At 49.6% G+C, this 223418-nt stretch overlaps 2 protein-coding genes and 1 long non-coding RNA gene across 12 annotated transcripts; 1 reads left to right on the top strand and 2 right to left on the bottom strand.

Annotated features, from left to right (window-relative positions):
• Window positions 1–9540: 9540 nt before the first annotated feature.
• Window positions 9541–18338, bottom strand: SNAPC2 (small nuclear RNA activating complex polypeptide 2). 4 transcript variants are annotated; one of them, XM_044984604.1, is made up of 6 exons: window positions 18101–18338; window positions 17039–17255; window positions 15556–15675; window positions 15196–15264; window positions 13911–14166; window positions 9541–10705 (listed from the first exon to the last, which is right to left on the bottom strand). In XM_044984604.1, exons 2-6 carry the CDS (start codon window positions 17243–17245, stop codon window positions 10197–10199), a joined length of 1161 nt encoding a protein of 386 aa, XP_044840539.1. In that variant the 5' UTR covers window positions 17246–17255; window positions 18101–18338; the 3' UTR covers window positions 9541–10196. The 4 variants fall into 4 exon arrangements, with proteins under 4 accessions (XP_044840539.1, XP_044840538.1, XP_044840536.1 ...); XM_044984603.1 differs by having other exon boundaries at window positions 13911–14220; window positions 18074–18334; XM_044984601.1 differs by having other exon boundaries at window positions 13911–14220; window positions 18085–18334.
• A 5863-nt stretch (window positions 18339–24201) lies between these two features.
• LOC123348804 lies at window positions 24202–42947 on the bottom strand. Its single transcript, XR_006573261.1, has 3 exons — window positions 42512–42947; window positions 40204–40312; window positions 24202–24469 (listed from the first exon to the last, which is right to left on the bottom strand). It is a non-coding gene; the product is annotated as an uncharacterized LOC123348804 (long non-coding RNA).
• Window positions 42948–53272: 10325 nt separating this feature from the next.
• Window positions 53273–206493, top strand: CEP250 (centrosomal protein 250). Of its 7 annotated transcripts, none has more exons than XM_044985125.1 (33): window positions 53273–53644; window positions 55843–56028; window positions 65975–66034; window positions 66782–66864; window positions 68089–68254; window positions 70187–70293; window positions 110086–110331; window positions 111619–111715; window positions 112236–112334; window positions 117101–117262; window positions 117665–117843; window positions 118299–118481; window positions 125358–125502; window positions 125926–126072; window positions 126259–126489; window positions 131374–131567; window positions 138128–138255; window positions 138452–138621; window positions 148470–148646; window positions 174711–174842; window positions 175237–175380; window positions 176064–177793; window positions 180170–180329; window positions 181076–181400; window positions 182850–182977; window positions 183265–183385; window positions 184713–184867; window positions 187375–189795; window positions 202348–202455; window positions 202758–202913; window positions 203972–204085; window positions 204204–204251; window positions 204993–206493. In XM_044985125.1, the coding sequence occupies exons 1-33, from the start codon at window positions 53495–53497 to the stop codon at window positions 205284–205286; spliced, it is 8946 nt and encodes a 2981-aa protein (XP_044841060.1). In that variant the 5' UTR covers window positions 53273–53494; the 3' UTR covers window positions 205287–206493. The 7 variants fall into 7 exon arrangements, with proteins under 7 accessions (XP_044841060.1, XP_044841059.1, XP_044841061.1 ...); XM_044985124.1 differs by having other exon boundaries at window positions 148467–148646; XM_044985127.1 differs by lacking the exon at window positions 53273–53644 and adding an exon at window positions 54091–54336 and having other exon boundaries at window positions 148467–148646.
• The last annotated feature ends 16925 nt before the right edge of the window (window positions 206494–223418 follow it).

The following is a 223418-nucleotide window of genomic DNA, read 5'->3' as shown; positions in this document are numbered from 1 at the left end:
GGTGCTGTTCAAGCAGGGCCGGCTCCAGGCACCAGCGGAGGAAGCACATGCCCAAGGCAGCACATGCTAAGGGGGCGGCCTTCTGTCCATTCTTGGGGCAGCACAGTCAAAGCGGTTGGGTTTTTTTTGCGCTTCGGCAGTCCAAGCGGCGTTTTTGTTGTTGTTGTTTTTGCCTGGGGCAGCAAAAATGGTAGAGCCGGCCCTGTGTTCAAGCTACCATTATGGTCTGCTACTAGGAGAGTAATAATAGGGACCAGTCCCAGCCTCAAATGCTGCCTGGAGCATCAAAGAATGGTTCCCTGAAGGAGACTCCTGACTCACTTTCCTGCCAAGGTACAAAAATTCTGAAGTCAAGCAGTCCAGTTTTCAGTAAAGCAACAGGTAAATTGACTATAATAGAGCTTTCTACATTCACTAACCCTGACCTCACTCAGCTATTGTGCAAAAGTACGATGCACTCCAGAGGCAAAAAATAATAAGTATGGCGTCAGTTGAAGAGATAGAAGACAAAGCCTCAAATGTTCCAGACACCCAGGATACATCGTATCAAACCATCTCAGAAGACAGGTACATTGCAACATGATCAACCTTTAACTCAGAACTACACAGGTGCAAGAGCAAATGCCCTGTGTATGCCAATTATACCTGCTAATCCCATTGATTGCTCAGTAATTTAACACACTTTATTCAGCGGGAACTGAATCTCTCCTTGTATGGAAGCCGTTCCATACCCCTAATCATTTTTGTTGCCCTTCTCTGTACCTTTTCCAATTCTAATATATCTTTTTTGAGACTAGAACTGCACACACTACAGTATTCAAAATGTGGGCATACCATGGATTAATACTGTGGCACTGTGAAATTTCCTGTCTTATCTATCCATTTCCTACTTCTGTTAGCTTCTTTTGACTGCTGTCGCACATTGAGCAGATGATTTCAGAGAACTATCAATGATGACTCCAAGATCTCTTTCTAGAGTGGTAACAGCTAATTTAAATCCCATCAGTTTGTATTTATCATTGGGATCATGTCTTCCACTATGCATTCCCTTGCACTATCAACATTGAATTTCATCTGCCATTTTGTTGCCTAGTCACTCAGGGTATGTCTACACTACGGGATTATTCCGATTTTACAGAAACCGTTTTTTTAAAACAGATTGTATAAAGTCGAGAGCACGCGGCCACACTAAGCACATTAATTCGGCAGTGTCCGTCCATGTACCGAGGCTAGCATCAATTTCCGGAGCGTTGCACTGTGGGTAGCTATCTCATAGCTTTCCCATAGTTCCTGCAGTCTCCCCCGCCAATTGGAATTCTGGGTTGCGATACCAGTGCCTGATGGGGAAAAAACATTGTCGCTGGTGGTTCTGGGTACAGCCTCACCCCTCCCTCCGTGAAAGCAGCAGACGACAACCATTTCGCGCCTTTTTTCCTGGGTGAACTGTGCAGACGCCATTCCACGGCAAGCATGGAGCCTGCTCAGCTCACGACAGCAATCATGGACATTGTAAACACCTCACGCATTCTCGTGCAGTCTATGCTGAACCAGGACCTGCAAAACCAGGCGAGAAGGAGGCAGCTACGGCAGAGCGGCGACGAGAGTGATGAGGACATGGACACAGAATTCTCTCAAATCGCGGGCCCCTGCGCTTTGGAGATCATGCTGGTAATGGGGCAGGTTCTAGCCATTGAACGCTGATTTGGGGCCCGGGAAACAAGCACTGACTGGTGGGACCGCATAGTGTTGCAGGTGTGGGATGATTCCCAGTGGCTGCGAAACTTTCGCATGCGTAAGGGCACTTTCATGGAACTTTGTGACTTGCTTTCCCCTGCCCTGAAGCTCCAGAATACCAAGATGAGAGCAGCCCTCACAGTTGAGAAGCGAGTGGTGATAGCCCTCTGGAAGCTTGCAACGCCAGACAGCTACCGGTCAGTCGGGAATCAATTTGGAGTGGGCAAATCTGTGGGGGCTGCTGTGATGCAAGTAGCCAAAGCAATCACTAAGCTGCTGCTACGAAAGTTAGTGACTCTGGGAAATGTGCAGGTCATAGTGGATGGCTTTGCTGCAATGGGATTCCCTAACTGTGGTGGGGCGATAGATTGAACCCATATCCCGATCTTGGCACCAGAGCACCAGGGCACCCAATACATAAACCACAAGGGGTACTTTTCAATGGTGCTGCAAGCACTGGTGGATCACAAGGGACGTTTCACCAACATCAGCGTGGGATGGCCAGGAAGGGTTCATGACGCTCGCGTCTTCAGGAACACTAATCTGCTTAAACGGCTGCAGCAAGGGAATTACTTCCCAGACCAGAAAATAACAGTTGGGGATGTTGAAATGCCTGTAGTTATCCTGGGGGACCCAGCCTACCCCTTAATGTCATGGCTCATGAAGCCATACACACGCAGCCTGGACAGTAGTCAGGAGCTGTTCAACTACAGGCTGAGCAAGTGCAGAATGGTGGTAGAATGTGCATTTGGCCGTTTAAAGGTGCGCTGGCGGACATTACTGACTCGCTCAGACCTCAGCCAAACCAATGTCCCCATTGTTATTGCTGCTTGCTGTGTGCTCCACAATCTCTGTGAGAGTAAGGCGGAGACCTTTATGGCAGGGTGGGAGGCTGAGGCAAATCACCTGGCCGCTGATTATGCACAGCCAGACACCAGGGTGATTCGAAGAGCACACCAGGAAGTGCTGCGCATCAGAGAAAATTTGAAAACCAGTTTAATCACTCGCCAGGGTACGATGTGACTGTTGTGTTTGTTTCTCCTTGATGAAAACCCACCCCCTTGATTGACTCACTCCCTGTAAGCAACCCACCCTCTCCCTTCGATCACAGCTTGCTTTCTAAGGAAATAAAGTTACTATTGTTTAAAAATCATGTATTCTTTATTAACTGATTATAAAAAGAGGGAGAGAACTGACAAGGTAGCCTGGGTGGGGTTTGGGAGGAGGATAGGAGGGAAGGAAAAGGCCACTAAAAAAATTTCAAAAATAATGACAGCCTTTTGGGCTGGGCTGTCCACTGGGGTGGAGAGGGCGGGTGCACGGAGCCTCCCCCCAAACGTTCTTACATGTCTGGTGGGTGAGGAGGCTAAGGAACATAGTGAGGAGGGAGGGTGGTTATACAGGGGCTGCAGCAGCACTCTGTGATCCTGCTGCCGTTCCTGAAGCTCCACCAGACGCCGGAGCATGTCAGTTTGATCACGCAGCAGCAGCCCCAGCATTGCATCATGCCTCCTCTGATCTTCCTGCCGCCACCTCTCATCTCGAGCATCTCTCCTCTCCTCTCCTCACGTTCATCCCTCCTGCCCTCACGGTCACTGGCATCTTTCCTGTACTTTGATACCACGTCCTTCCACTCATTCAGATGAGCTCTTTCATTGCGGGTCACTTCCATGATTTCCGAGAACCTTTCGTCTCGCGTCTTTTTTTTCTGCTGCCTTATCTGAGATAGCCTTCGGGACGGAGTAGGGAGGCTTGAAAAATTTGCAGCTGCAGGAGGGAAAGAAAAAAGGGAGAGAAGTATTTAAAAAGATACATTTTACAGAACAATGGTTACACTCTTTGACGGTGAACAACACTATTCACATTACATTGCACACGTGATTTCAGTACAAGGTCGCATTTTGCATCTTAATATTGAGTGCCTGCGGCTTTGGTGTTAGAGATCACAAATGCAGGTCCAGGCAACAGAATTCGGCTTGCATGCGGCCATGGTAAGCCACTGTCTTTCAGTTTCTGCAGCCTTCATCTATCCAGCGCCCTCATTTCCCAAATAGCAAGCAAAGCCCGTTGAGCGCTGCGTCTTTCCTGTTAACGTGCAGAAGCAGAAACCAAACTCCCCGCCTCATCCAATTCTCTGGGATGATCGCTTTACCCCTCCCCCCACTGCGTGGCTGGTATCATGGAAGATCCCTGCTAGCCATCACCCCACCAACCACGTGGCTGGTATCAGGGAAGATCCCTGCTAGCCAAATGCAAAAACGCTCAGCGCCAATCACCCCTTCCCCCCCGCCTCCGCCCCGCTTGGTTAACTGCAGGGAAGGATTTTTTTTCAGCCACAGGCAAACAGCCCAGTAGGAATGGCCACCTCTGTCCCCTTAATGTAATTCCCGTATTTCAACCAGGGTACCATGAACGATATCACTCTCCTGAGGATAACACAGCGAGATAAGGAATGGATGTTGCTTGAATGCCAGCAAACACCGGGACCATACGCTGCCAGGCTTTGTCATGCAATGATACCAGATTACTTGCTACATGCATGGCGTGGTCAAGTGTCCTACCATGGAGGACGAAATAAGGCTGCGCTGCCCAGAAACCTTCTACAAAGGCTTTTGGAGTACCTCCAGGAGAGCTTCATGCAGATGTCCCTGGAGGATTTCCACTCCATCCCCAGACATGTTAACATACTTTTCCAGTAACTGTACTGGCCGTGTGTCATAAACAGATAGTTAAGGGTTAAAGTCTGTTTTACCTGTAAAGGGTTAACATGTAGTACCTGGTGACCACCTGACCAGAGGACCAATCAGAGATAAGATTTTTTCAAATCTCTGTGGAGGGAAGCCTTTGTCTGTGTGAGAACTGTTCTTGAATCTAACAGAGGACAGTCATGTCTCCAAGTTCTCCTGGAGTAGTTTCTACTAATTAATAGTGAGTATTAATTAGAAAGGCAAATTAGTCTTATGATTTGATTTCTATATTTGCAATTGTGTGTTTGCTAAAGGAAATGCTTTATTCCTGTTTGCTGATATTGCTTTTACTGAGAAAAGGGGGAGAGGGGATTCTCTCCAGAGATTGATAAGGTTATACCCTATGAGTGTCCAGCTTGGGCTCATAGAGATTCTGTATTTTTCTTTTTATTCTTTAATAAATTCTTTTCTTTTCTTTGGACTTGGTTAATTCCTTCCCTTGGGGAAATTCAGGGGAAGGGGAGGGGGAAGTGGGCTGCTTCCCTGTGTGTAGAGATTCAAGGCATTTGAATCCAGGCACCTCTGTCTCCGGAGCAGGGGAGAGAGGGAAGAGGGGGGAGGTTCCTCCTCTGTGAATTGATCTGTGTTCCCAAGGGGGGAAACAGGGGTGTCCCGGCCCACGGAATTGACCGGGTGGTGGCAGCCGAAGGGGAGACCTACCCTAAGATTTTAGGGTGGGGGAAATACATGCGGGTCCTCACTTTGAAACCGCCCAGTTCCAAGTGAGGGTAGACTCTGACACCGTGAATGCATGCCAAGTCCTCAGGGCAAATTAATCATTAAAAAATGCTTGCTTTTAAACCATGTCTTATATTTACAAGGTACACTCACCAGAGGTCCCTTCCATGGCTTCATTGTCTGGGATAGTGGCTTGGGAGGGTAATTCCGTCAGGGTGAGAAAAAGCTCCTGGCTGTTGGGGAGAACGGTGTGCTGTGTGCTCTCTGCAAGCTCATCCTCCTCCTCATCTTCCCCGTCTGCAGAATCCTCAGGCATGGCTGAGATTACACCCCCCTTGGAATCCACAGTCAGGGGTGGGGTAGTGGTGGTGGACCGCCCTAGAATTGCATGCAGCTCAGCGTAGAAGCGGTATGTTTGTGGCCCTGCCCCGGACCTTCCGTTTGCTTCTTTGGTTTTCTGGTGGGCTTGTCTGAGCTCCTTAACTTTCACATGGCACTGTACTGAGTCCCTGGTGTGGCCTCTCTGCATCATGGCCTTGGAGACTAATTTTGTATCATCTGCAAACTTTGCCACTATTTACCCCCTTTTCCAGATCATTTATGAATATGATGAACAGCACAGGTTCCATTACAGAACCTCGGGGGACCCTGCTATTGGCATCTCTCCACTGTGAAAACTGACCATTTATTCCTACCCTTTTTTCCTATCTTTTATCCAGTTACTGATCCACTGGAGGATCTTCCCATGACAGCTTACTTTGCTTAAGAGTCTTTGGCCTTTATTACAGTATGCAATTACTGTAAAAATTGTGTGGAAATGTGAGATTTAGGGAGGATCAGAGTTTCTTTAGTGACATCAATCACTGGGAAAAATTATTTAAATTAACTTTTGAGAAAAAAATAAAAAGTTGCTCATTTTTGCCCATTGCCATCTAGTGGGAAAAGTATTGAACTGCAGACTTCTTTAAAAAATTCAAAACTCATGAAGTTTGGATTGTTTTTCCCTGGAAAAACCATCAAAGCTAGAAAGGTGCCAAGGGATGCAACGGATTCAGTTACAACAAATCTAGTATTTGTATTCTAATGTTTATACAGGAAGCCGAACTGTCAGACGTGGATGAAGGATCATAAAAAAAATATAAGAACTGCCATACTGGATCAGACCAAAGATCCATCAAGCCCAGTATCCTGTCCTCTGACAGTGGCCAATGGCAGATGTCCCAAAGGGAACTAACAGACAGGTTATCATCAAGTGATCCATGCCCTGTCACCCAATCCCAGCTTCTGGCAAACAGAGACTAGGGACACCATCCTTGCCAATACACCTCTACCTCAATATAACGCTGTCCTCGGGAGCCAAAAAATCTTACTGCGTTATAGGTGAAACCGTGTTATATTGAACTTGCTTTGTTCCAATAGAGTGCACAGCCCCCCCCCAGAGCACTGCTTTACCGCGTTATATCTGAATTCGTGTTATATCGGGTTGCGTTATATCGAGGTAGAAGTGTAGCCACTGATGGACCTATCTTCCATGAATCTATCTAGCTCCCTTTTGAACCCCGTTATAGTACTGGCCTTCACAACACCCTCTGGCAAGGAGTTCCAGAGGTTGACAGTGCGTTGCATGAAAAAAATACTTCCTTGTGTCTGTTTTAAACCTGCTACCTATTAATTTCATTTGGTTGCCCCTAGTTCTTGTGTTATGAGGAATAAATAACACTTAATTATTTACTTTCTCTATACCACTCATGATTTTATAGACTTCCATCATATCCCCCCTTAGTCATTTATTTTCCAAGCTGAAAAGTCCCAGTCTTATTAATCTCTTCTCATATGGAAGCCATTCTATACACCTAATCATTTTTGTTGCCCTTTTCTGAACCTTTTCCAATTCCAATATATCTTTTTTGAGATATGGCGACCACATCTGCACACACTATTCAAGGTATGGGCATACCATGGATTTATATAGCGGCAATATGATATTTTCTGTCTTATTATCTATCCCTTTCTTGATGATTCCCAACATTGTTTGCTTTTTTGACTGCCACTGCACATTGAGTGGATGGCTTCAGAGAACTATCCACAATGACCCCAAGATCTCTTTCTTGAGTGGTAACAGCTAATTTAGACCCATCATTGTATATGTATAGTTAGGATTATGTTTTCTAATGTACACCGCTTCCTGGTGTGCTCTTCTAATCACCCTGGTGTCTGGCTGTGCATAAACAGTGGCCAGGTGATTTGCCTCAGCCTCCCATCCCGCCATAAAGGTCTCCCCCTTACTCTCACAGACATTGTGGAGCACACAGCAAGCAGCAATAACAATGGGGACATTGGTTTGGCTGAGGTCTGAGCGAGTCAGTAATTTGCGCCAGCGTCCCTTTAAATGTCCAAATGCACATTCTACCACCATTCTGCACTTGCTCAGCCTGTAGTTGAACAGCTCCTGACTACTGTCAAGGCTGCCTGTGTATGGCTTCATGAGCCATGGCATCAAGGGGTAGGCTGGGTCCCCCAGGATAACTACAGGCATTTCAACATCCCCAACTGTTATTTTCTGGTCTGGGAAGTAATTCCCTTGCTGCAGCCATTTAAACAGAGTAGTGTTCCTGAAGACACAAGCGTCATGAACCCTTCCCGGCCATCCCACGTGGATGTTGGTGAAACATCCCTTGTGATCCACCAGTGCTTGCAGCACCATGGAAAAGTACCCCTTGCGGTTTATGTAGTGGGTGCCCTGGTGCTCCAGTGCCAAGATAGGGATATGGGTTCCATCACCCCACCACAGTTAGGGAATCCCATTGCAGCAAAGCCATCCACTATGACCTGCACATTTCCCAGAGTCACAACTTTTCATAGCAGCAGCTTAGTGATTGCTTTGGCTACTTGCATCACAGCAGCCCCCACAGTAGATTTGCCCACTCCAAATTGATTCCCGACTGACCGGTAGCTGTCTGGCGTTGCAAGCTTCCAGAGGTCTATTGCCACTCGCTTCTCAACTGTGAGGGCTGCTCTCATCTTGGTATTCTGGAGCTTCAGGGCAGGGGAAAGCAAGTCACAAAGTTCCATGAAAGTGCCCTTACGCATGCGAAAGTTTCGCAGCCACTGGGAATCGTCCCACACCTGCAACACTATGCGGTCCCACCAGTCAGTGCTTGTTTCCCGGGCCCAGAATCGGCGTTCAATGGCTAGAACCTGCCCCATTACCATCAGGCTCTCCAAAGCGCAGGGGCCCGCGGTTTGAGAGAATTCTGTGTCCATGTCCTCATCACTCTCGTCGCCGCTCTGCCGTAGCCGCTGCCTCCTCGCCTGGCTTTGCAGGTCCTGGTTCAGCATAGACTGCACGAGAATGCGGGAGGTGTTTACAATTGCTGTCGTGAGCTGAGCAGGCTCCATGCTTGCCGTGGAATGGCGTCTGCACAGTTCACCCAGGAAAAAAGGCACGAAATGGTTGTCATCTGCTGCTTTCACGGAGGGAGGGGTGAGGCTGTACCCAGAACCACCAGCGACAATGTTTTTTGCCCCATCAGGCACTGGGATCTCAACCCAGCATTCCAATGGGCGGGGGAGACTGCAGGAACTATGGGATAGCTATGGGATAGCTACCCCCAGTGCTACGCTCAGGAAATCGACGCTAGCCTCGATACATGGACGCACACCGCTGAATTAATGTGCTTAGTGTGGCCGTGTGCACTCGACTTTATACAATCTGTAAAATCGGAATAATCCCGTAGTGCAGACATACCCATAGATACATATCTGTTTGGTAAGGGTGATGGTCATAGCTCTGATGATTATGGACAGGTGCTGTGCTTGAGCTGGGGCTTGGTTTCTATTAAAAAGGTTCCTGACTCGTTCTGTATTTGGGAAAAACGATATGGTTTAATCATATGGTGATAATCTGCTTCCCATTTCACTGGTATCACTGGAGGATGTTAGACAGAAGCTACTGAAGAGACAAGGTGGAAGAGGTAATAATATGGGACGGAGGGAGGGACAGATAGCTCAGTGGTTTGAGCATTGGCCTGCTAAACCCAGGGTTGTGAGTTCAATCCTTGAGGGGGCCATTTGGGGATTGGCCCTGCTTTGAGCAGGGGGGTGGACTAGATGATCTCTTGAGGTCCCTTCCAACCCTAATGATCTTTGATTGGACCAACTTCTGGTGGTGAGAATTTGTCTATGCTGCACCATGTAGCACTTCACTGTACACACCACCTATGCTGACAAGAAAGGTTCTTTTCCTAGAAAGGGGCACCCTACGCACAGTGCTGGCCTGCTCAAGTTGTGCCTGTTAAAGGAATAGGGCTTTGCCAGAAGCAGGTCACAGCCAGTTCCTTCCCTCCAGCTCCAGAAGGGAGGATTAGGGAGACTTTTACCTCAAGAAGGATGTTTTTAAGCTGTTTATTCCACACTTTAAATACATTTATACTTAAGGAAAAGACCAGAACAGGCTCCTCAGGCAGAGCCCAGAGAACTGAAAACGACAGTATTTACAGCCCATGCACCAAGAGCGAATACACTGTTTTATTCCACAAAGCCATAGGGCTGTGGATAGGAACCCAAAAGAGTCTGTTTCAGTCCCCGGTGAGCTGCACAGCTCAGCCTTTGCACCTTTTGGAGAAAGACTAAACTTCATTTTCACGTCAGTAGCAAATTAGGACTTTAGTCAACACGATCTGAAGGTTGTGAACCCAGCTCTGTCATGTTCTTCTCAGAAACAGGCATCAATCACCCACTCCACTGCCAAGCCCCTGCCAGCAACCAGAGCTGGGACATGGAACTCTGGGCACAGGGCCAAGCAAATCCAGGTTGTTTCCTGCTAATGAAACTTCACTTCTTACCTTCAATAAAACTCCACTGTTCAGGAGAAAGACACTCCCGAGACTGTATCCCTGCCAGGGACTGCAGTCCAGGGCCAGGAGAGCCCTTAAACGGTCCCCACCGCAGCACAAGAGCAGGCCTGGTGTAGAGAACTAGCATGAAACAGCTGCCTGAATCACCGCTCTGAGAAACCAAGACTCACCACCAGCCTTTTCACTCCAAACTGTCCCCCTTTCGAGCCAGAAGCTCCAAGGGAACAAGGAACAAGTTCAAAGGGCAAATTCCCAGATCCTTCCAAACTGACTTTTGAGCATCTGCAGCGGGACTGTGGATGGGTGGAGGCAATTGGCCATGGGAAGCTGAACGCTGGGCTGAAGATGGGCTCACACTGGGCTGGGGAGGTTCCTGTGTTCCCTGCTCACATTCCCCTGACCTGCTGGGCCTTTCCTGGTTGTCACTTGGCTGCGCCAGTTCTGCTGGGGCTGTGCAGCTCACAGACAGGTTAGCAGAGGGAGGCCTCTCACAGGCGACACTGGCAGAAGGCGTATCAGCAGCCAGCTCTCCTGCACAGGCACCAGGATCTGACCCTTTCCTGCTCCCATCTGGCTGCCGAGCTGTCAGTGCCCTGTAGGATCTGTGCATGTGGCTCTTCAATCCGTCATAGTCCAGCTTGCTCAGCTCTTCAGGGAGGGACATCAGCAGGTCTAGGACGACGGCAGACTCTGGAAGGAAGAACGGACCTTGTCAGGCTGGTCTAATACTCGATCATAAGCCAGTTTGTTTATAAGCCACCTCCCGTCCACCAAGATGGATAAGTAAAAATGGAAAATGTGAATGACCCGTTCATAAGCCGACCCTATAATTCAGGGGTCAGCAAACTCTGGCTCCCAGGCCATCAGGATAAGCTGCTGGTGGGCCGAGATGGTTTGTTTACCTTGAGCGTCCGCAGACACAGAGGTAAACCTAAGTAAACAAAAAGTGTCCTGGCGCGCCAGCTGCTTACCCTGACGGGCCAGGACAGCAACTGGTGGGGAAATGTTGAGGTGCAGGGGAGAAGCTGGGAGTTGGGGAGTAACCCCTGTGACCATCCCCTAGATGATCCCACCCCTAGCCCAGGACCCCCACACTCTCCCCATTCCATCCCTTCCCAGCTTATCTGGGGAGAGCCAGGGGAGAATGTCTCTGGCCTGGCTGGCGCTGCTCTGGCAGGCTGGGCAGCATGGCCGCAGCCTGCTCCAGTGGGACAGACCAGGCGGCGCAGTCGCAGCACGTTCCAGCGAGCTGGGCGGGGTGGCACGGCCACAGCCTGCTCTGGGAGGCAGGGCTGAGCATCATGGAGCTGCAGCTGCTTCGGAGGCTGGGGGGAGAGCAGCGTGCGGAGCTGCAGCTGCTTCGGAGGCTGGGAGGAGAGCAGCGTGGCCAGAAGCGGAGAGACATTGGCCCCGGCTCTTCCCTTTTGGCTGTGCTGTCTCTCCTTGCTCCCTCTGTTGGGGGGAGGGGCTGTGTCCCACCTCTCCCTCTCTCTACCTGTTCATAAGCCGCCCACCTCCTCTGGAGCTTCTCTTTTTTACTAAAAAAGATTTGGTTTATGAACGACTATATTCGGTAATCTATTTTTAATCTTGGTTTGCATTGTACTTTTCAGTTATTTTCCTAAAGAGCGGTTGATTCTCATTGATTGGAAACCATTAAAACATGCAGCTTTGCAACTAATTATACCCTTTTCACTCAACTTGGTGCTTCTTTTTGCTAACCACAAAATTATGTTAGGAAATGGTGAATGATGCACTTGCTATTTACTAGACAATTTTTTACCCATGATTTCTGATAAACTCCATTTGGATGGAAACTGGAATTCAGCTAAATGCATAAAAACAGCATGTTGCAATTGTTTTTTAAAAAACCTCCTTAAATGTGCTGGATACACAAGAAAAAAGTAAGTTTATCACAACATTTTGTATTTAAAACTGTGGTCTTAGAACTAATACATCTCACTCTTATTTTCATTCATAGACTGCAAGAGGAAAACAAGCTTTCCAACTCTCTATCGGTGTCTCAATTTTGAATGGGCTAGTCATTGAACTGAACTAGCTGAATCAACTGAAAGAAAATATTCTCTTTGCACCTGCAAGACAGAGTACTGCTTTCAAAAGCTTGTTTAAGAACATAAGAATGGCTATACTGGGTGAAACCAATGGTTCATCTAGCCCAGTATCCTGTCTTCTGACAGTGGCCGGTGCCAGATGCTTCAGAGGGAATGAACAGAACAGGGCAGTTGTTGAGTTTTTTTAAAGAACTATAATTTTGGCCTTTACAACTTCCCCAGCAACAAGTTCCACAGGTTAACTGTGCGTTGTGTGACAAAATACTTTCTTACGTTTCTTTTACTCCTGCTGTTCTTGTCTTACGTGAAGATGTCAGTAACACTTATCCATTTGCTTTCTCCGCATGGGTCATAATTTTATAGACCTCTATCATAACCTCCCTTCGTCTTCTCTTTTCTAGACTGAACACTCCCAGTGTTATTAATCTCTCCTCATACGGAAGAGAAGAGATTAAATTTCAACCAACTCTAATTCCAGGTGCTTGGCCAGTGACTTTTACCAAGCCAGTGGTTTGACTTTATTTGAAATTTGGCAGCAAACATGCACTGTTTGAATATTTTTTGTTATTTAAATAATTGTAATAGATTATAGTAAGGTCTGATCTCAGCATAGGTTGTCAATTTAAAAGAGGTTTATTTTATAAAAAGAAAAGTGTGCTGAACTTAAATATAAAACCCCCCTATTTTAAAATTGTTTTAAAAAAAAAATTGTTGATTTTTGGCCATCCTGAACCTTGTCACTCATGCCTGCAGAACAGAGGCTACATTCTGGCCCTGGATCCACGAGCATGAACAGATGCATGCCCCAGGCTCCACACTCACTCACGCATGCACTCTGCACTAATTCCCCATCTCAATCACACTCAGGTCCCTCAGTCCCCGTGTTGAGTCAGTAGAGGAAGTGGCAGTAAATGGCTGACAACCCTCCCTGGCCCCATTAAAATCCCCCCACGGCCAGGATCATAGGACATCTTGATTAAGCAGCACATGGCTACAATGCTCCAATCAATCTCGCCACAGAAATGCTCACTAAGGAAAAGAATGTGTTTTCAGCTGGCGAATCTGAAGGAGCCAATGCTTTCATAGAATCATAGATTATTAGGGTTGGAAGGGACCTCAGGAGATCATCTAGTCCAACCTCCTGCTCAAAGCAGGACCAATCCCCAAATCCCTAAATGGCCCCCTCAAGGATTGAACTCACAACCCTGGGTTTAGCAGGCCAATGCTCAAACCACTGAGCTATCCCTCCCCACCTTTGCGCATGGGAGGCCAGGAATCATGTACTGCTGCCTTGCTCACCTCAGTCTGAGGACAATGTCTCTGTTTATAAGGTGACTAGCACTTATCAAGTAATATACAAGTATGAGAATGGAGAAGACAGAGGTGGGCCAGGACTCTCCCACCCACCATCTCAGCACAAGAGGGAGCCCTAAGCACATGCACCCACTCAGCCCTCCAGCACTGTCTGCAAGAAGGATGGCCAGGAATGCCATGAAGAGGAAAGTGGAGGCAGGTGCTAGGACATAGCAAACGCTCCCCTTGTCTTGAAACAGGCAAGGGAGCAGATCAATTTCCAGACTCTGGAGGAAGCTACTGACTGGCAATGAGCAAGTGATGGTTACAAGATCCCAGGGAACACATACGGTGCCTGTGAGCCTCTAGCTAGCCTTGGATTAATTTCCACAGTTCGAGTAACAGTACACGTCACCAAGGCTTGCTGGTGTCACACACTGAGCTACGCTATGGGTGAGTGACAGCTATCACAGCCAGCTGGTTCCCTCCCTGAAGATCACAAACATGTAGCTTTTTGGATCCCAACTCACCACATGGCGAGAGCTCAGGCACTTTGATGTCCCTGGAGAGCATCGATAAATATTTGTAGATCTTCTCAAAGTCCACGCTGAATTTCTCTGGTTCCCCATGAACACCTGGGTCTGTGCTAGTGTTGGAGGACTGAGCTGCTGCGGGGGGGCCTGGGGCAGCATCTCCATTCCTTGCTGCATCATCAGGGGCTGGCGATGCATCACGCTGGCTCGAGGAGTCTGGAAGGACCTTCTTCTCTGCAGCTCTGGTCAGCTTCTGGGGAATTGAGTGGAGCAAACCGAGCGGCTCGGTGACTGCGATGGTCAGAACCTGAAATTCAGAGATTCTAAGGGACAGAATCATCTAGTTTGACCTCCTACATGACACAGGCCACAGAACTCGCCTGAATTAATTAATGTTTGAACTAGAGCAGATCTTTTCAATAAACTTCCACTCTTGATTTTAAAATTAGCTGTTCCAATGGTTCATTCTCATCATTGTTACAATGTTGTGCCTTATTTCTACTCTGAATTTGTCTAGCTACAAGTAGGAGCTCAGGAAGAAGAAGGAATGGGGACCCCCTTTCCAGAAATGCCAGACACTCCCAGGGCAGCCTCCCGCCATGTCAGGCACTCCCTGACCCCACAGCAGACCTTCCTCAGGGTGAGACTGGGCCAGGAGAACCAGCCACCACGTAGCACAGTGAAGCAGAATGAAATGCATTGCAATAAGCTACAGGGGCTTTGGACAGCCTGATGCTCTCTGGGGGAAATCTCTGATGTCCAGGAGTGAGAGGAGATGTTGTTTATGAGGTGCATGGCAAGGGAACGGATTTGCTCACTGCTGGGACAGGTGGCAGAGCTACCATTGCCCATGCCCTACTTCTATCTCTTCACCTTTACGTAGCTAAGCTGCACAGAAAGCAGCAGTTGGGAGAGCAACACTCAATGTCAGAACAGCTAGGTTCTACTCTGAGCTCTGCCACGGACCTGCTGCATGATGTCAGGCAAGTGGTTTCACAGTATGTACCTCAGTTTCCCAGACACCATCAGGAAGGGTGAACTGCTGCTTGGCCACTGCAGCAATGAGGCCATGTGAGCACAGAGGAATGTGGTAGAATTCCTGATGGAATAGCCTGCCTGTAGCAGGGATGTTTCCTACTAGCGACCAGAAGGGACTGGCAGGCTTGAGCCCTGTCACTGGCCAGATTTTCCATTCTCCATTCTCTGTAGAAGTGTCTGACCCTGCTGAGTTCTTGGCCCCAGGGGGATCTTGCGGCTGTCACTGAGTGCTGATGCCTGTTACCTGAGAGAAAGCTGCTGTCATGGTTTCTTCCAGCTTATCCGTCAGCTTCTCAGCAAGATCTGTCCAGACCTGAAAGGCAGATTTCAGTGAGTGCACTGGAATCAGGCACCCATCCACTTCCGCACAGCCACAGTGCGAGAAGCATGAGCCCAGCCAGCAGAGGGCAAGGAGAGCACAGAGTGAGGCAGGGACAGCTCCAGAAAGGGCAGACTCACGGCAAATGCCATGTGCCTCAAGCCCATCCTGGTACAGTACAATCAAACTCACCCTTGCCCTGGTGCAGTACAGACAAACCAGCCCTGCCCACCCCCACACAACACCAGCCCTGATTCCCAGGTTCTCTCTCTCTCTAAGCCATACCTCGATAGGAGCTAGGATCTCAGCTTCCTTGCGTGTCTGCTCCTCCCGGCAGCGGCGATACTCCATCTGTATGGCCTCCCTTGCTACGCGGCCCTTCAGCTGGTGGATGAAGGCCAGAATCTGCAAAACGGGGAAGTTCAGCCATAGCAGCATACAGAGATGCCCCTCCTCCAATAAACAGCTCATGGGTGGGCTGGGAAGGGTGTGGCTGAATGCCTTCTATCCCAACTGGACTACATAGCTGCAGCTGAACTGGGTGTCCATTCCACCTTTCCCAAAACCCTCTCTGGTTCCAGACAGCAATGAGTTAGTGGGATGAACTTGCAAAAGGACTGTACAACTAATAAGAAGGACCAAAAAAGATTTAGGCCTGAAAAGCCAGAGGAGGCGACGTCTGCATGTAGGTCAGGGGTAGGCAAACTATGGCCGGCAAGCTCCGGCCGGGAAGCGGGTCAGGGGCTGCACTATGCAGCTCCCGGAAGCCACGGCATGGCCCCATTCCAGCTCTTACGCACTCCAATGGCCCCCTTCAGCACTCCAATGGGAGCTCCAGGGACAGTGCCTGCAGATGGGGCAGCGTGCAGAGCTGCCTGACCACGCCTCTGCATAGGAGCCGGAAAAGGGACATGCCACTGCTTTCAGGAACCGCTTGAGGTAAGCGCCACTCAGAGCCTGCACCCCTGAGCCTCTCCCCAGGCCCCAACTCCCTGCCTCAGCCCTGATCCCCCTTGCACTCTCCAAACCCCTTGATCCCAGCCCGGAACACCCTCCTGCACCCCCAAACCTCTCATCCCCAGTCCCACCCCACCACTCGCATCTCCCGTCAGAACCTGCACCCTTTCCTGCACCAGCCCTGATCCCCCTCCCACCCTCCAAACCCCTCGGTCCCAGCCCAGCTCACCCTCCTACACGCCAAACTCCTTATCCCCAGCCCCACATCAAAGCTCGCACCCCAATTTTCTGAGCATTCATGGCCCGCCATACAATTCCTATTCGCCGATGAGGCCCTCGGGCCAAAATGTTTGCTCACCCCTGGCTTAGGTACTACAGTGATGGGAACCGTTAAGATATCTGGATAGAAAATGCTGTGGAGAAAGCTGGCAGGGAGCAGCTGAGGGGGGAGCTGTGACTGCCAGTGGTAGATAAGGGGCAAGACATCACCCACAGGAGCCCACAGCCTGCAAAACCCCTGAGCTACAGGAGATGCATAAGCCAACAACCCTCTAGTGCTGCCAAAATCAGGGGCCTCATAAACAGAAATAAGAGGAGCTGCTGCCAGGCAGCACTAGGTTTCCCCACCCCAACCTGAACAGTGGAGAGGAACCTGCAGGGTAGTACGATGGTGGCCCTCCCTTCCCAAGCCAACCAGGAAATTGGGCACCTTCTCTCTTTTGTTAGCAGAGAGAGTGCTGTTCCCTAATTACCCTTATTCTGAACCTGGCCTGGTCAGTTACCAGCTTGACTAGGACCAGACCCCGCTCACCTCAGCCTCACTCTTACGGGGCAAATGCTCCTGCAGCAGCGTTGCCTGTAGCTCCCCTTGAGGGGCCTGGGCCTTCAGGGCCTTCAGGGCCTTGATCAGTTGCTGCTTCTCCCGTGTCGTCCAGGGGGCCCGAGTGGGTGCATGGCATGCAGGGGGGCCCGTTTCGTAACGTGTGGGGGCTGAGCGGGTCCGAACTGGGGGCTTCATGCCTCAGGCTCTGCAGGGGGAGAAAAGGAGGAGTCAGAGGTCAAAGCCCCCGGGTCCTCCCATCTACCTATGGCCCCCGCCCACTCTCTGGGGCATCTCGCCCCCCAGCCATCCCCTCTACCCACAGGGACCCTGCCCCCCCATCTACCCACAGCCCCCCCCCCACACACTCACACTCCAGGGCCCCTGCCCCCCATCTACCCACAGCCCCCACCACACACACACTGTCCAGGGCCCCTGCCCCCCATCTACCCACCGCCCCACACACACACACTCACTCTCCAGGGCCCCTGCCCCCCTTCTACCCACAGCCCCCCCCACACACACTGTCCAGGGCCCCTGCCCCCCATCTACCCACCGCCCCCCCCCCACACTCACTCTCCAGGGCCCCTGCCCCACATCTACCCACCGCCCCCCCCACACACACACTGTCCAGGGCCCCTGCCCCCCATCTACCCCCCCCCCCCCCCACACTCACTCTCCAGGGCCCCTGCCCCCATCTACCCACCGCCCCCCCACACACACTGTCCAGGGTCCCTGCCCCCCATCTACCCACCGCCCCCCCCACACTCACTCTCCTGGGTCCCTGCCCCCGCATCTACCCACAGCCCCCCCACACACACTGTCTAGGGCCCCTGCCCCCCATCTACCCACCGCCCCCCCCACACTCACTCTCCAGGGCCCCTGCCCCACATCTACCCACCGCCCCCCCACACACACTGTCCAGGGTCCCTGCCCCCCATCTACCCACCGCCCCCCCCCACACTCACTCTCCAGGGCCCCTGCCCCCCATCTACCCACCGCCCCCCCACACACTCTACGTGGCACCTCACTCTCACCCCCCGCCACACGGACCCTGGGGGGGAATCCAGGCTCTGGCCGGCGTAGGGATAAGAGCGAGGACTCCGTTCCGTCTCTGTCGCACAGATATGACGTCACAGCAAGCGCTCCAAGGATTGGACGGGCCGGGGAGAAGTGAAGTGATGCATTGTGGGAAGCGTAGTGCTCCCCCGGCCTGCATATACCACTGGCCATTGCGGGCCCCGCGGCACTATGGGAAATCTAGTGTCACCCAGCCTCCATCTCCCATCGGCCATTGCGGGGCTCGGGACTTTCCGTTTCCAGGACTAGGGCCCTGTAAGGCCGGAAGCGGAAGTTGCCGTAGGAGGTGCTGCCCTGAGTCCGAGGGAGAGGTGTGAGCGCAAGCGCAACAGAATGACGCGCGGCCCCTTGCCGGGCCCGATGCATCACGGGAGTCGCAGGCCAAGCTCCTCCCCGCCCCAGTGCATCACGGGAGTCGCAGTCCCCGCTCGCCCTCCCTCCCTCGCCCCGGTGCATCACGGGAGTCGCAGGGGGCGGTTCCGGTTAATGGGGCTTTTTGCAAACTGCGCCCGGAGCCCCCAGGCCTCTCCCCGGGGTAGCCCCCTAACAGCCCCCCAGGGACCGGCCCCTCGGGCTGGGTGTGCAGCGCTGCTGCATGCGCTGGGCCGGGATTGCTGGAGGAGCAGGGCTAGGCTGACCAGCCAGCAAATGTGAAAAATCGGGATTGGGGTGGGGGATAATAGGAGCCAATATAAGAAAAAGACCTAAAAATCAGGCCTGTCCCTATAAAATCAGGACATTTGGTCACCCTAAGCAGGGCCAGTCCCTGCCTGGGGTCAGCTGAGCGAAGGGCCAGAGCCTTGTGGCGTCTCCCAAGCAGACAGTCTGCAGCACATGCAAGTTTTCCTGGGCAGGTTAATTAGGATTTGATGATTCAACCTGCGTCCAGACAAATAGCCCAGGAAGGGGTGTCTGGGTATCGGGGTCACGTGTTAGCACAATCGGAACACTTGGCCCCACTGTTCATTCACACATTCGAGCATGGGAGCCTGTCCTCATAGATTCATAGAGTCTAGGACTGGAAGGGACCTCGAGAGGTCATCAAGTCCAGTCCCCTGCTCTCATGGCAGGACCAAATACTGTCTAGACCATCCCTGATAGACATTTATCTAACCTACTCTTAAATCTCTCCAGAGATGGAGATTCCACAACCTCTCTAGGCAGTTTATTCCAATGTTTAACCACCCTGTCAGGAACTTTTTCTTAATGTCCAACCTAAACCTCCCTTGCTGCAGTTTAAGCCCTTTGCTTCTTGTTCTATCCTTAGAGGCTAAGACGAACAAGTTTTCTCTCACCACCTTATGACACCCTTTAAGATACCTGAAAACTGCTATCATGTCCCCTCTCAGTCTTCTCTTTTCCAAACTAAACAAACCCAATTCTTTCAGCCTTCCTTCATAGGTCATGTTCTCTAGACTTTTAATCATTCTTGTTGCTCTTCTCTGGATCCTCTCCAATTTCTCCACATCTTTCTTGAAATGCGGTGCCCAGAAGTGGACACAATACTCCAGCTGGGGCCTAAGCAGTGCAGAGAAGAGTGGAAGAATGACCTCTTGTGTCTTGCTCACAACACACCTGTTAATGCAGCCCAGAATCATGTTTGCTTCTTTTGCAACAGCATCACACTGTTGACTCATATTTAGCTTGTGGTCCATTATAACCCCTAGATCCCTTTCCACCGTACTCCTTCCTAGACAGTCTCTTCCCATTCTGTATGTGTGAAACTGATTGTTCCTTCCTAAGTGGAGCACTTTGCACTTGTCTTTATTAAACTTCATCCTGTTGACCTCAGACCATTTCTCCAATTTGTCCAGATCATTTTGAATGATGACCCTGTCCTCCAAAGCAGTTGCAATCCCTCCCAGTTTGGTATCATCTGCAAACTTAATAAGCGTACTTTCTATGCCAATATCTAAGTCATTGATGAAGATATTGAACAGAGCCGGTCCCAAAACAGACCCCTGCGGAACCCCACTCATTATACCTTTCCAGCAGGATTGGGAACCATTAATAACTACTTTCTGAGTACAGTTATCCAGCCAGTTATGTACCCACTTTATAGTAGCCCCATCTAAGTTGTATTTGCCTAGTTTATCGATCAGAATATCATGTGAGACCGTATCAAATGCCTTACTAAAGTCTAGGTATACCACATCCACCACTTCTCCCTTTTCCACAAGACTCGTTATCCTATCAAAGAAAGCTATCAGATTAGTTTGACATGATTTGTTCTTTACAAATCCATGCTGGCTATTCCCTATCACCTTACCATCTCCAAGTGTTTGCAGATGATTTCCTTAATTACTTGCTCCATTATCTTCCCTGGCATGGAAGTTAAACTAACTGGTCTGTAGTTTCCTGGGTTGTTTTTATTTCCTTTTTTGTAGATGGGCACTATGTTTGCCCTTTTCCAGTCTTCTGGAATCTCTCCTGTCTCCCATGATTTTCCAAAGATAATAGCTAGAGACTCAGGTACCTCCTCTATTAGCTCCTTGAGTATTCTAGGATGCATTTTGTCAGGCCCTGGTGACTTGCAGGCATCTAACTTTTCTAAGAGATTTTTAACTTGTTCTTTTTTTATTTTCTCTTCTAAACCTGCCCCCTTCCCATAAGCATTCACTCTGTTAGGCATTCCTTCAGACTTCTCGGTGAAGACCAAAACAAAGAAGTCATTAAGCATCTCTGCCGTTTCCAAGTTTCCTGTTACTGTTTCTCCCTCCTCACTGAGCAGTGGGCCTACCCTGTCCTTGGTCTTCCTCTTGCTGCTAATGTATTGATAAAAAGTCTTCTTGTTTCCCTTTATTCCCATAGCTAGTTTGAGCTCATTTTGTGCCTTTGCCTTTCTAATCTTGCCCCTGCATTCCTGTGCTGTTTGCCTATATTCATCCTTTGTAATTTGTCATAGTTTCCATTTTTTATATGACTCCTTTTTATTTTTTAGATCATGCAAGATCTCATGATTAAGCCAAGGTGGCATACCTATGTCACAGGTGGGGAAACAAGCAGAGGATTTTTTCCAATACCTGTTTGCTAGTAAAAACAACGAGGAGTCTTGTGGCACCTTAAAGACTAACAAATTTATTACAGCATAAGCTTTTGTGGGCTATGACCCACTTCTTCAGATGCATGGAGTGAAAATTACAGTAGGCAGACATAAATATACAGCACAGGAAAAGATGGAAGTTGCCTTACTAAGTGTGTGGGGGGGGGGGGGGGCGGGTCAATGATGGGTGGATGTGTCCCATTCCCAACAGTTGACAAGAAGGTGTGAATGTCAACAGAGTAACAATGTAAGGATGCCAATTCCATCAGGGTGGATGTCCCATACTCAACAGTTGATGGGAGATTACTTCTCGTAGTGACCCAGCCATTCCTAGTCTTTATTCAGGCCTAATTTGATGGTGTCAAGTTTGCAAATGAATTCCAGTTCTGCATTTTCTCGTTGAAAAGTCTGTTTTTGAAGTTTTTTTGTTGAAGAATAGCCACTTTTAAGTCTGAAACTGAGAGTCCAGGGAGGTTAAAATGCTCTCCCACTGTTTGTCTATAAGGTGCCACAGGACTCTTTGCCACTTTTTTTTTGAATGTTATAATTCTTCATATTTACTTTGTGTACATTTATTCTTTTGCATAGAGACTGTCCATTTTGGCCAATGTATGCGGCAGAGGGGCACTGCTGGCAAATGATGGCATATATCACATTAGTGGATGTGTAAGTGAACAAGCCCCTTATGGTGTGGCTGATGTGGTTAGGTCCTGTGATGGTGTCACTTGAGTAGATATGTGGACAGAGTTGGCAATGGTGTTTGTTGCAGGGGATGGTTCCTGGGCTGGTGTTTCTGGTGTGTGGTTGCTGGTGAGTATTTGTCTGAGGTTGAGGGGCTGTCTGTAAGCAAGAACTGGTCTGCCTCCCAAGGTTTGTGAGAGCAAACCTTCCAGGATAGGTTGTAGATCCTTGATGATGTGTTGGCAGGGGCGGCTCTAGGTTTGCCATCCTAAGTATGACAGGCAGGCTGCCTTCGGCGGCTTGCCTGCGGGAGGTCCCCGGTCCCACGGATTCGGCGGCACGCCTGTGGGAGGTCCGCCAAAGCCGTGGGACCAGCGGACTCTCCACAGGCATGCTGCCAAAGGCAACCTGCCTGCTGCCCTCGTGGCGACCGGGAGAGCGCCTCCCGTGGCTTGCCGCCGCAGACACACCCTTGGCATGCTGGTGTCTGGAGCCGCCCCTGTGAGTTGGAGAGGCTTCTATTTGCTAGTAGGTGTGTGTGTGTGATAGAGGCTTTAGGGAATGTACCGCAATTTCACTGCCTCACCCTATTTGCGTTGCTATTTCAGTAGCCTGATCCCTATGTCCAAGCATACAAATGCATAAGTACATAAGTACATAAAATCACATGTTCTGTGCTAAATATATAAACAGTCACCCCCAATCCTCCTGACTTAAGATGATAATGTGTGAAGTAACACTTGACATTAAAATGAAGACATTGGTTTTTACTGGTGACTATTCCTTGCCTGGGGTAATAAAAACTTTCAGGGAAGCTCCAAATTATTAATAAATTGCTTATAAACTACCTTTCAAACTGAACTTGTTCTCAACTGTAAGCAGAGTCAGGATGAGCTCTACCCTGACATCTGATGGTGAATTATGGCGAGTGTGGAAAAGAATTTCAGGAGCTGATCTCGTTTGCATAGGCACACCCACCCCGCCTAGCATAGCCCACGGCAGCCTAAAACGGTCACTTTGATAGCTGTGGGATCCTCAATTTCTCTGTTATTGAGGCAGGAGGAATAAAGTGTTGTTACCCTGATTATGTAAATGAGGGACTATGGACCTGTTTTATGACAGGATCTCACCATTAACTAAGTAGCACTCGCTAGACAAGGGACATGGGTGCCAAAACCCAGTGAATTGAGAGAGGCTGGGGATTGGTGTGTGTTTGATGGTATGGGTCCTTTTTGAGGGCCTAGAACACCAATTGCACCTTCTTCTTCTTTCTGCTTTCTCCTCCACTGTTGAAGAGCAGAGCTAATTTTGATTCCTTTAGGAGTCCATCTAGAGGCTGCTGAGTTGAACTCAGTTTGGGCCAATGGTGTACCAGCACTGGGGCTCCCTTACTATGAGATGAAATTGCTAAAAGAGTTAAACTAGTGCTGTGTTAACTAGTTGGGGAGCCTGATGATCTATTGCTAAGTGGCTGGTAGAGCGGAGTAGTTTGCAGCACTGTTGGAGTTGCCCACAGAACAGCGAGCAGAGTGGAATGGTTTGCAGGGACGGCTGGAGCGGCTCACGGGTTGGCTGGAGGAGTGGCACAGCTGGTGGAGTGGGGCTGGTTGTGATGAAGGCTGCAGCAGAACTCCACGGAGAGGTGGGGCAGTCGGCCCTGGCCCACGTAAGGTGGCCCTTAACACCCTGTGTGCCCCCCCCCATTTCCACCCAGGCTGGGGGGGTAAAACTCTGCAGATAAACTTTTGAACTCTGGGGCGGCACTGACCAGGGACAGAGACTTTTGGGTTGTTGGACTTTGGGGTGATTGGACTTAAGACCCTAAGGGGAAAAGGACACTCTCAAAACTTGCTTGGTGGGTCTTTTGCTCATGGTTTATGTTATGAATCCTGTTTGTGGTGTTTCCCCAATATGATGCCACATTGTTTCCCTCCTTTATTAAAAGGATTTTGCTACACTCAGACTCTGTGCTTGCGAGAGGGGAAGTATTGCCTCCTAGAGGCGTCCGGGGGGGTGTGGTATGTAATTGTCCCAGGTCACTGGGTGGGGGATCAAGCCGGTTTTGCATTGTGTTATTGAAACAGAACCCCTGGATACTGAACCCGGCCCTTGTTGCTGCCAGCTCAGAGGGGCAGAAGGGTTACACAAGCAATAACCAAAGCTCTTTAATATTTATACATTTCAAACAATTATCCTATATTTAAATGGCAGCCAATGTGGGGCTTAAGATATTAATTGAAAAGCTTGGCTAAAAATGGTGTAACTATAAAGTATTTTTCTCTAAGACAAGGTTAAACCTTTTTAATCTGGGAAGATAACTGAAGCTGGTCATGTCAGTGCTATGGTACAGTTCATTTACCCTGAAGAACAGGATTGTTTTCATATTATTATGACTATCAAACTTTCCAGGTCTAACAGTTAAACAGGGTATGCATCTTCCCTGGAGGAAGATTGGTTCCCAGGAGAGTGACCTGCCTGTAATCAGAGATTCTCAGTCCTCTTTTGGCTCCTCTTACATGTTGGTGGGTTGGAGTCACTGGTCACCATTTTCTCCTTCTCTGTACTTGATCTTGGCTTCCTTCTGACAACATGAGCCTCTTAGCCAGGGACAACCTGCTCTGGGGATAAAAAGAAGGGAGAGGGGTAATAGTTTCCTTTGAGCAGTGACTGTTTCAGGTGCTGTTTTTCACAGTATGGGTACATCCAACTGACTGGATGGGGGAGTGCCGTGGATGCGGGTATCAGAGAGATCCCTTCAGAGAAACATGCATGAGCTCCTGCCATTGCAGTCTCTGGCCATAACTTCTCCTTTTGTGGTTTGTGTTCTGCCACAGGAAGATCTGAGACGAGATTTGAAAAATAGAGACTAGGTAAGTCCACCCTGTTTGGGATAGATGGCTCCAGGAAACAGTGGTCCAGATGGGAGCAGAGCAGTTGCTGGCATCTCTGAGATAAGTGTCCACCTAGAGCTTTAAGTCTAGTCCTCCTGACTGGAGACAGGTCCCTCGTGTGTTAAGTGGGACAGGGTTACCAAGAAAAGATTTTTGACTACCTATGTGTGCTGGGGACAGCGGAACATAACTGCTTGCAGGATGGGGAAGTTAGTACCCCATTACATTAGGGTGTAATGTGTTCTCCCCAGAAGAAGGTAGGATCTCTGTGGGTGATTAGAGGGAGTTAGCTCCTATCTTCTTGTCTCCTGTGTGTTCTAAAGTGTCACTAACTTTGTCGTCTTGAGTTGTGTTTCTGCAACGCAAAACTGATGGAGGATGAGCACAGCTCCACCCTGAGGTGGAGAGTGAGACCAGCTTGGCCTTTAGATGGTCTCCCATAGTATTCTTGCCAGCAAGTTAAAGTAGTATGGATTGGATGAATGGACTATAAGGTGGATAGAAAGCCGGCTAGATTGTCGGGCTCAACAGGTAGTGATCAACGACTCGATGTCTAGTTGGCAGCTGGTATTAAGGGGTTGGTCCTGGGGACAGTTTTGTTCAACATCTTCATTAATGATCTGTATGATGGGATGGATTGCACCCTCAGCAAGTTCGTGGATGACATTAAGCTGGGGGGAGAGGTAGATATGCTGGAGAGTAGGGATAGGGTCCAAAGTGACCTAGACAAATTGGAGGATTGAGCCCAAAGAAATCTGATGAGGTTCAACAAGGACAAGTGCAGAGTCCTGCACTTAAGACAGAAGAATCCCATGCACTGCTACAGGCTGGGGACCGACTGGCTAAGCGGCAGTTCTGCCAAAAAGGACCTGGGGATTACAGTGGACGAGAATTGTGTGCCCTTGTTGCCAAGAAGGTGTTGCCAGATTTGCCCATTACTTTGGGATATGCTTATTTATTCAGGTTACTCTTCTGGGAGGGGGGCCGGGGTGTTCTGTAATTCTGTCGATGTGCTGCTTGTGTCACTTGTGTTTTTATATGGAGCTCTTCTTCTCCCTTCTGCAAGGCCCCTCCCAATGGAGCTATTCTGCAGGACCTGGGTTCCCTAGGGCTGGGTTCCTCCTGCCCCAGAACCGGATGAACACACACACGTACATTAAGAGAGCAAGTCTGAACAGATCGGGTCAATCAGCACTGTCAAACTGACCCCTTATATGTCTTTGGACTCACTGGGCTGGAGGAAGCAGTACTTTCAAGCTGCCTCTCCATATATGCCCCTGGGCTCCTTCCAAGAGCTCAGTTCGACTCCAGCCTTTGTCACTCAGGTATCTTTATTTGGATATAGCAATGATATGCTGGGTTGATCAGACTCAAATGCAGGGCATGGACGCAGGATACATCACAGATCCATATTTACACAGAAACTCTCTCCCTTTTATATACATTTACACATCTCATTGCATTTACTAGACATTACATCACACATTTTTTGATTGGCTCGGTTTCTCTGTAGGAACCATGTACAGCATGCACTGCTCTTTACTTAATCTTTATATTCCTGACTTATCTTGTCCATTTTTATCTTGTTCTTAGTAAATGGTTCCCTGGGCATTCCCTCTCTTCTCTTAGCTAGCTCAGACAGACAGTCTGTCTCTTAGCTAACTGACCCATTTTCTTATCTTAACACAAATGATCCATTTACCTCCCTAATCCTGTCTCCCAAGAAATGAGGCCTTCCCCATGTTCAATTATTCATGTCAGGCCAGGCCTATCTACACTCCACTGCTTCTACTTTTCTTGTTTATATTAGCATTCATTTCATTTGCATCATATAGCACTGGAATGGGTTACCTAGGGAGGTGGTGGAATCTCCTTCCTTAGAGGTTTTTAAGGTCAGGCTTGACAAAGCCCTGGCTGGGATGATTTAGTTGGGAATTGGTCCTGCTTTGAGCAGGGAGTTGGACTAGATGACCTCCTGAGGTCCCTTCCAACCCTGATATTCTATGATTCTATGACTGGGTCAAGCAGCACTTTCAAGCTGTTACCCTTATGTGTCCCAGATTCAGCATGTCCCTATCCCCACTCTCACATCACAATTGTACTAGCAATAACCTACTTGATGAGCAAACCCCACAGTATTTTGGGCACTGCAGGGATCTTTAGTTTAGGTAAAAGAAGTGTGGCTGTAGAGTGAATGGGGGAAGCTAAAAACACAAAAGAGTAAAGTTCAGCAACCAACTTAACCATAAAAGTTATTTATTGAATAATAGTGATAACTACACAAGGAGGCTAAACCAACATAACATACATTATGTTAGGTTAATACCTAAGGTAGAAAGGAAAACAGAGAGAGAGAGGGAGAAAGAGAAGAGGATCTTACCACTCCCTGAAGCTTGAACTGGTCGGGGTTCCTAGGTGATGGTGGTAGCTCAGGATCCTGAGGGTATGAGACACGCAGAGTCCCCAGCACAATCAGTTAGGAGAATATGGAGTCCTAGTGGAACTGATGCATAGTTTGGATCTAAGCATCAGAACCCTGACTAGACGGTGAGTAGGGATTTTTGTAGAGAAAATACAATGGTTCAAGGGAGAACACTAGATTTGTTTATGGGTAAACTGATGACAAGGGTTTTCTTTAGGCTAGACAATAGGAGCTGATCACTCTTGGCTATGGGTGGTGTTTTCTTCCAGGGAGCTCACAATGCAACTAGGCTGCTTTAGTATTTTGGATATCAATCAAGGATTCATTACTAGAATTGATCTGATAAGTGCTGAGCTGGGCGTGTGCAGGCATAGGTTCATTAGCATCTGGAGCAGAGATTCCCATGATGCAGTGCTTCCCTGCTTTTTCTGGTCCCAGAGTTCAGTGCAGTTCTCTGTTCTCCATTCTGTATGCAAATTGAGATGTCTCCCTGTCCCATCTTTCATGCAGATGAGGCTAGGGGAGTTGTCTCTGTTCTTTTTTCTGTATGCTAATGGAGATGTCTTAATCTTGTCACCCTTGTCAGGAGGGGTCTAGGTGTGTCTTCCAACGCTCTTCACTGCTCTCTGCAAGTTTTTTCCTCTGATGGGTTTTGGTTTAAGCAGAGGCTGGGTGGGGGATGTCTTTCATGAATCAGGCTGGATACTGCACCCTGATTCCCTAAGAACACAGAGCTGACTGGTATCAAAGGCTAATGGCATATTGGGCTGCATTAGTGGGAGCATTGCCAGCAGATCGAGGGAAGTGATTATTCCCCTCTATTCGGCATTGGTGAGGCCACATCTGGAGTATTGCGTCCAGTTTTGGGTCCCCCCACTACAGAAAGGATGTGGACGAACTGGAGAGAGTCCAGCGGAGGGCAATGAAAATGATCAGGGGGCTGGGGCACATGACTTATGAGGAGAGGCTGAGGGAACTGGGCTTATTTAGTCTACAGAAAAGAAAGCAGCCTTCAACTACCTGAAGGGGGGTTCCAAAGAGGATGGAGCTAGGCAGTTCTCATTGGTGGCAGATGACAGAACAAGGAGCAATGGTCTCAAATTGCAGTGTGGGAGGTCCAGGTTGGATATTAGGAAAAACTATTTCACTCAGAGGGTGGTGAAGCACTGGAATGGGTTACTTAGGGAGGTGGTGGAATCTCCATCCTTAGAGGTTTTTAAGGCTCGGCCTGACAAACCCTGGCTGGGATGCTTTAGCTGGAGTTGGTCCTGCTTTGAGCAGAGGGTTGGATTAGATGACTTCCTGAGGTCTCTTCCAACCCTAATCTTCTATGATTTTTATGATCACACTGGGACCACATGTTCAGCTGATTGTCCACCATGACCCAGAAATCTTTTTCAGAGTCACTGCTTCCCAGGATAGTGTCACCTATCCTGTAAGTATGGCCTACATTTTTTGTTTCTAGATGTATATATTTGCATTTAGCTGTACTAAGAGGCATATTGTTTGCTTGCACCCAGTTAACCAAGCAATCCAGATCACTCTGAATCAGTTACCTGTCATTTTGATTATTATTTATCACTTCCCTAGTTTTTGTGTCACCTGCAAACTTTATCAGTAATAATTTTATATGTTCTTCCAGGTCATTGATAAAAATGTTAAATATTTTAGGGCCAAGAACAGACCCAGGCAGTAGCCCACTGGAAACATGCCTGCCCAATGATGATTCCCCATTTACAGTTACATTTTCAGACCGATCAGTTAGCCAGCTTTTTTTATCCATTTAATGTGTGCCATTTTAATTTTCTATCATTCTATTTTCAATCAAATGTTGTGCAGTACCGAGGCAAACACCTTACAGAAGTCTATTACATCAACCCTGTAACCTTTATCAACCAAACTTGTAATCTCATCAATAAAAGATAAAGTTAGTTTGACAGGATCTATTTTCCATAAAAGCCCATGTTGATTTACATTAATTACAATACCCTCCTTTAATTCTTTATTAACTAAGTCCTGTATCAGACGCTTCATTATTTTGCCTGGGATTGATATCAAACTGACAGGCCTATAATTATGCAGGTCATCCATTTTATCCTTTTAAAAATTGGCACAAATTAGCTTTCTTCCAGTCTTCTGGAACTTTCCCAGTGCTCCAAGACTTATTGAAAATCAACGTTAATGGTCCAGCAAGCTCCTCTGCCAGTTCTCTTAAAACTCTTGGATGCAAGTTATCTGGACCTGTTTTTGTTTTTTTAAGTCTAACTTTAGTAGCTTCTGTTTAACATCTTCCAGAGATACTACTGGAATGGAAAGAGTGTTATTATCACCACATGATGAGACTATATCATCTGTTTTTTCCACAAATAGAGAACAGAAATATGTATTGAACTCTTCTGCCTTTTCTACACTAGTAATTCTACCATTTCCATCTAGTAATAGACCAACATCATTGTCAGGACTATTTTGTTCCTAATACGTTTAAAAATTCCTTCTTCTTGTCCTTAACTCTGCTGACTATAGATTTCTTCTTGTGTTTGTGACATATAGAGGCCCATTGGTGGTTCAGTACTCTGTCGTTGGGCCTGACAAACTCACTGTACCTAACACACTATTGTCATAAACTATATCTAAAAGGTGTCATGTAGGTATCATATACAAACTTGTAACACGCTAGTCCTGAAAATCAATGTGTGATGTACAATAGAACCTCAGAGTTACTAACATCTCAGAAATGGAGGTTGTTCGTAACACTGAACAAAACATTATGGTGGTTCTTTCAAAAGTTTGCAACTGAACATTGACCTAATACAGCTCTGAAATTTTACTATGCAGAAGAAAAATGCTGCTTTTAACTATCTTAATTTAAATGAAACAAGCACATAAACAGTTTCCTTACTGTGTCAAATCTTTTATTTAAACTTTCTCTTTATTTTTTTAATAGTTTACATCTAACACAGTACTGTACTGTATTTGATTTTTTTTTTGTCTCTGCTGCTGCCTGATTGCATACTTCTGGTTCCAATGAGGTGCCTGGTTGACCAATCAGTTCGTAACTCTGATGTTCATAACTCTGAGGTTCTACTGTATGTATGGTAAGCCCACAGAGGACTATGTAGATATGTGCTGCAAATGTGTTCTTAAAATGTGTGTGGCAAGCAGTGCCTAAGCCATGTTTGTTCCAGACAAAGGATTGTGGTTCCACCTGCTTGGATGTGTCTCCAATGTAAATTAGGAAGGGTGTGGCCCAAACCAAAGAAAAGTACATTTACATGCAATGTAAACGAAGCCATCAGGAGAGCAAGCAGGGAAAGAGGAATACTTACCAATCTCAATGAGGGAATGGACCCCCAGCAAGTCTTCTTGCCTCTTGAAGCAGGATCAATGAACTCTGGGATGACATTATCACATCTACATCCCACCAGTCAAGAGAAGCTTGGTCTGGGCTTGTTTTCAATGAATACATTTCAAAGGGTTACTGGGCTATCAACAGGGTGTTTGAACCTCAAAGGAACCTCAACTGATGGTATACAACATCACTGTATTATAAAATCGTATTGAGTAAGGACTTTTATGAAAGCCTGTGACACGCTGGTGAGTGAGATCATTGTGAAATGTCTGCATTAACATTACATGAGGAATTATGGAGACTCACTGATATTATCCTTTAAAGTCTGTGACCAAACAGAGGGAGAAACAGGTTTTCTCCTAGACTGGAGGGATGGCAGCTATCTGTAGCTGAGGCCTGATCTGACATGAGTAATTAACACATGGAGAGAGGCATCACTTCTTGGAAGATAGAATTAGGGAGGTAAACAGATCATTAGGCTGAAAACAGAACATGTGTCCAACATAGATCAGTAAATAGGTCAGTAGGCTAAAAAGACAGAATGCCTGATCCAGCTAAGAAAAGAGGCAGAACACCCACAGAATCATTTACTATGAACTAGATACCAATGGACAAGTGTAGCAGGGTGGTTACCCGCTCCTGCCCTTTTGGGGCTTTAAAACAGCCCTGGGAAGGGGCTTTAGGCTGGGCTGATTGGGGAAGTGGCTGCAGCTGGGGCCATACCCCAAACTGAGCCACAGGACCTTATAAGAAGGCCAGGGAAGCCAGAAGCCAAGACAGTCTCTCTCTCCATTCAGAGGGAGGTGGGCCTGGCTGCAGGGTGCTAGACCAGGTACCTGAGTGGAGCAGGTCTGGGGAAAGGCAAAGGAGCTGGGGAGCCCCAGCCTGGAAAGCCCCAGGCTGCGGCCTAGCATTGGGCTAACAGGTACTGGGGGTTGCAGAGGCAGCCCAGGGGTAGGCCAAAGCAGCAGGTCCAAACCCTCCTTGCCAGTGATGAGTAGGCTGGCACTGCAGTCTGCCCCAGGATGTGGGGCTAGATGATGACTGGCAGTAGCCATACACTGAGGCAAGGTGGGGATAGAGGGTGGGGGTTCCCTGGGGAGGGGAGACCCTGAGAGAAGGGGTTACCGCCGGGGGGCAGCATCCCATGTAAAAGGGCACCAGGGTCCAGGGAGGGACTCGGGGCCAGGGAACAGGTGGATCACTGGCCTGCAGAGGGCGCTCTGTGTGGGCAACCAAGCTAATTCCCCAGGATCACCAGTAGGAGGCGCCGCAGGGGTGAGTCCGACCGTTTACAACAAGATAAATTATGAATGTAGAGATGAGGTAAAGAATAGCTCAAGCATGGACAGTATAGTTCCAATGTATATTAAGCATTATGAATCAAAACAATGGAAGCCCCATTTACATATGAATCAGCAGGGGAATAGGAAGTCAACAGGAAGTGAAGAACAGCAGGAAGCCTTCCTATCTCTTGTAACAGGGTCAATGAACTTTGGGAGATCTAAACAGAAAGCTACTTTAGTATTCATCACTTAGGGATTAAAGGTTCCAGAGCTCTTGAAATCACAGAACATCGAATCCTTCAACCAAGAGGGTTGAAGTCCCTTGGAACTGAGTTTAGGTGAGAAATCTGCTTAGGCAAAGGTTGTAACTTACTGCAATTGTTCAGTCTTAGACGTGTATTTTTACTTTTGTTTACTTGTAACAATTACTATTGTTGTTCCTTATACTTGGTATCAGTTAATCCTGTGTCTTTTTGTTAAATAAACTTGTTTTACGTTTACCATTAACCAGTACAGTGCTGTGATTGACATAATAGTATTTGTCAAATAGCAGTTAAATTAATGAGCTGCAATGTATTGTCTCTTTAAAGAAGCAACAAACTTTGGTAAGTGAGAGGGCTGGACGCTGCAGGGACCTGGTGTGATGCACTGTCCTCAAAGTAGAACCCTGTAACCACCATATTCATTACTGGTATGTGGTTATGACATTTCATACAAAGCATGCCGTGCAAGGTATCAAACTTATTGTTCTGTCATAATATATATTATCACTGTATATGGAATGATGATATTCTGCTATATGGTTGTAATTGAAATTGTTGTTTGTCCAGGAGACACCCATAGCTAGCTTTCCAGTGGCAACGAAGGAAGTGACCCACACTCAAACAGGCATTAAGCAACCATCATGAGCCATTGACCATCAGGGGAATTGTAAACAAGAGATTTACAATTCTGAGAGACAGTAGTGCAAGCACTACACAACGAGGATTGCTCAACTCTATGACTCAGTTGCACAAGCACCATACAATGGAGACTGCTCAACTCTGTGACTCAACAAGGCCTACCAGGACACGTCTGGGCCAGTATCTTCCCTGGGACATGAATTGAGAGTATAAAATAAGGGACAGTGTCATCATGAGATCACCTCTTTCCTCTCCACCTACTCTGAAGGCAACAAGAGCGCTGGGAAGATAAAGACTTTGAACTGAGGACACTGGTCCCAGGCTGAGAAGGAAATTCAGCATGTGTATTGTGATAGACCCAGGCCAGTTAGGACCAGCAGAGGAGTAGAAGGGAGATCTACTGGCCACTGGAAAAGCAGTTTTCTGTTCCCTGAGTGAGCAGGGGCTGCTCCAGGCTAATAAGAACACCTGACTCCAATTAACCTGCTAAGAGTCAGGTGAGGCTGTTAAGCACCTGACTCTAATTAAGGTCCCTCTGATACTATAAAAGGGCTCACTCCAGTCAGGCCAAAGGGAGCCAGAGGAGAGGAAGCACATGTGAGGAACTGGGAGCAACAGGCACAAGGAGCTGAGAGGGAGAGGGTGTGCTGCTGGAGGACTGAGGAGTACAAGTGTTATCAGACACCAGGAGGAAGGTCCTGTGGTGAGGATAAAAAAGGTGTTTGGAGGAGGCCATGGGGAAGTAGCCCAGGGAGTTGTAGTTGTCATCCAGCTTTTACACGAGGCTCTATAGACAGCTGCAATCCACAGGGCCCCGGGGCTGGAACCCGGAGTAGAGGGTGGGCCTGGATTCCCCCCAAATCTCCCATCTCCTGATCAGACACAGGAGGAGTTGACCCAGACTGTGGGGAAGATCACTGAGGTGAGCAAATCTGCTAATAAGCACAGGACCCACCAAGGTAGAGGAGAAACTTTGGGCTTGGCTACACTTACAAGTTGCAGCGCTGGTGGAGGGTTTCCAGCGCTGCAATTACACCCCGTCCACACTTGCAGGGCACAACCAGCGCTGCAACTCCCTGGTTGCAGCGCTGGCTGAAAACCCATCCCGGCAGGGGTATAAGGAGTGCAGCGCTGGTGATCCAGCGCTGCTCAGCAGGTGTGGACACTCACCAGCGCTTTAAGTGTCCTCCAGGGAATAAGGAGTTATCCCAGAATTCCTGTTCAGCCACTCTGCTCATCAGTTTGCACTCTACTGCTCTTGCCTCAGGTGACCAGCCCTTTAAATCTTCTTCCTGTTTGCTGCAGCCAGGTGTGGAGTGCAATCAGTTAATCTTTCCAGGTGACCATGCCTCCACGTGGCAAACGAGCCCCAGCATGGAGCAATGGCGAGCTGATGGACCTCATCAGTGTTTGGGGGGAGGAATCAGTGCAGGCACAGCTGCGCTCCGGCCGTAGGAATTACGATATCTTTGAGCAGATATCAAGGTCCATGCTGGATAGGGGCCATGATCGGGACGCACTACAATGCAGGGTGAAAGTTAAGGAGCTGCGGAGTGCCTATTACAAAGCCCGCGAGGGTAATCGCCGATCCGGAGCTGCCCCCACGACCTGCCGTTTTTACAGGGAGATGGACGAGATACTTGGGGGTGACCCCACTGCCAATCCCAGGACAACGATGGACACTTCTGAGCAGGCTGGGGGACAGGAGGAGGAGGCGGAGGCGGCGGCGGGGGGGTGTGTGAGTAAACCACGAGTGAAGCTACTGGGATGGGGGAAGACACCCCAGAGTGGGCATGCAGCCAGGAGCTCTTCTCAAGCCAGGAGGAAAGTACCCAATCGCAGCAGCCAGCAGTTGCAGAAGGACAAGCAGAGGAGCGGGTTAACGGTAAGCGGCTTTTATTTTCTGGGTGGAAATGTTTCTGGAGAGGAAGGGGGGTTATGGCTGCATGCATGCCAGCCTCTAGATGTGGAATAGCCCGTTGATGTGGTCTATCACGTCGCGGTAATCTGCTTCAGTTATCTCAGCAAAAGTTTCAGCCAGAGCGTGGGCAATATGCCTGCGCAGGTTTATAGGGAGAGCCACTGTGTTTCTTGTCCCAGTCACGCTGACGCGTCCGCGCCACTGTTCCGCGAGTGGGGGGGGGTCATTTCTGAACACAGGCAAGCCGCGTAGGGTCCCGGGCGGAATCCACATTGCTGTAAAAGAGCCTCCCGCTGTCCCCTAGTGACTCGCAGCAGGGAGATATCCTGCAGGATTAACTCCTGTGAAAAATGTTGGGAGACTCTTTTTAGTGAAGAGATAGGTAGATAGTGAAGATCACCCCTGCAGCTGCATCTTCACTCAACCCCTCTATCACTCCAGATTACCCGAAGCAACCAGCTCCCCTCTATCAATCAAGCCCCACTTCTCCCTGTATAAGCACCCCTCACTCACCATTTCGTGGCTTCTGTCGTGTTATGCGTGTGGGAAAAGAATGTTAAAGTGCGAACTCCCTCAGTGTAACAATTCATGTCTGGAGATAGTGGATACAATGCTGCCCCTGTTAAATGTTTCATTTCTGGGTTTCTACAGTGACCTTGACTCCTGGAGTGGGCAGATGTTCCACAGCACAGAGGCTACAAAATTTGAGAAAAAATCCCCGAAAGAGCAAAGAGGACATGCTGAAGACTGTTCTTCATCACTCTGCTGCAGAGAGAAAGGAACTGAAGGAGTGGCGAGAGAAGGAAAGCATGATCCGCCAGAGACATTGGCGTAGAAACGCTGTGGCAAAGAGGAAAAGCACAAACCAGCTGCTAGAGATCCTGTTGAGCCAAGCGGACTCTCTCAAGGCTATCGTAGCCATGCAGGCAGAGCAGTCCTGTGCTGCCCCACAGCCCCCCCCCCGTCCCAAAGCTTTTTTCCTTGTGCCCCAATGTCAGCTCAAACCGCCTTTCCCCAGCATTCAGTTTCTTACCACCACCAGCTGCCTCCAACACCTGTACGTTCACCAACCAGCCCTGATACCTACCACCCTTACCCTCTGCACTCAACCCCCATCACCATGCAGTATATGCACCCTGAAGTGCAGGATTCGTTAAACAGCACTCCAGACAGGACATATGCAAACTTGTGACTGTACAGTTCACCAACCCACACCCCTTCCCTCTTGTGTTCATGAAATGTTGTGTCTGTCTGTCTGTCAAGGAATTTTTTTTCTTTACAATAAAACAATTCTTGGCTTTGAAAACAGTCTTTATTATAGCAGATAGTGAAAGATACCTTAGCCCAGTAAAGAAAGAGGCACTGCAAATCATTTTAGGGATAATAGAATAACAGTGTAAACAGTGCAATTCACTCCCATGCAAGGCAGCAAACATTACTGTTGGCTTTCAGCCTCAAATTCTTCCCTCAAGGCATCCCTAATCCTTGTAGCCCTGTGCTGGGCCTCTCTATTAGCCCTGCTCTCTGGCTGTGCATATTCAGCCTCCAGGACTTGAACCTCGGTGGTCCATGCCTCACTGAATGTTTCACCCTTCCCTTCACAAATATTATGGAGGGTACAGCAAGCGGATATAAACGCGGGGATGCTGCTTTCCCCCAAGTCTAGCTTCCCATACAAGCAACGCCAGCGTGCCTTTAAACGGCGAAAAGCACACTCCACAGTCATTCGGCACCGGCTCAGCCTGTAGTTGAACCGGTCCTTGCTCCTGTCAAGCTTCCCTGTATAGGGTTTCATGAGCCAAGGCAGTAACGGGTAAGCGGGGTCTCCAAGGATCACAATGGGCATTTCGACGTCCCCTACTGTGATCTTCCTGTCTGGGAAAAAAGTCCCTGCCTGCATCTTCCTGAACAGGCCACTGTTCCGAAAGATGCGTGCATCATGCACCTTTCCAGGCCAGCCTGTGTAAATGTCAATGAAACGCCCGCGGTGATCCACAAGCGCCTGGAGAACCATAGAGAAATACCCCTTACGATTAACGTACTCTGATGCCAGGTGGGGGGGGGCCAGAATAGGAATATGCGTCCCGTCTATCGCCCCTCCACAGTTAGGGAAACCCATTTGTGCAAAGCCATCCACAATGTCCTGCACGCTCCCCAGAGTCACGGTCTTTCTTAGCAGGATGCGATTAATTGCCTTGCAAACTTGCATCAAAACGATTCCAACGGTCGACTTTCCCACTCCAAACTGGTTCCCGACCGACCGGTAGCTGTCTGGATTTGCCAGCTTCCAGATTGCAATAGCCACCCGCTTTTCTACCGTTAGGGCAGCTCTCAATCTTGTGTCCTTGCGCCGCAGAGTGGGGGCGAGCTCAGCACACAGTCCCATGAAAGTGGCTTTTCTCATACGAAAGTTCTGCAGCCACTGCTCGTCATCCCAGACTTCCATGACGATGTGATCCCACCACTCAGTGCTTGTTTCCCGAGCCCAAAAGCGGTGTTCAACGGTGCTGAGCATTTCCGTGAATGCCACAAGCACTTTAGTGTCACACGCGGCAGGAGAATCGATATCGATATCATCGTCAGACTCCTCGCTGTCACTTTGGAGCTGAAGGAATAGCTCGACTGCCAAACGTGTTGTGCTGGCGACACTCATCAGCACAGTCCTCAGCAGCTCGGGCTCCATTTCCCACAGAAATCGCGATTCACACACAGAGCAGACACTCACAATGGCGCCAAACGTTGCCAGAAAGACAGAATGCTGGGATGTGAAGCGATGCACCACGGGGCGTTGGAACAGGAAGCGGAATGACCCACACACTTCCTTCCCCTTCCCACAATACTCAGCGCCAAAACGGCGCCAAAACGGGACGAGGTGCTCTGTGGGATAGCTGCCCACAATGCACCTCTCAATACAGCGCTGGAAAGTGCTGCAAGTGTGGCCACACTGCAGCGCTGGTAGCTGTCAGTGTGGCCACACTGCAGCGCTGGCCCTACACAGCTGCATGACCAGCGCTGTAACTCCCAGCGCTGCAACTTGTAAGTGTAGCCAAGCCCCATGTCACAGTATTAAGAACTGTAACCTACCTGCAACATCCAGTGGGGTGAGAAAAGCTGTTTGATTCAAATCTTGCTTAGTCTGAAAATTTAGGATTTAGAACCCATGTTTACTTTTCTTAAATAAATATCTCTGACCTTTTATATTTACCACTTAAAATCTATCTTTCTATAGTTAATAAACTTATTCTAATGTTTTATTTTAAACCAGTGAGTTTGTCTAAAGTGCATGGGGAATCTGCTCGATAGCATATCCGCTATCCTGTGATGAAGTGGTGAACTAACTAATGAACTTGCACTGTTCAAGGGAAGGTCTTGAACAGTGTAAGATTTCTGGGGTGCAAGGCTGGGAGCTGGAGGGGATTTGCTGAAGTCTCCCTCTGCGTAGTTCATGAGTGGCTTGGAGAGCATTTATGCAACTTAGCTGGGTGTGTCTCTGCATGCTGGTGGCTGAGTGATAACAGTGCCTGTAGGAGTTTGCTGCTTGTCAGTAGCAAAGCATTCTGAGAGACAATCCAGGCTGGAGAGTTATGGGGGCACAGTGATCCCACAGTTCCAAGTTGTACCCCAGGGATCCCATCACAGATGGTTTTTTAGGGAAATTCAGGATGGAAAGTCAGTCTGAAAAAGTGTAGAGGTGTGATCTGAATGCTTGTAGGCTTGCTGTTGACATCAGGGCTGACAGACACAGCAGCATAGCATTTAAGGCACCCAGAGTTGCAGAGTAAGCACTGATTCAAACCCTTACTGGTCTGGGTTGAAACCAAAGGTGTCATTATATCCCTTTGCTTCCCTTATCAATTTTCCACAATTCCTAACTTCTGGTTTATATTCATTAGTATCAACTTCCTCTTTCTTCCATTGGTTACATACTATTCATTTATTTTTATAGCTGCCAAAAATACTTTCTTTGTCTGTTGGTCTGTGATGGGGTGTTTACCCCATACTTGCCCTGAAAGGGTTAAGGAAGACTAATTAACCCAACAGGCCGCAGCTCAGGAAAATTAGGTGGCTAAACAATCCCTGACTGAGGGCGGGGGCTCAGCCGAGGGGGAATGAGCTGGGCTAGGACTATAAAGACAGGAAATTGGAAGCAGAAGGGGGGCTGCTGGGAAAGTCTGTAGTCATTCCCTGGGAGAAGGGAGGTGTGTTTGGGCTGGCAAACCCAGGACTCCGGAAGAGGCAGTAAGGTCTAGAAGGGAGCAGACCTTGACTTCTAGCTAGAGGGTCTCTGAGCTGGAACCTGGAGTAGATGGTGGGCCCAGGTTCCCTTGCCAGCCACTGAGGGAGTCGCACTACAAGGCAGTGACTGGGAAGACTGCCTAGGACTGCTGCAGGAAGACTTTGGACCTTGGAATGGGAAAAGGCATAGAGCGACCTGGCTGGAGGGGTAAGTCACAAACAGGGCCGGCCCCAGCATGCCAAGCGCATGCTTGGGGCGGCATGCCGCGGGGGGCGCTCTGCCGGTCGCCGGGAGGGCGGCAGGCGGCTTCGGTGGACTTCCCGCAGGTGTGCCTGCGGAGGGTCCGCTGGTCCCGCGGCTCCGGTGGACCTCCCGCAGGCGTGACTGTGGATGCTCTGCCGGAGCCGCAGGACCAGCGGACCCTCCGCAGGCACGTCTGCAGGAGGTCCACCGGAGCCGCGGGATCGGCGACCGCCAGAGCCCCCCTGCGGTGTGCCGCCGTGCTTGGGGCAGCAAAATTGCTAGAGCCGCCCTTGGTCACAAAGGGGCTGCAGCAGCTCATGGAGTGAGAGAAGTGTTGCATACCCAGAGAGAGAGAGGTGGAGAGACAGTGTACAACTATGGGAAGGAGTGTTGACTTGTGAGCTATTCCCCAGAACAACCAAGAGGTACCATTCTAGTGGTGAAGTAGAACATCCTGTCAAATGGTCCTTGGAGAATCCAGTTTGAACCATGGTCTGTGAGCCTCCTTCTGGGTAAGGCTTACTGGTTGGAAGTGTTACAACCTGAGTGAATCTGCCTTACTATTCTTAGTTCCTGGAGGACTGTGGTCTCTGTCCCTCGTGGAAATATATGCAATCCCTCAACAGTACATAAACATTTGCATGCAATGAACTCCTAAAATACTTAAACTTAATTCAGTAAGGTTTGATTAGGGTATTGTCATACATTCACAGCACAGTGTGACAGATATAAAATACTCCAAAAAATCACTTTCTTCTTTTCATGAATTATGCAGTCAAGGTCAGTGGAAACTTGAATTTAATCTTGCTCTGATTTTTTTTTCTCCCCATCTGTAAAATGGAGATCATAACACCTCTGGGAGCTAAGGGGGTATTAAGATAAATTAATTGTGAAGCACTGAGATGTTAGTGATGAGCACCCTAGAAAAGCCCAACAGGGAATTCATAATTCTGTCTTCGGAGAAGAACCCTCCAATTTCTGGTGGGGAGGTTCCACAGAGCGCTGTCCTTGGTCCTCTTCTCTTCTTCCTCTAGATCTTATCCCTGGGTAATCTCATCTGCAAATACAAATTTAACTACCATCTCTATGCTGATCACTCACAAATCTCTCTCTCTCTGCTCCAGACCTGGCTCATGCAGAAGGTGAGCAGCTGCGTTCTACCCCGTGCTTCATTGTCGGCTTCCAATACAGTGAACGACAGTGATCTAGCCTGCAGGTGACAAATGTATGGATCGCTATGGCCAGGTCCTCACCCAAGAGCAAGGGATGAAGTTTCCTAGTGATCAGCAGCTTCTCCAATGTCAAACAGAAACCTGAGGTTTTGCTCCACTTATGTGAATGGGGAAGGTGATGGGGTGTACAAACCCCACCCTGGCGAAAAAAGGGTTACTGAGAGTTTGTGGGCTCCATCAGCCCTGCCCTGCTCCACCTGCAGTAGGTGTTAGGCCTCCCCTCTGGGACTGTGCCAGTGCAACCCTCTTACTCATAAGTGTACATGGGTATGTGTGCTTCCCCCTATTACTCCTCTATACCCCCTTGCCTTCCCATTTGCATTAGTGTGAAGGGGCTCTGTGACTCTTCTTGGAGCACCCAGGGCTGAGAGTCACCTTGTTGCCACCTGCTTTCAGTGGGAGGAAGTCTCACCTGTGCCAGCTAGGTGTCAGCTCCCTAACACCAACAGCCTGTCAGCCACTCAAGCACTCTCCTCTGAGCTATGCCAGCCCTGAATTTGCCCAGGCTGGCAACAGAGACACCCCAGCCCCTGAGTCCTTTCAAAACATCCTCTTGTGATATCTGCTCCTGACCACTTGATACCCACAGAAATCTCAGATCATCTCTTTCCAAAGGTGTCAAGTATTAGGGGGTAGCCGTGTTAGTCTGTATCCACAAAAACAACAAGGAGTCCAGTGGCACTTAAAGACTAACAAATTTATTTGGGCATAAGCTTTTGTGGGTAAAAAACCCACTTCTTCAGATGCATGGAGTGAAATTCTGCAGTTCTTTCTCTCCCAGGGGTTATGAAGGCAGCTTGCACAGAACATTTACAGACAAAACATACCATAAAATAACAAACAGCCCCCACACACTAGCTTACCAAGTGTAACCCATTTTCCACAGGGAGACCCGGGCAGATTCCAGTCCTTCCCACCCTCCCAGCAAGCTTTGCCATTGTGGTTAAAATCACAGACCAGTTCATGGATCACGTGAGGGTAATCTCTGAGTCAGTTCAAGCTATTTATTCTTTCTTTGTCTGCGGGGCCTCTTCAGCCTGTTCTGAACCAGCATATGCAATGCCTCTCAGGTGATACTTCCCCAGAGTTGTTTGTCTCTCCAGGGATTTTAGTTTCTGCAGGAAGCTCAGTCACCCTCCCTTCTGAGCTAGAAAACAGTCCCTAACTCACAAAGACCCATCACATTATAGATATAATAGTCTGTGATGCTCTCATGTGCTCATAGTGTCTGTCACATCTCTGTATAATATCTTTGCAGTTTCCCCACTTCCAGGGTATTGCATTTGATCACATCTCCCCAACTCAAAGGCCTGGTCCACACTGGGGGGCAGTGTCGAGGTAAGATACGCAACTTCAGCTACGGGAATACCGTAGCTGAAGTCGAAGTATCTTATCCCGACTTACCTCCCGTCCTCACCGCTCGGGATCGACGTCCGCGGCTCCCCCGTCGACTCCGCTACCGCCACTCGCTCCGGTGGAGTTCAGAGTCGACGGGGAGCGCGTTCGGGGATCAATATATCGCGTCTAGATGAGACGCGATATATCGATCCCTGCAAAATCGATCGCTACCCACCGATTCGGCGGGTAGTCTGGACGTACCCAAAGAAAAAGAAATTAACATCTTCACTGTTGGTGGGTAACAATACAAGTTTGGGAGAGGGAGGGAAACTGAGTCACATAGTTTTTTTCATAAAAATAAATCAGAGGTTTTCCAAGTTCTCCACACCCCCTCACTCACCCAGTGCAGTTAGGAGCTATGTGTACTCCCTCCCCACATGTGGTATTTCTCTCTCTCATTATACAATTACATCATTTTCTGTTTGTTCCCACCTTCCCACCCTACAGTCTAGTGGGGAGGAGTGGTTAACCTACTTTTTCTTCCTCTTACTCCCCGTTCCATTTTCTTCCCCTTTTGAGGGATGTTCCCATTACCTACCCTCTAATGGCAGACCCTGACCCGACCACAGAGGAGGCTTCTGTTCCAGCAGCTTCGTCCATGGGGGATAGGGAGGAGCGAAGGAGTGAGGTGTGCCCCTGGTTACTGTTGCTGCATCCCCTCAGCTCTGTCCCCCAGCCATCATTCCTGCAGCAGCCACCACCACTACTGTCACCTTTGCCTAAACACCGATAACAGGCAGAGGTGGGGACTCCGCTGCTGCTAACGCTACCAAACCCACCTCCAACAACAGCCTGCTGGTTGTTGGCTTCATAGCGTCCTTCTGGGGGAGTTCTGGTTAGGTTGGCACAGGCAAAGGCACGTCTTTCCCTTAGTGCAGAGGTGGTGGGTAAGTGCTTGGCTCTTCTGCCATGACTACACCCATGGGGCCAATTGGTGGAGAGATGCAGTGATAGAAGTTGGAGTGTGAGATGGGTTTGAGCAAGAGAGATGCCTGGCTGCTCGCCTGGGAATCTCTCCCTCTGCTTGGAGTGTCCGGAGAAGTGGGACAAGCTTTGGGTCCTTGATGACTGCAAGGCTCAGGGACCCTTCATCTTACTCTTTCTGGATACACCTCACAGTTCCCACTTCATCTATTTCCTGGAGAAGGAGATGTCAAAAACATCACCTGCCTCCTGGCAGAGGATGACACCTCTCACAGATCCAGGAAAGAACAAGGGCTTTCTACCTTTTCTCCCTAGACTCACCTGGTGCCAATTGTTGTGTATTTGGTTGTCATGGGTTTTGTTACTATGGCAACTGAGTTAGACTATTAAGGGATAGCTCAGCCGGTTTCAACCGGCTGGGTGAGCTCTCTGTTTCTGTAAATAAAATGGAGGTTTTGGTTAGCTGTCTGCTCTCTGGCCTCAAGTGATTGTTTCCTACACTGGCTGCCCCAAGGACTTAACACCAATGCTTTCGGGCTCCTGAGGGCTGAACTCCCTATGGTCAGAGCAGGCAACCAGGACTGGCTTGAGCTTCCTCTCACTCTGGCCAAGTTCCAGGAAGCCCTCCATCAAATGCCCACCAACAAATCCCCAGACATTGATGGGCTGACTGTGGATTGCTACCAAACGTTCTGGGAAGACTTCAACCCGGACCTTGTCATTATCTGGGCTGAGTTCCTGGGGCGCAAGATGCTCCCTCCTAATGTGCGGGCAGGCCAACATGAAGAACTGGCACCCAGTATTGCAGCTCAGCACAGGCTATAAAATTGTATCAAAGGCTGTCTTGCAACAGTTGATGTCCAGGCTGGCAGACACAATCCACCCTGACCAGACCTACACTCTTTTTGGGCCAGACCATGTTCAATAACCTCTATCTGGCCTGGGACCTTCTCCACCTGATGTTCAGAGATGGTCAGTCATTCGCCCTCCTGTCTCTCGACCAGGAGAAGGGGTTTGAGAGGGTGGATCCATGAGAAAGATTTGTTACCTGGGAAAAGGGCAGAATTAGAATTGGTGGGAGGTTACAAAGTCCTTGCATCCTTAGCTAAGGTAAACATGGAAACTGGTGATTTGCAGACTGAATTGACTGTTACAGCAGTGGCACACAATTTTGCACCATTTATACTGGGGAATGATTTTTTTGATGTCGCAGAATCTGTCCCAGGGTTTGTTAGCAGCAAGAAGGAATCTTGTGCTGAAAGCCCCAGAGGGGAGGGTAAAGTCACAAGTGCTGCTGGAGAAATAGGAGAGTATCTCTTTAATTCCTTGGTAGCAGCAGGGATGGTCATAACCACTTCCTGTAGCCCCGGGGCTCAAAGCAAATTCCTGCCGGAGGGGCTGGATAGAGCCAGCTCCTGTCCCCCTGATCATCTCCCTATGGGAGGGGAATGTTCCACCTTTGTAACAGGGAGGCCTTCCCAGCTGCTGACTGACAGGAAGTTGCAGGTCCGCAGGGGACAGGTCTTACCCTGGGGTGCACAGAGACACATATCCTGGAGATGGAAGTTGGGGTCCTGGTGACTGCTGCAGTGGGAACAGATCCCAAGGATTCTATAGCTGGAAGCAAGCCCAACCTGAGACAATGGGAGGGGGGAGGGTTTGCTGGACATTGAAGGGTCTGTCATAGCTGGTAGCTGTGAGCCCATAGCTGGATCAGGGTCACCTTTTGGGGGACAAAGGAGTGTCTGCCTCAGAGGGAAGCCCAGAGAGGGAAGTCCTGATGGAAGGTGAGGGGGACAAGAGGGTCTGCCCACTTTTTGTAGGGAGGCTTTTCCCCAGGAGGTGGGTAAAACATCTGCATCTGACATGCCAGACCCCTCACCTGAGGAGCAGGTTTTAAGGGAAGATGGGGGGTCAGATCTCCTGGAGGGGAGAGTCTACCCAGCTGACCTGTTGGGAACAGAGAGTGGGGTGACCGAGGGGATCTTACCAATCCAAACCACTCCATTAAAGAATGTTATTCCTGCTACCCTTGTAAAAGATAACAGTCTCTTCAAGGCTGGGGGAAGAAAAACTTTGCCTTTGGGAAGCTTCACAAGGGGGTGGGATCCAACCCAAAGAAATTCCAGAGGGAGGGGCCGAGGGCAGGCATGGCTGCAGTGCATCCTTTCCTTGCCAAAGCCTCAAACACATGCCTGAATTGAAAGCTTTCTCCAAAGAGCAGAAAAATCTGTTTCAAAGCACCTAACATGGTACACAAAAGGATTGGAAAATGGAATAGACACTGAACAAGCCAAACTGTGTGAACAAAGTCTGTTTGTCATAAATTGGCTGTTAATCTTGTGTCTTTTGCTACTTCATCTATGGGTCAAGACAAAGAAGTTAATACTAATGGTAAACGCTTTAAAGACGTGACTTACCTGATTTGTGGGAAAAAAAATTCTACATGCTAGGGATGGTAACAAGACAGTCCCACAAGCATGTTGCTTTTCAGCTTATACCTGTAAACAGGCTGGAAGTTTGGCACAGCAGCAAAAGCATAACAGGCCTACGCTGCTGTGTGGAAGGGGAAACTGAGACACCGCCCCCCATGGCATTGGTGGCTAAATACCAAGACACCGTCACTTTAACAGATATTGCTATCTGCATACTGTTAGCAATACTGCACCCCAACATGTTTTCAGGCACTCAGAGACCAGGAACCCAGAACTTTTCTAAGACACCTATGAATGACATCATAGGGTTTAACGGTACCGGAAGGGTGTGTGACCAGAGACAAACAGGGATTTTACATGTACTACCTCCGCCATGGACAGTGTCCAAGTCTCTGGCAGTAAGTTCAGACGGAGGGTGTGACGTTACTGACATGAACTGTGACCATGTAGATCATTGTTGCAACCAGGATCCTATAGATGCACTAAATCTTGTACAAAGGAGGTCAACCAAGATGTCTATAGAAAGATTGTAATTTGCTGGTTATGATTATGCTGTCTGTCTGTGTGTATCATTTTTGTATTTGAAGTTATGAATGTTGGCTATGTAGTTGTATCTCAATGTGTTTGATTCTAAGTAGCCTCAGTGAAGCATTTGGGCAGCTTCTTGAGAAAGGACTATTCTCAGTAAGTGCCCAATCAAGAAACACTAAACTGACAATGAACTTTGGGAGACGTCAATCCACAGCTGAGCTTTCCTGGGAATGTTCAAACTAACATGTAAACAATGGCGTCAGCTTGCAAAAAGTGGAATCATTCATGGACATGTGATTTGCCCAGGTGGCTACAAACTCCATCTTGTTGCTGTGACTTTGCATAGAAAAACAAAAGGGTTTCTGTCCACAAGAGAGAGTATATAAAAGGCCCTGGAAGCCTCTCCATTTGTCTTCAGCTGGCTCAAGAGATGGCCTCTCCACCCCACAGAGATGCCTGAAAGAAACTGGAACAAAGGACAGTAACTATGGGGGTGGGAGTGATTGCTGGACCCAGGCCATAAACTACAACGTTGGTCTGAAAAGGATTGGGCCTAGACTAGGAAGGAGTCTAGTCTGTGAAAGAAGCTTATTGGACCATCTCTGCAGGTGAGATTTACCTGTATTCAGTTTCCTACTGTATTAGGCTTAGATTTGCATGTTTTGTTTTATTTTGCTTGGTAACTTACTTTGTTCTGTCTGTTATTACTTGGAACCACTTAAATCCAACTTTTTTATACTTAATAAAATCACTTTTACTTATTAATTAACCCAGAGTAAGTAATTAATACCTGGAGGGGCAAACAGCTGTGCATCTCTCTATCAGTGTTTTAGAGGGTGAACAATTTATGAGTTTACCCTTTATAAGCTTATACAGAGTAAAATGGATTTATTTGGGGTTTGGATCCCATTGGGACCTGGGTGTCTGGGTGCTAGAGACAGAAGCACATTCTAAGCTGTTTTCAGTTGAGTCAGCAGTTTTGGGAGCGTGGGTCAGACCCTGGGTCTGTATTGCAGCAGATTAGCTTATCTGGCTCAACAAAGCAGGGTTCTGAAGGCCCAAACTGGCAGAGAAAACGGGCTCAGAGGTAGTCGCAGCACATCAGGCAACAGTCCCAAGGGGGTTTCTGTGATTGAACTCATCACAGCATGTTTGGGCTCAGGCTGAAGCCCAGGCTCTGGGACCTCCCTACTTCATAGGTGTCATACTGTCTGCAGTGGTTCACAACTGTGAGTGGCAACCTCAGGGCATGCTGTCAAAAAGGAGGGCATAAACCCCAAACTTGGTTGTATGTTCTATAATTAAGGCTACAATTTTTTCACCGAGGTCATGGAATCTGTGTTTTCCAGCAACTTCTGTGACTTCAGCCCTTGGCAGCTGGGGGACCCTGGAGCTTCCGGCTGCCAGGGAGGACTGTGGAGCTGAGCTCCCCATTTTGTCATGGGTATTTTTAGTAAAAGTCAATGACAGGTCATGGGCTTCCGTGAATTTTTCTTTATTACCCATGACCTGTCCATGACTCTTACTAAAAATACCCATGACAAAATCTTAGCCTTATATATAATTAGATTTCACCAACCCAGTAATGAATGTGAACTACTGAAGCACCAACAATGACAAAAACATTCAGGTTGCTTCCAGTCCCAAGAGATCTGTCACTTACCCCAGGTTAATTTGTACCTACAATCTCATACCAAATACAGTGCTTGTAGCCAATCCTATAGTAAACTAACTAAGGATTTATTAACTAGGAAAAAGAAATGAGAATTATTTACAGGTTAAAGCAGGCAACACATATACACAAATGAGTTAGCCTATGTGTAGTAGTATGATTTTATGTTTGTATTTTATCTTTTTTCTCTATTTGTTCAGATAATCCCCTCTCTTTTATTTTAACTTCTCTTAGGGTATCTTTGAGAATGTCTAACTGGCTTTGGACCCCAGTGGCCAGTATTTTCAATTTATCAGTTTCTCATGCAGTGCGGCGTTCTCCTCCTGGCAGCTGGCCAAGTGGAGGAATGCAGGTGAGCAACCGTTTTCATGTTCTCTCCGCAGGTACTAGTGCAGAGGGTGGAGTGGATGATACATCTGAGGGAACAGAGCAGAAGGAGACTCCACTGATTGGAAGGCATGAGATGCACCGTCCTAGGGATGGGGGTTCCACGACCACCACTCCCAAGAGGAGGAGGAGGGTGGTGGTGGTCGGGGACTCTCTCCTCAGGGGGACTGAGTCATCTATCTGCCACCCTGAACGGGAAAACCAAGAGGTGTGCTGCTTGCCAGGGGCTAGGATTCATGATGTGACGGAGAGACTGCCGAGACTCATCAAGCCCTTGGATCGCTGCCCCTTCCTGCTTCTCCACGTGGGCACCAATGATACTGCCAAGAATGACCTTGAGCGTATCACTGCAGACTACGTGGCTCTGGGAAGAAGGATAAAGGAGTTTGAGGCGCAAGTGGTGTTCTTGTCTATCCTCCCTGTGGCAGGAAAAGGCCAGGGTAGAGCCCATCGAATCGTGGAAATCAACGAATGGCTACACAGATGGTATCGGAGAGAAGGGTTTGGATTCTTTGACCATGGGATGGTCTTCCAAGAAGAAGGATTGCTAGGCAGAGACAGGCTCCACCTCACAAAGAGAGGGAAGAGCATCTTTGCAAGCAGGCTGGCTAACCTAGTGAGGAGGGCTTTAAACTAGGTTCACTGGGGGAAGGAGACCAAAGCCCCGAGGTAAGTGGGGAAGTGGGATATCGGGAGAAAGCACAAGTAGGTGAGTGCAAGAGGGGAGGGCTCCTGCCTCAGACTGGGACAGCAGGACAATCAGGGAGTTATCTTACATGCCTATACACAAATGCAAGAAGCCTGGGGAACAATCAGGGAGAACTAGAAGTCCTGGCACAGTCAAGGAATTATGATGTAATTGGAATAACAGAGACTTGGTGGGATAACTCACATGATTGGAGTACTGTCATGGATGGATATAAACTGTTCAGGAAGGACAGGCAGGGCAGAAAAGGTGGGGGAGTTGTGTTGTATGTAAGAGAGCAGTATGCTTAGAGCTCCAGTATGAAACTGCAGAAAAACCTGAGAGTCTCTGGATTAAATTTAGAAATATGAACAACAAGGGTAATGTTGTGGTGGGAGTCTGCTACAGACCACCAGACCAGAGGGATGAGGTGGACGAGGCTTTCTTCCAGCAACTAAAAGAAATTGCTGGATCACAGGTCTTGGTTCTCATGGGTGACTTTAATCACCCTGATATCTGCTGGGAGAGCAATACAGCAGTGCACAGACAATCTAGGAAGTTTCTGGAAAGTGTAGGGGACAATTTCCTGGTGCAAGTGCTGGAGGAACCAACTAGGGGAAAAGCTCTTCTTGACCTGCTGCTCACAAACAGAGAAGAAATAGTAGAGGAAGCAATAGTGGATGAGAACCTGGGAGGCAGTGACCATGAGATGGTCAAGTTCAGGATCCTGACACAAGGAAGAAAGGAGAGCAGTAGAACAGAGACCCTGGACTTCAGAAAAGCAGACTTCGACTCCCTCAGGGAACTGATGGGCAAGGTCCCCTGGGAGAATAACATGACGGGGAAAGGAGTCGAGGAAAGCTGGCTGTATTTTAAAGAATCCTTATTGAGGTTGCAGGAACAAACCATCCTGATGTGTAGGAAGAAAAGTAAATATGGCAGGCGACCAGCTTGGCTTAACAGTGAAATCCTTGCTCGTCTTAAACACAAAAAAACAGCTTACAAGAAGTGGAAGATTGGACAAATAACCAGGGAGGAGTATAAAAGTATTGTTCAGGCATGCAGGAGTGAAATTAGGAAGGCCAAATCACACTTGGAGTTGCAGCTAGCCGGAGATGTTAGGAGTAACAAGAAGGGTTTTTTCAGGTATGTTAGCAACAAGAAGAAAGTCAAGGAAAGTGTGGGCCCCTTGCTGAATGAGGGAGGGAACCTAGTGACAGAGGATGTGGAGAAAGCTAGTGTACTCAATGCTTTTTTTGCCTCTGTCTTCACAGACAAGGTCAGCTCCCAGACAGCTGCACTCTGCAGCACAGTATGGGGAGGAGGTGACCAGCTCTCTGTGGAGAAAGAAGTAGTTCGGGACTATTTAGAAAAGCTGGACGAGCACAAGTCCATGGGGCCGGATGCGCTGCATCCGAGGGTGCTAAAGGAGTTGGGGGGCCGATGAGATTGCAGAGCCATTGGCCATTATCTTTAAAAAATCATGGCGATCGGGGGAGGTCCCGGATGACTGGAAAAAAGCTAATGTAGTGCCCATCTTTAAAAAAGGGAAGAAAGAAGATCCAGGGAACTACAGGCCAGTCAGTCTCACCTCAGTCCCTGGAAAAATCATGGAACAGGCCCTCAAGGAATCAATTCTGAATCACTTAAAGGAGGGGAAAGTGATCAGGAATAGTCAGCATGGATTCACCAGGGGCAAGTCATGCCTGACTAACCTAATTGCCTTCTATGATGAGATAACCGGCTCTGTGGATGAGGGGAAAGCAGTGGATGTGCTATTTCTGGACTTTAGCAAAGCTTTTGATACAGTCTCCGACAGTATTCTTGCCAGCAAGTTAAAGAAGTATGGGCTGGATGAATGGACGGTAAGGTGGATAGAAAACTGGCTAGATGGTCGGGCTCAACGGGTAGTGATCAATGGTTCCATGTCTAGTTGGCAGCCGGTATCAAGTGGAGTGCCCCAAGGGTTGGTGCTGGGGCCGGTTTTGTTCAATATCTTCATTAATGATCTGGAGGATAGTGTGGACTGCACCCTTAGCAAGTTTGCAGATGACACTAAACTGGGAGGAGTGGTTGATATGCTGGAGAGTAGGGATAGGATACAGAGGGACCTAGACAAATTAGAGGATTGGGCCAAAAGAAATATGATGAGGTTCAACAAGGACAAGTGCAGAGTCCTGCACTTAGGACGGAAGAATCCCATGCACTGCTACAGACTAGGGACCGAATGGCTGGGCAGCAGTTCTGCAGAAAAGGACCTAGGGGTTACGGTGGACGAAAAGCTGAATATGAGTCAACAGTGTGCCCTTGTTGCCAAGAAGGCTAATGGCATTTTGGGTTGTATAAGTAGGGGCATTTCCAGCAGATCGAGGGATGTGATCATTCCCCTCTATTCAGCACTGGTGAGGCCTCATTTGGAGTACTGTGTCCAGTTTTGGGCCCCACACTACAAGAAGGATGTGGATAAATTGGAGAGAGTCCAGCGGAGGGCAACAAAAATGATTAGGGGGCTGGAGCACATGACTTATGAGAGGCTGAGGGAACTGGGATTGTTTAGCCTGCAGAAGAGAAGAATGAGGGGGGATTTGATAGCTGCTTTCAACTACCTGAAAGGGGGTTCCAAAGAGGATGGATCTAGACTGTTCTCAGTGGTAGAAGATGACCGAACAAGGGAGTAATGGTCTCAAGTTGCAGAGGGGGAGGTTTAGGTTGGACATTAGGAAAAACTTTTTCACTAGTAGGGTGGTGAAGAACTGGAATGGGTTACCTAGGGAGGTGGTGGAATCGCCTTCCTTAGAGGTTTTTAAGGTCAGGCTTGACAAAGCCCTGGATGGGATGATTTAGTTGGATTTGGTCCTGCTTTGAGCAGGGGGTTGGACTAGATGACCTCCTGAGGTCCCTTCCAACCCTGAGATTCTATGATTCTATGCCTCATTGCATGCTTCCCACAATAGCCAGACTGCAGCCGAGTCTCTTTTTATCGGGGTCAATGGCGTGTAGACCAACAGATATTTTGCCAATCTGTCTTCCAAATCAGCCATTGTATGGACATCGGCTAATGCTTGTTTAGTCCATGGGCTGTGCCCAAACTTTTGCAAACTTGTCTTAAAAGGAGTTATTTCCTCTATGAATGGCAATTTTTTCTGCTCTTCTTGAGCTTTGTCCTTAGGGGACTCCTTTTGCCTAAACATATTTTTTTTATAAATCTTTTACCTTTATAACTCTTCTGTGCCCATGCTTGTGCTGGGACAAACACAACACAGAAGTCTATACTCACTAAAAACTCTGCCTGACAGAGCAGGAGGGGGAAATGCTAAGCCCCCTACCTTTTGGGCTTGATCCTGCTATGACCGAGGGTATATTCACCCACCAATGCAATATTTCCCCAACAGATGGGTAGGAGCAAGGACTCTAATCCTCCCCCTTATGGCCCGGCACCTCTATGACTGGGGGTGTATATACCTAGACAGTTTGTATATACCTTATCTGTATAGTTTTCCCTGACAGACGGGTCGGGGCAAGGACTCTAATCCTCCTCATATTGCCTGGCACTTCTACGACCAGGGTGTGCACACCTGATTGATCGATCACTTTATATGTATGGAATACCTTTTAGCAATATTTAGCAGTATTTTCAACAATCCCAGTGCATGTCTTCCCCCTTTCGCAATTCTCCACCAAAAGCACATGGGATCTTTTTCATGGGAAAAGGCAATACTCTGTGTTTATTGAACATACAACAATTAGCATATGCATTCAATGACAACACACACACACACACACACACACACACACTCACACACTCTCTCTCTCTCTCCCTCCTGCCAGTCGATGTTATCATTACCAGTGCAGAGTCTGGGTCAATCTAGTGGCCAGCTCGGTTGATCATGGGTAGGGAGAAGCCAGGTTCTGTTGGTCGTGACACGATGCTCCGGGGAAGTCTTGGCAGGACGAACCCAAAGTTTCATGGCAAGGCACCCTGTTTATACAGTGATTTTCCTTCGTTGGGACCAATGAGTTCTGTACTGTCATACTATAATCAATTGTTGTTTGAGTGTTTGTTTTCTTAAATTGTCCTTCTCATCCTTTATCTTGTTCTTTCATCAAGTTCCTCAGATAGTTATCCCATGCTGGTTTTGATCACCACTATCTTGTCCCCATTGATAGGTGCCTGTCTCATATTTAGAGTCGTCAATCTGCCCTCCTCTGACATTTCAATAGGGGCATGTTACACTGCAGCCTCCTGGAGCCCTTCCGTCTGTCTCCGGTTCCTCCCTAGACCATCTGGTTCAGCGATGGCCTTCACACTTATCTCTTAACACATACATTCCTCATTCACACACAAAACAGAATTAATTTACACAGAACATTTTGAACAGGAACATCAAGTTGCAATGCAAAAGAAAACAATCATGGCATTCTTTTACTTTTTTAAAAATGCTAAACCTACAACAAATTGGTGATCCTCAAAGGTCTGTTACTGCCTTGAAATCAGTCCAGACACAAATTCTGGCTGAGGCATCTCTATCAATGGCCCGTTAGGCTGTTCCTTTCTGCTATTCAAAAAGGGTGTCTGGCAGGATATGATCATATCATACACCAATACATTTAATACATGCTACATTATTATTCTTTATCCTTCATTGTAAATTATATAGAATACTAACATAAAATCCTACTACTACATATGGTTCCAAAAGGTGGCAGAGTTGTAGTAATCTGCCAGCACTGAATGTCTTCTATGGCTAACCCAGATTGACCTTGGGGATCTCTGTTTTTGTTTTATAGCTCCAGCCCTGTGAGAGTTCAAACAGCAAAGATGAAAAATTTTCGTGTCAGCTATCTTTATTTCCTTCTTCCAGAATTCAAGCTTGTGGGACAAATTTTCTTACACGTAGTAGCTTCATGGGTGTGAGAGGGTGTTATAAAGTGGGGAACTTTCTTGTTTTTTTCCCCAATGGTTTGCATGCAGAAGGGATGGGACTCAGTTTCCCTGGGTGTTACTGGTTTAACGAGGTGATGGGAGAGGGAGTTTGTTTATAGAGGACTAGCAATGGAACTTGAGATCCTGTACAATGGCCTGGAAAATGGATACTCCAGGGACTGGTGACCAGGAGGCCCAGCTCGGATGCCACAGCCAGTTCTGGCCAGTGGGATGACAATGGGCTGCAGAGAGAGGACCCTGGTGACCTTTCCATCCAATGGTGAACAAAAGACAGCTGAGAGGAGAGGAGGCCCAGGCAACCCTGTTTACCTGGACAGAAGACAAAGGCCAGAGGTGCGGCTTTGGGGCAGGTGATATTGGATGCCCAGCTGGAAAGCACGGGGTCTCTGGACTGGACAGAGAGAGCAGGCAGAGCCCACCTGGATGCAGGGGAGACTTAGCTATACTGTGCTGAGGGAGGCCAGGCCTGAGGGCCCAGCCCAGCTGCAGGTGTCTGACTGCAGTGTAGACACAGCCGTGTGGGCACGACTGGCGCAGCTGCACCGTGGCCACAGCACAGCCAGGGCCAGCCTGCGGGAACTGAGCGGCAGCGCCAGGTGCCCAGCAACGTGCCCGGCCTGGGCACCCCGCGGAGTTCCGGGACGGGCCCAGCCAGCCCCCTCTGGGGAAGCCGGACACGCGCTCCCAGGCCGCGGCCGCGCGCAGGCCCCTGCCAGCCGCGCCGCGCGGGCTCGCGCCGCTGGAGCGCGCATCGCCTGCACGCCGCGGCCGGGGCGGCTCGGGCCGAAGGGTGGGTCCGGCCGGCAGCGAGGGGGAGGCCGAGGTGGCGGCCGGGAGGGAGCGCGGAGCTCCTGGCCGAGCCCCCTTGAGGCGGAGCGGGAGGGGGCGGCCCTGAGCGCGCGGCCCGACGCTCCTGAGGCCTCCCCGAGCCGATCCCGGGGCGCAGAGCGGCCAGTAGCGGGACTTGGGAGCGGCGCTGTGGGGCCGGCTGGGTGAAAGAGGCGGGAGACGCGCCGTGGCGCGAGGTGAGTGACAGTGGCCGGAGACGCGCCGGCGGGCTGGGCTGGGGGTGTGTGACAGTGGCCAGAGGCGCTGGGGGGGCTGACAGTGGCCAGAGGCGGTGGGGGTGGGGTGTCAGTCCCTGGAGACGCGCCGGCGGGCTGGGCTGGGGGTGTGTGACAGTGGCCAGAGGCGCTGCGGGAGCTGGGGGCGCTGACAGTGGCCAGAGAGACACGCTGAGGGGGTGGGTGACACTGGCCGGAGATGCGCCGGGGGAAGGGGGAACGGGGACACTGGCCGGAGATGCCTTGGGGGTAGCGGGGGCGGGGGGTTGATAGTGGCCAGAGACGTGCGGGTGGGTTGACAGTGCCTGGAGATGTGCTGGGTGTGTGTGTGTGTCAGTGGCGTGGTGGGTCGGGAGGGTGACAGTGGTGGGAGATCCATCAGGGGGGTGGGACAGAGGCGGGAGATGTGCCGGGGGCGAGGGTGACAGTGGCAGGAGACACGCCGGGGGGTCGACAGAGGCAGGAGATGCACCATGGGGCCAGGTGGGTGACAGAGGCAGGAGACGTGCAGCGGGGGTTGACAGTACCTGGAGACATGCTGGGTGTATGTGTGTGACAGTGGTGGGGTGGGGCTGCAACGGTGGGTCGGGAGGGTGACAGTGGCGGGGGACAGAGGCGGGAGACGTGGTGGGGGTGACGGTGGCAGGAGACACGCCGGGGTCAACAGAGGCAGAAGACGCACCAAGGGGCCAGGTGGGTGTCAGAGGCCGGAGATGTGCTGTCCAGGGCTGCCCACGCCCGCCTCTATCTGGCTCTTTCACTGCCTCACTTGCATGGACCTAGTAAGGAGCTGGTGGTATGTCTGTGAGCTGCTCTCAGGACTGAAGTTTTCTGCAGGACATTTGGCAGTGGCTGAGAAGGCTTCACCTTGCATGCCGCCCATAGGTCTGCCTCCTACTCCTAGAGTAATCTTGCTGCTAAATACTGGTGAACCTCTGGTCCAGATCAGGTGCCAGGCTATTCCGGGGCATGCTTCTTCTTCACATCGACTGGACCAGACACTAGCTTGCTCCATTCAGCTTATTCCAGTGCAGGAGCCTCCTGATTGGATACTATGGATGTCTTGCTAGGGCAGGTCTACACTAAGGGCGGGGGTCGAACTAGGGTACGCAAGTTCAGCTACGTGAATAGCGTAGCTGAACTCGAAGTACCCTAGTTCGAACTACTTACCCGTCCAGACGCCGCGGGATCGAAGTCCGCGGCTCCAAGGTCGACTCCGCCACCGCCTTTTGCAGTGGTGGAGTACCGGAGTCGACCGCGGCGCTTCCGGAGTTCGAACTATCGCGTCTAGATCAGTAAGTGTAGACTAGCCCCTAGAGTCACAGCCATACCCAATGGGCAGGCAGATCTAATTAGTTTGAGTCGTCTTCATCCTCTTCCCTGCTTCTGACAACAGCCTAGGCTTCTGACTTACTGCACACATTATCCTCTTCCTGTATTACCATTATACCATTCTTTGATCCTCAGATGGAGGCAGGAGACCAGGAGGTGAGCAGCATGAAACTGCAGACATTGTCGTTACTGCCCGAGGAGCAGATAGTGACACTTCGTCAACAGATGGTGGAAAGCCAGGCATCCTATCAACGCAAGCTGCAGAGCTCCCAAGAGGCACAGCATAGGCAGGCAGTGCTTGTGCAGAAGCTACAAGCAAAGGTAAAGCAAAAGTATGTCCATGAGCATTGAAACAGGGAGGTAGGGATCAGGAGTGAAAGACATTGGCTGAGATGTGGAAAGACCAGGAGTGGAAGAGAAAGGGGTGTTGTGGGTCAGGAGTGAGGAGCATAACTATAACTGACAGCTAATTTCCTTCTGCAGCCTTTTTACATGTTTACAAAAGAGAGAGGCAAAAAGGTAGGATAGAGAAGGGCAAACATGGCAGAAAAAGGATAAAGGGGGAAGAAATGAAAACAAAATCACCAAGAAGGAAAGGGAAGTAGGAAGCAACGTAGAGGGAAAGAGGAATAGGGAAAATAAGAGCCCCACTATCTGTTGTGCTGGCAGCCCTGATGTTTGCTTGAAAGCCTCTGCAGCCTGCTCACGAATGCTGAAGAGTTTGAGGGGGACTTCCACAAAATCTGTCATTATGGAGGCTAGGACCGGACCTATCTTAAGGATTGGGTGCAGCAGGGCAAAGAGGACTGTGAGTGTGCGTAGACGGTGGTGTTGGATAGTGGAGAGGAGGTTGGGGTGGAGATGGGGAAAGGAGTAGCTAGGGCTGTGGGAGCTGTAGAGTGGTGTGGGTAACAAGGAAGGGGAAATTGAGCCAGCAGTGGAGCATACAGTGTTGCCATGTAGTTAAAAAAGGCAATAAGCGGGTCCGTTGTATTTCTAGCCTTTTTTAGCAACTTAACAATTTTAACTCCACATTCTGCCAGTCCATTACTCGGTGGATATTTAGGACTGGAGGTAAAATGTTCAATTCCATAATCTGGTGTGAAGGTCTTAAAATCTTTACTAACAAACTGAGGCCATTGTCCGCCCTCTCTATTTTAGGGATACCTGATATGACAAAAATAGCTGTATGTTTTAAGATTGTCTGCTCTGATGTGGTCTTCTGTAGTTGAGCTTCCTCTGGATAACTTATATTTTTGCAGGATCTGGCAACCTAATTTTCTGAGAGAAATTCCTCCAAATTCAACAATTCTTTTTTCTGTAATTGGCGTTTTGCTTTATTCAATTTCAGTCCATTGTCTCTAGCAATCTGCAGAACTTGTACAAGCCTGACATGAGTTCTTGTTCTGGGGCATTCCAAATGAGAGTATAATCTGTGAACATCTTAATACCCTCATTGCTACTACCTTGTTTTGTGGGATGCAGATATGAAAAAGGTATGTTCTTAAGGTGCAGATATGAAAAAAACTGATGCTGTTGAAATGAATACCTGAGAGGAAGCTACTAGGGGGAAGGTTAAACATGGACATTTATAGGCACCACTCCCACTGATTAATACCCCAGAAATTGAAGAATTTAGATTGTGAACTCTTCAGTGCAGATTTATAAGAATGATGTCCTGTATGCTTGGATAGCAGCTAGCACATTATGGGCATTTATTGGAGAATAAATAATGACACTAATAATAAAAAATAGGTGATAAGTATATTTCATTCAGATAGTCCAGGAGGGTTTCTGTCTATTGCCTCATCAAATTTTGACAACCCTTCCACATAAAAATGTTTGTTGTTCCTTCAGAATTGTGTAGGTTGCTGTTCAGGGGTCTCTGTGGTTTTTAAGACAGTTTTCTTAACCCTTTCAATAATATTTTGAAATATATCAAAATATTATACTTATAACTTTTTCTGTTGCTCTCTTCTCCCCTTTTTCTCTCTCTATGGTGTGTACTTTTTCTGGTTGTGTGGCTACATTGGTTTACTTCTCTATTGTTAGCTCCATGTAGGTGACTGGCAGCACTCATGCTGTTAATTATAATTTAGTGTGTTTTATTAAGTTTGCTGTAGTGGGGATCTGTAGGTTTGCTTTGTATACTTTTTGGAGTTTAATTCCTGTATATGATATTGCTGGGATTTCATAGGGGTTTTGTGCTCAGTGGTTTTTCTAGGTTTTGGGATGTTTTTTTAGCTATCAGCTGAGTTGACTGTAGTTTGGTAGGTATGTGGGCATTATTTCACTGCTATCCAGTTCTCTCTTGCTCTCCTCAATCCCACGATTACTTTTCGGTAAGCTGAATGTGTCTGAGAATGGAGCCCATCTTCAGTGCCTGGAGAGATAATGGAGCAAATAATTAAGCAATCAATTTGCAAACACCTAGAAGATAAGGTGATAAATAACAATCAGCATGGATTTGTCAAGAACAAATCGTGTCAAGCCAACCTAATAGTTTTCTTTGAGACAGGAACAAGCCTTGTGGATGAGGGGAAGTGGTAGATGTGATATATCTTCACTTTAGTAAGGCTTTTGATACCGTCTCGCATGACCTTCTCATAAACAAACTAGAAAAATACAACCTAAGATGGAGCTACTATAAGGTGGATACATAACTGGTTGAAAAAGAGCAGGGCCGCCCAGAGGGGGGGGCAAAGGGGGCAATTTGCCCCGGGCCCCGGGCTCCGCAGGGGCCCCCAAGAGAACAGCTGAGGCTCCCGCCTCCGCTCCTCTCCTGGAGCCCTAGCGCATCAAGCGCTGTCCTCAGACAGCGCCGCAGCGTGTCTCCGCCGGGGCCCCTGAGCCCCGCCCCGCTCAGAGCCGCGTGGTGAGGGGGCGGGGCTGGGAGCTCCGGGCTGAGCTCAGCTCCCTCCGCTCGGCGTGGAGCTTGCAGCCCCGCCCCCTCACCACGCGGCTCTGAGCGGGACGGAGCTCAGGCCCTGCTGGAGCTCCCAGCCCCGCCCCCTCTGCGGCTGTCGGGCGAGGCGCTGAGACTCCGGGTGAGGAGGGAGCCGGGGGTAAGAGGCTGGGGCCGGGGCCGGGGGGGTTGGCTAAGGGGCAGGGAGTCCTCGGGACAGTCAGGGCACAGGGAGGGGGCAGAGGTTGGGGAAGCGGTCAGGGGGCAGGGAATGGGGGGTTTGGATTGTGGGTGTTCTGGGGGGGGTGGATAGGGTCAGGGCCGCCCAGAGGGGGCGGGGCAAGAGGGTGCAGGAGCTTCTTCGCTCCTGGTCTTTGCCGGCGGGAGCGGAAGAACCCCCCAGTGGCGAATTACCGCCGAAGCGGGACCCGCCGCCGACGTGCTGCCCGGTCTTCGGCGGTAATTCGGCGGTGGGGGGCCCTTCCGTTCTGGGACCCGCCGCTGAAGTGCCCTGAAGACCCGCGGCAGGGACCCCCCCCCCCGCCGCCGCCGAATTACCGCCGAAGACCGGGCTGCACTTCGGCGGCGGGTCCCGCTTCGGCGGTAATTCAGCGGCGGGGGACTCCCGCCGCTGGTCTTCGGGGCACTTCGGCGGCGGGTCCCGGAACGGAAGGGCCCCCCGCCGCCGAAGACCCCGGGCCCCCGGAATCCTCTGGGCGACCCTGGAAAAGAGTATGCATAACTGTTCCCAGAGAGTAGTTATCAGTAAGGCTACATTTTAGTCACGGGTCTTTTTAGTAAAAGTAATGGACAGGTCATGGGCCATAAATAAAAATTCACTGCCCATGACCTGTCCATGACTTGTACTATTTACCCATAACTAAAACTTGGGCTGGGTCTCCTAGGTGCTCCGGGGGAGGGGGGACAGTCTGGGGGCACTGCGGGTGCTGGGGGTGGGTGGCCTGGAATCCCTGCTGGCGCTTGGAGGGGAGAAGCGGCCGGTTGTGTGCTGCCTGGGATCCCTGCTGGCGCTGGGGGATTGGGTGGTGGCACAGGGCCTAGGATACTGGTTGGTGCTGAGACGGGGGCCCGGGTGGAAATAGGGGTTGACGGGGTTAGTAGGCTCCTTACCCGGCTCTGCATGTCCCTGCAGCTCCTAGAGGGAGGGAAGGCCAGGGGGGCTCCACACTCTGCCCCCGCTGAGCTCCGATTCCACAGCTCCAATTGGCCAGGAACTGTAGCCATTGGGAGCTGAGGGGGCGGTGCCTGCAAGCAGAGACAGCGCACATGGCCCCCTGGCCCCTCCGCATAGGTCAGGAGTTGCAGGGTCATGCTGGGCACTTCCGGGGAGCCTCCTCACCAGGTGAGCGCCACCCCACACTCCAACCCCCTGCCTCAGGCCTGATCTCCCTCCCACACCCAAACTGCTGCTGGCCCTGCTGCTGCCTAAGTGTTTGGGCAGCCCCTCAGCCAGGCACACCGGCTGCTGCAAAAGTCACAGGGGTCATGGAAAGTCATGGAATCTATGACCTCCGTGAGAGACACGCAGCCTTAGTTATCAGTGGTTTACAGTCAAGCTGGAAGGGCATACCAAGTGGGGTCCTGCAGGGATCAGTTCTGGGTCCATTTCTGCTCAATATCTTCATCAGTGATTTATGGCAGATAATGGCATAGAGAGTACACTTGTAAAGTTTGCAGATAATACCAATTTGAGAGGGAGGATAGGATTAAAATTCAAAATGATCTGGACAAACTGGAGAAATGGTCTGAAGAAAATAGGATGAAATTCCATGAGGACAAATGCAAAGTACTCCACTTAGGAAGGAAGAACAGTCAATTGCGCACACACAAAATGGGAAATCACTGCCTAGGAAGGAGTACTGCAGAAAGGTTCTTGTTAACCTCTGAGGATAGAACAAGACGCAATGGGCTTAAATTGCAGCAAGGGTGGTTTACGTTGGACATTAGGAAAAACTTCCTGTCAGGGTGCTTAAGCACTGGAATAAATTGCCCAGGGGGAACATAAGAACATAAAAATGGCCGTACTGGGTCAGACCAAAGGTTCATCTAGCCCAGTATCCTGTCTACCGATAGTGGCCAATGCCAGGTTCCCCAGAGGGAGTGAACCCAACAGGCAATGATCAAATGGTCTCTCTCCTGCCATCCATCTCCACCCTCTGACAAACAGAGGCTAGGGACACCATTCCTTACCCATCCTGGCTAATATTCATTAACGGACTTAACCTCTATGAATTTATCCAGTTCTCTTTTAAATGCTGTTATAGTCCTAGCCTTCACAACCTCCTCAGGCAAGGAGTTCCACAAGTTGACTGTGCACTGCGTGAAGAAGAACTTCCTTTTATTTGTTTTAAACCTGCTGCCCATTAATTTCATTTGATGACCCCTAGTTATTGTATTATGGGAACAAGTAAATAACTTTTCCTTATTTATTTTCTCTACATCACTCATGATTTTATATACCACTATCATATCCCCCCTTAGTCTCCTCTTTTCCCAGCTGAAAAGTCCTAACCTCGTTAATCTCTCCTCATATGGGACCTGTTCCAAACCCCTAATAATTTAGTTGCCCTTCTCTGAACCTTTTCTAATGCCAGTATATCTTTTTTGAGATGAGACCACATCTGTACGCAGTATTCAAGATGTGAGTGTATCATGGATTTATACAAGGGGAATAAGATACTTTTCTTCTTATTTTCTATCCCCTTTTTAATGATTCCTAACATTCTGTTTGCTTTTTTGACCGCCGCTGCACACTGCGTGGACGTCTTCAGAGAACTATCCACAATGACTCCAAGATCTTTTCCTGATTCGTTGTAGCTAAATTAGCCCCCATTATATTGTATGTATAGTTGGGGTTATTTCTTCCAATGTGCATTACTTTACATTTATCCACATTAAATTTCATTTGCCATTTTGTTGCCCAATCACTTAGTTTTGTGAGATCTTTTTGAAGTTCTTCACAGTCTGCTTTGGTCTTAACTATCTTGAGCAGTTTAGTGTCATCTGCAAACTTTGCCACCTCACTTTTTACCCCTTTCTCCAGATCATTTATGAATAAGTTGAATAGGATTGGTCCTAGGACTGACCCTTGGGGGACACCACTTGTTACCCCTCTCCATTCTGAGAATTTACCATTTATTCCTACCTTTTGTTCCCTGTCTTTTAACCAGTTCTCAATCCATGAAAGGACCTTCCCTCTTATCCCATGACAACTTAATTTACGTAAGAGCCTTTGGCGAGGGACCTCGTCAAAGGCTTTCTGGAAATCTAAGTACACTATGTCCACTGGATCCCCCTTGTCCACATATTTGCTGACCCCTTCAAAGAACTCTAATAGATTAGTAAGACATGATTTCCCTTTACAGAGACCATGTTGACTTTTGCCCAACAATTTATGTTTTTCTATGTGTCTGACAATTTTATTCTTTACTGTTGTTTCAGCTAATTTGCCCGGTACTGACGTTAGACTTACCGGTCTGTAATTGCTGGGATCACCTCTAGAGACTTTTTAAAATATTGGCATTACATTAGCTATCTTGCAGTCATTGGGTACAGAAGCTGATTTAAAGGACAGGTTACAAACCATAGTTAATAGTTCCGCAACTTCACATTTGAGTTCTTTCAGAACTCTTGGGTGAATGCCATCTGGTCCCGGTGACTTGTTACTGTTAAGTTTATCTATTTCCAAAATCTCCTCTAGTGACACCGCAGTCTGTGACAATTCATTCCATTTGTCACCTACAAAAGTCAGCTCAGGTTTGGGAATCTCCCTAACATCCTCAGCTGTGAACACTGAAGCAAAGATCCCATTTAGTTTCTCCGCAATGACTTTATCTTCTTTAAGCGCTCCTTTTGTATCTCGATCGTTCAGGGGCCCCACTGGTTGTTTAGCAGGCTTCCTGCTTCTGATGTACTTAAAAAACATGTTATTACCTTTTGAGATTTTGGCTAGCCGTTCTTCAAACTCCTCTTTGGCTTTTCTTATTACGCTTTTACACTTAATTAGGCAGTGTTTATGTTCCTTTCTGTTTACATCAGTAAGATTTGTTTTCCACTTTTTAAAAGATGCCTTTTTATCTCTCACTGCTTCTTTTACATGGTTGTTACGCCACGGTGGCTCTTTTTTTAGTTCTTTTACTGTTTTTTTAAATTTGGGGTATACATTTAAGGTGGGCCTCTATTATCATGTCTTTGAAAAGCGCCCATGCAGCTTGCAGGGATTTCACTTTAGTCACTGTACCTTTTAACTTCTGTTTAACTAACCCCCTCATTTTTGCATAGTTCCCCTTTTTGAAATTAAATGCCACAGTGTTGGGCTGTTGAGGTGTTCTTCCCACCACAAGGATGCTAAATGTTGTTATATTATGGTCACTATTTCCAAGCGGGCCTGTTATAGTTACCTCTTGGACCAGCTCCTGCGCTCCACTCAGGACTAAATCGAGAATTGCCTCTCCCCTTGTGGGTTCCTGTACCAACTGTTCCAAGAAGCAGTCATTTAAAATATCAGGAAATTTTGTCTCTGCATTTCATCATGTTCCCAGTCAATATGGGGATAATTGAAATCCCCCACTATTATTGAGTTCTTAATTTTGATAGTCTATCTAATCTCCCTTAGCATTTTATCATCACTATCACTGTCCTGGTCAGGTGGTCGATAATAGATCCCTACTGTTATATTCTTATTAGACCATGAAATTACAATCCATAGAGATTCTATGAAACCTGTGGATTCACTTAAGATTTTTACTTCATTTGATTCTACATTTTCTTTCACATATATTGCCCCCTGACCCCGGCACGACCTGTTCTGTCCTTCCGATATATTTTGTACCCCAGAATGATTGTGTCCCATTGATTGTCCTCAGTCCACCAGGTTTCTGTGATGGCTATCATATCGATATCCTCCTTTATCACGAGGCACTCTAGTTCACCCATCTTATTATTTAGACTTCTAGCATTTATATACAAGCACTTAAAAAAATTGTCTCTGTTTATTTGTCTGCCCTTTTCTGATGCGTCCGATTCTTTTTTATGTGAATGTTTCTCATCTGATCTGGCCCTTAGGTTATCCTCTTCCATCCTTTCCTCCTGACTAAAACCTAGATAATATCTATCAATAGACGCTCCTCTAAGAGAAGTCTCTGTCTGATCCACGTGCTCCTCTGCAGCAGTCGGCTTTCCCCCATCTCTTAGTTTAAAAACTGCTCTGCAACCTTTTTAATGTTAAGTGCCAGCAGTCTGGTTCCACTTTGGTTTAGATGGAGCCCATCTCTCCTGTATAGGCTCCCCCATCCCAAAAGTTTCTCCAGTTCCTAATGAATGTAAACCCCTCCTCTCTACACCATCATCTCATCCACGCATTGAGACTCTGAAGCTCTGCCTGCCTACCTGGCCCTACGCGTGGAACTGGGAGCATTTCTGAGAATGCCACCATAGAGGTCCTGGATTTCAGTCTCTTCCCTAGCAGCCTAAATTTGGCCTCCAGGATGTCTCTCCTCCCCTTCCCTATGTCATTGGTACCTACGTGTACCACGACCACTGGCTTCTCCCCAGCACTACACATAAGTCTATCTAGATGCCTCGAGAGATCCGCAACCTTCGCACCAGGCAGGCAAGTCACCATACGGTTCTCCTGGTCATCACAAACCCAACTATCTATGTTTCTAATGATTGAATCTCCCATTACTAACACCTGCCTTTTCCTAGTGACTGGAGTTCCCTCCTCTGGAGAGAGAACCTCAGTGCGAGAGAATACCCCAACACCATCTGGAAGGAGGGTCCCAACTATGGGAAGGTTTCCCTCTGTTCCGTTGACTGCTCTACTTCCATGGACCTTTCATCCTCCTCAACAGCACAGGGGCTGTCTAACCAGAGGTGGGACATTCTACAGTGTGCCAGAAAGCCTCATCAACATACCTCTCTGCGTCTCTTAGCTCCTCCAGTTCTGCCACCCTGGCCTCCAAAACCCGTATGCGGTCTCTGAGGGCCAGGAGCTCCTTGCACTGAATGCACACATACGCCACCTGCCCATAGGGCAGGTAATCATACATGCTCTACTCAGCACAATAAACTGGGTAGCTCCCACTCTGCTGCTGGGCTTCTCGCCTGCATTCTCTCCTACAGCTACCTAGTTAATGAAAGGGTATTGTTTAAATCAAGAAGTTTTGAATATAGTTTAGTTACAGGTTTTAAAGAACGGCAAGTGAACCTTGCCCCCTTCCCACTCCCCTTCCAAACTCCCTTGTGAAACTCCCTGTTAGCCCTGGTCGCAAGTTTGCCCTGGTTGTGGAATCTCCATCATTGGAGATTTTTAAGGGCCGATTAGACAAACACCTTTCAGGGATGGTCTAGATAATACTTAGTCCTGCCATGAGTGCAGGGGACTGGACTAGATTACCTCTTGATGTCCCTTCCAGTTAGGGTGACCAGATGTCTGGTTTTTTATCGGAAAACCTGGTTGAAAAGGGACCCTGGTGGCTCCGGTCAGCACCGCCAACTGGGCCGTTAAAAGTCGGCTAGTCTCTACCTGTCCTGGCTCCATGTTGCGCCCCGGAAGCAGCCAGCAGCTCTGGCTCCTAGGTGTGGGGGCCATGTGGCTCCATGCGCATGCCCCCACCCCGAGCACCAGCTCTGCATTCCCATTGGCTGGGAACCGTGGCCAATGGGAACTGCGGGGGCAGAACCTGCAGGCGAGAGCAGTGCGCAGAGCCACCTGCCATGCCTCCGCCTAGGAGCTGGACCTGTTGGCCGTTTCCGGGGCGCAGCGTGGAGTTGGGACAGGTAAGGAGCTTGCCTTAGAGCCCCCGAGCTGTGCCACTGACCGGGAGCCACTGGAGGTAAGCCCGTGCCCCAACCCTGAGCCCCAACACCCTGCCTCAGCCCTGAGCCCCCCCAAACCCGGAGCCCCCTCCTGCACACCAAATCCCTCATCCGAGCGCTCTCCCATGGAGTCCGGTACTGCACAAGGGCAAGAGGTGCAGGAGGAGTCAATGGGAGAGTGTCAGCCATCGACTTACTGCAGTGAATACACCATGGTAAGTAGATCTAAGTACGTCGACTTCAGCTATGCCATTCATGTAGCTGAAATTCCTTAACTTAGATCGATTCTTCCCCCTCACTGTAGTCCAGGCCTAAGATTCATTCTTTCATTATGGTGAGCTAATTGAAACTCTTGCGTGTGGTTAACAATTTCTTGCTGATCATGTTAATGTTACTGTGAAATCTACTGTGCATAGTCATAGAATCTTAGGTAGGCAGAGATTTGTTTTTTATGTGATTGCATGAAGTGCCAGTACTCTTGCACGCATCAATGGCTCTTACTGAGTCTCCTTTCTTGTCCAGGTGCTGCAGTACCGGAGTTGGTGTCGGGAGCTGCAACAGAGGCTGGAAACGGAAAGGGGGGTGAGTTGTGCAGGTAGCTCACTGAGGACAGTAGGTGCAGAGTGAGTTATTGTTGTTATAAGAGCCAAAAAGCAAAAACAGAGGGAAATATGTTTCTATTGACACTGAAGTTTAAAAGACACTGTCTGTCTCTCCTTCCACTGCCTTGTTCCATCTCCACCACCAGAGTGGCTTCTTCAGGTACCATTTCCAAAAATCCTAACAAGCAGAGTGTTAATTTTTTAAAGGAACAGTTAGGTTAAACATGGTTGTATAATGTTGTTTTGGGTCCCTCCCCACACAGCCTGGTGTGGGCTAAGCTGACTGATCTAGCTCTCCTGTCTCTAAATAGGGATTGGTCACAGCATAGGGCTTTTGAGGGCTATGATATTTAGATGTTCAACATGTGGCTCACTTTGGTTACTTCTCCTGTTTCACGGAGAGCAGAATTAGAAGGCAAAGAGGGAAAGAACCAGAGAATGCACGTTCCTGGGCCCAAGCCTAAGTGAGCATTCCTCACCAACAGCACCATCTGCCGCCGCAGTGCTCCAGTTCTAGCACAGGCTAGTGGGTTGTGTACTGCACAAAGGAACAGGAACTGTAAGGAACGTGGAGCCACACTCGGACTGTGTCGCATTCTGTTCAGTCATTGCATTATTGTGCCATGGTAGCAGCCACAAAATCTGTGGTGCTGAGAGAGTATAGGGGCGAAGGAGGAATACAAAGGGCTGAGATGGTTTGATTAAGTCCTCTCTCTGTCTCTCTAAGGGGCCCATTTCACACAGGTGGGAAGCCAAGGAGGAGCACAGCCTGGAGAGGGCTCTGGTCCAGTTGGAGGAGGAGCAGCAGAGGTGAGAGGAAAAACCATATTATTCTGGGTTTTCTGGATATCCCAGAATGATGTGTGGAGAGATGGGAAAATCCCAGCAGTGCTGCTTGCTCAGCCTAGGGGGGCAACTGGGCAGATAACCCTGAACGGAGAAATATTATGACTGCATTGTGTGATGCCATAAGTGTGAACAGCATAGTGGGACATGGTGGTGGACAGTGCCAAATGAATAACAGGTCACAACTTCAGACTGAAAATCAAGCCTATTATCTTGAGTGCTTCGTGGAATGGATGTGGTTTCTGTTCTGTTCAGGTTCCTATGCTGTGTCCAACACTGCGTTGTCTGGGTGTCTCCTAGTAGTGCATTTGGCAGTGTGACTAGCCTCTATTACACTCTCTTCTTTCCTTTCCTTTCCTTTCCCTCCTCCTCTCCCCTTGGAAAATGTTGTGTTTGGATTTTAAAAGACCTTATATTTATGTGTTGTGCTGTGTGTGTTCTCAGTGAGGGCAAGTGGGAGAGGTGTGCCTGGTACTTGGAGTGGAAAGGGATGAGGCCTATGTTGGTTTTTGGAGCCTATGGGAGTTCATTCCACAATTTTAAACTGACCTCCAAGAAAGCTCTGTCCCTGTGTTCTTTACCCTTGTGTGGAATAATTCCATGTGTCAGAGGGGCTGAGTTGTTGACTGCAGTCCTCATCCTGGTTTGGAGCACAAGTGGTTCTAGGAAGAGGGCAGGAATGTTGGCAGGGGCAGAGTAATAGAAAGCTTTGCATGGGCAAAGAAACTCAAACTTCATGCAGAAGTCACTGCAGAGATACAAGGGTGGAGGGAGAGATGGTGAGAGCAGGAAGGCAGAATAAACTAAAATGTGGAGAGAGGGGAGTGGTGTAAGCTGGCTAGGAGAAGGCTGTAGTCATTGAGACAAGAAATTGAGTGTGGTTTTGTATCTTGGCAGTGGGGGTAGAGAGGAAAGGATGAATTTTGCAGATGGGAAAGTGAGGGCATAATGTGGATGTGCGGGGCAAGGAGTCAGCAATGACAGGGGCTCAGGAGATCCTGAAGGGAGGTCATGCCACCTCTCAGCCTGGAGAGACAGTCATGACTCAGGGAATCCAGCCACATGGTGGTGGTGGAATCCAAGAGTGTAGCCCTGGGGATGTTACTCTCTGATCCCCAGGTGATTTCATAGTCACAACTGTGGTGCTATTTACTGGGTGTGCTCATCACTGTTCTCTCCCCTCCCCAGATGTGAGAATCTAGCTGAAGTGAACACCCTGCTCCGGGAGCACCTGGGCAAGGCAAATGAGGTGAATACAGCCCTTAGAGAGGATGTGCGAAAACTGACAGTTGATTGGACAAGGGCCCGGGACGAACTGGAGCTCAAGGAGAGCGAATGGCGCACTGAACGTGAGGTAGGGTTGGGGTGCGGAGCAGCGAACAAGATGCAAGACAGGGGAGAGAGAAACAGTGAGGTTCTCTCTTCCTCCAGCCAGGACCATTTGTGGAAGTTTTTGCAGTTTTGGGTATGGATTGATGTTGGCTAGCGGAGTGGAGGGGATCAGATTGTATTGGTGGAAGGTGCTGATGAGGCAAGGCTGTGCTGCTGGTGGGGGCAAATATTAGCGAGATCATTGTGAATGCTGGGACTTGGGGGGCACTGGGAGCTGAGCCCTATCTGTGCTGAACACTGAGTCCTGTTACACTGGGTTATTGCCTTGTTGGAGTTAGTTTTGCATTTACACTCGGACACGATGCTGGATCAGCAGTTTATAGACTGGAGGACTGTGCATCTCCAAAACTGGTGGAGCCCTGGCAGCAGCATCACAGGTTTCCCTCCTGCCAGTGTGCCTCACCCCTGATTCTGAGGGATTTGTTTCTGTCCTGTTGATAAATTATGTAGTCATTTGCTTGGCCACACTTTGGTTCATTATTTTGTTATAAAATATACTCGAGGCCAGTGTCACTCAGGTGTATTAATATGGTGCAGAAAAAAGGTTCTACACAATACCAGTCTCCAAAGAGCAATCCCATGCAGCGATGTTACATTCACCTTATGCAGAAGGTGTGCTCCCTAAGTTACACATTTCAGCTGGTATTATATGATTTTACAATTACACATCTCTTTACATGTCAGTAAAATCCATTCCGTCAGTTTGTCTCAGTTTCCTAATTTGTTGTTCCGTTCCTTCCTCTTCTTTGTTTTGGATACTAGCATTCCAAGTACTGATCCATGAAAGTACTTCCCTTGTGTTAGGGAACCCAGAGAGATGGGGGCTTGCTGAGAAGCCCACCCTCTTTGGTAAATGGGTAGTGGAATGAGGTACATGCCCATGGGGGAAGGATGCCTTCCAAGGAAAGGAGGCACTTAAGTCCACTTGTCAGAGGTTTGAAGTAAAGGCAACATTATGGAAGGCTGCCAGTAATCTTTCAAGTTTGGTGCTACTCCAGCAAAGGCAACTGGAGGATTGTAAATTAGAATTAGGGGTGGTTAAAGGTAATTTGGCACTACAGGGTTTGGAGTCAGAAGGAGAGTTAACAGACCCCCTTTTAAGGGACAGGTGCTGGGAAAGGGGACACAGGTAAAGGCTCTGCGGTATCAGTGCTGGGAACGGAATACTGGGAAACAGACTCTCCCGGCATGTAGAGCTGTGGATATGCTTGCGTGAAACTAAACCCAATAAACATTGCATTGTCTGCACTTCGGGCTTCTGCTTTCTGCCTGCATGACAGGAACTAGTGGAGGGGGTGAAAGAGAGGCCTCCTAACACCTAGCTTATACTAAGACATAGAATGAATGTATCTTGATTTTGACAAGTTTCGTGTCTGCTTATGCAAAATGTTTACTTCAGCAAATGCAAGGCGTTCTGGAATGCTTAGCATAAGTGACCAGGTTTATGGAATAGTCCAGTTTCGGCTACATCACTGTTACAATATTGGTGCTTCATGCATACTAAAATATATCTATATGGTGTGGATAATACATATTATTAATATTATATAAATATATATGCTAGCCAGCAGATATTCATCAGCATCCCTCAAGACTGGCTCTTGGACATCTCTGCGGGGTGAGACAGGATTGTTAAGTGACTATTTTGTTAATCTCCATGGTGGCTGAGATTTGGGCCTGTTATTAGTTGCGCTCAGGTGGTGGCCCTAGGAAGGATGCTCAGAGTACATCTTTGGCCTTTCGGCTGCGACTGCTATCAAAAAACTTCTTTGTGTCTGAGGTGGTGACTCTCTCCCTGCTGGGAGAAAAGGGCACCTCATATGGTGTGAGTGGTGTGCAGGGGACCAGCACCATGTGGCTGAACTGCTATTTGCTTTTGTCTCTGCACATTTAGTTCTTTGAGGGGTACTTGAGGTGTGAACATGATCGACTTCTCAGCCTGTGGCGGCAGGTGGTGACCTTCCGCCGTCACTTCCTGGAGATGAAGAGTGCAACTGACAGGTGAGCAGGAATGGGGACTCAAGCTGTTGAGGAAAAATGGGTGCTTCCCCTAACACCTTGTTCTGAGCCCCATGGTGCTGGGTTTACAGTTAAAGGACACAGTGCTCCCTCTGACAATTGGAAATAAAAGAGATAACTATGTCTTGTTCTGACACTCTCCTTGGAAGATCTGGGTTGCCTTAGGAATCTTATTCTCTGGGGTGGCAGGTATGGGGTCCCAAGCAGAGATGGTAGTGAGGATGGGTTAGGGTTGCCAGAGCACTGTGAAGAGTCCTTGGAGGAATGAACTTGACAGTAGTGAGGTCTGGGCATATTTTCAAATTGCCTCATGAAAAAGTCAAGCTGCTCACTTTCAAAAATGCCTAAAATACACACCAGTTGTTCAATGATAATGGAAAGGCCTGAATTTTCAAAAGGGTCTAGGTGAGTTAGGCACCCAACTCCCAGTGAAAGTCAATGGGAGATGGGCATCTAATTCTCTTAGTCATTTCAGCAGATGGGCTTGATTTGTGCAGCTCCCATTTCCTTCTCCACCTCCTCTGTCGCTCCTCATCCTTCCTCTGTTTCTTTAACAGAATCATGAAGGTTAGAGATAGGAAAGATGCATAGGGTTAATCTAGTCCATAGTCAGACTTGTTTGTCTCTATCTGTTTTTCTAGTACTGTCTCTGTTTTATCATTGTAAATATCGCAGTTGGTGGGCTTTCACAGCATCTCTTGGGACACTATACTAAAGATGAGGACCAGGTCCTCTTAAACATATTTGGAAACAAATGCTGGGTTTGGGCATCCTAGAGTGTAAGCATATTGAGGACACTGCAGCCACATTAATTCAATAATCCTCCTTATTGTCCGGCCCCGTACGCTGTGAACAGGAAGGCTGAGAAGATAGGATGCTGCAGAACCCCATAGGAGAAAGCCCACAGGATAGAAGAGCAGTCATCCCAATCTCTGGGATCTTTCACAAAGAAGGAAAAGGAGCCATTAAAATGACTCCACTGACCCCCGTGCAAATAATACCTAATGTTCAACAGCATGAAAGGCAAATGGGAAAGAATCAGCACAGGAACTTTGTCCTAATCCATTGTGACATGGACATTGCTCAAAACCCACCAATGTAGTTTCTGCCCCATGCCCATACTGAAAAGTAACTGAGGGGAAAGATATCTGAGGACATCAGGTACTGCCAGAATTGCCCAGCCACAATGAACTCTTTCCCAGAAGAGGAAGATTGATCATAGGTTGATAAGTGATAGCACTGTCAATATTGATAGATCACGGGGGCTTGATAGACTTCATCCTGTGGTGATAAGGGTCATATAAGCAGCAAATTACCTATATAGAGAAAAGAGAGTTAGTATGCTGGCCTTCATCAACCAGAAAGTGCATGGGCCTAGCTTGCAGGTTGTATCTGGAATTAGTCATAGTACCTCCAGAACAGGGGTGGGCAAACTTTTTGGCGCATCGGGTTTTGTAAATTGTATGGAGGGCTGGTTAGGGGAGGGGATCATGGCCCAGCCCCCATCTCCTATCTGCCCCCTCCTCCACGGGACCCCTGCCCCATCCACACGCCCCTGTCTCCTGACCGCCCCCCGACTCCCACCGCCCTATCCAACCCCTCCTCTCATTCCTGATGGCCCCCCCGGGACCTCTGCCTTATCCAACCACCCCTTCTCCCTGTCCCCTGACTGCCCCTGGAACCCCTGCCCCCCGCTGCCCCATCCAACCCCCTCTCCTTCCTGACTCCTCCCCCAGGGACCCCTGCCCCCATTCAACCCCCTGTTTCCCCTGACTCCTATCCGCCCCCCCTGCTCCCTTACCGCACTGCTTGGAGCACCAATGGCTGGCGGCGCAACAGCCACGCCGCCCAGCTGGAGCCGGGCCACGCCGCCACCACCAAGCAGCACAGAGACTGGGTCGGGTCAGGCCAGGCTCTGCAGCTGTTCTGCCCCAGGAGTTCACAGCCTCGCCACCCAGAGCATTGTGCTGGCGGTGGAGCGAGCGAGCTGAGGCTGCGGGGGAGGAAGGACAGCAGGGGAGGGGTCGGGGCTAGCCTCCTGGGCCAGGAGCTCGGGGGCCGGGCAGGGCAGTCTCACAGACCAGATGTGGCCTGCGGGCTGTACTTTGCCCACCTCTGCTCCAGAACCACAGTTGGCTATAGGAGCTGAAACTCAAGCAGAGAAAATTTTGCATTTGTTTCCTTAAGACATTGCTCAGTAACTATGAAAACAAAATAACACACATTCTTCATGGTGAGGAAATTTCTACTCTGTCTGATGGGAGACAGTCTAGATATTATGCTTTAGTCAGACACAAGTTATTTGACTCAATATTGGGGTAGCTGGTGAAATTTAAATGTTCTGTGTTGTACAAGAGGTCAGACTAGATGATCTAATGGTCCCATCTGGTCTTAAACTCTATGAATCAAGAATAGCTTGCCTACTCGATAACTGGAATTGCTTTACTAAGTCAGACTTTGCAGATACCATGGTGGAGACTGGGTAACCTCCGTGTCCTGCATACCCATGGTGTAAGACTTTAAAAAAAAAAAATTTCAGTCAGTCTCAGCAGTGGACTTCTGCCACCAGTGCTGCATCTATCGTCCCCTGTTCCATATGTCAGTGGGAGTCTGTAAACCTGGAGGCCTATGAGAATGAGACCTTGGACAAAGGCATTTAGAAGTCACTGAATTAATAGCTGAGGACAAAAGAAAATGATACAATTCCACAAGGCCATTAATAGAGTAATTTGAGTTCTTCAGAGCCATCTGGAAATTGACAGATTCCATTTACCTCCAAGGATAAAATAGATTAATTGGCCCAACCGTTAAGGCGTGTCAGACCCCAAAGTGTAGGAAGGAATGGGTCAGTCCATGAAAAAGCTGTAATCTTCACTCCCAATCCAAACACCAGATCTAGAGAATGGCCAACTATATATGCTGAGCCAAAAACCACCTGGGACAGCTCCAAGAGTTTCATGGCCCTAGATACAATACAGTCTAGATGGAGCTACTATAAGATTGGTGCATAACTGGTTGGAAAACCATTCCCAAAAAGTGGTTCACAGTCAAGCTGGAAGGGCATATCGAGTGGGGTCTCACAGGGATCAGTTCTGGGTCCAGTTCTGTTCAATATCTTCATCAGTGATTTAGATAATGGCAGAGAGAGTACACTTTAAAGCAGGGGTCTCAAAGTCCCGAACCGGGGGCCATCTGCATGCCGAGAACCTCCCCGCTGCAGCCTGCGGAGGAGAGACCCATGCAACCACGCTGCTGGCTACAGGCGCCGCCTCCCCGCAGCACCCATTGGCTGGGGGAGAGGGACAGAGATACCATCATTAGTCGGCGAGCAGAGCCAGCCACGGAGGCAGCATTGTTAGTTGCCGGGCAGAGTTAGCCATGGAGGCACTGTCACTTTTTTCCACAATGAATATAAACAAGTCAAAATACCGAACACAACTATCTGATGCATACCTTGCTGCAATCCTGAAGATTTCAACTGCTCAGTCACGGAGGCCAAACATCAACATACTGACAGAACTGAAGCATTGCCAGGTGTCTGGCAAACACTAAAAACTCTCTGGAAGGCAAAGAATTGTATAAAGTTATATGACAATTTTATTATTTCTAAGAAATTTGAAATAAAAAATACAATATAAAAGTTTTCTTTTCTGAACACCATCTTCAGTGACATTATTGGCCCGCTGGGAGGATTTGAGGACTGGCACTGGCCCTAAGGTAAATTGAGTTTGAGACTCCTGCTTTAAAGTTTGCAGATGATACCAAGCTGGGAGGAGTTGCATGTGCTTTGGAGGATAGGATTAAAATTCAGAAATGATCTGGGCAAACTGGAGAAATGGTCTGAAGAAAATAGAAAAAAAATTCAATAAGGACAAATGCAAAGTACTCCACTTAGGAAGGAACAGTCAATTGTACACATACAAAATGGGAAGTAACTGCCTGGGAAGGAGCACTGCAGATAGGGATCTGGGGTGCATAGTGGATCACAAGCTAAATATGAGTTTAACAGTGTAACACTGTTGCAAAAAAAAGCAAACATAATTCTGGAATGTATTAGCAGGAGTGTTGTAAGTAAGACATGAGAAATAATTCTTCTGCTCTACTCCATGCTGAGACAGCCTCAGCTAGAGTGTTGTGTCCAGTTCTGGGCACCACATTTCCAGAAAGATGTGGACAAATTGGAGAAAGTCCAGAGAAGAGCAACAAAAATGATTAAATGTCTAGAAAACATGATCTGAGAGAGAGAAGGCTGAAAAAATTGGGTTTGTTTAGTCTGGAGAAGAGAGGACTCAGAGGGGACATACCATATTTTCCGGCGTATAAGACGACTTTTTAAACTAAAAAACAACCCCCAAAAATCGGGGGTCGTCTTATACGCCGGGTATAAACAGGCTTCGGCTGAGCCAATCCTGGGAGGCGTCTCTCTGGTGTATGCCATTAATGCATACAAAGCCTGCTCGGATTGGCAAAGGTTGTAATAGCCTGCCTCTCTGACTCAGCCAATCCGAGCAGGCTTAATAGATGACACCGCTCCCCTGAACTCTCTGCCCTCCTTCTCCTCCCCTTCCCCGGCTTCCCGCGAATCAAATGTTCGCGGGAAGCCTGAAAAAAGTATTGGGCAGGTAAGCCGGGCGTGTGGGGGAGGGGGCGGGACGGCTTACCTGCGGCGCCGGTCCCGGTGTCGGCCCGGGGAGTCGGGCCCGCGGCTGCGGCGCCGGTCCCGCTGTCGGCCCGGGGAGCCGGGCCCCACGGCTGCGGCTCCAACCCTGGCCCCTGGCAGGGGTAAGAGGCCAGGGCCAGGGCTGGGACTGGGGCGGGGGAGGAGGGGTTGGATCGGGCAGAGGTTCTGGGGGGGCAGACAGGGGATGGGGAAGGGGGGGTTGGGTAGGCGCCGCGTGGGAATTCCGGGGGTCTGTTGGGATGGTGGTGGACGGAGTCGGGGCAGTCAGGGGACAGGGAGCAGGGCAAGTTTGGCAGGGGGTGGGGTCCTGGGGGGGAGTTAGGGTTGGGGGTCTTGGGAAGGAGTGGTCAGGGGACAAGGAGCAGGGCAGGGGGGGTTATGGGTTGTGGTTTCTGAGGGGGGGCAGGACGTGGGTGGGGGGTGTACTCACTGGACGGTTCCCTACCGGGTCTTCGGTGGTGGGTCCTTCAGCCTCGGCAGGGGGGGTAGTCTTATACAGCGAGTATAGGCCAAAACCTATGTTTTAAGTGGAAAATTAGGGGGGTCGTCTTATACGCCCAGTTGTCTTATACGCCGGAAAATACGGTAATAGTTTTCAAGTACATAAAAGGTTGATACAAGGAGGAGGGTGAAAAATTGTTCTTGTTAACCTCTGAGGATAGGACAAGAAGCAATGGGCTTAAATTGCAGCAAGGGTGGTTTAGGTGGGACATTAGGAAAAACTTCCTAACTGTCAGAGTAGTTAAGCACTGGAATAAATAGCGTAGGGAGGTTGTGGAATCTCTGTCATTTGAGGTTTTTAAAAGCAGGTTAGACAATCACCTGTCAGGATTGGTTTAGCTAATACTTAGTCCTGCCCTGAGGGCTGGACTAGATGACCCCTCGCGGTCTCTTCCAGTCCTATGATTCTATACGATTCTATGGCAGCCATGATATCTTGAGTTAACCTAGTAAAAATATGGACGTTGAAGTCACTGAGAACAGTGACTCCAGTGCCATTGCAGAAAGAGGAATCCAATAAACTCAGCCAGGGATTCCGGTGCAGCATGCAATCTATATTTTAATACTATGTCCAAAAACTATGTTAAAAGAACATGAAGGTTTCAAATAAAGAACGCAGAAGATAATTGCCTGTGCAACCTTAATTCAGTACCCTAGTGTGTATGCATTATGATACAGTCTTTAATTACATTTTTGCATACTATTTTTCCCACAGGGCCCTATGTCATGCAGTCCAAGGATGGACAGTGCTTTGGGAATGAATTGGGTGTATAGTAAAGGAGGTTGTTCGTAGGACCCCTGCCTCATTTGTTGTAGAAGTTGAAGGTGTTGCCGGCCCAAAAGGCCTGAGGCAGCAAACAGTGATTCGTTGCCCGGAGTGCCTCGCTCCAATTAGACACACCAGGGTGGAGAAGCAAAAAAAAGTTTAGTCTTGCCCGGAGTGCCTCGCTCCAATTAGACACACCAGGGTGGAGAAGCAAAAAAAAAGTTTATTTGAGATCTCAAAGCGCGTGCTCGGAGACCACGTCTCAGATCAAGCACACCCCAGAAAAGCAGCTCTCTGTCTTTATACATGATCTTAGCTAAGCATGTCTATTACCCCCAATGCCCAGCTCCCCCCTCCCCCCCCTCTTCTCCCTCCTTTCTAGTTCCCATACAGCAAATACATTATGAAGCAGCAATTACTCTAAACAGGTTAGATCATACTTGGCAAAAAAACATATTATCTCGTTAGTAACTTTTCTTGACCGGTCATTCTGTTTCACTCCCTTTAGCCAGGTGCAAGCAGGCTGTATAATTGCCTCCTGGTACTGATAACTAGTTGCCACACATTCCATTCTTTCCATCTAGCCTGTGGAGTTAATTAAAGTCTAAACATGGACGCGGTTCGGACAAGCAGAGGCCTAATACAGGGAGCCTTCATTGGCACTGTCATTTTCCACCCCTCTGTCAACACTGGGTCATGCCTGGTGCCACCAACAATTCCCTCCTTTGAGAATACTCAACAAACCTTTGGCTGAGTGTTCTCATATACTGTGGACAAAGCATAATTGAGTTCTATGGAGCTGGGGCTGTCAATGAGAGGGTACATAGGGACCTTCGGGGCACGGGGGGTACAAAGTTTACGGAGGAGCAGTTTAAAACAAGCAAGCAGGTTAAAAACAAAAGGGACCAGGCCCACAGGTTAGGCTGGCCCTGTGAAAATAAACACAGCCAATGCTCAGAGTGTTCACGGGGAGTGCGCTGTAACTGTCCAAAGGGGTCACAGGGCATTCCCAGCAGGCCTTACTGTTGCCTGAATAACAGCTTAAGTCCCAGATCGTCGTTGGCAGTCTTCTCCGCAGGTTGGACGGTCCACCGTTCAGGAGCTGGCACTGCTTTCAGACGGGAGTAGTGGATCCAGTTCTTGTATCCCTCGACCTTTGCTGCTGTGTGGGTGATCAGCAGGACGGTGTGAGGTCCCTTCCACTTCTCTTGGAGAGGCTCGTCCTTCCAGGTACGAACGAGAACGGAGTCACCAGGCTGCAGGGAGTGGACAGGGGCATCCAGCGGGAGAGGCTGCAAATCTTTGGTATACCTGTGGAGAGAACAGAGAACAGCAGACAGAGAGCACATGTACTGAGATAAGAAACCGCAGCCTACCTCCCACTCCCCTAACAGAACCGGTGTACCATTCATAGGCCATGCCCTCCCAAACATAATTTCGAAGGGACTAAGCCCTAACCTGCCCTTTGGGAGAGCACGAACTCGGAGCAAAACAAGGGGTAAGGCATCAGGCCACCGAAGAGAAGCCTCTTGGCAGACCTTTGAGAGATGCCGCTTGAGTGTCTGATTAGTACGTTCCACTACTCCACTGGCCTGTGGTCGCCATGGAGTGTGGAGCTTCCAGGTGATTTGTAGAACATCCGAAATCCCCTGAATGACTTGCGATGTGAAGTGTGTTCCATTGTCAGATTCCATCCACTGGGGGAGTCCAAAGCGAGGAATGATCTCCTTGACAAACTTGAGAGCCACTGTTCTGGCAGTGTTGTTTCGGCATGGGAAGGCTTCAGGCCATCCGCTGAATCGATCCACCATGACAAGGAGGTACCTGAACCCTTGGGTTCGGGGGAATTCAGTGAAGTCTACTTGCCACACCAATCCTGGCCCTGGGGTAGGTTCCAGAGTGGCTGGTGGCACTGACACTCCTGGTCGAGGGTTGTTCTTTTGACAGACTAAACACTCAGCCTGTACCTGGGAAGCCAGGGGTCTTAATCCAGAGGTTAGAAAATACTTATTCATAAGCTGGGTGAGAGCCTCCCTTCCAGCGTGAGTGGTCTAATGTAGTTTCTGTAGTACTGGCCGTATTAGGCTTTTAGGTAGGAGGATTTTTCCTTCTGTGGAGTGGAGCCATCCCTCCTTTGCCCATCTATGACAGCACTGCTCCCATCAGTATACCACTCACAGTCTGCATTTGAGAGCGGTTGATCTTTTAAATCTGGACGGCTGGAGTACTGGGCATCTATGATTTCTAAACAGTCATGTTCCTGCTCCTCTGTTTCTGGTAACATAGTGGCTGGGTTGAGGGAGGGGCAGGTCTGCAGGGTAACTTCAGGATTTTCTAGGAGTTTAGCCTGGTACCGAGCTACCCGAGCTTGCGTGAGCCAGAGACCACCCTTAGTGTCCAGCAGGGCTTGAACCATATGAGGGGTATACACCTGCACAGTCCCCCCCAAAGTCAGTTTCTCTGCTTCACCAAGCACTAGGGCAGTTGCCGCGACAGCTCGCAAGCAAGCTGGCCACCCCTTGGCAACTTGATCCAGTTGTTTAGAGAAATATGCCACAGGACGTTTCCAAGTGCCTAATAATTGAGTAAGCACTCCCAGGGCTACTCCTTTTCTTTCATGCACATACAGTTGAAACGGCTTAGAAAGGTCAGGCAGGCCGAGTGCCGGGGCTTCCATTAGCTTTCTCTTTAATACTTTAAATGCCTTGTCAGCTTCTGAGGACCAGTGAAAGGGGTCGTGATCCATTCCCTTAACACATTCATACAAGGGCTTAGCCCACAGTCCGAACTCTGGGATCCATATTCTGCAAAAGCCTGCCATGCCCAGAAAAGCCCTGAGCTGTTTACGATTGCTTGGGACAGGAATTTGACAGATTGCTTCCTTCCTCTCGTTTGAAAGCTGTCTCTCCCCCTGTCTTATGTGAAATCCTAAGTACTGTACTTCTGAGAGGGCAATTTGAGCCTTGCTCTGAGCTACCCGGTATCCTCTGAGTCCAACAAAGTTCAGGAGGCTCACAGTGGCGTGGAGGCAAGGGGTTAATCCCACCGCCCCAATTAACAGGTCGTCCACATACTGCAGGAGGAGAATCCCATCTGGAGTATTCCACTCCTCCAGGTCTTTGGCCAGAGCCTGGCCGAACAGCGTGGGGGAGTTCTTAAATCCTTGGGCTAACACAGTCCAGCAAAGTTGCTTCTTAACTCTTCGGTCGTCTTCCCACTCGAAGGAGAAAATCTCCTGAGATTGTGTGTCGACCGGAATTGTGAAGAAAGCATCTTTCAGGTCTAGGACTGAAAAGTGGGTGTACTACCCTCCTATAGATGCCAACAGTGTATATGGGTTTGGAACAAGGGGGTGCAGAGTCTTAACCCGTTCATTAACTGCCCTCAGGTCCTGGACCAGCCGATAGGTGCCATTGGGCTTTCGAACAGGCAGGATGGGGGTGTTCCAGGCTGACTGGCATTCTCGCAGTACCCCGTACTTCAGAAACTGATTTATAGTTTCCTGCAGCCCTTCTCTGGCCTCCCTCTTTATCGGATACTGCTTGATCCGCACCGGACTTTTTCCTGGCAGGAGCTGAACTTTAATGGGGGTGTGATGTGCTGCCTTTCCTGGGACCCCTGATGCCCATACTAGAGGAAAAACCTGGTCCTCCCACTGGCTCCACTCTGGGGCTTGCATGGCTGAGGGCTCAACTGCAAGAGTCATTATCCAGGCATTCTCTGGGGGCAAGGTGAGGGTGATTTAATCTTGGGTGAAGTGCAGGGTGGCACCTAAGCGACAAAGCAGATCCCGTCCCAGTAGAGGCGTGGGCAGTCGGGGAGGTAAACCAGCTTGTGGGAGAGAGTTCTGTCTCCCAAAGCACATTCTGCTGGGCCATACACTGGACATTTGATTCCTTTTCCTGTAGCGCCGACCACAGTGAGGGAATCTGCCACAGGCAGCTGGAGGGGTTGATTTACAGCGGTTCGAGCTGCTCCAGAGTCTACTAAAAAGTCTATTTCAGAATTTCCCACCCGCATTTTTACTCGGGGTTCCGGGGGCAGGATAGTCCGTCTCCCCTGACACCCCTAGTCTTGATTCTCTGCTGCCATCATAGGGGTATCTTCCCTCTCGGGGCACTCATTTTTCCAGTGTCCCTCCTTTCGGCATATGGCACACTGATTGCGACCCAAACGCCTTTCCTGTGAGCCAGGGCACCCACGTCCACGACCTCTCATCCCCCGGCCCCTTCCACCTCCTTCCTGAAACTTCCTTTTGTCACTGGCCTGTACTGCTGCAACCATCATCTTCACTTGCCTCTTTTCCTTCTTTTGCCTTAGCTATAACCTGATTCCTCTCCACTTCAGACAACAGGGTCCTCATAAGGATATTACAGTCATCCCAGTCAGGCTTGTGACTGGCAAAACATCCCTCAAAAACCGAAATAAACTTGCTGGAATTCGTGGAGAATTCCCCTGCCTGTGCCTTAAAGGCTGCTAAGTCCACTGGGTTAAAAGGCACATGTGAGTAAACTAGCATAGTAGTGGCCCGGCGCCCCTCTGCTCCCGGGCGAGCCACCACAGTCTCAGTAATCAACGGATAAAATCCCACTGAAGGAGCAATCTCTGAAACCTGAGGCACCTGGTCTTTATACGGTGGGGGTGTAGGAGCCGAAGGGGACACCGACTCTGCCATTACAACCGGGGAGGGGTTCGGGGAACTAACAGTGACTGCCGAGCCTGTCGGAGTCAGATTACACTCTTGCAACAGATCTGACCTATCTCTCAACAACATAAACAACTGTGCATACATAAATTCATTCCACTTATTCATTCGCTGACAAAACAAAGCTAATTGAAGGATCGTGTTGTAATTAAGTGATCCCTCCGGTGGCCACCTTTCCTGGCCCTCTAGCTGGTACTGAGGCCAGTTTACTTTACAGAATCTTTTCAGTTTACTTTTAGTCAATGGATCTTTTTCAAACACTTTCCAATTCATCAGAATGCATTCTAAGGGTGTACACCGTACCCTGCCTGTACTCTGTCCCTGCCCCATACCTATGGGAAGACACTGGGCGTCCCCAGGTCTTAACAGGCAAACAAAAGGTTAACAGCACTGGACTGTTCCTACCTTGTCCACGAGACCGGTTCCCCACCGTCGCCCGCAGCTGCTTCTCCACTATCTGAGCGCGTTGCACCGTAGTGCCCTCCGGGGTCGACCACACCGCGTCTCCGCCGAGGCCCCCGATGAAGTCACCGGTGCGCGCTAGGCATCGGTCGTCGCCGCAATCCGTCGACCTCCAGGAGGGGTCCGGGCAAGGCTAAATTTAGCCTCAAGCCCACCCAGGGACGCCAAAACTGTTGCCGGCCCAAAAGGCCTGAGGCAGCAAACAGTGATTCGTTGCCCGGAGTGCCTCGCTCCAATTAGACACACCAGGGTGGAGAAGCAAAAAAAAGTTTAGTCTTGCCCGGAGTGCCTCGCTCCAATTAGACACACCAGGGTGGAGAAGCAAAAAAAAAGTTTATTTGAGATCTCAAAGCGCGTGCTCGGAGACCACGTCTCAGATCAAGCACACCCCAGAAAAGCAGCTCTCTGTCTTTATACATGATCTTAGCTAAGCATGTCTATTACCCCCAATGCCCAGCTCCCCCCTCCCCCCCCCTCTTCTCCCTCCTTTCTAGTTCCCATACAGCAAATACATTATGAAGCAGCAATTACTCTAAACAGGTTAGATCATACTTGGCAAAAAAACATATTATCTCGTTAGTAACTTTTCTTGACCGGTCATTCTGTTTCACTCCCTTTAGCCAGGTGCAAGCAGGCTGTATAATTGCCTCCTGGTACTGATAACTAGTTGCCACACATTCCATTCTTTCCATCTAGCCTGTGGAGTTAATTAAAGTCTAAACATGGACGCGGTTCGGACAAGCAGAGGCCTAATACAGGGAGCCTTCATTGGCACTGTCATTTTCCACCCCTCTGTCAACACTGGGTCATGCCTGGTGCCACCAACAAAGGTGTATAGTGAATGAGGAGTGAATGCAGGAAGAGAATGAAGCGTTTCAGGGTTAAGACAGTTGCATGCTGTTCTGGACAAATGGATTCTATCCTTGCCTCTTCCACAGAGTTCCTGTGGGATTTTGGGGATGTCACAAACCAGACTTTTCACAGATGGTCACTAATTCTATGTTCCTTATTTTAGACTCATAGACTTGAAGTTCTTATGATCATCTAGTCTGACCTCCTGCACAACGCAGGCCACAGAATCTTACCCTCCCACTCCGTAATAAACCCCTAACCTGAGCTATTGAAGTCCTCAAATCATGGTTTAAAGACTTCAAGGTGCAGAAAATCCTCCAGCAAGTGACCCATGCCCCACACTGCAGAGGAAGGTGAAAAACCCCCAGGGCCTCTGCCAATCTGCCCTGGAGGAAAATTCCTTCCTGACCCCAAATATGGTGATCAGCTAAATCCTTTGTGGGTGCCTGACTTCAGACACTTGGGTTTGATTTGCAAAAGTACTGAGCACCCTCGGCAGCAGCTGAAGTCAATGGGAGCAGTGCTAGGACCATAGAAAGTGCTGTAAACTTTTGAAAAATCAGGCTTTAGGCATCTCTGATTAACTGACAGTTTTGTGCCTCACTTCCTTATCTATAAAATGGGGATAATAATACCGCTTCACCTCACAGAAGTGGATCAAAAGTCAATTAATTAATGTTTGTAAAACACCAAAATAATATGATGAGAGCACCATAGAAAAACCCATTTGGAAATTAGTAATTTTATATTCACTGCAGGGTTTTGATGCTTTGCAGTAAATGCATAGGCCACTTTGTGAATAGTGAAGATAAAAATCTTAAATGGCTGCCAGTGGGCCATCCGTATGTGGAAGAGGAATAAGTAATCATAATTAAAGACTGTATTGTAATTCATATATGCAAGGGGGTTGAATTAAAGTTTTGCATGGGCAACCATAATTCAGATATTTCCTAACATTTGAGTGCTTGATTTTGCAACCTTAATTTTTTAAATTTATTTTTGTATATGTAATTTCTTGGGTTTCTGAAAAAGCAAACTGAAAAAAGAGAAATTCTGTCACGTGGCATCATGATGGGGTTGGAATCTTTATATCCACCGCACAGACTTCTACCATTTGAGCTAATGGAGTAACTGGCCACAATAGTAGATTTTCATCCTCTGAACACTAGATGGGGATGAGGTGCACACTTTGCCAGGGAAAAAACGAGGAGTGCTTGTGGCACCTTAGAGACTAACAAATTTATTTGGGCATAAGCTTTCGTGGGCTAAAACTAGGGTGACCAGATGTCCTGATTTTATAGGGACAGTCCTGATATTTGGGACTTTTTCTTATATAGGCTCCTATTACCCCCTACCCCCATCCCGATTTTTCACACTTGCTGTCTGGTCACCCTAGCTAAAACCCACTTCATCAGATGCATGGAGTGAAAAATACAGTAAGCAGAATATATATTATAGCACATGAAAAGATGGGCGTTGCCTTACCAAGTGTGGGGTCAGTGCTAATGAGCCAATTCAATTAATTGTTTTTGTGATACAGACTAACATGGCTACCACTCTGAAACCTGTCACTGTGCCAGGGGTTTCACAGATATTTGCTGACAGCAGAAGACTGGCAAGACCCTGGAGGAATCTTGGGTTCCATTCCAGGCTCTGGAAGGAAGAATTCTGTAGTGGATACAGATCCTTCTGCCTGTGTCTTTTCTAGTTCTGTGTCCCTTCTCTCTCAGTCTCCACTCACCCTGATTTCTCATCCTCATCCCAGCCTCCTTGATCAGCCAGTCCTAGTCTCCTCTCCAGGCTTCTCATTGACATTTGATTTTTTCTGCCCCCACCATGGCTCCCAGTTTCAGTCTCCCCTTTGGCTTCATGCCCCCAGTCTTCTTGCCAAGCTAGTTCCAACCTTCCACAACCCTAACCTCCTTGTCAGATCCATCTTCCACCCTTGTCCCACTGATTCCAGCCCCTCTCCTTGCCCGGTCATTCTCAGTCTCCTCCTTTGCCCCACACCAAGCTCCCAGGTCTATTCTTCCTAATCAGGCTCCTTGTCCAAATCTCACTCCACTCCCCTTCTATTCTAGCAGGCTCAGCTCCCCGCACCCCTCTGTATTCCAGTCCTAGGCATGCTGCTTCCATCTTATCCTCCATTCTTCCATGCTATCTGGGCACCTGCTGGGGGAGCATTGAGAACACAAGAGAAACTGTCTCCTTGCTCCCAGTTCCTGTACCTAGCACCACAGTGGTCCCCTGAAGCAGTAATTGTATGGAAAAAAGTCCTGCTCAGTCACTGCATCCCTTGGCTGAAGCAGTCTCAGTACAGATAGAATCTTCTGAGAATTTAGCTGCCAAACTCTAACAAGTCTCTGAGAGAATGAAAAGTGAGGTTCCCCCCCGTAAGGCTTATAACTTGTTTACATTTGTGTAGCTTTTCACAGGGAAAGCAAAAGGCACATCTTTGACCCCAGCGTAACCTCCAAATTCTAAGACCTTGCTACAAAGCCATGGAGGTTCTAGAGCAGTGGTGGGCAAGCTGTGGGCTGCATGTGGCCCGTCAGGATAATCTGCTGGCAGGCTGTGAGACAGTGTTTACATTGACCGTCCATAGGCACGGCCGTCTGCAGCTAGCAGTGGCCACGGTTTGCCATTCCCGGCCAATGGGAGCTGCAGGAAGCTGCAGCCAGTCCGTGCTGCTTCCCGCAGCTCCCATTGGCCGGGAACAGCAAACCGCGGCCACTGGGAGCTGCAGGTGGCTGTGCCTGCGGACAGTCAATGTAAACACTGTCTTGCAGCCTTCCAGCGAATTACCTTGACGGGCCGCAGGTTATCCATCACTATTCTAGAGCTTCTCTACAGAACAGCTTTATGAATTTTTTTAACATAGGCAAAAAAAGTTTTCCTTAATTTTGTACTCAGAAATCTCTGAACCATTTTCTTGAAAAATTCAGCCCGAGACAGACACCTGGGATGGAAAATTTCAATGCAAATGGTTAAAGTTTGGCAAAGTTTATAAGCAAATTCAGTGACAAAAAATGTTGGTAATGCAGAGTTAAGGTTGCACAGTGGTATCTCATAACCTTCTGGAATTCAGCAAATGTCAAACGTGTGAAAATGAGGAAATACAGAGATAAGGTACATGCGCACACAACCTGAACTCTGTCCCTGTGGAGCTGGCAGTAACCACTGGGAGTTAACCTGCAGCCATTGCAGCTGCATTCTCTGTGTTAGGCCTATCTGTACTGGATGGTGGAGGGATTAGTTAGAGCAATTTGGAAGAGCAGTGCCCCTCTGGAGCAGTGTGAGCTCCTCTCCTTGACCCCTCTGTGTAATCAAAGGAAAGAAGTGTACCTTGGGAGATCCAGTATGTCTCATTTCATAAAATCATAGGGTTATAAGGGACCACAAGGGTCATGTAATCTAATGCCCTGCAAAGATGCAGGATTTGTTGTGTCTAAACCATCCAAGAGAGATGCTATCCAGCCTTCTTTTGAAAACCTCCAGTGAAGGAGCTTCCGCAACCGCTCTAGGCAGTCTGTTCCATTGTCCTCCTGTTCTTACAGTTAGGAGGCTTTTCCTGAGATTCAGTCTAAATCTGCTGTGCTGTAGTTTGAACCCATTGCCTCTTGTCCTACCCTCCGTGGCAAGAGAGAACAATTTTTCTCCATCTTTTTTTATGGCAGCCTTTCAAGTATTTGAAGAGCGCTATCATATCCCCCCTTAATCTCCTCATTTCAAAACTAAACATACTCAGTTTCATCTGTCATTGCTCATATGGCTTTTATTGCTTCCTTTGATCATCTTTGTCACTTGCCTCTGGATCCTTTCCAATTTCTCTACATCCTTTCTATGCAGCGGTGACCAAGATTAAACACAGTACTCCAGTACTCCAGCTGAGGCCTAACCAGCACCATGTAGAGCGGTACTATCACCTCCTGTGATTTGCAAGCTATGCCTCTGCTAATGCAACCTAAAATTGCATTTGCTTTCTTTGCAACAGCATCATATTGCTGACTCATGTTAAGGTTGTGATCCACCACAACTCCCAGATCCTTATCAGCAGTGCTGCTGCCAAGCCAGTTATTTTCCATTCTATATTTGTGCATTTGTTTTTTCCGCCCTAAGTGTAGCACCTTACATTTGTCTTTTGTTAAATTTCATTTTGTTGTCTATGGCCCAGTTCTCCAATTTATCAAGATCCCTCTGAATTATAGCTCTGCCCTCCAAAGTGTTGGCAACCCCCCAGCTTTGTGTCATTTGCAGATTTGATCAGTATGCTCTATATTCCTAGATCCAGGTCATTAATAGAGATGTTAAACAACACCGGACCCAGTGATCCCTGTGAAACATCACTTGAGACCTCCCACACATCTGACATCATTCCATTAATAGTTACTCTTTGTTTGCGGTTGTTTAACCAATTATGCATCCACTTAATGGTAGTTCCGCCAAGCCCACATTTCTCCAGCTTACTTATCAGAATGTCATTGGGGATTGTGTCAAAAGCCTTGATGAAGTCCAGGTATATTATGTCAACCGCATTCTCCCTGTTCACCAAACCAGTTACCCTGTCAATTTCAGTGCAACATTGTATAGATTGTTACTGGTGGGGCACAGGGTGGTTCTTGCCATAGATGTTGTCAGCAGTTAGGTGGGAGATAGGTATTGTGAGCATAATTCATAGATTTTAAGGCCAGAAAGGACCTTCATGGTGATCTACAGGTGGTATAACACAGGCCGGAGAACTTCCCCAAAACAATTCCTAGAGCATATATTTTAGAAGAACATCTAGTCCGGTTTAAAAAATTGTCAGTGATGGAGAATCCACCATGACCCTTGGTAAATTGTTTCAATGGTTAATTACTCTCACAGTTAAAAAAAGGTACACCTTATTTCCAGTCTGAATGTGTCTAGTTTCAACTTCCAGCCACTGAATTGTGTTATACCTTTCTCTGCTAGATTGAAGAGCCCATTATTAAATATTTGTTCCCTCTTTAGGTACTTATAGGCTGTAATCAAGTCACCCTTTTCTTTGTTAGACTCAAAGAGCCCAATCTATTTAGCTTATCACTATAAGGCTTGTTTTCTAATCCTTTAATCATTTTTGTGGCTTTTCTCTGAACCATCTCTAATTTATGAACATCCTACTTGAATAGTGGGCACCAGAACTGGGCACAGTATTCCAGCAGCAGTTGCACTAGCACCTAATACAGAGGTAAAATAACCTCTCTACTCCTACTTGAGATTTCCCTGTATATGCATCCCTGCAGTAGCTCTTTTAGGTACAGCATCACACTGGGACCTCCTGTTCAGCTGATTGTCCACCACAATCCTCATATCCTTTTTGCAGAATCACTGCTTCCCAACATAGAGTCCCCCATCCTGTAAATATGGCCTATATTCTTTGTTCCCAGCTGTATGTTTACATTTAGCCATATCTTGTTTGCTTGTGCCTAGTTTACCAAGCAATCCAGATAGCTCTGGATCAGTGACCTGTTGTCCTCTTCTTTATTTACCACTCCCCCAATTTGTGTGCCATATGCAAACTAAGAATCATAGAATCTCAGGGTTGGAAGGGACCTCAGGAGGTCATCTAGTCCAACCCCCTGCTCAAAGCAGCACCAACCCCAACTAAATCATCCCAGCCATGGCTTTGTCAAGCCGAGCCCTAAAAACCTTTCAGGAAGGAGATTCCACCACCTCCCTAGGTAACCCATTCCAGTGCTTCACCACCCTTCTAGTGAAATAGTGTTTCCCAATATCCAACCTAGACCTCCCCCACTGCAACTTGAGCCCATTGCTCCTTGTTCTGTCATCTGCCACTACTGAGAACAGCCGAGCTCCATCATCTTTGGAACCCCGCTTCAGGTAGTTGAAGGCTTCTATCAAATCCCCCTTCACTCTTCTTTTCTGCAGACTAACTTTATCAGTGATGATTTTATGTTTTCTTCCACAAGATAGATAAAGATGTTAAATAGTGTAGGGTGGAGAATCAATCCCTGTGGGACCCCACTGGAAACCGACCCACTCAATGATGATTCCCCATTTACAGTTACATTTTGATTTAGTCAGCTTTTAATCCATTTAATGTGTGCCATGTGAATTTTATGTTTGCAGTGTGGTTGTAGCCATGTTGGTCCCAGGATATTAGACATGGTGGGTGAGATATCTTTTATTGGACCAACTTCTGTTAGGCCTGGTCTACACTACCAAGTTTTTTTTGCCAAAAAACAGCAGAGATGTTTACACTGCAAAGCCACTTTTTGCCATGAAACTCCTCAGTTGCAGCACTGTAATAAAACCACCTCAAGGAGAGGGATAAGGCTTTTTATTCCAAGGTTTTAACACCAAAGTGCTTTTATCCCTGTAATTGGCCTCCAGCGGTGTCCCACAATGCCTCAAGTGACCGCTCTGCTCATTGTTTTGAAATCAGCAGCCCTGCAGGCATGCACCCCTCCCCTTTCAAAGCTCTGTTCTGACAGCTGAGGTGCTGTCTTGCTCTGCTTTGGGGAAACAAATAGCAAATCATTAACTGGAATGCTCCTGCTATCTCCCACACTAGGAACACAGAGGCAGGCGTGTGTGTGTGTGTGTGTGTGTGTGTGTGTGTGTGTGTGTGTGTGTGTGTGAGAGAGAGAGAGAGAGAATGAGAGAGAGACACTCTGTGTTGTGCGGAGCCAGGAAGCAGGAGCTGATGTCAGGGTTTCCCCCTCCCTCCTGCCTCAGGACTGGTTGTTTTCGGGGGCTGTCTGAACTTACGAGACCGCATGCAGACACACTCACTCTCCCCCAACACACACTGTCTGTCTCTCCCCCTATCTCCCCACGCTCCCTCTCACATATTCTTTCCCCTACCCCCACACTTCAGTTGAAAAGTGGCTGGCAATCTAGTAGGATGCCTATGGAACAATGGAATTAAAAAACCTGCATCATGTGACGCTGTACCTGCCCCATGAGGCATTGCAAACCCTTCCAAGGCATTGCATCCTGAGGCCAGCTGCACAGTGGGATAGCTACCCACACTGCACTGCTCTTTTTGTTGTTGCAAAAGCTGCTAGTGTGAATGCGCTCCAGTGACACAAGGAGCACAGTGTGGACATGCAACAGTGGTTTAATTAAAGCACTTTAATAAAAGTGGCATAACTTTTGGCAAAAAACTTGGCAGTGTAGACATAGCCTAAGTGAAAGAGACAAGCTTTTGAGTTTATACAGCACTCTTGTTTAGGTCTGGGAAGGGTATTCAGCATGCCACTGCTAAATACAAGGTGGAACAGGGAATTTAGCATAACTAGTTAAAACATATTTACTCCTGGGGGAATTGTGCATCACTGTGCATGCGCAGAATTCATGTCCCCTGCAGTTTTCTTTGCTTCCCTGCAGAAAAATGACTTCTGTTGGGGAAGCAAAGGGAAGCCGCAAGAGCAGTCACGTGCCTCTCCCTGGCAGCGCAGGAAAGTCAGTTTGGGCGCCCGGAGCAGAGGGTAGAAATTAAATCACAGCGGGGTGGAGGGTGATGGGCAGTCATGCGTGTGAGAGAGAGTGACATTTGGTACCTCTTGCTATTGCAGCACACTTGGCATGGAGGGGCAGGGCTTTGGGGTGTTTCTGAGGAGGTAGGAGTGGGGCAGGCTCTGTCCCCACAGGCAGAACAGAATGTATAGAATTATAGGACTGGAAGGGACCTCGAGAGGTCATCTAGTCCAGTCCCCTGCACTCATGGCAGGACTAAGTATTATCTAGACCATCTCTGACAGGATTCCTGGAGGAATTCTGCACCACTGCACAATGCAGAATTTTGCAGAAATTAACATCTGCACAGAATTTCCTTTCCCACACAGAAATGGGCTGCAGTGCTGCTAGCTGCCACTAAGGGCTACTGGATCCAGCAGAGCTCAGCTCACACATAGAAGACATTGCTGGGGGGAGGGAGAGGGAGCTAGAGGGTTCCTGGTAGCTTCAGTTCCCAACATGCCCTGAGGGAAGGAGAGGGTGGTGTGCAGGAAACTCCATGTAAGCCTGGGACCGAGCATCAGGCTGTTTCTCCTTCTATATCCCTGGGCTTGGGGTGTTGTGGGTGTCTGGCCCCCCGGCTGGGCTCGGAAGTGGGCAGAGAAACAGGAATGGGGTTGTCATAGGGGTTTCTTTAACTCTACTTCAGGGGGAATTTTTGTGTGTGTCTGTATTGTTACAGACATACTTGCTGACAGGTATTATGAAATAAATTACCAAAATAATTGAAACTGGAATGATTATATAGTGTTATTTTAACAAATAAAATGTGCAGAATTTTGCAGAATTTTAAAATACTGTGTACAGAAGTCTTAATTTTTTAGTGCAGAATTTTAAATGTTTTTGTGCAGAATGGCCTCAGGAGTAACATATTGTAAGATACACTTCAGGGTGAAGTGTCCAGTTAGCACCTCTGCAGTCATAGAACAAAAAAGGGTAGTTAGTGGGTTACAGATGTTGTAAGAAGCCATAAATTCAGTGTCTTTATAAATCAGTGTGTTTGGTTTGACGTGTGTCAGAGGCTCCCCTTGGGATAACAGACCTGGTATATATCAATTTATTTGTTAAATTGATGAACTCATATAAGCTTGCAGAGTCCAACGGGCATAACTGGACACTGCAAGATGGAGATTCCTAGGGTTTTGTCTGGGACCGGAGATATTGGCTGGTGTCATTCGCTTGCAAGTAGCTGGGAGCAGCTTACATGCCAGGGGCTGTGCGTGAACAGCCCAGGAGTGAGGGTTCTCACAGGAGAGCAGGGTAAGGCTGGCTCCCACAGTAAAGGATCGGAGTGACCTAGCAGATCACTGGTCCAGATAACACCAGAGAAGAACGTCACAGCTCCGTCTTATTCCGGTAGAATAAACAAACAGATTTATTAACTATAAAAATAGATTTTAAGTAATTATAAATCAAAGCATAACAAGTCATATTTGGTCAAGTGAAATAAAAGCAAAACGCATTCTAAGCTGATCTTAACACAGGGTTTCTCAAACAGGGGTCGCTGCTTGTGTAGGGAAAGCCCCTGTCGGGCTGGTCCGGTGTGTTTACCTGCCCCGTCCTCAGGTCTGGCCGATCGTGGCTCCCACTGGCCGCGGATCACTGCTTCGGGCCAATGGGAGCTGCTGGAAGCGGCGGCCAGTAAGTCCCTTGGCCCACGCCGCTTCCAGCAGCTCCCATTGGCCCGGAGCAGTGACCCACACCAGCCCGGCCCGACAGGGGTTTTCCCTACACAAGCGGCGACCCCTGTTTGAGAAACCCTGTCTTAACACTTTCAATGCACTTACAAACTTAGATGCTTCTCACCACAGGCTAGCTGGTTGCTCTTCAGCCAGGCTCTCCCCATTGATGAGTGCTTCAGTCGCTTGGTGTGGTGTCGGTAGATGTAGGTGGAAAACAGAGAGCATGGCAAACCCCTCTCCCTTTTATCATGTTCTTTCTTCCCTCTTGGCTTTGCCCCCCTCCTTCAGAGTCAGGTGAGCATTATCTCATTGCAGTTCCAAACTGACCAAAGCGGGGGGGGGGGGGGAGGGTGACTCACTTGAGAGTCTAATACAGGGATTAGCAACCTTTCAGAAGCGGTGTGCCGAGTCTTCATTTATTCACTCTAATTTATGGTTTTGCGTGCCGGTAATACATTTTAATGTTTTTTAGAAGGTCTCTCTCTATAAGTCTATATATTATATAACTAAACTAGTGTTTTATTGTAAAATAAACAAGGTTTTCAAAATGTTTAAGAAGCTTCATTTAAAATGAAATTAAAATGTTGATCTTACGCTGCCGGCCCGCTCAGCCCGCTGCTGGTCTGGGGTTCTGTTCACCTAGGCTGGCAGAGGGCTGAGTGAGGCCTGCGGCTGGGACCCCGGCTGGCAAGGGTCCGTCAGCCAGAACCCAAGACCAGCAGCAGGCTGTGTGGGGCCGGGACCCAGAGGGTTGGGGGCAGAGGGCTGGAGTCAGGGCTGGGTATGTGGGGGGGTGTAGGTGTCAGGGCAGAGGGGGGGCTGGGTAAGGGTGGGGGTGCCGGTGTCAGGGCTCGGGTTTTTTTGGGGGGGATGAAGGAGTCAAGCAGAGGGCTGGGTGTGTATGAGGGAGGTACAGGGCTCAGGGCAGGGGCCTGGGGGGTGTGCGGGGCTCAGGGCGTGGTGTATGTGTGGGGGTCAGGGCTCAGGGGAGAGGGCTGCGTGACTGCCCCCCTAAGAACTCCCAACCCCGCTGCTCCTTGTCCCCTGACTACCCCGTCCTGGGACCCCACCCCCTATCTAAGCCTCCCTGTTCCTTGTCTTCGGACTGGACCCTATCCTCTACCTGTCCCCTGACTGCCCCGACCCTTATCCACACCCCCGTCCCCAGCCAGACCCCCGGGACTCCCATGCCTCATCCAACCACTCCCTGCCCCCTGACAGGACCCCCAGAACTCCTGACCAATCCAACCCCCCCGACTTCCTGCCTGCGCCAACCCCTCTCCACACTCCTGCCTCCTGACAGGACCCCCAGAACTCCCAACTCATACAACCCCCCAGCTCCTTGTCCCCTGACCACCCCCTCCAGAGACCCCCCAGCCTAACAGCCCCCCCCAGGACCCTCCTTGCTCCCGATCCCCTGACTGCCCTGACCCCTATCCACCCCCTGCCCCCTCACAAACCCCAGGACTCCCATGTCCCATCCCACTCCCCCTGCTCCCTGACTGCCCCTTCCAGAGACCCCCGCCCCTACCCCCCCCATCCAACCCACCCTGCTCCCTGTCCCCTGACTGCCCCCACCCCTTATCCAACCCTTCCAGCCCTGGCCCCCTTACCATGAGGCTCCACGCAGAGCCAGACACGCTGCCCCGCCAGAGAGCACAGCCCCGGCCCTCAGAGCGCTGCGCGCGGCGGCAGGGCTCCAGGGGAGGGGAGAAGGCGGGGGAGGGGCCGGCAGCTTGCTGCGCTCGGCCGGCGCTCCGGCCCCGGAGCGCGGACCCCGCGCCTTGCCGTGCTGGGAGAGTGGGGCCATTTGCCCACCCCGTGCGCACGGCTATACTTCTGCTCCCTGCTCCCGTGGGGGGAGGAGAGCGGGCGAGGCTGGGCAGGATTTTTAATGGCATGCTGGAGTCCGGGCAGGCTCCAGCGTGCCATTAAAAATTGGCTCGCGTGCCGTCTTTGGCACGCATGCCGTAGGTTGCCGACCCCTGGTCTAACAGATCCTTTTGTTGTTGCCTAAGCCAGTATCCTTTGTTCCTGTGAGGCTGGGCTGGGTTTGCCCCATATATGCCCTGATGAGGTGTGAACTGCCTCTCTGTTCTTGGAGAGTTTTTGCCTGGGCTTGCTTTAAGCCGTAAGGACACATTTTCAGCCTCATAACTATATATATGAAATTATAACCTATAACTTTACTATAACATTACTATAACAACCATGCTCAGTGCATCATGAACCTTCCGAAGACACCCAACTTGACAAACTTTGCATTGGATACCACACAATCATTTTACAAGGATGAGCATGGGGATGCTGGGTGTTCCCTCAAAGTACAGAGTGTCACAGGAGGTTCCTAGGGTTGTGTCTGAGACCGGAGGTATTGGCTAGTGTCATTCGGTTGCACAATCCAAGGAGCAGCTTACATGTCAGAGGCTGTGCGTGAATAGCCCATGAGTGGGGGTTCTCACAGCAGAGCAGGGTAAGGTTGGCTCCCAGAGTCAAGGATTGGAGTGACCTAACAGATCACTGGTCCAGATAACACTAGAGGGGAACATCACAATCACCCATCAATCAAACTGTGTCTAGAACACTCCCATACCAGCATCAGTTTCAACAATGGAATCCTACAGACAACTACAGTAACTCCTCACTTAACGTTGTAGTTATGTTCCTGAAAAATGCTACTTTAAGCAAAACGATGTTAAGCAAATCTAATTTCCCCATAACAATGTCAATAGAGCAGGTTAGTTTCCAGGGAAATTTGTTTTGCCAGACAAAAGACTTACTTTTTTACACACACACACACACACACACACACACACACACACACACACACACACACACACACACACACACACACACACACACACACACACACACACACACACACACACACACACACACACACACACACACACAGTTTTAAACAAACAATTTAATACTGTACATGGCAATGATGATTGTGAAGCTTGGTTGAGGTTGTGGAGTCAGAGGGTGGGATATTTCCCAGGGAATGCCTTACTGCTAAATGATGAACTAGCACTCAGCTGAGCTCTCAAGGGTTAACACATTGTTGTTAATGTATCCTCACACTGTACAAGGTAGTACAAATGGAGGGAGAGGAGACAGCACGGCAGAGAGAGACAGAGACTGTGTGTGTGTGTGTGAGAGAGAGAGATGTGCATTGCCCTTTTAAGTACACTGACCCCACTCTAAGTACATTGCCTTTTAAAGTAGATCGGCAAGTTGAGACAGCAGCTGCTGCCAGCAAGCTCCCTCTGTCCTGAGCCCTGTCGTGTGTCCACCCTGCTCTGTGGAGATGGAGTAAAGGAGTGGGGGTAGGGGGACACCCTGACATTAGCACCCCTCTTTCCCACCCCCCCTCTGCACAGCAAGCAGGAGTCTCCCGGGAGCAGCTCCAAGGCAGAGGGTGGGAGCAGCACACAGCAGTGGGAGGAGGGACAGCTGGACTGCCTGGCAATATATAGCGTGCTGGACAACTGTTGCACAGGGAACTTAGGGGAGCAAGGAGCTGACAGGGGGGCTGTTGGCCCACCCTAGTTCCAAGCTCCCACCAGTTAGCTCCAACAGGCTGCTCTTTCTGCAAGCAGTGGACAAAGCAGGCGGCTGCCAAACAATGTTATTAAGGGAGCATTGCACAACTTTAAATGAGCATGTTCTCTAATTGATCAGCAACGTAACAATGAAACAACGTTAACCGGGACAACTTTAAGTGAGGAGTTACTGTATATACAAGAAACCTATGGCTCATCAAACCTACCTTCACAGATCCAGTAACCAGCCCAAACACACCAAGTAATCTGTTATCTTCAGCCATGCACTCATATACTGCAGAATGTACTCTGATTAGAAGTCCAGGATATACACCTGAACTCACTTAAAACTGCCTTCACCAAACAAGGACACTTTATCAGAAAAGTAAAAAATATCATTAAATGGGCCAACCAAATACCGCAAGAGAACCTGCTTCAATACAGGGTGAGGGTGGGGATGCTGACAACTCTGACCACACATCTCTAGTTGTCACCTACCACTTCACACTGGAACCCATATGGGATATCGTTAAACAATTACAACTCATACTTGATGGGAACCACATCCTGAAAGAAATATGTTCCTTGAACCCTCACTTCTACCCTTCAAACAGTCCCCAACCTCACCAAGTTCATCGTCAGAGGCAAGCTCCTCCCAGACCAGGACTCTCCAACTCAAAGCAGCACCAGACCCTGCCAGAACAACAGATGCAAAACCTGCAGACATATCTCCATTGCTACAATGATCAATATCTTGCACAACACACCTTTCAGCATTCATGGGTCCTACACAGGACTCTCACAACATGGGAGCTGGTCATCAAGTGCAATAAGTGCCCCAACAATAACTATGTGGGTGAAACAAGACAAGCACTACACTCTTGAATGAGCTCATATAGAAAAATGATAAAAGACAAAAACACCATATAACCCATGAATGAACACTCTTCACAAAGTAATCACTCCATATCTGACCTCTCAGTCCTCGTCCTCAAAAGGAAACCTGGGAGTTCAAATTCATAATTTTCTAGATACTAAAAATCATGGTACAGAGCGTCACAATGGTGGTGGTTGAAGTTGTGTTGGGAATCTATGAGGGAGTCTAAGTCATCTGACCAGAAGAAGAAAATATCATCAATGTATCTCAAGTATATCATTGGTTTCATGGTACATTTTTCCAGAAAGTCTTCCTCAAGGTGGCCCATGAAGAGGTTGGCATGCTGGAGTGCCATCTGTACCATGTCTGTTCCCAAAGTTTGGACAAAGTGCTGTTGAATGTAACATTTTTATGGGTGAGGGTGAAATGAATGAGCTCAGTGATGTGTTTGGTGTGGATCTCTGAGTATTGTCTATAGTCTTGTAGGTATTTGAGGCAGGCAGTGATGTCATTGTGAGGGATATTGTGTATAGGAAGGGGAGACTATGCCAGGCTGGGGAAGATCCTTAAGGAAATCGAGATGATCTTCAGTGGGATTCTGCCTGTTCCTAGAGAAGGGCAACAAAGGTGTTACAAGATTATGAGGATCAACAGATGGCTCAGGAAGTGGTGCTATAAGGAGGTCTTTGGGATGTATGGCCATTGGGAGGCATTCATGGACAGAGGGCTGTTCTATCGGGATGGACTTCACCTGAGTAGGGAGGGAAATAGACTTCTAGGATGGAGGCTGGCACAACTGATTAAGAGAGTTTTAAACTAGGAATTTGGGGGAGATGGTTGAGAGATGTCCAGGTAATCTCCACACCGGATTTTAACATTGAGAGGGATGAAAACAAAGTAAGAAAGGATACAGCCGTGGGTGGGAGAATGGACATAAGGAGGAAGGGTAGTGTAGATACCAGTCTAATAGGTGATACTGGTGATAGAATGTCTGTGTCTAATCGGGTAAAGAATGTGAGCGAAGTCAAACAGCAAAAATTAAGATGTTATACACCAATGCGAGGAGCCTAGGTAATAAAATGGAGGAACTAGAGTTACTGGTGTAGGAAGTGAAACCAGATATTACAGGGGTAACAGAAACATGGTGGAATAGTAGTCATGACTGGAGTACAGGTATTGAAGGGTATGTGCTGTTTAGGAAAGACAGAAATAAAGGCAAAGGTGGTGGAGTAGCATTGTATATCAATGATGAAGTAGAATGTAAAGAAATAAGAAGTGAAGGAATGGATAAGACAGAGTCTGTTGTTGTCAGATGCTCCCGGTGTGGTGCTCTGCTCTGTTCAATGTTGATATCAATCGGCTGCGTGCGTGTGCTCCCTCTGTGTGCTGTCCCAGCTCTGTGCAGATAGCTGACACAGCAGACCCTGAGAGAACCCCCAATGACCACAGACTCTAGTAAGGTATGAAGGCACGTCGGCTAACGAAGCACAATGATAGTTCCCTCTAGACTTTACTCTACAGGACATAACTACGAATATGTGCCCCCTGGCAATGGACTCAGCTCAGTCAGTGGCGGGACTTTCCACTGCCCCCTAGGCTGGACAAAGACATCCACTCAGGGATGCATTCTTATACACAGGTACAAACAAGTTACACATCACTCCTGATGTATTGAGGTGCAACCCCTCTATGTAGTAAGGTACAACCCCTCTACGTAGTAAGGTGCCGCCTCTCACCTGGTACATATTGGTTTGAACAAAACAACTCTGAACATCATATTACCCTTTTGGCCCTGCCATTGGGATGGGTCCGCTTGTTCCTTGTTATCTGTGTGGAATGTACAAATATGTGAATGTTCTGATATCCAGTACCATTTAGGTATGTCTCTTTTTGCAGCATCAGCCCTTTCTTTGCCAGCTTCTGTGAGCAGGGCCTGCCTCTGGCTCACAGCTTAACTTTGCTTTATGTTAGCAAAGTCTTGACCATTACTTTAGCTCAGGCCTTAGGCCTCATGCTGGGCCTCTGATAAGGGTTTATGTTTCAGGGCCTCTTCTTACTACATCTGTTTGGGCAAAAATTACACGGGGGAAGAAAGCTACTAGAGCCTTCCCTGGGATAGTGCTTGGGGTGTGCTACAGACCACCGGGATCCGATCTGGATATGGATAGAGACCTCTTAAATGTTTTTAATTAAGTAAATACTAATGGGAATTGTGTGATCATAGGAGACTTTAACTTCCCAGATATAGACTGGCAGACAAGTGCTAGTAATAATAATAGGGCTCAAATTTTCCTGGATGCGATAGCTGATGGATTCCTTCTCCAAGTAGTTGCTGAACCAACAAGAGGGGATGCCATTTTAGATTTGGTTTTGGTGAATAGTGAAGATCTCATAGAAGAAATGGTTGTAGGGGACAACCTTGGTTCGAGCAATCATGAGCTAATTTAGTTCAAACTAAATGGAAGGATAAACAAAAATAGATCTGTGACTAGGGTTTTTGATTTCAAAAGGGCTAACGTTAAAAAATTAAGGAAATTAGTCAGGGAAGTGGATTGGACTGAAGAACTTGTGGATCAAAAGGCGGAGGAGGCCTGGAATTACTTTAAGTCAAAGTTGCAGAAACTATCAGAAGCCTGCATCCCAAGAAAGGGGGAAAAAATCATAGGCAGGAGTTGATGAGCAAGCATCTCAGAGAGGTGATTAAGAAAAAGCAGAAAGCCTACAAGGAGTGGAAGATGGGAGGGATCAGCAAGGAAAGCTACCTTATTGAGGTCAGAACATGTAGGGATAAAGTGAAAAAGGCCAATAGCCATGAAGAGTTGGACCTTGCAAAAGGGAATTAAAACCAGTAGTAAAAGGTTCTATAGCCATATAAATAAGAAGAAAAAGAAAGAAGAAGTGGGACCGCTAAACACTGAGGATGGAGTGGAGGTTAAGGCTAATCTAGGTATGGCCCAATATCTAAACAAATACTTTGCCTCAGTCTTTAATGAGGCTAATGAGGAGCTTAGGGATAATGGCAGGATGACAAATGGGAATGAGGATATGGAGGTAGATATTACCACATCCGAGGTAGAAGCCAAACTCGAACAGCTTAATGGGACTAAATCGGGGGGCCCAGATAATTGTCATCCAAGAATATTAAAGGAACTGGCACATGAAATTTGCAAGCCCATTAGCAAGAATTTTTAATGAATCTGTAAACTCAGGGGTTGTACCGTATGACTGAGAATTGTTAACATAGTTCCTATTTTTAAGAAAGGAAAAAAAAAGTGATCCGGGTAACTACAGTTAGTTTGACATCTGTAGTATGCAAGGTCTTGGAAAATTTTTTGAAGGAGAAAGTAGTTAAGGACATTGAGGTCAATGGTGGTAATTGGGACAAAATACAAAATGGTTTTACAAAAGGTAGATCGTGCCAAACCAACCTGACCTCCTTCTTTGAGAAGGTAACAGATTTTTTAGACAAAGGAAACACAATGGATCTAATTTTACCTTGATTTCAGTAAGGCATTTGATACGGTTCCACATGGTGAATTATTAGCTAAATTGGAAAAGATGAGGATCAATATGAAAATTGAAAGGTGGATAAGGAACTGGTTAAAGGGGAGACTACAACGGGTCGTCCTGAAAGGTGAACTGTCAGGCTGGAGGGAGGTTACTAGTGAAGTTCCTCAGGGATCGGTTTTGGGATCAATCTTATTTAATCTTTTTATTATTGACTTGGGCACAAAAAGTGGGAGTATGCTAATAAAGTTTGCAGATGACACAAACCTGGGAGGTATTGCCAATACAGAGAAGGACCGGGATATTATACAGGAAAATCTGGATGACCTTGTAAACTGGAGTAATAGTAATAGGATGAAAGTTAATAGTGAATAGTGCAAGGTCATGCATTTAGGGATTGTCATAAATAAACAGATCAGGGTTAAGATCTCTTTTCCCTGGAAAGGGTTAACAAGCTCAGTAACCTGAGAAACACCTGACCAGAGAACCAATCAAGGGACAGGATAATTTCAAATCTCTGTGGAGGGAAGCCTTTGTCTGTGTTCCTTGTTGGCTCTGTGTTCTCTTTTTGGATCTAAGAGAGGCCAGTCATGTCTCCAAGTTCTCCTGGAGTAGTTCCTACTATTCAATAGTGAGTATTAATTAGAAAGGCGGATTAGTCTTATAATTTGATTTCTACATTTGCAATTGTGTGTTTGCTGAAGGAAATTCTTTATTCCTGTTTGCTGTTACTTTGCTTTTACTGAGAAAGAAAGGGGGAGGGGGAATGCTCTCCAGGTTTATAGGTTAGACCCTGTGTATTGTTCCATCTTGGATTACAGAGACAAGTTACTTTCTTTTTATTCTTTAATAAATCTTTTCTGTTAAGAACTTGGTTGATCTTTCCTTGGGTGGATTCTCAGGGAAAGGGGAGGAGGGAAGCATCCCTCTGTAGTTGGATCCCGGTATCTCTCCTAGGCAAAGGGAGGGGGGAGGAAGCAGGGGGGAATGGTTTATTTCTCCTGGGTGTAAGAACTCCATGGATTTGGGGCTCTTGGGATCCCCAAGGATTTTGGGGAAGGACTGTGTCCCAATACACGTACCTTATTGGGTGGTGGCAGCTTTTACCAGATCTAAACTAGGATTTTAGTTTAGAGGGAAACCAAGGCAGGTCCCCATTTTAGAACCCAACAGCTCTAAGTGGGGGTGAGACCTATGACAGGGATTAATAACAAGAATTTTTGTTATAAACTGGGGACTCATCAGTTGGAAATAACAGAGAAGGAGAAGGACCTCTGAGTATTGGTTGATCACAGGATGACTATAAGCCACCAATGTGATATGGCTGTGAAAAAAGCAAATGTGGTCTTGGGATGCATCAGGTGAGGTATTTCAAGTAGAGATAAGGAGGTGTTAGTACCGTTATACAAGGCACTAGTGAGACCTCATCTGGAATATTGTGTGCAGTTCTGGTCTCCCATATTTAAGAAGGATGAATTCAAACTGGAACAGGTACAGAGAAGGGTTACTAGGATGATCCAAGGAATGGAAAACCTGTCTTATGAAAGGAGACTCAAAGGCTTGTTTAGCCTAACCAAAAGAAGACTGAGGGGGAGATATGATTGCTCTCTATAAATATATCAAAGGGATAAATACCAGGGAGGGAGAGGAATTATTTAAGCTCAGTACCAATGTGGACAGAAGAACAAATGGATATAATCTGGCCATCAGAAAGTTTAGACTTGAAATTAGATGAAGGTTTCTAACCATCAGAAGAGTGAAGTTCTGGAACAACCTTCCAAGGGGAGCAGTGGGGGCAAAAGACATATCTGGCTTCAAGACTAAGCTTGATAAGTTTATGGAGGAGATGGTATGATGGGATAGCCTAATTTTGGCAATTAATTGATCTTTGACTATTAGCAGTAAATATGCCCAATGGCCTGTGATGGGATGTTAGATGAGGTGGGATCTGAGTTATTACAGAGAATTCTTTCCTGGGTGTCTGGCTGGTGAGTCTTGCCCACCTGCTCAGTGTTTAGCTGATCACCATATTTGGGGTCAGGAAGGAATTTTCCTCCAGGGCAGATTGGTCCTGGATTTTTTTTGCTTTCCTCTGCAGCATGGGGCACGGGTCACTTGTTGTAGGATTTTCTGCACCTTGAAGCCTTTAAACCGTGATTTGAGGACTTCAGTAGCTCAGACAGAAGTCAGGGGTTTATTACAGGAGTGGGTGGATGAGATTTTGTGGCCTGAGTTGTGCAGGAGCTCAGACTAGATGATCATAATGGTCCTTTCTGACCTTAAAGTCTATGAGTCTATAGGGAAGTGACATTCCTGGTGGCAAAGATGGTGGTTCTGAGGGAGTTGGTCATGCTGCTGGGGGAGTGGAACTATATGCGAAAGAAAGCATAGAGTCAAGTGTAGTAAAAATCTTAAATGAATCATACCAAAGGATCTGAAGTTTTCAGAGTGGAGAGTGGTAAATAGTGCTGTCCCCAGGGGTCTGTACTGGGACCAGTATTATTCAACATATTCATAAATGATCTGGAAAAAGGGGTAAACAGTGAGGTGGCAAAATTTGCAGATAATACAAAACTACTCAAGATAGTTTACTCCTGGGAGGAGTCTGCACCAAAAATAAAAAATACTGCGCCAAAAATATAAAAATTCTGCATACAATATTTTTAAATTTTGCAAAATTTATTGGTCAGTATAACACTACATAATCATGCCAGTTTCAATTATTTTGGAAATTTATTTCAAAATATCTGTAAGCAAGTATGTTTGTAACAAAACAGACAAACAAAAAATTCCCCCAGGAGTAGAGAGTTAAAGAAACCCCTATGACAACCGAGTTTGTGTTTCTCTCCCTTCTCCCGTGCCAGAGTCCAGCTGGGCCAGACCCCCCCCGCCCCCCCTCCGAGCCCAGATGTGGTCCCCTCAGCCCAGACACTTGTGCCCCTAATGTCCACGGATCCCAGCCAGGGTTGTGTGCAGTTTCCTGCATGCCGCCGTTTCCTTCCCTCAGGGCATGCAGGGAACTACAGCTGCTAGGAACTCTCTACTCTCTCTCTCCCCCCTAACTCCCCACAGGGTCGTCTGTTTGCAACCTGGGTTCTGCCAGGTCCAGTGGCCCCTAGTGGTCACCAGCAGCACTGCAGCCCATTTCTGTTGGGGAAAGGAAATTATGCGCAAAAAATATGAATTTCTGCAAAATTCTGCATTGTGCATTGGCTTAGAATTCCCCTAGGAGTAATAGTTAAGTCCAAAACAGATTGTGAAGAGTTACAAAGGGATCTCACAAAACTGAGTGACTGGACAACAAAATGGCAGATGAAATTCAATGTTGATAAATACAAAGTAATGCACATTGGAAAACATAATCCCAACTATACATACAAAATGATGGGGTCTAAATTAGCTGTTACCACTCAAGAAAGAGATCTTGGAGTCATTGTGGATAGTTCTCTGAAAACAGCAAAGAGTCCTGTGGCACCTTATAGACTAACAGACGTTTTGGAGCATGAGCTTTCGTGGGTGAATACCCACTTCGTCGGATGCATCCGACGAAGTGGGTATTCACCCACAAAAGCTCATGCTCCAAAACGTCTGTTAGTCTATAACAGGGGTCGGCAACCTTTCAGAGGTGGTGTGCCAAGTCTTCATTTATTCACTCTAATTTAAGGTTTCACATGCCAGTAATACATTTTAATGTTTTTAGAAGGTCTCTTTCTATAAGTCTATAATATATAACTAAACTATTGTTATATGTAAGTAAATAAGGTTTTAAAAATGTTTAAGAAGCTTAATTTAAAATTAAATTAAAATGCAGAGCCCCCTGGACTAGTGGCCAGGACCTGGGCAGTGTGGGTGCCACTGAAAATCAGCTCGCGTGCCGCCTTCGGCACACGTGCCATAGGTTGCCTACCCCTGGTCTATAAGGTGCCACAGGACTCTTTGCTGCTTTTACAGATCCAGACTAACACGGCTACCCCTCTGATCTCTGAAAACATTCACTCAATGTGCAGCAGCAGTCAAAAAAGCAAACATAATGTTGGGAATCGTTAGGAAAGGGATAGCTAATAAGACAGAAAATATTATATTGCCTCTCTATAAATCCATGGTATGCCCACATGTTGAATACTGCATGCAGATGTGGTCGCCCCATCTGAAAAAAGATATATTAGACTTGGAAAAGGTTAGGAAAAAGGCAGGCCCTGCTCACAGAATCTGGCAAGAACAGGGCTGATATTGCAGAAACACACATTCCTAAGCTAGCAAGCCTTATGGATGGGGGAAAGTGGTAGATGTGGTATATCTTGACTTTAGTAAGGCTTTTGATACTGTCTTGCATGACCTTCTCATAAACAAACTAGGGAAATACAACCTAGATGGAGCTACTATAAGGTGGATGCATAACTGGTTGGAAAATCGTTTCCAGAGAGTAGTTATCAGTGGTTCACAGTCATGCTGGAAAGGGCATAACGAGTGGGGTCCCACAGGGATCGGTTCTGGGTCTGGTTCTGTTCAATATCTTCAACGTTTTAGATAATGGCATAGAGAGTACACTTATAAAGTTTGTGGATGATACCAAGCTGGGAGGGGTTGCAAGTGCTTTGGAGGATAGGATTCAAATTCAAAATGATCTGGACAACCTGGAGAAATGGTCTGAAGTAAATAGGATGAAATTCAATAAGGACAAACGCAAAGTACTCCACTTAGGAAGGAACAATCAGTTGCACACATACAAAATGGGAAATGACTGCCTAGGAAGGAGTACCGCGGAAAGGGATCTGGGGGGTCATAGTGGATCACAAGCTAAATATGAGTTAACAGTGGAACACTGTTGCAAAAAAAGCAAACAGCATTCTGGGATATATTAGCAGGAGTATTGTAAGCAGGACATGAAAAGTAGTTCTTCCGCACTACTCTATGCTGATTAGGCCTCAACTGGAGTATTATGTCCAGTTCTGGGCGCCACATTTCCAGAAAGATGTGGACAAATTGGAGAAAGTCCAGAGAAGAGCAACAAAAATGATTAAGGGTCTAGAAAACAGGACCTATGAGAGAAGATTGAAAAAAAATTGGGTTTGTTTAGTCTAGAGAATAGAAGACTGAGAGGGGACATGATAACAGTTTTCAAGTACATCAAAGGTTGTTACAAGGAGGAGAGGTAAAAATTGTTCTTGTTAACTTCTGAGGACAGGACAAGAAGCAATGGGCTTAAATTGCAGCAAGGGAGGTTTAGGTTGGACAGTAGGAAAAACTCCCTAACTGTCAGAGTGGTTAAGCATTGGAATAAATTGCCTAGGGAGGTTGTGGAATCTCCATCATTGGGGATTTTTAAGAGCAGGTTGGACAAACACCTGTCAGAGATGGTCTAGATAATACTTAGTCCTGCCATGAGTGCAGGGGACTGGACTAGATGACCTCTCGAGGTCCCTTCCAGTTCTATGGCACTGTTACTGAAGGAATAGCAGGACCCATGGGAAAGTACTCTCAAACCAGTCAGCACACAGACAGACAACTTCCCACAGGACACACTGACTTCTGCCAGAAACTCTGCAACATTAACAATGTAAGAATGGCCATTATGGGTCAAATCAATAGTCCGTCTAGCTCAATATCGTGTCTTCTGACAGTGGCTAGTGCCAGATGCTTCAGAGGGAATGATGATCAGGAATGCAGTCTCATGCTCTGGTTGTCCCGAAACCTCTGACTGCTAGAAGCTGGGAGTGGATGACAGGGGATGGGTCAGCCAGTTGCAGTGATAAATGGCAGGCTTGAAAGCCTCTTGGCCACTCTGTGCATGCACAGTGTAACCCTACGGCTCACATGCCAAACAACTCTCTTGTGGATACTGTGTTAAGTTTTGCTCTCCCCAAGGGGCAATGGATGCCATGCGCTAGCTGGAGTATATGTTGAGAAATTGAGACTATTGTGGATTGAAACCATATTTGATCCACAGTTCTGGGCAAAAAAAGTCTGGTAGAATCTGTCAACCTTAGGAAAAGCTGGGGCGGTGCGGGAGAGGAGGTTCAGGGTGCACAGTATCTTAGTTAAATGACCAGCTGTGTTAGCTTCTATAGAATAAAGGGACCCAGAGCGTCAAAAGTATTAACCTGATCCTATCACTGTACAACATTAACTGACAAAATTTGGAGTTCCAAATGCCGAGACCTTGGTCTGTTTAGTACCATAGCAAATACAACTTTAAAAATGCTTTTAAACTTTATTAAAGATACCAAAAAAAGGAAAAACTGTTAAAGCAATTAAGTGTAAAGTATTAAGTAAGGTTTTCATTTTAACTATCCTTTATTCTAGTGGTTCTCAAACTTTTGTATTGGTGATGCTTTTCACGAAGGAAACCTCTGAGTGTGACCTTCCAAATATATAAAAAATATGTTTTTAATGTAACACTATTATAAATGCTTGAGGCAAAGTGGGGTTTGGGGGTGGAGGCTGATAGCTCTCAACCCCCTACATAAAAACTTATGACACCCTGAGGGGTCAAGACCCCCAGTTTGAGAACCCCTGCTTTATTCCATTCCCCCTTTAACTGTAGAGAGTCCTTACAAGGAGAAAAAACCCTGTTTGACAGTCTCTAAGATGGTATTAGAAATGGTGGTAACTCTCCTTTCGGGGAAAAATGTTAATTGAGATAGGCTGGAGTTGTTGTTAAAGGTGGATCGTGCTTCCTTGAAGAGAAAACCAGACAAACACACGCAAAAGGGGAAAGAAAAGAACAGCTTCTGTCTTTTTGATGGTGACTCTCATATGCAGTCTCATTGCTGGAGAAACACTAGCGAAAGCATTGCTCTGATCAGCCACTCAGAGACCTGGTAAACTTTTACAAGCATCAGAGTGTTTCAGGCATTGCTGTTAGCCAACTCCTTGGGCGCAGGCTTTAAGTGGTGGTTCAAAATGTACAGTCTTGGCCAGCTAAGCCAGTCTCTTATTAAACAGAAGGCAAAAGGGAATAGAAGAAATAAGGTGGGGAATGAACAAGACACACGAGGGAAAGGGTGACAAAGTCTCCCATCCCAGGTGGTATTCATGATTTAGCCAAAGCTGGTGGAGGTGGTGATGTCAACTGTGTCCCTCTCTCTAGCCCAGTCTGGTCAGGATATCTCCACAATCAGGACAGTGAAGGCCCAATGGTGAAAATGTGTATCCTAGAATCCCAGGAAGTAGTGGCGGTGGCAGCCATGATGGTAAAGCTCACTCCTTCCAGTCCACCCACCTCTCAGTCAGTCAGTGTCCACTAATTTTCACCTCAAGTCTCTTTTTAAGGACCCCCGAAAGGAGTGATGGGTAGACTAGCCCATCCTCTCATTATTTTGTTTGCCAATTAGGCCTAATTTCTGAAGCACCAATTTTGGTCCATTGATTTCTGGTCCTACGCTCCTCTTGTTTACTAAGCATGATCTTGATACAGTCCTTGCATGTTCATAGAATCATAGAATCATAGAACTTAAGATCAGAAGGGACCATTATGATCATCTAGTCTGACCTCCCGCAAGATGCAGGCCACAAAAGCTGACCCACCCACTCCTGAAATAATTCTCTCCCTTGACTCAGCTGTTGAAGTCCCCAAATCCTGATTTAAAGACTTCAAGTAGCAGATAATCCTCCAGCAAGCGACCCCTGCCCCATGCTGCAGAGGAAGGCGAAAAACCTCCAGGGCCACTGCCAATCTACCCTGGAGGAAAATTCCTTCCCGACCCCAAATATGGCGATCAGCTGAACCCCGAGCATGCGGGCAAGACTCTCCAGCCAGACACTCAGGAAAAAGACTTTCAATATCCCAACATTGACCCTCGGTACTAATTACCAGTGGTCGCACGTTATTGACCTATTGACTAAATCACGTTATCCTGTCAAACCATTCCCTCCATAAACTTATCAAGCTTAATCTTAAAGCCAGAGAGGTCCTTCGCCCCCACTGTTTCCCTCGGTAGGCTGTTCCAGAATTTCACTCCCCTGATGGTTAGAAACCTTCATCTAATTTCAAGCCTAAACTTCCCGACTGCCAGTTTATATCCATTTGTTCTCGTGTCCACATTAGTACTGAGCTGAAATAATTCCTCTCCCTCCCTGGTATTTATCCCTCTGATATATTTAAAGAGAGCAATCATATCTCCTCTCAACCTTCTTTTGGTTAAGGAAAACAAACTGAGCTCCTCAAGTCTCCTTTCATACGACAGGCTTTCCATTCCTCGGATCATTCTAGTGGCCCTTCTTTGTACCCGTTCCAGTTTGAATTCATCCTTCTTAAACATGGGAGACCAAAACTGCACACAGTGCTCCAAATGAGGTCTCACCAACGCCTTGTATAACGGGACTAGCACCTCCTTATCTCCACTAGAAATACCTCGCCTAATGCATCCCAAGACCGCATTAGCTTTTTTAACGGCCACATCACATTACCGACTCATAGTCATCCTGCGATCAACCAGGACTCCGAGGTCCTTCTCCTCTTCCGTTACTTCCAACTGGTGCGTCCCCAGCTTATAACTAAAATTCCTGTTAATCATCCCTCAATGCATAACCTTACACTTCTCACTATTGAATTTCATCCTATTACTAATACTCCAGTTTACAAGGTCATCCAAATCTCCCTGGAGGATATCCCGATCCTTCTCCGAATTGGCAATACCTCCCAACTTCGTGTCATCCGCAAACTTTATCAGCCCACTCTTACTTTTGGTTCCGAGGTCAGTGATAAATAGATTGAATAAGATCGGACCCAAAACCGAACCTTGAGGAACTCCACTGGTAACCTCCCTCCAACCCGACAGATCACCTTTCAATATGACCCGCTGCAGTCTCCCCTTTAACCAGTTCTTTATCCACCTCTGGATTTTCATTTCGATCCCCATCTTTTCCAATTTAACCAGTAATTCTTCATGTGGTACCGTATCAAACGCCTTACTGAAATCAAGATATATTAGATCCACCACATTTCCCTTGTCTAAAAAATCTGTTACTTTCTCAAAGAAGGAGATCAGGTTGGTTTGGCACGATCTACCTTTCGTAAAACCATGTTGTAATTTGTCCCAATTGCCAATGACCTCAAGGTCCGTAACTACTCTCTCCTTTAATATTTTTTCCATGACTTTACATACTACAGATGTTAAACTAACAGCCTGTAGTTACCCGGGTCACTTTTTTTCCCCTTCTTGAAAATAGGAACTATATTAGCTAATCTCCAGTCAAACGGTACAACCCCCGAGTTTAGAGATTCGTTAAAAATTATCGCTAACGGGCTTGCAATTTCACTCGCCAATTCCTTTAATATTCTAGGATGAAGATTATCAGGGCCGCTGGATTTACTAGTTATTAGTAAACCCTTGCTGTGTGAAGTACTTCAGCCTTCCAGTTTTCTTTTGAAACAATTTTATGAGCCAACTTGAGACAATTCACATATCTTTACCCATTTTCCACCAAATAAGCTCATAATTGGAGTAGGACTGCTAGGTTCCAATTATTACAACAGACTCCAAATCTGGTTCACTAGCCCTCCTCTCTGCCCCCAGATGTCAAGGCAATCGAAGTAACCATATGTGGATTTTAGGACACTTAGAGTAGTCCTTTAAACAGAAATCTGTTCTTAACCTTAACTATAGTAGGGTCTTACAAGAGGGTGTGTTGGGCAACCTTTACTGTATGCCTGTAATTAGCCCCAACTTAACTTCATCCCTTTACTTGCACACAGCCAATCTAATTTTGGGGCAGGAGACCTGTATTTTCACAACCTCCTCTGCTTCTCTTGTGCCTCATACCATGCTTTACACCCTGCTGGAGACAAGTACATCAATATACATTTCCTGCCACGTTTCCCAACTAAGGAGCTTATAACACTTTTGTAGTTGGAATTTGAGGAACAAGCCATTGCTCAAGCCTTTGGAAATTGTGAGCTGCAGAAACCTGAGAGTTCCAACCTTTTCCTTACACGACAGGGAAGTTAGATTGGGGAGAAGCCCCTTAGTATCAGTGTAAAAATTAAAGTTGCTAAATCAAGCACTCAACCAGAAAATTCCCAAAGTTCAGGTTTCTCCCATGAATCTTTGCATGGTGCACACATGGAATGCTTCAACAAAGGAAACAACACTAGAAAAAAATTATGTATCTATAATGAGGCAAAGTCAATACTTCAGGAAGTAGCTTAGCTTTTGGGATTCCCTGATTTTTAGTGTAGATCACCTTTTATGCTATAATAATGCAAGATTTTTGCATTCAGATTTTTAGGTGTGTATTTGTTTTGTTTGGGTTTTTTGGAGGAGTGGGGATTGGGCAAAAAGAAATTGTACGCAAGCCCTTAGATACTTCTCTGGCCCTGTCTGAATGTTTCACAATTTTAATGTATTTTTCTTTACAACACTCCTGTGAGGTAGAGATGTGCTTTATCACCATTTTGCAGATGGGGAATTGAGACACAGGAAGTCTGTGGCATAGCTGGGAATTAAAGCTGGGTTTCCCTAGTCCCAGACTAGCACTGTAACCACTGAAACATCTTTCTTCTTCCTTAGTTGATTACAAACCAGATCACTGATCCTCTAAGCATCTGAGATGGCTGAACATCTTTGGAAAATGTTACGACTGATCCTCAACAATGGGTTGTAATTGTCATGTTGTGACATGTTTAAAAGGTGAATTTGCAGATGAAAGTGTTCTTGAGGATCTATTTTACTATTTTATTCTGCTTCAGGGACTTGTCAGCACTGAAGGCAGACCAGATAAGACTTTCTGGATCAATACTTGTCAGCTGCTTCCATCTAAGTTCTGGTACGCGGCACTGGGAGCCAAACACTTTGGAAAGATCTGCCCCGAGGGATCAGACACAGCAGCTTTGTGCCAGGGCTCAGGAGCTGGAAAAGGAAGTATACCAGAAAACCCAAGAAGTGATGTGCTTGCAGGTCAAAGGGGATATGGAGAAAGGGGAGCTTCAGGACAGGTAAATTAATCTTGAAAAACCCACACACCTTTGGGGAATGTTTCTCACCATTTATCACAGAGGCCTTTGGAGTCAATCTGCATTCTTCTTCAAAGCTCAGCCACTTCGTACCAGGCTTGTTTTTCGAAATGGTATCTACTGATGGCTTTAAAAAGAAATAGGCAGGGAGGCACCTGAATGTAAAGAAAATGGGCTCTCTGAGTAGGGTGACCAGATGTCCCGATTTTATAGGGACAGTTCCGATATTTGGGGCTTCATCTTATATAGGTGCCTATTACCCCCCACCCCCTGTCCTGATTTTTCACACTTGCTGTCTGGTCACGCTGTCTCTGAGTGAGATGAAGCTGGAAGTAATGGTGTGTGTGGAAAGCGGGGTTTTCTTGGAGGGTGTGAGGCAGAGCTGGGTTTTCAGTTACAATAGAACCTTAAGAGTTATGAACTCCAGAGTTACGTACTAACTGGTTAAGCACACAACTCATTTGGAACCGGAAGTATGCAGTCAAGGAGCGGCAGAGACCATAAAAAGAAAAAAGGAAACAGTACAGAATTGTGTTAAATGTAAACTACTAAAAGAATAAAGGGAAAGTTTAAAGAAAAGATTTGACAAAGCAAGGAAACTGTTTCTGTGCTTGTTTTATTTAAAGCAAGATGGTTAAAAGCATTTTTATTTTGCATAGTAAAGTTTCAAAGCTGTGTTAAGTCAGTGTTCAGTTGTAAACTTTTGAAAGAACAACCATAACGATTTGTTCAGAGTTACAAACATTTTAGAGTTACGAACAACCTCCATTCCCAAGGTGTTCGTAACTCTGAAGTTCTACTGTAATGTAGTTGGAGAGAAATGCTGAGCAGTATAAAGGGACCAGTTCTGTCCCCCACCCCAGTGCAATGCTATGGTAACCAGATCTATGCTGCAAGGGGCTGGAGAGAGAATCCCCACAGTGCAGATGCTGCATAGGGCTGCCAGTTATACTGCCCCCTTGCAAGCTCAGGTGCAGGGACGTGTTGGGGGCATCTACACAGTGCTCACTGTTACAAGGTTCCTGGGCTGTGACACAGCCCGTAGTCAACTCTCCATGGGGCTGCTGTAACTTACCATACCAGAACCACAGAGCACCTCAGAATCCTGAACGCCCAAAGGTAGCATAACGCCACCTCTGTCCCCTCCCTTTGTGCTGAGTCTTCTATGGTGTATCTCATGGAGGTGCTGCACAGACGTTCAGACATAGTTCCTATGCAGCTGATGGTGTGCTAAGCTTTTGGAATATTGCACAGACTTTTTCTTCTCAGGGTGATGGAGCTCTCAGCCTTGCTGGCGCAGTCCCAGAAGCAGAATGAGGAGAAAGAAAAGACCGTGAAGACGCTTAGTGACACGATGGAGATTCTGGTGTGTGAGAAATCTGTGGGAAAGCAACCGAACAGCTACTGGGTTTGAGCTTTTTTTTCTTTCCCAGCCTCACCACAAAGAGCTGTGGCTTCCTCCATATATGGAAACATAAGGCACTTTGTCTAAATGTGTATTTCGTGGTTGGCAACTGAAGGCGGGGCAGTGGCAGGGGAACTGCGTGCACATCTAATCCAGCATCGGAGAGCTTGTAACAGAACATTTCACCTCAGGCACTTGTAATCCAGTTAGGTCACCAGTGACCAAAGACTGTCAGCATGTGACAGCTTCTCAGTTTATCCCGAATGATTTGTTGGCCTGTCTCATTCAGAGTTATCAGTTGTTGAAGTTGGTGTCCTTGTTAGTTTCAGCAGAGAAGATAAGGATTGAATGGGCCATGGAGAGTAATGTGCCCTTTCATCCCTAGAGCTGGCCCTTCAGTTCGGAGCTGAGGCACAGTGGCAAGTCAGTGCTAGAGGAAATGGGAATGCTCCAACTCATCCTTTCTGTATTCTGTTTCTAGGAGGCCAGTCGGTTGGCGGTAGAATATAAAGCTTCACTGACCAAGAATGCCAAAGAAGAGACCCTTTCCCTTCATCAGGTGCTAAAAGACATAACTCAGGTAAATAACATGTTCTGGCAATATAGCCATTCTGCTACAGAAATATCTGGGAAAGGCATGGGAAGTGCACGATATATCTGAGAAGAGCTCTTGATTTGGAAAATCTAACTTTTCACATCTCACTTGCCTGTAAATTCCCTCTCACTGTGGGCCAGATCCTGTAGACTTTGCTTAGACCTTACTCAGGCAAACATTGAAGTCATTGGGAGTTTTGTCTGAGAAGGAACATAGGAGTCAAGTCATGTCTTTTTGGAACCTTACCTTGTTTTTTGGAACATTACCAGTATTTTTTTTAACCTTATCCTGGCTTTGCTAAAACACTTGCTCATCCTTCTGCCTTAATAACTTCCTGAATAAAGGAATAAAAGAAAACTAGTAATTTTCATACAGGAGCAGTCCAGCACGCTGCATCCAGTAGTGGCCAAAACCTGATGCTTCTGACTGGATGCTATGCACCATTCACACAACGTGTTGCAGGAGTAATATGTATCCTTAACCTTTCATTTCCTGGTTTTCAGATGTTTAAGTTTAGCTTCTCTTCATATTTTTGAAGGGCACAAGGGCAACCTTAACTCTGTGTTGATGATGTTTTTGGACAGTTAGTTTCCTTAGTTAAAAAAAAGGAAACTGGCATCCTCACATTCCACTGCCTCTGACTCCTTGGCAACAATTGCCCCGGCCACAGAATGCAGTGGCTGTGTTTTAATGCCTTCACCGCTCCTGCATTATCTCATCTCATCTCTTTGCCTCCCCAGCCCAGTCCAGCCCTCCCTCTTCAAAGTGCTAGTCATTAAACTGGGTTTTCAAAAACAGTTTTGGATGGTCCCTTATGCCTTTCACACTGCTCCAACGCCTCCAACCTTCCCTCCAGCTCGTCCATTTCTCTGACCATCCTTCCCACATCCTCACTGCCCCAAGGCTGCCACCGTCAGCTAGCTCCACCCTCTTCCTTGCTACCACATGTCCCGGGTAAGCTTAGAGGGCCCATGGAGAGGAGGGCAGGTAATGGGGTCTTAGGAGTGCATGTAATAGCTGGATAGGTCCATCACTGGCTATTAGCCAGTATGGGCAGGGATGGTATCCATAGTCTCTTTTTGCTAGAAGCTAGTAATGGCCAACAGGGGATGGATACCAGTTCTATTCATTCCCTCTGAAGCACCTGGCATTGGCCACAGTTGGAAGACAGGATATTGGGCTAGATGGACCTTTGGTCTGACCCAGTATGGCTGTTCTTATGAGACAAGAAGGGGCAGTAAGGTGAGTTGAGATCCAGAATCCCGACCCCAGATCTGTGTGTAGTGTGTGGGCGTGGGTTTCTACACGTACGCATGTGCCAGAGGAGGCTCAGAGAGGAGTTACATGCCCCATTGATCTCAATGAGATGTTCTCGGGTGGATGAGAATACCCCATGGAGATGAATACTGCCTGAAATAATAGTTCAGAGAGGCATGAATTTAGGACTCAAACTCACTGTGCTGCTCAAGTTCAGTGGCCGCATCATGTCACTTTGGGCCCCCCCAGTTGGCAACACAGCCTTAGCCTTACTACATCTGCACATTTCTCTCTCTTTAACTGGTCAGTTGTGGTTAACTCATAGTGGAGGTCCCAACTTCACTCAGACTCTTTCAGTATTGCTTCCCCAAAGGGAAAGGGGCTGTGTGCTCGCTGGGATCAACTCTGAACAGGTGATATCAGTTTGGGTATAGTTTGAGACCCAGGTGTGTGGTGGGCAGGGAAAAAAAAGAGGATTTTGATATCACACGGCTTTTTCTCAGGAACGTGTTGCTCAAGTGACCCCAGATTTGGCCCACTCACCCCACCCATGAAGCACAGCAAATGTCAGGACAATCTGATTCAGTATGTGGCGTTTAGACTATGTGGAAAAGTAGTCTGCTAAACAGTGAGTCTCAGCCATTACGATAGTGCAGATTCTGCTCTGCTATAATTACTCAGGCATGTTATGGATTCTTCATCACCTGAAATCTTTAATTCAAGATCAGGATGTATTTTGTAAAAGATCAGATGTACCAAAACCAGAAATTATGGGTCTGATGCAGGAATTATTGGATGAAATTCTCTGGCCTATGTATGCAGGAGGTCAGAGTAGATTCATGAATAATTGACTGTAAAAACTGGCATTATTTAGATTGGATGAACAAGTGTAGGAAGGGAACTGACTGAGTATCCAGTGGCTAGGGAACTAGACTGCAGCTCGAAACTAGAGATTCTATTTCTGCTTTACTCTGTGACTTTGGCCAAGTTACTTTGGCCAGAATTCTCAGAGTTGGGTGCCTAAAGTTAATTTCCTAAATTCATACTAAGACTCCTAAATGAAAGTAGCCTGCTTTTGAGAAGAGCTGAGTATGTGCTGCTTTCAAATGATTTAAATGAAAAATTAGGTTATCTTTATTGAGGCACCCTGGTTTGAAAACTGTGGCTTTCATCTCTCATCTGTAAAGTGGCAGTAACATTTGCCTTCCTTCATAAAGCTATTTGAGATCACCAAAAGAAAATCACTAAAGAAATGCTGAGTATTGTTATCCAGATTATAGAGGATAGATCAGTTTTCACTGTCCCATGGCAGAAGAATAAGGGAGGGTCCTTTGCTGAGGTTAGGATGCAGTGAGTATAGAACAAATGAAAGGAAATAGTGCTTCACACAACAAAGTCTGCCTGGAGGTACTGGAGGTTACTAGATCAAATATGGTGGCTCTATTTATTTTTTATGACCAATAACACTAGTTAGAACTCCCCATATAAAAGTAATCAAATCTCCTACTTCAGGGCCTTGCCTGATTGCTGCAGGGGTCAGGAGGGACATTATTTTCTTCTCCCTATATAGCACTACGTAACTGGCTCTCATTCTGGGCCACAGCCCTAACAGGGTCATCTGAGCAGTCCCTTCCAGGATTCAGGAAGTGAAAGAGAACTTCCTCCCAGCCCATCTCAGAAGCCCTAGAAGCCCAACTCCACTGTGTTCCCTTTTGCCATGGCCTCTCCTGTCACTCTGTCAGCAGCTTGATTGCTTCTGGCTCTTCAATTTAACACCATGTGACATGGCAGGGCTTCTCCCCAACTTCCAAGCATATACTGCCATGCCCTGTCTCCTTTAAGATTTATTGTACAAACAGAAGGAAATAAAACAAACACAAACAGTCCCTTTGCTTACCCTTTTGTCACAGGGTTTCATGACCCCACTCCCAGGGATCTCTGACAATCCTGCTATTTGCAACTTCCCAGTCCCAGCCCACTCTGCTCCCTTTCTGGAACACCAGCTCCAGGCCTACTTCCTGGGAACCTGGCCCTTGCTCCAGGCAGGGGCGGCTCTGTGTTTTTTGCCACCCCAAGCACGGCAGTCAGGCGGCCTTCGGTGGTACTGGTTACGTGGATTCGGCGGCGCTTCTGCGGGTGATCTGCCGGTCCCACGCTTACCTGCTGCCGAATTGCCGCTGAACCTGCCTGACTGCCGCCCTCACAGCGACCAGCAGGCCGCCCCCCACAGCTTGCTGCCCCAGGCATGCGCTTGCTGCGCTGGTGCCTGGAGCCGCTCCAGGGACCCACCACAGGAGTTAACTCCACTCCTGGGGGGAATCTCTCCCCAGGCACAGCCTGCCCCAATCACTCCTCCATGTCCTGGCCTCTAACAGGTCTTTATAGCCCCAGGTGTAGCCCTTCCCCTTTTCATTGGGCCCACCTGCTCTGACACCGGGAAGCTGGGCCTGGTCTGCTCACAGGGACCCTGTGACACACCACTCGTTTTTCTGGTCCTTCCAGAGCCCTTTGTTACTAGCTCCTTGGCTGCCTGCCCAAGAGCACTTTGACAAAGTCTTAGAACTTTGATCTGTTTGGGATTCCTTACCCACATGCCTCCTGGACTTCCTTTCCTGATTGTGGCCTTTAACTGGGCAACCTTAGTGTTAGCTGCATGGTCCACATGCATGATGTGAGAGGCGAGTCATCATTGTTCTGTCTGTTCGTTCATTTAATCCATTTAAGTTTAAATGTCTTTTCACTTGTATTTTTCAGTCAATCTGATGTGTTGATGAGTAATTCTTCTTTCCCTGCACATCTGTATAAGTCCTCCATGTTTCCTTTGCATGTGCTGGTAACACTAACTCATTCTTTTTGACTGCCCCTGGTTTTCCTTGCAAACTTTAGTTGACTGACTGTTCCTCTTAGGTTGCCTCCCTTTCTCTATTCCCAGGGCAGGAATTTTAACCTCAGATCTTTGCATAGACCCTCATGAAGCTTCTTTGGCCAATTCTTGCTCCTTTCATGCTACTGTTTCAGAGGAATTATGATCAGTTGCTCTTCTATTATCATATTCTTCAGAATTCATCAGCTGCTTTCTCCTCTGGGGAGTTTTAATAATACTTTTCATGGTTATTGGTCACTAGAGGCCTGATTCTGTTACATTAAAGCTTTTTATATCACTCTGACCGCATAAAGAAGCCTTAAAGGAGGCAGAAACGGTGCCTGAGGGCCATAAGAAACTGAGCACTGGTTAAGTAAGCCCCCAGAGGCCTAGAATAGAGGGAGTACAAACATAACATCCATTCCTGCCCCATGGTTTTTCTCCTGTTCTGTGGAATCACCCATACCTGAAATGCAGGAGGTCATGGCCACCAGAACCAATCTTCCCTATTGCCTTAAGTCAGTTAGCCTGTAACCTCTGACTTCAGGGTGGCATGGAGGAGGAGGGAGAAATAGGTAAATAAGAGTGAGTGGTAGGAGGGAAGGAGTAACAGCTTGGTCTGGGGTTTCAGGCAGTGCTAGACGATACTGACAACGCAGTCAGCATCTCATGGGTTGAGAGCTCCCAGCATCCTGAATCCAGCAACCTCTCCTCCCTGCTGAGTTCCAGTGACATGGAAAGGGCCCTCGTTCTGGTGCATGAAGCATTGTCAAGGAGGTGCCAAGCAGTACAGGTGAGAGGGATCTGGTGCAGGACTCTCTTTACACTGGCAGCAATTTCCCCAACCCCACTGCCAACCCACTCTCTCAAATGCATGTGCCTCATCCAGCCTTTCCTCCTCCACTTACTCCTGCCCTCCAGCCATCCTTCTCTCCACACTGAGACTGCCTTTTCTCTGCCCCAACTTCCTCTGTAATTCCCCCTCCCACCTGAGCACCCTCCCACACTGGATCACATCTTTTGCCCTCAGATGATCTGACTCTCCCAGCTGACTCATGTTTGAACTATCTCCCTGCACTCTTCAGCTACTGTTGCCCTCAGGCCTAACTGTTGGCCTCCTCCTAGCTGGTCTGCCTGGGCCCATCTTCTCAGCCCCATTCTGCTCATGCACTCATTCTGCCTCTTCCCCTGGCAGGCCCTAAGGGAGCAGCTTTCAGCCAGCCAGGACTCTGTCCATTCTCTGCAACATCAGCAAAGGCAGCAGGAAGAGGAGTGTAAGATGCTGAGGCAGAGGCTCCAGCAGCTGGAAGAGAACTGCAAGACACTCACCAGCCAGACGCAGCACCTCCAGTCCCTGGTGGAAACTCTCAGCAGGTCAGCCCTATGTCCTCCCTCCACATCGTATAGGGACTTCAGTAGCAGAGTGTTGGGGGTTAAGAACTCTCCTGTTCCAGAGTGAATCTGGTTCTGCCTCTCAGGTTAGTCTTTCCCTGTCACCAGCAATTCATGTTCCTATCCATCGCCCCATATCCAGGCTGCCTGAGGAACTTGGAGAGCTGCCCGAGTATAGTGTGTGTCCCGTCCAACCTCTGCCCCCCCTAAATTAAGCTGCCTAGGTGCATCCTGCATCCCCAGGTTGTAGAGAGGCCCTCTGCCGAGCACTGCTACCCACTGAGTGAGAGCAACAGCCTCCCCAGCCCCTTTTCCCCCACCTCAGCTGCCAAGAGAGGAAAAGAGGTTCACATGCAGCAAGCACTTCTAACTCCACCCCATTCCATCCTCACTGGTGATTCTCCTCATTCTGCTGACTGGGCCTTGCCTCTTTGCAGTGATCGTGTGAACCTGGAGAAGGCCAGGGAAGAGCTGCAGCAGCAACTGGAGGTGTCTGAGCAGGAGGCCTGGCGATTGCGCCGAAGCAACACTGAGCTACAACTGAAGGAAGATTTGGCTCAAGGGGAGAAGGAGGAGCAACAGCTGGAGATGGAGAGGATCCTTCGGGAGAGGGAGCGCCTGTGAGCTCTTCTGTCATCCCTCCCACAGGGCAAGGGGTTGGGGCACTGTGGGAGCATGCTGGGAATGGTGGCTGAGTGCTGGAGGTGGAAGTGATGAGTGGCTGCACAGGCCTGGAAGTGGAAGCTAGGAGCTGAAGGGAAGCACCAGGAAAGGGAACATGGGGCTGAGTTAGGATGGTTAGTGCAGTTGGTGGCGTTTATTTCCATGATATTAGATTATTACTAATCTTCTTTGTGCCCTCATCCCCTCCTCCCTTCATTCCACTATTGGTCCTTGGAGGGCAAGGTTTTTACTTGGTCATCCCTGCGGGTCTAACTCTTTTCAGTCTTTGCTTACTGACTGAGACATGAAAATGGTTCTTCCCTGAAGAGATTACTCCTGATTTTTGCTCTCTTTTCCCTGGGCTCACCCATCTCAGCCAGCCGATGCTAGGCAAAAATGCACAGAAAGAAGTGGTTGCTGCAGCGCTGGGCTTTTGGGACAGCTCGTGGGAACCTGCTGAGCCTGGTTCTCTTCTCTCCAGTGTTAATCAAGATTAATTCCCCTAAAGTCAGTGGAGTTACACCCATGAAAAACTAGTGTAAGCCACTAGGGAATCAGTTCCTTTGTGCCTTGCTGTCCTTGGCTTTGTACAAGTGTTGGCACTACCAAGTGTTAAACAGTCCTGCATGTACCCAGTTACATTCTTTTGCCCAGAAGAATGGAGAGAAACAGCCCTTTTGTTCTGGATTTTTATGCTACACTTGGATATCACTGGGACAGGCGCTATATGATATCCAAATCAATAGACCTAGGTTACATCTGGCCCAGCTGGTGCAGTCCACACTGCAGAGTGACATGTGTAGTGCAACTTCAGTGGCCACTCCTTCCTGTTCAATAATGCACTGCCTCACTGGATCTGTTTGAAAAGAGCAGAACCACTCAGATGCCACCAACCAGCCAGCGTCCTAATTTGCATGACCTTGTGCTCAACAGTATTGATGACAGATGGTGGATAATAGATTATAATAGATGAATCCTATTGAAATAATCCAAATCCTCCCCTGATTCCAGTCTGTTGATCTATCATGTAACACATGGGTAAAGTGGGTGGAGGTAGAGCTAAAGTCAGGGTCAGAACAGCAGCCTCCAGCCAGTATGTGGGGGGAGGACAGTAGTGTCAGGCTAATGTTGGGAACATGAAGGGACATGGACTCTACTCTATTTCCAGAGGATGGACAGGTGGTGGTGGTGGTGGTGGAGTGGCAGAGGATGGACAGGTGGTGGTGGTGGTGGAGTGGCAGAGGATGGACAGGTGGTGGTGGTGGTGGAGTGGCAGAGGATGGACAGGTGGTGGTGGTGGTGGAGTGGCAGAGGATGGACAGGTGGTGGTGGTGGTGGTGGAGTGGCAGAGGATGGACAGGTGGTGGTGGTGGTGGTGGAGTGGCAGAGGATGGACAGGTGGTGGTGGTGGTGGTGGAGTGGCAGAGGATGGACTGGTGGTGGTGGTGGTGGAGTGGCAGAGGATGGACAGGTGGTGGTGGTGGTGGAGTGGCAGAGGATGGACAGGTGGTGGTGGTGGTGGTGGAGTGGCAGAGGATGGACAGGTGGTGGTGGTGGTGGTGGTGGAGTGACAGAGGATGGACAGGTGATGGTGGTGGTGGTGGAGTGGCAGCGGATGGACAGGTGGTGGTGGTGGTGGTGGAGTGGCAGAGGATGGACAGGTGGTGGTGGTGGTGGAGTGGCAGAGTTTAAGGTCTGAGCTGAAACCTTAACTTAGAGTTTCCAACTTTGGGTATTTAAATTCTGAACTTTAATGCACTTGGTTTTTGGTAAGTTTATGCAATCATACTCACAGGTGCATTAGCAACAGTTCTTGTGAGAATGTCCTTGTTTTCACGTTCACAATTCTACCAAAAAAGCCTAATATTTTACTTTGAAACAATTTAATGCAGTATTTAGGGCTACAGGACAAGTTCAAGATAAGAAAAATATTGTTATATTATAATATATAAATATTCCATACTCTCTACGTTGAAATCTTCATAGGACTCTCCGAGAGAGATCAGTCTTCCATTGATGTTTCTAAAGTTACACTTTTTTATCGTAGAGTATAATCTCCATAATATATTAAAATCTCCACACTGTACTACAGATTCTTTTGGCAGCTGTAATCTCTACAGAACTAGTCGGTACATATCTTGATTTTTGCAGCACCCTTTCATACATACTCAGTTCTCTTCTGCAATAGCTACCACAACCATTCAATTTTCAACGAAACCTTTTAATAAAGTTGGTTTGGTTTTTAGTGGTATTTTTTCAAAGCTACCCAAATATTAGTTCTTATGGATGCCTGAGTGCCTGAGAATTGTAGAACTTGTAAGAGTCAGACCTTTGTGTTATGGTTTCCAAAGCAAAGCTAGACACTCTTAAAATTTTGGAAAGATGTTAAGTTTTCAATACAGTATAACTGAAGAAAACAACCAGACCAAACCTTTAAAAAAAATCATGTCTGGTCTGAACAAAGTGAGAATTTTCATTGTTATGCACAGAGGCCTCCTTAGCCAATAACTGTTCCTTAACCTTTTCTTGGCCAGTGAGGGGCCTGTACCCCGTAACACCCAATTCTGTGTTGGCTTTTTTGTAGCCACATCAGGTTGCAAACTTCTGTCTAACTAAGTTTGTTTTTGGTGTTCCTGCTTCCCAGATTTTTGCCTCCTGTTGATCATTTCCCTGTTGTATATTAGCCTATATTTCCTAAGATGAATGTCTTATTTTTCTTTCTAGAGAGACACTGTGAGTGAGGTAATAATCTTTTATTGGACCAACTTCTGTTGGTGAGAAGACCCACTGTTTCCTTGTGGTCTTTAGCAGCAGCAGTTATAACACATGTACAGAGGACTGACCATTCCCAGATCTCGAGGCGGTTGTCCTTGTGAACTGTTGTGCTGCTCACAGGTCCCCCCGTGCCCTACAAGCGTGTCATCAGGCTAATCTGGAGGTTATTGAGGCTCACCCTCTGGACAAATATTTATTTAATCCCCGCTGATCCTTGATTAAGGGCACTAGGATTTCCTACCATGGACCAGCTTGAGAATGCTATCAATCTAGAAGGGTTCCCTCCCTGACTCCCAAAATTGCACTGCCCCCATCATACTGGTACTTAACCTCAATGCTTGAGGCATCCCACTAGATCTCTTCCCAAGGACAGTTTTTAGTGCTTATTACATTGTTTCTGTGCAAGCTAATTAGAACTCATTTTTTCAGTTAAGATTCTGAGACACGGTATCAAATACTTTCATTATTAATCTATAGACGATAAGAATGGCCATACTGGGCCAGATCAATGGTCCATCTAGCCCAGTATACTGTCTTCTGACAGTGGCCAGTGCCAGGTGCCTCAGAAAGAATGAACAGAACAGGGCAGTTATTGAGTGATCCATCCCCTGTCATCCAGTCCCAGCTTCTGGCACTCAGAGATTTAGGGACACCCAGAGCATGGGGTTGTGTCCCTGACCAGGTTGGCTAATAGTCATTTATGGACCTATACTTCATGAACTTAGTAAATTTTTTTAAACCCAGTTATAATTTTGACTTCCACAACATCCCCTGGCAATGAGTTCCACAGGTTTACTGTATGTTGTGTGAAGAAGTATTTCCTTATGTTAATTTTGAACTTTCTACCTATTTATTTCATTGGGTTACCCTGGTTCTTCTGATATGTGAAAGGGTAAATAACACTTTTTCTCCATCCATAATTTTATAGACTTCTATTATATCCCCCACTTAGTCATCTCTTTTCTAAAATGAATAGTCCTAGTCTTTTTAATCTCTTTTTTATGGAAGCTGTTCCATACCTCTAATCATTTTATTGCCCTTTTTGTTTCTTTTCCAATTCTAATATATCTTTTTTTGAGATGGGGCGACCAGAACTGTACATGGTATTCAGTGTGTGGGTGTACCATGGATTTATATAGTGGCATTACGATATTTGTGTCTATCCCTTTCCTGATGGTTCCTAACATTCTGTTAGCGTTTTGTGACTGCTGTTGCACATTGAGCAGATATTTTCAGAGAGCTATCCACAATGACTCTATGATCTCATTCTTGAGTGGTAACAGATCATTTAGATCCTGCCATTTTGTATGTATAGTTGGGATTATGTTTTCCAGTGTAGATTATTTTGCATTTATCAACATTGAATTTCATCTGCCATTTTGTTGCCCAGTCACCTGGTTTACTGACTTCCCCTTGTAATTCTTCTTAGTCAGCTTTGGACTTAACTATCTTGAATAATTTTGTGTCATCTGCAGATTTTACCACCTCACTGTTTACTCCCTTTTCCAGTTCATTTATGAATATGTTTAACAGCACAGGTCCCAGTACAGATCCTTGATGGAACCTCCTATGTGTCTCTCTCCACTGTGAAAACTGACCATTTATTCCTATCCTTTGTTTCCTATCTTTTAATCAGTTACTGATCCATGAGAGGACCTTTCCTCCTATCCTATGACTGCTTACTTTGTTTAAGAGCGTTTGGTGAGGGACCTTGTCAAAAGCTTTCTGAAATGCCATATTCACTATATCACCTGGATCACCCTTGTCCACATGCTTGTTGACTCCCTCAAACATTTTCAATAAGTTGGTGAGTCAAGATTTCCATCTGCAAAAGCTTTTTGACTCTTCCCAAACATATTGTGTTCATCTGTGTATCTGATGATTCTGTTCTTTGCTAGAGTTTCAATCAGTTTCACGGATACTGAAGTTAGGTTTACTCATCTGTAATTGCCAGGATTTACTCTGGAGCCTTTTTAAAAAATCAGTGTTATATTGGCTCTCCTCCAGTCATTTGGTAGAGAAGTTGACATAAGTGATAGGTTATATGCCACAGTTAGCAATTCTGCAGTTTCACATTTGAGTTCCTTCAGAACTCTTGGGTGAATACCATCTGGTCCTGGTGACTTACTACTGTTTGTTCCAAAACCTCCTCTACTTACATGTTAACCTGGGACAGTTTTCAGATATATCACTTAAAAAGAATGGCTCAGGTGTGGGAATTTCCCTCACGTCTTTGGCAGTGAAGACTGATACAGAAAATTCATTTAGCTTCTCTGCAACGGCCTTGTCTTCCTTGAGTGCTCCTTCGACACCTTGATTCTCAAGTGGCCCCACAGATCACGTCTACATTCCTCTCATTAGTGTTATAATTCTGTTCAAACAAGCAGTCAGGTTTGATTATTCTTTATAAACCCAATGCGATCAACTATGGAGTTATGACCACAACTTTGTAATAGCTGTTAAACTCAGCTTGCCTCCTTCAAGGCCTTCTGTCAAGTAAGCTATGTTATTTACAGATGTAAGGACCAGGAAGGACCATTATAATCAACTAGTGTAACCTTCTGCATAGAAGCTATAGAATTTCACTCAGTATTTCCTGCATTTAATGCATTAACTTGTAATTTAATTAGAATATCTCTTATAGTAAGCCATCTAGTCATACTTTAAAGATTTCAAGTGGTGGAGAATTTACCACATCCCTTGGCAATGTGTTCCAGAGGCTAATTACCCTCACTGTTAAACATTTGCTCATTTCCAGTTTGAATTTTACTGACTTCAGCGTCCAGTCGTTGGACTTTGTTCTGCCTTTGAGTGCTAGACAGAAGAGCCCTCTAATATCTGATAGCTTCTCTGGTGTAGTCACTTATAGACTGATTGAATAGCTTCTTAACCTACCCTTTTTGATAAATGAAGTAGATTGAACTTCTAGTCTCTCACTGTAAATTATTTTTTCAGACCACAAATCATTCATGTAGCTCTTCTTTGAACTGTCTCCACGGAAGAGGGAAAGGGAATAATGTGGTTTTATTTCGTACCAGCTTCACTTGACAACATCAAGTTGCATAAGGCTTTTATACCACCACCCATCACTGTAGTATCTGAAGGCCAGGTTTTTAAAGGTATTTACATGCCTAAAGATGCCTGGTGGGATTTCAGAAAAGCCTTGGCATCTTACTACTATTGACTTAAATGGGAGTTAGGCACCTTGGTGCCTAGTGGGACTTTCAAAAACACCTCTTTGCATCTTTAGGGACCACTTTTAAAAATATGGCCCATGTGCCTTCAACATAAAATCGATAGCAATAACAAAATCTCTAGCAGACTTCATGGGGCCTCTGGCACTTTTCCTTTTCAGGGTAAAAACTCTGCCTGGGGTAGGATTCTCTTTTTAAATGTTATTAATTTACTTTTTTGGTATTTACTTAGGTTAAGTTGTTTCAAAGTTGGTATCTTATGGTTTGTTGGGGGTATTTTGGTATCTGAATGAGAGGAAATAGTATGGGTAGATACATTTAATTTATGTCCTGTGTGGTTTCCAAAGCTGGGTGACATCTGTCCACTGAACTGTAGGGGTGGGAATGGAGCTCTATTTTTGAGCTAGGTCCCACCATCCACTGAAGTGCTCAGAGCTCCTTTAGGCAACATGTATTGAGCTTGTGGAATTTGTAACTGAAGAAGGTCAGACAGTCAAGACCATGGCTGGATAATGTTATGAATTCTAAAATCAGGGTAATCCCACTGAGATGAGGAACATCTCCATGTCCAGCATTGCACAGCTGGTCAGTTCCAGGGCCTCTCACCCACAGCAGAGACAGAGGATGAATGGCTCAAGCCAACAATGACCTTGGACCCTGAGACCCAGAAGGGCTGATGGAATTGGCTGGGAAACAGCGGGTCTGGGATAGGAGTCATCTGGACATGTCTTCTTGTTGCCTAGGATTTTGAAATGATAATGCCTTTAAATCTAAAAGCTTCTCTCCTCTCTCTCCCACCTTCCACCATTGTGTGTGTGTGTTTGTGTGTCTATCTCTCTGTCTGTCTCCCTCCCCTCCTCTCAGTCAGAAGGCTTTAGCTGCACTTGAAGCAAAGCATTCATTGTTAAAGAGCGAGTTGGTTGCCAGGAGGGAGGCGCTGGAGAAATCTCACCTTGATGGGGAGTTGATGAAGCAAGAGAAACATGAGCTTGCCATGGCACTGGAGAGGGTACGGGCTCATCTGTTATTCCCAGGCAGCATCAAGCCCAGCTTGTTATTTCAAGAGAGAGTTCAAATATCAGGCTCACCATACATTGCTCCCTGTAGTAAGAAAAGGCTAGATAGTGTTATCTCCCATAGGGGGACACCAGAATCAAGCCAGAAAAACACTTTGGGGAGTTCAGCCTTCAAGTGCATAGAGGGATGGCTGAGAGAGGATTGGGACCCTGACTAGACAGAAAGAGGAATTCCTAGAGGATTAGGGGTGTGTATAGTGAGAGGGATGCACTTCGGGTCTGAGGGAGGAAGACTGTCTTGGAGACACAGCAGATATCAGGGGTTTGGTATGGAAAAGGCGATCCCTGGGTTAAAGCAAGGGAAGCCTTTGAGGGGTTTTGTTTTCATCTTCTTCCTTTCTTCTTTGCTCTGCTAGGCAGAACAGTCAATTGCTGAGTTGACAGGGGTTCAAAATAAACTGAAGGCAGAAACCGCTGATCTGCATGATGTGGCTGAGAAGATGAGTGGCATTAATGAGGCTCTAGCTTTGGATAAAATGCAGTTGAATCAGCTTGTCCTGCAGGTGAGTAGAGATCTCCAAGGATTAGGTCTACCTTGCTGAGGTCTCCTTCAAGCTTCTCCAGGGAGTATGAGGGCTGACCGAGTGTGGATGTGGCACAGTGTTCTCTGCCCAGGGCAGAGGCCCCAAAAAGAATATGTCTATGTTCTCTGCCCCTTGATTTCCTTTTTGTTTTTTCCTTGACTGTAGTTGGAGCAGGAGAATCAGGCTTTGTCAAGCAAAGTGAAGGACATGCAGAGAGCAACAACCTCTGTGCAGGAGGAGCTGAGCCTGTCCGAAAGAGCAAATGAGGCGCTCTGTGCAGAGAAAACCCATCTGGAGCAGTTGCTGCAGAAGGCTAAGGAGCTACAGGAGGGACTGCAAGCAGAGTTGGATGTGCTGAGAGATGAGAGAAAAGAGACCCATGAGGTGATGAGTCAGGTGAGAGAGACCCCAGTTGTCCTCCACAGGAATCTGGCAGTACTAGCACTGTGGTGATGAGGCTGGGCGTGGTGCTGCTGGGTTTTAGAACACCCTCAGCACTAAGACATCCAGTGCTGTTGGAAACAAGACAGGGTCAGAGTTCACATGACTCTTGTGTATTTCATACTGGGCATGTCTCAGACTGATGGTGAAGGGTGGAGTTTGCGATGACTCTCCATGTTTTCTTGGGAGTTGAATTGTCCAATGGAGAGTATAGTGCATATAGTGAAGATGGTCACTTTCCACCCCAGGAACCCAAAACACTTCATAAATATTAGTGAGTTCAGACTCACAACCTCCCTGAGAGGGAGGGACACTAGCCCCATGTTACAGGAATCTGAGACTGAAGATTGCACACAGGCCTATGGCAGAGCATGGAATAGGACCCAGTCTTGCCTCTTAACTAGAGAAGCATTCTTCTAGCACTACCACTGCACCTGTCATTGCCCGAAGGGGAACTCACTGGGAAACATTGTATATTGCAATAGGGGCCCATTTCATCCCTGCACACAATGAATCTGCATTTTCTGATGAAAAATTCCTGACCAGCTCTTGTTAGGGGATTTCTCCATGGGCTGGCTTGAGCAGCTTTGCAATCTCATGACACTAGGGTAGTGGAATGCAAGGTTCTGTACTAGGTCCAAAATGTCAGGAAGCATAAGGAATGGAATAGAAAATATAGAAAATGTAATGCCCTTGTATAAATCAGCAGTCCGGCCTCCACTGGATACTGTATGCAGTACTGGTCACCGCATTTCAAAAGGATATTGCACAATTAGAGGGGGCTCTGAAAGAGATAATGGTGAGAACAGTTAGGGGCCTGGAAAGACTCCTATAAAAAGACCTTGAGAAGATTGGCATTGTTTACATTAGGGAGGAGACATCATAAGAATATATAAAATACTGAATGGTCTAGAGCAGGTGTCCCCAACGCGGTGCCTGCGGGTGCCATGGTGCCCGCGGGGGCATTTAAATGCGCCCGCGTCCTGGCTGGCGGTGGAGCATCCACCAAATTGCCGCCGAATTTCTGCGGTGTTTCAGCGGCGACGCCTCTTGATGACGTCACTTGTCGGCGGCAAGTGACATCATCGAGAGGTGTCACCACCGAAACACTGCAGAAATTCGTCGGCATTTCGGCGGGTGCTCCACCGCTGCCACGGTCCTTCGTCTGGCGCCCGCCAGACGAAAAGGTTGGGGACCACTGGTCTAGAGAAGGGAGATTTAGTCACCCTGACTCCTAACTCAAGAACAAGGGCAGATTCATTGAAATGAGACAGTGGTAAATTGATAAAAGGAAATGCTTTTTCACACAGCGTGTATTTAGAGTACGGAACTCCATTGCCACAGGATGCCACCACTGAGGCCAAGGACTTAGCAGGGTACAGAGAGGACATTTATATGGGTGACCAAATATTGAGAGTTAGAATAGTAACTACTAAGAAAGGAGATGGAAGGGCTATAAATCTTCTTGCACTGGGGCTGAAGCCAGTCTCTAACAGTTCTGGAGTCCCCTGCGGGGATTATCCTACGGGCGGGGATTCACTTTTCTATGGTGTGTCTTGCACCTTTCTCTGAAGCAGCTGGTATTGGTCAGTGTCAGAGATAGGATAGTGGCCTGGATGAACCATTGTTCTGATCCACTCTGGCAATTCTTGTGTTTCTACATATTATTTTGGCCCTGGGAATCCCATGGGCCCTTGCTCCTCACTTCCCCTGCCTGCAGCTCCTGAGAATGATTTATAAATGCCCATGCTTTCTAGAAGAGCCTCCATGCCAAGGGTAGCTGGCCTTAAGCAACCTTTGTTACTCACTCCAAGCTGACCAGGATGATACTGTTGCCTCCTGTCTTGACTTATTAGTTAGCTCCTTCAGGGTACCCTGCCTTGTTTACTTGTCATAACTGAGTGCTTATCTCGTTTCCTGTTATAAATGACTTGTCATTTACACCTTGTCTGTCTCTGCTTACCACTCTCCAGCCACCACCAGGCTTCCTTCACTTATCTTCTGGATCCACTCCTCACTTGTCCTCATCCAGTTCTCCCCTTCCCAACCTCATTCTCACAAATCCTCTTACCTTCTCGCTGTCCTGTTTTCAGCAACATGTCTCCTAGGCCATGCCTTCCTCCTATCCCATCATCATCCTCACCCCACTAGCTGCAAGCTGAGCCACCTCATTTCATAGAACCATAGAATCTCAGGGTTGGAAGATCCCTCAGTAGGTCATCTAGTCCAACCCCCTGCTCAAAGCGGGACCAACCCCAACTAAATCATCCCAGCCAGGGCTTTGTTAAGCCAGGCTTTAAAAATATCTGAGGATGGAGATTCCACCACCTCCCTAGGTAACCAATTCCAGTGCTTCACCACCCTCCTAGTGAAATAGTGCTTCCTAATATCCAACCTAGACCTCCCCCACTGCAATTTGAGACCTTTGCTCCTTGTTCTGTCATTTTCCACCACTGAGAACAGCCGAGCTCCATCCTCTTTGGAACTCCCCTTCAGAAGTTGAAGGCTGCTATCAAATCCCCCCCCCCACACACACACTCTTTTTTTCTGCAGACTAAATAAGCCCAGTTCCCTCAGCCTCTCCTCTTAAGTCATGTGCCCCGGCCCCCTAATCATTTTTGTGGCCCTCCGCTGGACTCTCTCCAATGTGTCCACATCCTTTCTGTAGTGGGGGACCCAAAACTGGATGCAGTACTCCAGATGTGGCCTCACCAGTGCCAAATAGAGGGGAATAATCACTTCCCTTGATCTGCTGGCAGTGCTCCTACTAATACAGCCCAGTATGCCGTTAGCCTTCTTGGCAACAAGGGCACACTCTTAACTTATATCCGACTTCTCGTTCACTGTAATCCCCAGGTCCTTTTCTGCAGAACTGCTGCTTAGCCAGTCAGTCCCCAGCCTGTAGCAGTGCATGGGATTCTTCTGTCCTAAGTGCAGGACTCTGCACTTGTCCTTGTTGAACCGCATCAGATTTCTTTTTGCCCAATCCTCCAATTTGTCTAGGTCACTCTGGACCCTATCCTTATCCTCCAGAATATCTACCTCTACCCCCAGCTTAGTGTCATCTGCGAACTTGCTAAGGGTGCAATCCATCCCATCAACCAGATCATTAATGAAGATGTTGAAGAAAACCGGCCCCAGGACCGACTGCTGAGACACTCTGCTTGATACCGGCTGCCAACTAGACATCGAGCCATTGATTGCAACCTGTTAAGCATGACGATCTAGCCAGCTTTCTATCTATCTTTATACTCCATTCATCCAATCCATACTTTTTTAACTTGCTGGCAAGAATACTGTGGAAGACCATATCAAAAGCTTTGCTAAAGTCAAGTCCAACCCCAAACCCTCCCAGTTTCTTTTCTCCCAGACTGCTTCCATCACTCTACCACCAACCCTCGACTTCCCAAGGACTGGGTCTCAGGGGAAACTCCTACTCCTCAGTGTACTTTACGCAGCTCTCTGTGGGGCCTCCTCCTAAGCTCGTTGACAGGATTCTTCTAAAGCTTCTTGCAGGCCTTTTGCCTGGAGAGGCCTCGAACTTCTGCTTCTGTCCATGTTGAAAGAGAGACCCAGAGCAAATCTTGATCCCTCTCTCATCATTCCTTTACTGAGGTGAGAGAACCCTTATAAAAAGTCTCATTTCCCAGCATTCTTTGCTGGAAAGCCTACAGGTCCCAAAATTCCATTTATTCTGGGTTTTAACAGAGGTGTAGCCTGCCTTAAAGAACCATCATGCCCGGTTGCAGGTGGAAATGGAGTATCAGATGTACCTGTTTTCAAAATTAACCAATAAACTTTTAGGAAAGGAGGTAACACAACTTTGATTAAGTGGGAGCCCTTCCTCAAGCCCGGAGGAAAAAGAGAAGAGAGAAATTAACAAACGGACAAACACCCCCTAAACTGTCTTTGCTCAAACTTTTCAAAACGTCACCTTCAGGCATACTTCGACCAGGACTCTCAAAAGATTTCAGCTTGAAAGGTGAAAGCTTTGGAAAGTTTAATACAGGATTTTTGCATGGAAACACTGCAGCAGCCTTAGCTATATGTGTTGATAGCTGGAACTAATGTTAAAATTGTCTAACACACAGGTTAAGGAAAGAGTGTCCGTACTTCTGGGTAGAATGCTTAAATTATCCAAAAGTATAAAGTCTGGTTTAAAAGTCATAAAATACATACAATACATAATCTGTAGTACCCCAAATTAGGGTTAATAAATTCATCAATACAGTTAAAAGTATTAGCATCCAAATATTTGGGCACATCACTTATAAGAGGTTATACTAAGAGTAGATTATTGAAAGCAAATATAGCAATGAGTGTAGATTGTCCCTCAGTAATTGAGAATTTAGGATAGGTTGTCCTTCAGTAAATACAATCCATCACAGAAGTATTTCAGTTACTTTCCTGACTCCACTTCTCAATGGCACTCCAGCTCACCTCTCCTGGTATTGCCAATGTCTGGTGATGTATTCTAAATAGATGTCCCTCGACTACCTGATGGCGTCTGATACCATGAGTTGCCGCATCAGCTGAGCATAGCACTGATCGATTCCAAATTCCTACAACACTCACTCATTACTGGGGCCCCATGCGCCCAGGAACCAGAGCTATAGTACTATCCCAAGCAACCCAATATGGACATAGACATCATTTCCAAATTGTCATTTTCAGGCCTGGTTGTCTCCTGTTACATCAGTGCACAGTGACACCATGAAGGGAGATTATCTCAATCCTTCAGGCCTCTCCTCTGGCTAGCTGAAGAATGAAGCTGATGAGTTCTGGAGAGTGCCTTGGCTAGTAGTAGGAGCTCATTTCCTCCTTTCCCCCCATTTCCAGATGTGTCGCCAGGAGGAGTCATCCAGCACTGACTTGGAGAAAACACGTCTGGAGTCAAGTCGCCGTGGAGATGCATTGGCTAAAGTATCCAGAGAAAAGGAAGCCCTGGTGCGTGAGAAGGCAGCACTGGAGGTGCGACTAGGGGCTGTGGAGCGGGACAGACGTGGCCTTTCAGAGCAGCTGGCAGAGCTCAGGTGAGGTTGGGGAGGTGAGGGCCTTGTACAGCACACAGATATATTTGTTGGATCTAGTTGTAATGTCACTCGGCACTGAGCAGCTGGAATAGCATAGGTCGACTTACCCACATAGTGAAGACATGCCCTGAGAGAGTGCTTTCCATCTGAGGATCACTTTGTTTTGCAAACAGCCTCACCACCTGTGGGAGGTAGGGCCATTTTAATATCCATGTGCCAGGGCCAGGGTTTGCTCAGCCGGACGGCAACTCAACCGGAGTCACAAGAGAAAACCCGAAGTCCCAGTGAGGATTTATTTTTGGTACAAGCTTAATAAACTGAAGCAGAAGTATCTGCCCATGTCCCTTTCCTGCAACATAGTACTGGGTAAACTCCAAAACAATCCAGTATAATTCTTCAATATTTGGTTCCTCAGCTCTGACAGAGTGAGCTGTCCCTGGGCCATCCTCTTTGGCACGAGCTGTTTGCTTGGATCCAAGTGCTTATCGGGATTGTGGAATGGAGTCTGAGGCTTCAGAGGCTGAGTTTTCTGCAGGCTGCACTCTTCTGTTGATTGAGCAGACACCATTCCCTGATTACAACTCCACAGATTTTGGAGCGGGCACTTCTGGATCCAAGGCTTTGACCTGAGGACAGTCAGAGTCAGTCCCACATCCAACTAAGATGGAGCTAGAGTCTTATTCTGAAGGTGCTGGGAACCCAGAAACCTTCAGGGATCCATTTCTATGTTTGCTTATGTTGGGAATGATGGGGGGTCGTAGGAATGTGCCACAGACAGAGATTCCATTTTCCCTTGGTCCTCTCCGGCCTCTTTTGATTTCTAGTCCTTCCCTGTTTTATGGATCCTTTACTCCTGAGCCTTGCTGACCTGTAGGAACAGGCATCAAGGAGAAATTGTTTGGTCCTCATAGAGGTCTCCCTGTGGGATGGGGGAGCAGGCTGATGCCGGACACAGTGTTGGTATATAGTACTCTAAATACTTTTATTGATTACAGTGTAAACCCCACTCACTCCACATTCATACCCCTTTCATACTGCATCAGAGTCTGACAATTAGAACAACGTCCCGATGGCCAGTTGAGGTCCGCTTTCAGTTATAAGGCCTGGGGAGCCAGCCTTGCACACCTCTTCAAAATTAGGGCTCTGGATCGATGTCTGACTCCAAATTGCAGATATGATAGACAACCATTTATAGTCCATTCCGTTGCGTCATCTGTCCTTTACCTTTGCCAAGAAAACAGTCCTGGGCAGGCCGCCATAATCTAAGGCATTTCATTTCCCTCAATTTTTGTCCACAGCTCCACAGCTGTAGCGAATACATTGCTGTGACAACACCACTGATGTTATTCCTTTTTCTGCTGATTCTTTATCTTTCCCATGGACACAACAAGTTGTTTTGCACAGAACAGTCCTTGACCATTCGCAGCCTTAAATCCTTGCTTCGGTTGCCAGCACGCAACCCACGTACTCATCTCAAGCATACTTCACGCACACTAGGCCCACTGGCCTATAACGTATTACAACGTATTTATATATATGTGTCACAACATATATGATTATATCCCAACAATATTACACTATTTTTGCTTCTGCATCAGGATCAAATATCTGAGTGATCCTCTGGTCCAGAGAGAGTTTACTGTTAGTTGCCATGTTGCCATGGAAGAGTATGGTTCTTCTTAAGTATCTGGGCTACCAGAATAATTCAGGGAATGAAGAGCCTATCTTATGAGAGGAGACAAAGGGCTTGGTTTGTTTAGCCTAGCAAAATGAAGGCTGAAAGCGGATCTGATTGTTCTCTATAAATAAATTAGGGGGTAAACACCAGGGAGAGAGAGGAACTGTTTAAACTAAAGGACAATGTTGGCACAAGAAGAAATGGGTATAAACTGGCCATGAATAGATTTAGGCTGGAAATTAAAAGAAGGTTTCTAGCCATCAGAGGAATGAGGTTCTAGAGCAGTCTTTCAATAGGAGTTGCGGGGGCAAGAAACCCAGTTAATTTTAAGATAGCTCTTGATAAATTTATGGCTGAGATTAGGTGATGTGGTTGCCTTCAATAATAGGGGGCTGGACTCGATGACTCAGGAGGTCCTTTCCAGCCCTGTGCGCCGATGTGAGAAAAAGGAGTATTGCATCCCATTTTGGGCCCCCCACTACAGAAAGGATGTGGACACATTGGAGAGAGTCCAGTGAAGGGCAATGAAAATGATTAGGGGGCTGGAGCACATGACTTAGGAGGAGAGACTGAGAGAACTGGGCTTATTTAGTCTGCAGAAAAGAAGAGTGAGAAGGGATTTGATAGCAGCCTCCAACTACCTGAAGGGGGGTTCCAAAGAGGATGAAGCTAGGCGGTTCTCAGTGGTAGCAGATGACAGAACAAGGAGCAAAGGTCTCAAGTTGCAGTGGGGGATGTCTAGGTTGGATATTAGGAAAAACTATTTCAGTGGGAGGGTGGTGAAGCACTGGAATGGGTTACCTAGGGAGGTGGTGGAATCTCCTTCCTTAGAGGTTTTTAAGGCCTGGCTTGACAAAGCCCTGGCTGGGATGATTTAGTAGGGGTTGGTCCTGCTTTGAGCAGAGGGTTGGACTAGATGACCCCCTGAGGTCTCTTCCAAGCATAATCTTCTATGATTCTATGAAGAGGAACAGGAGAATCATAGATTCCAGGGCAAGATGGGACCATTGTGATCATCTTGTGACAGGATCCCCAGGGTGCAGCCTGGGATGGTAAGACCATTGTGCCCCCTTAACTCTCCAGCCTGGCCTGTCTCTCACAATGCTTTGCAAGTGACATGTAGCAAACCCTTCCAGGTGCTGTTATCACTCAGCACAATGGCATGTGGAGCCCCACACCCAGCATGATTGCATGAATGCTTCCCGAGCCACTCATGAATCACACAGAGAAAGGCACCAGCCAAATCCCCCCAGCTCCCAGCCTTGTACCTCAGAAATATACCATCTTGCACTGCTCAAGACCCTTTCTTGAACAATGCAAATTTATTAATTGGTTCACCACTTCATCAATGGAAAGTGGATATACACCAGCCTTTGTAAACCTGAGCAGATTTACCAAACACTTCAGGCAAGCTCATTGGTAAAGGTAAACAGTTAAACAAATGTATTGACTACAAAAGATTGATTTTAAGTGAGAGGCAAAAAGTCAGAGTTAGCTACCAAAGAAAATAAAATATAAGCACGCAATCTAAACTCTCAACCCTATTAGACTGGGCAACATTTAGATTAAGATATTACCCCACTGGAAATTGCAGTTCATAGTACATGGGTTTTCCCCTAGAAATCTGGGCCAGTCTCCTCTGTTGGAGTCTTCAGTCTTCTGAGTGTCCTTGTTGCTTGCAGCATAGGTGGGGGAAGGAGAAAGGCCAAGTATGGGGCCACTGTCTTCTGTTTTAGACCTTTAGTCCCATGTGCTTGGAGAAGACAAGACCAGGCATATCTGGTGGGCATTGCTGTGTCCCCAGGCAAGGCTGAACAATTCCCCTTGGTGTGGCCTCATGCAGGTGAGTCATTGCATTGTAGCTCCCTTTGCTGGACAGTGGAGGTTGATGGTTGTTTGACACCCACCCGCACGTTGGTTACTTTCCTTGTTGTTGTCTCAGAGTCTCTAGGGAGCTAACATCTGGCCAATTCCCCAACTTATAGCATGTTTTAGTGACAACCATACAACACAATCTCATAACTTCATATGTGCCAATGATATACATATTTAGATAGAACAATGACTTTCAGCAGATCATAATCTTTCTCTTGATACCTCACGTGGCCTGATTTATAGCAATATCACAATTATATATAAGTAAAGAATATGGGGGATACAGGGTGCTCCCCCAAGGTATAGAATTTCACACATCTAGTCCAACTTCCTGTGTAACAAAGGTCATAGAACTTCTCCAAAATAATCCCTAGAGTTTATCTTGTAGAAAAACAAGAGCTAGTTACTGGACCTAGAGAACAAGCTGTTCCATCTTCTGCCTCTCTTGTGAAGTGGTTAGAAATAGTTCTTCATCCCTTCTAGGTGATTTTTAGAGGCTTCCAGAAATGGCTAGGTTATATTGGTGATGCCTTTGACTTCAAAAATTAAACAAGTACATCAGAAAGTTCAAATTTTGTATGGTGATTTTGACTTCTGTGATTTCTTCCCTGAGTCCAGGAGATTGATTTGTGGCTTTTGACGTCAAAGACATCTATGTTCACACATCCATCATATATCAGTACACAGAAATTCTTGGATTCTGTGTAACAGCAGTTATCCGTCCAGAGCAGTTCTCTGGTATTGACTATGGTCTCCTTACAGCTTTTGATACTCAGAGCTGTTCTTTGTGTATGCATCTGTCAAGGTTCCTTCCCCACTCTGAACTCTAAGGTACAGATATGGGGACCTGCATGAGAACCCCTAAGCTGAATTACCAGCTTAGATCTGGTTTTGCTGCCACCACCCAAATCATTTAAGAATTATTTGGGAAACTCTGTCTCCTTCCCCCTAGAATATCTCCCTCCCAAGTACTATAACCCTTCCCTGGGTAGCCTTGAGAGACTCCTCCACCAATTCCCTGGTGAACACCGATCCAAACCCTTGGATCTTAAAACAAGGAAAAATCAATTAGGTTCTTAAAAAAGAAGGCTTTTAATTAAAGAAAGAAAGGTAAAAAATCATCTTTGTAAAATCAGGATGGAAAATAACTTTATAGGGTAATCAGATTCAAAGAGCCCAGAGGAACCCCCTCTAGCCTTAGGTTCACAGTTACAGCAAACAGAGGTAAATCCTCTTATCAAAAAGGAACATTTACAAGTTGAGGAAACAAAGATAAACCTAACACGCCTTGCCTGGCTGTTACTTACAAGTTTGAAATATGAGAGACTGGTTCAGAAAGATTTGGAGAGCATGGATTGATATCTGGTCCCTCTTAGTCCCAAGAGTGAACAACCCCCAAAACAAAGAGCACACAAACACAAGCCTTCCCCCCACAAAGATTTGAAAGTATCTTGTCCCCTTATTGGTCCTTTGGGTCAGGTGGTCAGCCAGGTTACCTGAGCTTCTTAACCCTTTACAGGTAAAAGGATTTTGGTGTCTCTGGCCAGGAGGGATTTTATAGTATTGTACACAGGAGGGCTGTTACCCTTCCCTTCATAGTTATGACAGTGTCAATGTGGACCCCAAACTAGATGCGCTGTGCCCTTGTGCACGGAACCAGATTTTTTTAAGAGCACTGTCAAGTAGAGGCTATGCATGCATCCTGTACTGCCGCATGCTGCTTTATGAGGCTATAAAAGCCAGGGTGTCCACAACCCTCCCACAGTTCCCTCTTACTGCTCCTGGCAGTGAGACAGAACTTAGCAGGTATCAGACCCATGGACTTTAGCTCCAGCTAAATTTCTCAAAAAAAAAGTCCTTCAAATCTTCTTAGATTCCTCAGAACCATCTTCATTATTTATTTTTGTTCCCTAGTCTGTTCTAGCACTTGTTGAACCAAAAGCTGCCTGCAGACCCTGGTGTCCAGGCCCCCCCCATACAAGGTCCCCCTGCATAGGCTCTTAGAATGGGAAATTCAAAACCCACAGGCTTTAAGCCTTGTCTGCCCTGCAATGAGCTAATTCCTCTGAAAGATGGGCCCTGCAGATGCCTATTCTGCTTGAGAAAGTCTCATGTCCCAAGCCAGTGCTCTGTCTGCCTCTTCTCTGCAAGAACTAGCAAGTCAAGGGGTACAAGGCTGAAACTCCATCTTCTGGAGCAATCTATGAGAGTGGCATCTGATCCAGAAAAGCCAAGCTTGAAGACCCTTTGATGGCCAAACCCACATCTTCCAGCACTCCATCTAGCAGGCAGGCAACTCTGAAGATCTCTGCAGAAAAAGAGACACCAAAAGCTGACCTGGCACTGGCATCAGCATTGGCACTAGTACCAACCCTGGCATTAAAGTCATCAATGGCCCCCTCCATGATGATGACACTGGTCACAGATTTGTCAGGGACAAGGTGGGGGACCCACTTACACCACCTGTAAATGCTAGGCTTGTGGTCCCAGGATGATTTCAAGCGCCACACAAATGTTTTTGAACCAAGAGCCATCAGACGCTTAGATAGCATTCCCACCAGTCCTCCAAAATACCACAGAGTAGGTCCTGATAGACAACACTTTGGCAATTACTGTATAAACAAGCAGAGAGGCACTTGATCATCTCCACTGTGCCGGGAGGTGATTGAGTTCTGGAAGTGGTGTCATCAGCATGGAAATGGACTGCATGGAAGTGGCCCATGACCTTCACTTTACCTGGAATGGTCCCTTGAAATATGTGTTAACTACTTATGATAAACAATGTGTTCCACCATATATATAGCTGTGACACTCTGCGTATAGAATCCAAGACCTGAAGAATAGCTCGGTGTAAGTTCAAAAGCTTGTCTCTCTCATCAACGGAAGTTAGTTCAGTAAAAGATATTATCTCATCCACTGTGTCTCTCTAATATCTGGGGACTGACATGACTACAGCTACACTGCAAGTGCAAGAGAGTCATTATTGCTCTGTATTTATATCCTGTAGATCAGCAAAGGAGATCTTAGAATCCAGCCTGTTCGAGGCTCAGCAGCAGGTGTCTCAGTTGGAGGTCACTAGGGGTCAGTTGGAAATCAAGGTTCAAACAGTCACCCAGGCCAAAGAGGTGATACAAGGTAAGAGGCTGAGAAGCACAGCCCACCGGAGATGCCCCTTCTGTGGATGGGGCAGAGGGGCCTCTGGGGAGTGAGAGATGGACATGACCCTTTCCCTGTCTGGGACAGAGAAGGCTCTGGCATGGTGCAGCTGAGCCCTTAATAGCTCAAGGAAGGGAGAGGGGTTCACACTCTTGCCATGTCTCCTCTTCTGCAGGAGAAGTGAAGTGCCTTCGTTGTGAGCTGGAAACAGAGAGATCCACAATGGAGCAGGAGCGGGAGGATATGGCACAGCAGCTCTCACGGACAGAGCAGCAATATCAAGATACCCTTAGCCTTCGTCAAGCTGCGTACGAGGAGGAAATGGACAAGCTCCTGCGAGAGCTGGTAGGTGGTAGGATGGCCATTGTCAAAGGGCAAAGGCAGTGGATTTGAATGGTTAAGACCAGGCCATCCCCTGGGCCCATTTTAATGTTTTCATTAATGTTTATTGCTCTCCTCAGACACTGTACTGTACACTCCCTGTACAATGTTTGCTACTGCAGCCTTGTATGATTTACTAACAACACCTTGTATGCTGGATTCCATTCCACTGCAAGACAGCTAGGATGTTCCAAAGCTCTAAACTTTGTTTTGTCCCTTTGAGCTGCATGTGCTTCGTGTACAGACTTGCTGCCAGTACATGGCTATGTTCATACAATTATTTTGTGATCACGACTGTGGGGATAACAAAAAATAGAAGGCCACTAAGTACAGTAAGAATGAGAATCTCAATGCCTGTTCATTTCTAATAGGAATTGGGCATCCAGATCCCTCAGACAATTTTGAAAATCCTTTGTTACATAATCTATCCTATAGAGGAAAAATAGACGTATATCCTGTACAGCAGATATTTGCAGTGGACCATTTTTAAGCAATCCATAGACTATGATGTGTATGCACACAACGTTCATGAAACAATGAACAAATCTGGGAAAACTTTAACTTGTTTGCAGATGCTCTTCAAGCAGAAGAGGGTGATGTTCGTGAAATAAATGCTATGAATAATTTGACAGCTGTAAATTAACGTTGCTGTTTAATATGGGTCTGTCAGTCATGGCTGCGTGTACAGCTGGGTATGATGGTGTTCCTAAAGTTTGGTCAGCAGACCTGTGCCGGTCCATATAGCTTCTCCAAGTGGATCCTGGGGCTGCTTGCATCATAGAGGCAATCAAGTGAAACAACACAGTCTCTCAGTATGTGTTGCTCTTCAAGTAGAGCTTCCTCTCATGCCTTTGCTTGTTTGGGCTATTGCCCTGGAGATGAAGTTTGTTATCAAGCCTCATTCTTTGTTGGGTGTTCAAGGGGAATATCATTGTGAACAATTTGCAGACAATACCACAGTGGAGGGGAAGAAACACAATGGTGTCAAAGCTGAGCTTCAATGGGACCTAAAGAGATTAGATTGGGGGCAACAGGAAACAAAGGCATGAAGTTCTGACAAAGTGCTGAATTGCTGATTTAACCCAGGCTCTTACTCACATATTGTCCCTAACCCACCTCCCAGCTGAAAACTCAGACCTCTCACCCAAGCTTGATAGTGCTTTCCGCCTGGTCTAGCTGATCCATCCTGGGTTGTAGGCTTAAGCCCGGGTGTCACTTTGACCCAGGTTGGTAACATACCTACTTTGCAGTGAGGACACAGGCTAAACCTCTCAAGTGCAGATAGTCCTCCAGCGCCTTCCCACAATTCTCCCAGTGTGCCCAGGATTGTCAGATTCTCCCACAATTCACTGGGAAAGAATTAGAGCAGCTCAGCTTGGTGCAGCACAGAGAACCATAGGATGTACCGCCAGAAGTCTTAGCATCTCACATGGGTGAATCCATCCACTGTAGACACAGCAACTCTCATATGGCTCTGCAGTGTGACTGCTCACACCTGAATTAGGCCAACCCAGGTACTGATCCCCTGAGTTAACTCTGCCGTACAGACCTGCTCAGAGAGAGGAAATAACTAGGGCCCTACCAAATTCACAGTCCATTTTGGCCAATTTCATGGTTATAGGATTTTAAAAATCATAAATTTCATGATTTCAGATATTTAAATCTGAAATTTCACAGTGTTGTAACTGTAGAGGTCCTGACCCAAAAGGGGGTAGTGGGGACATTGCAAGGTTATTGTAGGGGGGTCATGGTATTGCCACCCTTACTTCTGTGCTGCTGCTGGCCGCAGCACTGCCTTCAGAGTTGGGTGGCTGGAGAGCGGTATCTGCTGGCCAGGAGCCCAGCTCTGAAGACAGCGCCATTGCCAGCAGCAGCATAGAAATAAGGATGGTATGGTATTGTCACCCTTACTTCTGTGCTGCTGCCTTCAGAGCTGGGCCCTCGGCCAGCAGCCACCACTCTCGGACTGCCCGTTGCCACCCTTACTTCTGTGCTGCTGCTGACAGTGCTGCCTTCAGAGCAGGGCATCTGGCCAGCAGCCACTGCTTTCCAGACACCCAGCTCTGAAAGCAGTGCAGAAGTAAGGGTGGCAATACCACGATCCCGCTATGATAATCTTGTAACCCCCGCCCTGCAACCTCCTTTTGGGTTGGGACCCCCAGTTTGAGAAATGCTGGTCTCCCCTGTGAAATCTGTATAGCATAGGGTAGTAGTACCCAAAAGACCAGATTTTCACGACCGTGACACATTTTTCACAACTGTGAATTTGGTAGAAATAACCAACCCAGTGACACACAGGGGAGATGTAAGTAAAGCTGTATCTCAGTGCCTTGGAGGGAGTTTATCATCTCACTTTAACCCTGTCCTAATGTTACTTGTCATGTGATCAAATACGGTCGTTTATTTTTTGTATTGCTGTTTATTTATCCAGTGCTGGAGGAGCAATGCTGTGTGGGATCAAGACTGGGAAATGGAAGGAGAAATTGCTCAGCGTTGACACCCAGGCACAGTAGAGCAGGATGAACTAGACACATAAAACTCTTTACACAGCCCCTGCACCCGCAAACAGATGGTGACTTTTCCCAGTAGCTCAGTTACCTGAAATTAGTCAGCAATTGGTGTATGTGAAGAGGGATTTCATGCATGCTGTTTGTGGCTACTGTTGCTTTATGGTTTGCTACTGGTAACATGCTGCATACAGTGGCTAGTTGGGGATGCCTGATCAAGTCACTCCTCTGGTCGAGGCAGCATAGTGAGCACATAGCTAGTGACAGTGGCTGGTGGTGGTAGGTGTGAGTACCCTTCCTCCTCAACTCCTTGCTGGGGTCAGGCAGCAGTGGTTGAAAGTGGCTCCTGCAGGTGTGCAAAGGCTCCTTTCTCAGGCTCTTCCCTGCTGCTGCTGCTGCTATTATGTGACCTGCCATGGGGCACCACATCCAACCCCAAGTTCAGGAGGGCCCTGGGACTGGCTCTGCAATCAACTATGTTCAGAAGGCCTGACAGCCAGGGGTTGAAATTCTGCCCAGGCTCACAGATTGATATGAACCAGCCACCTGAGGCTCTGGCACATTGCAGCGGGTTGCCCGGGGGGTGTAATAATGCAGAAGTGAGGAGGAGCCTCAGAAGAGCTGCAGGAACCTGTGCTCCTTTCCTGCTGGACTTGGCTGAGGGAGGCCACGGAGTAGCTCCACACTGTCTGGCCCAGCCTGAGTCATGGGGGCGGGTCTCCTCATTCTGTATGCAGTTTACGCTTATTATGCATTAATCAAAATGTTGAATTAAGCTCTGGGATCACAGGAAATAAGAGTAGAAGCAAATACTGGGGATGGTGATGCGGAAAATCCTACAGGAACAGAGGGAGAGAATCCTCACAGGAGGGAGGGTCAGCAGGTGGAGGGAGATGGGGTGCTGTTTCCCCTCCAAGATCACTAGGAGTCCCCTTGGAAAATAACTGCTTCTTCTTCGAGTGATTGCTCCAATGCATTCCAGTTAGGTGTGCGCGCCGCGCGTGCACAGCATCTCGGAACTTTTTTCCCTAGCAACCCCGGTGGGCCGGCTGGGCGCCCCCTGGAGTGGCGCCGCTATTGCGCTAAATATATACCCCAGCCGGCCCGTCCGCTCCTCAGTTCCTTCTTACCGCCCGTGACGGCCAGTTGGAACTGTGGAGTGCTCTTCGTTCTCCACGATCCCTAGCGTTTGTATCTCTTGTATATAGTTAGTTTTTGTAGTTAGTTTAACAGTTTAGATAGTTGGTTAGTCTAGATAAGGTGAAAAAGGGGGGTTTCCCCTTTTTACCTCACCCGGTGCGGGCTCATGCCCAAGGCACCGGGCTTTAAGCCCTGCGCGGCGTGCCAGAAGCCCATGCCCATCGGAGACCCGCACGACGCCTGTCTCCGTTGCCTGGGAGAAGGGCATAGAACGGACAAGTGTTCAATCTGCCTGACTTTTAAACCGCGGACCCGAAAGGAGCGGGACATCCGTCTAAAGCAGATCTTAATGGAAGCGTCGCTTCGACCACCGGCACCGTCTGCGCCGGCACCGCGAACTGCCTCGGTGCAGAGCGCACCGGCGGCACCGAGCCGCTCCACCTCCGCGGCGCCGCCAATACAGAAGGCGGCTAAGCAGTCGCGGCACCGCTCGCTTTCGCCGAAGAAAGAAGCACAGGCAGTCGAAAGCAGTAGCGCAGGCCCGCTCTGAGGACTCTGCAAGAAAGGTTGCGCAGTCGGCGGCACCTGCGGTGCCAATGCACGGACCGTGCACCGGACCCTTGACTCCGGCGCCGCAAGGCCCGTCGAGTCCGGCACCGCCACGCTCCCCGGTACCGTCCGCGGTTGAGCCCCGGCTACCATCAACGCCGGAGACATTCGCCTCTGCAAGAGACCTGATCCAGCTGATAGAGGCACCAGGCCTCCGGCCCCCGGCACCGCCGGTGCGGGCTGTCGTGTCGGCGGGGAAGCCGGCCAGGATGACCCGGCCACCGTCCCTGGACAGGCAGCATGGACGTCGCTCCCGGTCCCGGTCTCGTTCCCGGTCCCGCGGCAGGTCTCCATCCAGGCGCTCGCGATCTCGGCACCGCTCACCTTCGCGGTACCGGTCGCCATCAAAACGCCGGTCGCAGTCCCGGTACCGCTCGTCATCGCGGTACCGGTCGTACTCCCGACGCCGCACGAGATCCAGGTTGCCATCGCGTCGGCGCCATCAGAGATTGCCGTCCCGGCACCGCTCCCGGCACCGTGATTCGCGCGCACGTTCGTGGCACCGTCGATCTCAATCCCGGTCGAGCTCCCGGCACCGGTCGAGCTCCCGGCACCGGTTGGGCTCCCGGCACCGGTCGAGCTCCCGGCACCGTGGCGGACGCTACTCCAGGTCCCCTACCCGGTACCGGCCGGAGCAACCTCGCGCTTCTCTGCCTCCCGGGGACGGACTGCCCCATTCGGCAGCGCACTCTGCGAGTGCTTCGGCACCGCCCTGGCCTTCTCGACCCGAGTCGGTCGCTTCGGGCACGCATGGCTACGGACTCCTGCCGCCCACCCCACGGGACAATCCTCAAGGGGCACAACCGTGGGGCTTTTGGGTGCCATGGGCCCAGTACGAGGCCCAGGGGGTGCCTTTTCCACCTAGGCCCCCCACGGCGGAGCGCAGAGCCCCAGAGGCGACGATTTCCAGACCGGCCCCTTCACCACAGGCGGCGGATGCTGTGGCATCGGAATCCCAGGACCAGACACAGCCCGCACCCTCAGGTGGGCAGGTGGTGAACCCCTCTGACGAACCGGTCGTCCAAGGGTTGTCCTCCTCGTCCTCGCCTGATGAGGCGGTGGCCGGTGCAACAACTAAGGAGCCTCCGCCAATTGACGTAAGAGCTCACCAGGACCTCCTTCGTCGTGTGGCGACGGCAATGGCCTTGCCCATAGAGGAGGTGCACGAGGACGAGGACCCTATCACCAATGTGGTTGAGGCCGACACGCCGGTGAGGGTTGCACTTCCGTTTGTACGGACGGTGCAAAAGAACGCCACCACTATCTGGCAGACACCAGCATCCGTGCCCCCTACAGCCCGTGGGCTTGAGCGAAAGTACTCTGTCCCTCCCACGGGCTATGAATACTTGTACATGCATCCGACCCCGGACTCCCTGGTAGTCCAGTCGGTTAATGACAGGGAGCGGCACGGTCAACCGGCTTCCGCGCCCAAGTCGAAGGACGCGAAGCGTATGGACCTGCTGGGCCGAAAGGTCTATTCTGCAGGAGGCCTGCAAATGAGGATTGCCAACCAGATGGTCCTCCTCGCCAGGTACGTCTTTGACATCCTGACGTCCCTGGCGAAGTTCACCGAGCTCCTGCCGTCAGCCTCCCGACAGGAGTTCGCGGCCATGTTGGAGGAGGGACGAAGATCGTCCAGATCCTCTATTTCGGCCGCACTCGACGCTGCAGACTCGGGGGCGAGGACCTTGGCTTCCGGGGTCACGATGCGGCGTATCGCCTGGCTGCAGTCTTCCACCCTGCCGCCGGAGGTCCAATACACGTTGCAGGACCTCCCCTTTGACACTAAAGGGCTGTTCTCTGAGAAGACGGATTCTAGGATCCAAACTTTAAAGGACGGCCGTATCGCGATACGCACGTTAGGCATGCATACGCCGGCGACGCAGCGTAGGCCCTTCAGACCACAGCCCTCCCGACCGGCCTACCAGTCCCGGTATCGGCCCTACAACAGCCGACGTCTGGCCCAAAATCGCTGTCGACCGTCCGGCAACCGCCGCAACCAGGGCCAGGCCGCTTCAAAGGCCCCTCAGGGCGCCAAGCAGGCCTTTTGATGGGACGCTCGAGGACGGCCCATCACTCTCCCAACCGGATCCTTCCCCTCTGTTTCACAATCGCCTTTCCCATTTCTTTTCAGCGTGGTCCCGGTTAACGTCGGACAACTGGGTGCTCCAGACAGTCCAGTCGGGATACCGCCTGCAATTTGTTTCGCCCCCGCCTTCCCACCCACCCTCCCTGTCCCTCTTCAGGGACCCCTCTCACGAGCAATTCCTCCTACAGGAGGTCCAGACTCTGTTGAGCGTGGGTGCCATAGAGGCAGTGCCTCAGGACAGAAGGGGCAGGGGATTCTACTCCCGTTATTTTCTCATCCCCAAAGCGAAAGGCGGGCTACGTCCTATTCTGGACCTTCGAGAGCTGAACAAGTACCTGCTCAAGCCCAAGTTTCGCATGGTCACTCTGGGGACCATCATTCCCTCTCTGGATCCGGGAGACTGGTTTGCCGCCCTCGACATGAAGGACGCCTACTTCCATGTCGCGATCTATCCTCCGCATCGTCGTTACCTTCGGTTTGTGCTCAACGACACCCACTACCAGTTCACGGTGTTGCCGTTCGGACTGTCCACAGCCCCGAGGGTGTTTACCAAATGCATGGCGGTGGTCGCTGCAGCCCTCCGACGTCGTCAGATGCACGTTTATCCGTATCTCGACGACTGGCTGGTTCGAGGCCAGTCCCGGCAACTTGTGATGGGCAACGTGGCAGAGATCCTGTCTCTCTTTCAGCGGCTCGGTCTTCTCATCAACGCAGAGAAGTCCACTTTGATTCCGACGCAGCGGGTGGAGTTCATCGGAGCGGTCCTCGACTCCACGACGGCCAGAGCCTGCCTCCCTCGCGCTCGGCACCACACGATGGTCTCCATCATCCGGGACCTCGTCGCCTTCCCAACCACGACGGTGCGCTCCTGCCTCCGCCTCCTGGGCCACATGGCTTCGTGCACGTATGTCACAGCATACGCGCGGCTCCACCTCCGCCCGTTCCAGTCTTGGCTCGCGTCGGTGTACCGCCCTCATCGAGACCCCATCGACATGGTGGTCACGGTCACCAGGACGACCCTCGAGTCCCTCCGCTGGTGGCTCGACCCGGACGTCGTGTGTGCGGGAGTCCCATTTCACCCTCCTTGGCCGTCCGCTACTTTGACCACGGACGCCTCAGCGCTCGGTTGGGGGGCCCACCTGGGCGATCTCCACACGCAGGGCCTGTGGTCGGTCCAGGAGCTCGCCCTGCACATCAACGTTCGCGAGCTACGTGCCATCCGCCTGGCCTGTCGCACCTTCTGCGCCCGCCTCCAAGGTCGTTGTGTGACAGTATTCACGGACAACACCACCGCGATGTTCTATGTGAACAAGCAAGGCGGAGCCCGCTCCTCCCCCCTCTGCAAGGAAGCGATGCTCCTGTGGGACTTCTGCGTGACCCACTCAATTCACCTGGAAGCATCCTTTCTTCCGGGAGTGCAGAACGCGCTAGCCGATCATCTCAGCAGGTCGTTCCTCTCCCACGAGTGGTCTCTCCGTCCAGATGTCGTCCACACAATCTTCCGGAGGTGGGGGTTTCCCCAAGTAGACCTCTTCGCCTCCAAAGACAACAGGAAGTGCCACCGGTTTTGCTCATTCCAGGGTCGCTCGCCAGGCTCCCTGTCGGACGCCTTCCTTTATCACTGGAGGGATCGCCTCCTCTACGCCTTCCCTCCCTTTCCGCTCGTGCACCGAGTGCTCCTGAAGCTTCGGAGAGACCGGGCCCACGTCATTCTGATCGCGCCGGCCTGGCCGAGGCAGCACTGGTACACCCTGCTGCTCGAGCTCTCCGTTCGGGAGCCCATCCCTCTTCCGTTGTGGCCGGACCTCATCACCCAGGATTTCGGCAGACTCCACCATCCGAACCTGCAGTCCCTCCATCTTACAGCTTGGTACCTGAGTGGCTGACCCACACGGAGAGGGACTGCTCTGCAGCGGTTCAACAGGTCCTGCTCGAGAGCAGAAAGCCTTCCACTCGCTCCACTTACCTGGCGAAGTGGAAGAGGTTTGCTCTCTGGTGTGATCACCGAGGTCTTAATCCCTTCCTGGTACCGGTCCCTACCATTCTGGACTACCTCTGGAACCTTAAGGAGCAAGGTCTGGCGGTCTTCTCCTTGAGAGTCCATCTGGCAGCGGTATCCGCCTTTCGTCCCTCCGTGGAAGGTCGGTCCATCTTCTCGAACCAGATGGTTTCCCGTTTCCTCAAGGGCTTGGACCGCTTGTACCCGCCGGTGCGGCGCCCTGCCCCGACCTGGGACTTGAACCTCGTGTTGACCAAGCTGATGGGTCCTCCGTTCGAGCCCTTGGCCACGTGCTCCCTGCTCTACCTCTCGTGGAAAACGGCTTTCCTCGTGGCCATTACTTCAGCGAGGCGAGTTTCAGAGCTTCGCGCCCTAACGGCGAATCCGCCGTACACGGTCTTCCATACGGACAAGGTGCAGCTGCGCCCTCATCCGGCCTTTCTCCCGAAGGTGGTGTCAGCATTCCATCTCAGTCAGGAGATCTTCCTCCCGGTATTCTTCCCGAAGCCGGATGCCTCGCCTCGGGAACAGCAGCTACATACGCTCGACGTCCGTAGGGCGCTCGCCTTCTACATTGAGCGGACTAAGTCCTTCCGGCGTTCGCCCCAGCTGTTCGTCGCGGTGGCTGACCGCATGAAGGGAGATGCGATATCCTCCCAGCGGATTTCCTCCTGGGTCACTGCGTGTATCCGGACCTGCTACGAGCTGGCTCGTGTACCACCAGGCCGTGTCACTGCACACTCGACGAGGGCACACGCCTCATCTCTGGCCTTCCTGGCCAACGTCCCAATCCAGGACATCTGTCGAGCGGCCACCTGGTCTTCGGTGCACACCTTCGCCTCCCACTATGCGTTGGTGCAGCAGTCTCGAGACGACGCAGCCTTCGGCTCTGCGGTATTACACTCCGCCACGTCTCACTCCGACCCCACCGCCTAGGTAAGGCTTGGGAATCACCTAACTGGAATGCATTGGAGCAATCACTCGAAGAAGAAAAGACGGTTACTCACCTGTAGTAACTGTTGTTCTTCGAGATGTGTTGCTCCAATCCATTCCAGACCCGCCCTCCTTCCCCACTGTTGGAGTAGCCGGCAAGAAGGAACTGAGGAGCGGACGGGCCGGCTGGGGTATATATTTAGCGCAATAGCGGCGCCACTCAAGGGGGCGCCCAGCCGGCCCGCCGGGGTTGCTAGGGAAAAAAGTTCCGAGATGCTGTGCACGCGCGGCGCGCACACCTAACTGGAATGGATTGGAGCAACACATCTCGAAGAACAACAGTTACTACAGGTGAGTAACCGTCTTTTCTGTCCCTGCCCACAGCACTGCCAGCAATGTGTGAGCTGTTGATGCTTCATGTTGGTGGCGGGAACTTTGACCTGGGCCTTTGGCTGGTGCCATAGCAGCAAGCTGTGATATGAGGAGGTAGCCTAAGTCTGAAGTACCTAATGGCTCTTTTTCTGATTGTTAGAAGAGTGAGCAGGAATGGCACCGCGCAGAGCTGAAAGAGATGTGGGAGCTCTCAGCCCAAGAGAAAGCAGAGGCAGAAGGGGCTTATGAGAAGAAGCTGTTGGAGCTGAAGCAGGAGGCTGCTACTATGCAATCTCAGAAAGAAGAGGAGCGAGCTAGGGCTGAAAATGCCAGGCAAGAGGTAAGGGGTTTGGGAGGGAAACTTGTGCATTTAACAGCAGACATCTTTTGTCTCCTGGCTGGTGAAGTTTCCCATAACCCAGGTGTCTAGGCAGAAGTAAGAGGCTTCTTGAAGGTGATAAAATATCTTCTCTTTAGCACAGGAAATCAGGATTTACCAACCCAGATCAGGTGATTGCCCATGAAAGTCTGTGTCCTACTTCTGACAGTGATGGATAGTTGATACTGCAAAGGAAGATGAAATGCCCACAGCTGGGCAATTGTGCAATGCAGAGTAGGGAGTGAACTGCCTAAGGCTCCATGTTTGTCACGGAGGCCACGTAAGTCACAGATTCCATGACTTTCTGTGACCTGCGTGACTTCTGCAGCCGCCGGTGAGCCTGGCCTGGGGGCTGCCTGAGCAGCTCGGGCAGCCCCTGGGCCAGGTGCACTGGCTGCTGCTGGAGCAGTCTTGGCCCCTCCCAACCCCCAGCAATAGGAGTTTACCGGGGATGGGGGCTCCCTGGAAGGGCAACTCCCTCAGCACCTAGCTCCACCTGCTTCCTCTGCCCATAGGCACCACCTCTGCAGCTCCCATTGGCTGCAGTTCCCAGCCAATGGGAGTTGTAGAACCGGGGCTTGGGGCAGAGCAGAGGCAGCACATGGAGCAAGGAGCTGGGGTCACTGCTTCCCAGGAGCCGGGTAGGAAGTCTGCCTCAGCCCCACCAACTCCCCTACACTCCCCAGCACCCATGGTGCCCCCCCCGGGCTATTCCCTCCAGCATCCATCGCCCCCCCAGGGCTGCCCTCCCAAGCCTTCTCCCCTCCCCACAAGTTTTAGTGAGGCGAATATAATAAAAGTCATGGACAGGTCATGGGCCATGAAATTTTGTTTACTGCCTGTGACCTGTCCATGACTTTTACTAAAAATACCCATGACTAAAACATAGCCTTACTTACGCCCAAAGGAGCAGATATGAGGGCCCTTTCATTTATCTTTGCTACATGCATTAATAGTGCATGAGGGATTTGTACTTCACTCGCCTTTATTCTGTTCTGATGGGGACTCTTGGCTTCTCGGAATGAGCTGTCTGCAGAAAAAAGTTCAGCTCAGGTGTCTGGGGGGAGAAGTCAACAGAGCAATTTTCATACTATCACTGTAGCAGGGAGCCTGATGTCAGATGAGCCATTGTAACATGAGGCAACTCCTTCACCAGGCTGCGCCCAATTCTCTTGTCATTATAACAGTTTTTTTTCTCAGTTTATCTTCCAATTAAAGTCACTAAACTCTGGGTTAGGCCCTCTAAGGTATGTCCCAGTGCCAGCTAGGGTGACCAGATGACAAGAACAAAATATCGGGACACATAGGCGGGGCAGGGCCCAAGCAACAAAAAAAAAAAGCCAGAGTGCCCCAAGCCAAAATATCGGGACAAATGGCATCCTGACCATACATCCGTCGGGACACGGGGCAAACAACTGAATATCGGGACGGTCCTGATTTTATTGGGATGTCTGGTCACCCTAGTGCCAGCATTACTGTCCCTGCTCCTTAACCTGCATCCGGAAAACTGCCTCTTGGCCCTAATGTAATGCTCCTGGCAGAGAATATCCCGCATGGAGCATAGGATAAAGGCAGCCATCTTCCCAATGCCTGACAGGGGCTGCCAGTCCAAGGGTAGCAGGAGCCAGTTTGGAGGTAGAAGTTATGTTCTTCTTTGAGTGATTGCACATGCCAATTCCACTGTAGGGGTGTGAGTGTTTTGTGCACAGATGTCGGAGATATTCTTCCCTCAGTGGTACCCATTGGGATGGCTTGAATACCCTTTGTTGCCACATGCTGGTATAAGAAGGCAGAGCCACCCCCAAATCCCCTCAGGTCCTTCTTATTGTCAGTGATGGTTGTTGGAGAAATTCCAGACTTGTTGATTCAAGTGCTTCTCTCACTCGTTGTATATAGTTATAATTAGTAGTTGTTAGTGCTGGATAGTTAGTTTATAGATAAATTAGTGATAGGTTTCTGGTTTTGCATCCTTTTTGGACCATTTTTTCTCTTTCAGTACTGGTACCAGTAGGATGTCTTGCTTGGAGTTTAAGTTCTGCGGGACCTGGTCAAAACCCATCCCCGCCAGTGACCCCCCATCCGACCTGTCTGAACTGTTTGGGAGAATCCCACAGTGGTGACAAATGCCACATTTGTTGTGGATTCAAGCTCTGCTCAAAAAAGGACAGAGCGCTGAGACTTAAGTGCTTGCTTATGGAAGCAGCACTTCAGCCCTCCCACTGGAGTCATTGCATGAGGAGAGTGCCCTGAGTACTTAAGTGTCAGTACAGCGTACTCCACTGGACGTATCTCTGACTCCTTTGCCCCTATCCCTGGTGCCAAAGAAAAGACTCAGACCTTCCTCAGGTTCCACATCTCCTTCTGCTGCATCAGTACTGAGGCGAGACAGAGGTAGGGACTCCATTAAGCACGTGGCAGAGAGAGCCACCTGAGAGGCATCACTTCCTAAGAAGGGTTCATTGCCTCCGGAGGCCGTGCCAAGTTCATCAAGTTTGTCCCCTGAGAGACATCTTAAGGAGTCAACAAATTATACCTCTCCCATCCACTCCAGAGGCATATGCAGCCACAAGAGACTTGCTTAGCCTCTCGGTACCGGTTTCACCAGCAGTGAAAACTGTCCAGCCAGTCCCTGTGCCTGCAGCTCATTCCTCGCCACATCGAGAACCCCCAGTACTGCTGTCCAAACCTCTCAAGCTGATCTTATCGAGAGGAAAACCTCCTATGATTTCCCCGGTACTGCTGTCCCCAGGTTTGGGCTACCTCTCACGTAAGAACATAAGAACAGCCATGCTGGGTCACGCAGTATTCAAGATGTTGGCATACCATGCATTTATATAGAGGCATTATGATATTTTCTGTGTTGTTATCTATTCTTTTCCTAATGGTTCCTAACATTCTGCTTAACCTTCCTCCCCCACATAGCGGGGAAAATCTATTGATTCTGACAGTCAACTTGGCGATCATGTTTTTCATAAACAGACAAGAGAGGTCAAAACAACTCTGTCAGGAGGCAGTTTGCCTCTGGGACTTCTGTATAACCCACTCAGTTCACCTTGAAGCTGTTTACGTTCCGGAAAAACAAAACACATTGGCAGATCAGCTGAGCAGATCCTTCACCGATCAACACGAGTTGGTCGTTATGCTCAGATGTGGCCAGGTCCATGTTCAGACTCTGGAGGACTCCCCAAGTGGATCTATTTGTGACAAGAACCAACAGAAAATGCAATCAATTCTGTTCCTGAGGGGATCTCATAGACTCATAGACTTTAAGATCAGAAGGGACAATTATGATCATCTAGTCTGACCTCCAGCACAATGCAGGCCACAGAATCTCACCCATTCACTTCTATAACAAACCCCTAACCTATGTCTGAGTAATTGAAGTCCTCAAATTGTGGTTTGAAGACCTCAAGCTGCAGAGAATCCTCCAGCAAGTGACCCGTGCCCCATGCTGCAGAGGAAGGTGAAAAACCTCCAGGGCCTTTGCCAATTTGCCCTGGAGGAAAATTCCTTCCCGACCACAAATGTGGCCATCAGTTAAACCCTGAGCATGTGGGCAAGACTCACCAGCCAGCACCCAGGAAAGAATTCTCTGTAGTACCTCAGATCATAACCCATCTAACATCCCATCACAGACCACTGGGCATACTTACTTGCTGATAATCAAAGATCAATTGCCAAAATTAGGCTCTCCCATCTCCTCCATAAACTTATCAAGCTTAGTCTTGAAGCCAGATATGTCTTTTGCCCCCACTACTCCCCTTGGAAGGCTGTTCCAGAACTTCACTCCTCTAATGGTTAGAAACCTTCGTCTAATTTCAAGTCTAAACTTCCTAGTGTCCAGTTTATATCCATTTGTTCTTGCGTCCACATTGGTAATAATTGGAGATATACCAATCTCCTAGAACTGGAAGTGACCTTGAAAGGTCATTGAGTTCAGGCCCCTGCCTTCACTAGCAGGACCAATTTTTGCCTCAGATCCCTAAGTGGCCTCCTCAAGGATTGAACTCACAACCCTGGGTTTAGCAGGCCAATGCGCAAACCTCCCCTAGGTACTAAGCTTAAATAAGTCCTCTCCCTCTCTAATATTAATCCCTCTGATATATTTATAAAGAGCAATCATATCCCCCCTCAACCTTCTTTTAGTTAGGCTAAACAAGCCAAGCTCTTTGAGTCTCCTTTCATAAGACAGGTTTTCCATTCCTCGGATCATCCTAGTAGCCCTTCTCTGAACCTGTTCCAGTTTGATCTCAGCTCAGGCTCACTGACAGATGCTTTCCTCCGATCCCGGGAGAAATACCCTTCTGTACATCTTCCTTCAGATTTCTTTGATTTGCAAAGTCATGTTCAGAATAAAGCAGGACTATGCTCATCTCATCCTTATAGCACCTGCATGGCCCTGCAAACACTGGTACTCAGCCCCACTAACCCTGTCGGCTGAGCCCCGTCTGTCCCTCCCCATTGGATCCAGACATAATTTCCCAAGATCACAGCTGCATATTGCACTCCAGCCTCCAAGCTCTCCATCTCACAGCGTGGATGCTTCATGGCTGATGCCCTTTGAAAAGTCCTGCCTGAAGGCTATCCAGAATGTGTTTGTAAAATAGTAGAAAACCCCCAGCTAGGATCACTTCCCTAGCTAAGTGGGAACACTTCTCCATTTGGTTTCTTGGGGAAGATGTATCTCCATGGCAAATACCCCTGGACCTTGTGCTGGACTATCTTCTAGATCTAAAACAGAATTTGATGATTAGCTCTAGAAGGGTGCATTTGGTACAGGTGGATAATAGATCCCTTTTCTCCAACTCCATTGTTACTCGATTCCTGAAGGGCTTGGCCAGATTATATCCTCAAGTACAAGACCCCATCCCTCCTTGGGATCTCAATTTAGACCTGGAAATTCTGATGGGACCCTTTCACAACTTGCTCTCTCCTCTACCTCTCCATGAAGTTGGCATTTCTAATAGCGATCACCTCAGACAGAAGGATTGGTGAGTTGAGAGCTCTGGGATTAGAACCCACCCCACATACAGTTTTTTATAAGGATAAAGTTTATCTCCGGCCTCACCCAAAGTTTCTTACAAAAGTAGTCTCTAGCTTTCTATCTGGAGCATAGTAGAGCATTCAGATCCTCTACACAACTTTTTGTGGCAGCTGCTGACAGAGTTCAAGGCGGCAGTCAAGTGTCCTCTCAGAGAATTTCCTCCTGGATATCTTCCTCCATCTGTTATGTTACCAACAGACTAACACAACCCCGCTATCTAGAGTAAAGGCACATTCTACTAGACAGCATACAAGCAGCTTTTGCAACTTTCCTGGTTCAAGTACCCATTATTGACATTTGTAAAGCAGTGACTTTGTCATCAGTCTACACCTTCACTTCTCATTACTCCATTTCCTGTCAGTCCAGAGATGATTCCAGTTTCAGATGGGTGGTCTTACAATCACTGTTCAGATAGACTTTGAACTCTCTCTGTAGCTGTTTGTTTGTGTCACCTACAGTGGAACTGACGTGCAATCACTCAAAGAAGAAGAAACTGTTACCCACCTTTCTGTAACTGTCTTTCTTCAAGATGTGTTGCACATGTCAGTTCCACAACCCACCTCCTTCCACTCTGTATCGGAGTCAGACCAGTATGAAGGAACTGAGGGGAGTCGGGGGCAGCTCCACATTCTTAGACCAGCACACAGTAGCGCAAAGTGACAGAGGGCACTCAAGCCACCCTGACAGGTACCACTGAGGGGAAAAAATCTCTGACATTTGTGCATGAGGCATCACCTACAGTGGCATAGACATGTGCAACACACTTTAAAGAACAGTTATGGAAAGGTAGGTATCTATTTGTTCCTTACCCTCCTCGTAGAGGAAGATGTCAGAAAACAGGAACAGCTTTGAGGGGGGGGAAATCTGCCTCCTTTTAAGGCATGGAGCCAGAAGGTAAATCAGGAGCTGGAATGCTGGCAGTGGAGGGTAAAGAGCAAGTGCTGAGAGCTTGCTTCGTGGTTAAATAAAGAAACTGCAAAGTGACCAGTGTATACTCCAGTTTTCCTGTTTGTATGTGATATGTCACTTGGAGACTGGGCTGTTGCACAGTGGCCAACTTAGGAAGCTATCCTAGAGAACCATTGTGTAACTTCAGACTGTCATATATTTAATAAGCTCCCAGGAGTCAAGCTGATCTGGAGAACAGGCCAAGCACGTTATTAGCCTCATGAGCCTTCAATTCAATCAGTCTGCATAGTCTTCTGAAAAGCATCTACCACACACTGGGCATGCTCAGAGGTTTAACACCAATTTTAGCATAGTCACTCCTGTACTAGTAATTTTATACTCCTCCTTTCATCTCTCTCTTTAGCTACTTCAGTTCATCTCAAGCAGCACTCTTTTTCGACTGGAAATAACACATAGTACAGGTCCATGGATTTGGAAATAGCTTTCGGAACAATTTAATTAGTCTTTGCTCCCCAAATTTTCAAACATAGATGCCTAAAGTTGACCACCCTGGGTGGGATTTTCAAAAGCCCCTAAATCAAAGTAAATGGGACATATGACTTAGGAGTGTGTAGGTGCTTTTGAAATTCATGTATAGGCACCAAAGGTCATTGATTCCCGTAGTGCCCATTGACATAAATATGAGCTACAGGTGCTCAGCATCTCTGAAAATCAGGCCAGTTATTGAGACTGCTAATTTTAGGCCCCTACATTTGGAAACGATGGCCCTTATATATTATTTCAGGCCTGTATGTATAGCTGCTAACATGATTCACTCCATACTGATTATGGTTTGGCATCAGCCCAGCGTTACTTGGAGTTTGCAATCTTTGTGATGCTATTGTCTTCTATATAGGGTTTTGTAGCACACTTATCTCTGTATCTGAACATCTTCCAGTAGTGCATTAAGCAATGTGCCTATACATCGCTTGTGTGTTGTTTGTTCTCTCATCCTCTCCCCAAGAGAGAATTGTGTGCAGTGGGGTGTCTTGTTTTGGTAGGTGTGGGTTTTTTTTTTTTTTATGCTGGGAGGTAGACTTTCTCATTTCTTTTACTGTTCCTTAAGGAATCAAGTTTCACAGTTTTTCTCTGGCAGAAGCTGAAATCTAGATTAGTAGAGTAGAATTTCAGAAGTTATGAACACCTCAGGAATGGAGGTTGTTCGTAACTGAAATGTTTGTAACTTTGAACAAAATGTTATGGTTGTTCTTCGAAAAGTTTACAACTGAACACTGACTTAGTACAGCTTTGAAACTTTACTATGCAGAAGAAAAATGTGGCTTTTAACCATCTTACTTTAAATGAAACAAGCACAGAAACAGTTTCCTTACCTTGTCAAATCTTTTTTTAAACTTTCCTTTTTTTTTTAAAGTAGTTTATGTTTAACACAGTACTGTACTGTATTTGGGGGTTTTTTTGTCTCTGCTACTGCCTGATTGCTTACTTCCGGTTCCAAATGAGGTGTGTGGTTGACCTGTCAGTTTGTAACTCTGGTGTTTGTAACTCTGAGGTTCTACTGTAGATTCTAAGGCAGAAGGGACCACTGTGATCATCTGCACTGATCTCCTACATAACACAGGCAACAGGACTTCCTTGAATTCCTCTTTGAATTAAAATAGATCTTTTAGGAAAACATTCAATCTTGATTTTAAAATTGCTAGTGATGGAGAATCCACCACAACCCTTGGTAATTTGTCCCAATGGTTAATTACTCTCACTATTAAAAATTTACACCTTATTTCCAGTCTGAATTTGTCTAGCTTCAACTTCCAGCAGTTGGATCTTGTTGTACCTTTGTCTGCTAGACTGAAAAGGTCATTATCAAATTTCTGTTCCTGATGTAAGTACATATAGACTGTGATCAAGCCATCCCTTAACTCTCTCTCAAGAACCTATCCGTGCAGGACCCCACTAGAAACACAGCCACTGGATGATGATTCTCCATTAACAATTACAGCTTGAGATTGCCTGTTGTAAATCCATTTAATATGTACCATGTTGATTTGGTACCATGCACATTTCTTAATTAAAATAACATGCAATACCGAGTCAAATGCCTTACACAAGTCTTACTATATTACACCAATGCTGTTACCTTGTCATCTTGTTACCCTCTGCCTCGAGAGTGAGGGAATCTTGCTTGTGCCTAGCTGAGTGTCAGCTCCGTGACACCACCACCCAACCAGCCACTCAAGCATTCTCCTCTGGGCTATGCCAGCCCTGCATTTGCCTTGTACGTTAACAATAGATGTGTCTTACTCCCCAAGTCCCTTTGAAGTATTCTCCAGCCCCGACACTGCTTCCTCACAGAAATCCCAGATCCTCTGTCCCCAAAAGTGCAATGTATCCCAGTTTTACCTTAAATCACTGCTCCTGTAAACCACCCAGCACTTATAATGAAACAGAAGAAGGTTTATTTCAGAAAGGATAGAGATTCTACTAGAAACAAGAGGGAGTGATGGAAACAAATGATTAAAGTACAAAACAAAATCATAAGACATGAACCTGAGTCTTCACTTTTTAATAGACCCTTCCTGCCTAATAAAGTAGATTCCCCCAAAGTTCAGTCTGTTGCAGAGCTGGCTGGCTTCATAGGACCAAGTATTCAATTTTTCATGAGGACGACACCACTTCTTCTTCGAGTGATTGCTCATGTGTATTCCACTATAGGTGTGCGTGCTCGCCACGTGCACCGGTGCCGGAAGTTTTTCCCTTAGCAGTATCCGTAGTGGGGGAGCACCACTGCGACCCATGGAGTGGTGCCGACATATCATGCCATAAAGGGGGCTGCGTGCTCCCTCCACCCTCAGTTCCTTCTTGCTGCCAGTGAAGGTAGTCGGAACTTGCTCCAGCCTAGGCTGCAGCGTTATATCCTTAGTGGTATCCAGTCTTTGGAAAATTTCCTTGCTGAACTTTCTCTTGCGAAGCCGGGCTCGGGGCATGCCCCGTGGCCCAGGCTTCAAGTCGTGCGACTCCTGTCGCAACTCCATGCCCAGAAGCGATCCACACTGTTAGTGTCTTCGCTGTCTGGGCGAGGCTCACATTAGTGAGAAGTGTAAGATCTGCCGCTCCTTCAAGCCACGAACAAAGAAGGAGCGTGAGATCCGACTCCGAGCTCTCCTCATGGAGCGAAGCGAAGCGCCTCCGGTGTGCCGTCCTGATTCAGCACAGCTCCCCAGCTAAACAAGGGAAGACTCAGCAGCGCTGAGAGAAGGAGAGAGGTGAGGCCAGACCCGAGTTGGGCAGCCCACAATCCCCATCGGGACATAGACCTCCGACTCGTGCTGAGCGGAGTAGTCCAGTCCCGTCCACGCGAACCTCACCTCAAGTACGCATGCCGTCGAGACCAGAGGCAGCTCAGGCCGCGCGTGATATCTTGGCGCTTCTGGTGCCGGGTGTGCCGCCTCAGTCGGGCCCCCAGTCCCGTGGAAAGCCGCCCTTGGGCACCCATCAGCCCTCCCTGGAGGTGTCAGAGGTCGAGGCACCTTCCCGGGTCGAGGTGCCGAGTAGAGCCCCGCGACGCATGTCGACTCCGCGTCCCGGCTCTTCAGTGAGCGCATATCACTCCTTCGGTCTTGGATGCCGTTGAGGAGGTGACAAGAGACGACGCCGTTCCTCCTCCAGCTAGTCCGAGAAGAACAGGTCTCGACGCCGTCGGCACCAACGCTCGTACTCAAGCGCCCGCCATTACAGAGGCCATGCTCAGAGTGTGTCCCGAGAGTCCCCGGCACCGAGGCGCTGTGGTTGCAGGCGCCGCAGGGAGTCCAGATACACCTCATCGGAAATTTACCTTTCGACGTCCTCCAGGTCAAAGTCTTGGGGCAGGAGCCGTCATGACAGAGACTGCTCCAGTCGTTCCTACGGCACTGTGCGTTCCTCCAGGACTTCTGCATCGGCGCACAGCCATCTCTCCCCGAGTCGCACCGCACCACATGACCAACCAGCCCTGCCGGCGCCCGAGGCGACTCATTTCCAAGCTGTTCCCTGGCAAGAACAATGGTGCCACTGGGCACCGTGGCCTCAGGTTCCTGCGCAGCCGAGACCTCGCTCCATGGCAGGAACCTCTTAAGGCCGCCCTGCGTCACCTCCCCAGCACTGGGATCAGACCATGGGCGCCGAACCCCCGGCACCGACTCCAGCACCAGACGTGGACGTCGAGCCCACAATGCCGTCTGTGGCTGAAGGCACCGCACCATCCACCTCTTCGGCACCGGGGGATTCAGTTGCGGTACCACCTTCCTCTTCCCAAGAGGACTTAAAGGTACATCAGGAGCTGCTTAGGAGGGTGGCAGCAAATCTCGAGCTCTGGGCCGAGGAGATGGAGGAGCCATCTGATAACCTCTTCAATGTCCTCGCCTCCTCGGTACCGGGGCGTGTGGCGCTCCCATTCCATCAGGGAGTAGCCAACATCACCACTGGCCTCTGGCCCCCGGCCTTCCTTGCGTCAATTTCCAAAAAGGCCGAGAGGAAGTACTTCGTCCCCACAAAGGGTCACAAGTACCTATACACCCACCTAGCTCCTAACTCGTTGGTGGTAGAGTCGGTCCACCACCGTGAGCGGAATGGCCAGCCTGCGCCCACACCAAAAGACAAGGACACTCGTAGACTGGACACCTTTGGGGAAAAAGGTTTATTCTTCTTCGAGTGATTGCTCCTATGCATTCCAGTTAGGTGTGCGCGTGCCGCGTGCACGGCTCGTCGGAAGATTTTTACCCTAGCAACACTCGGTGGGTCGGCTGGGCGCCCCCTGGAGTGGCGCCGCTATAGCGCCGAATATATACCCCAGCCGACCCGTCCGCTCCTCAGTTCCTTTTTACCGCCCGTGACGGTCGTTGGAATGGTGGAGTGCTCCTTTGACCTCCACAGCCCTAGTTTCTCTCTGATTTCTTCGTTGTAATTATTGTATATAGTTCTTAAAATAGTTAGATTAGTTCACTAGTTAGTTAGTTAGGGGAAATTGGGGGGCCTAGCCCTTCTTTTCCCGAACCGGTGCGGGCTCATGCCCAAGGCACCGGGATTCAAGCCCTGCTCGGCCTGTCAGTGGCCCATGCCTATAGGAGACCCTCACACCTCCTGCCTGCGGTGCTTAGGAGAGTCTCATCGTGCAGATAAGTGCCCTATTTGCAAGTCTTTTAAGCCGAGGACAAAGAAAGAGCGAGACTTTCGTTTAAAGCAGCTCTTGATGGAGTCGGCACTTAGCCCTGCGGTGCCGACCTCAGCCGCTCCGCAGTCCTCTTCAGTACGGAGCGCCCCAGCGGTTCCTGGCCGGTCCGGTACTCAGACTGTGAAAAACCAGTAACCGGCACCGGTATCCCGGCACCGTTCCCTCTCTCCTGCGAGGAAGCGTAAGCCGGCACAGACGGCCGCCAAGACATCTGCACCAGGTCCGCTGGCCCAACCAGCACCGACACCTCTGGCGCTGACTCCGTTGGCGCCCAAGACAGGCGCTGTACCGTCGACTCCAGTACCACAAGAGCCGTTGAGTCCGGTACCGCCTTGCTCCCCGGTGCAAACCGTGGTCGAGCTGCCTCTCCCGTCGACACCCGAAACTTTTTCGACGGCGAGAGAGCTGATAGCGCTCACCGAGCCTCAGCGTATCCAGCCCCCGGCACCGCCGGTGCGGGCTGTGAAGTCAGTGGGTAAGCCGGCTATCATGCGGCCTCCTTCCCCTGACGGACGAGAGAGACGGTACTCCAGGTCCCGGTCCCGGAAACGCTCTCCTCCACGCCGATCCAGATCTCGGCGCCGGTCGCAGTCCCGGTACCGCTTGCCATCGCGGTACCAGTCGCACTCCCGGAGACGATCCCGGTCCCGCTCTCCTGACCGGCGGTATTGGCGCAGATCCGGATCTCGGTACCGCTCCCAGTACCGTTCATCCCGCAGCCGCTCCCACCGCCGGGAATCGGGATCCAGGTCGACCTCCCGGCACCGGCACGGTCAATGGTCCCGATCTCGCTCCCGGCACCGTGACGACTGTTACCGTTCCCCGGTACCGTCCAGGGACAGACCGGCGGCGTTGATGGCGCAATCCCACAGTGTCTCCGCCCCGCCGTGGCCTTCGCGTTAGCCGTCTGTCTCCTCGCAAACGGACAGTGTAGCCGATCCACGCACTGATCCTCAAGGCCAGGACCAGGGTCCCCCCCAATGGGGCTTCTGGACCCCATGGGCCTATCATGAGGCGCAAGGGGTACCCCCCTCTCAGGGCCCCAGAACTTCTGTCCACAGGGCGCCTGAGGCTACGGTCAGCAGACCTCCTCCCTCGTCATTGGTAGAGGAACCTCAGCCGCCTGTTGTTGCCGAGCATCCCCCGATCGCGGAGGCTGCACAGCACATTGACGAGCCACCACCTGACACCCTAGTCCCGGGCCTGTCATCGTCTTCCTCGCCGGATGAGGCGGTGGCGGGCGCGTCGTCATCGGGCCCTCTCCCGATTGACCTCCGCGCCCACCAGGACTTGCTTCGACGGGTGGCACAAAACATTAACCTGCCCGTTGAGGAGGTGGCAGAGGATGATGACCCTGTGGTCAGCATAATTGGGGCTGAGGCGCCTCTTCGGGTGGCTTTGCCCTTCATTCGCACCATCCAGAGAAATGCAGATACTATTTGGCAGTCGCCGGCTTCCACCCCTCCCACTGCTCGGGGGGTGGAAAGGAAGTACTCGGTCCCCTCCAGAGGCTATGAGTATCTGTATACACACCCAGCTCCAGACTCGCTGGTTGTGCAGTCCGTTAATGACCATGAGCGCCATGGGCAGCCAGCTCCAGCGCCAAAAACTAAAGAGGCACGGCGCATGGATCTTTTGGGATGGAAGGTCTATTCAGCCGGTGGTCTCCAACTGAGGATTGCCAACCAGCAGGCTCTCCTCAGTAGATACACCCATGACACCTTGCTGTCTCTCTCAAAGTTCACTGAGCTGGTGCCGTCAGACTCCTGCCCTGAATTCAAGGCCCTTATTGAGGAGGGTAAGAAAGCCTCCCGATCGGCACTTCAAGCCTCTCTGGACTCCGCGGATTCAGGAGCCAGGACCTTGGCCTCTGGGGTGACCATGAGGAGGATTTCATGGCTGCAGGCCTCCACGTTACCACCGGAAGTCCAACACACTATCCAGGATTTACCATTTGACACCAAGGGTCTGTTTTCCGAGAAAACAGACTCAAGGCTGCAGACCCTCAAAGATGGTCGAGTCACTATCCGCTCCGTGGGCATGCACACACCGGTTACCCAGCGGAGATCCTTCAGGCCACAGCCATACCGCCCGTTCAACCAGCCCCGACCGCGCCCCGATAATAGGCGCAGGGGCAGAGTGAATCGGCGTAGACCGTCGGGCAACCGGGGAAATCAGCCCCAAGCGCCCTCCAAGCCCCCCCCGGGACCTAAACAAAACTTTTGAGGGGACGCCCGAGGGCGGCCCACCAGTTTATTTACCGGATCCTTCCCCGTTATTTTCCAACCGTCTTTCCCACTTCCTGCCGGCGTGGTCCCACATAACAACAGACAACTGGGTGCTCTGCACGGTGCAGTTTGGTTACCGACTCCAATTTGTTTCGCCCCTTCCCTCCCACCCACCCTCCCTGTCCCTCTTCAGGGACCCCTCTCACGAGCAGTTCCTCTTACAAGAGGTCGAGACTCTGTTGAGTTTGGGTGCCATAGAGGAGGTGCCAGAAGGCATGCGAGGCAGGGGATTTTACTCCCGTTATTTCCTGATCCCCAAGGCTAAGGGAGGTCTGCGACCAATCCTCGACCTCCGAGAGCTCAACAGATTTCTGGTCAAGCTCAAGTTCCGCATGGTAACCCTGGGGACCATTATCCCCTCCCTGGATCCGGGAGACTGGTTTGCCGCCCTCGACATGAGGGACGCATACTTCCATATCGCGATTTACCTCCCTCATCGACGCTATCTGCGCTTCGTCGTCAACAGTATGCACTACCAGTTTACGGTGCTCCCATTCGGCCTCTCCACGGCACCGAGGGTCTTCACCAAGTGCATGGCAGTGGTGGCTGCGGCCCTTCGCCGTCGTCGCATACATGTTTACCCGTATCTCGACGACTGGCTGATCCGCGGATCTTCCCGCCAACTGGTAACAAGTCAAATGGCCGAGATCCTAGGCCTGTTCCAACGGCTAGGCCTTATGATCAACGCCGAAAAGTCTACCTTAGCTCCAACACAAAGGGTGGAGTTCATCGGTGCAGTCCTGGATTCCAATTTAGCCAGGGCCTGCCTCCCTCAACCTCGGCACCAGAATTTGGCTTCCCTTGTCCGAGACCTACAGTCCTTTCCGAAAACGACGGTGCGGTCCTGCCTCCGCCTCCTCGGCCACATGGCGGCATGCACATTCGTGACCATGTACGCGAGGCTGCGTCTTCACTCCTTTCAAACTTGGCTGGCGTCGGTGTACCGCCCGCACCGCGACTCCATAGATATGGTGATCACAGTCCCGAGATCAACCTTCGAACCGCTCAACTGGTGGCTGAACCCGGAGGTAGTGTGTGCCGGAGTTCCATTCCGCCCACCCCACCCATCTGTCACACTGACCACGGATGCTTCGGCATTGGGGTGGGGTGCACACCTCAACAACCTGCACACCCAGGGTCTCTGGTCGCCCCAAGAGCTCTCCCTTCATATCAATGTCAGGGAGCTGCGGGCAATTCGCTTGGCGTGTCAAACCTTCCACGCCCATCTCCAAGGGCGCTGCGTGGCCGTTTTCACGGACAACACGACGGCGATGTTTTACGTCAACAGGCAGGGGGGGCTCATTCCTCCCTGCTTTGCACGGAAGCGATACACCTTTGGGACTTCTGTATAACCCACTCTATTCACCTGGTAGCATAGTTTGTTCCAGGAGTGCAGAACACGTTGGCCGACCATCTCAGCAGGTCATTCCTCTCCCACGAGTGGTCGATTCACCCAGATGTTATCCACACAGTTTTCCAGAGGTGGGGTGTTCCCCAAATAGACCTGTTTGCCTCCAAAGAGAACAGGAAATGTCACCAGTTCTGCTCTTACCAGGGTCGCTCCCAGGGCTCCCTATCGGACGCATTCCTCTGCCCCTGGACGGGTCACCTGCTGTATGCCTTCCCTCCGTTCCCCCTCGTACACCGGGTGCTACTCAAGCTCTGGAGGGACAGGGCCCGCCTCATACTCATCGCTCCGGCCTGGCCGAGACAGCACTGGTACACCCTGCTGCTCAAGCTCTCGGTACGGGATCCCATTCCTCTCCCCTTATGGCCGGACCTCATAACACAGGACTTCGGCAGGCTTCGCCACCCGGACCTGCAGTCCCTCCATCTTACAGCTTGGTTCCTACGTGGCTGACACGAGCGGAGCGTGACTGCTCTGCGGCGGTGCAGCAAGTCCTGATGGAAAGCAGGAAGCCTTCCACTTGATCGACCTACCTCGCGAAATGGAAGCGTTTCGCACTCTGGTGCGATCAGAAGGGTCTCAATCCTTTCGCAGTCCCTATTCCTATGATCCTGGACTACCTCTGGTCTCTCAAGGAGCAAGGTCTCGCGGTCTCCTCCTTGAAGGTGCACCTGGCGGCAATTTCCGCCTTTCGACCTGGTGTGGGAGAACGGTCCATCTTTTCCAATCAGATGGTTTCCCGCTTCCTTAAGGGACTAGATCGCTTGTACCCGCCGATACGGCGTCCTACACCTTCCTGGGATTTGAACTTAGTTCTAGCCAAGCTTATGGGAGCCCCCTTTGAGCCCTTGGCCACCTGTTCCCTTCTCTATTTGTCATGGAAAACGACCTTTCTCGTCGCTATAACATCAGCAAGATGAGTTTCCGAGCTTCACGCCCTAACGGCTGGTCCACCGTATACCATCTTCCACAGCTTCGGCCACACCCGGCCTTCCTCCCTAAGGTGGTGTCGGCCTTCCATGTGAACCAGGACATTTTCCTCCCGGTTTTTTTCCCGAAGCCGCACGCCTCACGTCATGAACAACAGCTTCACAGCCTCGACGTCCGCAGGGCCCTCGCATTTTACATAGAGCGAACGAAACCCTTCCGGCGTTCGCCCCAGCTATTCGTAGCGGTTGCCGATCGCATGAAGGGCAAGCCGGTCTCCTCTCAGAGGATCTCCTCCTGGGTGACAGCATGTATCCGGACATGCTACGAGCTTGCTCACGTGCCAGCTAGTCGTCTCACCGCTCACTCTACGAGAGCGCAAGCTTCTTCTGCCGCCTTCCTGGCCCATGTCCCCATCCTGGACATCTGTCGGGCGGCTACCTGGTCTTCGGTCCACACTTTTGCTGCCCACTACGCGTTGGTGCAACAATCTAGAGACGATGCAGCCTTCGGCTCAGCAGTCTTACACTCTGCCACGTCTCACTCCGACCCCACCGCCTAGGTAAGGCTTGGGAATCACCTAACTGGAATGCATAGGAGCAATCACTCGAAGAAGAAAAGACTGTTACTCACCGTTGTAACTGTTGTTCTTCGAGATGTGTTGCTCCTATCCATTCCAGACCCGCCCTCCTTCCCCACTGTCGGATTAGCCGGCAAGAAGGAACTGAAGAGCGGACTGGTCGGCAGGGGTATATATCTGGTGCTATAGCGGCACCACTCCAGGGGGCGCCCAGCCGACCCACCGAGTGTTGCTAGGGTAAAAATCTTCCAACGAGCCGTGCACGCGGCGCGCGCACACCTAACTGGAATGGATAGGAGCAACACATCTCAAAGAACAACAGTTACAACGGTGAGTAACCGTCTTTTCGTCTGCGAGTTTCCAGCTCAGAGTGGCCAACCACCAGGCACTGCTGAGCCGGTATGAGTTTAATCTCTGGGGTACCCTCTTTAAGTTTGAGCCCCTTCTCCGGGACAAGGACGGAAAGGAGTTTCGGGCCTTGATCGATGAGGGTGCGGCCATGGCCAAAGCAGCTCTCCAGGCAGCTACGGATGCAGCGGACACAGTCGCTCGTACGATGGCTTCCACAGTCTCCATGCGACAGGCGTCGTGGCTCTCGCTCTCGGGGTTGTCAGTCAAGTCTCAGTCTATAATGCAGGACCTGCCGTTTGATGGCAAGGCCCTGTTTGCAGAACAGACAGATACCCATCCGCACGGGATGAAGGACTCCTGCACCACCCTTCAGATACTAGGCCTGTACGTCCCTCCCTCTAAGGACAAGCCCAGGCCTCAAACCTCTGCTCCTTTCGTTCAGGGCAGATACGAGCCCCCGCCTAAGCGGCAGAGGGAAGAAAGGCGTCGGTCCCAACGCCATCCCGTTTGGCCCCACGGCCTGCGACCTCTAAGGCCAGGCGGCCGGGGAAGCGGCGTTTTTGACTCATTGAGGGGGGTCACCGAGCCTGTTGCCAGTGTTCCCCCCACCCAGTTAATAAAGTTGCCTTTTATGAACAGTTTATCGGCCTTCCGACTGCAATGGGCCCATATACCATCGGACCAATGGGTCCTCAGCACCATTTCCCAAGGGTACAGGCTGCAGTTTGTTTCCATCCCTCCCAATTGTCCCCTGTTCAGGCAGCTGGCCGGGGTCCTGGAGCATGCCCTCCTCCTCCATCAGGAGGTGGAGTGCCTCCTCTCCCTGGGAGCGGTGGAAAGGGTATCTCGGGAATACCAGGGCAGGGGTTTTTACTCCAGGTATTTCCTCATCCCGAAAGCGAAGGGTGGGCTCCAGCCCATTCTCGACTTGTGGTATCTCACCCAGTTCCTCGTTCGTTGCAAATTCCGCATGGTGTTCCTGGCCTCCATTATTCCATCCCTAGACCAGCGGGATTGGTTTACGGCGCTGGACCTCCAGGATGCATACTTTCACATCCACATATTCGAGGTTCACAGGCGTTTCCTCCGTTTCATGGTGGGTCAGGACCATTTCCAGTTTACGGTTCTCCCCTTTGGCCTCTCTACTGCCCCCAGGGTATTTACAAAGTGTATGGTCATTGTGGCTGCCCACCTCAGGAAAAAGGGGCTGCAAATCTTTCCCTACCTCGACGACTGGCTACTCAAGGGCTGGTCTTAGTCTCTGGTGCAGCAGCACATGAGCATCCTGCTAAACACCTGTGCAGCTCTGGGCCTACTGGTAAACGAGGAGAAATCCACGTTAATCCTGGTTCAGCGCATAAGCTTTATAGGGGCGCTGCTGGATTCCTGGGCCATAGCCTCCTTTCCAGAGGACAGATTCGAGACGCTCAAAGCTCTCATCGCCTCGGTCACGGCCTTTCTGGTGACCACGGCACAGGTGTGCCTGCAAATCCTTGGCCACATAGCAGCATGCACCTATGTGGTGCGACTTGCCAGGCTTTGGATGAGGCCCCTTCAGCTCTGGCTGGCCTCCCGGTACTCCCAGGCCAGAGACAGCCTGGAGTTGTCACGCTGCTACCCAAGGTGGTGGCAGATCTCCAATGGTGGTCCCTCCCGAGCAACATGCTCCAGGGTATCCCCTTCCGAGAGCCCCCTCCATCACTAGACCTAGTGTCGGACGCCTCGGACCTGGGCTGGGGAGCCCACATGGGCGATATCAGGACCCAGGGCATGTGGTCACCAGAGGAACTGGCCCTGCACATAAATGTCACGGAGCTCAGGGCCGTACGCCTGGCGTGCATGGCCTTTTGCCAGCACATACAAGGGAAGGTAGTCAGAGTCCTTACGGACAGCACGACCGCCATGTATTACATCAACAAACAGGGGGGCACGCATTCCCGGGCCTTATGCCAGGAAGCCCAACTCCTGTGGGAGTTTTGTATAGCCCACTACGTACTTCTGCAGGCTTTGTATCTGCCTGGCAAGAGCAACACGTTCGCAGACCACCTGAGCAGGGTGTTCTCCCAGCAGCACGAGTGGTCCCTGCACAGGGAGGTAGCCAGGTGGATCTTCCTACAGTGGGGTGCTCCCCAGGTAGACCTGTTCGCCACCGCCCAGAATCGACAGTGTCCTCGATTCTGCTCCAGAGCAGGAGGGGGCGAGGGGTCGATATCAGATGTGTTCCTACTCCCATGGTCGGGGCCCATGTTGTACGCCTTTCCGCCCTTCCCCTTAATAGGCAGGGTCCTACAGAAGGTGAAGTCAGACAGGGCGAGGGTCATTCTCATAGCTCTGGATTGGGCCCGTCAGCATTGGTACAGGTCCCTACTGCAACTCTTAGCGGCCCCTCCGTGCAGGCTGCCGCTCCGCCTGGACCTCCTCTCCCAGGAGGAAGGTCGTCTCCTCCATCCCAACCTAGCCGCTCTCCACCTGACAGCGTGGCTGCTCCATGGTTAAATGAGGAGGAAGAGAGGTGTTCTGAGGATGTGAGGAAGGTCCTCCTGGAAAGTAGGAAACCCTCCACATGTCGAACCTACCTGGCTAAATGGTATAGGTTCTCTAGGTGGGCGAGGGATAGAGGTTCCTCTCCCTCCTCCGTGTGTATCCAGCTTGTCCTCGACTACCTCCTCTTCCTTAGGACCCAGGGGCTGGCGTCCTCTTCGGTCAGGGTGCACCTGGTGGCCATTTCGGCCTTCCACCCCCCCGGTGCAGGGCCTGTCTGTGTTCTCACATCACATGACGGCCCGATTTCTGAAAGGGTTAGATCGGGTATTCCCATATGCCAGACCCCCAATTCCGCTCTGGGACCTGAACTTGGTGCTCTCCTGCTTCACAGGGCCTCCCTTTGAGCTGTTAGCCACGTGCTCGTGGTCCCACCTGTCGTGGAAGGTGGCATTCCTAGTGGCCATCACCTCAGCCCGCTGCATCTCGGAGCTCAGGGCCCTGACTTCTGAACTGCCGTATACGGTCTTCCATAAGGACAAGGTTCAGCTCCACCCTCACCCCGCTTTTTTGCCAAAGGTAGTCTCGGCTTTTCACATGGTTCAGGATATTTTTCTCCCGATCCTCTGTCCTAAACCCCATTCCTCCAATGTGGAACGCCGCCTGAACACATTGGACGTGCACAGAGCGCTGGCCTTCTACCTGGACAGAACCTGGTCATTTAGGAGGTCCCCCCACCTTTTTATTGCTTCGGCCGAGTCTATGAGGGGACGGCCAGTGTCCACCCAGTGCATGTCCCGCTGGATCACCTCGTGCATTCGCACCTGTTACGACCTGGCAGGGGTTCCCCTGCCTCCTATTGTAAAGGCGCATTGCACCAGAGCTCAAGACTCGTCAGCGGCCTATGTGGCTCATGTCCCTATCCAGGACATCTGTAGGGCTGCTACGTGGTCCTCTGTCCACACCTTTTCATCGCACTATGCGATCGTCTCCCAAACGAGGGATGACGCCGGGTTTGGTAGGGCGGTGCTCCGCCCCAGTAACCCTTAAAACTTTACATTTAAACTCCTACCTGTCTCCATCAGGTATAGCTTGGAGTCACCTATAGTGGAATACACGAACAATCACTCGAAGAAGAAAGCACAGTTACCTGTTTCCATAACTGGCATTCTTCGAGATGTGTTGCTCAGGTGTATTCCACGTCCCACCCTCCTTCCCCTCTGTCGGAGTTGTCTGGCAAGAAGGAACTGAGGGTGGAGGGAGCGTGCAGCCCCCTTTATGGCGTGATATGTCGGCGCCACTCCAGGGGTTGCAGTGGTGCTCCCCCACTACGGATATTGTTAAGGGAAAAAGTTCCGGCACCGGTGCACGTGGCGAGCACACACACCTATAGTGGAATACACCTGAGCAACACATCTCGAAGAACGCCAGTTACGGAAACAGGTAACTGTCCTTTCTCAAGATGGCTCCTCAGTAAGAGGATCCGGGGGGCCTCTCTCCATTCTGTGTTATACTGAAACAGCCTTTGGTCTCTCTGTATAGACAGAACAGCCCTTGTCTCTTATAATGTCCCTTCTTTACCTTCAAAAGTGGTGTCAGTTGTGTGTAGCTCTCTCTAAAAGGTTTTCCATTGGCTGTTCTGGGATGGGGCAGTAGTATACCAAAGAACCTCGACATTTGACCAGATAGGGGTGGCAACTACCTCCTGCATGAATAGGCCATCACCCAGTAATAGTACTCTCTTGTGACTCCTTTTAACTGTAAGAGCATGTAAAGGGGTGCACTCACCCCTTGTGAGCGCCCCCTTGGAGAAGTGTGTGTGCCTGCTCTCTCTCTCTCTCTCTGGTTGCTCCTGCTCTGGGATAGAGCAGTGGCCCAGGGCTCCCTCCCTGGAGAGAATGTCTTCGCCCTCTTGGGCTTCCTGGCTACAGCTCTCCAGCTGGGCCACTATAGTTCAGTCCTCCCCTCTGGGGTGCTTCACTGTCCAGGCCACTTCCCCCAATAGCTAATGGGGATTGAGGGGGGGGAACTGGGCCCAGCCCAGGAACCCTGTAGATAGCAGCTGTCTGCTGTGTCCCTTTATCTAAGTCATGCTGCTGCTCTAATTCCCTGGGCCACTTCCTTGCGGCCCTGTGCCATCTTCACCCTTATCTCAGGGCTTGTCCTGATGGAGTCCCCACAATCGACTCAGGGTTCCTTTTCGCTCTCCCTGGCTTCTGGCAGTTTGACCTCCTCCGAGGGCCTTCAACTCCCTCAGCCAGCCACACACCATCCATACTCCTACAGCTCCAGCAAGGAACTGAACTCCCTCTGGCCCTGCAGCGCCTCTTACACTAGGCTGCTGGGCCCTGATTGGCTGTGTCCCACGCAGCCACTCTAGGCAGCTTGGAGGATCCTCTCCACTGCCCTTTTTTGGGGCAGGGTGTGGCACAGCCAAGAGGCCTCCAGTAGGAGGTGCCAGAGGGTCTGATATACCCCATCGCAGATCATATGTTATTCTTTTATTGTTTAACAGCATGATTAATCACAATTAATTTTTTTAATCGCTTGACGGTGCTAATGATCTCAACTTGGGGCGGAACTCTGCTGTTTCTAAAAGTTATCCTCTTAACACTGTTAGCTTCAGTTTATGCAAAATTGGGTCTGCCTGTTTCTGTTTGAACTGCTAACTCTGAAGTAGTCTCACAACATGGACTTGATATTAATCCATTTCCGTGTCCGCTGGGGTTGATGTGCTTACTGTTCTGCTAAGTGTATGTGCTACATGTATTTGTTATCCAGTTTACATTCCATATGGAAATCCATCTTTGCAGCTTGGTCCAGAAGCCTTCATCCCTCTGCCCCATCCTCAAGCTGCGCCCTTTCCCTGCTTACGTATGTACTCCCTCTTCCTGACAACTGAGGCAAGTTGCTAGGATGCGATAAGTTCTTTGCACGGCTCCCTTTGCTGGGAATTAAACTCTTTCCTGCCTGAATTAGTGTGTAGTATGTCCACACTCTCACATTTGGATTCTAGGTGGTGCTAATAATTTTTAAACAATATTCAGAGTTTGTGATCACTTTCTATATTATGCGTCCAGTATCCAATGTAAAGGCCAGCACTCTGCCATTAACGTCCAGTCCCAAGCAGTGTGCTGTGCAGTCGCTGCATGTCCAAGGAGAACGACAGCTCTGCCTTGCTCTGTACCAAGCACTGGGACGCTCTTGGCTTCACATATGGGAAAGACCTTTGGAAAACGATGATGGTCTATGGACACATACTTGTCCAAATGTTGGGCAACTGCTTGCCTCAAGTTCTCCACCACTGCTAATGCATTGGAAGTTTTGTTTGTCAGCTGGCTGGTTTTATTCTTTTTATTGCAATTTCTTCTTCTTTCCTTTCTTACATAGGAACGGCCGTACCGGGTCAGACCAAAGGTCCATCTAGCCCAGTATCTGTCTACCGACAGTGGCCAATGCCAGGTGCCCCAGAGGGAGTGAACCTAACAGGCAATGATCAAGTGATCTCTCTCCTGCCATCCATCTCCATCCTCTGACGAACAGAGGCTAGGAAAACCATTCCTTACCCACCCTGGCTAATAGCCATTTATGGATTTAGCCATCATGAATTTATCCAGTCCCCTTTTAAACATTGTTATAGTCCTAGCCTTCACAACCTCCTCAGGTAAGGAGTTCCACAAGTTGACTGTGCGCTGCGTGAAGAAGAACTTCCTTTTATTTGTTTTAAACCTGCTGCCTATTAATTTCATTTGGTGACCCCTAGTTCTTGTATTATGGGAATAAGTAAATAACTTTTCCTTATCCACTTTCTCAACATCACTCATGATTTTATATACCTCTATCATATCCTTGCTTAGTCTTCTCTTTTCCAAGCTGAAGAGTCCTAGCCTCTTTAATCTTTCCTCGTATGGGACCCTCTCCAAACCCCTAATCATTTTAGTTGCTCTTTTCTGAACCTTTTCTAGTGCTAGAATATCTTTTTTGAGGTGAGGAGACCACATCTGTACACAGTATTCGAGATGTGGGCGTACCATGGATTTATGTAAGGGCAATAATATATTCTCAGTCTTATTTTCTATCCCCTTTTTAATGATTCCTAACATCCTGTTTGCTTTTTTGACCACCTCTGCACACTGCGTGGACATCTTTAGAGAACTATCCACGATGACTCCAAGATCTTTTTCCTGACTCGTTGTTGCTAAATTAGCCCCCATCATGTTGTATGTATAGTTGGGGTTATTTTTTCCAATGTGCATTACTTTACATTTATCCACATTAAATTTCATTTGCCATTTTGTTGCCCAATCACTTAGTTTTGTGAGATCTTTTTGAAGTTCTTCACAATCTGCTTTGGTCTTAACGATCTTGAGCAGTTTAGTATTATCTGCAAACTTTGCCACCTCACTGTTTACCCCTTTCTCCAGATCATTTATGAATAAATTGAATAGGATTGGTCCTAAGACTGACCCTTGGGGAACACCACTAGTTACTCCTCTCCATTCTGAGAATTTACCATTAATTCCTACCCTTTGTTCCCTGTCCTTTAACCAGTTCTCAATCCATGAAATGCTCTTAGCTTTCTCTGCAACCTTCCAGGCAGTGAGAAACATTTTTAACTGTTGCTTTTACTGGTGCCATTTTTGAAGTGGTTTTGGAGGGATTAGTTGTTCTCTCATTAATTTCCTGTACCTTCAGGCATTGTGTAATATCCACATAAGAGCACTGATGAGCTAGAGGGGCTGTGAGACCCTTGGGACAGATCTGCCTTTGGGCTTCAGGAGAGACAGTCTCACTTTCTTCTTCGTTTTAAATACATTTCTAACTCATTTTCTCGTAAGCTCTGTGCATTGGAAAGTGACCCTAAAGTCTTGCTAGGGACTGAATATGTAGAGAGGAAAGGGTTCATTCTGCAGCAGAAAGCTAGGGAGACTTATAGACCTTTCATCCACTGGCTTTTAATATAAAGTAAATTGGCTATGTTTGGGATGGCCAGCCCAGAGCATAATGATGTGAGCTTGGTGGGCAGGATGCTGTTATGTTTGCAATAGGTTGTGCAGCCTCAAAATGCTAAGGCTGGCTCTGCTTGTTGAAATGTTTAGTCTTCTTGGATGCTGCAGTCACTGTCATTGCTGCCAGGGGATCTCCCTTCCACCAGCGTTGCTAGCACATGACGAGGAGGGAGGGCCAAGCCGCTGCTATAGCCTCACTTCTCTCCCTACCATTGCCTGTGCCCCTGCCCATGGTGTGAAGAGCTGGCTTTGGAAGGGAGTCTGGAAAGCCATTCTCCTCAGACACACACCCAGAATCCCAAGGGCATGGTGTGTGGGGGTGGCAGGATTGATAGATTAAAGTCGGGGGGCAGTACAGATTAGATTTTGGGGGTAGAGCCTGGGCTGCTGGGTATTTTAGCCAGGGAGCATTGCATGTATTGCCAGCTGAGGTGGAATGTTTTTTAAGAAGCCCCTTCTTTATCTCTCAGCAGCACCAAGCCACTCAGGAGTGCAGCTGGCTGCCAGGAAGGTCCAGCATTTCTGTTAACTTTTGCCTGAGCCTTTGCTCCAAGTTTTAGGCTTGACACTTTGTGTGCATTACAAGAGCACTGTGTTTTGCAATGGGGTTTGAGACAGAGAAGGCGAATGCCTGGCATCCAGGGAGGGAGGGCATTGTATGCATGAGGGCAGCATGGATTCTATGCTTAGATACCAAGGTGGTGAGCCTGGTAGAAATGCTGTCCAGAGAGATGAAGAAGATGTGGAAGATGTAGGAGTCTGGTTTCTTGGACACGTTCCCTGACTTTTGTTGCTGCTTTTCTGACAGCACTGAAGAAGTGCTCATATGCTTGCTTTCTCAGACTGCACGAAGTAGGAATGTACACAGGCCTGCACCAGTAATGTCGGTGAAGGCTGGCTAATGAGCTGTACAGGGGTCCACTTGCATCTTAGATGTTTGTTCTGTTACTGGGATCTGCAACAGCTCAGATATTTGGGGTTTAAAAGTCTTTCCTTAACTTACAGTTTTCCTCAGTTCAACCATTTGTGTTTCAATAATTCATTATTCTTTAAGGCTCTTTCTCTGAAGTTATTGAGCCACGTTTACAACCTTGAGTGCAGCTAGATGAAGTTATGAGTTGTGGATTTCCATAACTTTTTGTAAACTGTTTTCAGAGAATTGCCCTGGGATTGGAAGTTCCTGTTCCACTTGCTGTCCATGTGCTGCATTTCTTAAGTATGCAAAATTCGCCTGCCAGATCGTCCCCACAGTAGGGGCCCTTATTGTGTGCCACCCAAAGCCCTGCTCTTCTGTCTGAGTTCCTGGGCACGGCAATATCCCTACAATGCACTTGCAAGCATCAGAATGACTGCACCAGATCTCAGAGATGAAAATGTGCTCATGACACCTCAGAGACACCTAGTGGATATTTTCATTTAACCACCTACTCTTTCCAAGAGAGCCAAAGATTCCTGTCCTCTTTGGATCATGGCACTCTGCTACTGAAACCCAGTGTGCACGAACAAGAGCTGCTGCTGGCTTCGTGGGAAGAACTGAGGAGCGTTGCTGCAGGCTGAGGATGGCCTCACTGAAGATGATCCAGCAGAGTTAGGCAGATGTTTACATTGACCTAAGGCAATTGGGAGGTGCCATGTGGTTTGGCACCACATAAGAGGAGACAATCATCGAAGGTGGATTTCTCTCACTGTCAGTCTCACCATAGAACCTGGGTCTCTGGTGAAGTGGAGACTGACTACGGAGACAAGAAGCTAGCCTCTGGGATTCGGCAAACTCATTATATCTGTGAGGGTTAAGCCTTCCCTCTCCCCTTTTCTCTTTGTGCAGGTGCTGCTAGAGAAAGAGAGGGAGAAGAAGTCTTTGCTGGAGGCACTGCTCCAAACACAGGAAGAGTTGACAGATGCCTGTCAGCAGCTGGAGCAGCTTCGCCAAGAGGTGAAGAAGCAACAGAAGGAGCAGGTAGGTTTGACCAGCAGGGAGCAGTAGAGAGGAAGGAACGGGCTGTCAGAGTCCAACATATAGGATGGAAAAAATGGGGGTGAAAGGAGAGAGAAAGGGGACCAAGTCAGGGACTAGAGGGCAGTGCAGAGCTGGGAGAAAAGCACTGGGGCAGAAAGGGCAAGGGCTGCGCCTGGGCAGAGGCCTGGTAAGCTGATAAGCCAGAGAGCTCAGTAAAAGGAAGGACAGGTTAGAGGCAAAGATGGCAGCCAGGTGGGTTTTGTGCACACGACCACCCAGGCGGAGCAAAGACAGAAATATGTGGTTGGTGAGAGGGACTCTGGGGCACAGAAAGGAAGGAGCAGGATTTGATATTTCACAGCTTTCAGTGACTCACTCTTTGGCCGGGCTGCAGGACACCATGGAGGGGCTGCAAGCTGAGCTCCAGGAAGCTCAGAATCAGATGGAGGCAGTGGAGAGCAGGCACCTGGAAGAGGTCAAAACCCTCAAACAGGAAATAGACATTCTCCTTCTGCAGCGAGACACCCTGCGAAACCAGGTGACTGCCCCAGGAACAGTGCAATGGGGATTCCACCCAGGAGGGTGGCAGTCCCCCTGCTTGTCACTCACCCTCAATATGACCCTCAGCCCTGATCCTGGCTAGGCAGAGGGGGGAGGTCCCCTCTGTTTGTCAGAGGATGGAGATGGATGGCAGGAGAGAGATCACTTGATCATTGCCTGTTAGGTTCACTCCCTCTGGGGCACCTGGCATTGGCCACTGTCGGTAGACAGATACTGGGCTAGATGGTCTGACCCGGTACGGCCATTCTTATGTTCTTATGTCCCTCTGTCTTTTGCCTGGTTGTTCACCCCTGATCTCAGCTGGTGGGGACGGTGCCTCTCTCCATCACTCTGCTGCTCACTCAAATCCCACCCCAATCTTGGCTGGCAGGGACAGTCCCTCTGCCTGTCACCCTGGCATTTGCTCCTGATCCCAGCTGCACAGTGGCATATCGCCATCTCTCCTGCTGCTGGTGTTTTTATTTCTAGGGGTGGTGGGGATTGGATGAACAAACTGCTCCTCTTAGGTCTCCAAACATATGAGCAATATCTAATTTGAACCTGGCACTCTGAAGATCAGATGATACTTCAATTTGCTTGTTTGCTTTCCCCACAGGATACAGGAAGGCTATTGCATGCTTTAACCTCTGGCTCCTCCACTATTCTTCTGTCATATTTCAGGAGCAAGAGCTAGTGGTCACCAAGGATTCCTGGCAACAGATTGGCCTGGAGGCTCAGCGGCAATTGAACGAGGTGCAAAAATTATCCAACCAGAAGATACTGGAGGCTGCTCATATCCAGAAGATGTTAGAGGGGGAGAGGAGTCGACGGGAGGAGGCAGAGTGTCAGAACACAGAGCTCCAGGCCACACTCAGAGCCCTGGAGGGGGAGAGGAGCCAATGGGAGGAAGTGGAGCGTCAGAACACAGAGCTCCGGGCCACGGTCGGAGCGTTGGAGGAGGAGAGGAGCCAACGGGAGGAGGCGGAGCGTCAGAACACAGAGCTCTGGGCCACCGTTGGAGCCCTGGAGGGGGAGAGGAGCCAATGGGAGGAAGTGGAGCGTCAGAACACAGAGCTCCGGGCCACGGTAGGAGCCCTGGAGGGGGAGAGGAGCCGACGGGAGGAGGTGGAGCGTCAGAACACAGAGCTCCGGGCCATGGTCGGAGCCCTGGAGGGGGAGAGGAGCCAACGGGAGGAAGTGGAGCGTCAGAACAGAGAGCTCCGGGCCACGGTCGGAGCCCTGGAGGGGGAGAGGAGCCGACAGGAGGAGGCGGAGCGTCAGAACACAGTGCTCCGGGCCACGGTCGGAGCCCTGGAGGGGGAGAGGAGCCGACGGGAGGAGGTGGAGCGTCAGAACACAGAGCTCCAGGCCACAGTCGGAGCCCTGGAGGGGGAGAGGAGCCGACGGGAGGAGGCGGAGCGTCAGAACAGAGAGCTCCGGGCCACAATCGGAGCCCTGGAGGGGGAGAGGAGCCGATGGGAGGAATTGGAGCGTCAGAACACAGAGCTCCAGGCCACGCTCAGAGCCCTGGAGGGGGAGAGGAGCCGATGGGAGGAAGTGGAGCGTCAGAACACAGAGCTCCAGGCCAGGCTCAGAGCCCTGGAGGGGGAGAGGAGCCGATGGGAGGAAGTGGAGTGTCAGAACACAGAGCTCCAGGCCACGCTCAGAGCCCTGGATGGGGAGAGGAGCCGATGGGAGGAGGTGGAGCGTCAGAACACAGAGCTCCAGGCCACAGTTGGAGCCCTGGAGGGGGACAGAAGCCAATGGGAGGAGGTGGAGCGTCAGAACACAGAGCTCCGGGCCATGGTCGGAGCCCTGGAGGGGGAGAGGAGCCAACGGGAGGAGGCGGAGCGTCAGAACAGAGAGCTCCAGGCCACAATCAGAGCCCTGGAGGGGGAGAGGAGCCGATGGGAGGAATTGGAGCGTCAGAACACAGAGCTCCAGGCCAGGCTCAGAGCCCTGGAGGGGGAGAGGAGCCGATGGGAGGAGGTGGAGCGTCAAAACACAGAGCTCCGGGCCATGGTCGGAGCCCTAGAGGGGGAGAGGAGCAGACGGGAGGAGGCGGAGCGTCAGAACAGAGAGCTCCAGGCCACTATCGGAGCCCTGGAGCGGGAGAGGAGCCGATGGGAGGAAGTGGAGCGTCAGAACACAGAGCTCCAGGCCACAGTTGGAGCCCTGGAGGGGGAGAGGAGCCGATGGGAGGAGGTAGAGCGTCAGAACACAGAGCTCCAGGCCACAATCGGAGCCCTGGAGGGGGAGAGGAGCCGATGGGAGGAGGTGAAGCGTCAGAACACAGAGCTTCAGGCCACAGTCGGAGCCCTGGAGGGGGAGAGGAGCCGATGGGAGGAGGCAGAGCGTCAGAACACAGAGCTCCAGGCCACTCTCAGAGCCCTGGAGGGTGAAAGAGCCAGGTGTGCAGAAATCAAGTGTGATATGGGCTAGATATTTTGTTTTCAATCTTAACTGATTCCTGCTTTCCGGTCTGTGCACATGCAAGCTAATCTGGGAGCATCTCCCAAAGCTCTGAGGTCTGGGCGCAATTAGGGGCCTGCTCTTACGTTCTCCCACTGGGGTGCCTGGACTGCACTGTGCAGTAGCCTGTCAGTTTCCTTCTGACAGCAGGCAGCAAAGGTTCTCCTTAGGGACCTAGCTGCAGTTGTACTGGCATTGCCTTGGTTGCCTCCTGGAGACTGCTGGATTTCTCACAGTTCAGCATAATTAGCCAATTCCTTTACCCAGCTGGTTGCCCTTAATGACATTTCAAATGTCTGAGTGCCTTGTATGGAACATCCTTAGGGGGTCGCGAGGTTATTACATGAGGGGTCATGAGCTGTCAGCCTCCACCCTAAACCCCACTTTGCCTCCAATATTTATAATAGTGATAAATATATTAAACAGTGTTTTTAATGTATAAGGGGGGGATTGCACTCAGAGGCTTGCTGTGTGAAAGGGGTCACCAGTACACAAGTTTGAGCACCACTGATCTAGAACATCATGAATGGCATGGAGAAAGTGAATAGGGAAGTGTTTACATTTTCATATAACACACGAACCAGGAGGCACCTGATGAAATTAACAGGCAGCAGGTTTAAAGCAAACGAAAGGAAGTACTTCACATAACACAGTCAATCTGCAGAACTTGTTGCCAGCGGAAGTATAACTGGGTTAAAAAAAGAACGAGGTAAGTTCCTGGAACATAGGTCCATCAGTGGCTACTAGCCAAGATGATCAGGGATTCAACCCAATGCTCTGGGTGTTCATAAACCTGTGAGTGCCAGAAGCTGGGACTGGCTGACAGGGATGGCTCTCCTGATAATTTCTCTTGTTCTGTTCATTCCGTCTGAAGCACCTGCCATTGGCCACGTGAAAAGACAGGATGCTGGGCTAGATGGACCCCTATTGTGGTGCTGTCAGGCTTAGAGAGAGTCTCCCTGCCTTTGTCACAGAGCTGCCAGGATTACAGAGCCCGCCCCCCCATCACATTGCCATCAGAGCGTCACTCCTCCCCATTCCAGGCACTGAGCCGCCAGGATTACAGAGCCCTCCCTCCCCCATCACATTGCCATCAGAGCGTCACCCCTCCCCCATTCCAGGCACTGAGCCGCCAGGATTATAGAGCCCCCCCCGATCACATTGCCATCAGAGCATCACCCCTCCCCCATTCCAGCACTGTGCTGCCAGGATTATAGAGCCCCCCCTATCACATTGCCATCAGCGTCACCCCTCCTGCATTCCAGGCACTGAGCCGCCAGGATTATAGAGCCCCCCCCGATCACATTGCCATCAGAGTGTCACCCCTCCCCATTCCAGGCACTGAGCTGCCAGGATTATAGAGCCCTCCCCCCCCATCACATTGCCATCAGAGCGTCATCCCTCCCCCATTCCAGCACTGTGCCACCAGGATTATAGAGCCCTCCCCCCCATCACATTGCCATCAGAGCGTCACCCCTCCCCCATTCCAGCACTGTGCCGCCAGGATTATAGAGCCCTCCCCCCCATCACATTGCCATCAGAGCGTCACCCCTCCCCCATTCCAGCACTGTGCCGCCAGGATTATAGAGCCCCCCCCCATCACATTGCCATCAGAGCGTCACCCCTCCCCCATTCCAGCACTGTGCCGCCAGGATTATAGAGCCCCCCCCATCACACTGCCATCAGCGTCACCCCTCCTGCATTCCAGGCTCTGAGCCGCTAGGATTACAGAGCCCCCCCCATCACATTGCCATCAGAGCGTCACCCCCCCCCCCATTCCAGGCACTGAGCCGCCAGGATTACAGAGCTCCGCCCCATCGCATTGCCATCGGAGCATCACCCCTCCCCATTCCAGGCACTGAGCTGCCAAGGGATAGCTCAGTGGTTTGAGCATTGGCCTGCTAAACCCAGGGTTGTGAGCTCAATCCTTGAGGGGATAATTTAGGGATTTGGTCCTGCTTTGAGCAGAGGGTTGGACTAGATGATCTACTGAGGTCCCTTCCAACCCTAATAATCTATGGTTCTAAGATTATAGACCCCCCCCCCCATCACACTGCCATCAGTGTCACTCCTCCTCCATTCCAGGCACTGAGCTGCCAGTATTATAGAGCCCCCCCCGCATCACATTGCCATCAGAGCATCACCCCTCCCCCATTCCAGGCACTGAGCTGCTAGGTAGCTTTCACTCCGTGCATCTGAAGAAGTGGGTTTTTTACCCACGAAAGCTTATGCCCAAATAAATCTGTTAGTCTTTAAGGTGCCACCAGACTCCTTGTTGTTCTTGCCAGGATTACTGAGTCCCTTCTCTCTTTCAGCCTTGCTCTGACCCTGGAGGGGAAGGAGCTGAGACTCAGGACCTTCCAGGAGAGAGATGATGCCCAGCTGAGTGAGATCATCAGCCTGCAGGCAGCCATTTGCCAAGCTCAGCAGCTCCATTCTGACCACAGAAGAGAGATACAGGAGCTCAACACACAGGTGCCCTGCACACCAGCATTCCCTTCCCCAGCAGCACATCAGCCTTCCCCAGGACCAGCCCCAGCCACTGTACTCTGGTCCCTGCCCCCTCCTTCACTGCTTCCACTCCTGTAACTTCCTCACCTGCTCGCAGCCTTGGAGCTATGGTGCCGAAGCCTGGCTCTGGCTCTGCCCTCCCTACATCTTAACCTCCTGATTGCAGACCCTGAGCCCCAGAGAGAACAGCAGACTCCTGTGGAGCATCTCAAAGCCTCTATTGCAGTTGTTGGCTCCAGGTGGCTGTGCCTACCCCTGCAAAGCACTAACTTCTCTCTCTGCTCCGGGGAGGAGGAAGGGAGCTCAGAGCTGGGAAGGTGGGCGGTCCCAGACACACAGCTTGAGGGACTGACGATCTTGCTGTTCTGCCTCTGTGCTTTTGTCGGGTAGTTCACCTCCACTATGGCATAACTGGCTCCCCCTCAGGAGCCTCTTTCACCCTGTGTGTTTCGTCTGGTTTCTTTCTGACGGTGAGGGCATGGTGGGGCGGGGAGCAACAATCTGTGTTTCCCTGCGGGTGGGGAGCTCCTGGTCCCTGAAGGTCCCGGAGCTTATTTCCAATCTGACCTCTGCACCTCCTCAGTTTTGTGCCTTTGGCTGTAGGAAGATGTCCGCTTGAAAGCAGCTTCCTTCATCAGACTCTCCTCCTCCTCCCTGCCCTTGCAGTATTCGTGCTGAGCCCCGAGGGCCTGTGTTCCTCTTCTCCGCAGGTCCACTCACTCAGGCAGGCAGTGCTAGAGAAAGAGGCTGGTTTAGTGGCCCAGGAGAAGCAGCTGTCACAGGATCTGGAGGAGTCACGGGCGGGTGAACGGCATTTGAGGGATTTGCTGCGGACAGTAGAGGCAGAGGTGTCTCAGCTGCGCCTTAGCCTTTGCAGCACAGAGAGCCGGGCAGAGGCACTGGCTGTGGAGTGCCACCGCGCCAGCAGTGCCCGCTGTGAAGCAGAGTCCCAGCTGGCCAGGCTGCACACCGTTCTGCAGCACACACTGCGTGGCAGCACTCTTGCAAGTGGAGACCTTGTCACATGGAGTGCAGGTGAGTGTGGCTGGTGTCTGTGGCAGTGTGCTAGAGGCTTACCCCCAGAAGGCCATGTGGATCTGTCCCCAGCTGAGAAGGCTTTACAGCCTAGTGGAGGAGACTGGGGTTCCCTTCCTAGCCTGATTTCCTGGCCCATATCGCTTCCCAGTGGCCTTGCTCTGGTTGGGGAAGGCTAGGAACAGTGGGGAACCCTTTACTCTGGCTCTTGGCCCATGAGAAGTCCTCAGTCTCTGACACAGCAATTCTTGGCCCTCCATTCTGGGCGAACAGACAGCATATTACATTTGAAAAGTGTAACACGTTCCAGCCATCTCTGGCCCCCGGAAGGAGTGTCCTTCTACTTCTTCTGGAACTGCTGATCGGGATGGCCTTAGGGCTGGTTAGAGGCTTCCAGGGACTCCAGATCTGCATGGGTGACCTCAGTAGCAGGCGCCATGGATGATGGGTTATACATCTTATGGGATGCCATGCAAGATGCAGGAAGCACTACAAGCCAGAGAGCCCAGAGCTGGTCATCAGCCCACCTGTGCTGCTGATTGCATGGAGTCCCACATGGCACAGTTGCCAGTACTTAGAAATGTCCCCTGGGACATTGCTCCAAGAAGCCCCCAGAAAATTTTGCATGGATTTTGTAAGGATATTTCATTGCAACCTCCCTGTCAACGTATCAAAAACAAGTACTAAGCCTGGGTGGGAGAAATCCAAGTGGGCAGGGCTGTATGGGGATGTGCCAGTGTTTCTCAGAGCTGATGAAATTGCATTGTGTGCTTTACTCCCCTCCCCCATTTTTCTCCAGGGGCCATTTCTCCCTCCCTTGCCAGTGCCTCCAAGAGGTGTCTCTGACATCCCGCCTCCCTCTGCATGTTACTGCCTCCTGAGGGGAGCTGCTGCTGAGGGCTAGTGGTGTGGGAGGAGACTGTCTCTCCTGGCTTAGTGCTGCAGATCACTCCTGTGTGAAGGAAAGCCAGCAGTACCTGTTTTTGATATGTTGACAGAGAGGTTGCACGCCTGGCAATAGCATCTAGTGTGTATAAGAGATTTGCGGCTGGGCCATATTCCAGCCCCATTTGCTGGAACAAACGGAGATGTGGGACACAGAGCAGAAACATGGGGCTGTTGGCAAGCGTGGGCAGCCTTTGTTTCTAAAGCCAGGACGGGCACGGAGGGCAAGCCTATGCCCCCAAAAGCTCACTGCAGAGAGAACTAAGGCAGTGTTTGTGAATGGGGAAGCAACCTCAGCCCCAGTAGCCGTTGGAGAATGCCACATGTGATGTGGCACCAATGGGCAGTCAAGGTAATGTGCAGTGTGTCACCTATTCACTGTCACATCTATGGGACTTGCCCCTGGGAGGTCTCCAAACTCTGCCAGCTTCTCCTACGTGTAAGCAGGGCTCTGTCACTGGCGACCCTTTGGCCAAACACTGATCCCAGGGCTTATATTTCCAGAACAGGACCGTGTTTGTGGGCTTACTGGGCCTCAATCTAAGGCCCTCCCCATAGAGCTCACAGCAGAGAAAGTGGCAACAGCCTTCCGGAACCTGCACCAGGACCTGAGGCAGACTCTGCAAGATCGGGTAACTGCTCTCCTCAGTGCACTCACTTCCCCTGCCCCTCTGCTGAGCTTAGGCAGCAAAATAAGGTGGTGTGGCCGAACTGGCTCTAGTTCCCTGTGTCAGTGCAGCCTAGACCTGCTCCATCATGGGGAGAGGGGAATATCCCCTCTGTAGGGATCCCACTCACTACTACTGCCCCTGTTGGTAATGGCCCTGCCATGTCTGAGTCTATGCCCTAGGCTTCCCCCTCTCTGCTGTCCTGGAACCATGTGTGTGTAGCTTCATACAGCCTCTCCTGCTTTCTCCAGGATGATGCCAGGAACAAGGCTCAGAAGCTGGAGCAAGAGCTGAGCAAAAAGGAGGCCGAGAGGGACTGTTTCAGAGCCCACACTCAAGAGCTGCAGAAGTGGTTGTCCCAAAGCCAGGAAGGTATGGCTGCCCCCCTTCCCACTGTACAGGCCCACTCTGCTTTATCAGCAAGGGAGTGAAGATGGCAGTTGTGGGAGAGGAAGAGCCATCATGAGAGCCCACACAGACTGGCGCTCCTGAATAGATGGTGACTCATTGCAGAGACAGCCTTGGTTCCCTGCAGTGCTCCTTGCAGTGCTTGAAGAGTCCTCTCTTCCCTCCTCCTGCCCTGGGCTAACCTGGGGCATTCCTGAGTAACGGAGGCTTCTCCTCCATTTTCCAGTGCATTAGCTCTATCTCTTCCCCCAGGATCCTTGTGTTATTGCAGTTGTCAATAAATCATGTGCCTCTGCTACCTTCCCCAGTTTTCTACAATCTGCCGCTTCTGCTTCCTTCTCAACCCTCCCCTTCCTAGCCCTGATACAGTCTGAGCACAGGCTGCTGCTGAATCTCCCGCCCTCAGCAAAATGCTTGATGGAGACATTGTCTCTCATCTCCCCAGTCACTTTTCACAAACAGCCCCTCAAACAGATCTCACTTTGGGTCTTGCCCTAGGCTATAGCACAGTAACTACTCCCCTACATGTAGCTAATTATCCTGTCTCTCTTACTCTTCCTCGCTTCCCTCGGCCTCCAGTAGTGTGGACCCCTCCATACCACAGCTATGTGGGCATCTTGGCTTCTCATCTGTCATGGCACCACTCGTACCCACCAAGCACTTGGAATTGTCTGCCTTTCAATGTCATGGATTGTCCCCTGTTCCTGTGTAGTGGGACATAAACTCCCTATCCTCCCGCCCTAGACCAGTCAGTATTTTATAGGCTTCTGTCATGTCCCCTAGGCCTAGTTGAACAGTCTGAGACTTTTCAGTCTCTCTCTATGGCAGAGCCCCTTATTGCCCATCTTGGAACTCTTTCTAATTCTGCAACATCCTTTTGCAACCTTATTGCTCCCTCCTTTGTGGTAGCAGCTCCTCTGCACCCAGACTTGTTCTTGGATGGAGCCCTACGTCAGTTGGTATTCATCCTTTTCCTTTCTATATATTTTCCTTTTGTAATCTTATCCACCTCAGCTCTCACTACTATACTGATGATGCTCACTTGCACCAGTCTGTTGACCTAATCTTATTGACTATGCCTTGTTCACTCCCTCTGCCTCTGAACTCTGGTTTCACCTGAACTTCCTTAAGCCAATACCTCAGACCAAGATACTTCTCTGAGCATAACCCAATCTCCCCATTGTGGGCTGGAGCCTGGGAAGCAAAGGGCAGTTGAATGGAAAGATCATGGCTCTTGCCCAGCATTGTTTGGTTTTGTTTTGGTTCCTCTTCTCCCCCTTCCCCATTGCAGAGATGCGGATGGTAGAAGGGAAGCAGGGCTCACTCCAGGCCACGCTGCAAGAAGAGGTCGTTGCCCTAAAGAAGGAGGTTGTGACGTTGCATGGGGAGGTTGCATCTTTGGAGAGGAGCCTTGAGGGCACCGAGAAGCAAAGAAGGGATGTTGTGGTGAGGCTGGCAGATGGCCCTGAAGCTTTGTTACATAATGGCCATTCAAGGAAAGCCTGGACAGAGCTCTTTTAACACTGCATTCTTGGGAACAACCCTGCCCTGGCCCCAGAGTCACTAAATTGAAAACTCCTGCACAGTGCCATCTCCCATGTCTATTTTCTAATTTCTGGTGCTCCCCTCAAAGTTAGAAGCATGTGTAACCAGACAGAGTGTGCAGACATTGAGCAAGTTTCCCCATCCCTCCTGTAGCCCCTCTGTCATGCCCTGTTATCCAGTCCTAGGCTTCCCATGCAGTGCTGCTGAGCCACCTGGCTGCTGATCCACAGTATCCTCACTATTCCAGTCTGAGTTCCACCCCTAGAGTTCTGCCAATGCATTTCACTTCTCTCCACTCGTACCCCTGCTGTTCCAGGCTTGGGATTTTCATGAGCCACTGGTAATCTTCACACACTGAGGAGACTGCTGTAAGGAAAGAGTGGGTTTCAGTTGGGAGACATAGGCAGGGTTTGTTCACTGTGAATATCAATAGCTGGGCAGGCGTCTGGTGAGCGTGAGAACCCTTTGGTGTGTGTGTGAAGGTGGCTGATATTATGCGACATCTGGACAGACTTCCAGTGAGTTCTGGGGAGCAGGCTGTGGCCATGGTACATACTAGTACTAGCGACCCTGGGAACGCAGGAAGCTAAATTTAGATTTAGGTACTTCCGTACTTGGTAAGTTTTATAAAACATCTAAAAGAGCCTGTCATAGTGTTTAAACAGCACAGCTTCTGCCAAGGAAAACTGTGCCTCATTAATCTATTAGAATTCTGTCATTAAAGTAATAGGTAAAGAAGAACTGGTTGATGTAATTTATTGGAATTTCAAAGTCTTTGACAATGTCCCTCAGAAGGGGATGTAAAGGAAATGGAATAGTCATGGTATGAGAGGCAAAGTATTGTTATGGATCAGAAATTGGTTAAGGTACTGACTCTGCAAAGACTTCCACATATCATAGAATCATAGAACTTAAGATCAGAAGGGACCATTATGATCATCTAGTCTGACCTCCCGCAAGATGCAGGCCACAAAAGCTGACCCACCCACTCCTGAAATAATTCTCTCCCTTGACTCAGCTGTTGAAGTCCCCAAATCCTGATTTAAAGACTTCAAGTAGCAGATAATCCTCCAGCAAGCGACCCCTGCCCCATGCTGCGGAGGAAGGCGAAAAACCTCCAGGGCCACTGCCAATCTACCCTGGAGGAAAATTCCTTCCCGACCCCAAATATTGGAACTACTCACAGCTGTGAAGTTAAGCACTTGCATAAGTATTTGCAGAGTTGGGGCCTAAAAGACAGAAAACAAAGAGAAGGAATGCTTGGTTCACTTTCATAGTTGAAAAAAGTTTAACAGCTGGCTGCCCCAGGGCTCAGTGCTAGGACCAGTGTTGTTTAATATATTAGTTATCTGGAAAAGGTTTTTAAGTATTGAGGAAGCAAAATTTTCAGATAACACAAAATTATTAAGACTAGTGAAGGCTGGAGAAGACTAACTTCAGAAGGACCTAACTAAGTTACACAAATAAGCAGCATGATGGCAAATGAAATTCCATGTTGATAAATGCAAAGAGAATTTTTAAAATAATTGTAATGCCATTCTCTAAATTAATGGAATGCCCTCACCTGTAACACAGTGCTTGATTCAGGACACATGATGAGAATGATTAGAGACTTGGATAAACTTCCATATGAAGAGAAGTTGAAAGGCATGGGACTGTTTATCTTAGCAAGGAGATGAACACAGTACAGTAGGCAGGAGGAAGAGGAAAGGGGTCAATGAGGATAGCTGGAGGGGATTGGAATTAGCCAGACATACTTACAATAGTTTTTCAATACAATTACAATACAGTTTTTCAGGTTAACTTTTGTAATAGTTGTGATAGGATCCCTGGGGTGCAGCCTGGGACCATTGGACCGCTGTGCCCCCTTAACTCTCCAGCCTGAGCTGTCTCCCACAATGCTTTGCTATTGACAAGCAGCAAACCCCTCCAGGCACTGTTATCACTCAGGATAACCATATACAGAGCACCATACCCAGCTATATAGCATGAATGCTCCCAGAGCCACTCATGAATCACACAGAGAAGGGCACCAGCTGAATTCCCCCCAGCTCCCAGCCTGGGTACAACAGGAACATACCACCTTGCGCTGCTCGTCTTCAGCAGTGCAAATGTATTAATTCATTCACCACTTCATCAAAGGCAATTGGATATACACTAGCCTTTGCATATCTGAGCAAATTCACCAGACACTTCAGGCAAACTCACTGGTAAAGATAAAGAGTGACCAAAGAACAAGAAAAATTAGATGGGAGAGAAAAGCCACCCCAACCAGAAGAGTTATTCCATTAAGAGCCACACTTGCAGAATTTGGGTGTCACATCATCCAGGCAGTAGAGCTACAGCCCAGTTCTGAAATGGGAAGAGTTATCTAGATTTATTTTCAAGTCATTTTCTCTCTGTTTCAGCATGAACGGGACATGCTGCAAACAGCTAAGGAGAAACTGGTACGGGAGATGGACCTTCTACAGGAATCAGTCTCTGCCTCTGAGACTCGGGCAAACATAGCAGCAAAGATGAGCCGCTCCCTAGAACAAGAGCTTCAAACAACCCTCTCTGCCCTGAAAATGAAAAGTGAGGAAGCAGAGACTCAACAGGAGGGAATCCAAACATTGCAGAAGGAGGCTGCCTTGGGGAAGGCTTTGCAGGAAAATCTGGATCACCTGACTCTTGCCTTAAGCCAGAGAGATGGAGAAATGGAAACACTGCAAGAACAGATTAGCAAGCTGGAGCAGCAGAGAGAAGTGCAAAGAACAGCTTTAGATCACCTTACTAAAGACCTAGAGGAGAAGGACAGAGAGGTGGAATCCCAACAAGAACAGATTCAGGAACTAGAGAATCAGAGGGAAATGCAGAAGACTGCTCTAGAACGACTGACTTTAAACCTACAGGAGAAAGTAAAGGAAATTAAATTCCAGGAAGAGAAAATCCAGACTCTGGAAGAACATGGAAGATCACAAATGAAAGCTCTGCTGGAGGAGCTCTATCTGATCAAAGCAGACTTGAGGGAAAAAGATTGTGAGCTTATGTCTCAGAGAAAGGTAGCTGAAGAATTGAAAGAGGAGGAGAAAAAGCAGGTGAAGGTTCTGCGCACAAGCCTAGAACACATGAAAGCAATTCTCGGGGACAAAGAGAGTGAGATCGAATCGCAGCGGGAGCAGATAAGGAGTTTCCAGCAGTATGAGGATCAGCGGGAGGAAGAGCTACAGGACCTGCGGGAGAAAGTAAAACAGATGACCCTCACTCTGACTCAGAGAGATCAAGAGCTTGAGTCACAACAAAAGCAAATTCAGAATATTAAGGAAGAGATGGAAATGAAGCTAAAGTCTCTTTGTGAACATCTGGAGCAAACACAAGCAGCCTTAAAAGACAAAGACAGAGAGCTGGAATTCCAAATGCAGCAAATACAGAAACATGAGGAAGAAGCAGAAGGGCAGATGAAGGTTTTACAGAGAGATTTAGAATATGCCAAGGAAGAACTAAAGGAGAGAGATGGAGTGATTAAGTCTCAGAAAGAGCAGATCTGGACACTCCAAAAACAAGAAAGAGAAGTTGAGCAAGAGGTGAAAACTCTTGACCGTCTTGAAGCAATATTAAGGGAGCGAGAGCAAGAAATCGAATCCCTGCAAAAGCAATATGAGGAGTACAAAACAGAGGAGGAGAAGCAGGCAAGAGCCATGCAAGCAAATCTTCAACAAACACAGGTGACTCTGCGGGGGAGAGAGAGGGAAATAGAGGCCCTTGAGGAAGGAATCCATAAGCTTCAGCAGCATGAGGAAGATGCAGTGACACAGACTAAGGCTGTCTTGAAGACACTTGAATATACCAAATCGTCTCTACAAGCCAGAGACCAGGAGATAGAGTATTTGCAAGGGCATGTCAAGGAGCTGTTAGGGCAGAAAGAGCTGGAAGAAAAGTGTGTCAGGAGCTTACAGCAGGATCTAGACAGAATGAGCCAAATAGTGAAGGAGAAGGATGTAGAACTCCTCAAGCAGGCGGAGCAAATTAGCATATACCAGCTTCAAGAAGAAAGAATGCAGGTGGCACTAAAGTCCTGCCAGAACCAAGCAAGTTGTCTAGAGGAAGTTGTAAGAGAGCGAGAGTGGGAGAATGAGACTCTCATTCAACAGCTCCAGCACCGAGAGGAAGAGCAGGAGACCCTGCACCGTCTCCAGCTTACACTGGCTGAGAAGGAGGAGAGACATCACAGAGAGAGAGAGCAGCTTCTAGAAGAAGCCCTGAACAAGACGGAACAGGAGATCAAGGCCCAAGATAAGCGAAAACAATTGGAAGAGGAGGAGGTGAAGGGTCTTCAAGAATGTCTCCAGCATCTCCAGCAGACACTGGCCAAAAAGGATGAGGAGATCAAACACCAGAGAGAGAGAGTCAGGGGCCTGGAGGAGACTCTGAAAGGGAGAGAGCAGGAGCTGAGGACACAGGGTGAGCTCCTGAAGCAGCTCACCTCAGCTCTGCAAAGGAGAGCTGGTGAAGGGGAGACTCTAAAGAACCAAATCCAGAAACTCCTGAGATGGGAGACAGAGGAGGCAGCCAAGAGGAAGGTTCTCCAGGAGAGAGACCAGCAATTGGAAAGGCAGAAGGTGTGGATCCAACAGCTGGAAGAGGAGAAAAAGGTGAAGGATCAGGAACTGGAGCACATGATGGCTGTTCTGAAGCAGACTGAGAGTGTGGAGATAGAATGGAGGGAGAAAGCACAGGCCTTGGCTTTGTCCCTGGCCCAGAGCGAAGCAGCCAGTAGGACCCTGAGGGAGGAAATGGCTGTCCTACAGAGCATGGTATCAGAGCGGGATAAGGATCGGCTTCATCTTCAGGTAGGCAGTTTGGTGGGTGACTTGCATGAAAAGGATGCCTGTCTATTTCTGTCTTAGGAATCCAATGGCACTTTGTTTAGATTCATAGATGTTCAGTCCAGAAGGAACCATTATGATCATCTAATCCAAGATTAAACAACCTTTTTACACCCAAGATCAGTTTTTGAATTTAAGGGCAACTGAGGATCTACCCCACCCCTTCCCCCAAAGCCCCACCCCACTTACTCCATTCCTCCCCCACCCTGGTCACTTGCTCTTCCCCACCCTCACTCACTTTCATTGGGTTGAGGTAGAGGGTTGGGGATTCGGGAAGGGGTGCGGGCTCTGGGCTGGAACTGAGGGGTTTGCAGTGTGGGAGGGGGCTCTGGGCTGAGCCTGGGGCCTGGGGTTGGGGTGCACCAGGGGCTCTGGTCTGGGGCAGAGTGTTGGGGTGCAGGAGGGGGTGGGGGTACTGGCTCTGGGAGGGGGCTCAGTGCTGGGGTTTGGGGTGCGACCTCCCGCCAGGCTGCACTTACCGCTAAGGCAGGCTCCCTGCCTGCCACGGCCCCATGCCACTCGTGGAAGGGGCTAACATACCCCTGTGGCCCCTGGGGGTGATGGGCGGCACGTGGCTCCATGCGCTGCCCCTCTCTGCAAGTACCGCCCCCTCATCTCCCATTGGCCACAGCTCCCTGTTCCCAGCCAATGGGAGCTGCAGGAACAGTGCTTGCTGGCAGGAGCAGTGCGCGGAGGGAGACCCCCGCCTGCAGGGCCGCACTGGCCACTTCTGGGAGCGGCGTGGGGTGGGGCAGGCAGGGAGCCTGTCTTAGCAGTAGCCCTGCTGTGTCGCCGGAGAAGGATTGACCAGTCGATCGCAATCAACCCGTTGGTGACCACTGATCATAGAATCATAGAATATCAGGGTTGGAAGGGACCTCAGGGGGTCATTTAGTCCAAACCCCTGCTCAAAGCAGGACCAATCCCCAACTAAATCATCCCAGCCAGGGCTTTGTCAAGCCTGACCTTAAAAACCTCTAAGGAAGGAGATTCCACCACCTCCCTAGGTAACCCATTCCAGTGCTTCACCACCCTCCTAGTGAAATAGTTTTTCCTAATATCCAACCTCAGCTTCCTCCACTGCAACTTGAGACCATTACTCCTTGTTTTGTCATCTGCTACCACTGAAAATAGCCTAGATCCATCCTCTTTGGAACTCCCTTTCAGGTAGTTGAAAGCAGCTATCAAATCCCCCCTCATTCTTCTCTTCTGCAGACTAAACAATTCCAGTTCCTTCAGCCTCTCCTCATAAGTCATGTGCTCCAGCCCCCTAATCATTTTTGTTGCCCTCCGCTGGACTCTTTCCAATTTTTCCACATCCTTCTTTTAGTGTGGGGCCCAAAACTGGACACACTACTCCAAATGAGGCCTCACCAGTGTCGAATAGAGGGGAATGATCACGTCCCTCGGTCTGCTGGCAATGCCCCCACTTATACAGCCCAAAATGCCATTAGCCTTCTTGGCAACAAGGGCACACTGTTGACTCATCTAGTGTGACCTCCTGCATAGCACAGGCCAGAGAACCTCATCCAGTGTTTTCGGCATTGAACCTGTAGATTCTGGCTGAGCTAGAGGGAAACTTTAAAAAAGTGACCTCCCATTTCAGTGTAAACACTTCAAGTGATGGAGAATCCACTACGTCCCTTGGTAATCTTTCCATTGGTAAATGATCACCCACACTACGGGTGTGAGTGCTTTCAGCTGGTCAGCTCTGCCATGTCCAGGCAGGTTTAGCTGTCACACATCTGGTTGTCTAACAGCTACTAACCACGGACTGCTTACCCACTCCTCTCTGGAGGAAACCAGCCACTTTGGACCAGCCAAGAACCAAGAGTTGTTTGCCCAGGAAGAGGGACAAAGGAGGGAGAAGGAGCAGGTTGAGTGAGTTAAGTGTGGTCTGCAAGAAGCAGGAACGCTGCTGAACTGGGGTCTGTGAGAGGGAGCCCTGGGCTCTGGTCAGACTCAGATGGATTTGGCTGTAGCTTCCCATTCTCTATGCTCACTTAAAGGCTTTCTACGCCATATTACAGACATTTAACAAATCTTCTGTTTTACAGTGCTGTCTGAGAGTCACTCCAGTCTAAAGAGGTTGGGGATGCATTGCTTCCTTTGGGTGTGCAAGTCTCCCTTCAGGGGTCCAGTGCGAGTGGACTCACTGAGGGGACCTCACGGAGTGAGGCAGGCGTGCTGAAGGCTCAGAGGTGTGGTCCCAGGAGGCGATGGAGGCTTAAAGGGCTTAGCCCCACAGAGAGAGTGCAACCCTCGAAGAGGACTGACACACTAAGGGGGGTTCCTCCCAGGAACTGTACGGAGCCAAGGGAAAGAGCACTGGGCCTGTGGTACCATGACAAATGGTAGTGGGGGATGGGTTGGCAGTCCATGGTCATTAGTTGCTAGGCAGCCAGATGTCTGGATCATTGTCTTCTAGGTTCATCATGGATGTGCGGCCCAGGCAGCTAGGCAAAGAGTAATCACCCTTCTCCCACCGTCTGGGTACACATGCAGCAAGTAGGGGAAACTGGGGCACACACGATTCTCATCCAAAGCACTAGGAGAAATTTCCACTTTGTCACAATTGGATAGACCCACACCTTACCAGTCTCCTGGGCTAGGGAACCTATTGCTCTGTGTTTCCTGGGCCTCCTGGTGCATGTGCACCTGCTCTGTGTTCTCAGCACCATAAACTTTTAGCAGTTGGTGCATTGTTCATCCTCTGCCCCCCAGTTTTGATTCAGTGCAGCAGAACCATTCCATCTGCCTCAGAGCAGATATTGCCTTTAGCACTGAAGATGTGGAGAGGATTTCATAACCCTCTTGGAGGTACTCCAAGAAATCCTTAAGTCTGGCACAAGAGCAGCCCACAGTTTCCTAAAGAACAAAGCCTCAAAACAGAAGCTTGGATCAGCCAAAACCACTAAATCTCAGTTCTAGATGAGAGCTCTGCCAGTGCAGACCTAGCCCCATTCGCTAAGCCGAGTCAGGTGGCTTCACCACTGACATGTCCTACGCCATCACCATGAAGGCCAGAGACCCCAAATGTCAGCTCTTTGATGTAGTTCACGTGACTCTTCTTGGGAGTCACCTTGTTCTTCTTCGAGTGATTGCTCCTATGCATTCCAGTTAGGTGTGCGCACCGTGCGTGCACGGCATCTCGGAACTTTTTACCCTAGCAACCCCGGCGGGCCGGCTGGCGCCCCCTGGAGTGGCGCCGCTATGGCGCCCATTATATACCTCAGCCGGCCCGTCCGCTCCTCAGTTCCTTCTTACCGCCCGTGACGGCCAGTTGGAACAGTGGAGTGCTCTCTGTACTCCACAACCCTAGCTCTCGCTACTTTTTGTTGTACATAGTTTGTTTAGTGTTAGTATAGTTAGTTCTGTAGTTAGTTAGTTAGTATTTTAGGTAAGGATAAGGGGGGTATTTCCTCCCTTCCCTTCCCCGGTGCGGGCTCATGCCCAAGGCACCGGGCTTTAAGCCCTGCGCAGCGTGCCAGAGGCCTATGCCGGTTGGTGACCCTCACGGCTCCTGCCTCTGTTGCCTGGGCGAAGGACACCGCACGGACAAGTGTGCGATTTGCTCAGCATTCAAGCCGCGGACCCGTAAGGAGCGAGACATTCGCTTAAAACAGCTCCTTATGGAGGCGTCCCTCCAACCCCCGGCACCGTCCGCGCTGGCACCGAAGGCTTCATCAGTGCAGAGTGCACCCGCGGCACCGAGCCGTTCCGGCACCGCGGCCCCGGTACCTAAGCCGGCGGCTAAGAAGACCCGGCACCGCTCGCTTTCGCCTTCCGCCAAACAACAGCTGGCGAAGGCAGTGGCAAAGGCCCGCACGGAGGACGCCGCGCGAGTAGCAGCGGCCGTGCGTAAAACGTGCCCTGGGCCCTCGACTCCGGCACCGCAAGCGCCGTCGAGTCCGGCACCGCCACGCTCCCCGGCACCGACCGTGGTTGAGCCAAGGCTGCCATCGACGCCGGAGACATTCTCCTCCGCGCGTGAGCTGATCCGGCTCATAGAGGCACCGAGCCTCCGGCCCCCGGCACCGCCGGTGCGGGCTGTCGTCTCAGCGGGGAAGCCAGCCAGAATGACACGGCCCCCCTCTCTGGGCGAACGACACGGAACACGCTCCCGGTCCCGGTCCCGTTCCCGGTCCCGACGCAGGTCGCCGTCGCGTCGTTCGGGATCTCGACGCCGCTCCTCATCACGGCACCGAGCACCATCCCGACGCCGGTCCGAGTCCTGGTACCGCTCCCAATCTCGGTACCGGTCGCACTCCCAGCACCGATCCAGGTCCCGGTCACCGTACCGTCGGTACCGCCGGAGGTCTCCATCCCGGCACCGTTCACGGCACCGCGACTCTCGGAGTCATTCCCGGCACCGCAGATCCCGGTCCCGGTCGAGCTCCCGGCACCGGTCGAGCTCCCGGCACCACGGTAGCCGACGGTCACGATCGCCGTCCCGCCGGCGATACACTTATCGTCCCTCGGCGGCGTCGGCGGAGGGACTCCCGTCTTTAGCGGCTCAATCCCTCGGTGCCTCGGCACCGCCTTGGCCATCCCGCCCAGCATCGGTGGCCTCCGGTGCGGATGATACCACCCACCGTTTGCCGACCCCGCAAGGACTCCATCATGAACAGTGGGACTACTGGGTCCCCTGGGCGCATCACGAGGCGCAGGGCATCCCATTTCCTCTGCGGGATGTGACCACCGGGACCAGGACCCCGAGGCGACAGTTAGCCGCCCGCCTCCCTCTCCTCCGCACGAGCCCTCCGCTCCTACGGACCGCCAATCAGCCACACCGCACGACTCAGCGGAGGCTCAACCAACAGCCCCGCCGCCTGAGCCAATTGTGCAGGGCATATCTTCATCGTCCTCGCCGGACGAGGCGGTGGCAGGTGCTGCGGCCAGCGAACCCCCGCCCATTGACCTTCGGGCCTTCCAGGACCTGCTTCGCCGAGTGGCGACGGCCATGGGTCTCCCCGTCGCAGAGGTCCAAGAGGATGAGGACCCGATCACCAACGTGGTGGGCGCGGATGCTCCTGTCCGAGTGGCGTTGCCCTTTGTGCGGACAATTCAAAAGAACGCCACTACGCTCTGGCAGACCCCCGCTTCCATTCAACCCACAGCACGCGGGGTCGAGTGTAAGTACTCAGCCCCCCCAACGGGCTATGAGTACCTCTACTCCCACCCAACCCCGGACTCCCTGGTCGTTCAATCCGTCAACGACCGCGAGAGGCACGGCCAACCTGCCCCTGCACCCAAGTCCAAGGACGCCCAACGCATGGACCTGCTCGGCCGTAAGGTCTACTCCGCAGGGGGCTTACAAATGCAGATTGCAAACATCATGGTCCTTCTCGCCAGGTACGTCTTTGATATTCTGACGTCCCTGGCGAAGTTCACGGAGCTCCTGCCATCAACATCCCGCCAGGAGTTCTCGGCCTTGCTGGACGAGGGAAAGAAGTCCTCCAGGTCCTCTATCACGGCCGCCCTCGACGCCGCGGACTCCGGGGCTCGGACCTTGGCATCCGGCGTGACGATGAGGCGCATCTCCTGGTGCAGTCCTCCACCCTGCCGCCGGAGGTGCAGTATACCCTCCAGGACCTCCCCTTCGACACCCAGGGTCTGTTTTCCGAAAAGACGGATTCTCGGATCCAGACCCTGAAGGACGGTCGCATTGCCATCCGTACGCTCGAGATGCACACGCCGGCGACGCAGCGCAGGCCCTTCCGGCCGCAACCCTCCCGCTACCAACAGCGCTACCGGCCGTATGTTAACCGGCGACCGGCCCAGAACCGCCGTCGTCCGTCAGGCAATCGGCGGAACCAGGGGCAGGCCTCGTCCAAGGCCCCCCAGGGGGCCAAGCCTGCTTTTTGATGGGACGCTCGAGGACGGCCCATCTCTCTCCCTACCGGATCCTACCCCCTTATTTTACAACCGCCTTTCCCATTTCTTTTCGGCGTGGTCCCAATTAACAACGGACAACTGGGTGCTGCAAACAGTCCAGTCGGGATACCGCCTTCAATTTGTTTCGCCCCCGCCTTCCCACCCACCCTCCCTGTCCCTCTTCAGGGACCCCTCTCACGAGCAAGTCCTCTTACAAGAGGTCCAGACTCTGTTGAGCGTGGGTGCCATAGAAGCAGTGCCTCAAGACAGGCGGGGCAGGGGATTCTACTCCCGTTACTTCCTTATCCCCAAAGCGAAAGGCGGGCTACGTCCTATCCTGGACCTTCGCGAGCTGAACAAGTACCTGCTCAAGCCCAAGTTTCGCATGGTCACCTTGGGGACCATCATTCCCTCTCTGGATCCGGGAGATTGGTTTGCCGCCCTCGACATGAAGGATGCTTACTTCCATGTCGCCATCTATCCCCCTCATCGACGTTACCTCCGATTTGTGGTCGGCAACACCAACTACCAGTTTGCTGTGTTGCCGTTCGGTCTCTCCACCGCACCGAGGGTCTTTACCAAATGCATGGCGGTAGTCGCCGCAGCCCTCCGCCGTCGTCAGATCCACGTATACCCGTATCTAGACGACTGGCTGGTTCGCGGACAGTCTCAACAACTCGTGATGGGCCAGATGGCGGAGATCCGGTCGCTCTTCCGGCGGCTCGGCCTCCTCATCAACGCCGAGAAGTCCACTTTGATTCCTTCTCAGCGAGTGGAGTTCATCGGAGCGGTCCTCGACTCCACCATAGCCAGGGCCTGTCTCCCTCGCGCCCGCCACCAGACGATGGTCGCCTTCATCATGGACCTAGTCACCTTTCCGACCACGACGGTGCGCTCCTGCCTCCGCCTCCTGGGCCACATGGCAGCATGCACGTATGTGACCACGTACGCGCGGCTCCACCTCCGCCCGTTCCAGTCCTGGCTCGCGTTGGTGTACAGGCCTCATCGAGACCCCATCGACATGGTGGTAACGGTCTCCAGCGCGACCCTCGAGTCCCTCCGATGGTGGCTCGACCCGGAGATCGTGTGTGCCGGGGTCCCGTTCCACCCTCCGCGCCCGTCCACCACGCTCACCACGGACGCCTCGGTGCTCAGTTGGGGGGCTCACCTGGGCGATCTCCACACCCAAGGACTCTGGTCGACCCAGAAGCTCGCCCTGCATATCAATGTCCGCGAGCTGCGAGCTATCCGTCTAGCCTGCCAAACTTTCTGCCCCCACCTGCAAGGCCGATGTGTGACAGTGTTCACGGACAATACAACAGCAATGTTCTACGTGAACAAGCAGTGCGGAGCACGCTCCTCCCCCCTCTGCAGGGAGGCGATGCTCCTGTGGGACTTCTGCGTGACCCACTCCATTCACCTGCAAGCGTTTTTTCTTCCGGGAGTGCAGAACACGCTGGCCGACCGTCTCAGCAGGTCGTTCCTCTCCCACGAGTGGTCCCTCCGTCCAGATGTCGTCCACACAATCTTCTGGAGGTGGGGGTTTCCCCAGATAGACCTATTCGCCTCCAGGGAGAACAGGAAGTGCCACCTGTTTTGTTCATTCCAAGGTCGCTCGCCAGGCTCCCTGTCCGACGCCTTCCTCTACCCCTGGACGGATCGCCTCCTCTATGCCTTCCCTCCGTTCCCACTCGTGCACCGAGTGCTCCTGAAGTTTCAGAGGGACAGAGCCACCGTCATATTCATAGCGCCGGCCTGGCCGAGGCAGCACTGGTACACCCTGCTGCTCGAGCTCTCCGTTCGGGATCCCATCCCCCTCCCGTCGTGGCCGGACCTCATCACCCAGGACTTCGGCAGACTCCTCCATCCGAACCTGCAGTCCCTCCATCTTACAGCTTGGTACCTGAGTGGCTGACCCACGCGGAGAGGGACTGCTCCGTGGCAGTTCAGCAACGCCTGCTGGAGAGTCGAAAGCCTTCCACTCGCTCCACTTACCTCGCGAAATGGAAGAGATTCGCGCTTTGGTGCGATCAGCGAAGCCTGAATCCATTCGTGGTTCCGGTACCTACCATCCTCGAATACCTTTGGTACCTTAAGGAGCAAGGTCTTGCAGTCTCCTCATTGAGGGTTCACCTGGCAGCAGTGTCCGCCTTTCGTCCATCGCTAGACGGTCGGTCCATCTTCTCCAACCAGATGGTTTCCCGCTTCCTTAAAGGCCTGGACCGCTTGTATCCGCCGGTGCGGCGTCCTGCCCCGACCTGGGATTTGAACCTCGTCCTGGCCAAGCAGATGGGTCCCCCCTTCGAGCCCTTGGCCACGTGCTCCCTGCTCTACCTTTCCTGGAAGACAGCTTTCCTCGTCGCCATTACATCCACGAGACGAGTCTCTGAGCTTCGCGCACTAACGGTGGGTCCACCTTACACCGTCTTCCATGCTGACAAGGTACAGCTTCGGCCGCATCCGGCCTTCCTCCCCAAGGTGGTATCGGCCTTCCACCTCAACCAGGAGATCTTCCTCACGGTCTTCTTCCCGAAGCCGCATACCTCGCCTCGGGAACAACAGCTTCACACCCTGGACGTCCGCAGGGCGCTTGCCTTTTACATCGAGCGGACGAAGCCTTTCCGGCGTTCGACCCAGCTGTTTGTGGCCGTCGCCGACCGCATGAAGGGTGAGCCGGTCTCCTCCCAGAAAATTTCCTCCTGGGTCACTGCCTGTATTCGGACCTGCTACGAGCTTGCTCGCATGCCGCCATGCCGACTCACCGCTCACTCGACAAGGGCGCACGCCTCGTCGGCCGCCTTCCTGGCCAATGTTCCACTCCAGGACATCTGTCGAGCGGCCACCTGGTCTTCGGTCCACACCTTCGCCTCCCACTACGCGTTGGTGCAACAGTCTCGAGACGACGCAGCCTTCGGCTCCGCGGTATTACACTCCGCCACGTCTCACTCCGACCCCACCGCCTAGGTAAGGCTTGGGAATCACCTAACTGGAATGCATAGGAGCAATCACTCGAAGAAGAAAAGACGGTTACTCACCTGTAGTAACTGTTGTTCTTCGAGATGTGTTGCTCCTATCCATTCCAGACCCGCCCTCCTTCCCCACTGTCGGAGTAGCCGGCAAGAAGGAACTGAGGAGTGGACGGGCCGGCTGAGGTATATAATGGGCGCCATAGCGGCGCCACTCCAGGGGGCGCCAGCCGGCCCGCCGGGGTTGCTAGGGTAAAAAGTTCCGAGATGCCGTGCACGCGCGGCGCGCACACCTAACTGGAATGGATAGGAGCAACACATCTCGAAGAACAACAGTTACTACAGGTGAGTAACCGTCTTTTATCCTCCTGCCTCTAATGAGAGAGAGACTTGCTGATGCTTAACTGTGCTCCCTGACACCACCAGTTTGCTAACCACCCAATATACTCAGGGCTCTGCTAGCTCTCACTCTGCTTTGCAGGTTAACTGTAGGTTCACCCCCAATCTCTGAACCCCTTGGAAAGCATCCTCCTCTAGTATCCAGCCCCTGTCACTGGACACTCACAGGAATTCTGAGGGTTGCTCTCCCCAAAGGAATAGTATACACAACACTTGATTGGTACAACTCAGGTTCAGGTCTTTGATATCATCACAGAACTGAGATATATTTAAGGTGAGAACAATCATAAGTTTATCATCACATGCTAAGATTTCAGAGATAGTGAGTAAAGTTACATATAAAACAAAAGTATAACACCCTTTCTATTGGCTCTGGCCCTTGTCTAAAGTAGTTTTATCTAACCTAAAGCAATCTCCCAACATGTCCAGCCAGTATGGTTGGGAATCCTTTTTCATGAATGCAAAAAGCATTGTCCTTTTTTCTTCCTCAGTGAAGGATAACAAAGTGTCTTTTTTCTTCTCCTTATATTCTCCAAAACTCATTGTTTTGTCCCCAGAGTCAGGACAACCTCCTTACTCCCTCCCTGATGTGCTGGCTCCATGTTGTCTTCACATCCTGATGTTGATGTCATATGCAAATAGGTTTCCATTATGTTGGCTTATAATGCTTGTATTACATGTGAACCAAGGGAGACTGATGAATATACATCCTGTGTCTGGTGAAAACCTGCTTGTCAACCCTGCTTTGATTCAGACTTTAAAACATATTTTCCTGTACATCTTTACAACTCCTTAAATACCATGTGTACATATATCTCACAAAGATTATGAGGATCAGTCTGACATAAGCTTTTATTAGGGACTTGACATGACCCTGTTTGGTAATACTAAGAAAGCATTGTGAGTTTTTCAGGTCTGACAGGAGTTGCTGTTGTAGAACAGTGAACTCAGCACCAGCTGGCATTGATATGTTCTCAGGGGCACAGTTGGGGCCTCAATACTTGCAATCAGTGTGCTCCAGTGACCTCCAGTCCACTCAATGAGAACATAAGAACGGCCATACTGGGTCAGACCAAAGGTACATCTAGCCCAGTATCCTGTCTTCCAACAGTGGCCTAATGAGAGGATATGAACAGAACAGATAATCATCAAGTGATCCATCTCCTGTTGCCCATTCCCAGCTTCTGTCAAAGGGAGGCTAGGGACACCATCCCTGCCCATCCTGGCTAATAGCCACTGATGGACCTACCATCCATGCATTTATTTAGTTCCTTTTTGAACCCTGTTATAGTCTTGGCCTTCACAACATCCTCTGGCAAAGAGTTCCACAGGTTGACTGTGTGTTGGGTGAACAAATACTTCCTTTTGTTTGTTTTAAACCTGCTGCCTATTAATTTCATTTGGTGACCCCTAGTTCTTGTGTTTTGAGAAGCAGTAAATAACACTTCCTTATCTACTTTCTCCACACCAGTCATGATTTTATGGACCTCTATCATATCGCCCCTTAGCCATCTCTTTTCCAAGCTGAAAGTCCCAGTCTTATTGATCTCTCCTCATACTGAAGCTGATCCATAACCCTAATAATTTTTGTTGCCCTTTTCTGAACCTTTTCCAATTCCAATATATCTTTTTTGAGATGGGGTGACCACATCTGCACGCAGTATTCAAGATGTGGGCGTACCATGGATTTATACAGAGGCAATGAGGCAGAACCTCTGCCCAAAATGATAAGGCAAGAGGTGCCAAAAGAGAAGCAGCTGCACCCCAACATGGCCTTGCTATAGGCAGCTCCATTGCTGGATTCGCCCCTTCTGCATTTGTGGGGTAATTCTGGGTAGCAGTATATGCTTGGCCCAGTCATTCCTGGTGCTCTGAGTGTCCTGCCTTCAGGACTACCTTTTCGCTCTTCCTCCTCAGGGTAGGTGCTTTTGCAGCATTCTTTGTGCTGAGCTCTGATAGATGGTGCTCCTGGCACAGAAAACTCTGGCTTCAGTGCTGGCTCCCCCCAACGCCTTTGCTGGTGGCTGCGGTGCAGCCAGTGTCAGCGCTTTGAGAGGCTCTGTCTTCACTTCATGATCTAGACAGTTTGGGCAGGGGCTGGCTGAGGTCAGTGCAAAGAGGAGCCAGGTGATGCCGTATCTGCTCTGGAGGAGCTCCAGGACAGCAAGCTGATGGGAGGATCTTACCTTACCCATGTGTTTGTAAAAGCTGGTGCAGACAGCAGAATCTGAGCTGAAACCAGTACATGAACTAGGAATCACTTGGGCTAGGAAATCCTGTCAATAGGGCTGCAGCACCTTTGCTCCTTGCTGTGGGCTGGCTGGTGGAGACTTTGTTGCATACCCCCCCAAGCTGCTGCCCAGTCTCAGTGGAAGTGCCAGAAAAAGTCTGTCGGGTCTCCCACTGAGAGTGAGGTGGTGGAGGTGGCTATGGCTATCGGGGGAGGGATAACTCAGTGGTTTGAGCATTGGCCTGCTAAACCCAGGATTGTAAGTTCAATCCTTGAGGGGGCCACTTAGGGATCCGGGGCAAAAATTGGTCCTGCTAGTGAAGGCAGGGGGCTGGACTTGATGACCTTTCAAGGTCCCTTCCAGTTCTAGGAGATTGGTATATCTCCAATTATAAAATATAATAAATAAATAATGAGTGGCCTGGCAATGCACAGAGTGCTGGCGCACAGCACAGCAATGGCACTGAGATCCATTGGATGAAGTGTGTACCTCACTGGCTATGACCCTTCACGTTCAGGACTAACAGACCTTACATCAAGGCCCTGCTATCAAGGATCAGACCACCTAGGATCACCTGCTGGGCTGCTCCCTGACTAACTGCGCTGCTAGGTAGCCAGTAAGTCCGTGTAGTGTGGTGGCAGTCATCCCTCCCTCTCTGGGTCGGAGGGAGGCCACACTACATCACTGGGGTCACTGCCTAATATCAGGTGCTAGTGCCTAGAGCCTCTCAGCAGGGCGGAGCACCAAACAATCTGTGGCCTAGGCTCTCAGGGAGGACCGAGCAAGCCAGCGGTCTATCGGCTCTGGCCCTCAGGCAGGGCAGAGCTAACAGGCAAACACAGGCTGTTCAGCCTGAAGCAGAGAGACAGCCACCCCAGGGATGGGGTTGGCAGCAGGGGGTAGGAGGACCTGGGCCCATATTACTCCACCAGCGAGCAAGATATGTCTGCCTCACTGGGAACAGCAGTGAGTGACCTCTCCAGCAGGTGGCACTGCAACCCTCGCTTCCAGAGGATGATCTGTGCTGTTTGTCACTCCCACAGGAGCAGCTTGCTTCAGCTCTCAGAGACCTAGAGGAGAGCGTTCCAAACAAGGCTCTGAATGGAGATGCGGATCTGCTGCTTAGAGAGGAGAGAGCAGGGAAACAGCAGGTGAGGGAGGGGAGAGTGGGCAGGGCACGTGCACACATGGGAGAGGAGAAGTAAGAAGTGTGTATCTGGCCTGGATTAATTCTACCTGTGGCTGTGCTGGAGAGTGGCCCCTGAGCCCTGACGGGTGCTGGTGCCTATGCTTTGGGAGCAGAGGGAGCGACTGATGAGCGCTCCCCTTCAGGCACAGTGTGCTTCTCTGTAGGCCTCCCTAGCCAGCTTTGTACAGATTCCCCACTCTGAGCATCTGGGGCACATACCCATATGGCACAGGCTCGCCGAGACTCTTCTCTGTACACCCCCAGGCCATGGGAGAGGAAGAGGAGCAGCTGGCAGCCGGGGCAGAGAGGAGACTGCTGCAGCAGCGGCTGGAACGTCTGCAGCGAGCTGTCGCAAGGCTGGAACATGACAAAACTGAGCTGGAGCAGCTCAACACCCAACTCAGGAGGACTCTAGAGCAGGTGAGCCAAGATCCTAGAGCCTCCCCAGTTCCCTTTGGCACTCTGGGATGACAGCACCCCCATGTGCTCCGGCACCACCTGCCCACCCCTGCATGCTCCAGCACTGCCCGTCCACCCCCACCAGCCCCACCCACCCGTGCCCACGCCCTCCGGCATCGCCCACTCCCCAGCACTCCTGCACCTCCTGCCCACGCCCTCCAGCACTGCCCATCCACCCCCACCAGCCCCGCCCACCCGTGCCCACGCCCTCCGGCATCGCCCACTCCCCAGCACTCCTGCACCGCCTGCCCACGCCCTCCAGCACTGCCCGTCCACCCCCACCAGCCCCACCCACCCGTGCCCACGCCCTCCAGCACCGCCCACTCCCTAGTGCTCCAGCACCTCCTGCCCATGCCTTCCAGCACTGCCCACGTCCTCCAGCACTGCACTCTCATGTGCTCCAGCACTGGCCGTCCACCCTCACCAGCCCCACCCACCCGTGCCCACGCCCTCCGGCACCGCCCACTCCCTAGCGCTCCAGCACCTCCTGTCCACGCCCTCCAGCACTGCCCACGCCCTCTGGCACCGCCCACTCCCTAGCGCTCCAGCACCGCCTGCCCACGCCTTCCAGCACTGCCCACGCCCTCTGGCACCGCCCACTCCCTAGCGCTCCAGCACTGCCTGCCCACGCCTTCCAGCACTGCCTGCGCCCTCCGGCACTGCCCACTCCCCGGCGCTCCAGCACCGCCTGCCCACACTCTCCAGCACTGCACTCTCATGTGCTCCAGCACTGCCCGGACACGCCCACCAGCACCCCCTGCCCCTCAGCACTCCAGCACTGCCCACCCACCCCCACGCACTCCAGCACTGCCTGCCCATTGTATCCACACACACTCACTCCAGCATCAGCTGTCTTGCTGCAGGGTGAAGCCCTTTCTGTCCCACTTCCTTCCCCCGCCACCACCTGGAGGTAAGTGCCTCTGAGTAGAGAACCTGCTCTGCCCACCTGGTACCCCAGGTTATTAGCTCCTTGCTCCCTGGCAAACTGCTGTGACCTTTTCTGTGTGTCCTGTGTGCAGGTGGAGCGTGAGCGGAGGAAGCTGAAGAGGGACCGTGCTGGCCTCTCACTGCCAGATGCCTGTGGACTTCCTGTGTCTGACTCTGGGCAGAATAAAGCATCAACTTCAGGACAGGTAGGAACAGGGATGGAAGCCTGAGCATGTGACCCTAGCAGAGTCCCGCCTGCTCTGCTCTAGTCCTGCCCCAAGCAGAATGAGGACTAAAGGCCTTCTCATTGCATTTTCTTCCCAGGAGGAGGCCCGGGCTCTCCGTAGGCGACTCGCCGAGTTGCAGAAGCAGGTTAGGAGTAGAAAACCTCTCAGCTAGATGGTCGTATCTGCATGGGTGGGGCACACCGGTGTGGAAACTCCTAGGAATGGGGACCTGGAAGGGGCCTGGTGCTGAGGGGGCTTGTAGCACTGGGCCAGCCCTGGCTGTGAGGGGAGCTGTAGTGCTAGGGCCCAGGGCAGAGCAGGGCTGTGAGGGGATCTCAGTGCCAGGCTGGGCAGAGCTTTGAGGGCACTCATAGCACTGGGATCCCAGTCTGGGTAAGGTGTGGCTGTGATGGGGCTCACAGTGCTGAGGCACGAGGTGGGGCGCAGCTGGGAGGGGTTTGTAGTGTTGGGGTGCTGAGTGGGGTGGGGCGCAGCTGGGAGGGGTTTGTAGCATTGGGGTGCTGAGCGGGGTGGGGCGCGGCTGGGAGGGGGTTGTAATGTTGGGGTGCTGAGCGGGGTGGGGGCAGGGCTGGGAGGGGCTTGTAGCATTAGGGTGCTGAGAAGGGTGGGGCGCGGCTGGGAGGGGGTTGTAGCGTTAGGGTGCTGAGAAGGGTGGGGTGCGGCTGGGAGGGGGTTGTAGCATTGGGGTGCTGGGCGGGGCATGGCTGTGAGTGGCCTGGTAGCCCTGGGGTGCCAGGCCTGGGGCGGGGGGATGACTGTTGGGGAACTGGTAGCACTGGGTCGGGATCTTGAGAGAAGCAGAATGGCAGGCAAGTCACTTCTTCTCCTTCGGCCCCTTGAGCTCAACCTGTTCCTCTTCCTTCAGGTGTCTCTTCTGCAAACCCAGCTGGTGCTGGAGCGGAAGCACAAGCAGGACTACATCAAGTGCTGTGCAAAGACCAGCCAGGAGCTGTCGGGCCTGCACCAGGAGCTCTCTCACTCCTTAGCAACTGTGGCCAGGGAGCCCAAGGCTGCTGTTCTAGAAGCAGAAACGCGGAAGCTGGATGAATCCCTGAACCACAGCTTGGCCCTGGTGGCTCTAGGGTGGGACGGCCAATCTCCGGAGATACACCCTCTGAGTTCCACACCCAGAGCAGCCCAGCAGAATGAGTTGAGGTAGCAGGATCAGCGTTCAGCAAATGGGTCACAGCAGGAACAAGGTCCAACCCTACGTATGGTTTGGCAATGCCATTTTCAAGGGTGCCATGGACAATAGACTCTTGCCCACCTTGCAGAAGATCCTACGTGGCAGTGGAAAAGGTGGCGATTGTCCCTTCAAGAGCCATCCCCTCCATTTTCATGGGCCAGACCTCCTCAGGGCCAGCCTGCCCGCTGACGTGGCCCTGACTCTCGTAGCCCCAGCCGAATACCAGTCCTCAGGAACATTGAACCACATGGTTGGTTGTGGCACATGGGAGGATGGAACCAATAAGAACATGGGTTTTCCCCCTTCTTCACAGCCTGTGTATCCTGAGGAATGTCCCCAGAGTGTGCAGAGACCTGCTGTAGGGAGTGAATTCAGGGGCGTGGGGTTGTGTCAAAGCTGAGACCTGGGGCAGGGGGGCAATAGTGCTTGCTATGGAAACACCATAGGCAGCAGTGTTCACCATGGAAACTTTCCAGCAGGACTGTGCCAGGGGACCAGAGGCTGGAGCTGGCTGAGCAGGGCTCAGAGATTGGAGGCGAGCTGGAAAAAGGCTCTAGGGTTGACTGGCAGCAGCAGATTGGTGGAATTTTCCTTTTCTGAAGCACACGATTGTTGCCTGCCCCAGAAATGTTGCTGTTACAAGGTGCCCCCAGAGATTGCCCTCATGCTGCCTGGAGAGCTGCTCCCAAATGACTTTGTACTGTTTCCCTTTTAGTAGGAGCTCCAGCGGGATCTGTTTTTTCAGCTTTTACAATAAAGTTATTCCCTACGAAAGAGGTTTATTTTCCCTCGTTTAATCTTTTCCCTCTATCAAAAACCTCCTTCCATGTGGCTCCAGTTCTAAAAATGCCCTTGGGACTTTCTCTTCCTGACCTGCGCTTCAGTACCGTGAGATGGGCGCTGTCCTGCAGTGGAGCTCTTCCTTGTGCAGTTTGCTTTGTGCCTGGCTGAGCTGGGAGGAAGCTGGGCAGAAGGGCATAGCCCCAGGAAATATCTCTTCTCTTGCACATTTCCTGCCCTGCTCCCCAGGCCTGCTGTTTGTTGCCTGTGCTGCAGGAGGGAAGCATAACACAACAGGCCTGGTCTACACTAGGACTTGAATTCGAATTTAGCAGCATTAATTCGAATTAACCGTGCACCCGTCCACACCAGGAAGCCATTTAATTCGACCTAGAGGGCTCTTTAGTTCGAATTCGGTACTCCACCCCGATGAGGGGAGTAGCACTAAATTCGACATGGCTATGTCGAATTAGGCTAGGTGTGGATGCAAATTGAACTTAGTAGCTCCGGGAGCTATCCCACAGTGCACCACTGTGTTGATGCTCTGGACAGCAGTCCGAGCTCAGATGTTCTGATCAGCCATACAGGAAAAGCCCCGGGAAAATTTGAATTCCTTTTCCTGTCTGGCCAGTTTGAATCTCAATTCCTGGTTGGACATCGTGGCGAGCTCAGCAGCACTGGCAGCGATGCAGAGCTCTCCAGCAGAGGAGTCCATGCAATCTCAGAGTAGAAAGAGGGCCCCAGCATGGACTGACCGGGAAGTCTTGGATCTGATCGCTGTGTGGGGCGATGAGTCTGTGCTTTCGGAGCTGCGCTCCAAAAAACGGAATGCAAAGACCTACGAGAAGGTCTCCAAAGCCATGGCACTCAGAGGATATAGCTGGGATGCAACGCAGTGCCGCGTGAAAATCAAGGACCTGAGACAAGGCTACCAAAAAATCAAAGCGGCAAACGGACGCTCCGGAGCCCAGCCCCAGACATGCCGCTTCTACGAGGCACTGCATGCCATTCTAGGTGGGTCTGCCACCACTGCCCCACCAGTGACCGTGGACTCTGAGGATGGGATAGTGTCGACGGGCAGTTCCTCGGCGATGTTCGCCGATGGGGAAGATGAGGAAGGGTTTGTGGAGGACGAGGCAGGCGACAGCGCTTACAATACTGCTTTCCCCGACAGCCAGGATCTCTTCATCAGCCTCACAGAGATCCCCTACCAACCCTCCCTGGCCGTTAACCCGGACTCTGAATCAGGGGAAGGATCAGTCGGTAAGTGCTATAAACATGTAAACATTTATTTTTTTAAAAACAGGAATAAAAACTATATGAAAAGAAGGTCAATGCATATAGGGATCGAACAGAAATCCTCTTGGGACAGTTCCACGAAGCTCTCGTAGAGGTACTCAAAAAGCCTCCGCAGGAGGTTCCTGGGAAGAGGTGCCTTATTGGGTGCTCCGTGGAAGCACACTCTTCCGCGCCAGGCCATCCTGAGGTATAGTGGGAGCATTGCCTCGACCAGCATGGCAGCATAGGGCCCTGGTCTGTGCAGGGATTCACGCAGCATGCGCTCTCTGTTTCTCCTGGTGACCCGCCTCAGGGTGATCTCGCTCGGCGACTGCTGCATCTAATTAGGGGAATTACTTTAATGTTACTATTGTGAATGCTTGACTTTTCCTTTGCATAACAATGACCATCGTTTAACACCCACGTGGTGGAGGCTGCAGAGGAAAAGCATACAGGGATCTTTCCCGGGGACAGCCGCGAGGGGCTGGAACAGGGTCAGACTTTATGCTTTCCAGATTGCCTGCAGCAGGAGGGCACTGCTATCCATTAACTGTTAAGCAGCCTAAAGTTTACGGCTTACCAGGCCTGGCTGCTACACGGATTCTGCTGTCCTGCCCCGCTTGTCCGATCTCCAGTGCAAGACCCCAGGCAATGAAAGCGAATGCCAAAAATTCGAACTTGTCCTGAGAGCACATGAGATTAGGTGCCCTGTATGGTCTTGTTCACAGAAACTGAGTAGACTATGTTCAGTGTTCACAAACATGTATCTTTGCAAGAAAATCACTTCCTTTTTCCCATCACACAGCTGCGGCTCTTTCCCGAACTGCCCCGGCATCCCCCTCACAGAGGCTGGCGCAGATTAGGCGGCGAAAGAAAAAGACTCGGGACGAGATGTTCGCTGAACTGATGGCCTGCTCCAGAGCCGAGGCAGCCCAGCAGAGCCAGTGGAGGGAGACCCTCTCTCAGCAGCAGCGCTCACACAGCGAACGGGAGGACAGGTGGCAGCAGGAAGACCAGCAGACAACTCAAACGCTGCTTGGACTAATGAGGGAGCAAACGGACACGCTCCGGCGCCTTGTGGATGTTCTGCAGGACCACAGGCAGGAGCAGAGAGCCCCCCTGAACTGTATCTGCAACCGCCCTCCCCCGCCACAAAGTCCTGTCCCCCGCTCACCCAAAATCACAAGAAGGAGGGGCGCTAGGGGCCGTGAAAACTGTCACTCCACCCCAGCAGAGCGCTCATGTACCAAACAGCTCTCATTCCCTAAAGTATGAGAATTGCTTCCCTTCCTGGCTCACCCGATCCCAAATCCCAGTTTCATCCCCCAACTGTGTACTTGAGTATTAAAAATAGTTTGCTGTTCATTACTGTTTCCGTCATGTTTCTTTGCAGAAGACTTTGTGTGAAGGGGGGGGAGGGGTTTGTTAATTGCATAGGACAGCCACCATTAACAGGGTACAGACATGGGGGCAGGATCAACAGCAGGTCATACACAGAGTGCAGTCACTAGGCACCCGGGTCACTGTGGGAGGTGTCTGCTGCCCCAGGTCAGTCTGGGAGGTGTATGCTGCCCCAGGGTCCGAGCGCCTGGCATCCACAAATGGCAAGGCAGGCTGCCCGTACCATGCCCTTCCACCCTAGCCATGAACCTCTCCGATGCCCTGAGCCCCAGCCAGAGCCATCATCCCCCTACACCTACTCACCCTTCCCACACACCCCTCACCCCTTCCTGCAAACCCACCCCTTCCTGCACACCCTCCTGTAACCGTCCTCCCCCCAGAGACCGCTGTAGGAGCAGGAGCCTGTCAGTCCTCGAGTGTAGAAGCGGTCTGTACATCACTGCACACCGTACCCACCACAGTCTGCATCCCTGTTTGAACCCTTTAACGTGAATTCGTTAGTAAAGAAAACTTTGTGAATTAAAGATGTTCCAATAAATTTATTTTTAAACGTCTGTTGGAAGGGGGGAAACGTGGGGAACGGGGTATGTAACCGCTGAAAAAAGTGAATAGTAAGTGAAACAGGGGCAGGTTCAGCTTCTCTGTAAAGAGACTGGACAGTCATAGGTTACCCTGCTCTCTGAGGAACCTAGCTTTCAAAGCCTCCCGGATGCACAGCGCTTCCCGCTGGGCTCTTCTAATCGCACGGGTGTCTGGCTGAGCGTAATCAGCAGCCAGGCGATTTGCCTCAATCTCCCATCCCGCCATAAAGGTCTCCCCCTTGCTCTCACAGAGATTGTGGAGCACACAGCAAGCTGCAATAACAATGGGGATATTGGTTTCGCTGATCCGAACGAGTCAGTAAGCTCCTCCATCTCCCCTTGAGACGTCTGAAAGCACACTCCACCACCATTCTGCACTTGCTCAGCCGGTAGTTGAAGAGCTCCTTGTCACTGTCCAGGGCGCCTGTATAGGGCTTCATGAGCCAAGGCATTAGCGGGTAGGCTGGGTCCCCGAGGATCACTGTAGGCATCTCCACATCCCCAACACTTATACGGTGGTCCGGGAAGAAACTACCTTCCTGCAGGCGTCTAAACAGACCAGAGTTCCTGAAAACACGCGCGTCATGAACCTTGCCCGGCCACCCGACGTAGATGTTGGTAAAACGTCCCCTATGGTCCACCAGTACTTGCAGCACCATTGAAAAGTAGCCCTTTCGGTTAATATACTGGCTGGCCTGGTGGGCCGGTCCCAGGATAGGGATGTGAGTGCCATCTATAGCCCCACCGCAGTTTGGGAATCCCATCGCGGTGAAGCCATCTATGACGACCTGGACGTTTCCCAGGGTCACTACCTTTAAGAGCAGTAGGTCAACGATTGCGTGGGCTACTTGCATCACAGCAACCCCCACGGTAGATTTGCCCACGCCAAAGTGGTTCGCTACTGACCGGTAGCTGTCTGGCGTGGCAAGTTTCCAGAGGGCTATGGCCACTCGCTTCTGCACAGTCAGGGCTGCTCGCATCCGGGTGTCCTGGCGCTTCAGGGCAGGGGCCAGCAAGTCACACAGTTCAAGGAAAGTGCCCTTACGCATCCTGAAGTTTCGCAGCCACTGTGATTCATCCCAGACCTGCAGCACTATGCGGTCCCACCAGTCCGTGCTTGTTTCCCGGGCCCAGAATCGCCGTCCCATAGCATGAACGTGACTCATTGCCACCATGATCTCCATGGCGCGGCGTACCATGCTTTGTGAGAGGTCTGTGCCACTCTCACACTTCACATCCTCACCGTGCTGCCGGAGCCTCCTCGCCCGATTTCTCAGCAGCTGACTGTGGAAGAGGTGGACGATAAGGTGCGAGGAGTTGACAACGGCCATAAGTGCAGCGATGATCGCAGCGGGCTCCATGCTCGCAGTGCTGTGGCGTCCGCGCTGTCACTGACCAGAAAAGTGCGGTAACAGATTTCCCGCCAGCGCTTTCAGGGAGAGAGGGCGGGAGTGACGGTTGAATGACGACAGTTACCCAAAACCACCCTCGACACATTTTTCCCCCAGCAGGCATTGTGGGCTCTACCCAGCATTCCAATGGGAAGCGGGGACTGCGGGAACTGTGGGATAGCTGCCCAGAATGCACCACTTCCAATGTCGACGCTTGCCCCGTTAGTGTGGACTCACAAAGTCGAATTAGTGTCCTTAGTGTGGATACACAAATTCGAATTCATAAGGTTGAATCCACAAATTCGACCTAAGTTAAATCGAACTACTCTTGTAGTGTAGACATACCCACAGACACCACAAACTCAATGTGGGAAAAGGCAGCTAAGGCATCTCTGGAAAATAAACCAAAACACACAGCTTCAAAAGGAAGTAGAGAGCTGGGGTGGAAATGGCAGATAGTGGCTGGAAAGTGCCCAGGCTCACTAGTGCATTTTGTAGAAGCGCTGATGAGCAGTGGCAGCAAGGCCTGGGCTCCACCTGAAAGTTTCACCAGTATAACTATTGGCTGGGAGATGATTTTTATTAAGATAGGTAAACTGATATGAGCCCTAGTGTGGATGTAGTTATAGTGATGCAGTTACTGCCCTTCCTGTATGGGAACAGCTGTACAGCACCTTTATGCCAATATAACTGAGTGCACACGTGGCAGTGGCGTACCTTGGTACCTAGTTACAGTGGTACAACACTCCCACGTAGCCAGGCCCTGGGGAAGACAGCTCAGCCCTGGAATCCTGTTCTCTTTGGAAGGTTTTTCATAACCCCTGGAACTACAAGCTTACTCTTCAAATGAACACTTAGATTTGGTCAAAGATGATGGCCCTTGCCCTGTGGGAGCATAGTGAGCAGGTGCATTTTCTAGCAGTGGGGTGACATAATTAGATCTTTTCAGAAGAGCTTAAGGAGGTGCTAGTATAGTTTAGTTCCAGCCCCCTGTTCTGAGGCCATTCTTCTGAGGTGAATGACTTCTCAGGCTGTAGCCAAAGAATAAGACCAAGTGTTTAGTCAAGTCTGACTGGGATGAGTTTTTCGCTTGGCCTGCAAGAAATGGTATGTGCTATCTAATGCAGGATGTGTGGGACTGCCACAGGATTACATCACTTTGCTGACACCTTCTAACGAACTCTGAAAATTGTTATAGAAAGTCATGATGATCTATCCAAAAGATTAAGCATAGTTCCTCCCCTGTGGCTCCTGTGTGAATCAAGCAGTTCCCCAGCCTCCCTGTGAACAAGTGGGTCTGAAGGATCAAACAATGCGTGTGCAAGGTCTAACTCCTGCTGTGGGGCAAGCACCATCCTCGGACTGACAGGATGAGGGAGAGACTTTCTCTGGGGAAGGACATTCCATTACTGTCCATTAGGGGGTTCTTTGCACCATCCTCTTAAGCAGTGGTGCTGGCCACTGTCTGACAGGCCACTGGGCCAGCTGGGCCATAGTCTGAACCAGCAGAGCAATTCCTGTGTTCCTAACAGGGAGCTGCAGTCTAACACAGTGAGAGACTAGATGCCCAGGAACACCTGGTTTGAGCCAACTAGGTGGGCACAGTAACAAAGGGGCTCTGGTGAGAGAATTCCTCCTCCCCACACCTGAAAACGAGCTGGTACCTCTCCAGAGGTTATGGCCAGGGGGGACAAGGCATACCGTGACAGGCTCTGCCCACCCAAGACAGCAGTCAATCAGATTCAGGTAAGGCTGCGGTAAGTTAAGTTAAGGGTCACTTTTAAAAAAATCAACATGTCTTAAAGTCTGGGCAATACACAGTTATTTAAATGTCAATTCCTTTCTATATCAAGGAATATTTCAATCTTTTCCAGCAAATTTACATTTATAAAACTTCATTTCCTTTAATGGTACTAGCTACTGACTTACAGTATTTCCAACCTTGATGCTCAGTGGTGTTGATCAATACATAATACCCCCTATCTGTTACATAGCACTTTTCATCTTTAGATCTCAAAGCACTTTAGCAACGGTGCAGTATCATTATCCCTATTTTACAGATGGAGAAATTGAGGCAAAGGATAATAAAATGACTTAGTAAAGGTCACCAGCTAACCAGTGGCAGAACTGGGACCTGAACCCAGCTCTCCTAAGTCCTAGTCCAACCCCCTATTCACTAAGCCACTGTAGGCTGCATGGCACGTGATATCAGACTGATTTCATCTCCTGGTACATTAAGAAGACTCCCACTTACAACTAAAAAACTCTGGATTCCCAATTTAGTCATGTTATCTCCTGCTGCCAGGGCCCCATGTGATCAAAGGGTAAAATGAGCAGCATTTGGGGGACAAGGAGCGGTGAATGGCGAGGATTACTGTCCATCAGGATTGCGGAGCTGGAATTGGCTGTCACTTACAGACAGCAGAGAATAGAGATTGGCTGATCTGACCATTAGTAGGGAAATGTCGAGCAAAATCTGGCTGAGCTAGCTGTCAATCTCGAAGGTCTGAGCAGCAATTGAATGGCTCAGCCTGCCACTGAGAGAAAGAAGCCAGGATCAAGTGGGCTGGCCTATCCTAGTGACCTTCTGTGACCCAAGAACACCTTAATGCCAGCTAGCAAGAGGGTTACAAGAATATCCTGCTCTTCAAATCGTGTGTCCACTCAAGATGTGCTAGCACCCCTACACCTTTGAGTGGAGATTTCGCATAGCGGTGGCCATTAGGTCCATGAATGCATTAGTCAGTTTCGTGCCCCATCCTATTGTTAGATAGCACTGCATGGGTGAACAACCCCTCAGTTCCTTCTCAACCACCACGACCTGAGACAAAGCTCTAGCAGTTGTAGTTAGTTGTAGTGTTTGTTCTCACATAGCCCATATTTCCTTTTATTCTAGCTTCTTTCCTCTCTTTAAAAATAGTTTTTCTCCTTTCTCTATACTATTTAGATAGTTTTAGGTAGGCAGACATTTTCTGTTTGTCAGATGATGCCTAGTTAGCCTGGCTTCAGATGCTGTTTGTCGTGGCAGAAGGCCCTCCAGGTCAGTGACAGACATTCTGGTTGTAGCCGCTGCCTTCGAGGAATTGCATGTCTCTCCAAAGTGCAACTTTTGCCTCGCATTAAAAATCAAGAGCCAGGAAAAACCGAGAAATTAAACTTTGCCTCCTTATGATGGAGCTCTCTTTACACCTGGCCTCATATTCAGGCCAAGGGATCCCCTTCCCCCATATGCCAGGCCCCAAGTAAGTCTGCTGCCTCAGAGCCCCACACTTTCAGGGCACTCAAGAGGCAGATACAGGATTCCTCTCACAAGCCCTCGAATAAAAGTGCCCCAAGTTCACCAGATAGAGAGACTACCTCTAAAATGCCGAGATCATCGGTTCCTTCAGCTCTCCAGTCAGGTACTGATGAGGCTTCCAGTTCCTCTCATACCCAGGGCACAGCTAGCGCACATGGAAGCAAGGCTTCAGCCCCAGAGCAAACCTCAGTACCATCATCAGATCAAAGCAGCAAGAAGAGCTGTTCCCTCGGCATTGAAGAAGCCTGCTCACGCTCTGATTGTGCCTCCCTTGGAGGGCGTGAAGCACTCAACTTCATCAAAAACTGCACTACTGTAAACACCCCCGGCCACAACTACTTCAGCACAGCCATCAGCATTGGTACTGATGCCCCTGGCGGTACCACAGGAGTTCCGTTTTCCTCAGGACCTGACCAGATCAGCGACTCCCAACTGAGCATTCGTTGGCTCCGCCGTGCTTTCAGTACCAAGGACATCTAGATAAACAGAGGTGTGCCTGGTACCGATTTGTTCACCTGAGATGTCTCCAGGCACTCCACTGTTCCTGAGGGAACCAGAAGAAGAGGATTCTGTGTGGACCTCACCTCAGTTCCCCAAGTGTCAGTCCAGGGCTCTCCTCTTCACTTCTGCAGCGGTCCCTTCCCTGAGGCTTCTGCTGGAGCTGTTTGTTTAATTAAAATTCTTTATTCAAAGGAAAAAAAGCAGGGGAAACCTCAACATTAAGGTAAAGGTAATATTAACAAAAAGTCAATGTCTTGTTTGGGTTTTATAAACTTGTTTGCACTTTTAAATATAGTTATAAGAACGTCATAGCAAAAATATTTTAAAATAACAATTTATGCATAAAGTTAACCATACAATTTCATCAGGTTTCCACCTTTGGCTCCCAAACACAACAAAGCATTGTGCAAATTTAATACCCTTAAAGTGTTTGCATAGACTTGCATTTAAAATTTATTTTGGTTTAATGTTATACACTTTTCTTTTATGTTATAGGGAAATAGTGGTTGTTAAAGCTTGTGCTTCTAAACAGTTTATGAAAATGGAATTGGTATCACAAGCAAATTAACTCTCAAAATCTTGGTAAAACATCTGTTACTAACTCTTTTGCTAAACCAGAGTGCTCAGCAAGGGAAAGCAATACACCTTCTCATAGAAGATTGTGAGCAGCTATTCTAGCCATTAAGCATTACATTTCATATAAAGTATTAGTAATGCAGCTCATGTAAAAATTACAACAATTGCAAAATATAGATTGTGTTATAAAAAACTTGGTCCCTATCACATTGTAAACACACTTCATTAATCTGTGTATGAAATTAGAGTTACTAGAAACAAAAACAATGTAAAACAAAGAAACAAAAAATGTTATGATGTTAACTAACTTAAGCTGTTTAAGGTTACATCCCACAGAACAAAGACACCAGAAAATATCACAGCACAAAGACATCAGAAGATCTCAGTAGACAGTGAAGGAACCCCCAAGTATCAAGAAAAGAAAAATAAAATGCCTTATAAATAAAAAAATGGTCAAATACACCTCAATCTACCATATATGGACAGTGAAGTTGGCAATCAGCTAGAAATCACCGTCAGTTAATTTAAACTTGGCCACTATGTAAAAGCAATTGTAGTTCTGCTGTATTATATTATTGCTGTACATCATTTACAATGTGCATAACGTAGCTAAACTGTTTAACCAACACACAGGTAAAACTCAACAAATGAATGGCAGCAAACAACATGAAAGCAAGGAAAAAACCAAATTGGTAAAGAAATTAAGTTATACAGTAACTAATAATATGGAGATATATATCTATCTCCTAGAACTGGAAGGGACCCCAAGGGGTCATTGAGTCCAGCCCCCTGCTTTCAGTAGCAGGACCAAGGACTGATTTTGCCCTAGATCCCTAAGTGGCCCCCTCAAGGATTGAACTCACAACCCCCTAGATTTAGTAGGCCAATGTGCAAACCACTGAGCTAGCCCTCCTTACAAATTGGGTAAACAAATTCCCTGGTAGTACCAGTCACACTTTGGGATCATTAACACTGCACCCTGATCAGAAACATTTTATTCAAAACAATCTTGTTCAGTGTCTCATTACCAATACTAAATGCTGACCCAATAATATTTAATACATTGGTTACTGTAGACAAGCTCTCAACTTCCTTTGCTGACGATTAAGCCCATTACTTCTTATTCCACCTTCAGTGGACATGGAGAACAACTGATCACCATCTTTTAAAAACACCCCTTAACATATTTGAAGACTGTTGTCAGTTTCCCCCCACCCATCTTCTTTTCTCAAAATTAAACATGCCCAGTTTTTCTAAGTTTTCCTCATAGGTCTGATTTTTTTTTATAAACTTTTTATAATTTTCATTGCTCTCCTCTCTCCAATTTATCCACATCTTTCCTAAAATGTGGCACCAAAACTGGAAACTGTTCCAGCTGATTCCTCCTCACCAGTGCTGAGTAGAGCAGGACAGTTATCTCCCGTTTCTTGCATATGATGCTCCTGCTAATACACCCTAGAATTATATTAGCTTTTTCCACCACTGCATTACGTTGGTGGCTTATATTCAATTTGTGAGTCACTATAAAGCCCTGATAATTTTCTGGAGTACTACTGCCTAACCAGTTATTCCTCATTTTGTTTTTGTGCATCTGATTTTTCCTTCCTAAATGTAGTAATTTACACTTGCCTTTATTGAATTTCATACTGATTTCAGACCAGTTTCCGAATTAATGAAGTGGACAAGCAACTGAACATGGCAAAAAAGGCTCATGTGATCCTTGGATGTATAAACAGAACTAAAAAGTAGGAGTAGAGGTGATTTTATCTCTGTTTATTGCACTGGGTAAGACCAATGCTAGAATACTGCACCCAGTTCTAGAGACATTTTAAAAACGATGTTGAAAAATTGGAGAAGGTTCAGAAAAGAGCCACAAAAATGGTTCAAGGATTGGAGAAAATGCCTTACAATGAAAGATTTAAAGAGGTCAATCTGTTTAGTTTATAAAAAAAAAAAAAGATTGGAACATGACGTGATTATGGTGTATAAGTACTTTCACACGGACAAAACATGGGGCACTAAAGGGCTCTGTCATTTAGTAGAGAAAAGTAGAGCAACAACCAATGGCTGGAAGGTGAAGCCAGACAAACTCAAGTTAGTAATTAGGCACACATTTTTAACAGCGAAGGTCATTAACCAGTGAAACAAACTACCAAGGGAAGTGATGGATTTTCCATCTCTTGATATCTTCAAATCAAGGGTGCACGCTATTCTAGATGATACATTATAGTCAAACAGAAGTTGTTACTGGGCTCAGTGCAGGAGTAACTAGATGAAATTCTATGGTGATGTAGAGGAGATCAGACTAGATCAGTGGTCTCCAAACTTTTTTGATTGCGCACCCCTATCAGTAAAAAATTTTTTGAGCCCCCCCCAATATATATATATATATATATATATATATATAAAATATTTATGTATAAATTATATACATGTACCACTATAGTAATATATTATGTACATTATAAAACATACAATTTTTTTAAAGGATGAGATAAAGATGAAAAACAATATTTTAAAAATATTTGTATTTTATTAACAGTCCAAAAAACCTTTTTGCTCTCACAAAAAATTATTATTAATATTTTTTGTGATTGAATATGCTTCATTATTTCTGAAAATCTTGGTTTAACACCGGGGTCTCAAACATGCGGCCCACAAGGTTATTTTCTGCGGCCTGTGAGCTCCTCACGGCCCCCCCGCCCTTCCCCAGCGTTTACCTAGAGCGGCTCTGACCTGGCGCGCACCGGGAGCAGGGCAGGCTTCCCGCGCTCTCCGGGAAGCGGAAAGAACCTGGGGGAGGAGAGGTGCGGGGGGGGTGTTGATATTGCTTCAGGCGCCGCCCCCAGCATCTCCCATTGGCCGTGAACGGGGAACCACGGCCAATGGGAGCTGCTGGCAGTGGTGCCTGAAGCCACATCAACACCCCCGCCTCTCCTCCCCCACGTTCCACACGCTTCCTGGAGCGGCGCGGGGGCAGGGCAGGCAGGCAGGGAGCCTGCCCTGCCCCCAGTGCGCGCCGGGCCAGAGCCCTCCCCCCGAACACCTCCTGCAGTCGAACCCCCTGCCCTGAGCCCCTTGCCGCACCCTGCACCCCGACCCCCTGCCACACCCCTCCTGCACCTCAACCCACTCCCCTGAGCATCCTGCCGCACCCCGACCTCCTGCCGTACCCAGGGGCAGCTCCAGACCCCAGCACGCCAAGCACGTGCTTGGGGCGGCATGCCACAGGAGACGCTCTGCCGGTGGAGCCTGCGGGAGGTCCACTGGAGCCGCGGGACCAGCAACCGGCAGAGCGCCTCCTGCTTGGGGCGGCGAAATGTCTAGAGCCGCCCCTGGCTGTACCCTGCACCCTGACCCCCCTGCCCTGACCCCCCTGCTGAACCCTGACCCCCTGCCGCACCCCCTGGGGGCAGGGAGGGGGCAGAGTTAGGGTGGGGATTTCGGGGAAGGGGTTGGAATGGGGGCAGGGAAGAGGCAGGGCAGGGGCGGGGCCTCATGGAAGGGGTGGAGTGGGGGCGGGGCCAAGAATGGCGTGGGGGGAGGTGTCAGTAATGTGGCCCTCAGGCCAATGTACTAGTCCTCATGTGGCCCTTGTGGTCATTTGAGTTTGAGACCCCTGGTTTAACACTGTGATACCGTGATTCGAAGGTCTGGATTAGGGTTAGGGTGTGAGAGGGGGCTCAGGATGGGGGTGCAGGAGGGTGCTCAGGGTGGGGTGCAGTCTGGGAGGGAGTTAGGGTGTTGGAGGGCGCTCAGGGTGGGGGTGCAGGAGGAGGCTCAGGGCTGGGGCAGGCAGGAGGTGCAGAGCCAGGGGTGAAAGTAAAATACAGCTCTTACCAGTAAGGGTCCCACTCTGCCCAGGAGCGGCTCCAGGCACCAGCACGTCAAGCGCGTGCCTGGGGCGGCAAGCAGGCTACCTTTGGCGGCATGCCTGCGGAGGGTCTGCTGGTCCCGCGGCTTCAGTGGACCTCCTACAGGCTGCCGCCGAATTCGCGGGACCGGGGACCTCCCGCAGGCAAGCCGCCGAAGGCAGCCTGCCTGCCGTGCTTGGGGCGGCAAAATACCCTGACTCTGCCCCCCCAAAGAGCAGAACCTCAGACAGAGGGGGCGGGGCCAGGGGTAGAAGTAAGTTACATTTCGTACCCGTACAGTCCAAACACAAGCAACCCACATACTTCATGGATCCCTCCCATTGCATGACTTAGATTCAGAAACTAAAGCTACTATTACTACTACCCGTACTGTCTGCAGTAAAACTTTACTATTGGAATAAGCCTGAAAAACTGAAAACTCACTGTCACATTTTTCTCCTTGTCCTCCCTTCTCCTCCAGCCAGGCTGCCCGACATGGCTAGGCTCCGCGTTCCCCCGACCCTCGCACTCAGCAGGGGCTGCAGGGGCTCCGCTCTAGCTTGTAGCAGGGGGATTGGCTGAGGGAGAAGCCTGGCCAGGTAGCCTGCTGCCTGCATAGGCACAGTTTAAATTTAGCTGTTCTTCTTCGAGTGCTTGCTCATATCGATTCCAATCAGGTGTGCGTGCGCCGCGTGCACGCTCGTCGGAAGATTTTTAGCAACACTCGGTGGGTCAGCTGGGTCGCCCCCTGGCGTGGCGCCGCTATAGTGCCGGATATATACCCCTGCCGACCCAACAGCCCTTCAGTTCCTTCTTACTGCCCGTGACGGTCGTTGGAACTGTGGAGACCGGCTTTTGCTGACCTCCACATCCCTAGCTTCTCGTAGTTATTTACTCTTTACCGTGTTTATAGTTCGAGTTCTTGTAGTTATAGTTAGTTTTAGTACTTATATTCATAGTTAGTGTATATAGTTGAACAGGGGATTGGGGATTACCCCCTTTCCTCCGACCCGGTGCAGGCCCATGCCCAAGGCACCAGGATTCAAACCGTGCTCGTCGTGCCAGAAGCCGATGCCAATAGGGGATCCTCACGACTCCTGCCTAAAGTGCTTAGGAGAATCCCACCTGACGGACTAGTGCCGCATTTGCAAGTCGTTCAAACCAAGAACGAAGAAGGAGCAGGACTTCCGATTAAAGAAGCTCCTCATGGAATCGGCACTTAGTCCTGCGGCGCCGGTACCGACCACCCAACTGACTGCCTTGGTGAGGAGCACACCTTCGGCACCGGATCACTCCGGTACCGAGAAGGACTCCCGGCACCGACATCTGCCGGCACCGACTCCCCGGCACCGCTCCCTTTCCCCGACTGGGAAACGCCATAGTGCTCCGACCCCATCCTCGCAAAAGGAGTGCGCATCAAAGGCCGTCCGTCGGACCCCGGCAACCGCTGCGGCACCGTCAACACCGGCACCACAGTTGGCAGTTCCTCCTAGCACGGCACCGTCGATTCCGGTCCCACAAGGGCTGTTGAGTCCAGTGCCACATAGCTCCCCGGCTCATGCTGTGGTTGAGCTCGCTCTCCCTTCTACGCCAGAGACTTTCTCTACGGCAAGAGAGCTCATCACTATGACGGAGCCGATGCAGCCTCAACCCCCGGCACCGCCGGTGCGGGTTCTCCAATCCTGATAAGGCCTCCTTCCGTTGGTCCACCCGAGAGATGTCATTCCAGGTCACGGTCTCGGAGACGCTCCCGCTCACACCGTTCCCGATCCCGGCACCGCTCGCAGTCCCGGCACTACTCTCCATCGCGGTACCGGTCGTACTCGCGGAGATGTTCAGCATCTTGTTCACCAGACAGATACTCCTGGTACCGATCCGACTCTCGGTACTGATCTCGGTACCGTGTGTCCCGCAGTCACTCCCGGCACAGGGACTCAAGATCCCGGTCGACCTCATGGCACTGGCACGGTAGAAGGTCCCGGTCTCGCTTGCGGCACCGACAAGTCCAGTACCGCTCCCCGGTACCACCCCGGGACCGAGCGCCAAGAACAACAGCGCCCCCCTAGGGTCTCTCGGCACCACCGTGGCCTTCGAGGCACACATCGGTATCATCTCAGGCTGGTAGTGCTTCCTACCATCAGGAACGCGACTCTGATGTTCCCATCCACTATCCAGAGACACAAAGCCACGAACAAGGTCCTCATCAATGGTCCTTTTGGACTCTGTGGGCATACCACCAGGCCCAAGGTGCCCCATCAGTGGCTCAGCGGTCAGGCCCATCAGAGCACAGGGTTCCCGAAGCGACAGTGAGCCGTCCTCCCCCCGCGGGCACGGACGAGGATCCACTTCAGTCTGCAGACACTGAGGTTCCACCTGATGCAGATAGTGCCCCGCCAGTCCACGACCACCTCAGGACCCGTTGGTACCGGGCCTCTCCTCCTCCTCCTCCTCACCCGATGAGGCCATAGCAGGAACATCCTCCTCAGGCCCTCCTCCGATCGATCTCAGGGCCCATCAAGACTTCTTGAGGAGAGTAGTCCAGAACATGAATTTACCAATGGAGGAGGTGAAATAGAGGACCCGGTCGTGGACATCTTATCGGCGGATGCACCCCTTCGAGTGGCTCTCCCGTTCATCTGCACTGTACAAGCCAATGCGGACACAATTTGGCAATCCCCAGCTTCAATTACACCTACAGCTAGGGGAGTAGAGAGGAAATATATGGTCCCCTCAAAGGGGTACGAATATCTCTACACCCACCCACCTCCCTGCTCCCTGGTTGTCCGATTGATGAATGAACAGGAGCGTCATGGCCAGCAAGCATCAGCTCCTAAGGCGAAGGAGGCTAGACGCATGGACCTCCTAGGCCGTAAAATTTACTCGGCTGGGGGCCTCCAACTTAGGGTGGCGAATCAACAAGCCCTCCTAAGTCGCTATAATTTTAATACGTGGGTATCTGTGGGCAAGTTTATGGAGCTCCTTCCCCAGGAGTCCCGCGCAGAGTTTACGGCCCTACTTGAAGAGGGTAAAAAAGTGGAAAGAACCTCTCTCCAGGCCTCTCTGGACGCAGCGGACTCGGCAACCAGAACGCTCGCGTCCGGGGTAACGATGAGACGTATCTCCTGGCTACAGGCTTCAGGCCTTCCCCCTGAATTGCAGCAGACAATTCAGGATTTACCCTTTGAAGGCCGGGGCCTTTTTTCAGACAAAACCGACCCCAGGTTGCAGAGTCTGAAGGACAATTGGATCATAATGCGCTCGTTGGGTATGCATACGCCGGTGACCCAACGAAGGTCCTTCCAGCCCCAACCACACCGCCCTTACAACCAGGCTAGGCCGCATCAGGATACGACCAGACGGCGCGGCAGGGGGAATCGGCAGAGACAGTCTGGCCCTCAGGGAACCCAATGTCAAGTGCCCCCTAAGCCACCTATGGGGCCCAAACAAAACTTTTGATGGGACATCCGAGGACGGCCCACCAGTTGCCCTGCCGGATCCTTCTCCCTCCTTCTTCAACCGCCTCTCCCATTTCCTCCCTGCCTGGTCCCAGCTGACCTCGGATCGTTGGGTCCTCCCCACGGTGGAAGCAGGATACCACCTCCAGTTTGTTTCACCACCCCCCTCCCACCCTTCTACCCGTCCCTCTTCAGGGACCCCTCTCACAATTCCTCTTACAAGAGGTCCAGGTGCTCCTAAATCTGGGAGCCATAGAGGAGGTGCCAGAAGACACGAGGGGCAAGGGATTCTATTCACGCTACTTTTTAATCCCCAAGGCAAAGGGCGGACTCCGACCGATCCTGGACCTGCGAGAACTCAACAAATTCATGATAAAGCTGAAGTTCTTCTTCGAGTGATTGCTCCTATGCATTCCAGTCAGGTGTGCGCGCCGTGCGTGCACGGCTCTTCGGAACATTTTTACCCTAGTAACTCCGGCGGGCCGGCTGGGCGCCCCCTGGAGTGGCACCGCTATGGCGCTGGATATATACCCCAGCCGGCCCGTCCGCTCCTCAGTTCCTTCTTACCGCCCGTGACGGCCAGTTGGAACAGTGGAGTGCTCTCTTACCTCCACAGCCCTAGTGTTTTCTCCATTCTTCTCTGTACATAGTTGGTTAATTTAGTTTAGTAATTAGATTAATTGAATAAGTTTAGTTAGTTATAGTATAGTAGGGGAATTAGAGGGGTTCGCCCCTCTTCTTCCACAACCGGTGCGGGCTCATGCCCAAGGCACCGGGGTTTAAGCCCTGTGCGGCTTGCCAGCAGCACATGCCCGTGGGCGACCCACACGACTCCTGCCTGCGCTGCCTCGGGGAATCTCACAGGACAGATAAGTGCCCGATCTGCACGGCATTTAAGCCGCGCACCAGAAAGGAGCGAGACTCTCGCCTCAAGCAGCTCCTTACGGAGTCGGCACTTCAGCCTCCCGTGCCGTCCCCGGCGGCACCGAA

This window comes from Mauremys mutica, chromosome 13, assembly GCF_020497125.1.
Source record: "Mauremys mutica isolate MM-2020 ecotype Southern chromosome 13, ASM2049712v1, whole genome shotgun sequence".
Taxonomy (NCBI): domain Eukaryota; kingdom Metazoa; phylum Chordata; order Testudines; family Geoemydidae; genus Mauremys; species Mauremys mutica.
Note: the sequence above shows the minus strand (reverse complement) of the source record. Positions and strands in the feature narration are given on the sequence as shown.

Bases quoted from the DNA above. Each gene is read 5' to 3' on its own strand.
- SNAPC2 (XM_044984603.1), bottom strand. From the start codon at position 17,245: ATGAAGCCCCCAGTTCGGACCCGCTCAGCCCCCACACGTTACGAAACG. The intron at 15,265-15,555 runs GTATGGCTTAGA...TCTGCCTTTCAG, and splicing joins AGATCCTAGCTCCTATCGAG to GTCTGGACAGATCTTGCTGA. The intron at 14,221-15,195 runs GTAACAGGCATC...TCTGAATTTCAG, and splicing joins TGACAGCAGCTTTCTCTCAG to GTTCTGACCATCGCAGTCAC.
- CEP250 (XM_044985124.1), top strand. From the start codon at position 53,495: ATGCCACAGCCAGTTCTGGCCAGTGGGATGACAATGGGCTGCAGAGAG. The intron at 117,844-118,298 runs GTCAGCCCTATG...GCCTCTTTGCAG, and splicing joins CTGGTGGAAACTCTCAGCAG to TGATCGTGTGAACCTGGAGA. The intron at 202,456-202,757 runs GTGAGGGAGGGG...GTACACCCCCAG, and splicing joins AGAGAGCAGGGAAACAGCAG to GCCATGGGAGAGGAAGAGGA.